At 43.0% G+C, this 288,358-nt stretch overlaps 6 protein-coding genes across 14 annotated transcripts in view; 2 read left to right on the top strand and 4 right to left on the bottom strand.

Annotated features, from left to right (window-relative positions):
* Window positions 1-3,631: 3,631 nt before the first annotated feature.
* On the bottom strand, window positions 3,632-30,550 carry psmd3 (proteasome 26S subunit, non-ATPase 3). Its single transcript, XM_078529277.1, has 12 exons — window positions 30,017-30,550; window positions 21,274-21,464; window positions 20,136-20,273; window positions 16,777-16,913; window positions 15,199-15,389; window positions 14,201-14,304; window positions 13,886-14,000; window positions 12,112-12,231; window positions 10,421-10,524; window positions 9,135-9,290; window positions 7,830-7,880; window positions 3,632-3,797 (listed from the first exon to the last, which is right to left on the bottom strand). Exons 1-12 carry the CDS (start codon window positions 30,192-30,194, stop codon window positions 3,720-3,722), a joined length of 1,563 nt encoding a protein of 520 aa, XP_078385403.1. The 5' UTR covers window positions 30,195-30,550; the 3' UTR covers window positions 3,632-3,719.
* A 5,528-nt stretch (window positions 30,551-36,078) lies between these two features.
* On the bottom strand, window positions 36,079-79,181 carry LOC144667814 (ORM1-like protein 3). Of its 2 annotated transcripts, XM_078529289.1 has the most exons (5): window positions 79,051-79,179; window positions 66,175-66,223; window positions 50,610-50,801; window positions 40,566-40,717; window positions 36,079-39,791 (listed from the first exon to the last, which is right to left on the bottom strand). In XM_078529289.1, exons 3-5 carry the CDS (start codon window positions 50,781-50,783, stop codon window positions 39,656-39,658), a joined length of 462 nt encoding a protein of 153 aa, XP_078385415.1. In that variant the 5' UTR covers window positions 50,784-50,801; window positions 66,175-66,223; window positions 79,051-79,179; the 3' UTR covers window positions 36,079-39,655. The 2 variants fall into 2 exon arrangements, with proteins under 2 accessions (XP_078385415.1, XP_078385414.1); XM_078529288.1 differs by lacking the exon at window positions 66,175-66,223 and having other exon boundaries at window positions 79,051-79,181.
* Window positions 79,182-86,670: 7,489 nt separating this feature from the next.
* Window positions 86,671-193,421, bottom strand: LOC144667688 (uncharacterized). Its single transcript, XM_078529141.1, has 28 exons — window positions 191,594-193,421; window positions 166,952-167,499; window positions 164,054-164,170; window positions 162,419-162,478; window positions 159,224-159,323; window positions 155,584-155,651; window positions 153,531-153,584; window positions 150,084-150,353; window positions 149,032-149,073; window positions 142,164-142,226; window positions 139,680-139,715; window positions 138,586-138,636; window positions 135,636-135,725; window positions 133,719-133,754; window positions 129,755-129,817; window positions 127,802-127,903; window positions 126,690-126,734; window positions 125,298-125,366; window positions 122,364-122,444; window positions 122,239-122,280; window positions 110,552-110,600; window positions 107,284-107,333; window positions 104,367-104,495; window positions 100,359-100,406; window positions 95,550-95,588; window positions 89,684-89,881; window positions 88,603-88,718; window positions 86,671-87,112 (listed from the first exon to the last, which is right to left on the bottom strand). The coding sequence occupies exons 1-28, from the start codon at window positions 193,419-193,421 to the stop codon at window positions 86,896-86,898; spliced, it is 4,611 nt and encodes a 1,536-aa protein (XP_078385267.1). The 3' UTR covers window positions 86,671-86,895.
* Window positions 193,422-203,478: 10,057 nt separating this feature from the next.
* On the bottom strand, window positions 203,479-230,530 carry casc3 (casc3 exon junction complex subunit). 2 transcript variants are annotated; one of them, XM_078529279.1, is made up of 13 exons: window positions 230,349-230,530; window positions 225,643-225,670; window positions 224,834-224,886; window positions 221,909-222,061; window positions 220,146-220,297; window positions 216,977-217,153; window positions 215,157-215,863; window positions 210,965-211,026; window positions 209,964-210,171; window positions 209,177-209,275; window positions 208,623-208,828; window positions 206,776-206,898; window positions 203,479-205,473 (listed from the first exon to the last, which is right to left on the bottom strand). In XM_078529279.1, the coding sequence occupies exons 1-13, from the start codon at window positions 230,493-230,495 to the stop codon at window positions 205,432-205,434; spliced, it is 2,157 nt and encodes a 718-aa protein (XP_078385405.1). In that variant the 5' UTR covers window positions 230,496-230,530; the 3' UTR covers window positions 203,479-205,431. The 2 variants fall into 2 exon arrangements, with proteins under 2 accessions (XP_078385405.1, XP_078385404.1); XM_078529278.1 differs by having other exon boundaries at window positions 206,736-206,898.
* Window positions 230,531-249,806: 19,276 nt separating this feature from the next.
* On the top strand, window positions 249,807-267,855 carry msl1a (MSL complex subunit 1a). 7 transcript variants are annotated; one of them, XM_078529284.1, is made up of 10 exons: window positions 249,855-250,629; window positions 252,936-253,089; window positions 253,876-254,099; window positions 255,539-255,918; window positions 259,384-259,448; window positions 261,334-261,405; window positions 263,365-263,432; window positions 264,876-265,000; window positions 265,227-265,299; window positions 266,484-267,855. In XM_078529284.1, exons 2-10 carry the CDS (start codon window positions 252,943-252,945, stop codon window positions 266,572-266,574), a joined length of 1,245 nt encoding a protein of 414 aa, XP_078385410.1. In that variant the 5' UTR covers window positions 249,855-250,629; window positions 252,936-252,942; the 3' UTR covers window positions 266,575-267,855. The 7 variants fall into 7 exon arrangements, with proteins under 7 accessions (XP_078385406.1, XP_078385407.1, XP_078385410.1 ...); XM_078529283.1 differs by lacking the exon at window positions 249,855-250,629 and adding an exon at window positions 250,961-251,129; XM_078529280.1 differs by lacking the exon at window positions 252,936-253,089 and having other exon boundaries at window positions 249,807-250,629.
* Window positions 267,856-284,402: 16,547 nt separating this feature from the next.
* nr1d1 (nuclear receptor subfamily 1, group d, member 1) overlaps window positions 284,403-288,358 on the top strand; it is a 17,477-nt gene continuing 13,521 nt past the window's right edge. The window contains exon 1 of the mRNA XM_078529291.1: window positions 284,403-285,057. Coding sequence (XP_078385417.1) covers window positions 285,039-285,057 — 19 coding nt within the window. The 5' untranslated portion in view covers window positions 284,403-285,038. The remainder of the gene's footprint in view (window positions 285,058-288,358) is intronic.

Genomic DNA, 288,358 nt, shown 5'->3' on the forward strand with positions numbered 1-288,358 from the left:
TTCATAATGGGAATTGTTTGGTGTCGTGCTGAACCATACAGACCAGAAGGACTCCTAGCTTGTGCTGAATTAGTTACTCTCAGCCGGGAGGTAGTAATTGCAGCACAATCGGATGCAGCACACACCCTGACCTAGGAAGGAGAATATCAGCCAGAGTTCCCATTGCTTATGTGTCTACTGACCTCTACTGGAAAGAGCTTGTCAGCAACACACCGACTCATTGTTATGATTCCACAAGCATAGGTAGTCCACTACTCTGGTTTTTAAATTGGATTTATTTAAACACATGTACAACATTGTGACCATTCCTTTGTATCACCCAATTATTCCTTTAGCACTTTTTGGCTGCAGAGATAAAGTCAACATTAAAGGCATTAACAATATTTTGTTAAACTGTGCAGTCATTCCACCACAATTTATAAACTTCAGAAATTAACATTCATATCCCATGACATATGTTATTCCATAGAACTTCAAAAGCTGGTCAAAAGATTAAGGAGCCACTCCCTGTGCAAGAGCTTAACAAATTGTCCATGCAGAGGCAGTAACAACTGAATCTGAACTCAATACTGAGGATTAGCTGTACAATATTGATCAATTGAGGCAGTGACCACACTATTATTTGGCTTTTGTATCTAACTTCACTTTTTTTCCTCCCTATTCATTTTTGCACCTCCCTCATTTCTATTATATATATTCCCTCCAGTATTTTCCAACTCTTAATACTTGCCAGTACATGCTCTGATTCTGTAAATCACAGGCAAACTGAAAATACAGATATACTGCAAAGAGCAGTAAAGCTTAAACATCAGAAATGGCTTTATAACTGCATACTAACCCCAAAGACTTCGAAAACGCAACCTTACGTTAAAATTAAAAATGTTACCTATACTCATCCTGTTCTCTCCCTGTGCTATTACTTTAAATGTTATTCTGTTCTATCTTTGGTTCTTAAGTTTATTTTAAAAAATGACTTTTCTCATTACTCCCATAGAATATTTCAGAGGTGGGAGTGAGATTTTTTCCTAAACATCACTAACTCTCCCAAATCCTCAGTTGACTTAAATGAATGTGTAACCAAACCTTGCAGAACAGGAAGATCCCAGGTACAATCCCAGTTTGCCGTGAGTGGCCCAATTTCATCCAGTGACAGTTGGCGAGACGACTCCAAGATTTGTATGTCAATGTGGGTAGCATGTGAAGACAGGATTGTTTGGGTGACATAAACTGAAGGCATGTGGAGAATACTCCAGCTAGGACTCAACAGGTTGAGGAGGTGCCAGTGGAAGTACCCAGCCCCAGTACAAACCTCTAATGGGTCAGCAGATAGAAGAGAGAAAAGGATTTTTCCATTGGCTGGAGTTCAAAGGCTCATGTGCTGCCAATGAACAGTCAGGAGGCTGCCATCCAGCCCATCAAGTTTATGCCAACAAAATAATTGCTAATATAGTTTGCCTTAATACTAAATTTCAGAGTCTTGTAGTGTGGCTAAACCAGAATCTGCAGTCTGATCATTGTTGAAGTCAATTTTTGACTCTCTAGCTGCATTGAAAGTTTTCTGTGAATTTTCTGTCTTCACATTTTCCATCTGCAGGAAATACTCCAGGACACACTGAAATGAGTTAGATGCAACATTAAACAATGTTAATATGGTTTAAACAAGCTCCAGAATGGCACCCTCTATACATGTAGCACTTCCTTTTCCCAAACACACTCCCTCTGTGGTGCTAATATTTACTGCCAAATTACAGTAAGTTTTATCCTGATGTTCACTGGAAAATCATTGTACACAGGACCCTGAAAGGTAATAAGTTTGAACTGAGAGGGAATGAAAGCCTTTGAGTCCCAGTGACAAAATAACAATATTCTCACACTTGGTACCATCACAGCTCCAAGATAAAAGGAAATAAGGAAAAAAAGTTATGCTTTTTATAAATCACTGTCAAAGGCAATTTTCAGAGAGCCAGTACCCTGTACAAGGTTTCCTTGTCATCATAAGTCATTGCACTTCGTAATTCCCTGTATCAAGCATTTGAGATGTTGACAAGAGAAGGCATTTTGTAAATACAAGTACTATTCTTTGTGTTTGAGCACACAATATAGTTTTACTGATGTTAGCATTCGGATGCTTTGATTATTCTCCTGCTCCATTTTCAGGCTTTTGTTTTACACATTAGGGTTCATTCTGAACTCTAAGTGGTGTCAGGTTTTTTTACAAAGAGTCAGAATGCAATTGAGAACAAAGTACATAGGCCTCAGGGGTGTCTCATTGTGCAGTAAACATGCAGATTGTGTTTCAAATGTTCAAGTCGCCCCCCCCCCCATCCCCACTATAACTCAATGGGTTTATCTAACGAGGAAAGTCCTCATTCCGATAATAAAAGCAAAATACAGCAGCGACTGGAAACCTGGAATAAAAACAAAGTGCTGAAAATACTTATGTCAGATTATGTCTTATGTCTGAAGTCACATTCAACTCATATTCAGTGGAGACAGAAACATTAACTGTTTCTCTCTCCACAGAGGCTGTCAGACTTGCTGAGTTTTTCCAGCATTTTCTGGTTTTTATTTAAGCCCTTAGTCCTATTCTGTGCTAATAGCAAATCTTAGCTGGACAGCCATAGGGGCTTTATAACAGGTCTTGACGTTACTGAAGTAGGAAAGATAGAAACAAGAGAGGAACCTCAGTTCTGATAACTAATCAATGCTGACAGACAGGATTGTTGCTCAGTCATCAAATATAGATCCAGGTTGAAGCTGTCAAGTGAGTTTAGCACCTTCATCCAATCACTGAGTGTTCTTCATTGTTAACCTAAACAGTGAGTATCGACAACCAAGCCCAATCCTATCCTAACTTGATGATGCACACACATGCATTTTCAATGTGAGTCATTGGATAATGATTTGGTGCAAGTGTTATTGCTAGTCCAGAGACTCTCAGGCCAATTGTAGCAACCCTACTATCACTGCAGCTGAAATGAGCTGAATCAGCAAAGACCGGAGATTGAACCTTAAAGCTTTCCTGATCAGTGCAGCTTGGCTCATGGCCATCTTTCCCCATTATGCCATCACACAAGGCTATGGTCTTATCATTTCTGATGCCCCCAGCACATACACGAGGCCAGAAAGTTGATATTTATTGAAAAAGTAATGTCAATGCAATATTTTCAAAGGATCAGTATGGACCCTTGGCAAAAGTTAACCTTGAGTCAGTTGTCAGGCCCCCGTGTGTTATATGTTATTTATCCGCAAATCTCAGAAACCGCTCAACTTTGAGAACTGATAATTCTTGACTATTTAAACCATTCGGAACACAATGTACAACTGATGATGCTAAAATCTGCTTTGACTGGTCTCAGTGGAATTCTCTCTGTCGTTTTAGTAGCCCATGTGAGGAGAATTTTTTTTTAAAAACAACAAATATTTGTTAAGGTTTTATTGACCATATATTTATCATTGGTAAGTTATTGTTTACAAGGCTTAAAGGGACAAAGGTAACTATTCCGAGGATAACAACAATGAATGAAAAGAAATAAAAGCAGGTAAACATGTGTCAAACCTGGACAGAGTATAACACTCCCATTCTCAAACATGCTGGCTGACTTGAGTCTATTAAAGGGTTTCCACCATATTTTAAAGTCACGATTCTGGTTTTATTTATCTTTACTGTTTGCAGTTACAGTATACCAAATATTTCAGAATCAATATCCCACAAAGGTTCATGGGAATCCATCATCATCATCTTCTGCCATTTCTTTCGCAAACTCCAGGTCTTGCTGTTCCCGCTCGCGCCGTTCCTGTAAGACAGAGGGGCATTTAAAATCTGTACAACAGATTCACGTGAATTCATTTGAAAGATAGAAGAGAGACTTTTATTCATATAGAGCTATGGATGTGAATCATGTTTCGCAGAAATGTTTCTAAAATACTTCCAATATAATTAATTACTCTGAAGTGCAGTGACTCCTGTTAGATAGGTACAGCTGGGTTTTGTACACAGAGATGCCAAAAGCAGCTAAAAAGATCAGTTAATCTGCTTCTCTTTTGATGTATTTGAATCAAGGAGAAATATTGGGTAGGACAGAGAGAATTTCCTGCTCTTCATCAAACGGTGCCATGGGATCTTTAAAATTGATCTGAATCAACAAAAGAAATGAGGCGTTGACTCAATGTTTCATTGGAAGGATGGCACCTCTAAAAAGCAGCACTCTCTCACTGTGGTACAGTTGTTGCACTGGTCTGCTAAATCACTGTTACAGGCTCAAGTCTTGGGAGTGGGAGCTGAACCCAGAACCTACTGATGCAAAAGTGCTATGTTAATGAGAGTCACAGAGCCATTATGGCACAGAAGGGCACTATTTGGCCCATCAAGTCCATGCCAACTAAAAAACATTGCTAATATAGTTTTGTCTTAATGCTGAGTTCCATAGCCTTGTGGTGTGGCTAAACTATTTCTATCCAGATTTAAAACTTTCTTCTTTCAGTATTGTATAGTACAGTATTGTCAAAAGTTGCATAAAGACTGGTTTGAGATGGCTGTCCACACAAGGGGTGAAACAATTTACTTCAACTAGATGGTGCTATTGTAAATAAGTGACACCTTACAGATTCATACAAGGCAGTCTTCACTTATTTAAAGATAACTGGTTTTCCAAGGGAATAAAAAATGAAATCTGCTTTCAAGCCAAAATGCTTATGTCTGGCTGTGTTGTACTGACCCCAAGTGAGCAGGAAGTATGGCACCAGGGACCACTTGAGTGATGGATGTTGGAACTGTAGCGTGTCTGGGATCTCACCCAATAATAACTCCACCATAATAAGCAACTTTATGAACTGTTTGCTTGAAGCCTGAAATTAATGGTCCTCTATCACATCTCCCGTAGGAATTCATCCAATCCCTTTTTAAAACCTCGCTATGGTTTTCTATTCTAAAATTATCCTAATTTTATTTAAAAGCTGCTTAAATTTCCTATTTTCATTTGACCCCTTAATTTTAAATAGTTTTCTTGAATTCCATGTCACCAGAAGAATGTTCCCGAATCCAAGTTCCCCATGGCCATCAAAATTTTAACAGCCTCCACTAAGTCTTGCTCAGTTACAGGGTGATGCCCATGGAATGTAGACTCCTGCATAATTTTCCTCAAGTTCAGGAGTTAACGTCATAGCTATCTTTGATATTCCCAACAATAATTCTACACCTTCCTCATAATACAGAACACCAAATTAAATACATTTGCCCAGATTTGGCTTTAACGGCTTCATCAACATCAGACCTTTAGCTGTACACCCAATATTCTATTTGTTTTCTTTACTGCCTGCGAAATTGATTTCAACAATCTATCCAAAAAACTCCCTGAAATCTCATTCTGGCCATCGTGTCGCTACAGACTCTCTGTAAGAGCAGCTCAGCTAGTCCCCCTCCCCCTGCCTTTCCCTGTAGTTTTGCGAATTTCTCTTCAAATAACTATCCAGTTTCCTTTTAAAAGCCACAATCAAATTTGCCACCACCACACTCTCAGGCAGTGCGTTCCAAGTGATCACTTAATATGTACTCATTTCTGTCTTCTACCTAATTTCATCACTTTGACCATAATGTTTTGAACTCCATCGGCATCTCTCTGCCCATCGATCAAACTTGCCCAAATCCCTTTAGGTGATCACACATTAACATTACTGGTCACTGCATCCAATTTGGTGGTATCCACAAGCATAGGCACCTTGGAAATTATCTGTCCTCTAATTTATATTCAAAAGTAGTAGTCTCAACACTAACCCTGATCAATGGCATCAGCAACCAGTTCCAACGTGCCACCGTCCCACACTTTGCCAATTTTGCAATCTACTTTTCAGTTACACAGCAACCCCCTAGCCTATTACTCTGTATCTATCCCATGGGAACACATTTTACGAATCAGATTGTTACGTTGAAATCTAGTTAGAGAACATCCACTGCCTGATCTTTACCAAATAGATGTGAAGCCTCCTTGAAGAAATCTGCTGAATTAGTCATAACATTCCCTTCTGAAGCTGGATCTCCAAACCAGTCCTTCCAAATCATCTATTATGACATCCCCCCACCCCCCCGCTCCCACATCAAAGCCTCAAACACCTTCCCCATAATCACGCTTGTTACTTTCAACAATTTATATGGACCCAGCCATATAAATACAGTGGCTACAAGAGCAGGTCAGAAACTGGGAGTTCTGAGGCAAGTAACTCACCTCCTGAATGTCCCAAGCCTGTCCACCATCTACAAGGCACAAGTCAGGCGTGTGATGGAATACGCTCCACTTGCCTGGATGAGTGTAGCTCCAACAACACAAGAAACTTGGCACCATCCAGGACAAAGCAGGCTGCTTGATTGACATCCCATCCACAACCTTAACATTCACTCCTTCCACTACCGGCACACAGCGGCAGCAGTGTGTACCATTTATAACATGCACTGCAGCAACTCTCCGAGGCTTTTTCAACAACGCTTTCCAAACCTGCAACCTCTACCGCCTAGAAGACAAGGGTAGCAAGTGCATAGGAACACCACCATCACCTGCAAGATCCCCCTCAAGCCACATACCATCCTGACTTGGAACTATTTTTCCATTGCTTCACTGTCGCTGGATCAAAATCCTAGAACTCCCTTCCTAACAGCACTGTGGGTGTCCCTGCACCACAAGAACATATGAATTAGGAGCAGGAGTAGGTCACTTGGCCCCTCGAGCCTACTCTGCCATTCAATAAGATCATGGCTGATCTGATTGTAACCTCCCGTCTACTCCCGATAGTCTTTCACCCCCTTGTTTATAAAGAATTTATCTACCTCTGCCTTGAAAATATTTAAAGACTCTGCTTCCACCGCCTTTTGAGAAAGGGACTTCCAAAGACTCACGACCCTCAGAGAAAAAAATTCCTCTTCATCTGTCTTACATGGGCGACTCCTTATTTTTAAACAGTGACCCCTAGTTCTAGATTCTCCCACAAGAGGAAACATCCTCTCCACAACCTTAAAGGTTTCAATCAAGTCACCTCTTACTCTTCTAAACTCCAGTGGATACAAACATAGCCTGTCCAACCTTCCCTCATAAGATAACCCACCCACTCCAGGTATTAGTCGAGTAAGTCTTTTCTGAACTGCTTCTAATGCATTTACATCCTTCAATAAGAAGACCAATACTGTACACAGTACTCCAGATGTGGTCTCACCAGTGCCCTGTATAACTGAAGCATAACCTCCCTACTTTTATATTCAATTCCCCTCGCAATAAACAGTAGCATTCTATTAGCTTTCCTAATTACTTGCTGTACCTGCATGCTAGCCTGATGTGACTCATGCACTAGGACACCCAGATCTCTCCGAATCTCTCACCATTTAGATAACATGCTTCTTTTTCATTCTTCCTGCCAAAATGGACAATTTCACATTTGCCCACATTATACTCCAATTGCCAGAACTTTGCCCACTCACAATCTGTCTACATCCCCTTGAGGCCTCCTTAAGTCCTCTTCACAACTTACTTTCCTACCTATATTTGTGTCATCAGCAAATTTAGCAACCATCCCTCTGGTCCCTTCATCCAAATCATTGACATAAATTGTAAAAAAGTTGAGGCTTCAGCACTGATCCCTATGGCACACCACTCGTTACATCCTGCCAACCAGCAAGAGACCCTATTATGCCTATTCTCCGTTTCCTGTTCGCTAGCCAATCTTCTATCCACGCCAGGCTCACCACCACCTTCTCAAGAGCAGTTAGGTATGGACAACAAATATTGGCCTAGCCAGTGATACTCACGTCCTATGAAAGAATAAAAAAAGAACAATGGAAACCTCACCTCGGCTGACTCCAGGTCTTTGTTGTATGACTTGGGTGGGAATCGCATTGCCTGTAAAGCAGAAGTGGACATTTGAGATTTCTAGGGGTTAGAAATGATAAAGTTCTAAATGATAAGCTTGTCTTTATGTTCTGATACAATAGAATTGTCTTGGGGCAAATCCTGTTAGCTCCAGAACCAAAGTACTGAACTTAGGTTCCAGTCGGGCCTGAATGCTTTCCATCACAAAGCTATAACTGCTCCTAAATAGGTTAGTAAATCGAGAACTTTGTGGCTACAGATATCTCACTCACTTCAAAGCCAATAATCCCAGTGCAGCTGTACAGATGTGGCACTGGGCCACACAATGCTAGCCTTCAAATAAGATAACTTTTAAAGAAAATGGCACCAATTGTTGCAAAATAATCTTGCCACATAATCCTTTTGCTGAATAGGAATATTTTCACGAACTAGAGATTAGAAGTTAAAGAATAAAGACATTTTCTAGAGAATCAGATTCTACCAAATCCATATAAACTGCACCACTTCAATAGGTTCCTCACTCACAGTTCATTCCTCGTTGGGAACAGTAACATAGTGGTTACGTCACTGGACTATTCATCCAGAGGCAGGGGGATGAGTTCATGTCCCACCAAGGCAGCTGGGGAATTTAAATTCAATTAATTAAATAAATCTGGAATTAATAAAAAAAACTGCTAGTGTATCAGTAATGGTGGCCATATAACCAGCAGACTGTCATACAAAAACATCTGGTTCACTAATATCCTTTAGGGAAAGAATTCTGCTTTTCTTACCCAGTCTGATCTATACGTGACTTCAGATCCACAGCAATAAGGTTGACTCTTAACTGTCTTCTGAAATGGCCTATCAAGTCACTTAATTGTCAACAAGGTTGCTCACCTTCTCAAGGGCAACTAGGGATGGGTAATAAATGCTGGCCTTGCCAGCGACACACACATCCAATGAACAGAAACAAATGCTTTCGCGCCCTCGCACAAATTCTGCACAGACTTCAGATCTATAAGCAGGAAAGGTAGTAGAAAGAATATGGAGGAGTAATTTTTGCTGAGAAGAGCACTTGGTCTACGTGAACAACAACCCAAACAGTCAAACAAATGAGATGTTGAGTTGTCCAATGTAATCAAAACCTTAAGTTTAAAAAAGGCTGTCTTATGTATCACTCTAATCTGAAAACTACGGATCAGAAATAATTCTACATTCACGCCAGTCTTAGTTGTTCATTTCTCATTCTAAAAGTTCAATTCAATCAATTATGGAAAGGAGCCTGGTGTGTTTCTGCCTTACTTTGACAGACATGTTGTGGATATCCAAACAGAAGGAGATTCTCTGGTGGAATGCCAGTTGAGGCTCTCTTGTGCCATAAATGTCGATGGTCTCTTTAGACTGGACGTATCCTCTCTCATGGTTAATAGAGGCTTCAATCACTCCATCACGAATGGCCTGGTTAAAAAAAGAAAATTAGAATGTTTCTCCACGCAGCCCCCTCCCCGATGTAGCTTTTTCCCTCTTCTGAAAGTGGTGTCTCCTGCTGGGTTTCGCAAGTGTCAGCAGCCCCTCAGTTTCTGACTTAAGCGGGCACTCTTCATGCAAGAGGCTAGAAAGTGAATGGTATCAGAGGGTTCAAGAATGTCAGGCCACCACTGAGGCCAACCCTAACTGGAACCAAAATATACTTTGCAGCAGGAGTCACTGGATATTCATTGGATGATTTTCTCTCTGCTTAACAAGAGGCCACCGGTAACACTGTTGCTGACAGTCAGATGAAGAGCCACTCAAAATACTCCCCCTCATCAGACTTTCTTCTCAGTCTACCAGCTGAGCACCACCACCCCTGACACCTGAATGCTGTGCTCATTGTAATCACTGCCTGCCTCCAGGGCTTTTTAATCAAGAGTTCATTTCTTAGACAGCAAAGCACTGGGCCGCAACTACTTAGTTGCCTTAGCCAATGTGGAGGGAAAAAAAGGCAAAGTGTAGCCAAGCCTCTGCTTATGCTAGCTACCTCAGTGATTAAATTCCATTCCAAAATTCTCAATAGATAAAAACCACCACTGTGCCAATTACATTTTTCCCACATTATTTTAATTTTCCCATCACTCCTCCTTAGGTTTCAGTATCACGTTTCATTTTCCAACCAGGAACGCAATATACATTTATAACTGGAGGCTGGGTAAGACTGACCCAGGGAAGCGATTTCCCAAACCCATAAGGAAGTGCCACCTTCTTGAAAACTGGAACTCATATAAACAACCCATCAATTCACAGCACACTGATCTTCCAACCCATGGCCCCATGTATTATAAGTGATCAAAAAGACAATATTGGTTTGAGGGAAATTTCTATTTTTAACATTCTATTTTTAACTTTTCAATCAAAATATTGAAGAATTTCAGAAAGTAAAATAGAAATAGTAAAATAGAAAGTAAAAAAAAAGTTAAAAATAGAACCTGAAACATGAATCTATATCTTTCGGTTGCAGATTGACCTGCTGTCCATTCACAGTACTTATTGTATGAATTTCAGAATTCTAGCAACCAAACTCTTTTTTTAACCCCTCCTATTGAAGTTACCTTGGCAACTATAAACTCAGCATCTTCAGGACTGTCCAGCTGCAGTTTCTGTGCTATGTCAGTGAGAGAGATGCGGGAGTAAGATAAACTAATCATCCTTACACCTGTAGGGGAAAGAGAAGAGGTTTTAAAAATTGCATATGATTCAAATGTTTAATTTTTCAGGGATTACACTTTTACAGCAAGCATTAACAAAACATACTAAAGATATCAGGGCTTTTATTTTGAGGGGCAGTGCATTAAACAGAGGAAGACAGTCGTATATCTGATTCATTTTAGAAGATAATCCTGTAGTTCTGGACTCTTTCCCTCCCAGGCTACTGGTTCCATCTCTCAGGCTCTCAATCTGCCACTGGCCTCTCCAGTTCTTAGTCTGCTCCTGCTTTTTCTCTAATATCTGGATATTTTAAAATGCTGTCTCAACTCTCAAGACTTTCCAGCCTTAAAAACCGCATCGATGGAAGAAGAGGTCCAGTTTCTGTCCCTGTGCTGCAGCGGCAGTGAATAAAGCACTGAACATATATTAAAATCAAACAAATTACATTCTGGGCAACTGTTCCATAAGTCACCGTGACAACTGAAAAAGCAGAACATTAATTTTGTGACTGTGCCTCCTGCCACTAGTCAGAGGGAACAAAGAGTTGACCAGAAATCAAATCTTAAATCAACCTGTAAGGATGGAGATGCAGAGGCAGACAACAAAAATAAGGAGAGAAAGAGAGAGGGGAAGAAAACAGTGAGAGAGCAGAAGGAGAGCAGCAGAAAGATGCTAGAGAGTCAATTACCAGCCTAAACCATTATATAAATACAAGCTTGTTCTTTTTTGACATCTTGAAACCTCACTGTAAAGCCGGCAAACCATATGATGTTCAGTCAACTGCTGCTCTTTGAAGTTAGGGTTGCAATACAGTTGAAATGTTGACTGCCTTATATAGCAGTCATTTATTTTTTTCGGCTACAAAGTACAGAGGCTGGTCCTACACTGGGTCACCTTAGACGCGAGCATAAAATAACCGATACCCTCCTCTATGCTCTGACAGTGCACCTTAAGCCTCAGATTTACTACTCCACTCATGAATTTTACATCTCCCATACCATCAGTAATTGTGTTCTCTGAATGGGATTGCCAGTGTAACGCCAAATTAGATTAGCTGTGCTTTGGTTTCACATCCACGCGGATCTGGGTTTATATAACTAACAATACCTTTAAATTACTAACTGCAACCTTATGTCAATCAAATGAACCGAGTGGACAATAATGATTGAGACCAATGTATTCTGTGCTGCTTATACAGATGCCCTTTCCAGCACTGGATTGTGGGTAGAAACAGGAACATTGGCTAATTTTCTCTCTCCCCACTCAGGGACATGGAACCACAGTTTCCCTACTCCAACCCTAGCTGAGATCAACGTGGACTGAAATTCAAACCAGATCAAAATTGTGGTCGGTGTGGCTCAGTTCCATACTCCCCAGAACATCCAATTTACTGAGTTGGTAGGGAACCTCACAGCTGACCCCACTTCAGGTGGTTCGAGCAAGATTGCTAGAAAAATGAGGGCAAAACAAGAACTGGAATATGAATTTTCCAAATTTGACAGTCAGTCTAGATGTGCTGGCCTGGCAGCAGGTGCCAAAGTGACGAAATGGGCAGCAGATGAAAAACTGCTGAATTCTTGCACTGAATTCTGACCTGTTTTGATGACATTGTGTCGCAGGCGGATGATCAGCGTGTAGGTGCCATCAGTCTGAAACTTCTCGCCAAACTGCTCTAAAACCTGGTTAAACTTGGCCAAGTTCCCAGTTCGCACAGCTGGAGGAGGGGAAGACAAAAATGTGAAGCTATTCGTCCTAATTGGGAACAGTATGAGTACAGCACGTTCAGAACAGATGCTAAACAATTTCCTTTTACATGCAGTAACTTTTAAACAGAGTTTTTGTCTAATTAAAATATAAGCAGCTCAAGGAAAAGATCCTATTAAACTATGGCAACTGGAGTATGGGGTAAAATGAAGAAAACAAACCTTTTATTTACAAAACACCAAAGCAAATTGAGTGAAGAACACGAAAGAATCTTAAGACCCAATTAAAACAAATCAGAATTATTGCCAGTCATTACAATAATATGGTTGAGATCAAGTCCGAGTTTCCAAGATCAAAAGCTTTACACCACAACAATTTTAGCATTTCTGAAATTCGATAAAGGTGTGTGTTCTTTGGCAACCAGTGTCATCATCATGTGCTTCTAGTAGAAGGCAGCTTAAAACTTCCACACTGTATCCAAGCTTTTTGTCTTTGTGGCCTCGTTATTATGTACCACGCAGCCTCAGAGGTCACAAAGTTTAAATTGATGTTCTCATAAATTTGCATGCAGCTCAAGTTGCTAACAGTAACAGTGACGTAACTGCACTAAATCAGCCCTATACAAACCTCCAGAACAGCAAAATTCAAATGGGACAAATCAACTGATAAGAACCAGAAGCACAAATATGACACGATTATCTACACTTTAAGGCTGCATTTCCAGGGCTTCATGGAGTCACAGGCTGAACATCCTGTTCTATTCGGTCCCAACAATGCAACCTTGGGTCAGTCTTCAGCAGCCACAAGAAAGAATCCTGTGGTGCCTCTGAGCGCTCCTACCAAATTAGACAGTTTGTCCTGAAGCTTCAAATTCAGTCTTGATTGAGGCTGTTCTAAATAATCACAATTCTGGCCAAAAATAATGAGATTTTGATCTCATCAATCTAGGCTGGCTTCAAAACCACAGATGGCAGAGATACTAATCCATTGTGCCTTCAGCTCCATGTTTTAGTAATGGAAAAACTGTTGCTGTTTTAACAAACCAGCAGGTGGCTATGTTCTCTGTTGCTAATACTGGAGTGCACAGGGGCTAAAAGTAAACTTATGGAAGTTAATGAAATCCAATAGCCCATTTAACCTCAACTAACAGGATTGAATCAAATTAATCACACTGAGTTAAACAGTTTAAATTTTAAACAAACTGCACCTGTTGGTACAATACATCGGACATCTCAGAAGACACAGCTTAAGAATCAGTCACTATGGCATAGGCCATTTGGCCCATTGACTCCATGTCAACTAAAAGAACCACTGATATAGTTTTGCCTTAATGTTGAATTCCACAGCCTTGTAATGTGGCTAAACTACTTCTATCCAGAATTAATACTTCCTCCTTTCAGTGTTTAGTGCAATATTGTGAAAAGCTGCATAAAGACTGGTTTGAGATGGCTGAAGGGTTGTGTCCACACAAGGGGTCAAACAATTTACTTCAACTAGATGGTGCTGTTAGCTGTTTTGTAAATACGTGACACCTTATGGATGCAAACAAGGCAATCTCTTCGCTTGCTTAATTCTAAAGAAAGTTTCAGGGCTTTCCAAGGGAAGAATAAAAATGAAATCTGCTTTAAAGCCAAAATGCTTGTGTTTATCTGTATTGTACTGACCCTGAGTGAGCAGGAAGTATGGCATCAGGGACCGCTTGAGCGATGGTTGTCGGAACTGTAGCCTGTCTGGGATCTCACCCAATAGTAACTCCACCACAATAAGCAACTTATGAACCTGGTAATGAAATATACATTCCTCATAAAATTAGTTTTGTTAACACATTTATAGAGCCACCAGTATATTTAGGAGGAATAATATTTAAGAAAGAAACATACTCCCTTTATTTTTCATTTAAGAGAGATTCATATTATCTTTAAAAACTACACCACTAAGCTACAATTCTTTTAAAACAAAACTTTACGTTTTTAACTCACTGTTTGCTTGAAGCCGACTGCAGTGTGCTGTGGTGCCTTTCGCAGAGCATTAGTCAGGGTTCTCCGTGCTTCTGAGTATTCTAACTGAATTGCTTTAATACGACCTGAAAGCAACAAACACTTTTTATAAATCACAAAAACCTACATGGATATACCAATAACATCCAACCAGCATCTATACAGAAAAAATTTCAATGCAGCAAACAAATTACTCACTAACTGAGATTTTGCTAGGGCTGCAAAGCATCCTTGTAACAGCCATTTGCAAGTTGTGTACAGTATAATGCACAACAGTACTACAGGAGTATTCACCAGCTATCTAGAGTGATGGAAGATCTGCCATCATGAAGGGTAATTACTGATAACACTTAAAAAACTATGACTCACACAAAAAGGGAAAAGGCTGTGTCGTGACTGGGAATAACTGAATAGGCATTTCAGAAGGCACAATATCTCTCAACTGTCTTTATTTTGCTTTCTTTCTTAAGTGATTGCATCAGCCATGACTCAGTTAAGAGCACTCTCGCCTCTGAGTCAGAAGATTGTGGGTTTAAGCCCCACTGCAGAGATCTAAAGCACAAAAATCAGACAGACACTCCAGTGCAGTACTGAGGGAGTGCCACACAGTCAGAGATGTTGTCTTTCGGACGAAACGCTAAACTGAGGGTCCAACTGGTGTTTACAAAAGATCCCATGGCATTCTTCCAAAGAACAGCAGGTGCCCTGGCCAATATTTATCCCTCAATCAACATCACTGAGAAAAAGAGATTATCTGGTCATTGTCACATTGCTGTTTGTGGGAGCTTGCTGTGCACAAATTGGCTGCCATGTTTCCTACATTACAACAGTGACTGCACTTCAGATATATTTCATTGGCTGTAAACTACTTTGGAATATCCTGAAGTTGTCAATGGCACTATATAAATGCAAGTCTTTCTTTTAACAGTGCACAACTGTTTAACAGTTACTTCACATTGAAAGACTGGACTGAGCCTCACCAGTGTAATACAGATATCTTGCCCACTCGTTGTTATTCGCCTGTTCTGGGAAAATGGATTTGGAGACAAGCTTCTCTGCCTGATCGTACAGGTTATATTGCAAGTAGTTTCTCAATAACAGGTTCAGCAGAGTGGCCTGTCCATCAGCGTCATGGCGAAGGGTGGCTGTCCTCAAACGCGCATGCAGGAAACTTAGAAATAATAGATTAGTTACTCGTAATGTTAGAAAATTACACTTAGGGTCAGAGTGAAGATACTCGCCACTCTGGTCCTTCGTTTTATGAGAGCATAAAGAGTCAAAATTATTATTTACCTTGGTCGATGAATCTATAGCAAGTGGCTATGGGTTTAGAATTAATATTAGAAGCATAAGATGGAAGGTCAGAAGAATCTTAATCTTACAAAGGGTTATTTAATCATGAAATACATGATGGCCAGTTGCTACTGAAGGCAAATTGATCATTTAATTAAACACTAAATTCTACAACCCATCAAGGCCAAATTCTTCAGCAATACCACCAAGTTCTGTAGTAAGTCTGCCAGCATTTGGGGACATTTTAATCTTAATAAATATTTTTTAGGGAACAGCATATCCATCATCTTCAGCCTCAACGACATAACTAACTCCTTTGCCACTAATTCATCCCTCACCCCTCATCAGCTGAAACACAACACACCTTAGTGTTCAGTATGAACCCCAGCTAGGTTTTAAATCCCAAAGCCTATCCATCACCATGACTATTTACTCGCACCTCTACAACACTACCACTACATTTACAACGGGGGATAAAGTTTGGAAAACAAAGGGAAAATATGGCTGGGTAGGTATACTCAGGCCTCAGAATCATTGATCTCTTGAGGGTCTGATTAAAAGGCACAGGGAAACAGAATTATATCAGCTAGCTTTGATGTGGAACCGGCACATACATAATAGCCCAAATGTCTTTGTGCTGAAATGTCCATGATTTTATGTATCTACTTGTACTTTTAAGTAGGTAGCAACCAGCCGTGGGACAATGTCTTAATATTTGCTCCTTGTTGGTGACCCGAGTTCCAGTTGTGGTATTCCCACTGTGAAATCGGCAAACACAATACAGGGATTAAACCTGACATGTTCCTGATCACTATGGCTTAGTACCTATCATCTGGGAACTAATGCGGTAACTTTTGCTGATGGGAGTATCAAGATATACGAATCCCCCAATATACCAATTCTTTCATTTTCAAATAGTCGTTTGGTAGTACAGAACTTGAGTATTGCTGAAAAAAGACACATTGTCGAAGCTTTTCATCTTGCACTCATCAGGACAACTCGCAAGAACACCAAACGTAAAGGGAACAACAATTTATACTTCATGAGAAGAGAGTGCTGATTGGTTCACGAGTGGATTCTAATTGGTAGAGGTGTTGCCATGGAAAATGTACCAGTTAACCAATGACTGACAGTTAACTGCCTAGCTTTGTTTAAGTTCAAACCAGGTTTTGTCCTTCATTTTCATTATCACTATATACAGAACTGGAACTTTAACATATCTCTACTGTCGTGCTCAAAGGTCTAAAGTGAAGCAATATTCTCACCTTCTGACTGCATCAAGTTTGTGTAGGAATTCATAAACACGAGCGTGGTAATAATAGCACTTAGCTGCAACCAAGTCTAGAGCACGGCGATTCTGAGCAGCGATCTTTTGCATCAGATCATCTGAGCATTTCTGTGCCTGCATTAGAAAATAAAAGACAATGCCATGAGCATTGGGCTCTCTTTAGTGCCAAATTTCATTCTATTTTGAAGGTGCTAGAGCCTTCCAGTATCAGCTGCAAGTCAGTATTCTTCAAATGCGAGGGTGTACGGTCAGTAGTGCCAATCTTCAACCACTTCAGGTATCACAGCCAAAACTGAGCTAAAATTATTGCAGTCTTCTAATTCTGGCCTCTTGCGCATCCTTGTTTTCCACTGGTGCACCATTGATGGCCATGACTTCAGTTGCCTAAGCTCTGGAATTCCCTTCCTAAACCACTCCACCCCCACTCAAAGTTACTCCTAAAAGTTGTCCCTTTGACCAAACCTTTGGTCCTGTTTCAATAATTCTTTTTTTATGCGGCTCGGTGTCAAATGGCACTCCTGTGAGGCCACTTGGGATGTTTTAACTGCTTTAAAAGTGCTATATAAATACAAGTCGTTTTCACTTGAAATCACACATATGCACCCGCTTTCCAGCAAAGAACAATGGGCAATATTTCATGACAGAGGAAATTGGGGGGGGATTGAGGTCAAATGTAGTGTGGCAATTGCGGTAGTGTGGACCAGATTCAAATTAAACAACTCGAGAAAAACAGAGGTTTTAAATTCTCTGCATTGTCTGTTGACTGCATTTAGAAAAATAAAAGAAAGTAGTTATAATTTATGCACTCCATTCATGCAAATGTGGGATGGAATTCAATGCCACCCCCCACAACCATAAAATTGAATAGGAAGATGTGGGGTGGAGAGTCTGTCACCTTCCCAACTCCCCCCAATCGATCGCTCGGCAGGAAGAGTTGAGAATTGAGAACGACCTTCCCACCTGGAGGTCAACTGAGGCCCTTAAGTGGCCATTTACTACACTGTCAGAAGTGTTGTCTTTCAAATGAGGTGTTAAATCGAGGTTCTACCTGGTCAGGCAGGAATAAAAGACCCCACTGCAGGAAACTTCTCCCAGTGGCCTGGCCAGTATCAACCATTGCAAATGACAGCCGTGGATCAGCTGGTAGCACATTCACCTCTGAATCACAAGGTTCCAGGTTCAAGCCCCACTCGAGGACTTGAGTCAAAAAACTGATACTCCAGTGCAGTACTAAGGGACTGCTGCAATGTAGGAGTTGTTAATGTTAAAATGGTGCTGCAATAAACTAAATGCTTTAAATTCGTTATTAAGAGCAGCTGCCCCCAATTGGGGAAGGATCACACTGGGGGTTGGACAACAAGAATCTGTGCCTTTATTTTATAGTCATGGAAATAAAGCTGGTTTAAGGGAAAAGACTAGCTTCAGATTCATCCTTTCCTCAATATATGATTAATGAGATTAACAGATGAGATGTTAAACTGAGGCCCCATCTGCCTGATCAAGTTGAGGTAAAAGATCCCATGGCACTCTTTCAAAGAACAGCAGGGGAGTTTATCCCCGATGCGCTGGCCAATACTTATCCCTCAATCAACATCGCAAAAAGAAGAGGTTTATCTGGTCATTATCATATTTCAGATTTATGGGAGTTTTCTGAGAGCAATATTGCCTGCTGTGTCCCTACATTACAACAGAGGCTACACTGTAAAAACTAATTCTTTGGCTGCAAGGTGCTTTGAGATGTCCAGTGGTCACAAAATGCAAGTCCTTTGATTTTATTATAGAACACACTGTTCGATCATTTCTGCATTGGAGATTTTGTTGGGTACTAAGTAGTTGTCACATTTCCCTACAAAACAGTAACTGCATTTCAAATGCAATTCATGGGTTGTGAAGGAATTTGGATTATCCAGAAGACTCAAAAGGTGCTATATAAATGCATAATATAAAAGCAAAATACTGCGGATGCTGGAAATCTGAAACAAAAACAGAAAATGCTGGAAAAACTCAGCAGGTCTAACAGCATCTGTGGAGAGGGAAACAGAGTTAATGTTTTGAGTCCGTATGACTCTTCTTCAGAACTAAAGTGAAGTAAAAATGTGATGAAATTTATACTGTTTAAGGCGGGGGGGTGGAGCAGGTGAAGCTGGATAGAAGGCCAGCAATAGGTGGGGGCAAAGGAGAGATTGACAAAGATGTCATGAACAAAAGGACAAAGGGGGTATTGATGGTAGTGCTAAGGGCTAAAGGGAGGTGCTGATAGTGGCATTAAGGTAAGAAATCAGAATGTGATAATAGCAGGATAAGGGTAAGCACTCTGAAAAGAACAACATGAACAAGTGACAGATGGCCCTTGTTGGGGTGGGGTGGAGTGGGGTGGGAGAGGGGACAGGGGTGGGGGGAAAAAGATCAAAAATAGGATAAAAGGTGGGGATAAAACAATGAATAAAAATGAAAATAAATAAAAATAAGTGGTGGATAAAAAATAAAAATTAAAAATGAATATTGAAAAAAGGGGTGAGGATAGAGGAGAGAATTCATGGTCTGAAGTTGTTGAACTCAATGTTAAGTCCGGGAGGCTGTAAAATGCCTAGTCAGCAGTTGAGGTGCTGTTCCTCCAGTTTGCATTGGGCTTCACTGGAACACAGCAGCAGGCCAAGGACGGACACGTGGGCATGAGAGCAGGATGGTGTGTTGAAATGGCAAGCGACAGGAAGGTCTGGGTCATGCTTGCGGACAGACCGAAGGTGTTCTGCAAAGAGGTCACCCAGTCTGCGTTTGGTCTCTCCAGTGTAGAGACCACCATATTGGGAGCAGCGAATGCAGTAGACCAAATTGAAGGAGGTGCAAGTGAAATGCTGCTTCATCTGAAAGGAGTGTTTGGGCCTTTGGACAGTGAGGAAGGAGGAGGTAAAGGGGCAGGTGTTGCACTTTCTGTGATTGCATGGGAAGGTGCTGTGGGAGGGGATAAGGTGTTGGGGGTGATAGAGGAGCGGACCAGGGTGTCCCATAGGGAACGGTCCCTACAGAATGCCGACAGGGGGTTGAGGTGAAGATGTGTTTGACTGGGTGTCATATGACTCAAAATGTTAACTGTTTTTCTCTCTACGGATGCTGTTAGAGCTGCTGAGTTTCTCCAGCATTTTCTGTTTTTGTTGCTATATAAATGCAAGTGCTTTCTTTCTTTAACTACTTGAGGTACTTTTGTACAAAAGCTACAAAGTCACAAAACTAATTCTTACGCAATTTACAAATTAATGGGACTCATGTTACTGCTCATCTTAAGCTTTACACATTACAAGTTTCCACTAGATGATTATCTTTGAAGCTGAAACTCACCTCAGTGTATCGTTTGTTGTTTGTCAAGTAAATGACCAGTAAAAGCTGTAGATAGGCCTCTGCCTCAGGTAAAAGAGGTACCGTGGCTGCCTTCCCTGTTCGAGGGCGAAACTGTACTTCTCCCTCTGTATCCATGGGCTAAAAAAGAATGATACATGTCATGTAATGTATTACGCAGTCTTCAGTGCAGTCATTTTTAAATTGACCATTTCAAGTGTATCGGCAATGCAGGCCTCCTAAATTTCTTTTAGTGATTTAACACGCGGTGTGGTACTGCATTTCTGTACCATACACCATGGGGATGAACCTAACAACACACAATGTCTATTGTGGCGGAATGTGAACACCAACCTTCGAGGCACCATTTCATCTATACTGGCTCACAAAGACAAGGTTGTATAAATTCTGGAAACATTACTAATTACGAGCACATAGATTTTATTCAATAGTTTAGCTATCCAATGCACGTTAACTGGTCAGATATCTAAGAAATTAAATCCTAAATTGATCTCATTTCCATCAATCTCAGACCACTGATTTCAATTGTAAATTCAGTAGTTAATGCTGAAATTGCACAACATAATTGTAAACTTTTATTTTAACAATTAATCCTACTAGTTAGTTTAATACTTTCAATCTTTACATGTATAACTCTAAAGTTAATAAGCAACTGTTAATTCACGCCTTTGATAATCAGCAAGGAGGTTTTAATTCATTCACTCAGCTTGTGCAGATCCTGACAGGAGGTCGGTGCTGCAAATGTTAATATAACCCAAATCAGCTGATGCAAGACAAATTTAGGTATTATTTAACTCCTAGGCTCAGACTGAATGGCAAACCCCAGATGATTCCTTGAGGTGAACGCGTTAAGGATTCCCATTTTGGACATGACGGGAATCAAGATTCCCATTTTGGACACCACGGGAATCAAGGATATGGCGATAGGGAGGGAAAGCAGAGTTCAGATAGAAGATCAGCCATGAATGGCAGAACATGCTCAATGGGCCAATTGGCCTACTTCCACTCCCGATTCATTTGGTGCCCTCAATGAATTCCTTGTTCAACTGAATAATCGCCTCTGATTCACACATTCACAACCAGTAAAGCATCCACATAAAATTTAGCACTCGACACCAACCTCCTCGAGAAAAGCCAGCAGGAAATCCCGTATCGAAGTGTTTGACACAAAGAAGCCATTGATGGCCTTGTAGAGGACGGTGGGGTTCAATCTCCGACAGGTCGGAGGAAGTGCTCGCAGAGCGCGCAGAACAAACCGTGGCTCTTTGCTCGACACAGCTTTCTCAATCTGCTTCACATGTTCTTTTATATCTGAAAAAAAAAAGCGAGTGCTTCAGGATGATTTGTTTTAAGACTACCTGGAATTGCATCAGTTTCCCTGTTGATTCCCAACATCTACTTCCAGGGCCCTTGTGACATCATTGAGAATTTCACACCCCCACTCTTGGCTGCATCATACAAAGTTCCACTCTTCGTACATTTCAACAGGAGGCAGAAATTTAAAAAGGAATCAGATTTACTTCCTAACATTTTCCCCCATCGCACTTTGTTGATAACATCCCTATTGTTGCAAAACACTGTATCAGCACCACGAGCCACTCCACGGGAATCTAACACAATTCACAGGTTGCCCATTGCCCACCATGGTTTGCCAGACACTGCAGGAAACCAATTTTGCTCCAGCCTCCGTTTTCCTGCAGCATGGGCTCCATGCTAGGGTATATCCCACTTGTCCACACAAACAGATTACATGGATCAAAGTTCACTTAGTTCTCTAGTGTCAGAGAACTTAGGAGGCAACAGCCTTAATGATCACTTTTCTCTGCAATACACAATGGCCTCTTCCCTCTGTGTGCTCTGATACTCCACCAATTCCAACTGATTACATCCACCATAATGGAATCACTCTGAGGGTATCCATTTCGAGGGCAAGTTCTTGCCATTTTTAACGCAAGCTCAACCTAGGAATGACAAATATCATACTTGGCCATTCCGAAGGCATGTTATTAGCGGGTCTCTGAATGCCAATATGTAACATGTGAAGGCATCCTTTAGAAGACTGGCAGTAAACACCTCTGTGGAATCAAGTAACAAGGATGGAGATTAATTGCTAATACATGAATATTTGAATTCCAAAACACTTGAAATGATTGCAAACAAGTCTTGAATTTAACTAATTTTCTAGAAATCACAAGAGGTTCAAAGAAACTGCCTTGTGATTGCACTGCCATTAAAACATAAACTGAGTTAGAAATTCTCATCCTCAAATCTAAATCCCTTTGTGGCCTTGACTCCAACCAGCAAACTCTATAACCTCTCCTAGTCTTACAACCAGCCCTACGTTTCTCTTTCCTCTTACTTTGACCTTGAGTGCACCCTCCCATTGATGCACCCTCCCATTGACACCAATGCATCCAGCTGACTGACAAACCCTGGGATTCTCTCTCAAAGCCCCTCAGCTTCATCACTGCCTCCAAGGACTTCTTAATACTGATGTATATGACCAAACTTTCAGTCAACCTTCTTGATGTCTCCATCTTGGGTTTGGTGTCCATTTTCTTGATTATCCCTCAGAAGCACCTTCTATTATACTAAAAGCTCTATAATATAAATAAATAAGTTGTTATTGATGGAAGCTGGATTATTTCCATGGCTTTTTCATCACACGTCTTGTACAAACATAAAATGAGGTGAGAAATCTCACCTGTTCTCTGTCACTGCTGAAAAGGTCATCATCCCTAATGATATTAATGGAGTAATAACAAATTGATCAAAATTAGACAGATATATAGCGTAATGGTTATGGGCATTAGACTAACAACCCAGAGGTTGAGAGTTCAAATGCCACCACTGCAAGTGTGCTAATAATCTAGTAATCTACCGGTTTTTGTAACCTGCAACAAAGATGAGGCATTTGCATGGCGCTGTGGCCAAGAAAAGTCATGAGATTGTCCTAAGTCCCAACTGGTTCACTAAGACAACTTGATCTGGCCCACAAACAGCAATCCAATTCAGACTGATTCAAAATGGTCTCTGAAATAGGAATTGCTAGATGCAAAAAGACCAAAGTTCATCTGATAATGGAAATGTTGATGAAATACAGCAAACAAACAATCTCCACCAATAAGTGGTAGTCTACAAAAGACACAGTCATGATGGAAAGAAAACCTCAGTGGTGGAGCACTTTGAGATTCGAGGTTCAAAGTCAGCTGCTGCCCCAAGCTTATTAACCTTTACTACATTAAATCTCAAATTACTCATAGGCCGTATTCCAAAATGTTATTTTCTGAAAGAAATCCATCTAATTTGGCCTTTCGAGTGGGTAGATAAGAAGTTTCCTAACGACAGACTTGCCATACAAGATCACTACACTCTGCTGCCATACAAAAAACACAGGATAACCTTGCCAGTTACAAATAGCTGCAGGTTTCACAGCGCAGTTATCACTTCCATTGCAGCACATCCCCGTGGTTTCTGAACAACTATACAGCCAAAATAAAATGGAAAGCAGCAATACAACAACTCAGAGGCAAACAATTAGCAGATAGATACACCAAGCAGTAATGGGTTTGCAGGCTGGTGCTCTGTAATTTTAGCACATTGCTGGGTCACTAGCCTACCATCCCTTATCTAAAACTCTCATGGGAACTTTGTCAATACAAAGACAGCAATGATTCAAGGGGCGGCTCATCACCATCCCGGGGAAATTAGTGAAAGTCAATAAACACGGCCTTGCCAGCATCACCCACTGAACAAATAAAAAAAATGCACCTCTCACCATGTTTTTCTGACACACCATTTGTATCAACTACCAACAAACTGCTGAATTAAAGATCTACATCAGATAAAATCCTGGAATTCCCTCCTTAACTGCAGCAGTTCAAGAAGGCACTGCCACTTTCTCAAGGGCAATTAGGAATGGGCAACAAATGCTGGCCTTGCCTGTAACGCCCACATCCTATGAATGAATTTAAAAAGACAAAATTTTCAAGAGTAAGGAAATGTTAAAGTTACATCAAAAGTAAATCATACAGCTGTTAACCATTATTCCCACTCTGTCAATGCATTTTCCTCATCACTGTATAATGTATAACAACGTACAATAACGAGCACCTCAACCTTCCTTGAATTTGCAGTGTAAATTGGCATTAAATCATTACAAATGCTAATCCTCCAGGATGAACATTTCCTTACAGCCATAATAGGGCACAACAGCAGTTAGCTGCAAACAGCCACCTTAGCTATCAGTTTTTGGAGGGAAAATCAGAATAAAATACATCCAATTTCATATATATGCATCAGAAAATAACAGGCGGCTGCAAGGACTTCAAATGGGATGTTCGCTGATGACTGCGCCATGTTCAGCGCCATTTGCGACTCCTCAGATACTGAAGCAGTCCATGCCTAAATGCAGCAAGGCCTGGACAATATCCAGCTTGGGATGACAAGTTGCAAGCAACATTCATGCCACACAAGTGTCAGGCAATGACCATCAGCAACAAGAGAGAATCCAACTATCAACCCTTGATGTTCAATGGCATTAGAATCACTGAATCCCCCACTATCAACATCCTGAGGTTACCATTGACCAGAAACAGCACTGGACTAGCTATATAAATACTGTGGCTACAAGAGCAGGTCAGAGGCTGGGAATCATGAGACACGTAACTCACCTCCTGACTCCCCAAAGCCTGTCCACCATCTACAAGGCACAAGTCAGGAGTGTGACGGACTATTCCCCACTTGCCTGGATGAGCACAGATCCCACAACACTCAAGAAGCTTGATGCCATCCAGGACAAAGCAGCCCACTTGATTGGCACCACATCCATAAACATTCACTCCCTCCACCACTGACACACAGAAACACCAGTGTGTACCATCTACAAAATGCACTGCAGGAATTCACCAAGGCTCAAAGAGAACAAAGAAAAGTACAGCACAGGAACAGGCCCTTCGGCCCTCCAAGCCTGTGCCAATCATATTGCCCGTCAACTAAAACATTTTGCATTTCCGGGGTCCGTATCCCTCTATTCGCATCCTATTCATGTATTTGTCAAGCTGCCTCTTAAACACCACTATCACACCTGCTTCCACCACCTCCTCCCACCACCTCCTCTGACAGCGAATTCCAGACACTCACTACCCTCTGCGTAAAAAACTTGCCCCGCACATCACCTTTATAGTTTTCTCCTCTCACCTTAAATCTATGTCCCCTAGTAATTGACTCTTCCACCCTGGGAAAAAGCTTCTGACTATCTACTCTGTCCATGCCACTCATCATTTTGTAAACTTCTATCAAGTCGCCCCTCAATCTCCGTCGCTCTAGTGAGAACAATTCAAGTTTCTCCAACCTCTCCTCATAGCTAATAACCTCCAGACCAGGCAGCATCCTGGTAAACCTCCTCTGCACCTTCTCCAACGCCTCCATATCCTTCTGGTAATGTGGTGACCAGAATTGCACGCAATATTCCAAGAGTGGCCTAACCAAGGTTCTATACAGCTCCTTCGACAGCACCTTCCAAACCCACGGCCACTGCCATCTAGGAGGACAAGGGCAGCAGATAGATGGGAACACCACCACCTGGAAGCTCCTCTCCAAGTCACTCACCATTCTGACTTGGAAATATATCGCCATTCATTCACTGTCACTGGGTCAAAATCCTGGAACTCCCTTCCTAACAGCACTGTGGGTGTACCCACACCACATGGACTGCAGCGGTTCAAGGAGGCAGCTCACCACCACATTCTCAAGGGCAACTAGGGATGGGCAATAAATGCTGGCACAGCAAGCAAAGCCTACATCCCAAGAATGAATTTTTAAAAAGCAGTAACTTAACCTCAGGAATCAGCTAATAGCAATAAAGCAGTCACAGTCAGTTTACTTCATTGTTGGTGACCACAATTCAGGATTGGGGAAGGTTTCTCAAATGATAATCTTCGCCTGATTGCTAAGAAATAAATCAGTGTCCATTAAAAATTGTTTAAACCTGTAGGCTTTTGGACGAACCATTAAATGGAGGCCACATCTGCCCTCTCAGGTGGCTGTAAAAGATTTCAAAGCAACATACGAATTAGGAGGAATAGGCCACTTGGCCCTTCAAGCCTGCTCCACCATTCAATAAGATCATGGCTGATCTGATTGTAACCTCAACTCCACATTCCTGCCTACCCCTGATAATCTTTCACCCTTTTGCTGATCAAGTATCTATCTACCTCTGCATTAAAAAATATTCAAAGATTCTACCTCCACCGCCTTTTGAGGAAGAGTGTTCCAAAGACTCTCAGCCCTCAGAGAAAAATTTCTCCTCATCTCTTTCTTAAACGGGCGACGTCTTATTTTTAAAGTGACCCCTGCTTCGAGATTCTCCCACAAGAGGAAACATCGTTCACACATCCACCCTGTCAAGTCCCCTCAGGATCTTATATGTTTCAATCTTACTCTTCTAAACTCCAACGATACAAGCCTAGCCTGTACAGCCTGTCCTCATAAGACAACCCGCCCATTCCAAGTATTAGTCTAGTAAATCTCTGAACTGCTTCCAATGCATTTACATCCTTCCTTAAATAAGCAGACCAATGTTGTACACAGTGCTCCAGATGTGGTCTCACCAATGCCCTGTATAACTGAAGTATAACCTTCCTACTCTTACATTCAATTCCTCTCGCAGTAAACCATAGCATTCTATTTGCGTTCCTAATTACTTGCTGTATCTGCATACTAACCTTTTGTGATTCATGCACTAGGACACCCAGATCCCTCTGCATCTCAGAGCTCTGCAATCTCTCACCATTCAGATAATATGTTTCTTTTTCATTCTTTCTGCCAAACTTTTACATTTTCCCACATTATACTCCATTTGCCAGATCTTTGCCCACTCACCTAACCTATCTATAGCCTTTGTAGGGGAGCTGTCAGAGTGCCCTGTAAAACATTTATCCCTCAGTTAACGCAAGTTAAAAATAATTATCTGGTCATACACCTCACTGTTTGTGAGCCCTCGCTAAGTGTTAAATATATTTTGCTACAACAGTGCCTACACTTCAAAAGTAATTCATTAGCTGTAAAGTCAGGATGCCCTAAGGTCCTAAAAGTCCACACAAGTGCAATAAAAACAGCTCGAGTTCTGCTGAATATCACCAGCATTTTCTGTTTTTATTTCAGATATCTAGCATTTTCCTTTTCTTTGCTGTAGAAATGCAAGTTTGTTTGTTCTTGTCATCAGCTACTACTTTCTGTCCTTAACCCCTTTAATTTATACTAAAGTGGAATCTATTCACATTATGCTCTACATGCTCCAGGTTCCAGTGGCATCCCCAACATCAGATAACAAAATTCCAACAGCTGGGCCACTCCACACAATGGGTTTGTGATTTCGATGTAATTGCTGAATGTTTACTAACTGATACTCTGCATAGGATTAATTACTACAATCAATGCAATTTTTTATCATCTTTTAAAATTCTGTGCATTCCAGCAGTGCTCCCTCTCTATAGATCTATTACAAATAAGGTACACAATACAATAATAATAAATAAAAACAGAAAATGCTGGAAAAACTCAACAGGTTTGGCAGCATCTGTAGAGAGAGAAACAGAGTTAACGTTCCCAGTCCATATGGCTCTTCCTCAGAGCTAAAGAGAAGTAGGAATACAATGGATTTTATACTGCTTAAACAGGGGTGGAGCAGGTGGAATGAGATTCGAAGGTCAGGGATAGGTGACAGCTAAGGGGAGATTGACAAAGATGTCATGGACACAAGACAAAGTGAGTGTTAACGGTAGTGGTGAAGAATAAAGAAGGTGCTGAGAGTGGCATAAAGGTAAGATAGCAGAACAAGGGTCAGCTACACAATACGATACTGTGTAATTTACTCAAGGCCAGAATTAGAGGAGTGTAGATATTTTGGAGGTTTGTAGGTCTGGAGGAGATTACAAAGATAGGGAAGAACGAGACCATGGAGGGATTGGAAAAGAAAAGTGAGAATGTTAAGATCAAGGCATTGCTTAACTGCGGACCAATACATGACAGCGAGCACAGAGATGATGGGTGAACAGGAGTTGTTGTGAGATAGGACATGGGCAGCAGAATTTATAGATTATTATACATTTCATAGTGGACATTTACCTATCAGGGTGATCTGAACCAGCTCTCTGCAAACATTCCTACTACTTTCATCCATTACATCTCAGGTTATATCTATATTAATTTACATGTTGGTTATAGTGTGTTTTTCTCCCCACAGGATGTGGACGGCACTGGCAAGGCCAGCATTTATTGCACATCCCTAATTGCTCTTTAGAAGGTGTTAGTAAGCCATTTTCAACTCAATGGCCAGGTGGGCCATTTCAGAGGACAATGAAGAGTCAACCACATTGCTGTGGGTCTGGAATCACATGTAGACCAGACCGAGTAAGGACGGCAGATTCTCTTCCCTAAAGGGCATTAGTGAACTTGATAGATTAGTGAACCTAATCTAGTAGTTTCATGCTCATCATTAGTGATACTAACTTTTTTATTTCAGATTTGTTTAATAAATAGAATTGCTTGGTGCCTTAAACTCTAGATTATTATCCAGCAACATAACGATTATACTGCGAGTCCCACATTTATATATGTGATCAGTACAACTTTCTCTAGATCAGACACTAACTTATTTAAAATATACCGTATATGTTACTTAAATATATATATATATATATTAATCTTTATTATATTTAGTGGATTTTTTTTATTCGTTGGGATGTGGGCACTGGCTAGGCCAGCATTTATTACCCATCCCTAATTGCCCTTGTTCAGATTCTGCCGTAGTGGGATTCAAATTCGGGTCCCCAAAGCATTATCCTGGGGCTCTGGAATACTAGTCCAGTGACAATACCACTATGCCACCACCTCCCCCTCCCCTGTCCAGTTCTTTGGAACCAGCTCCATTACTTATATTGGATACTTTATATTAGATTAGTTTATTTTAATTTTTTGCCACATAATCCTGAGGGAATCAGCTCCGTCCAGATTTCTGCCCTGACTCCACTAACTGAACAGTTTATTATCACCGTGTATATATACACCATCCAAGTTATGTATGACGATGATCTATTTATATTGATGAATGATAAACTATTTATATAGTTGATAATGATAAACTATTTATATTTTATATCCAATGTGATCAGGCCCAGCTCTCTGCCCCTCACCCCCACTGTTTATCTGGGATATTTTACATTAATTGGGTTAAGTTACACTGATTGTAATATTTTACCCTCCAAGGTGATCAGATCCATGCACCTCGTAGCCTCACTTACTGAATATTTCATCGTCCCAGCCTAACTATCGCTGAGGCGATGTGTAATGAGGGAGAGTGTAATGGCCTATTTTATATTTTATGTGTAGGGTGGTCCAACTCTGACTCTAACCCCCACTGTTTAACTGGGATACTTTGGGCTGGGGATTGTTCTTTGTGGATATTTTACCTGCCAGACTGATGAGGTTCAGCTCTTTGCCCCTCAGCCCTACTCTATTTAGACTGATATTGTTAGGCTCATGATTTGTGGGTATTTTACCCTCCAAGATGATCAGATTCAGTTCTCTGCCCTAATACCTACTCTGTATCTAGGATAGTTTACTTTAGTGGGTTTAAGTTGCACTGATTTCATCCTCCAGAGTGATCAGATCCATCTTTCTGCACCCCCATCCCCACCAATAACCCTATAGTTTAACTGAGTCATTTTAGATTGGATTCATTTGGGAATTGTTCTCTGTGGATATTTTACCCCCCCAGGATGATGAGGATGAGGTTCTGCCCCTCACTCCCTCTCTATCTGTTTAGATTGAGGTTAATGAGGTTATTATTTGGGGTGTTTTACCCTCCAGGGTGATCAGGTCCAGCTCTTTCTGACTCTTCTCTCCGCTCTCCGGCTGCTCGCACTCGGGCTCGGCCGACACGTCCTTCATCTCCACATCGGGGGCCGGGGGCCCGGCCGTCAGTTTGGCCTTTTCCGGGGCCGGCTCCTTGGGCTTGTGCTTCCCGGCCGTGTCCTTCATGGCGGCGGCGGCTGGAGCGGGGGAAAGGCTGGGGCTTAAACTGCGGCCTCTGGGTCTCCGGGAGGGTTTGTCGGCCCCGCTCTTTCCCGGTGTCTCTCCCGGGGTCTGGGTCTCTCTATCCCGGGGTCTCGGGGTCCGGGTCTCGGTCTCTCTGTCCCGGGTCTGGGTCACTGGGTCTCCGGGTCTGAGTCTCGGTCTCTGGGTCTCTCTGTCCCGGGGGGTCCGGGTCTCGGGGTCTCTATCCCGGGGTCTGGGTCTCCGGGTCCCGGTCTCCGGGTCTCGGTCTCTCCCACGATGACTGGGCACAAACTCCTGACTAGGCCGCACCGCCAGACACTCACAATCAACACCCGCATCATCCACCGCAGCCCCACCTCGTGGAGCGCAGAGCGATCGATCGCTCAGGGCCCATTCTCCATCGACTCATCCTCCAGAGTCTGAGGGGGGTGGGGGTGATAGTCACTGGTCTGGTTAACCCCCCCCCCCCTCAAAGGTCAGTTTAAAATTCAACTCATCCATCAGCCCCTGAACAACTTGGTGAAAAGTCCATCTTGTTGTTTTATATCTTGTTCAAATCTGCAACTCTGGCTTATTAAGTGACTCCAGACTGAGTAAAAACCCACCCAGTTCACAGATACCCTTCAGGGGGGGGGGGGGGACACCCCCTCTTTACCTGTTCCATATGTGACTCCAGACCCACATTAACCCCTAACTCCCCTTTGGTAATGGCCTCGCAAACCACTCCGTTCAAGGACAATTAGGGATGGGCAGCACGTGCTGGTCCTGCCATATATATTTTTTAAAAATTGAGCGATATAATATTATTGGGGGCCTGGATAGGGTGAATATTTCCCTTGGCAGATACATAATGAACCAATGGGCCATAAGTTGATTTAAAAGCAAAATACTGCGGATGCTGGAAACCTGAAACAAAAACAGAAAATGCTGGAAGAAGTCAGCAGGCCTAACAGCATCTGTGGAGAGAAAAACAGAGTTAACAGCATCTGTAGAAAGAAAAATGGAGTTAATGTTTTGAGTCCGTTTGACTCTTCTTCAAATTGATTGATTTATTTCCTGTGTGCACTAATAGCTATGCTAACAACCAATTTAAGATAATCATTCGAGCTCATAACATGGCTCATTTATGCTGGTTAGAAGCAACATACATTCATACGCAGGGACCCATTCTCTGCAAACAAAAGAAATATGTTCAAGCCTTGCGTCTTTTTTGAATTACCTGGGAGCTTGGGGATCCTATCATTCCCCATTGCTTTCTCCATCGCACTGCCATAGCTAATCAGCACCTTTAGTTTAAATTGTTGTGATAGCTTAAAATTTGGCATTCTTGCATTTGTCCTGATGAGTGCATGACAAAAAGCTTTGGCAACATGCCTCTCTTTTCAACAGTATTTTTTTTATTTATTCTTTCAAGGGATCTGGGCGTTGCTGGCAAGGCCAGCATTGTTGCCCATCCCTAATTGCCCTTGAACTGTGACTTGCTAGGCCATTTCAGAGAGCAGTTAAGAGTCTGTCACAGGAGTGGGGAACCTATGGCCCGTGGGCCGGATCCAGCCCATTGCTCAATTTCATACAGACCGCAGCAAGATTTCTAAAAATATAGATCTATGACAGGAGCACCTTCAAAATAGCATTTATCATCGTTGTTACGAATTTGCTTTGGATAAAAGTGTCAGCTAAATTTCTATAATAATATTTAACAACATAATTTTGAAATTCAGCCATCACATTAAAACAGCGGGTGAGTTGAACGTTTCTGCATTCTTTAAAAAAGCTAAAGTAAGTTTAATTTTAGATTTTGTCTATGTTTGAATGACACGTGATAAGAAAAAGGTCTTCCACCCCTAATCTACCACATTGCTGAGGATCGGGAGTCACATGTAGGCCAGGCCAGCTGAGGATGGCAAATGGTTAACCAGATGGTTTTTTACGATAATCGATGATAGTTTCACAGTCACCATTACTGAGAACAATTCCAGATTTTATTAAGTGAATTTAAATTGAACCAGCTGCCATTTTGGGATTTGAACCCATGTCCCCAGAACTTGGGCCTCTGGATTACTAGTTCATTGACATTACCTTATGCCACCATCTCCCCCTTTATATAATATTTATAGTAATGGGAGGATTAGAGGGGAGCTGAGCAATTTTTTTATCTTCACCCAGGTGTCTGGAATTCACAGCCTGAAAAAATGGTGCAAAAACCCTCTGCATTTAAGGCAAAGTAGCCCCCTTGATCAGCATCCCATCCACTTAAACATTCAAAGAAAGACATGCATTTAAATAGCACTTTTCACGACCATCATACTTCTCAAAGTGCTTTGCAGCCAATTAAGTATTTTTTGAAGCAGTCTTTTTTTTATTCATTCATGGGATGTAGGCATTGCTGGCTAGGCCAGCATTATTGCCCATCGCTAATTACCCTAGAGAAGGTGGTGGTGAGCTGCCATCTTGAACCGCTGCAATTCATTTGGTGTAGGTACAGCCACAGTGCTGTTAGGGAGGGAGTTCCAGGATTTTGACCCAGCAAATGTATGTCCAAGTCAGGATGCTGAGTGGTTTGGAGGAGGAACTTCCAGCTGGTGGTGTACCCATGCATCTGCTGCCCTTGTCCTTCTAGATGGTCGCTGTCGTAGGTTTGGAAGGTGCTGCCTATGGAGGCTTGGTGAGTTCCTGAGGTGCATCTTGTAGATGGTGCACACTGCTGCCATTGTGCGTTGGTGGTGGAGGGAGTGAATGTTTGTGGATGAGGTGCCAATCAAGAAGGCTGCTTTGTCCTTGATGGTGTCGAGCTTCTTGAGTGTTGCTGGAGCTGCACTCATCCAGGCAAGTGAAGAGTATTCCATCATATTCCTGATGTGTGCCTTGTAAATTGTGGAGAGGCTTTGGGAAGTCAGGTGGTGAGTTACTCACCGCAGGATTCCTAGCCTCTGAACTGCTCTTGTAGCCACAGTACACTGTCACTGTTGTAATGTAGAAAACACAGCAAACTCCCGCAAACAGCAATGTAATAATGACCAGATAATCTGATTTTTGTGATTGAGGAATTAATTATTAGCCAGAACATTGGGGATAACACAAACACATGAATACCTCGAAAAACTCAGCAGGTCTGACAGCATCTGCGGAGAGGAACACAGTTAACGTTTCAAGTCCGTATGACTCTTCACCAGAACTAAGGAAAAATAGAAAAGAGGTGAAATATAAGCTGGTTTAAGGGGGGGGGGGGGGGGGGGGGGGGTGCGCCAGTGATAGGTGGAGATTGCCAAAAGATCTTTTGGCAATCTCCACCTATCACTAGCCCTCTATCTAGCTCTACCTGTCCCAGGAAAACATTGAAACTTAATGTGTGCAAGATGAATGTAAAATGGGTTTCATCAACCTTTCACTGTATTATGATGGTCCCTCATCCAAACTACACAGGATGAATTTTAAGGTGTTAAACGACACAGAACTTCAAGTTCACCTGAGAACCAACCTCTTGGCAAATGGACAAGAAACCTCACAGCTTACTGAGAATGAGCTGCATACAAGACTTTCACTTCAATTAAACCATCAATTCATCTAAGAAACTACAGGCCTACCAATGAAAGGGAGATTGAGACAATTGTACTTTGTAATCATGTTTTTTTCTTTATCTGTATCTAATATTTGAGACTGGTAGTGGTGAGTCCAGTGATTGAATGTCACATTTCTCAAAATCTTTGGGGAAAGTGTGAGATAATAAATAAGCTTTAAGGTTCTCAAAAAGCTTGCTGCTGAAATTATTTAAATTGGGATAATCACAGAGTAAGAAAATACACACCCCTCACATACAAAACACATTGATCACAGATTAAGAAAACACACAAATTTTGTTCATGACACTAGTCTCACTTTGTACTTAAGTCCTGGAGTGGAAATTGGAACCCAGAACCTTGTGACTCAGATGAAAGCGCTGCCAACTGAGCCATGGCTGACACAAGGTAAGAAATATGTTTTTGTTACTGAAAGAGAAGTTAGAATTTTGTTTTCCCCAAGCAGTGGAATGCCACACCAGAAACATTATTGGAAGTAAAATCAAAAGTTCATTTCGAAAGAGAAGTGGGTAAATATTTGCAGAAAAAAAGATAAAAGGTAAGGGGAAAAGGGATTGGTGCAGGGCTAGGTGGATAGCTCTAACACACATGTCATGTTCTTATAAAATTGAAAATTGTCCCCTAATATTCAGTAACACCTTTTCTGCATAATCTGCATAACAGACAGATTAAACAATTCATTGTGCTGTATAACACACTTACTTCAGAAACTGCAGAATTTGAATGGATTGTATTGTTAGCATTTGGTTTTCCTGGTTATATCTACTTCCAGAGTTGTATTTTTTGGTAGGTATTCAATTTTGGGCTCATGAGAGTGGCTGACATCAGTGCAGGAAATGAAATACTTTTTTCACTTCAGTTACCTCAATGTTAAGTAAAATTCTTCTGCAAGTCACATCTGACACCAGCCGGGTGCAAAGTAAAGCTCTCCCTACTCTGTCCTAATCTGCTTTAATCCCAAAACGTGGAACAGTACCCGTATGAATATCTGACAGTTTTAGATTCTCCCAGTAAAACTGTAAAGGATACTTTTGTGCTACAGTGCCATACCCAGTTAGAATTGGTTCAGACCTGCCCAAAATTCATTCCAGTTAGAATCCTTACAGCCAGAGACTTGCACCACAGTTGTGCTTCATCCCCATATAAAAGCAAAATACTGTAGATGCTGGAAATTGGAAATAAAAACTGAAAATGCTGCAATACTCAGGTCTGGCAGCATCGGTGGAGAAAGAAACAGGGTTAACGTTTCAGGTTGAAGAACTTTCCTGGCAGCAGATATGACCAAGAAAACCAAATGCTAACAAAATGTTCTGATGAATGGTCCTTAACCTGAAATGTTAACTGTTTCTCTCTCCGCTGATGCAGTCTGCCCTGCTGAGTATTTCCAGCATTTCCTATGGTTCACATCCATGTCAGAGATTAAACTGTATTAATCCATCTGCTGAACTGACAGTTCTAACTGGATAACAAGGAGTAAACAAGATTCACCTATAAAAACACAGGTACTGATTGCTATCAGGACATAAAAGGCCCTAAAAAGTGAAGTAAAAATTCTCCACTCAACTTCAGTGCATCATATGCTTTGAGTGATTCATATTGTTCTTGAAGTCTGTCATTAGACTTGGTGGACATTATTATCCTGAAATCACAATGCTAAATAATTCAACTTCAGAGGGAACCATTTCAGTATTGAATAATTTCAATAATCCACTAGTCTGAAAGCAACTAGTATTGATGAAAATGATTGGCTAGCTCACATCTTACCATGTACAATGAGAGTGATAAGTTATTAGTACAAGGTAACAGATACTCCAGTGCTAAAGCTGCAAATACTTAAGACTGCATCAGAAACCACAAGAATAAAAATTAAACAGGTATGTGATCAGACTTTGCATCTTCTGCAATGTAATTAAAAATCTTACAAGTTCTGCATTTACCATGAAATAATTGGTGTGAAAATGCTATCACAACTTACTAGTAAAGTTGTAAATGCTAAATAGAACAAGCTTGAGTGATTTTGGGGGGGGGGGGGGGGGCACAGCTGCAACTACTGTAGTTTATTAAACATTCTGATTGTAGAAATAGATCATGCAATATGCTGGGGATGTGGGGCTAAGGCATGATCTCCACTTATGTTGCAGTCTGCTTGTGGATGTGTATATTGAAGAAAAGTGTAGGTGAATCAGATATCTTTCATCTTACACCCCCTCAAAGTTGAAAGTTCCATCGAACATCATACAGGTAGTATTCGAATGCTTTGCAATGAGAACAAAGGAAGACTGCACCAGTTTACATGAATACTGACCTTTATTAAATATCAGAATACTGTACAAAGGAGTAATAAAAATATTATTCACACTTTCTTACAAAGATCTAGATGAAAAACATCTGGTTGCAAAAGGGCAGTTGGCTTACAGGATCCTTTTGCAACCAGATGCTAAATTAACTCTTATTTACAAGATGCTCAAATACACAAACACACTAGTCCCCAATGCAAATAATTCTTCAATGGTTAATATCACAACTGATAGACTGGTATAAAATTCAAAAGGCCCAGCCTGGCACATATTTAATTCAGATTCCACCAAAATAGTTTTGGTATTCGTACCTCTTATAGCCACTATAAAAATAGTGCATGTGTCTGACCCTGGGTTGTCCTGACCTTGCATCACCCCATCAATTCCCACGTTTGCTACTTTGGGAGTGGGGTGGGGGTAGCACTGGTACTGCATCAGCACCAACCCATCACCCATGACCATTTATTTAAGATACAAGCTGAAAGTGGAAGTTGGAAGTTAAACAAAAAATATATATACTGTACTTCACAAAGTTTTGTTACTTTTTGACAATCCAGAACCCGTCAAAATACTATAAAAAGCAGCCTTCCATGTTGTCTTTATTTACCAGCATTCCAAAATCTATAAATTCAAGGCTTTAATCATCTTGTACAAGGCATCAGATTAGTATAGTAAAGCAATATTTTAAAATGTTTAACAATTCCTGATGACAGCAGGTTAACCTTTCCACTGGCACACCCTTCCAGTAAATTTGGACAACTTGACACAAATCAAGTCCAGTAACATTTTGTGAATAAAATTCCAAAGACAGACTTCAGTAATAGTCAAAAAATCAGGACTGCACTTGTAATTTGTGCTTCTATAGGATCAAAGCAGTGACAGGGTTAACTGCTGAAAGTGTTTAACTTGTTTGATAAGTAATGTGTTTCAGTTTTAATTACAATTGATTTGAGGAACATTGTCCAATTTTGCACTGGACTTTTAATGTGAGTCTGTAGTCCGATTGTTTTCCTCTTCCTTTCCACTATAGAAGACTGGTGTCCATTTGTAAACATTTTAAAAAAGTGCAACTTTAGCATTTCTTCTACAATTGAATAATAGTGCAAGAAAGAGGATTATGATTAAATTTCAATATTTAAAAAGTGTAAACTTTCAATTATTGCCAATAATGGAGTATTCTTCTCATTCGGTTATACTGGTAGACAATTCCACGTTGGCTCCCGACCACAGGATACTCTTCCCAGTGTAAGCATAACTTTTTAAAGACAAATAAATGGCAGATTTCTTTAAAAGATCAGGATTTTTCAACATTTTGAAGGTCTAATTGAAAAGCAGTAACATATTTGCATGTGTACCTCAGCAGGGGATTAAGGATGGGAATGAAAACTGGTTTGTTTGCTCTCTAGTTCCCTCCTTCCCATGCCAATTGTTCTACTCCGTCATTCCACCAAAACCATCAACTCTTTGCTGGTGTACAGTTCAACACACCAGTAGCTTGTCCAGGTGCCCAGTGCATAGTCATGAATATTTCCATCAGTTCCCGTTTTTGTTCCTAGTTATTCATATGTAAGCCTTCAGAGTGATTTGTTCAGTGATAAGGGGAAATTTCAGCAGAGTTCAATCATCTTCTCTTCCAACATCCACACAAGCACAATTCCAAAAGAGGATGGTTGTTGGACAGTGTTTACAAACAGATTGATTTTCTCCTCTATAAGCTAGAGGCAATTAGACCAATCATGGGTCTCTACCTCTGTCCTAGAAACAGTTAGCTAACTCGACAGGAATTAAAAAGAGGACGCGTCCCTGGCCTCGCCCTCCTTCCTGACCCGTATGGCTCAGTTATTCACTATCTAAACACACTGAACCAATTGGTTGAGTGGCTGATAACTTTTTTGTCTAACACCACTGGGAAAAATAATACTTCACATTTCCTAAAACATCCTGCACCAGCATCAGGCACTCCTAGATTAGGGATGGCACAAATCAGATGTTCATTGAAGTCGCAGCAATGTGTCTTAACTCCAACTGCATCACTACAATAGCATTTCCCAGTTCAGTTAACTTCTTGACCTCAATGGACTTTGCCAAATTGCTCCAAACAAGCAGCTTTACAATCTTAGGAACTAGGCTGAGATTTCAAAATTTAAATTGAGTTCTTTCCTCCCACCAGCATGAGCTGGCTTCAAAGCCCAATTCCTAAAAGTAAAGTTCAGCAATTTTACCCACTATAGCCAAGGCCTCAATCACGCAGACATATCTTCAATCCCTTGCTATGGTACATGTCTTCATATGTTATTGCTTAATGTCATGACTCTCAGTGCTATGATTTTTGTAGTCCGAGCAGACTGCAAGGAACAGCGGTACGAGGTCAGCAATTTCAAGTGTGCAGCAGGAATATAAAAAAAAATATAAAAGTCAGGTACATCGCTACCATCCAATAAAAATCAGATGAAATTCATACATATTTCTTCAGCCAGTCAAATTACAATATACTCTGACAGAACAACAGACCAGGTACAGAAAACCAAAATTACATTTGTTAAAAAAGGAACAAAGTTAGGCAACATGGCAAACTTACAGGAAAATTGCATGATTGCTGATGTTTTGCAGTATTCCAACAATTAACATCCTGATTTGCTTTTGAATGTTAAAAAAAAAAATCACATTCTGAGATTCCATACAATAAGTCCTGGGTAGACGAATTTAAGTGCCCAGCCTCAATTACTGCCCTCGTTTAACACACAGGATCTATTATTTAACACTTTATATGCTTAAAAAAAATCCAAAAAACACCTTTTTAAATCAAACATTCATAAGTTGTGCTTCGAAACACATCCTCACTAGTGTTTACATTCTCCCAAGTAAATTTTTCCACCCACACAACACTGAACGTATATGAGATAGAGGAAAAGAAAACAAAATAAATAAAAATTATCTGCAAAAGATAGTAATTAAAAATGCACAGTAAGACCAGCACTGTTTCTTCAAAGAGGCTACACTAAGCCATATAGACCATGTTTCCAAGTACCTCAATATAGTGAAGGACACCTAATCCTGCCATATTGGACCATGCACATAAATGTACTGATATTATGGCCTTCAGCAACTGCTTCCATTGTGACACTGAAAACAAATCTTCTGCAAATATCAAACAGCATACCTTCATAAATCTAATTTCATTACAGTATTTACATGTTATACTTTTACATCCGTTTGGTCACAATAGACAGCAAAATTCACACACTGTATCAACTAAATGTCTACAATACCAAAGTCTCCTTACTTAATATGGCAATCAAGGCATCAAAAATATTGTCTGGGAGAATAGGATCTATAGGCAGTAAACGAAAAAGCAGGCTTTCTATTCCGAGCACTGCAAATATTTAATGTGATACCTGAGCAACCAACATGAGCTGCTTCATTCAGAAATATACTACTCATAGGAAAAAGTCCATGATAAGAGATTATAGAGTGCAGGGTATAAGTCCTAATATCTGAACATGATGTGTCTTTGCTGCTGATGGTTGTTCCAAAAGCGTTTTCTTTCACATTGGTCATAATGTTGTATTCAGTACTTGTTGATGCCAAAGATTCTGACTCCATGAAGTTGAGGCAGCTTTGGGATGAGGACGCTCATCAGCGAAACTGTATTTATAACAAAATGTAACTTGTCGTATTTTGTGTAAAAACTGGTAAGAAAATACCTGTTGTTGAAATAAAAAGAGACAAAAAAAGCATCAAAATCTTCCTGAAGGCTCTGCAGCATTTTCACAACGAAGCCAAAAACTAATGTTTATTTACAGATTTTTGGATTCTAACACCAAACAGATTCTAAATTTTGACAACTCATATGGTTTTACATTTTTGCTAAATTGCTTGCTTAAAATTTTTAAATTTTGTACAAATATTTAAACATATCAACAGCAGAGCCAATAATTAAACAATTTTCTTGAACTTTTTATCTCCCCTTATTTCTCCTGAAGGCAGTGATTTATGTCAGGGTGTGCTGCTGTGGGTGAGAACAGTCCTCCAATGGCTCGACATTGTTGAATACTAGGCAGCATTGCCAGATTATTTGATCTTGGAGGCTATTACAACCAAAAGGTCACTGTGTAATTTTACGAGGGAGTTCCAGAGATCATAGGTAACTACCAACAAGGGGAATCTTGGCCAAATTCCACCACCCACCCCCAATCCTTCTAGCTTGATAGTTGTGTGAAGCAAATTGTAGGAACCCCAAAAGTGCTCTGGCTGTACCAGAAGTTGGTAGTTTTCTGAAGCGTACAGCTCAGGATCATAAAAGATGGACTTTGTATATCAAACCATGGAGGTGGTGGAAAGGATGGGAAGTTTCCTATTATTTTTCAGGGATAATGCATTACAAAGTCTATGATAAAAGGAAGATAAATTCACAAGTGCCACATTGGTCACTGTTCCTTGGGCTGACTCAGTCTTCAATAGTTACTTCTCAAACTCACAAGATAATAGGTGTGATTGTGAGGAATTTGCGTGAGGCTGTAAACTGCACTCCATAATCCATCTGCTCCCAGTGTGTCAGCAGCCGTGCCTTTCCTTGGTCTGGAGTTTCAAATGGTGTTCCCTTTACAGTGTGCAGGAATATGTACATCCCCTGGAGACAGAAGGGAAAAGATTTACACAGACACATTCAATGCTTTAACCATGCTAATAGCAGAACATTCCTTGAATCCAGTTTACAGCAAATACTAAAATTTAGGCAAACCTATCTTGAGACAGCAGGCAATAACACCATTATACAACAAGATATTAGTGTTTCAGTTCACAAAATATCCAGTAGAATTCGTAAAATGCTTGCCAAGTCTGTGGGCCTCTACAGCTTCTACATTTTAATAAAGTAGTGGATGCTATCGGTTCATTATTCTGTCTATAACTTTGGAAGGTGCGAGGCCTCTTGGATTAGGGAAATTAATTCCATAAATATCTCCCCACAAAATTATAAAATATTTCAAAGCCAACTTCATTGAATCCATCAGCGTGGATCAGCATATCTGATATTGAATATATTCAAGGCAGAGTTGGACAGATTTTTGACTGACAAAAGGAGTCGAGGGTTGTGAGGGGCAGGCAGGAAAGTGGTTTAAGGCCTTAATCAGACCAGTCATGATCTTATTGAATGGCGTGCAGGCTTGATGAGCCGAATGGCCTACCCCTGCTCCTATTTCTTATAATCTTATATTTTGCAATGCGGTTGGCCCAGTTGCTACACAAGTACTCATTTAGGATGCAAACTTTTCTCCTCTCCTGAAGACAGAGGTTTATACTGGGGAACAGTTCAAGTGCTAATGGCAACCTGGTATTCCACCCAGGTGATTACTCACCATTTATAAGGCTAAAGAGCATCTGCGGGCCATTTGACCACGGAGGCTATCAACAGAAGGCTAAAGACAAACCTGACCCTGTGTTGACCGTTACCTCCAGACTTGCAATACTTTACTCAGCGGCTTTCCATCCTCCCTTTCATAAACCAGTTCATCTATATTTCTGCTGCCCGTTTCCAATCCTACTCCCCCACTTTTGGTCTCTTGACCTACTACCAAAAACTCAAACTGAATGTTCTCATCTTCATGTTCAAATCTTTTCATGGCTTCACTCCTCCCTATTTCTGTAACCTTCTGTAACTGTGTAAACCCTCTCGCAAACTCTGATTCTGGTCTTTTATGCATTTCCCCATCCCTTCACCAACCACTGGCAGCCAAGCACCAAGTTCTGAATTCCCTCGCTAGATCCTTCTAGCCCCCCTCTTTCCTTTTAAGACCCACCTTAAACCTACTCCTTGGTAAAGCTTTTGGTTACACATTATAATCTCTCCTCCTTTGGCTCAGCATCCATTTTTCGCTGCATTAAATTGGTTGTATATAAATTCTACATTAAAGGCAGCAACACATATGCATGTAGTTATAAATTAAATAGTGGACCCAAGCTCACATTATCCATGCCTCTTACCATTTTGAAGATCTGAATACATTAGTGATTGAAAAAAGAGTTTAACAACCAAAGTTTTCTCGAGTCTCTCCCTAAATTACAGCCTTAAGTCACAGAACCATTCTTGATATTTTCCCCCCCAAAATTCTCCCAATGTATCCATGTCCTTTTAAAGGGTGGGGTGGTCTGAATTATACAGATCCATTTGAACCCAAGGCCTTTCAGTCTGTATGACTGAATAGTACACTAAGCAGTGCTTTTACTCACTAGACCACAGTGGAGTTTTAAAGAAAAACTATTTGTACTCAAATATTCTCAAGTAATCTCAGTAATTGATTATCCCTTTCAACATCCCAGCTTCACATTTACTATATACTTTGTGAATATTCTGTAAACACACTGAAATCCTATCTTGGTCAAGGAGCACTTCATTGCATACATATCTTCATGACTGTAATGTGCAAGCCATCTATTTACCCACATTCATCACTTAGCACACCCACTTGTCCAGATGGACACCAATCTCCATTACAGCCTTCACCTAGCCACATTTTATCAACTCATTTACTATTACTGTACTTCATTTTGTGAGAATGGATTTTAAAAATGTTTTTGGGGAATATTGCGTTATTCTGTGAAGAAAGCTGCACGTGTGTGTGTGTCTGTGTGCGCGCGCGCGTGTAAATGATTTAATTAAGCTGGGGAAAAGCTACTAGAAGATGGGTTGTCTGGGAGGTTTAAGATATGAAAGGATATAGACGTTAGGTTTGAGGTACAAGTGAATAGGTTGAATCTAACATTTGCATTTTTAGATAAGTTGAGAGTTCATTTGAATATCAAAGGGAAGTCAGAAGTGACAAGAAGCACATTTGCTTCTCAAAGTTCCATAGGTAAACAGAAGAGGAAATATTACATTTTATTGACCTGAAAGCAGAGACAAAATAGAAACATTAAAGATTTTATATTTAGAAGGATCTGAGTTTCAAAGAGGTGTGAGAACAATGGAACCCAAGATGAAAGGGGGGAATAAAGGTATTTTGGAGTTACCGTGGAGAGCTTAGGGGAACTGTAGCTGTTGAGCTGTTAGCTGTAGGCTATTGGCTGAGTGAGGAAGATCTCCTGGAAACAGCTCCAGGAGGGCAGAAGATGAAGTTTGAATAAGCCATCCAGTCAAGCCAGAAAAGTCTTGGGCTGCAAAAAGCAGTCTTGTGGTGAAGCTTTGGATTTCCGCTATAGAGTGGGAGTGAGCTTAAGAAGTCATGTGGTATGCCTTTATTAAAGCTACAGTAGTTTGCCTTGGGTAATATTACTGGATTTTCAGCATCCTAAGCTGCCTGGCCACTGCTGCAATCAGCCTGGGCCATCCTCTGCCAGTTCCTCTCCTCCTCTGCCACAGCATCAAAAAGCACTGGGTGCACGAGACTCATCCTGTCTACCTGAAGTGAACTGCAAACCTGGTCTGGAAGGTGTTTACTTATGGGTCTGATCAAGTCTGATCTTTTTGAGGAATGTTATGCAAGATTAACTGTGCAACTGTAATCTTGTGTGCTTAAGTTTTCTTTTATTCTTGTTAATAAAACTTTTAATTTTTAAAATCCCAAAAGTGTTACTGGATTTCTTGCTGCTGGGATCAATACATTTTCTTCTCATTTTCAGAATACAAAAAAAAAAGGTATGGCCCCTAAGCCAAGTTTCCCTCTGGGGTTTCGTTTGTGCAGCAGTTAACATCTGCTGTGGTCATAGCAATTTATTCGCCTCCACATTCCAGATATTAAGTAGAGGTCCAAAAATCACAACAACCCTTCCTCCCCCAGTACATAGCCCTTTTCCATTTCCAGCTGCACCTTTGTGTTGGTCTGTGTCACAAAACTATAATATTTTTCATAATATTATTGTAGGCTTATGGGTGTGAGTGTGGATGGTTCTGTGTGGCTGATTTAATTGAATTAGAATCAGATAGACTGCAATGTTGAAATCAAAAGAGTTAGGTGTAAAGCAGACTTTGGAAATGGAGATGGACAAGCTAGGATGAGGGCTCCACAGATAAGGTGTGAATGAAATTTGCATTTTAAGATAAGTGGAAAGTGTTTGGGTTTCAAAGAGATGGTAGGATATTTACAACAAACAAGATAAATAGGGCAAAGTTATGTTTATTTTTCCCAAAAAGATGCCATATTGACATCATGAAAATGTTTTATGTTATGGGAAAAGTAAATTTCCAAAGGCCTATACAACAATGGAATTTACAGATTAAAAGAGAGAGAAAACATTATAAAGAGGGATGGAAGGCTATGTAGGGGGTGTGCAGCCGTGTGATATCGAAAGGTACACCGTGGGAAGCAGTCCTTAAGAAAAAGCCTTCAGCCACCTTAGCAGAAGTCTGCTGTGTCCAGTAACCACAGTTGTGTTAAAAACCTTCGGAATTCCACTGTTCAGTGGGTGCTGTGGTAAGCCTTGCTGGGTTGATTTTATAATTTCAAATCTATTTTGGACTGTTGCCTTAAAGGGGGTATGTAGTTGGGAGCCTGCTAACTAAGAATTTTGGGAATTAAGGCTAAATAATCGTGTAAATGTAATCTTGCGTGTTTTTTTTTTTCGTTTTGTTAATAAATATTTTAACTTAATTTTAAAATCTGGAAAGGTGTTAGTGGCCTCAATTCTTCTGAATTCAATGCATAAGTCTTCTCATAATAAATACAAACATAAAGACTAAAAATCCAGATACATTGTCTCCATTAGATATCCTTTGTTCACAATTCACCTCCTGGTAGCTATAACCTATTGACATGAACAAGAGTCTTGCATCAAACACATCCATTTTAAATATGTTCCTAGCAAGAGTGATTTTCTCAATTAGTTAGGGACAACAAGCAACCTCCTTACTTTTTCACCACTCTACTACATATCCCTACAATTAATACAACATACATCTTGTCATGCAATGACTGCCTCCATACTCCTCTCCTTTCTCAGTAACCTGTCTTGCCTTCCACTCAAGTTTCAGGAGCACCCCCATTTTTCACCTCAATATTTACCATTATGCTGTGCTATTCAATGTTATTCTCATGCTCATCACACATTTTTGACTTTTTCTAACCATGTATCTTCACTTCATCCCTCAGTGCATGCATATACTGTTACCAAGGCTCCTTAGACAGCACCTTCCAAACCCACGACCAATGCCATCTGGAAGGACAAGGGCAGCAGATAGATGGGAACACCAGCACCTGGAAGTTCCCCTTCAAGTCACTCGCCACCCTGACTTGGAAATATATCACTGTTCCTGGGTCAAAATCCTGGAACTCCCTTCCTAACAGCACTGTGGGTGTACCTACACCACATGGACTGCAGCGGTTCAAGAAGGCAGCTCACCACCATTTCTCAAGGGCACTAGGGATGGACAATAAATGCTGGCCCAGCCAGTGAAGCCCACATCCCATGAATGGATTTTTAAAAAACCCTCTTCCATGCGCTTCTAGCAGACTGTGTCCTCACTTCATAAAATCTCACTTCACAAACTTTCAATTCATCAATTCTATTTGTACTCATGCTTCTCTGTAAACAATGCTGGGGAAATTGCCTAGAAAACTTAACAATTGGTGTGATTTCAGTGATCACATGACACTTCATGTTGCTTTCCATCAGATCTGAAATCATGTGATTGATAAATCATAAGTAAATGTCTCGTACTAACAGTTGCTCACTGGTCCCTGGTAATTCACATGACAAACCGATCCGTAATGGGACATGAAATTGCGATGACAAAGTGAAGTCAAAAAGCTGCTTGCATTGATTTCTTACAAAAAGTGTTCAAAAGTGTGATCAAAAAGTCATAATTAGGAAATAAATTGGAAGGTAGTGGACAACATTTTCTACTCATTTATTATGAAGTTATAAGATATGTAGTAGTATTGACAGATGACTAATGAAATAGCACAAGTGTAAACGGCATTTAGAGTACAACACAATAAGGTAAATAGAACTTGCATCAAAAAATATTGTATCTGTGAAAAACCAGAGTTTTTTTTAAAAATCCAAATTGGCTCTCTGTGCAGTGTGTATTGGGGCTCAGAGAATGCACGTTAGAGCTGCATATCAGCCTTATTACAAAAACCCACTTGTGCCAGAAATTCAAACAGACTTTGTCCCCAGTTTGTTGTTCACAGTTGAGGCTTCAAAGAAAATCAAGGTCTATTTCTTTAAAAATAATCAAATGACTACAATAGGCTCTGGATAAGTATGCGTGTGGTAACCACACCAAGCGACGCTTGTTTTCAGGATCAGAACACTTACACACTTTTGGCACCGTATCAGCATTGACAGCTCCGAGGTTCAGCATAAAAGACAAATGGAATAAAGTAGAATCCACTTTTGTTATTTATGCTAAAATGCTTAATCATAAGCTCAGAGCAGTGTCCTCTACTGGAGAAGTGTGGAAATTCCACCACATGGACCTCTGAGCGAGAATCCAAATTTAGTACAGTGGATCTGTACTGATTAGAACTTGAGTTCAGATTGAACAGATTTGGGATAGATGAGTTGAATGCAATCATCACAGATTGATGTGCTGCTGCTGCTTATAGCTACTCCTACCAGATCATCTGCTGACATGGTACGTCACGCTGATCTGTCTTGTGCCATCCTCACACATCTACTGTAGCTTGTCTGCAACCGTTCTGTCATCCAACTTCCCCTAGGTCGACCCCTCTTTCTGCTGCCCTCCACTTTGCCCTGTAGAAGGGATCTCTGTAGCTTTTCAGCTCTGTTCAAATGGCCGAATTACTGATATTTTCTTTTCTGGATGTTACTTTTTAAAGAGTTCTTTTTGCTCTTGCAATTTCAAGCACCTCTTCATTTGTCTTATGGTCTGTATTTGGAATTTTTAGCATACGTTTTAGCTTCCACATTTCAAAGGCCTCTATTTTCTTCCACAGATCTTTATTTATTGTCCAGGTTTCTGAGGTATACAGGAAAGTCAGGGACGCAGTGGCATTGTAGTATTGTCACTGTACTAGCATTCCAGAGGCCACGAGTAATGCTCTGGGGGCCTGAGTTTGAATCCCACCACGGCAGATGGTGAAGTTTTGAATTCAATAAAAATCTGGAATTAAAAGTATGATGATGACCACGAACCTGTTTGTCATAAAGATAAAAGCAAAATACCGCGGATGCTGGAAATCTGAAACAAAAACAAAAATTGTTGGAAAAACTCAGCAGGTCTGACAGCATCTGTGGAGAGGAAGACAGAGTTAACGTTTCGAGTCCATATGACTCTTCATCAGAGCTGATGAAGATGAAGTAGTTCTGATGAAGAGTCATATGGACTCGAAACATTAACTCTGTCTTCCTCTCCACAGACGCTGTCAGATCTGCTGAGTTTTTCCAGCTATTTTTGTTTTTGTTTGTCATAAAGACCCATCTGGTTGCTAATGTCCTTGAGGGAAGGAGATCTGCTGTTTACCTGGTCTGGCCTACATGTGACTCCAGATCGACAGCAATGTGGTTGACACTTAACCGCTCTCTGAACAAGGGCAATTAGGGATGGGCAATAAATGCTGGCCTAGCCAGCGACGCCCACATCCTATGAATGAAGTAAAAAAGTTATTTTCCTTGTTCCTTGAGTTTTGTTGATAACACATCCTTTATCTTCACAAAATTACTTCTGGCTATTTCTATCCTTCTTCTAACTTCAGCATCACATTTATCATCTTCTGTTACCATTTGTCCTAAATAGACAAACTTATCTACTTGTATGTAAATAATTTACATTTATGTAAAATGCAATGCAATCTACAGATATGAAAGCGCCACTGAGTAGTAATAGGAGGAGGTATGACTAAAAACATGGTCCAAAAATACATTTAAAAGGAAGCATGGCCCTGAGAATACATTTAGTTCTTAGAAGTGTAGTAACCCATATCTCTAGCTTTGCTTTAAGTAATTTGGCATATTATTTTGTCCCATTTAATAAGCTGACAACTTTGTATTTGGTCTCATATCCTGGAGAGGCAAAATATCCTTGGTTTTACAAGCCTAGATAATGCAGCACTAAAAGCTGAAAGTGGCTGTGTGCTAAAATATAAATTTTACACAATTTGGTCATTCTTTTAAAGAGTTTCATGCAAATAAGTATATTTACAACACTGCTTCTCAACATTATAACAGCTTATGCTCTGATTCACATCAACTACACCAAGTACAGTATAGGCTGTATCAAAGTCCAAATAAATTGATGTGCCAGAAGGAAAACAGTTTCCTTTCTAAGATGAGCATCTATATCACTAGATACTGCTGGCAACAGTTTCCAAATAAGGCTGAAATTCACCCTAACATTAGCTTGTGTCAGGTACACTAAGGCCACATGTGAGTGAAGACACCCAATACCTGCTCAGCCAACCAAGGAAAAAGGCTCAGCAACAGCCACTTCTGAACATTTCTTCAGATATAGCCTGAATAAATCCCTGAAGGGACTTGATGTTTAGGAAGCACAACTAGTGTGTACATGCATGGGCTACTCCAACAGCCTCCAGTCATGCATCTACCAGTTTGCCCCTCAGCATTATCTGGTCCCGAAGGAGGCTTTTCTACACTGATTGCAGGGAAAGGGCAAGAACAAGAATGCCAATAGCAGCAGTGGGTGCCATTTGAGAGGGCTAGCAAGTACATGCCAAACGTCAATTTTCTACAGTTAATCAGCCCACGGTGGCTAGCCTCCCACTTAGAATCTGATCTAGGTCAGTGAGACTGGAGAATCTCTCAGATGTTAAATTTCACTGACAGACTGCATTAGTGCATATTTTGCATACCAACAAAGGCCACAAATGTTGAGAGCGCACAAGACAGTCAGGAAACATGACTGTCAAAAGTGTACTGCCAGAAGAGTAGAGTTTTCAATTGTAAAACTGAGAGAAATTCTCTCAATGCCAGTGGGAGAGAAGAATTGCACAGCAGTCCAGAACATGCAACTTTGTCAAACTTGAAAGGAGGCGCCAAACATTTCCACATCTTGATATCAAAACACTGAAAAGGTGCAGTATCCTTGGGTTAACATGGGCACAGTACTAAGAGGTTGTGAATGAAAAGAACAAACATGCAGAGGTTTAAAGTTCATGAATGGGCAAGTAAAAATGGCATTTAAATAGCGTCTTTCACAACTTCAGGATAAAATAAATCCTGGAGGTATAACAAAAACCAGAAAGCTAGGAATACACAAGCTAATGGAACCTATAAAATGCTATTATAGATTACTGCCAATAGAGTGCTTACATTTAACTCTAAAATTTGAAAATCAATACAAGATGATGCATTCACAGAACAATAGATCAGAGGCAGCAAATATTCATACTCTGAATTATTTTACTGTAAGTTCCATTGAATCGCAATGGCAATTATTGCTCTACCTGAATGCATACAGAAAATATCAACAAATTAATTTGTTAGTTACCTCGATTCCAGTGACAGCTCAGATAATGAAGTTGAAGTGTTTCAGCATTATTACCTCTCCTACTTCAATCTTAGTTTATGTTGGGGAAGGGTGGAAATGGTGGGGAAATAAGAAACTGACCAATATTGAGCAATGAAGGCAATAACAAATGAATAGTTCAGAACGCATTAATATGCACAAGAAAGTCAGTTCAGCTATTTCAGACAGAATAGAAATACAGGAATAGAAGTAGGTCATTCAGCCACTCGAGCCTGTCCTGCCGCTCAGCTAGATTAAAGCTGATTTGTACCTTAACTCCATTCACCTCCTTGGTTCCATATCCTTAAATGCTTTTATATAAAAAAAAATATCAATAGCAATTTTGAAATAGTGTCAACTTTTTTGGGAGGAAGAGTTCCAGATTTCCATTACCCTTTGTGTGAAGAAGAATTTCCTGACATCACCCCTGAACAGCACAACTCTAATTTTGAGGTTAAGCCCTCATGTTCTGGATTTGCCCTCCACAGGAAATGGTTTCTCTCTATCTACCCAAGCAAATCCTTTAATCATCTTAAAGGCCTCAACTAGATTACCCCTTAATCTTCTATAGACAAGGGAATGCAAGCTCAGTCTGTGCAACCTGTCCTCATAATTTAACACTTTTAGCTCTGGTATAATTCAGCTGATTCTGTGCTGAAGCGTCTCTAAGGCCAGTAACCACCCTGAAGTGTGGTGCACAGAACTGAACAGAGTATGCCTTAGATATAAGACACTATTTCATCATCTAAGCAGAATTCTAATTTGTTCAGTCAGGTGCCCCAATAGAAGGAAGACAGAAAAAAAATCCCTACAATTCCATACAATACATGCTGATTTTAAAGCATTCTACCTTCATGCTTCCACCAAGGTCACTGTGGTCATACCTCTGCTTTTTTAAAACTTTATTTTATGGCAACTGACTTAGAGGAGGAAAAAAAATTGAAACACTGGAAGAAAGGTACTAAATTTTGTGAAACCACGATGCAAATAAAATAGAAACCAGGGGGAAAAAAACAGAATAACCTCTCGGCATGCCTAAATACAGTATTTAGAACAGTCTGAAAAGCATTATCTTTATCGACATTTCAACTAGCCTTACCATATTGTGAATAATGTTAGTGAGTGTCCATACCACTGGCACACTGAAGAATGGGATGCTCAAGAGAATGATATGAAGCAAGCCGATTCCCAGGATATAAGACAGCCAGATCCCACGGCTGTTCATAACCCGGGTATTTGGATTCACTTCACTGTGAGCAGTGCCCACATTCATGGTTTGTTTCTTTACAACCTAAGTGAAGAGAGAAATGCAGAATTAACAATTCCTGACATTCGGATAATGAAACACAGTAAAGTTTATTATTCAAGGCACAAAAACAGGCCATACAACATTGCTGGCTGCAGAAATAATAAAGAGCAAGAGGATCCCCTCTCCTCCCGACCAGAAAGAGAAAATGGATGAAGGGGTAAAACTCTCTTTTTCCTACTCTTGCAAGCAACGTACATGTTCCTGTCTTGCCATTCTAGTCTTTGCTATTATTTAACAGCTAACTCAGTAGTTTGTCGTCATGTTTAATTATTGCTTGCTTGATTATTGGTTGTCTGCTCCCTTCAATAATTCTGTAACTGATTTTGAAAAATTGAATTATGTTTCTTGGGCAATCTTCACTAAGAATGATCAAGGATATTTATTGTATTCCTGTTATAAAATTCATAGCAGCTACTGTTAAGCTTTGGAATACACTACAAAGCCAATAATCAGGACCATTGAAGTGGCAGAATAAGTCAATATCTTGTTTTGATTGCATGGAATTCCAGATTCTTTTAAACCGTGTTTTGAGAAGCAAGGGTCACAATTTCAGCTTCTTGTTTTACCTCTGAAAACCACCCCATTAGTCGTTCCACCAACAAGATTAGATAATTTACCTTTTATTCCTCCACTACTCTGAAACGCTGACAATATTAACAATCTGTATAAGGATCCAAACTAGTCTTTTACTGTGGGGTTTTTTCTTTTTTTCTGGGGGGGTGGGGGGGTGTGGAGAAGAACCATAGAAAAGTTACTGTACAGAAAAAGGCTATTCAGTCCATGTCTGTGCCAGCCGAAAAAAGAAAGAAACTAGCAGCTCATTTTAATCCCACTTTCCAGCACTTGGTCTGTAGCCTTGCAGGTTACAGCACTTCAGATGTAGATCCAGGTACCTTTTAAATGGATTAAGCGCTTCAACCTCAACCACCAACCCAGGCAATGAATTCCAGATGCCATCCACCCTCTGGGTGAAAAGGTTTTTCCTCATCTCTTTCGAGTTATCAACAGTCACAGATTGCAACTCTTTTCGAGTACAATCACAGTTCTTGGTTTCCGGGAGTGGGACATGAACCCACAACCCTCTGATTCAAAGGCGAGGGTGCTATGAACTGAGCCACAGCTGACACCTCATTCGAGTTATCAACAGTCACAGATTGCAACTCTTTTGAGTACAATCACAGTTCTTGGTTTCCAGGAGTGGGACATGAACCCACAACCTTCTGATTCAAAGGCAAGGGTGCTATGGACTGAGCCACAGCTGACACCTCAATAATAGAGTGAAACTCTTTCGAGTTATCAACAGTCACAGATTGCAACTCTTTCGAGTACAATCACAGTTCTTGGTTTCCGGGAATGGGACATGAACCCACAACCCTCTGATTCAAAGGCGAGGGTGCTATGGACTGAGCCACAGCTGATACCTCATGTCCCCTCTAATCCTTCTACCTATCAATTACCCCTGGTAATTGACCACTCAGCTAGGGGAAACAAGTCTTTCTTGTCCACCCTATCCAGGCCCCTCATATTTTTGTACATCTCAAATAGGTCAACCCTTAGCCTCCTTTATTCTAAGGAAAACAACCCTAGCCTCTCCAATCTCTCCTCATAGCTGCAATTTTCAAGCCCTGACAACATCCTTGTAAATCTCCTTTGCACTCTCTCCAGAGAGATTATGTCCTTCCTGTAGTGTGGTGACCAGAGCTGTACACAAAATTCCAACTGTGGTCTGTGGAAAGGAATGACAATATATATTTCTTACTTGTAAAAGTGTGGCTACTACAGAACTGAACTGACTTCAACTTATTCTGAACTGTTGTTATACAACCGTGATTTATAATCACAAGTTTTACTCTTTACATTGCGTGTTAATTAAGAGTGCCAAGTAAATAATCCATGGCACTATCCATTCAGTTGACAATTAGAATTTTCTTTTATGTATATGAAAGTTATGCAGAGTTGGAAAAAACCTCAACAACTCAATACAGAGCTACTTAGTGGTCAAAGCCTGCAATTACATCGAGCAAAATTGAAAGCATATGGAAAATATCAACAAACTAAACTACAATGGTAAGTGCTCAATTACAACTTAAAAGCAGGGTTAAAAATTGCAACAGAAATGATGACTCATGGAAGGGAAATGTGTGGGTGCAAACAGAAAAATTATACAATTTCTGTGCATTAACTCAAAATGAGCCACTGAAATTGGCAAGTATTCTCTCCCTATAGACAACGCTTTATCTTGTTATCTTAAAAGCAAAATTCACAACATACAAATGTTCATTTTTTTTCTGAAACCCTGAAAGATAAAGCCTTTTGAAGTTAAATACCTCTCCTTAACTAACAGCTTACTAATTCTTTTGGAGACACACCCAGCTTTAAAATGTGCTGTGATATGTGAGGGTGAAGGATTTTGGTAGCGCCATCAACAGCAGGGACTTGATTCCTTCCAAAATAAAAAAAAGTGTGGTTAGAATTGACTGCACATCAACATATTTTACTGGGAGGGAAGGTGGTGGCATGTTCAGGCGAGTGCTTCTGTTATCCCCACCCACCCCTTCACTTTGATACAATGCAGTAACTCTAAAACACCTTCTTTCACGAGCAGATTTGACTCAGTCACAGAACTGATGTCAGGATAGCACTTAGGCATCAGATAAGAAGAGCCCTGCCTCAGAATAATATTCAGTTCTTGGTCTGAATGTCTAGCGTTATGCAAAACATTAAAATATGTTTTTATCTTTTCAGCTGTCTTGTAAACTGCTTGAGAATGTTATGCAAACACATATCTAAATTACTAAGATCACATGGTGCATCTGGGAAGGCAAGTTGCATGCTAACTTTGTGATTCATCTACCAGGACACCCAGATCTCTCTGTATCTTAAGAGTTTTGCAATCACACTCTATTTAAATAATATGCTGCTTTTCTATTCTCCTGCCAAAGTGGACAAGTTCATAGTTTCCTACATTATACTCCATCTACCAAATTTTTTGCCCACTCCTTTAACCTATCTATATCCCTATGCAGGCTCCTTATGTCCTATTCACAACTTACTTTCCTACCAATCTTTGTGTTATCAGCAAATTTAGCAACCATACATTCAGTCTGCAATTTTCTTTCTTTGCCTGGTTTTTCCAATTTTCCTCTCTTCTGAAGGAAGTGACTTATGATGAGTTATCTTCCCCCAAAGAATACTACACAAAATAAGAGTGCATGGTGTAGGAGGTAACATGTTAGCCAGGATAGAGGATTGGTTAGCTAACAGTAAACAAAGAGTAGACATAAATGAGTCATTTTCAGGTTGGCAAGATGTAACTAGTAGAGTGCCACAGGGATCAGTACTGGGGCCTCAACTATTTACAATTTATATCAATAAATTGGATGAAGGAACTATGGATCCTGACAATATTCCAGCAATAGTACTGAAGACTTGTGCTCCAGAACTTGCTGCGCCCCTAGCCAAGCTGTTCCAGTACAGCTACAACAGTGGCATCTACCCGGCTATGTGGAAAATTGCCCAGGTTTGTCCTGTACACAAAAAGCAGGACAAATCCAACCTGGCCAATCACCTCCCCATCAATCTACTCTCCATCATTAGTAAAGTAATGGAAGGGGTTATCAACAGTGCTATCAAACAGCTCTTGCTTAGCAATAGCCTGCTCACTGATGCCCAGTTTGGGTTCTGCCAGGGCAACTCAACTCCTGACCTCATTACAGCTTTGATTCAAACATGGACAAAAGAGCTGAGCTCCCGAGGTGAGGTGAGAGTGACTGCCCTTGACATCAAGGCAGCATTTGACTGAGTGTGGCATCAAGGAGCCCTCGCAAAACTGGAGTCAATGGGAATCAGGGGGAAAACGCTCTGCTGGCTGGAGTCACACCTAGCACAAAGGAAGATGGTTGTGGCTGTTGGAGGTCAGTCATCTCAGCTCCAGGACATCACTGCAGGAGATCCTCAGGGTAGTGTCCTAGGCCCAACCATCTTCAGCTGCTTCATCAATGACATTCCTTCCATCATAAGGTCAGAAGTGGGGATGTTCGCTGATGATTGCACGATGTTCAGCACCATTCGCGACTCCTCAGATACTGAAGCAGTCCATATCCAAATGCAGCAAGACCTGGACAATATCCAGGCTTGAGCTGACAAGTGGCAAGTAACATTTGTGCCACACAAGTGTCAGGCAATGACCATCTCTAACAAAAGAGAATACAACCATCGCCCCTTGATGTTCAATGGCATTACCATCACTGAATCCCCCACTGTCAACATCCTGGGGGTTACCATTGACCAGAAACTGAACTGGACTAGCCATATAAATACTGTGGCTACAAGAGCAGGTCAGAGGCTAGGTATTGAGAGACGAGTAACTCACCACCTGACTCCCCAAAGCCTGTCCACTATCTACAAGGCACAAGTCAGGAGTGTGATGGAATACTCCCCATTTGCCTGGATGAGTGCAGCTCCCACAACACCCAAGAAGCTGGACAAGGTCCAGGACAAATCAGTCTGCTTGACTGGCACCACATCCACAAACATTCACTCCCTCCAACACCGACACACAGTAGCAGCAGTGTGTACCATCTACAAGATGCACTGCAGAAATTTACCAAGGCTCCTTAGACAGCATCTTCCAAACCCACGACCACTACCACCTAGAAGGACAAGGACAGAAGATAGATGGGAACACCACCACCTGGAAGTTCCTCTCCAAGTCACTCACCATTCTGACTTGGGAATATAATCGCTGTTCCCTCACTGTCACTGGGTCAAAATCCTGGAACTCTCTTCCTAACAGCACTGTGGGTGTACCTACACCACATGGACTGCAGCGGTTCAAGAAGGCAGCTCACCACCACCTTCTCAAGGGCAACTAGGAATGGGCAATAAATGCTGGCCCAGCCAGCAAAGCCCACATCCCGTGAATGAATAACAAAACTTATTGAATGGCGGAGCAGGCTCAAGGGGCTGAATTTGTCTACTCCTGTTCCTATTTCTTATGTTCTAATGACTTGACAGAGCGGATGCTCGAGAGGATGTTTCCCCCTGTGTGAGACACTAGAACTAGGGGACACAGTTTAAAAACGAGGGGTTGCCCATTTAGGACAGAGATGAGGAAAAAGATTTTCTCTCGAAGGCTTGAGTATTTGGAACACTCTTCCCTAGACAGCGATGGAGACAGGGCCATTGAATATTTATAAGACAGAGGTAGATAGATTCTTGAGCTAACAAGGGAGTCAAAGATTACTGGGGTAGGAGGAATGTACAGTTGAGGCCACAATCACATCAGACATGATCTTATTGAATTGCGGAGCAGGCCCAAGGGGCTGAAAGGCCTACTCATGTTTCTAATTCATATCTATGTCCAAACTGGCCTTTCATTTAAATTTAGGCAGTGATCATCAGTAGGGGTCTGATCAGGCACCTACTCAACATGTACACAGAAACTGACGGAAGATCATTGGAGAGTGATCAAATGCAGAAACCCTTGCTGATTTTCTCACCCCTCCTCACTAGCCCAAGGACCTTGAAATTAATCAGTTTTAGAACGCAAACATCAGTACTGTAAAACACAGTGCAAAGCTCTCACTTGTGCCAGTTTCGTGGTTTCATATCCTACGTATTGATGCAGTGGACATTGTCAGTTAATCAGCCATACAGCAGGTGCAAGTTACACCAGTTACGAGTGATTGAGAGAGAGATATGTACAACAAGCAGTATCTACGTTAATCTACTTGACAATAATGGTCACTTTGTGAATCTCACTGTCTTTTTCGTTCATGGAATAAACAAATTCATCAATTTTCTCAGGTTTCAAGGTTCATCTTTCACTGTCACTGGGAGACTCTAATGCTTTTTAACCAAACACCAAGGACTGCTCAACAGTACCCCATATGCAACTCCATTAACATAGCTGAGATTGGGAACACACTTATGGGGTAACTTGAATATAACATTTAATCTTCTTCAGCAATGGAGCACTAACTTGTCAAACTGTGTTCCAATTGTATACACCTAAGTAAATTTAGTTTAAAACAATTAAATTTTGATAAAATTATTTTCAGCTTTTAAAAATGCAGAGGTGTTTTAATAAATGATTCCTATTCACAGCAACTCACCAGACAGAACTGCCCTCTTAAAAAAAATCTCAAAGAGCTTCTTTCTGCAAGAATACTTTCCAATGGAACACGACATAACAGAATGCTGAACAAAATTTGCCATTGGTCTTTGGCAGAGAAATATCCTATTAAATTCTGCAGAACAGGCTACAAATAGCATCACTGATAAGTGGCTGAATACAATACAGTTCCCTTGAACAAAAAATCCTGTACTTGCCTGCTCTGTACATTCTAGACAGAGTTGAATTCATAATATCAGGACAATAGAGTCAATTTTATTGAATAGGAAAGGAATTACATGATTATAACTTTAAGTCTGAAAAAGTTGACCAAGGAAAAGAAAATAATTGTCTTGAAGAGTGATCATGATGCCTTTGTTCGTAACATTTGAGCTAGAACAGGCTAATCTGCCTTCCTTATCTCTGAATTAAACCTTGCTTTAGTAGATAATGAATAAACTTACTTAAGTTTACCTGCAAGTAACTCTTCCCCACACAATGCTTTTCATACAAGATTGAATTGACATTGCAATAGATAGTTATGTCACACAATTATGTCTGAATGTAACAATTGGCAGTTTCTGTTGTCACAATCACTAACAGATAATAACTGCTTTGCATTAAATGGTGCAGTTAAATCTTGCAGAGCATCAAACATAACTAACGCAAAGATGTCCAAACTATGGCTTGTTAGGCCTTGTTTAGACATCTGCACTTGTAAAGCCCTCTAATGACTTCCTGGTCTACAGCACCAATAAATCCTAATTCCAACAATTAGGAAGCAGTGCTGAAAACAAAATATGAAAGAACTTACAACTCTTTAACCTAAAATATTCCAGGATTCCAACACCACTTTTCAGGGGGTAAAATGAAATTCTGGTGAACGGTGGTGTTTTTCAGGAATTAACTTGGGGCTTTCAGGAGTTTACACTGTTGACAGGGCCTATTTTGTAGTAGGTTGTTCACAAAATTGATTTATCTAACGTGGAATCAAAGAACCCAATATTCCTTTTAATTATGTAACACCATGGCTTAGTTGGTAGTATTCTCACCTCTGAGTCACAAGGCTCCGGTGTTCAACTCCCCACTCCGGGGCTTCAGCACAAAAATCAAGGCTGACACTCCAGTGCAGTACTAACGGAGCGCTGCACAGTCAGAGGTGCCGTATTACGATAACATATTAAACTGAGGCCAAAGCCGATCAGTCTGCTCAGATGAATGCAAAAGATCCCACGGCACTATTTCAAAGCAGATGAATTCTCCCTCGTGTCTTGATCAATTTTTATCCCTCAATCTACATTAAAAAAAACAGACTCTCTGGTCATTATAACATTGTTATTTGTGGGAGTTTGCATTTCCTACATTACAACAGTGACTTCATTGATTCTAAAGGGCTTTGAGACATCCCGTAATCATGAAAAGCGCTAGATAAATGAAAGTATGTCCATACTTATTTCAAATGAGCTGGTTATTTAATTTTATAAGGACTAAATTCCCCCATTACATGTTATTTGCATTCCTTAATTAAAATTATAGGATAATTTTTTCAGTGCAAAAAAAAAGCTTCAAATTATCTGAAGGCTGCATAGCTGGCTGGATAGCTTCCAGGAGTAACCCTAGTTTAATACTGATTGCTCAGTTCGCCAATATGCTCTTGGCAAGATAAAAGCAATTACACAACGGCAGGGTAGAGAAACCTCATATGACTTTCAATCCTGCGCAGGTGTCTGGTCTCCCTCTCAGTATCTTGTCATAGCAACACGAAGATCACAAGCTCTACACAGAGGAAAGCTGAGCCTGTAGCTGAGCGATCATTCTAACTTAGAAGATTTAACGGCTGACTTACATGCAAAGTATATTTAATTGTACTATGATATTTAAATGATGCATCATAACTAATTTTTTTTAATGACTTGTCAATGTAGAGTTTTCTAACACTTCATAAACATTTTCTCAATATTTCTGCCCTAAAATGCAACAATTTTTATGGGAAGGCTCTGTTTTGATAAGTTAGGTTTGTTTCATTACACCATACATCACAGTTGCACCAAGGGTAAGTAAGGCCACCTGCCCATTGGACTCTGCCAGTCTCCTTGCGTGTGACTGGTTGCTAGGAGGCACACAAAAATGGCACAGCTCATATATCCTCATGTTTAATTTCTTACAGGGAAAGCATCTGGTGTCTGCTTGGTGCCTACCTGAAAACTGAGATCAATGTTAAAATGGTGGCTAGATGCAATTGACCATGGTAGGCGAGAAAGGAAGTTTAAAATCATGTCAAGGAGAGGAGTTTCTAAAATCTGAAAACACGAATAAAGGGAAATCTTCGTACCTATTTCATTGTTTTGGGTTGGAGGAGGGGGGAAAGAGTTAAGAAGCAAGGATAATGAATGCCTCCCTCGTCTTCTGGAATCTTGGAAAATGAAAAAAGTGAGCAACAGTATGAAGCCCATTCCCTTCAATATGTGATGCACAACCACACAGTCAAAATCTCCACTTCAACTCAAAAATTCCAAGTGTAGCAAGTTAGCTTAAGATATCCAATTAAAAAATAATTTCCTCTAGTTACTTTTGTCATAAGCTGAATTAAATGCTATAAAGTATCATCTATGTTTAATTCATCCTTAAAAAGTGTGATGATTTCTTTTTGGCAAGAAAGGGCACTGAAGTCTGCTTTTCTCTTGCCTAAAAATCATTAATTTTAAAAAGCCTACTTACATCCATTATTCACTGCATTCACTATTTTTGAGGCTGAAAATACATTGCCCAATCTCTTTTTTTAAAAAAAACCTCTATGGAGGAAATTTAGTTTACAGTCCAGACTGTCAAGTCCAAAATCAGCTGAGTCTATCTTTTTCAATCTATCCACACCTTTGAACCTGACCTGTGGTTCTGCTGCCTAACTAACAATTTTCCCTTTTTAGTGACTGAATGTTATACTCATCAAGGTTAAGAATATAAGGCCGAGAGAATGGAAGAAGGCTTCCACATTCAGCATTGATACCACTCAGGTGGCTGGACGCAAAGTAAGTACCTGTTATTCTAGCCCAAATACTTTATAAATCACTATCTAGGCACAAATCACCTACTGTTGCACCATTTCCAATTTCCACATTCAACACTGTGCTGGCCTTGGACTAGATTTAGGCAATTAGAACTGGACTATGTACATGACACAGGATTCTTGCAGCCAGCTGGAAGAGGGAGACTTCTATCCTGTTCAAACACGAGGTAGCATTCTAATTTTCTGCCACAGAAGTTTAAGAAAAACACACAGATAAAAAGAATAAGGTTTCCAGGGAAGCCTATTACAGTACACAGGGTGGGACAAGTATCACATGTTTATGTATGAAAAAACTTCAAAATTACATCATTGGCTGTAAGTGCTTTTGGGATGTCCTGATATCATGAAAGGAATACAAGCTTTTCCTTTGTTACATTCTGTGTGTACTACAAGCAGTGACATATCCCATACACTCATGGCTTCAAAATCCACTGTAAACAGATAGGTTCACTGGACTTGCACTCTAGTCTAAATTATATTCAGTATAAGTACAGAAATTTAGACAAAAACGATAGTCACAGTCCATGAGGCTATTAACAACAACAAAAGTTAATGTTCTTAAAAGTAGCTGGGAATATCTAAGATTTTAGCTCGAAAGGAACTGCAGTCTTCATTTAACACTGGATTTCTGCCTATTTGCCAAATTAAAACAAATCACCATCTTAAAAATGCTTTGCAAAAGCATCTCGGACTTGACAATCTAGATTGTAAACTAAATTTCTTCCATGGAGGTTTTTAAAAAAGAGAGATTGGGCAACATATTTTCAGCCTCTAAAATGGTGAATGCAGTGAATAATGGATGTAAGTAGGCTTTTTAAAATTAATAATTTTTAGGCAAGAGAACATAGATTAAAGGCAGACTTCAATGCCATTTCTTGCCAAAAGAAAATCATATTTTTTAGGGATGCTTTAAGTGAAACTCCATTCCTATTACAACCACCATTTTAAGATCAGACTGCTTGAACCAGTTTCGCAGGCAAGTAGAACAGCAGGGTTGGATTCCAATTTTTTTTAAAAGTAGAATACGGTTCAAAGTGCTTTCTCCAAATCTGTACTTCACACAGTACAACTGAATATGAAAATTTCACAACGTATTGCTACCTTTCTGTATTTTTAGTGAGAAAGGTGTTCGATACATGTATCAAAAAGGCAAGAACAATTCAGTTGCTGTTCCTAAAGTACAAGACTGCCTAGAGTTAAATAATCTCAACAAAGTTTAAGCAATCCTTGCATTAAAATGGATGCAGCACAAACGTGAAAAGCAAGTTAAAGATACAACCTTTGGATATTTCACTCTATAAAATGGTCTGGTTTGCTCCAGAAAGAAATGGATTAAAGCCAGACCTAGACAATGCTAAGTAGCAGGCAGACATTTCTTACACAGGAATCATTCTTCTGAAACTCTCTGAAATCAGCTCTATTATAAAAGTTCACAATCGACTCTCATTTCTACCATTACCTTGGATACTCGAAGCGTTGCTGCTTTGTAAGCAGCTCTTGGTTTGCAAATCCGAAATTCCTAAAGACAATGTGCCTATACAACCATAATCAGATGGAAAAGGAAAGACATAATAGTTCTGTGCTGCATCAACCAGAGGTTGGAACTGTTGAGAATGTACAAGCTTTAGGAATAGAGCGGGTTGCTTCAGAAATCAGCATTGATCCTGCACCAAAAACACCCCAAGCACTGAATTCTAATGCATAAAATCATTATGCTGAATTGTATCCTGATGTAGTAACTGAATTAGTGTATAATCTGAGATTAACCATCCATTCTCTCACCATTTTCCTTGAAAGCACTAAGCACAGGCTTACTACCATAATCTGTCCCAGTACCCAAATCAGATTATGAAAGGCCATTAAGACTAGCTACATTTTAAAAAATTACAATGCAAAGATAGAAGGAAAGCGATTTCTGTTTACCCAATAACACTGAGCAATGAGGCTTTCTGAAGTACCGCAGCCATGGCAGGCACATAATGGTGGCCAGTATTAACTTATAACACCCACTAGTGCTTTCTGCTCGAGGCAAACTTGAGTTAGCTAACCTAGTCTGGGCTTGTGGGTCTCTTTATGGAACAGCCTTAACAAAAACCTGTGACCACATCATCTCTACAGAAGTGGCAACAGGACACCCAGGTTCAAAGAGAGGTGAAAATAAGGGAGGGGAGGGATGAAGTTTTGACACAAAGAAAACCTGCAGCATCAGTAAAAGTGAGCCAATGTCAGAATAATCCTTCATACGTTGATGACTTCTTGCAAGGGTATTTTTTTTTAAATAAGAATATTGTGCAACAGAATTACTGCTTTTTTGAATCTGACAGTCAAACATCCAGAGTGGAGAAAAAAGCATGGACAATAGAGGGAAAGTCCACCAACTGCCACCACTATTCACTGAAGCTGACACAACCCTATTAGAGCAAGAAAAACATTTTCCCTAATATCAAAAGCTCCAGCATCCCATACAACAAAGGCCATTCTACTGTAATAAATGCCTCATCAGCATTGAAAGGAAGGATCAGGCTACACTCATCTGACACAATGTCAATGGGAATCGGGGGAAAGCTCCCCATTGGCTAGAGATACCTAACAAAAAACATTAGTTGGGGTTGTTGTAGGCCAATCAACTCAGTCTCAGGACATTGCTGCAGGAGTTCCTCGGGGTAGTGTCCTATTCCCAACCATCTTCAGCTTCTTCATCAATGACATTCCCTCCATCACAAGGTCAGAGGTGGGGATGTTCATTGACGCTTGTGTAGTGTACAGTTCTATTCGCAACTCATCAGATACTGAAGCAATCAATACCCACTTGCAGCAAGACGTGGACAACATTCAGGCTTGGGCTGCTAAGTGGCAAGTAACACTTGCACTACACAAGCGCCAGGCAATGACAATTTCCAACAGGAAAATGTTTAATCACCTCCCCTTGACATTCAATGCCCTTATAATCATCACATCCACCACCAACATCATGCTGGGGGTTACTGCTAACCAGAAACTTAACTGGACATGCCATCTAAATACCGTGGCTACAAGACCAGGTCAGAGGCTCAATATTCTGCAGTGAACAACTCACCTTCCTTCTCCACAAAATCTTTCCAGCATCTACAAGGCACAAATCAGGAATATGATGGAATATTCCCCAGTTGTCTGGATGAGTGCAGCTCCAACAACACTCAAAGTTCAACACCATCCGCAGACTGCTTCGTTGACACCCCATCCACCACCAAGATGTGGCTTCAGTAAGTACCATTTACAAACTACACTGCATACCAAATAAAAACAGAAAATTCTGGAAAAACTCAGATCTGGCAGCATCCATGGAGAGAGAAACAGAGTTAACGTTTCAAGTCCAATATGACTCTGCCACAGATACTGCCAGACCTGCTGAGCTTTTTCAGCATTTTCTGTTTTTATTTCAGGTTTCCAGCATGTGATATTTTGCTTTTATCTCACTGCAAAACCAAAGTTTGACTTAATTCCTTGAACCCTGAAATTCTTTAACTTCTTACTCCTCGAAGGGCAATGTTTAAAACATTCTTGTCTTGTTGAGCGACTCCCTTGCACAAATTCCTTCAGTCATAGGCATTGCTTCTTTAAGGTACGGATCAAGAAAGCAAATAAGGCTACAGGAAGCCTCCCCTGATCAAAAAATGTTGAGCAGGGAATCTGCAAGGGAGAACAGGAGGCTACATTTGGATTACTACAAAGTGTTGCAGGATACGTGACAAAACTACCACCTATACAGTGCTTTATATGTAGAAAAATGTCAACACATTTCACAGAACATTTTTCAGAAAAAAATGCTCTTTTCATAAGTGCTCACTTCATTAGTTTTCATAAATGCCCACAAAATTCGCACTTTAAATAAGTTTGATCCAATGTGCTCTTTCAAATCAGGATGCTACGCTCCAGACAGGAAATCTCTCTCGGGATAAGTAAGTGCAATGTGATCAGGATCTTCTGGGTTTCCTAAAATTCAGGAGATATGAGAAGTCCTTGAAGTTGGACTGCTGATCTGACAGTGGGCACTTTGCCTCTCAGCAGCAAAACTGTAACCGCACCCTTGGTCTAAGTCATCATCCTTAGCATGGGACTCAATTATGTGAAAGAGGTCCACAATGATTAACAGAGTTTTCTGAAACATCCTTAACCTGGCTCAACAGTGCAAACTATGACTAGGATCATTAAAGAGTTTAGGATCAACGGGCGCTCTAGTCAGACTACAAGCACCCAGACTTCCACAGTGCTGCTCCTAGGCCAGTTAATCAGAAGTGTGAAGGTATGGAAGGTGTTGCAACTTTTGATTTTCCCTTCTCAGAATCATAGAATGGTTACAATACAGGACCCCACCCCTTCCCCAACCAACCACCATCCCCCCTTCCCCCACCATTGTGCCCATTCCAGCTCTCTACATGAGCAACTCAGCTGGTCATACTACCATACACTTTTCCCACAGCCCTGCAAATTCCCTCTCTTCAGTTGTTTATCCAGACAATGCATTCCAGATCCTAACTACTGGCTGTGTTCAAAAGTATTTCCTCATGTCACTTTGTTCTTTTGCCATTCATCTTAAATCGATGTCAATTGATTTGCAGCTGTTCCAACAATGGTTTCTCCCAATCTATTCTGGCCAGATCTGTCATAATTTTTATCAAATATATCTATTAAATTTACTCTCAACCTTCTCTTCTCTAGGGCAAACAACCCCAGCTTCTCTAATCTATCCACTTTCATACACATTTCCCCTCCCCCTTATTGTCCTCCCACTTCCCAAAAATTTGAAAGCTTCAGCTTTTCAAATTTCCTATGCCTGGGAAACTAGTGATTGGCACAAGAAGGCTTAACCCTCAGAGGGCAGATTTTTCCTTTCCTCCAAGCTCAGGAAGCTTGAAGAGCAGAACCCGAAATCTCTTTCCTGTAAGCAGCAAAACGAAGTTACGCATTTTAAGAAATTAGGATGCAAACTCTCATCTAACCGAGCATCCACATACAGCAGCTTCTCATGGTTTTTGTTCTAATTGAATTAAAACAGGTAATTAATACATACATAGTGTGTAGTAAATAGTAAATAAAAATGGTTAAAGTAGAAAATTTCTTAGAATATAACTAAATTCTGAAACTATGTTGCTAACTCAGTCTAAGTTGATTTATTGAATGTGAATTTGCACAATTTGCCTCCAGCAGAATACAGATTTAAAAAGTAAATGATTACCCACAAAGCAGGTTTTAAGCTATTACAAAAGCACAGGGAGTGCAGTAATGGAAGGGCAAAGGGGAGGAGGTGGGGGGGGGGGAAGGGAAAGTTGTGTTGGCACACAACTTAAAGGGTGTTTCAAGACATTTCACTGACAGCACTTTCTGTTGTGGTCCTATACTGAGCAAGGACATGACTGAAAGTGCCAGAATCACAAACATACTGGCTGCTATTTTTACATTATTTTCAACATAAATAAAAACCAGGAATGTATTACACTGTGATGACGACAAGTGGCTTGCTGTAGCAGTTTAAGAGATAAAAGTTATTTTCACATGCATCATTTAGCTTTTTGTGGCATTCAGGCCACAAATCATGCTGGGGAGTCAACATGTGTGTGGTGCCACCTGAAATCATTTGCCCTGGTGATGCTTAAATTTCAAATAACTGAACAGATTGAAATAGTTGCTAGTGAGAAGCCAAAGTAAACCAAAATGAAACAGCGTTTATTGAAACAAAAGTAAATTAATTTCATATTTTCTTCGAAGGAAAAAGCCTGAACAATTTGGAATTTAATGCAGAAAGAGAGTTCCATTCAAGGCTTTTGCAGCTGATGGATTTAAATAATGGCTATAGTTCCATCTCTAGCTACAACAAAGGCCTCAGAGAAAAGGTCGTGGAAGCAACAATTTGGCGTGTCATATTTATGCTCTCCAACATTCTGGGCCAGTATCAGGATGTGGGTTTGATCTGCAATTTCACAGAATACTCCTTCTCATTATGTCACCAAAATCTAGATATTTTACCAAAGGGAAGGAAAACATTTGAAATAAAAATTACAGCATGTCATTTACTAGTTTAAGATATATACATCAGGGTTGTATGTTTTTGGGGAGGCACGGGGGTGGGGTGCAGAGAGAGAGAGAAGAATGAAACAATAAATAGGTCTATTAAAAACCGGGAGGGTTCAACAACTGACCTGCGTTGTTTTGCGAATCTCAGGATGGCAACAACTGGGCACAGCAAGCCTGGGAGACAGGGGAAAAATGGTGAATGAATCAGCTGGAAAGTACATAGATAGCAGACGAGAACATAATTGGGCTTTTCTGTAAGGTCTGTGTCATGTGTGAAGGATAGGGTAGGGGAAGGTATCTGGTAATGGTCTTGAAGATCAATTCCTGAAACCAGCAACTTTCCTTGGAAATCCCCTTCAGCTGAAGAAAATGTCCTTTCTCGGCTGGTTCTGTTAGCTGACTTGCCGATGAGCAGAGCCTTGGCGATCTAGATCAACTGTAGTTTCGTCCTATCCGAGACACTGTAAACTACAGAGGAATCTAATTGGTAACAATGACACTTAAGTGGATGGTTCTTTGGGTTGTCACAATATATGTATGATTTGGAGACTGACAGAGCAATTAAAAGGGCATAGGTTGGACTTTGGTCTCACAAGCAGAGCATATTTTAGTCTTGTACAGAAGTGTGGAATCCCATAAGAATCAGGGGATGACAACCTACATTGCTTTCATCAGCTTCTGTGAATTTAACATCTAACACTCAAGGCAGCTTCCCAATTATGTTGGAAAGCATAAAAAAATGGCAAATCTTAGATTCTATTTAAAATTTACTGCACCTTCAACTTCTGTGGAACGATAGATGGAAAACTTGCTGAAGACCTGTCTTGAGAGAATGAGGCACAGTTTTGCATCGTTACCCATCCTATTTGACATCTCCATTAATGAAATGGATGACACAAGGGGCAGCCTCTCCTGCTTATCTAGTGAGGTCTGCTCACCATCATGAACAATGGACAAACTAGTGAGGTTTGACAACGGGTGCCCCCAAGTGCAATATTATCTTTTTGCACAGTCCAAAAAAGTTATTTATTGGAAGATACCAGGAACAAATGGGGCATTATAACAGTATATGTGGCTCTGGTGGATGCCAGTGTTAATTTGAAATAGGAGCTTTGTTCTTTTTTCAAAAAGTTGAGCTTATAGTGAACACAACATTTGTCCAGTGGGGCTTATCTCAGTTCCAGACAACCTTACAAGATAATGGATAGAGTAGTTCTTGTTGTAAAAGCAGCAGCAATTATCTGCTTTGTAAGCTGTAGTTTGTTAAATTTCAGCAGTGACCATTTTGCACACTTGACTCTTGCCAACTGCCTTCTCTGGACTTAACTAGGGCAGCCTCTGCTGGCAAAGATGTACTTTATATTCAGAAAACACAATCATGTGGATTTCTCTGTGGGATTCTTTGAAGCCTTTTAATAAAGTAATGAGTTTCCATAAATGCTAGCCATCCAAACAACCAAACAAAATGGCCTGCTAGCATGGACTGTTTAGGTTTACAAGTGGGAAACAAGAGAATGGGTTACCTTTCTCATAGTTACATAGGATGCAATGTGTGACTTTGCCAAGGTCCTATTGTGTTTTGCTATTGTGACAAGGTCAAAAACCTGATTGGAAGGATTCAAACATGGAGTTTCAGGAAACATTGGTATCAATTTGGAAGGTGACAGCTGTTCAAAACATGAAAGGCAGGGAGATTGGAGATGGAGCGGTAGTTTGCAATGATGACCGTGTCAACGGGGGTTTTTGAGGAGAAGAGTGATGACTGAAGATTAGGAGGTGGTGGGACTATAACTGAGAATGATAAGGCAGCATATCTCCAGAGGATAAAGTATTGTGCTTGTTTTGTTAATTGCAATACATAGCAATCCAATTAAGCCATATTTACTTCAAGAAGACTGAAGGACACCCTGAAATTCTGTAATTCTGTAATTCTGTAATACACATAATCAATGAAAGTTTAGATCTTTGGCGACAAAATGTCTCAACTTATTTATTTCATGGAGCCACCGGCCACATCGAAAACTTTTTATATAGCTTTTGTAATGTAGTATGCTAGTCCAAATTTCACAGAGTCCATTTCTTTTCCACATGTCAAGTGTTTAAAGAGCAGCGAGTGGAAACAAGAGCTGGGAAATACTAGGCTGCAGTGCAATAGGTTTCATTCACAAGCACCATGACAAACATCCAGTTTCAAAACATTGGGAATGAATGAAGCCTTTTTGAGATCCTGAACATTAAATCAGAAGATTGTACAGTACAGTAGCTATCTGGCATTGGTTCTAAACTAGTGAATTCCTGCTTTTCCCTATATATCTGGGGATTTGGGTAATGATACCACAGAATTATTGAGAAGAAAAAAAACTTTACTCCATTACACTCTATCAACCATTTTCTCTACCTAGAATTCATATATTGAAACTAATAATTCTTTCCAGTAGTTACAAAGGGGCAAATGACCTTTCAAGGCAAGTATAGCATAGAAAGATATATAGAACAGACAGTTCTCTTCACTCTGTTCCAAAGCATAACTCCTCCCTTCCTATTGAATTTTTCTATTTCACGTAGAAAGTCTTGCATAAAATTGTTAACCTGGATGAATTTGGGCAATTTTATTTTGTGGACCCACTATTTACTCAACAAAGCTGACTCATTTTCAGCCAGTGTTCCATGGGGCAGACAGGGCAACACACTACCAACCATTCAAGTCATTAGGGGGAGATGGTGGTGTAGTGGTAATCTCACTGGCCAGTAGTCCAGAGGCGCTGGTTAATGCAGATCAAATCCCAGCACAGCAGTTGGTGGAATTTAAACTCAATTACTAAATCTGGAATATAAAGCTAGTATCAATAATGGTGACCATATCAGCGATTGTTATAAAAACCCATCTGGTTCACTAATATCCTGTAGGGAAGGAAGTCTCTCATCCAAGGAAAGTGCATTTATAACACAGCCAAACAGGTTGCGTAAGAGCTTGCAAATCCTTCCAATACATGTCAATGGCAGGCAGTAAGAGTGGGAGAGATTCCTGTTCAGTTATGTGATGGAAAGAACATTGATGCCTCTACCATCGTTATTCACAGCTCCAGACTACAACATGCATGTAAAGGTCTATGTTGTCACAGCAACTCGGACTTCCAGACCTTGGCTGGAGGCAGGGAGGAAACCATTAGCTACAGAGGGATAAGGAGTTTCATCAATGCTTAGCTGATCAAGATACAGGCTCAGGTCAGGAAAAGTCCCAGAACTGACCTCTGTCACTCCCAAGCAAAATTTGCCCCAAATTAGGTGATGCTAACTAAAATCCTTGGGTTGGGGAGGGGGAGAGAGAAAGAAAAAAAAAAAATCAGCCATGGTTCCCAGCCTAGATCATTATCAAACAGTCATGAGCCATAAATATGTGCATGGGCATCCGGTGAGGACCTTATTTTTTTCTTCTTTATTCATAGGACGTAGGCATCACTGGCTAGGCCAGCATTTATTGTCCATTTCTAATTGCCTTGAGGTGGTGGCGGTGAACCATCCTCTTGAACCGCAGCAGTCCATGTGGTGAAGGTACAACCACAGTGCTGTCAGGAAGGGAGTTCCAGGATTTTGACCCAGCGACAGTGAAGGACCAGTGATATATTTCCAAGTCAGGATGGTGTGTGGCTTGGAGGGGAACTTCTGGTGGTGGTGGTGTTCTCACGTGTCTTCTGTCCTTGCCCTTTTAGGTGGTAGAGGTCACAGGTTTGGAAGGTGCTATCAAAGGAGCCTTGGTAAGTTGCTGCATCTTGTAGGTGGTACACACTGCTGCTGTGCATTAGTGGTGTGTGGGGGGGGGGGGGGGGGAAGGAATGTGATGGATGGGGTGCCAATTACATGGGCTGCTTTGTCCTGGATGTTGTCGAGCTTCTTGAGTGTTGTGGGAGCTGCACTCATCCAGGCAAATGGGGAGAACTCCATCACACTCCTGACTTGTGTCTTGTAGACAGTGGGCAGGCTTTGGCGAGTCAGGTGGAGAGTTACTCTCTGCAGGATTCCCAGCCTCTGACCTGCTCTTAGAACCATAGAAAAGTTACAGCACAGAAAGAGCCCATTCAGCCCATCATGTCTGCACCAGCTGAAAAACTAGCCGTCCATTCTAGTCCCACCTTCTAGCACCAGGTCTGTAGCTTTGCAGGTTACAGCACTTCAGCGGCAGATCCAGGTACCTTTTGATTGAGTTGAGGGTTTCTGCCTCAATCACCAATCCAGGCAGTATCCACAGTATTTATATGGCTGGTCCAGTTTGGTCTGTGGTCAAAAGTAACCCTCAGGATGCTAATAATGGGGCATTCAGTGATGCTAATGCCATTCAATATCAAGGGGGGGATAGTTAGATTCTCACTTGTTGGAGATGGTCATTGCCAGGCATTTGAGAGACGCAAATATAACTTACCATTTATCAGCCCAAGTCTGAATGTTGTCCAGGTCCTGCTGCATATGGGCATGGACTGCTTCAGCATCTGAGGAGTTGCAAAAAGTACCGAACATTGTGCAATCGTCAGCAAACATCCCCATCTCTAACTTTATGACGGAAGGAAGGTCATTGATGAAGCAGCTGAAGATGGTTGAGCCTAGGACACTAACTACCCTGAGGAACTCCTGAGACTCAGATCATTGACCTCCAACAACCACAACCATCTTCCTTTGTGTTAGGTATGACTCCAAACAGCGGAGAGTTTTCCCTGATTCCCATTGACTCCAGTTTTGCTAGAGCTCCTTGATGCCAGACTCTGTCAAATGCTGCCTTGGATGTCAAGGACAGTTACTCTCACTTCATCTCTGGAGTTCAGGTCTTCTGCCCATTTTTGGGCCAAGGCTGTAATGAGGTCAAGAACTGAGTGACCCTGGCAGAACCCAAACTGTGTCAATGAGCAGGTTATTGCTGTGCGAGTGCTGCTTGTTAGCATTGTCGATGACCCTTTCTGTCACTCTGCTGATGATTGAGAGTAGACTGATGGGACAGTTATTGGCTGGGTTGGATTTGTCCGTCTGTGTGGATCAGGCTTGGCCCTGATGCTCTGTGCTATGATGGCTCCTCAATGCCCACATTTAGGCTCACAGATGATCACTTGGCAACATGCTGAAGCGTAACTGACTCCAGTGGAACTATCCCCAGCAAGGATTCAATGTATTTCAGGAAAAGTAGAGGAAGAAAATGGCAGAGGACGGAATAAAGTTGGTGATACTTTGAACAGTGCCTTGGTGCCCAACCTAATCGCTGCACTTCCACAGAATCAGAGAGAATTTCTGAAGTGAGAAAGCAAAGATTATTTCTGTGAAAGAGTGACGCATGATGGATGGTCCCTCGCTTCGCTGACTAAAAACAGGACGTAGGAAAGGAACAGTGGAACACCGAGCTTACACCACACGTGAGGAAGGTGTTATAACTGAAGTCTCAAAGCCACCTTAGAATGACCAGGCTTTAATGATTCTACTCATGACTCAAGAATGCTGATGCTGTATCACATCGTGCAATTTATTCCAGACCCACGAGCTCCAATTTACAACATTAATGAAACTATAAACTGCAGGGTGATATTTAAAGTATCTAGGTAAAGTAAACAAAAACTGTACAACTGTAATGTGCTTATTCTTTTACAATATAATTTGTGACAGCCTTGTATTGTAACTGCATACCTCTCCTGAAAGCCCAAACTTACTAGGCATTGATACAAGGGCTGCACTGTCACTTTCTGTCACCCTCGAATGAGAGTACCCTGCGGCGGACAGATGACTTAGACCCACAAGAGAGTGTCTTCATTGATGACAATAAGACAATGTATAAGCACTGCCAAAAATTCTTTAGCACAGACCTTCTACTTTAACAACTGCAATAAAATGTGACAAGAAATTTCAGAACACACTGAAATAGCATTCCCCCCACAAATAACTTTCAGTACCGGACTAAGAAATTAATGAATGGCAGAGATCGACCTGAAGGACAAACCCTTCAACGCGTCAACAACCGTAAATTCCCTGGCAGTGCCCCCTTTTCAAAATTCAATGCCCGAGCTAGGACAGTATTGGTAGAATTCTAGTGTCAACATGAAGAGGCACACGTGGCTCCAATCACTGTGAAGCTTCATGTCGGCACAAAAGCATTCAAAACGAGTTCAGCAACTAGAACAGTGTTCAAAGACAGACAGGCTCAGTGGTGAGTCATCAGGGTCAGACATAGCATAGTCATGCACCATAGATTCTGAATCCCAGCACTGTCAATACATTCGCTTTCAGACTATTTCAGCCCACCTCAAACCAACCCCCCCCCACCCCCCACCCCCTAGCCCCCCCCAATTCCCTTGCTAGCCTTTGTGCCAGTGCTTTACTGATTCAAAGCAAATAGAAGCATATCGCTGGGAGTAAATGAGACATTCTGACCAGACTAATAGCAAATATGCTGAGTGTGCAATCTTACTATCAGTGAGAAAGTGCCCACACAAGCACAATCCAGCCTCAGGGAAAAAAAGTTCTGCTGACATACTTGCTGAAAAAAATTCCCAGGTTCTCAAAACTGTGGAACTCTTCTTTCAATCTCTCCTCCTTCATAAAATGCAGAGGTTTTGAAAATCCTAGCATATATCACTTCTTGATTGATCTCAGTAGCTCTCCTAGTCTTTTCAACCTTGTCTTGCACGACACTCCTTTACTAGGTGCACGATAACACAAAAACTCTGACCAAAGCACCGCCCTCTTTAAAAAAAATGGAACATACAGCCGAAAAAAATATACCCAAGCTGAATATTGCTCGGGTATAATACTGCACACTGCATGGCTTCCTTGATACATAGATTTGGCACTGAAATGTAGGCAAACAGACAAGTTCACAGAAAAGTACATCAGTAAAATTCTAAGTTAATCAAATTTTAGAGCATGCTTTTTTCCCCAAGATTCTCACTACAAAACAACACCCAGTCTCTTTTTAATGACAGTCCATTTCAGCGTTTTCAGCCAGTGTTGTAAGTTTACGATACACAACAGTGATGTTTGGACATGGCCTCAGGTTAGGCCAGATGAAAAAGCAACAAAAGCAGACTTTTCCGGGCAGGAAAGAGAAAACTAGAAAAACTAAGGACCTGAAGAGCAGATGGGGCCTACAAGGTCTCGCCTTCTGTTCTCCCAGGTACCCTGTCTGCCTCCTTTCCTTAAGGCAGATGCTCTTCTGGAGCATGGTTTCACATGTTTTGATACGCTCTGGTGCTACACACAATTCATCATATGAGAGTCTGAATAAGGCCAATCAGCAAGTTACTCAATGAAAGCAAGCATCCATGGCATGTCTGATCCTTTTTCATGCAGGGATTATTGGAGAGGGAAATCTTTCTTTTTGGCCATACCATTCCCTTACTTCTTCCTCAGTTTCACCTCTTTCCTTGCAAAGGACTTTGGGATGTTTCCATATGCAGGCTAAATAAATTAGGCTCTTTACGCTGCTTTCCCTGACCCCAAACCGGAGCACCTAAAATGCTCAGTCAAAATCTCACCCCGTCACCCGAAAGCTCATGGCCCTGACTCTCAAGTCAACCTTGATTTTTTACGCGAGTGTCAATGACCATGGTGCAGGCCGGCATTAAAGTTGGAGAGAGTAAAAAGGGAAGGAGGGTACATTTTATGTTCTCGAGAAATTACAAATTTGCGTGAGAGGTGAAACAAGGTGAAACAAAGGCAGATACATCAGAGTACAATGGACCATACCAGGGTCAGCAAGACTGCAACAGAAAGGTTCTAAGAGGCAGAGGCATTGCTCATCACAAGAATTATTTTTAACATATCCTACTCAGGAGTGCAAGAAAGGTACTATAAGAACCCCCAGAAACAGGAACAGGATTTGACATTTGCACAGTTCACTGGACATTACTGAATAAAGAGTGGAGGTTGAGAAAAGAGACAGCTAGCTTCTCAGAAGCAGATTTAAAAATACAGGAGATTTGAGAGTGCTAATTGAGGTCAAGGGAGACAATTACACCAATGTCAATGGATAACAGACTAAGTAAAATATAGTTCTATAGTTGCCAGTAGCTGACTGACGTCCTCCACAAGTCATTCTTTATTACTGAGACTAGATAGTCTATGTTAACAGACGATTCAACCATTTAGGCATCACAGTCAAACTTAAGCCTGCCCTGACCCAACATCCATATAAGCGAAATTTCTGGCAGGTTAAATTCAGGGTCTGCGCTGAGGCTTTGCAGCAGTTGGAGCACTACAATCTCTCAGGCTTAGGACAACCTGTTAAGGTTCTAATTCCTGATCTCTAACCTGTGGGCCTTGTTTCAAAGTGAACTTGGACAGAAAGAATCTAGTTTAGCCACAATGTTTTTCATAATCAAATCTAATGTCAACACTATCTGGTCACACATTAAGAAAGGCGCATGAATGCAAGGTCAGACAGAACGAGTGGAAACATAGCCCATTGTGAATCAGCACCTTTGGAAGTGGTGGGGGGGAGGGGGGAGAAAATATACACTGTCAGTTCTCTAGTCAAAATATTAGTGAGAAAGGTTCTGTGATCCTGAGGTTCTCTCTCAACCTCTCAAGTTGTAGGGGCAGTATTCTAAATTTCTAAACGTTTACTCTACAGAACGCTATTGATTCAGTTATGAGTTCAGTTCAGCAACCCTATTACTCATCAAACCTCACCACAACATTCCAAACCAAACAAGAACTGTCACCCAAGATAGAAACCTCAGAAACCCTAGTGCAAGGCGTGAAAAGCCAATCTCAGAACTGCAAGCAACTACAGTTCAGAGTCCATATGTCTGCTTGAAAATATTCTGCTTTGAATTGATAGAAGAGCCAGAGGAGAAAAAATACACAGTGAGCTATGATGATCTGGAATGTACTGTTTGAAAAGGTGGTGGAAGCAGATTCAATAATGACTTTCGAAAAGGGACAAATTTTCAAAAGCGAAAAATTGCGACACTGAGAAAAGAACAGGGAAGTGGGACTAATTGGGCAGCTCTTTCAAACAGCTGACATAGGAATGATGGGCCGAATGGCCCCTTCCAGTGCTGTTTCATCGTGTGATTCTATAATAAATATCCCTCTCTTCCACAGTATTCAATTTCTCAAAATTCAGCATCAAGAACACTCAATATTTTTCTTGTCCACAGTATTTCTCAACAATTCAACCAGCAGATGTGAGCCTCCTCCCCTTTAACAGGACATAAAAGGCTTTACTAATACTTGGCAAGCATAAGCAACATTTCATTTTCATTCACCCAACGGAGACCCCAATGCTTTTCGTTTTTGCTGGCAGCAAGGCGTTACTTTGGGATGGAACCAAAATTCATCATTTATCTGCAATCCAGTTTCCCGAGTGAGGAATTCCAGTGGCAACAAAGCAGTGACCGGCCTGAATGAGATAAACAATTTGCAACACCCTTTCACACAAAAAATAATTTCAAAAGAAAAGCAATAGAGTAGCTATCTATATTATCAAAGGTAATGCAAGTTACAAACTATACATAATCTCATGGTTTTTCCAGTAATGACTATCCCTCACATTGCTAATATACTTTCTGCAAAGCCGGCTGGCCTTTGACATTTTCTTTAAAAAGAGAAAAGAACGAAGCTTTTCTGACCATCAATATCATTTCTCATCGGCCAGGGTTGCTTCTTCTCACCTCCCCATTTACAACTGAGCACCGTCTCCCTGAACCAGGATCATTCTCTAGTTAAAGCTCTGTTGTGAGCTTGCAAGGATCCAGTTCCAGTCTCCCCAGTCCACTCACCCATTCCAATCCCCCTCCCCCATTCTATCCCCATTCCCCACCCTCCCCCCATTCTATCCCCATTCCCCTCCCTCCCCCCATTCTATCCCCATTCCCCTCCCTCCCCCCATTCTATCCCCATTCCCCTCCCTCCCCCATTCTATCCCCATTCCCCTCCCCCACCCCATTCTATCCCCATTCCCCTCCCCCACCCCATTCCCCCCCCCAACCCCATTCTATCCCCATTCCCCTCCCCCAACCCCATTCTATCTCCATTCCCCTCCCCCAACCCCTATTCTATCCCCATTCCCCACCCTCCCCCCCATTCTATCCCCATTCCCCACCCTCCCCCCCATTCTATCCCCATTCCCCACCCTCCCCCCCATTCTATCCCCATTCCCCACCCTCCCCCCCATTCTACCCCCATTACCACCCCCACCATTCCAACCCCATTCCCCCCCCCCACACCATTCCAACCCCATTCCCCTCCCCCACCCCTATTCTGTCCCCATTCCCCCTGTCCCCTCCCTCTATTCAGCCTGTCCCCTCCCCCTGTTCACCATTCCCCCTCCCCCTTTTCACCCTGCCCCTATTCACCCCGTTGTCCCCTCCCCCGCCCCTATTCACCCCGTTGTCCCCTCCCCCGCCCCTATTCACCCCGTTGTCCCCTCCCCCGCCCCTATTCACCCCGTTGCCCGTTCCCCCGCCCCTATTCACCCCGATGCCCCCTCCCCCGCCCCTATTCACCCCGTTGCCCCCTCCCCCGCCCCATTCACCCCGTTGCCCTCTCCCCCGACCCTATTCACCCCGTTGCCCCCCTCCCCCGACCCTATTCACCCTGTTGCCCCCTCCCAACTCCTATTCACCCTGTTGCCTCCTCCCCACTCCTATTCACCCTGTTGCCCCCCTCCCCTGCCCCTTTCCATCCCCCCTCCCCTGCCCCTTTCCATCCCCCCTCCCCTGCCCCTTTCCATCCCCCCTCCCCTGCCCCTTTCCATCCCCCCTCCCCTGCCCCTTTCCATCCCCCCTCCCCTGCCCCTTTCCATCCACCCCTCCCCTGCCCCTTTCCATCCCCCCTCCCCTGCCCCTTTCCATCCCCCTTCCCCTGCCCCTTTCCATCCACCCCTCCCCTGCCCCTTTCCATCCACCCCTCCCCTGCCCCTGCTCACCCTCCCCTCCCCTTATTCACCCCATTGCCACCCTCCCCCACCCCTATTCACCCTGTGCCCCCCTCCCCCAGCCCTATTCACCCTGTTACCCCCCTCCCCATCCCTATTCACCCTGTTGCCCCCCTCCCCTGCCCTTTTCCATCCCCCCTCCCCTGCCCCTGCTCACCCTCCCCTCCCCTTATTCACCCTGTTGCCCCCTCCCCAGCCCTTATTCACCCTGTTGCCCCCTCCCCTGCCCCTATCCATCCTGTTGCCCCCCTCCCCTGCCCCTATTCACTCTGTTGCCCCCCTCCCCTGCCCCTATCCATCCTGTTGCCCCCTCCCCTGCCCTATTCATCCTGTTGCCCCCCTCCCCCTTGTTGCCCCCCCTCCCCCTTGTTGCCCCCCCTCCCCCCTGTTGCCCCCCCTCCCCTGCCCCTATCCATCCCCCCCCTCCCCTGCCCCTATCCATCCCCCCCCTCCCCTGCCCCTATCCATCCCCCCCCTCCCCTGCCCCTATCCATCCCCCCCCTCCCCTGCCCCTATCCATCCCCCCCCTCCCCTGCCCCTATCCATCCCCCCCCCTCCCCTGCCCCTATCCATCCCCCCCCCTCCCCTGCCCCTATCCATCCCCCCCCTCCCCTGCCCCTATCCATCCCCCCCCTGCCCCTATCCATCCCCCCCCCTGCCCCTGCCCCTATCCATCCCCCCCCCTGCCCCTGCCCCTATCCATCCCCCCCCTGCCCCTGCCCCTATCCATCCCCCCCCTGCCCCTGCCCCTATCCATCCCCCCCCGCCCCTGCCCCTATCCATCCCCCCCCGCCCCTATCCATCCACCCCCTGCCCCTATTCATCCCCCCCCTGCCCCTATTCATCCTGTTGCCCCCCTCCCCCTTGTTGCCCCCCTCCCCCTTGTTGCCCCCCCTCCCCCTTGTTGCCCCCCCTCCCCCTTGTTGCCCCCCCTCCCCTGCCCCTATCCACCCCCCCTCCCCTCCCCTGCCCCTATCCACCCCCCCTCCCCTCCCCTGCCCCTATCCACCCCCCTCCCCTCCCCTCCCCTGCCCCTATCCACCCCCCCTCCCCTCCCCTGCCCCTATCCACCCCCCCTCCCCTCCCCTCCCCTGCCCCTATCCACCCCCCCTCCCCTCCCCTCCCCTGCCCCTATCCACCCCCCCCTCCCCGCCCCTGCCCCTATCCACCCCCCTCCCCTCCCCGCCCCTGCCCCTATCCACCCCCCTCCCCTCCCCTCCCCTATCCACCCCCTCCCCTCCCCTGCCCACCCCCCTCCCCTCCCCTCCCCTGCCCACCCCCCTCCCCTCCCCTCCCCTGCCCACCCCCCTCCCCTCCCCTCCCCTGCCCACCCCCCTCCCCTCCCCTCCCCTGCCCCTATCCACCCCCCCCTCCCCCTATCCACCCCCCCCTCCCCCTATCCACCCCCCCCTCCCCTCCCCTGCCCCTATCCACCCCCCCCTCCCCCTATCCACCCCCCCCTCCCCCTATCCACCCCCCCCTCCCCTCCCCTGCCCCTATCCACCCCCCCCTCCCCTCCCCTGCCCCTATCCACCCCCCCCTCCCCTCCCCTGCCCCTATCCACCCCCCCCTCCCCTCCCCCTATCCACCCCCCCCTCCCCTCCCCTATCCACCCCCCCCTCCCCTCCCCCTATCCACCCCCCCCTCCCCTCCCCCTATCCACCCCCCTCCCCTCCCCCTATCCACCCCCCCCTCCCCCTATCCACCCCCCCCTCCCCTCCCCCTATCCACCCCCCCTCCCCTCCCCCTATCCACCCCCCCCTCCCCTCCCCCTATCCACCCCCCCCTCCCCCTATCCACCCCCCCCTCCCCTCCCCCTATCCACCCCCCCCTCCCCTCCCCCTATCCACCCCCCCCTCCCCTCCCCCTATCCACCCCCCCCTCCCCTCCCCTCCCCTCCCCTGCCCCTATCCACCCCCCCCTCCCCTCCCCTCCCCTCCCCTGCCCCTATCCACCCCCCCCTCCCCTCCCCTCCCCTGCCCCTATCCATCCCCCCCTCCCCTCCCCTGCCCCTATCCATCCCCCCCATACCCTCCGGGCCTGTTACTTTAATGAGAAGCTGCGGCGCTGAGTTCCCTCCGTCTCTTACCCGGAGATGGGCTTTAAACGTCTTTGAATCCGGAGGCTGGAAGGCCGGGCGCCAGCTCCTGTTAACCGCCTTCGCTCTCTCTCTCCCCCCGCCTTTCGCCACTTGTTCTCGGCTGAACTTCACTCTCCCTCCCCGAGCTCGGCGATGCCCCGCCCCCAGCCCCCCCCTGTGACGTCAGCGCGCGATGACGCCATCTCAGGAGCCAGTTCACACTGCCCCTCGGCGGTGGGAGGTCGCCAGGGCAGAGTTAACGTTTCTCAAGAAAAGAGGAAGAGTTTATCCCTTTTTCCTCAACCAATGCCCCCACCCACAAAAGGACCATCTATTACTTGTTCCATTTTGTTCTTTCACAGGGTTTTGTTATCACATTCTGCTTTCTTACCTTTATGCCACTATCAGCCCCTCCTTTAGCCCTTACCACTACCATGAATACTCCCTTTGACTTTTTGTCCATGACATCTTTGTCAATCTCTCCTTAGCCTCCACCTTCTATCCAGCTTCACCTGCTCCCCCCACCCCCCCCACCTTAAACAGTATAAATTTCATCACATTTCTACTTATCTTTAGCTCTGAAGAAAGGTCACACAGACTTGAAACGTTAAATCTCTCTCCCTCTCCCCCCACAGATGCTGTCAGGCCTGCTGAGTTTTTCCAGCATTTTCCATTGTTATTTCAAGAAGAGTCAAATTGGACTCGGACAGTTAACTGTTTCTCTCTCCATAGATGCTGCCTGACTTGCTGAGTATTTCCAGCACTTTCTGTTTTTATTTCAGATTTCCAGCATCTGCAGTATTTCACTTTTAATTTATGAATGCTCCAGTCTATGGTTTTGCAGAGGGGAGCAACATTATTCCACTGTTTTGAAAACCACCTCACTCTTTCTAAACATCTCTGGCACTCCTGACACTTCCTTCGTGTCAAATAAAATCAGAAAATGCTGGAAACACTCAGCAGGTCTGTGGAGAGGGAAACAAAGTTAACGTTTCAAGTCCATATGACTCTTCATCAGAAGTTTTGCTGAACTATTGAGTTTTTCCAGCATTTTCTGTTTTTATTTGATTTCCCGTATCCACAGTATTTTACTTTTATTTCCTTCATGTTGATGGTTTTTGATTTTTGCAGAGCTGTGTAAATCATCAGTCATTGCAAAAGCGAATCACTGTCCGGTTTTAAAAAGGGACCTATTTTGATGCCTGTTGCTCTTTAAAATAAACCCATCTCCACAAGTTTCCAGGTTCTTGCAAGTGATGTCACTCCTGATTTTTAAAAATATTATTATATGCAAACATCTTCAGCAAGTAGACTCCAGAATTGTATTGGCATGCTACGTTCTATGATGCTGATCGTCCTATCTGAAAAATTTTGCCACCTTGGTGAAACATTACACCAAAGCCAGCCTCTGGAAATTTTATATTGTATTTCTCAACTGGCTACAGAAAATGGAATATCAGTTTATCATGGCTGGAAATATCAGATGCTGCATGCAGCATTTTCTGAGTTGCTTCATATTAATTTTAATAATGTTTCTTATTTTACAGGGATCTTGGTTTATTTAAATCACCTGTTCTTAAGTTTATAAAGCGAGCAGACATTCAACGTGCTCCAGCTCATTTTTGCGAAACCTTTACAAAGCAGTACATCCAACAGGAATAAAGACAGAAAATGCTGGAATTACATGGCAGATCTGCCAATATATAAAGAGAAATAATGAACTAATGGTTTGAGCATAAAACCTTCAACAATTTGCATTTATGGCTACCAGTAGACAGTCCCCCCTTATACTAACCCGTCTTACAGATACTGATGAAGCTGCTGTGAATTTCCAGCAATTTTGTTTTCATTTCAGATTTTCAGCTTTTTCTTGCATGTATGGAAGATTATTAACGCAATGTAATCTTCACCGAATGTTCACACAAGCACACTCCACCCAGGGCTTTGTTGTTCACTTCTAAACGCCACAGTGCAGACTGACTTTCCCCATTCTGGATCTAACTGGTTGTTGATGAAGTGAAGCATTGACGGAAAGAAAGGTCTAATTTTTAAATATTATTTTTCCATGGGATGTGGGTGTCGCTGGTTAGGCCAGCAGTTGTTGCCGATGCCTAACTGCCCTTGAGGAAGCATTGGTGAGCCGCCTTCTTGAAAACGCTGCAGTCCATGTGTTGTAGGAACACCCACAGTGCCGTTAGGAAGGGAGCTCTAGGATTGTAATCCCTTGACAGTGAAGGAAAACGGCAGGATGGTGAGTGTCTTGGAGGGGAACTTGTAGGCGGTGGTGTTCTCATGTGTCTGCTGCCCTTGTCCTTCCAGGTGGTGGGCGGTCACAGGTTTGAAAGGTGCTGTCAAGAAGGTTTGGCTAGTTGCTGCAGTGCATCTTAGATGGTGCCACTGTGTGTCAATAGTGGAGGGAGTAAACGCTTAAGATGATGGATGGGGTGCCAATCAAGTGGCTGCTTTGTCCTGGATGGTGTCAAGCTTCTTGAGTGTTGGAGCTGCACTCACCCAGGCAAGTGGAGTGCATTCCATCACACTCCAGACTTGTCCCTTGTAGATGGTGGACAGGCTTTGGGGAGTCAGTGAGTTATTCCCCAATCATATTAAAGCTGAAAAGCAATTACTCTGTGTACTTGCTGAAGTCACTTCCAGCTACAGTGAATCTCCACCTTAGTGAATCTTAGTCCCACCCTAATTATCCACTTTCCTGTTTACCTGCAAGCCTTCGCAGGATAAATAATGTATTCAGAGAGATGTCAGCATACTGAACAGCTAATTAACACCAATGTTTTATTGTATGTTGCAATAAAGGCCTTGGAGCCAAGAAGGATTCAATTCAATTTATGTTTGTATTATCCATAATTTCATTTTTAGTGTATTCCTGTATCAGACACGTCAATCGGAAACTCTCAATTATCTGAATTGTTGCGTCAATGCCAGTGGATCAGGGAATTGGAAATTGGTGAGAGTTCCTTTCCCAGTGACCTCTGCTGGAACATGCATGTGTAAGACATTGGATATAGATCTGCACTGTGACACCTACACCGCCAGACCCCCTCCACCACCCCCCAACTACCACCACATCTGAACCATGGGGTCTACCAAAAATCACATAATGATTACCATTTGGTCACAGTACTGCCAGATATCTGGTACTCATGGACCCATACCCCAGAAAGGGATTAACACTTTTCAGGAGGGGTCAAAAACTGGAGGGGAGAAAAAAAGGAAACCAACTTGGTCTTAGTGCAGCCTAATTGGCTCATTTTCGATTCACATTCATCCTAAGCATCAACGATGAAGGGTATCAGAATAAGAAGCGGTAAATTCTGGCTTGGTAAAGGCACCGACAGTGATAAATTCAGGAAATATAACAATGAAATAGTTTCAGGAAAGAATATGAGGTTGCCATCACTAATGGTAAGTAGAACCAGAACCATTCAACCTACAATAGTCATATTCCATATATGACTGAATCCGAGCCCTACTAATAAGACTTTACTAATAAGAAAAGCTCAAATTGTGCCTGGACATTTCATAAAACACTTCACTAGGTCAAGCTAATGGGGGAGGTTGTTGGCCAAGAATTTCTTCTGGATGGGAAGTAGCTTCTGAAATGTGGGGATGGTGAAGGATGCTCAGAATCAGCTGGGTGGGCAGAAAGGCAAACAGGTGGGTTAGATCGAAAGTAGAAATTCAGGAATCAAAAGGGTTGCTAAGTACAGTTAGAGAGAGAAAGTTAGCCAAGTACAGGCATTGGAAATGAAGACCTGACAGCTATTTCCTGGCAAGAATTGAAGGTAAGAACAGAAACAGAAGAAGAAAAATCGGATGGGTGCATAACACTGAAATGTGGACTGAGAAGAAAGCCAGAGAAGAAGCAAAACGATGGCAATGGCTCCACTCCGGCTATGATGGCAATGAGCGAGTGAATGTGTGTTGGCTGATTATAGAGCAGCAATAATTGTAGCAATGCAAAGTCTATCAACTTGAATGCTCCATTTCAAGAAGAGGAGGGAGGTCGTATGTTATTGTAAATGGCTGAGCTGCAAGGAAAGAATAGAGAAGCTTATAAGTGCTCCGTTCTGGGCCAATGATAACTAAGGGAGAATTCAATCAGTTATATATCAGGTATTAAAGAGCACAGAGAATGTCCCACCAGCAGAGATGATCCACGCCTCTACAGCAAAATGAATGTGGAGGTCCATGATCGCCAACACCCTCTCAGGGCATGGTACCCAAAGAGAGAGAGAGAGAGAGAGAGAAGCCCTATTGTTTCAATGTAAGCTAAACTATGATCAATGTTCAGAAATGTAAATTAAAGACAAGCAAAATTTAAAATAATTAGTTTATTCAAAGTATGGTAAATATTTGAAACAATATAGAAGAATAGCACACTTAGGGCATTAGGGACATTATGGGCAAGGGGATTGAGGGTCTTGGGAGGGATAATCATCACGTCAGATGGTGGAATTTGAATTCAATAAAAAAAATTGGGATTAAAGATCTAATGACGATCATGAAGCCATCAACAATTGTCATAAAAACCCATCTGGTTCACTAATGTCCTTTAAGTGAGGAAATCTGCCGATTGTCCTCACCTGGTCTGGTCCACATGTGATTCCAGATCCGCAGTAATGTGGTTAAGTCTAAAATGTCCTAATAAGCCACTCAGTGGTATCAAACCACTAATAAGTCAATAAAAAGGAGTGAAACTGGATGGACCACTCGGCATCGACCTAGGCACAGGAAATGCCAATGGTAAACCCAGCCCTGTCACCCCTGCAAAGTCATCCTAACCTCTGGAGGCTTGTGCCAAAATTGGGACAGCTGTCTCACAAACTAGTCAAACAACAGCCTGCACAGTAGCAGCAGTGTGTACCATCTACAAGGTGCACTGCAGAAGCTCACCAAAGCTCCTTTGGAAGCGCCTTCCAAACTCACGACCAATACCATCTAGAAAGACAAGGGCAGCAGATAGTTGGGAATTCCACCACCTAGAAGTGCCCCTCCGAGCCACTCACCATCCTGACTAGGAAATATATTGCCGTTCCTTCACTGTCGCTGGATCAAAATCCTGGAACTCCCTCCCTAACAGCACTGTGGGTGTCCCTACACCAAATGGACTGCAGCGGTTCAAGAAGGCAGCTCATCACCACCTTCTCAAGGGTAATTAGCGATGGCCTAGCCAGCGACGCCCACATCTCGTAAATGAATATAAAAATTAAATTCAATTATTTTTCCTTTCACTGCTCTAATGTTTATTTCAGCCAAAAGCAATCACTCTCCTCTTACCGTCTTTTTAACTGGTACCCCATTCTGAAACCACCATCACAAAACTTTTATTTTTTTTAAGCTTTAGCGTAGAAGTGAGGTTTTCTGAAGTACATTTATTCAAAAAAGCTGACCAGAGTAGAGCAGAAGTCTTTATATTCAGGCCTGCAAATGACCCTTAGATCATTCTGACGGCATATTGATTACACTGCATGAGGCTAAAAGCGAGGGGTTTTGTAACGAGCTTAATTGTCTTGTGAAGATACACCAACCACTCAAGGAAGAAATAGAATTGTGTCTTTTAATCTGAGGACTACTGTGGCATTCTGTAATACACCTTACAATTCATGCAACATTCTTCCCCTCACTGCTTCATAAAAATCATTTCTATGTTGTCTCATTCCTTTAAAGCATTAAAATAATTTGCAGATAGTGAGGATTGTATTTGTGTTCTTACTGTAAGGACTCAGCTTCTTCCACACTTTGCCTCATTTGGAGGTGAGGTGTGTGCGTGAGTGTTTGTTGAGCACGTGTTTGGTTCCTTCTCTGTGTTTCAGGAGAATTGTAAATTGCCCTGGTTCCCAATCCCTAATGTGGTGAAAGGGTAGAATTCATGTCTGGGTTTTGGTAAGGAGGAGGGCAAATAGAACCAATGATTCAATTGATTGTGCCAATCTGATAATTGGGCACACCACTGCTCTTTCCTCAGCTGTGTTTAATGTCAGTTTGTCTTGATTAAAATGGGCCAGCTATGAAATTATGGACAACTTTATTAACATTGCTTTAAGACATCGTGCCTCCTCCTTTATCACCACAAAGCTGTCTCTTTCTGGCTCTGGGTTCTTATCCTTAGTTTACTTTCAAGATCTGCCTGTGTTGATCTTAAACGCATCGCCGAACCTTTCCTCACATGTACGTCTGATTGTCTACATTCATTTCTATCATTCTCATTGGATTTCCTTTATCTATCCATTTGTTCTTTTGCTTTCTTCAGAGCTTCTTAGGTGTACAGCATCCACAAGCCAACATTTCAGAGAATCCCAAGGGACTGCATAGATACAGCAAGCTACAGCACCATGCTACCATTGCAGAGTGCATTAACGTCACTAATGAAAGCAGAAATTAGCTTCACTTCAACATGTATTATAAACAGAGTGGGCAGCTAACATTTGTGGAATAAAAGCGCCAGTGACACAGCTAAGATAACAATAACAGCAATCCTTAGTTACCTCGTTCATGTCACTTAATGGTCTACTTTAGCTAGACAGACTGGACAGTTATCCATTGAGTAATGCCATGAAGGTACATGACTTTACCTGTGAAACCTGGAAAAATTTCTAGCCAGTTCTGTCTTGTTCGTATGTCTTTTCTGGACACACAAAGGATTAGGTACATGTTTTGTTTTAGTAATTCTCTGTAGTCTTCAGAAGTTTTCAGAAATTTAATGCATTTAACATCTGCTCTGAAAAGATTTGTTAACTTAAAGAATTTTTCAGCCAACCAGTAGGATTTTGCCATAGTTAAACTGGGTATCATTCGACGTGGGTAAGTCTGTAAGGCAACGTATGGGATTGTTTCTTGGTGCACCATAAGGCAGCAGACTCTGCAGAATGAAACACTTCCTACAGAAGCTGTGTGACATTTCCAGTTTTACAACCCAGTCCAGCATCAGTCAGTACGAAGTTAGGAAGAGCTTAGTTCAAAGCAGAATAAAGCTCTCTGCTCACTTCAGAAGAGCATTCCCTATGCCACCCAGTGTGGCATTCTTACTTTCTTCACATCAGTCATATTCATTTGCTTCTTGGAGGGTGACTGTCAATTTAGTGTTAAATTTCTGACAATAATGTATTGTGGCTCATGATCGCTAGAAATTGGGTTATCCAAACTCATTTCACTTGGAAGCCTTTAAACAGAAGAGAGGAAGCTTTAATTCCATCAGACTGTTCTTGTGTCCCTGTGATGGGTTGAAATGAAACCTGAGGTCCAGAGCCGAAAGTACCAGGAACTAATCAGAACCAACTGGACTCTCAGATTGAACTTGCTTATGTCTTCGTCTTTCAGCTTCTTCTATTTTACTTGGCGGTCACTACAATACTGGCTGATCACCCTCCTCCATTTCCTCCTGTCAGTCACTGATTCATCTTCCAATCCTGCTGCATCTAAGTCTATTGCCACTACATCTTTCATCTGGTCTTAGGCCTTTAGTTCTCCTGCTTCCTGGCAGTCCAATCTCCATCACTTGTCTCACTGCACATCCTCACTCACAGATGACCATACCATTTCAATCTCTTCTCTTTAAATACATTGATAGAAAAATGAGAAAAGGCAATAAGAATTCTATCTGCAAGAGTGTTATTTTCATGGCTTTTTATTCAATTAGAGCACTTCACGTGGGAAACAGCAACAGAGGCAATACATATATTACTGGGAAATGTTACAAAGAACTAAGGGTACAGACCTAAGAATGCTGGATACAGAAATACTCCCAAAATAATTATTTCTCACGATAGTGCAAAAATGGGAATTTTGTCACTTGACCTTATGTAAATGCATAAAATACACAATAGACATTAGCAATTACTTCTTCCTGCCATGCTGGTGTATTACACTGTTTTCAATGCAAAGCACAATAAAGGAATTGGTGCAGCCATACGAGTGTTGCTCCAGGAGCTTTCCATTCATGAGTGATGTCGCGAGTCCTTTTGCACGATGCCCCCTCCTCCATTCATTACAATAACCGTCTGAAACTCGAGCCCCTCGGGAGCTTGATCCATGCCAGACTAATTTACGAGGCCTAGTAATGTAAATAAAATTGGTTAATTGTCATTTTACAGTTTGATTGCAGCCATTTTGTGGATCTATACTGTCAACTGCCATAATCTATGAACTTCTAAGCTTAGCTGTGGCTCAGTAGGTAGCACTTTTGCCTCTGAAGTTAGGGTTCAAGTCCCACTCCACGGCTTGAAGACAAAAATCAAGGCCAATACTCCCAGTGCAGTACTGAGGGAGTGTTGCACTGTCACAGATGCTCTTTTTCAGATAGATGTTAAACCGAGGTCCCACCTGCCTGCTCAAGATGTAAAAGATCCTGTTTTGAAGAAGAGCAGCAGGTGTCCTGGTTAATATTTATCCCTCAATCAACATCACAAAAAAGCAGGTTATCTGGTTGTCATCACATTGCTGTTTGTGGGAGCTTGCTGTGTGCAAATTGGCTGCCAAGTTTCCTACATTACAACAGCAACTACGCTTCTAAAAGTACTTAATTGGCTGTAAAGTGCTTTCAGAATTCCAGGAGTCATGAAAAGTGCTATATGAATGCAAGTCTTTCTTCTTTATTATGAGCCTACCACTGAGTCCAGTGTTTCTCATGTGTCGGTGCAGACTCGAAGGGCCGAAGGGCCTCTTCTGCACTGTGAGATTCTGTGCTATGATCTGGCAATAATCACATTATCTAGAAGATATCTGATGGTTAAATCCATGTCAAGTTCTATTATTTTTGCCGCAGGGTCTCTCAAACTTAAATAGCTAAATCCAAATGAAATACAATTTGCTTAGTGATTCGTGTTGGGGAAATTACATGACAAGTCCCCTCCTAATCTGAAAGCCACTCTTCCATGCTGAAGAGTTGATCTCAAAGGGCAGGGAGCTGGTTCCTCACCAATCCTTTTCCCTGTGGAAGGTGTTCATGGTTGAATTTGTGCTGCAACAGAATGTACACTTTAAATTGGTAGCTAGGCACAGCTGTCCCCAGTTGGGGAAGGAATAGGGAATCATTGCAAGAATATAAACTAGTTCACTCTCAGTGTCTGGGAGGAACTGGGAGAGTCTGTGTCTTTACTTTGTTGTCTTGGAAATAAACCTGTTTTACAGGCGAGCTTCAGACTCATTCTTCCTCAACATTCAATTATTGGAATTAACAGAAGGCAGTGTGGAAAAGGGTCCAAAAAGAGTTTTTTTTTACAAAATGCTTTAAATGAGGGATTGAAAACAAAATTACATTTTTACCTGGAGCAAGTTTACTGTCGACAAATATTTTTTGGCAAAATTGCACTGATCTCATGGTGACTGATTCCAGCACCTGACTGCTACACTACAGCTTATCCTGTTGCCCCTACTAGTGCATCATTTAACAGGAGTGTTACAGCATTATGCACTCTTCCCTCCCATGTCCCCGCACACCCAGCTGCAATTTTCCACCGTGCACACGAGACAGGAATACAACCTGGCAATGGCCTCAAATTGCTGCAAGGCTGATGGTCATGTTTGGAAATTTTCCATACTCACCACGTGGAATCAGTCAGCACATTTTGACCTTTGAATGAATAAATAGGCACTTTGGGGTTAAAATGTCCGCCAGAACCACTGAAGAGAGTATCCCAGTTATAAAAGAGCATTTCATCCTGTAAGAAAGGGCAGATTAATAATATGGCTTTACAACAGTTTTAGGCTAAAAAATAGTGGAGTAGATTAACCCCTTAAGCGAGAGAGTAAGAAAGGATAAATAAACAACTTAGGGAGAGACACACTTGGGGAAAGAAGGATTCAAAAACTAAAAAGAAATAAATTCTGTGGTGGAATTCAGTAGCTCAATACCTTAACTATTAAACTATTGTATTCCACTGCCATTAAATCAGTCCATGGGGTTGCAATGTGCTTCCTTTTTAATTGTTCATGAGATGTGATATCACCAGCCAGGCCAGCATTTATTGCCCACCCCTGATTGCCCTTGAGAAGGTGGTGGTGAGTCACCTTCTTGAACTGCTGCAGTCCAGGTGGTGTAGGTACACCCACAATGTTGTTGGAGAGGGTGTTCCAGGATTTTGACCCCGCAACAAGGAACAGTAACATAGTTCCAAGTCAGGATGGTGGGTGGCTTGGAAGAGAACTTGCAGGTGGTGATGTTCCCATGCGACTGCTGCCCTTGTCCTTCCAGCTGGTTGAGGCTGAGAGTCTGGAAGGTGCTATCGGAGGATTGGTGAGTTGCTGCAGTGCATCTTGGAGATGGTTACCCTGCACACCAGTGTGAGGGGAACGAATGTTTAAGGTGATGAATGGGGTGCCAATCAAACGGGCTGCTTGAGAACTTCTTGATCGGGATGACTCGGTCTTACACCAAACTGTACACATACCCAGTGAACCTGCTATTGGTTTCTTACTACTGTACTTTGAGCTTCAGAAGCATCCAGTAGACACAGTAGCCTGATTCTGATCTAAGCATGCTGTTATTCACTCCTATTGTACAGCAGATACAGTTTGTGTCTAACATTTATACCCTATGTCTTGGGGGACAGTTTCCTGAAGGTATTGCTGTACCAGACACATCAGTCAAGTTTTTCCACAGTTTTCTGACATGACCCATACTTGCCTTGAGATTAACAATTGGCACAGATGTCCTATCGGATCTCTTCACAATGGAAATCAAGTCCTGGTTACTTGAGGTGAGGAAGGCTCGGAAAGTTCCCTGCAGACCAGCTTCCTGAGCCTGCAGGAAACACTGTAGATCAGCACCACGGATCCCAGCCATTTCTCCTGTGAGGGGAGCATTCAGAGCCACCAGGTGAAGCTGCAGGAAGCAGAGATAAATCACAAATAGATCCAACTGAGTAAGTACAACTTGCATTTATATAGCACCCTTAACATAATAAAGCATTCCAAGATGCTTTACAGGAGGGTTATAAAGCACCCAGCCACATAAGACAACATTAGGGCAGATGGCCAAAAGGTTGGTCAAAGGAGTTGGGCTTAAGGATCATCTCAAAGGAAAAGAGAGGGACGGAGAGGCAGAGAGGTTCAAAGAGGGAATTCCAAAGCTAAGGGCCTCCGCAACAGTGGAGCAATAAAAGTTGGGCATGTTCAACAGGGCAGAATTAGATGAATGCAGAAATCTCAGAGGGTTGTGGGGTTGGAGAAGATTACAGAGATAGAGAGGGTTTCTTACAAGTCTCATCACTCTCCTTTCATTATTGACTTTATTTTCACTAAAGTTAGATTGGGTTATTAAGAAGGTCTTTAAAAAAACAAAAGATAATATTTATAGACTGAAACAGCACTGAAGATGACCCCCTTCGCCCATTGTGCACGCGCTGGCTCCATTCGTCCTACTGCCCTGCACATTCTGCAAAGCTCTGCTAAATGTTTTGTTTTAAAGCAGAGATAAAATTCTCCTGCAAGTTAAGATTGCATCTGCTTCCACCACCCTTTCAGGTAACAGATTCCAGATCACAACAATTCATGAGTAAAAGCAAAGTTTCCTCATCTCTTGATGTTGACTCATCCTGTGGAATATTTTCATTCTCTAGCCTTTTGCTCAAGTGACAATTCACCACATTTACGCCTAGACAGCGAGTTTCAGCAAGCTATTCAAGGGGATGGTAGTTTAGTGGTAATGTTACAGGACTAGTAATCCAGAGGCTTGGATTAATGCTCCAGAGACACGAGTTCAAATTCTACCATAGCATGTGGGGGAATTAAAATTCAATTAATTAATAAATCTGGAATTAAAATGCTAGCCTTATGAATAATGATCAGAAAACTACCAGATTTTACCAGTGTTAAGAACCCATTTGGTTCACTGATGCCCATCAGGGGAAGAAATCTGCCATCCTTCAGCGGTCTGGCCTACATGTGACTCCAGGCCCATAGCGCTGTGTTCAATGCTTAACTGCCTAACAAGCTATCCAGTAGCATCAAACCGCTACAGAAATGCACTGTGGGTGCAGCTATACCACAGGGACTGCAGCAATTCAACAAGGTGGCTCATCACCAGCTTTCCAACTCATTCATGGGATGTGGGCTTCGCTGGCTAGGCCAGCGATTATTGGCCATTCTTAATTGCCCTTGAGAAGGTGGTGATGAGCTGCCTTCTTGAACCGCTGCAGTCCATGTGGTGTAGGTACACCCACAGTGCTGTTAGGGAGGGAGTTCCAGGATTTTGACCCAGCGACAGTGAAGGAACGGCAATATATTTCCAAGTCAGGATGGTGAGTGGCTTGGAGTGGGAACTTCCAGGCGGTAGTGTTCCCATCTATCTGCTGCCCTTGTCCTTCTACATGGTAGTGGTCATGGGTTTGGAAGGTGCTGTCAAAGGAGCCTTGGTGAATTGCTGCACTGCATCTTGTAGATGGTACACACTGCTGCCACTGTGCATCGGTGGTGGAGGGAGTGAGTGTTTGTGGATGGGGTGCCAATCAAGTGGGTTGCTTTGACCTGGATGGAGTCAAGCTTCTTGAGAGTTGTTGGAGCTGCACTCATCCAGGCAAAGGGGAGTATTCCATCACACTCCTGACTTGTGCCTTGTAGATGGTGGACAGGCTTTGGGGAGTCAGGAGGTGAGTTACTCGGCGCAGGATTCCTAGCCTCTGACCTGCTCTTGTAGTCAATTTATATAGCTAGTCCAGTTCAGTTTCTGGTCAATGGTAATCCCATTGGATGTCGATGATGTTGATAATGGGATATTTAGCATTGGTAATGCCATTGAATGTCAATGGGCGATGGTTAGATTTTCTCTCGTTGGAGATTGTCATTGTCTGGCACTTGTGTGGCACGATTGTTATTTGCTACATGTCAGCCCAAGCCTGGATATTGTCCAGGTCTTGCTGCATTTGGACATGGACTGCTTCAGTATCTGAGGGGTCGTGAATGGTGCTGAACATTGTGCAATCATCAGCGAACATCCCCACTTCTGATCTTATGATGGAAGGAAGGTCATTGTTAAAGCAGCTGAAGATGGTTGGGCCGAGGACACTACCCTGAGGAACTCCTGCAGTAAAAACCTAGATGATTGACCTCCAACAACCACAACCATCTTCCTTTGTGCTAGGTATGACTCCAGCCAGCGGAGAGTTGTCCCCCTGATTTCCATTGACTTCAGTTTTGCTAGGGCTGCTTGATGTCACATTCAGTCAAATGCTGCTTTGATGTCAAGGGCAGTTACTCTCACCTCACGTCTGGAGTTCAGCTTTTTTGTCCATGTTTGAAACAAGGCTGTAATGAGCTCAGGAGCTCAGTGACCGTGGTAGAACCCAAACTGAGCGGCAGTGAGTAAGGGCAATTAGGGATGGGTAGTGAATGGCAGTGACACTCACACCCCAAGAATCACTAAAAACAAAACTGCATTGGGGGTCTCTTGGCCAAACTCAATTATGTCCTCACCTGCCCTCCTTGCCCCACACTTTCCAGCAACCAGCCATGGTTAGCAATTAAGTACAGGAAACCCCGGAGGATTTTTTTCCCCCTCCTCAATAGTCCAGCGGTGCTGAGGTCAGCTATGGTGCTGCTCCTGTTATTTCACCTGAGGTCAGTGAGCTCAGCATAGAATAGGAATTAAGAGTGTTGCCTTTCTTGGAAATGCCGTACATGACAGAGGGTTGTCATGGAGTCTCCAGGAGATAAAGCATCATCTCCAGGAGAGTAATGGTGAGATAAAAGAAAAATACTGTGGATGCTGGAAATCTGAAATAAAAACAGAAAGTGTTGGAAATACTCAACAAGTCTGGCAGCATCTGTGGTGAGAGAAACACAGTTCAAAACATTAACTCTGTTTCTCTCTCCATCAATACCGTCAGACTAGTGGCAGTGAGGAGGTTGTCATGTGCATTAACTCAATCCCAAGCCAGTTGATGAAATATGAAACTAGACACTAATACTTTACTTGACAATAGGTTTATTTACAGAATGCAGCATTACATATGTCTGCTTTCTACAAACTAACCCGTGTCCCAGCAGTCTCTCTTTTTAAGTGCTCTAGGCACAAAGTTAAACGATGCCCTTCACCTGCATATCTTAACCATATAATTAACATACCATTTACAATGTGATGATATGTCCAAACAGAGTTGTCAACCCTATTGCAACAGTGTATTTAATTATGAAGTCAATGGTAATGGGAACCAATATTTTTGTTGAAATTGGTCATTGTACTCTGGTTAAACACGTTCCACTCTGAATTTTATTAATACACATCCATTATTTCGGACTCAGTGCATTCTGTTCATCTTTTATGTCAGATGCAGTTAGAGTTGGCTCATTGAGCCAGTTAAGAGAAAAGAGTGCTATAGGCACTTGCCTTACGAGACTGGGCACATAGCAACAGGTTGTTTTCAAGGTTAATTTAACCATACTAATTTATTTTATATTGATTGACTGAACACACCACAGTGACACCAGTAAGTCCCTCACATGTGAAAATAATTATTCTTGCCCATTTACCTCCAAAAGCGAACTTAGGCTTGTTAGACACAGACATTACGCCTTGTTCCATTATGTAAAAGCTTCTTTAAAGGAATAATGGCTTGTGACCTTTATTTGTTTTAACAACTTTTATATGGTCAGTGGGGTCTCTACCTTATTTCAACATTAATTGTAATTGTGGGTTATGATTTCAGCACTATCATGACTCATTACTATGCGTCTTGTATATGAAGTCAGTCACAGTTCAAAATCTCAAAGTAGATTGTAAAAAAAGAAAGACTGTCCTTTCTAGCTCATTTCTTTTGACCTTTGAGCCAGGAATTTATAAGCACCCACTAATCTCCAAATTTCAAATACAAAACATAAAATGCTGTAAAAACTCAGAAGGTCTGGCAGCATCTGTGGAGTCCCAAAGGACTCGAAACGTTAACTCTGTTTCTCTCTCCACAGATGCTACCAGACCTGCTGAGCTTTTCCAGCATTTTCTGTTTTTATTTCAGATTTCCGGCATCCGCAGTATTTTGCTTTTTGCTTTAATCTTCAAATTTCCCTCGTTACCAGTTATTCACTTCTAATTGGCCTTTGCATGTTGATATTTACAGCAATTCGACTTTGTGGCCTTTAAAGGATAGGAAAGGTTAAACCAAACTATAATTTAACAGCAGGACTCTGCATTATCCATTATATCATATACTCCTCCTGCTGTCCTCATCCAGATGAATGTGAGAAAAGCCATGGGAGATCTGCTGATGCTTAAAAAATAAAAAGTCACCCAACACTTAGATCAGCTGGTAAAGGTAATTTATAACAGAGCAATACAAATCTGAAGGACACAGTTTCAGTGCCCTGGTTTGTGCTGAACTGATTGCAGTGGCACCAAGCACAATTGGCCTGAATACACATGGACTAGAAAAGGCAAAATCAACAAGGGTTCCTGTTGTATATTTTATAAATCTCAGAACCATGCAGAGATGACACTAGTTCCTATGTGTATAACAGGTTTTAGTCACAGTGCTTTAAAATGTCTACTCCATGCTTCAGCTCTGGCTTCCAGCACTTTCTACAGCTTTGTTTACTTTTCCCTGAGTCCACACCCAGGCTTAACCACAGTGAGCATCAATAGGAAACAGACTCACATAATCAAACACAGAGCAACATGACATGACAGTTCCTTCCCCTGAATGCTAGCCTAAGTGCCTGTATGCAAAATTAAAGTGAGGACAACATCAGGCTCATTGTGATGCCCCCCAACTTGGTTCAATTACATTTCAACACTCACTACACATGAATGTCAGATGAGGACGGGACCCAACTCAGCTATAATGCTCCGGACACACGAGGCTTACTCTGAAAAATGGCAGTTTGCTGATCTTTCTCAGTCAGAGATGTGAGAGGGAACATTTTAGACAAGGTAATCACTTCTTCAAAATAACGTCTTCCATTGAATTCAGAGGAACACAACATTTGTGCTACCCTAATACTCCGGGAACTGATCCTCTTTGAAAACGTGCTCATCGACAAGCAACATTTTGGCATTCTTGAGTTGCAAAGATGTTGTCAGGTCACTAAAATGCCATTGCAACACTACAATGTTGCTGTTACAAAATTTCTGAGCTCTCCAACTTCCCTCCCTTCCTCAAAAAATATAAATGATCCACCTTTCAATACATCTGATGGTATAAATATATTAACGTAATCAGCCAGTGAGAGGGTGAGTGACCCAGCAGGATTACCAGGGAAGGGGAATGAGTTAACAATCCATTTGGTATGAAATGCTGTCAATAGAGCTGTAGCAAGCAATTGAAGAATAACTTCATTTGTTTCAATTAGCGGAACTTTAAAATTGGGAAAGATATCAGTTTGGGAGCAACACAAATTAGGGTGAATAATCAGAGTGAATGTAATCAAGTGGGTAATGGGATATGAACTGATCAATACTCAGAAGATTTATTCACAATATCCATTAGTGCTGATTTTTAGTTAAAGTTGCACACTAGGTTTTAACACCTGAAATAACCCAGTTGAAAGAACCAATGACTCACCGCTGCTCCTTGATTCGGGGAGACATCAGTCACTTTAACCTGGTTACAGGAAAAGAAAACAGTATCACCCATGTTGAAAATGAGGAACCAGGTATTTCCTGCTCTACACCGACCCAGCATTCTAATTGAAAGATTTCAAGAACAATCACATCTTTTTTGAGACCATGTAAAGCAGAACCAGTAAAGGGAAAAATACACATCGAGCTAATTTTTCACTTTGGGGATGGGAGCCAGGAGCTGGGTGTGTTTCAGGGTCCCTAATCTAAGCCCCCGGGGAAGCAGTCACTCTTTGGGATTGTGACTGGCGTGCCCCCTTAACAGACATGGACACAGGTTCCCTGTCCAATTGTGGGTGGCGGAAAGGCTCTGGAAGCTGGACAGGCAATCAGAGGCCTTCCAGCTCGAGAGGAGAAGCAGACGGCAGTAAAGGGGAAGTAATTTAGAGGGTGCTTCAGCACGAAGGCACCATCTCACCAACTTTTAAAAAATTAAATAGAAAATGCAGCCGGGGTACCACTAAAATAAAAGCAAAATACTGTGGATGCTGGAAATCTGAAATAAAAACAGAAAATGCTGGAAAAACTCAGCAGCATCTGTGGAGAGAGAAACAGAGTTAATATTTTGCTTAGATGAGTTGATGTTTTGCTTTCAGTGTGCTGACCCTTGTTCAGTTATTAATACATTCTGCTATCTTACCTTTGTTATGAAGATATAATAATGTTACTGGAATTTATTGTAAAATAGTGGGTGGGGTGGGGTGTGCGTGTGTATATGTGTGTGACTTAATTGGACTAAAGGCAACAGGTCTAAGACTTTGGTGTATTAGGAGATAAGCTAGGTTTGAAATATTATGTAGGTAAACATGGGGGAAGTTTAGAATGCAAGGTGTGAAAGGACATTTGCATTTTTAAATAAACTAGACTAGCTTGAATTCAAAAGAGGGAGTGAAATATTATGCCTAACCAGCAGAAGTTCAGAAACAGTGTGTTTATTTTTCCCAAAGATTTTTGATAAAATTAGTACTATGATAAGTTTTTATGATCAGGGAGGTAAAGTCCAAAGATATAGTGAAACAATGGGCAGAATTTTCTGCATGTCGAGCGGGCAGGCCCGAACTAATCTCTGGCGGGTGGGGAGACGATCCCTGCCGGAGAAGTGGGCCCCACCGTCATTTTACGTGGGTGGGCCAATTAAGGCCTGCCCAGCGTGACGTCCGGCGGGAAGCGCTATGTGCTTCCTGTGCGGGCGGGGGGGATTCCCCAAAAGCGAGAGTGCGCACATCTCCCTGAGGCTAAGTGCTGCCTCAGGGAGATCGCTGACACTTTTAAAAATATTAAAAATAGAGAAACCTTAAGGTTGGACAAGCAGATCCTTTAATTGTATAATTGATCCTGTCAATGACCTCAATTGGCCATTGACAGGTTGGCGGGCCTGCAGCTGATTTTTGCTGTGCCCCCGCCTTCCTGAAAATTTAAATGGGCCGGGATGATGCCGGGGGTTCCCCCTGATGTCATCCAGCATCATTTTACACGTTGGAAAGCAGGCCCCGCCCCCTGCTCACCGACGGCAAAATTCTGCCCAATGGGAATTTGTATTCAAAGGGGAAAATATGTATAAAGGAGAGAAGGCTGTGTGTAAAGGCAGGCATTTTAAGATCTAACAAGTATGTAAAACCTTCAGCATCTACGCCTCAAGCTGCTGTCTACAACGAACTGAAGTTAAGAAAACTCATTTTGAATTGGATTGTTCAGGGTACCATGTTTCTTTGCCTGGGTCTTTTAAAATCTGTGTGTCTTACTGTTGCCTTAACGAAAATGTAACTGGGAATCAGATTAATTAGGGGATTTAAAGTTATTATAGTAGTAATTTGCAGATATATATATGTGCTTAAAATCATTTCTCTTATTAATAAATGTTTAACCTAGTTTTGTAAAAACCTATAAGGCTTAGTGGTCTTATTACTACTGAATTCAAAGCCCACATCTTGAAGCATACAAATTGCAAAAATAGTTGTGGCAGTCATCTCAAGTTTCCCTCTGGATTTGAGCAACTCAGCATTTACCATAACACCTTTATGCCACTATTAGCACCTTTTTCAGTCTTTAACACTACCATTAACACTCCATTTGTCTTGAGTCCATAACATCTTCGTCAAATTTCTTCTTAGCTCCCACCTATCCCTGATCTTCCATTTTGTTCTATCTGCTCCACCAACGCCACCTTCAACAGTATAAAATCCATCACATTTCTACCTCTCTTCAGCTCTGGAAAAGAGTCATATGGACTCGAAATGTTAACTCAGTTTCTCTCTCCACAGAAGCTGCCAGTCCTGCTGAGTATTTCCAACATTTCCTGTTTTTACTTAAGCCAGGGTACCACTGTGGATGGGGGAATGGGAGGGGGGAAAGGGGGGGTGGGGAAGGGGGTCTCTCTACAGGGCACCTTTAAAGTGCACCTTCACCCGGGCAGGCAGGGAGGGCCTGTAGACCGGCCTGGAGTTGCCCTCCCAAACCCGGCCTGTCGCTGGCTTCCCGCCTCTAGCCTTCGCTGGGTCACAAAACTGGAGGTTGATTGGAAAATCCCAATCAGCTTCCTGTAACTGCCCTTATCCAGGCTCTTACTGATAATAATTGGCCGCCTGCCTCACGGGGACAGGCAGTCCTGCCAGGGTCTGAATCCACCTTGGCCAAAATGGACAATGCTAGGAATGGGGTCAGGAAATTGGCACACCAGCCGATACCGGTATTCTTGTGCCCCAATTGCCTCGGTTCCCAACCTTTTGGCGGGCTCCAAATATTCTCTCCATTTTATCAACTCCCAGTTGGTGACTGTGATTACAAAACTTCCTGTATTGATGGACACATCATGAAATGCAAAATCTGACAAAGAAAAAACATAAAAGCATAGAACAAAGGAGGGCCCAAGAAAGCAGGGCTGGGCTGAACCAGGAGATATCACTTATCACCACTGGGACCAGAATACAAAATGGAGCCAATGTACCAGTAACTCTACTGAGTTATGAATGATTAGCACTGTACCTCATCAGTATTTCATTCCAAGATTTAGACTGGCACATTTGGACAAAGGTCTCTAGTGCCAGTGCACAATGAAATCCACCATTGATACATATTCAATTCACCCCAAGGTGTTCAAGCAAAGATAGTCCCGAATGAACACCAAGTTTGGAAAGAATTACCTTGTCAAAGGTGATGGCATAGTGGTATTGTCACTGGACCAGTAACCCAGGGTAACACCATGGGCATCTAGGTTTGAGTCCCACCACAACAGATGGTGGAATTTGAATTCAATAAAATAAATTCTGGAATTAAAAGCCTAATGATGACCATGAAACCATTGCCGATTGTCATTAAAAACCCATCTGGTTAACTAATGTCCTTTAGGGAAGGGAATCTGCAGACCTACATGTGACTCCAGACCCACAGCAACGTGGTTGACTCTTAAATGACCTTGGAACAAGGACAATTAGGGATGAACAATAAAATGCTGGTCTAGCCAGTGACACCCACATCCCATGAATGAATTTTTTAAAAGTACATGTATGTGTGCGGTAGCTTTAAAGAAAAGGCAGATTTTGTTTTGTGACTGCTCAACGTTTTAATCAGCTCTTTGGAAAGTTCTAGTGAGTTGGATTGACCATGATCCACACTGTGTAGAGCAATTGTCTTCACAAGCAAGGGCCACTTTAGCAAAAAACCTGCAGTGTGAGAGCCACCTCCACTACTAAATTATCATTGCATACAACTCCAGGGGCTGCCTGCATGGGTGAGGGTGCAGTTAAAAGGCACCCTGTAGAGAGACCCCTCCCTGCCCACCCTGTAGAGAGACCCCACCCCGCCCACCCTGTAGAGAGACCCCTCCCCGCCCACCCTGTAGAGAGACCCCTCCCCCCACCCACCCATAGTGGTACCCTGGCTTAAATAAAAACAGAAAACGCTCAGCAGATCTGGCAGCATCTGTGGAGAGAGAAACAGAGCTAGGCCAGCATTTATTGCCCATCCCTAACTGCCTTTACTCAGAGGGAATTTAAGAGTCAACCACATCGCTGTGGGTCTGGAGTCACATGTAGGCCAGACCAGGTAGATGGCAGATTTCCTTCCCTAAAGGACATTAGTGAAGCAAGTGGGTTTTAAACAACAATCAGCATGGTCATCATCAGACTTTTATTAACTCTGCCATGGTGGGATTCGAACCTGGGTCCCCAGTGTCTCTGAACACTCATCCAGTGACCATACCACTATGCTATACAATGCACATACTTAGATATACTTATTGGCACACATTGTACCATGTGGTCAATGTGACATGTAAAGAAAGCTGACTTTTGATAGGTCCGGTATGCATTTTGTAATGTTAAAAATAAAATAAATAGGAATATAATGCTGGGCTGGGTTCCAGCTCACCGCGACCCTCTGAGGATAAAGCGGTTACTGAAAATGGATGGATGGAGTCAGGGAGCCGCACTTAGTGTCGATGGAAACCGCCACTGACTCGAGGGCCTCATAATGAAGAACACTGGTTTGGGAAAGAGAGAGAGAGAGCGAGCGAGAGAGAGAGAGAGAAGCGTAAAGACTTTCACATTCAGTTGAATGCTGCCTCCTAGTTATTAATTGCCACACTTATGATAAAGGAGTAAAAGGCAGTGACACTATCAGATTTTACTCATGGAAAACATTCCACATGACTCACTTGCAGGTTAAAAAGTCATTCCGATCCTTGGCGTCAGCCGACACTGCTCACATTAATAGAAAGAAGGCAGTTCTATCTATAGCTGAAGTGCAGCTTACTTACTGATGCTGTAGGATCATCAGAAGCAATCCCAGAGAAGAAGTCTTCAAGCTGTCAGGAAGATCAGAAATAGATTTTAAAAATGTCTAAAAATAGTAATGAGTCTTAGCAGGTATGTGTTTACATTAACAGCATTATATAAATGCAATTCATTGATGCTGCTGTTATTATTATCACTGCATCCCAATCTATTCAACAAAGGATCAATTTTAAGCTTTTTGAACTATTTCAGAAGCAAATGTACAGTCTCCTGAAATTATTCTGTGTATAATTATTTATTTTGTTCTCTCAAAGTAACCCTTGTTGTACAGCTCTGCAAACTCGCCGGTATCTTATCCAAGTCCAAAGATAAAAGCAAAAATCTGCGGATGCTGGAAATCCAAAACAAAAACAAAAATACCTGGAAAAACTCAGCAGGTCTGGCAGCATCTGTGGAGAGGAGCACAGTTAATGTTTTGAGTCTGAATGACCCTTCAACTTATCTTCAAGTCCCTTTTCTACATTTATGCTGGTGTCAGTAAGCCTTTCGACAGTGAGAGGCACAACTCAAGCCCAATTCAGGCTGCATTCAACCCTCACTCACAAGGGAGGAGCCAGGCGAGAGCGATCAAACTCCCGAATCACAGTCAAATTCCCTTTCCTGTTTCAGGGTCTCCAAAGCCAGTGTCACCTCAGTGACGCTCCGGTTAAAGGCAGCTAACTCAGTGCAGGTCAGGGGTTGCAGCCGAGTGCTTAGAGTCACAGAGTCATAGAGGTCTACAGCAAAGAAAAAGGCCATTTGGTCCATCGATTCTGCGCCATTCAAACAAGTGCCTAACCACTCTAATCCCATTTTCCAGCACTAGGCCCATAGCCTTGTATGCTGTGGCATCGCAAGTGCACATCCAAATACTTCTTAACTGTTATGAGAGTTTCTGCCTCTACCACCCTTTCAGGCAGTGAGTTCCAGATTCCCACCACCCTCTGGATGAAAAAATTCTTCCTCACATCCCCTCCTGCCCCTTACCTTAAATCTATGCCGCCTGGTTATTGATCCCTCCACCAAGGGGAAAAGTTCCTTCCTGTCTACCCTATCTATGCCCCTCAATTTTATACACGTCAATCATGTCCCCCCTCAATCTCCTCTGCTCCAGGGAAAATAACCCCAGTCTATCCAATCTCTCCTCATAACTAAAACTCTCCAGCCCAGGCAACATTCTGGTAAATCTCCTCTGCAGAACTGACGCAATACTTTAGCTGTGGCCTAACCAGAGTTTTATACAGTTCCAGCATAATCTCCCTGCTCTTATATTCTATGCCTCGGCTAATAAAGGCAAGTATCCCATATGTCTTCTTAACCACCTTATTTACCTGTCCCGCTACCTTAAGGGACCGGTGGACATGTACAGCAAGGTCCCTCTGATCCTCGGTACTTCCCAGGGTCCTACCATTCATTGTGTATTCCTGTGCCTTGTTTGTCCTGCCCAAGTGCATCACCTCACACTTACCTGGATTAAATTCCATTTGCCACTGATCAGCCCATCTGACCAGCCCATCTATATCCTCCTGTAATCTAAGCTATCCTCCTGACTATTTATCACCCCACCAATTTTTGTGTCATCCGTGAACTTACTGATCAACCCTCCTACATTCAAGTTTAAATAATTTGTATATACCACAAACAGCAAGGGACCCAACACTGATCCCTGTGGAACCCCACTGGACACAGGCATCCAGTCACAAAAACACCCCTCGACCATCACCCTCTGCTTCCTGCCACTCAGCCAATTCTGGATCCAATTTGCCAAATTGCCTTGGATCCCATGGGCTCTTACCTTCATTATCAGTCTCCCATGCAGGACCTTATCAAAAGCCTTGCTGAAGTCCAAGCAGACTACGTCAAATGCATTGCCCTCATCTACACACCTGGTCACCTCTTTGAAAAGTATGCTTCCTGAACTACTTGCTCAACTTCACATTGATTAGTGCACTGATCCACTGAGCCAGACTGGGAGAATGGAGCACACTGTCTGCCATCTCTCTCAGAGGGCGCTAGCTGCATAAATCACACAAAGTAAACCTGCTGTACATGTTACTTTTGATAAACCATATCCATGTTTGATTAATTGCATAATGGAATGTTACTGGGCTAGTAATCTGAAGGCCTGCGTTAACCCTCCAGAGGCCTGAGTTCAAATTCTACATTGGCAGCTGGGGAAATTTAAATTCAATTAAATAATAAATCTGGAATATCATTATTAATGATTCATGAAACTGCCAGATTGTCATTAAAAGCCCATCTGATTCACTAATAACCTTCAGAAGAGGAAACCTGCCATCCTTACTGAACCGGCCTACGCATTTCTCCAGAAAATGCCATGGGAAAAAGCACTGTGGGTGCACCGAGACTTAAACTTCTCAAGGGCAATTAGGGATGGGGGGGGCAACAAATGCTGGCCTTGCCAATGACATCCACATCCCAAAAACAACTAATACTGTCAATTAAAACAAAATTGACTCGGTTCCTCCTTTCTCACCAAAAACAGCTGCACTTATGCTGAAAATAACACAAGCTCATATAATTTTATTTTTAAAAGATCCAACAAATCAGGATTGTTGTGATCCTCCAATGGGAATGATCCTCCATCCTTTATGCACTCTATTAATGTAATTCCATGATTGCACATTCTGGGAGGGAGTAAGGTGTTATGACTCGTTGCTCCTTCACTGAGTAAAAGGAGGAATTTGGCGCCAGTCTTTCCTTAACATAGGTTTATTCACTGAACCGAGAGGACACAAACATGCTTCCCCTTTCCCTCCTACCCCCACCACACCCCCGCCCCTGCCCCCGCCACACTCCCACCCCTGCCCCAGCCCCCGCCACAAATGGAAACCAGTTCTTACATATACTTCAGAACAATGCCCTAACCTTTCCCCAGTTAGTTACAGCTCCTCTCGCTTACAGCATGCACGTCATTGCAACATTAACACAAGGGCTGGAGAGTTAAGGCTGTAATGCTTCAGCCTTTCTTCAACCTCCACCTCTTGAGAGTGCAGCTTCTGCCAGTCGAAGCAGTTTCTTCTTATAAATTCTGTCTAAAGGCTGGATTTTATGCTCCTCGGCGATGGGTTTGAAGGTGAGGAGACACGTAAACCCCAGCAGGTGTCCTTCCTGCTGCTTACTCACCTGCCCTTGACATTTCACACAGGGGACTGGGGAAGCATCAGGCAGCCTGCCCACCCTTGGGCCTATTGACACCCTTAAGCGACCAACTAATGGCCATTAAGGGCCTCGTCACACGTTCCCCCCACCCCCACCCGTATTTTACATGTGGCAGGGAGAGGTCCAGGTCATGCGGGCAGTCCGGGAGCTTTAGCTGTGTGGGCTGGTGTCAGGCAAAGAGGGGAGAGACCTCCCTCCCCCCCAGGTCATTCCCTGCACTTTAACCCTCCCCCAGCCTCTTGAACCCGCCCCCCCCCCCCCCCCCCCCCCCACCCACATCCCTCAGTGAGACCCCCAATTGCAGACTTACCTGGGCTCCTCGATGTGGTGGAACTGCCTATAACCCCAGCAGTGGCCACTGCTCCCAGCTAACGCTGCTGGGTCCAACAATCTGCCAGCCATCTGATTGGCCAGTTGCTCTCCGAGGCAGGACTTTTGGCTGAGTTAGAGGCGGGAGTCTTGCCTTAAAGCAATTAAGGCTGCTCCCAGTATTAAACTGCTGTGGGGCTGTTGTTGGAATTGTGAGCGGGCACGCCCCACCCTGGACATTTCAACCGGGGGTGCATGGACTGGGGCGTTTTATAAAACCCAGCCCCACGATTTTGAAGTTGCCTCTTAACCTCCTAAAAATTCTTATTGAAACAAAGCTAAATATTCATACTTCTATCCTGTGGAATTGAAGCAACAACAGATCCTGGCCTCACATACTAAAGATAATGGTAGCATCTAGGTAAGCTGAAGGCACTATATAAATGCAATCTTCACGTTAACATCAATGCAGCTTAAATCCTATGAACAAACACACTTACACAGAGTTTGTTCCAGCCATTAAGCAGTCGAATGAAGACTTTGTTTCCTTCTGTCACATAGACCAAGGAGCCTTCAGGTACCGTCGGAGTTGCCTTCAGCATGAGTTCGACATTCTTGAATACGTGGCTCTGTTACACATAAAGTACATTTAACTTGCTGAGTAGCAGTACAGGCTGAGTGTTAACACTGGAGAAATATTAGGATTGAGATTCATTCGTGTGAAAGACAGGAGCTGGGTTTCTATTTAAGAGTGAGTTACAACAAAATGAGACACTTCTTTTATCGATTTATTTTCGCTACCAACTTTTTTTCCTCCCCTCTTCTGCTGAAGACATTTACTCTTTTCTGGGCACAACTCTATGACTGAAACCCTCCCTGACCTTGGCTAAATGGTCATGACTCAAGTGTGAATCTTGATGCTGAATGTGAGCAGTCATGAAGGGGACCAGGGCTGAGTCCAATCTTATCTATGAGGCTCTCCTTCACCCTCCCCCCTGCCCCTGCACCAACGTATTTCCATCCTCCATTTCCACATCCCGTCCCTCACCACATCTGCATTCGGGCAGGATTTACTGAATAGCAGCCTGAACTAAAAGCCTCAGGTAGCAATCCCAGCAAGTCGCCGAGATCCAATATCATGTGATCCTGCAGGAATCTTGATCAGATCGGCAAACGTAGCATAAAATTGTGAACGAATCTGGGACAGTCCTGTTCATTGAGGTGAGTTACCGAGTGGATAATCATGCAGAGACAACAGGGGAGCTAAGATTACATTCTTCGCCCAAAATGAGTGACCATCGATCCGAATGGGTGGTTCTTGACAGATCTAATGTGTCTTCAGTCATATTTCCACAGGGCTCTGCAGGACAGTTGGTGAAGAAAAGTTTGGAAAGCAGTCAGTCAGGTGTGGGATTGACTGCCCTGAAAGGGGAAGGGGTTCGCAAAGGGAAACGGTTGGGTTAATAATACAGACTATGAAAAGCCATTCAAGGGGACATTTGGAAATGCCTTGATTCTGCATTTAGGGAAGCTCTTTTGGAACGATTGGTGAAGGTGAAAGTGGTACACGATAGTCATGCTGGAAGTGAGTTTTCCAAATTTGTGTTAGGACAACAGGTCATGATACAGAATCCGGTAATTGGTACATGGAGTAATGCAAAAGTCTCCAGTGTTCAACCAGAACCATGTATGAGGTACCACCTGGTGGTTATGTTGCATTGGAATTGAGGTCAGATCAAAACAGTCCATGGTTCCAGATTGATGGAGGACTCTATAGCAAACTGGGTGACATTGAAGACACAATCTCAAGCTCTACACATTTTCCTTCCACAGAGAAGAGTCCATGCAAATCTGTTTTAGATTCCAAGGACTGTTATCTTGTTTCCAGATCAAACCATCTGATTAAACCAACTTTACGTTATTGTGACAATTGGGTCTATATGTTTCTGTTACTGTTTTGTACCATATATATCTATCTTCCATTACTGCTGTTGAATTGTATATGGTTAGCTTTTATCTAATTGAAGAGGGATATGTTTTTATTTGGAAAAAAGGGGGAATGTTGTGGTACACCTTTAAGAGGTGTGGTTATGTTTCCAAAGCAGTATAAGGGATGTGGCATAACACACCATGTGACTTCTGTATGTCAACAATTTGAAGGAGGCACCTGCACAGTGAAGACCTGTGTGTACATGCAAAACAATCCTTGAACAAAGAATCCATGTTATTGTGTTACTGATCCCATCTTGGGTGATCATTGCCTTGTGCACAGTAGCAGCTAACACGGAGGTTAAGAAAACACAACATCCAGCATGCTCCTGTACATCGCCTAGCCTAGGACTAGAGAAGGCCAGAATGAAATAACGTCAGTGTTGGCAACTGAATCACTCATTAGGGATGGGCAATAAATGCTGGCCTTGCTAGTGATGCCCATATCCCCAGACATTATTTAAAAAAAAATCTTCTTCACTAATATTACATTTAATTACTATTTGGATATCACTCTGCAGGTAAAAGCATTCGAGTGCAGGTTTACCAACTCAAGTGTTGCTCCAAACTACTGGGTTTCAGACTTTTCTGTGTAGGAGTCTCCCTACAAATGCTGACATGCTCCCCAGGGCCTCCGCCCTCCCTTCCCGGGGCCTCCGCCCTCCCTTCCCGGGGCCTCCGCCCTCCCTTCCAGGGGCCTCCGCCCTCCCTTCCAGGGGCCTCCGCCCTCCCTTCCAGGGGCCTCCGCCCTCCCTTCCAGGGGCCTCCGCCCTCCCTTCCAGGGGCCTCCGCCCTCCCTCCCCGGGGCCTCCGCCCTCCCTCCCCGGGGCCTCCGCCCTCCCTCCCCGGGGCCTCCGCCCTCCCTCCCCGGGGCCTCCGCCCTCCCTCCCCGGGGCCTCCACCCAGAGGGAACAGAGTTATCACTGCAAATGTATAACTCGACAGGAATACAGATATAGAAAAAAAATTAAAGATCTAATGATCCCTAGACTCCCTGGATCCTCGCCAAGGGCCATAGTTCAATATGATCCCATTGTGTACAAAAGAAAAGTACTGCAGATACCAGAAATCTGAAATAAAAACAGAAAATGCTGGAAATGCTCAGCAGGTCAAGCAGCATCTGCGGAGAGAAACAGAGTTAACGCTTCAGGTCAATAACCTTTCATCAGGACTGAAAAAAGATAGAAATGTAAGCCACTGGAAGTGGGGTGGGGTGGGAGGGGGCCCAGGAAGAACAGAAGGGAAGGTCTGTGATAGGGTGGGGGACAGGAGAGATTAAATGACAAAAGGTTTCATGATGCAAAATCCAGAGAGAGTGGTAGTGGGTATAGAAAAGAGACAAAGGTTGTGCCCAAATGAGGTGTGAATGGCTACTTAGCAACATTGAAAATCACTGGGCTCTAAATCTGGGTCATTTCTTTAGCTTACCTTCAGGCTGCTGTCGAAATGATTGTCATTGATTTTGGAACCTTGAGGGTCTAGAAAGAAACACAATTGTATTCAGTTATGTCTGGGAGTCACAAAGGTGGAGGAGTGGGGTATGTGGTGACTGTCTATTTTCGATAGGAAACATCACACTAGGATAGTTTTCTCGTGATTATTATAGTGGTGTGCCGTGTTAATGGGAATCACTGCGTACATTTTTTATGTAATTGCCATGGTAGTGTAACACTCCTACCTGAGTGTTACCACACATCCCATTGACAAGTAAGTGACTATTCATATCCTTGTCTAGAGAGATTCCATACAGGAGACACTAAGCTGAAATTTAATTAAGCACTATTTTTAACACAATACTTAACTTGTGTAAATCCTACTCATGTGGGCTGAGTTCGCTTTTGAGTTTTACACTAGCTGATCCCATTACTTACAAAAAAGTGCTTGGTAGAATTTCAAGATTTGGCAAGATTATGAATTAGTTACTTATTCATGAATTTGGTATTTGGATCATTGTAAACAATAGTTGGTGGATTAAAGGAGCACAGTATTTCATCAATAAAGTTCTGGCAAATAGGCCAAGATAGATTTTTCTTCAAACTTCTCCTACTCCAGTATATTCACGGAGAAGGACAATCCCTGAGGAAATTAACATCCATTGGGATGTTTTCCAAATCTAGTCAGTGAGGTCGTTTTTCCCCTTCAATTCTGGAATTCCCTCCCTAAGCCTCTCCACCTCTATTTCCTTTTTAAAGATGCTCCTTAAAACCTATAATGTTCCTGTGAAGCACCTTAGGACGTTTTACTACCTTACAGGTGCTATCTAAGTGCAAGCTGATGTTGTTGTTGTTAAGGCCTTAAAATGGGTCAGTCGCCTTACCACCCTGTTAAAACTGGCAACATGGCTGGCTGCACATTGAAAGGGGCCTCCCATTAGGTGACCAAAGCGTCTGCCAGGTTCAGGCAACAGGCTCTTTTAATATGAAAATTGGGGTCCTACGACGTCACTAGAACTCTAATAGGCTTTAACTGGTTGGAGTCAGGCTTTGACCGATGGCGGAACCAGAGGCCCGCCCAAGCTAAGTGTTGAATATTTGATTGCAGCCTCCAAAGGAGCAAGAATAGATTGTAGCCTTCACCTTCTGAGATTGCGATTGTGACCCTACCCCACCCTCCAACCCTGCCCCCATGCCCACCCCAACTTTTGCAATGCACTGGCCTGATTTTGAGGCCTAGCTACAACTGGACAACACTGAAGCTTGCCTACTAAATCTAACTGAAGCCAAGACCTCAAAATCAAAGGGGCCTCCTACTAAAAATCAAAATCGATCCCATTAATCCCAAATATTTCCACTTGGGGAAGCTCTATACAAAAGTAAATTGTAAGTTTTTTATTCTTTGATGGGATGTGGGCATCACTGGCATGGCCAGCATTTGATGCCCATTCCTAACTTGCTAAGCCATTTCGGACAGAGTTAAGAGACAACCATGCTGGACAGCAGATTTCCTTCTCTGCAGGACAGTTGTGAGCCAGATGGGTTTTGACAACAATTGCTGATATTAACTTTCCACTCCAGATATTTCATTATTAATTGAATTTAAACTCCACAAGCTGCCATGGCAGGGTTTGAACCCACATCCCCAAAGCATTAGCCTGGGCCTCTGGATCACTAGGTCCAGTGACATTACCAATACGCTCTCTAATATATATACACAAAATACAGGACAGAAAGGTATCGCTATTTCTTACATAGTTCCACTCCTCAATACTTAAATGCTGAAATTTATATATACTTCAGTGCCTGTAATGTAGGAAAGGTGTAATTTTAATATAATTTTAATTCAACATTACCCTTCCTTTAATATCTGGTCCACTCTGTTAACTGAATTTGTTTGTCCATTTTTGTTACTACATGATTGATACATGTTTGCACATTTTTAACATGATTACTTAACCTTTATATGAATTTTTCAATGCAAGTCACACAACAATTCACCCTTCGGGCTTTGAATATGGGTTCAATTCTCTGGAGTGGGGCTCAAACCCATGATTTTCGGACTCAGAATTGGGAGTGATGGTCGGTTGGTATGGTGGTGGGGAGGGCGGGCGTTGGGCATACTTAATGGAATTGCTTAAATCTAATACCTATTCTGTGAGTTCCTCACAGGTGACAGTGATACCAGAGCTGGAGATTGACATTGATGAGCTTCTAGATTTAACCACATGTTTCTTAAATAAAATACCATTATTATCACAAATTATAGAATTAGTTGTTCTCTGCCAAGAGAATTGATGATTCTTTTCAGTGTCTCTCCAATGTTATGTAACATCTGCAAAACGACTTTCCAATGCAGAAGGTTCTAATGATAGTTCTTGAAGGGTTCCTCAGTGATAACTGTTGCCCAATTAGAGGCAACAAAGATTGTTTATGTCTCCCAGTTCATCATTATTTGAAAAAGAATGGGAGTTGTTTCACGATGAAATGTGTATGGGCGAGATTGTTAAAAGTTTATTTTTTTTTCATCTCCACATGGCTCTTGGGGTCTGCCCTGGTAGATACTGGGTGAGTGCCTGTGGAGGTGGCATGGGAGTATGAGGGGGCATGGGTGCTATGAGGAGACATGGGTTGTGTGAGGGGCATGAGTTGGCATGGGGATATGAGTTGGCATGGGGATATGAGTTGGCATGGGGATATGAGTTGGCATGGGGATATGAGTTGGCATGGGGATATGAGGGGGCATGGGGATATGAGGGGGCATGGGGATATGAGGGGGCATGGGGATATGAGGGGGCATGGGGATATGAGGGGACATGGGGATATGAGGGGGCATGGGGATATGAGGGGGCATGGGGATATGAGGGGGCATGGGGATATGAGGGAGCATGGGGGGGCGGATGTGGGCATGAGTTGGCATGGAGGTATGAGAGATCATGGGAGTATGCGAGCGAGGGTGAAGGGTGATGAGGGCTAGAGGGCCTAATAGCACCTAAAGCAACTGGGACAAAGTCCCAAAGAATTGAGGTGGGTCTTCTAACTAGCTGTCCATGGCCACCTAAGGATCTGCTTCTGGGCCCGACTTGATCCCACCCCTACCTCCCCAGAGGGAAAATTGAGTCTAACTGGACCAAGGCGGGTCTGCTGGGAAATTTCCCAACTCAAGCCACCCACCTCAGTAGTGAAAATCCAGCCCATAATCTTGATATATTTTCAATTTTGGTGAAGATATACACCTGTAATCTTGCAACAAGTGAAAGTACCTGCATCCATGGAGTTATGATCAATGTGGTGGTGCTCATGGTTCCCCTGCTGGAAGAAACATGTCAAATTATTAAAGGTGGCAAGAACAAGGAATGTGAGGTGGTGATTAGTAGTGTATGAGAAATACATCATGGGAGAGATCGAGCTGTGTAACCTTCTCTCCTCTCCTGAAAGAGTTAAATCTATGCTCAGGTACAAGAGGTGCCCCTTTGGTCTTATCTAGATGTAATTTCTTAATTCATAAGCAAACCAATAGCCTATCAGGGAAGTGAGAGAGAAGTACAGACCCCTAATTCGCACTTTCACCCTGGATCAAACCTGCAGCAGCCGGTTTGTGCAGGTCAAAAATGAATAACCTTTTAATCTCTTTTATAAAGGGTGTAGAGAGAGAAAGAATGCCACCCAGGACCCTGGGAGAATATCCTGCCCATCTCTGTAAAGTGTTACAGGATCTTCTGTGCCCACCTGGGCACCTCCAACAATGCAGCACTCCTTTAGTATTGCATTGCAGTGTCAGGCTAGGTTATGTGCTGAAATCCTTGTATAGCTTTTCCAACCTCCGCCCGATTGCCGAACACATGTTGATTCCTGCTTGCCACCCTTCTTAACGCACCTCTCCTGAGCTCTTGCTTTCTTCCCTTGCACTTTGCTTCTCTTTGTGGCCTCCCACTCGCTCTGCCATCTTGGCCCTGTGGGTCCTTCAGCTGGCGCTTGTGCAGGAGTGGGGGGAGGGGGAGAAAGAGGGCACGTGCTCTGAAAACAAAGGAGCAGCCACTCACCTTCACACTGCTCAGTGCTCCTCCAATCAGAGACTGATTCTCTCCAGAACTTGCTGCTGATAGGCTTACCGTGGGCCTATCAGCAGTAAACACGGGCGAGAAGTGGCCTGTGATTGGAGGAGAAGCTCCTTGCAGATCTTCTGTTCAACTTACCCGTAGTTTGAACTGAGAGTCCCCAGGCCGTCTTCGAGGACCAGGTTGTGGCCCACGGGCCAGGCTTTGGACAAGCCTGTTGTAATGGATTTTTATTCTAATTCAGAAATCAAGATGAAGTTTGGCGATGACCAACCAATCAAGAAAAGAGCTGGAGAGAAGCTAAAGCCAAGTAACAAGTACAAGTGATGCTGATCATGGGGTTTAAAAGACGTTGTTAGGTTGTAGGAGAATGAAAAGTCCCACCACAACTTTGAGATCCTGAGAGTGAATGAGCTGTGCTAGGAAGCAGCACAATGAGTCTTGACCTGAAGACGGTGAAGAGGCAGGAGGAGAAGAGCAGAAAGGACAGCATTTTGACCTTCCGGGGAACAAAAGAGGAAAGGTCAGAGGAACAAAGAGCATCAAGGGATCTGCAGATAAGGCTGGTAAATGGTCAGCCATGTTCTAATTGAATGCAGTGCAGGCCCAAGGGGCTGAAAGGCTGACTCATACTCACATTTTCAACAGACTGACTTTTTGCTTTGGGAGCAGGGACCAGGAGCCAGTGCAGCTTCTGGGTCCCGAAGTGGGACGCCCTCCCCTTAATTGGCACGATGACAGATTTCTTGTCCAATCAAGGGTAGTGGGTGGACTCTGGAGGGCTAATCAGAGATCTTCCAGCTTCTGGGAAGCAACTGGCTGCAATAAATGATAAGTAACTGAGAGGGCGATTCAGCAAGGAGGTGCTCCCTCAGCAACACTTTAAAAAATTAACTAAAAAAATAGAAAAAGCAGCCAAGCCTGGGCTACTGTGGAGGGGAAATCCCTCTAGAGGGTGGCTTTGGTTGCACCCCCACCAAACAGGCAGTGAGGGCCTGTTTGCCTGCCTGGAGCACTGACATCCCGGCCTGCCTCTGGGCACCTGCTTCTATAGGCAGTTGAGCTGCCTCCCATCACGTTGAGAAACTGGAGGGTGACTGGAAAATCCCAGTTGGTCTGTGTTACTGACCTTTAGCAAGGCTCTTAATGAGCCTAATTGGCTGCCCGCCTTGTTTGACAGATGGTACCCCCAAGCCTTGAATCACCCCTCTCTCAAAATGGCAGCACGGAGAATGGTGCCATGTGGGGAAACTGGCACACTGAACTTCCACCTCTATCCTTTACCTCAGTGTGGCCCGAAAATTCAGCCCTAAGGTATCAATAAAAGAGAGAGAGAGAGACAGAAAAAGTTGTCAGGAAGGTATCATAATGTTATTAGAATTTATTGCAAAATAGCGGTGCCTGTGTGTGTGTCACTCTCTGTGTGTGTGTAAACTTAATTGGATTAAAGGCAGCTGGTCTGAAGGCTTTGATGTTTTAGAAGATGAGCTAGGTTTCAAATGTTAAGTGGGTAAACATAAGGATAAAAGGACATTTGCATTTTTAAATAAACCAGGCTAGATCATTTTCAAAAGAGGGGTGAAATGTGTCACCTGGTCAGGTGAAGTTCAGAAACAATGTGTTTACTTTTCCCAAAGAATACTGGTAAAATTAGTATGAGAGATTTTTATTATTAGAAAGGTAAATTCCAAAGACATAGTGAAACAATGGGAATTTGCATTCAAAGGGGGAAATATGGATAAAGGAGAGGGAAGGCATTTTAAAATCTAACAAGTGTGAAAAGCCTTCAACATCTACACCTCAAGCTGTTGTCTACAAAGAACTGAAATTAAGGAAACTCACTTTGAATTGGATTGTTCAGGGTATCGTGTTTCTTTGCCTGGGTCTTTTAAAATCTATGTGTTTTACTGTTGCCTTAACAAAAGTGTAATTGGGAGTTAGATTAATTAGGGGATTTAAAAGTCATCATTGTTGTAATTTGTAGATCCAGGTATGTATTTAAAGTCATTTCTTCTATTAATAAAGGTTTAACCTAGTTTTATAGAAACCTGTAAGACTCGGTGGTCTTATTACTACTGAATTCAAGGCATCATCTTGAAATTTATACAAATTACAAAACAGTTGTGGCAGTTGCTTCAAGTTTCCCTCTTGGATTTGAGCAACTCAACATTTACCATTGGCTGTGCCATAACATAGTTGGGGTTCTTTGCAAGATATATTTGAAATTCCTTGATCGTGTTGGAGTTAGTGAATCTTAAGGTTACGAATACAAGAAGCACTTTGAATTCAGGAGTTGGGTGAGGTTTTTTTGTCGTGGTGTGACTACAATATGGCTTTGGCAATTACTCAAACTGGTCTGGGAGTTGAAGTTATAACTTTGGCTGGTTTACATAAGGTAACTAAAATTAAGTTAATGGAATTGGCGGATAAATTACAGTTGGGATTACCTGCGGGGGTGAAGAAAGCAGATATAATTGAAGGTGTAACACGGCACTTAAAGTTGTAAGTGATGCCTGACACTAGTGAGTCACAGATGGAGATAATGAGACTTCAGTTAGAAATGAAGAGGCTTGAATTTGAACAAGCAAAGAAACTGAATTGGAGGCAAATGAAAAGGAAAAAGGATTGGAAATGAAAAAGAAACTGGAACTAGAGGCAGCAGAAAAAGGGAAAAAGAGATTATTTCAAAAATTAATGGGAATGCGAAAACTTGATCTCCAGAGGGAAAAGTTAGCAACGGAAGAGAGAATGAAGGAAAGAGACAGAGAATATTCACTTAAAAAGCTGGGTTTTAAAAAGGAGACATCAGAGGCTGAGGAAAGTTCTGATGATGAAAAAACCTTTAACCTAAAACCCAGTGGGGAGATGTTTAAATTTGTACAAGATCTTCCAAAGTTTGAGGAAAGAGATGTGGAAACATTCTTTATTTCATTTGAGAAGAAAGCTAAACAAATGAAATGGCCACAGGGAAACTGGACATTGTTGTTACAATCCAGGTTGGTGGGTAAGGCACACGAGGTTTATGCTTCACGGTCAGAGGGAATGTCGGTGAACTACGATGTGGTAAAAAAGGCTATTTTGAGAGCATATGAGTTGGTTCCTGAAGCACACAGACAGAAATTTAGGAATATGAGAAAACAGCCTGGGCAAACTTATATTGAGTTTGAGAGAGTAAAACAAAGTAATTTTGACCAGTAGATAGGGGTATTAAAGATAGAGACAATATATGCAGCTCTTAGAGAAGTAATTCTTTTAGAAGAATTTAAAGATTCGATTCCTTCGGTAGTGAGAACTCATGAGGAGGAACAGAGGGTTCAAACGGCAAGACAGGCAGCAGAGAGAGCTGATGATTATGAGTTAGTTCATGGAGCCAAACCTTCTGTTCATCATCCTTTTAAATCAGAAAAGGAAAGAAAGACGGAAGGTGGGCAGTCAGTGGGCATTGGGAGTAGGTGGAAATTCCCAGGATGTTTTTTCTCAGAATAAAAAGGAAGGTGCTGAGGGTAGAAGCGACATTCGAAAATTGAGGCGTTTTCTCATGGACGTTTACAGCACAGAAGGAGGCCATTTGGCCCATCGTGTCCGCGCCGGTCAACAAAGATCTGACGACACCAATCCCATTATCCAGCACTTGGCCCATAGCCCTGGAGGCTATGGCAACGCAAGTGAATATCTAAATACTTCTTAAATGTTACGAGAGTTTCTGACTCAACCACCCTCTCAGGCAGTGAGTTCCAGACTCCCACCACCTTCTGGGTGAAAAAAATTCTCCTCAACTCCCCTCTTGGCCTTCCACCTCTTACCTTAAATCTATGCTCCCTGGTTATTGACTCCTCTACTAATGGAACAAGTGCCTTCCTATCCACTCTATCTCTGCCTCTCAAAATCCTTTACACCTCTATCAGGTCCCCTCTCAACCTCTGAGTGGATGTAGACTGGCGGAGGCCAGGCCCAGTTGGCAATAATCACCAGATACGAGCAGGAGGCGATGGAGCTGGAGACACGCCATGTGCCCATGCCACCGGTGGCAGTGAGGCTGGGATGCCACAGGGAGGTAAGATTGATGAGCACTGAGTTCACCGTGTTTGTCCCAGCAGCTATCCCACTATTCAGTGATTGAAGCTTCCAACATGGGTTGACCATTGATTATGGAAGGATGAGCGCATAATGATCCAGGGACCAGGCATGCACATTGACATTGTCTCCACTGGAACTAATCAAATGTCCTTGTTCTTCCTTTCAGCATCACTGGAGCAGGGCCAGGAGGAGGAGGCAGAGGGGCCACCTCTCACACCTGAGGGCCCTGAACAAATGGAATCACCAGGATCACACCATCTCCACCAGGCAGGCACCAGCACAGATACTAGCATCTCGGTGGGAATTAGATCGTTGGCCAGTGTCCCGGGGCACAGCGGTGAGGGCACTTCACACTCGCTTGAGGTGCGGGCAGAGACAGAGAGTGCCCATGGCGCCGGCAGTCAGAGGACTGCTGGGGACAAGGCACGTGCTCGGTTGGTGGCTGATGATGGGCCTCTGGAGTCGTCCGTGAGGCAGCAGATGCTGAAAGTCCAGCAGGGTGTGGGGGAGGATCTGGTGGAGATACATGAGGCAATGCGTGGCATGGTGCCCGTGCTGGAGGAGTCTGTGCACAGCATCACCGATACAATGAGCCTCATGGGCGAGCACCATGCTTCCTCCATGGAGAGAGTGATGACTCTCCTGAAGAGGCTCCTCCAGGAGACCAATCAGGGCCTCCTGGGTTTGCGCTCAGACCTGCAAACCCTCACAGCGGCATTGACCACAGCTGGTCAATGCCAGTGTGGGAGAGGGATTGGGCACTAAGTATCCAAGCTCGGTGCCCATCCATCAGTGGTGAGCAGGGAGGTCCGAAGCAACCTCACGTCGGCGCAGGAGCTGCCTGTCATCTCCTCTCAGGGCGCTCCGGATGAGGGCAGCAGATCCTCCGCCCCTCTGCCAGTGACCACGGGATCCAATGAGGCTGAGGCGACTGGGAAGATGCCAACCGTGTAACTGGCCGCTCCCTCCCAAGCGGGGCCATCAAAGGCTCCTCGGGCCAGAGGATGCCCACGAAGGTCATCGAGGCCACAGGACAGCAGTGAGCAGGTTGTCTCAGATGCCAGTGCCAGGGGACAGCACCTAGACATAGCACCCGGCATCTTAGGCACATCATGGGCTTCTCACTGGTGGTTTTATGTTGTCCTGCTATGAGTTGATGACAAGTTGGTGTGATACATGACACCTTTGCATTCATTTTATTTTCTGCTTTATTTTGTTAAATCATTAAATGTTTATACGTGAACACGGTTGGGGGTAATTCCTTACTTCTGCAGGTGGATGGGAACCCACTATGTGTCGAGTGACTTGTTTGTCATTGAGCTTTATTGACAAGGCACATAGTTAATGTTCCTAACCAGGTAGATGTTGCTCTCAGCTATCGAGTATGGAGTCTGCAGAGCTGGCATATGTTGGAGGTCCATCTGTGGTGGGCCAGCTGAAGGTTCATTGGATTAAAGCCTCCCGGGTGTCCCTGCCTCCCTGGAGTATGCCTGGGTCAGTATCTACCCCCTCAGCATTTCCCTGTGCGTGCTCAACCTCGGACTAACTACTGGACTCATCGTGTGCAGCCAGAGCATCTGCGTCTACATCTTCTTCCTCCACTGGGTGGCCCCTTTCCAGCGCCAGGTTGTGGAGAGCGCAGCATACAACTACTATCAGTGACCCACGATCTGGGGGGTATTGCAGTCCGCCCCCTGAACAGTCCAGGCATCTTGAGAAGACCAATGGGTCTCTCTACCACAGCCCTTGTGGTGCCGTGGCTCCTATTGTACCGCTGCTCAGCTTCTGTTCTTGGATGGTGGAGAGGCGTCATGAGCCACCTTCTGAGGGGATAGCCCTTGTCACCCAGCAGCCATCCATCCAGCCGGGCTGGAGCACTGAAGAGCCCCGGCACCTGGGAGTGTCTGAGGATGTAGGCGTCGTGGGAGCTGCCTGGGTACCTTGCACAGACTTGTAGAATCAGCATCCTGTGATCACACACTATCTGCACGTTCATGGAGTGGAAGCCCTTCCTGTTGACGAAGGCACCGGGCTCACCTGCTGGCGCCTTGATAGCCACATGTGTACAGTCTATAGCACCCTGGACACGGGGAAGTCAGCAATGACTGCAAAGCCTCTGGCTCGCTCAGCCTGGCTGGCCTTGTCCCAACGGTAGAGGATGAATGTACGCCTGAACAGAGCATCTGTAACCTGCTTGACACAAGTGTGGACAGCTGATTGGGAGACTCCGCAAAGATCACCCACCAGACCCTGGAAAGAGCTGGAGGCATAGAAGTTGAGGGCAGCTGTGACCTTCAATGCCACTGGCATGGGGTGTCCACCCACACAGTTGGCGCAGATCTCAGGGCCTATCATCTGACTAATGGAGGTGACTGTCTCCCTTGAGAGACGGAGTCTCCTTCGGCACTGCACCTCAGACAAATTGAGCTAGCTGCTTCGCCGCCTGTAAACCCTGGCAGCAGGATTGTGGTGTCTTCTGCGGCCCCTTCTGCCTTGGACTTCCTATTGGCCCTGCGCCCCTTGTGCCTGCGCCTCTCCTCCCAAAGGTGGCTCCCCTGGAGGCTGACTATGGACTCCTGGCCTCCTCCCCCTTCTGTCCCTCTCTTCCTCCTCAGAGGAGAGCACAAACCCATTCCCAGGGTAAGGGAAGGCTTCCTGAAACCAGCAAAGCCCCAAGAATGATGTTTACTCCAAAGTCCTGACCTGAAGCCTGTTACTACTGTCCAAGCAGCTGTGAAGAGTTTTGAAGTATTCCTGCTCACACACACAAGTAGCAGTAACATTAAGCATTAAATGTCTGACAGATAACACTCGTGACCCCACTCACCCCTCTTATCCCACCCGTGGATGAGGCTTATAAAAATTTGGCCTAACCACCTGCCCCTTGCGCCCGCGCGAAGACCTGAAGATCATCTTCAATAAGGCAACATCCTTATAGATTAAATCCGGCAAAGTTATCACAAGTACAGAAAGAAATCGAATTCATGCTTCAAAATAACTCATTGAGTCTAGTTGCTGTAACTGTCATCAATTCATAGCGGGACAACATAAAACCACCAGTGAGAAGCCCGTGGTGTGCCTTAGATGCCTTAAGTTTACATTTCCTGGTGCTGTTGTACTGGTACCGAAACCGGATGGAACACAAAGACTGTGTGTGGACTATCGAAAGGCGAATGTGGTGACAAAAGCAGATTCCTATCCCATACCGCGGTTGGAAGATTGTATTGAGAAAGTGAGACAATCAAATTTTATCACAAAGGTTGACTTGCTAAAAGGATGTTAGCAAGTATCGTTATGTGAGAGAGCGAAGGAGATATTGGCTTTTGTGATACCAGCTGGACTATATCAGTTTAAAGTCATGTCGTTTGGTATAAAAGACGCACCTACAACATTTCAAAGACTGACAAACAAAGTAATTGCAGGTCTGAGAAATTGTGCTGTTTATATTGATGACTTGATAGTTTTCAGTCAGACGTGGGAGGAGCATTTACAACATCTGGAAGAAACAATTGTTTATAGAGACCGCGATCCTTTAAAGTTTCTGGACAAATTTTGAGACGGAAGTGCAAGGCTATTCAGATGGAGTTTGTTACTGCAACCATTTAATCTACAGGTTATACATGTAACGGGATGAGAAAATCTGATTGCAGACGCATTATCAAGAGTTGAAGCTTAAAGCTTAAAGGGAAAATTGGACATTTAAAACCTGGACACGGAACTGAAATGATTTAGTTGATAAGAAGGATTTGTATATATATTATTTAATAAATGCATCCAGTAATGTAATAGTGTAAGTATATATATATATAAGCATAGGAGAGTGTATAAGATGGGTTACTAAAAATGAAGCTGTCTTTTAAATTATGACAGTTCATTTTTTAATAAGGAGGGGGGTGTTAGGAAGATATAACAATGTCATTGAAATTTATTGTAAAATAATGGTATCTGTGCCTGTGTGTGCATTCATGTATGTGCCTGTGTGTGTGTGTGTGTGTGTGTGTGTGTGTGTGTGAGAGAGAGAGTTAATTGGATTAAAGGCAGCTGAAGGCTTTGGTGTTTTAGACGATGAGCTAGGTTTAAAATGTTAAGTGGGTAGACATAGGGGTAAAAGGACATTTGCGTTTTTAAATAAACCAGGCTAGATTGTTTTCAAGGAGGGGTGAAATGTGTCACCTAGCCAGGTGAAGTTCAGAAACAATGGGCAGAATTTTGCCGTCGGTGAGCAGGGGCAGGGCCCACTCGCTGACGGGTAAAATGACACGGGATCATGTTGGGCGGAAACCCGATGTCATTCCGCCCCATTTAAATTTTCAGGAAGGTAGGGGCACAGCCAAATCAGCTGTGCGCCCGCCCACCCGTCAATGGCCAATTGAGGCCACTGACAGGATCATTAAAACAATTAAAGGACCTGCCCGTCTAACCTTAAGGTTGGCAGGTGGGCCAGGAGCCCCGGCAGCAAATAGGGAAAACATGAAACCTCATCCAGTGGCGGGATGAGGTTTCATGCAGGGTTTTAAACATTTTAATAACGTTAGTATGTATATTATGAACATGTCCCATCTCATGTGACATGAGGGGGACATGTTAGGGAATTTTGTTTTCCTATTTTTAACATTTTTCAGAGTGTAAATGATCTCCCTGAGGCTGCACTTAGCCTCAGGGAGATGTGCGCTCTGTCGTGCGCATGCGCGAAAGAGCACACTCTCGCTTTTGGGGAATCCCCACCCGCCCGCACAGGAAGCGCATAGCGCTTCCCGCCGAACGTAAAATGGCGGCGGGGCCCGCCCGCCTGACAGGCAGAAAATTCTGCCCAATGTGTTTATTTTTTCCCGAAGATTACTGGTAAAATTAGTACTATGAGGGATTTTTATTATTAGAAAGATAAAGTCCAAAGACACAGTGGGCAGAATCTTCCGGACGGTCTGCGGGGGCGGGCCCGACACGGCGACGCGTAAAATAGTGACGTTGGGCGTGCGTCCTGACATCATCGCGCGCCATCACAAGATTACATTCGGCGGGTGTGCACCGGAGTCGGCTGTGCACCCACCAAAATGTCAGCGGCCTATTAAGGCCATTCAGAGATTAATTGAGGTATTTAAGAACACTGCCCGTCCAACCTTAAAGTTGGCGGCAGGTGAAAAGCCCAAGTGGCCTTCGCATTTTTCAGGAAACCTCATCCACGGGCAGGATGAGGTCTCCTGAAGCTTCTATAAAATAAATAAATACATTTTCCCACCTTTACAAACATGTCCCAACTCATGTGACACTGTCATATGAGGGGACATATTTAAATAAATTTTTACATCATTTAGTAAACCGTTTTATTATCTATTCAATCTCCCCGAGGAAGCCCTGACTCTCCCTCCTCCCCCCACCCGCACAGGTAGTGCTGAGCGCATTACGCTGGGCCAGCCTTAATTGGCCCTCCTGCGTAAAATGGCGGCACGGAGCCAATTGTCCATGGTGATCGGCTCCGCACCCACCCCGACCATTCCCGCCCAGCCTGCCCGCCATAGGAAAATTCCTGGCCAGTGAAACAATGGGAATTTGCATTCAAAGGGGAAAATATGTATAAAGGAGCAAAGGTTGTGTGTAAGGGTGGGCATTTTAAGATCTGACAAATGTGAAAAGCCTTCAGCATCTAAGCCTCAAGCTGTTGTCTACAAAGAACTGAAGCTAAGGAAGCTCACTTTGAATTGATTGTTCAGGGTATCGTGTTTCTTTGCCTGGGTCTTTTAAAATCTATGGGCAGAATTTGGCCCTTGGTGTGCGGGATTAGCGGGAGTGGGTGGGGGCAGCCAGGAAGCTGACCGCCGCCCGCAATCAGCGCGATTACACGCTGGCAGGCTAATTAAGGCCCACCCAGTGTGATACGCGAGCAGCAGCGCTGAGCTTGTGCGGTGGAGGAGAGGAGGGCGAGTGGGCCAAGCGCGAACTTCACGTATGCGCGTGACTGAGTGCCGCATGATCTCCCCAAAGCATGGAGCTGCCTCAGGGAAATGACGAGACATAAAAAAATAAAGAACATAAAAATGTAATAAAACATGTCCCCTCATGTGACTCTGTCACGTGCACAGGGACATGTTTTTAATGAAAAAATAAAGTTTTTGTTTTATTTTTATTTGCTTTTGGAAACCTCATACCGCTTGGCCTTTTCGCCTGCCCACCAACCGTTAATTTGGACAGGCAGTGAAAATTTACGTTAATTGCTAACTCAATGGCCTTAATAGGACTTTTAATTGTCGGCAAACGCACTGCTGCCTCCAGCGCATGCCTGCTGACCCAACTATCGCACGACTGCACGTCCACGTTGGCATGCTCAGCCAATATCAACGCGCGCCATTTCACGCTCAAGCGGGTCAGGCGCAAGCGCTCGCCCACTGAGCGAAAATGTTTGCCCTATGTGTCTTACTGTTGCCTTAACGAAAGTGTAACTGGGTGTTAGATTAATTAGGGGATTTAGTAACTTGTAGATCTATGTATGTATTTAAAATCATTTCTTCTATTAATAAAGGTTTAATCTAGTTTTGTAGAAACCTGTAAGAATTGGTAGTCTTATTACTACTGAATTCAAAGCACACATCTTGAAATTTATACAAATTGCAAAACAAGTTTTGGCAGTTGTTATAAGTTTCCCTCTGGGATTTGAACAGCTCGGCATTTACCATCGGCTGTGCCATAACAATGGCCCCCCAACCCCACTGTATCACAGGTCCTTTTTGCTTTATATTGAAAGCTTAATTAAATAAATGTTTAATTACGAAATAAAGGACAACTTGCATCATTTCAATTAGATGTTAAAAACAAATACTTGCAGGTGTTTTGCAGTGAGGTCTTGGAGGAAGAGGGAAAATTCTCTGGAAGCACAAAAAGGAAGCAAACTTTAGTGAAATAAAACACAATTATGAATGGAAATGATTCAATTGATGAATGTGCCTACATTGTAGTAAAACGATCCTGGAATTCCCGGTGGGCCTGGGGGTCCTGGGATACCAGGAATTCCTGGTGTGCCTGGAACTCCCTAAAATGTAACAGTTGAGAAAAAAAGTGTTAATTTCTTTTTAAAAATCAAACCTTAAGGTTGAAGTCATCAAAGTGCTTAAGGGTTAATCATTTTCTCCTCATGTTCTGATAGCACTCAATAACTTCCAACTTAAATCCAGTAGAATCCAATCAACATCATTCTGATATTTTGGCTCAATCACATTGATGTGTATCATATTTGCCTCAGAGCAATGCAAAGATGACAGTTTCAAAGTGTGCAACAGGTTTTATTTACAGTGCTTTTAAATATCTCTGTAATCACAGAAATTGAAGTTGAATCTGATTGTGGTGGTAATTTTGAAATGTTTTGTAATGTTTTTCCAGATATTTTATGAATAAAGTATATTTTTCAAAAAAAAAAATCTCTGTAATCACAAAATTGTCTGCACCCAATGCTTATTCCACCTCTAGCTTCTGGTAGGTTCTGTGGTTGGTGTTTACTTTAGCGCTGACTCAACACTCAGGCTTAACCAATCAAGCACAGTGAGCATAGATCAGTTACCAGATGTACATAATCAAACACAGAACAATTAAACCATTGAACATCACACCAGCAAGCTCTGCTGTGTATTCTGGCCTTCACTCCCGGAGACCTGTGTTGCAAACTCCTTTCTCAACACAGGTATTTGTTCTAACAGATATACAGATGTCCCAAAATGTAAAGCCAAGCAATACAATACCACTGATTGTTAAAAAAAACTTTTTTCTAGAGCTCTCCAACCCAGCAGCTTGGGATGAAGTAAACATTCTGGCAATGTACAGATTTTTCTAAATTCCATTTTTTTCCAGTAGCAATGGCCTTTGCTAAAGTTTGTCTCCAGGGCACTATCTTGCCCAAGAGCCCACTTCATGGGGCTCATTCTGTGATCCTTTACGTCCAACAGGATGAGTGTTATAGGCCTATCCCTACCTTGTGCTTCTGTCCAGTGAAGCTGCCTGAGGTACCCAGCATCACTGAATTTAAGTATGACACTTGGCAGCCTGTATCTGTGAAGGCTATTCAACTGCAGAAGGAATTATTGCCATCCTCAAGCCAAATTATCCAATGCCCATAGATGTATAGTTTCTAACGTGAATTGAAAAAATAAACACAACATAATTCACCTATGGTAGTGTGGCAATCATATTGGATTCTGGTGAAGATAAGACAAGAGTCATTGGCTGGGATTTTATGGGGTTCCTGGGAACATGCAGGGAGGCGGGGAGGACACAAAATTGGGTGGGGCTTTCCAGCTGCCGCTGGTATTTTAACCATAGTGGGTGGGCAGTTCACAATGTGGGAGATCGGCATGTATATAATGCTGGCCTCCCTGCAGACATGGAGGAGGTGACCCTCCTGATCGGGTACCCTGTCCCTCATGGAGGGTCCCCACAGTGTTAAGTATGGCCTCTGCTGGAAGACACCCCCGTTTTGCCCTCACAATCGATCCTCCTCCCTTGCCAGGACCTGCTCGATTACCTGTCCCGGTAATCCCGACTCCAAGTACCAGCACTTGGGACCTCCTTGATGAATGCTGCTCCAGGGAGTGCTGCAGTCCTGGGAGTGGCCACCGCTCCCAGTGGCGCTGCTAGGACTGAAAAGCTGTCAGCCCTCTGATTGGCTGGCAGCTCTTGTGTGGAGTGGGGAGTGGGGAGGGGCGAGACATCCTGCCTCAGAGGGCCGGAAGCCACAACTGTGCGAGCAATTAACTGCCTGATGAATGCAAAATTTAGTCGGGCTTCCTTGAAGGGTGGAGGTGAGTTTGCCTCGAGGTGAGTTTGCCTCCGACTTTCCAGTCAGTGACTGAGGCCACTGCTGCTCCATAAAATCCCAGCCATTGAGTCACAGTGGATGGAAGTGTAGGGTGCCAACCAGGTTTTAATGATGAGGCAGACCAGTGGCAGAGAAGGTAAGAAGAGGAAGCAAATATATTGTATAAGACACTAGTTAGGCCTGTATAAGATACTAGTTGCACATCTGGAGCACTGCATCCAATTCCGGGCGCCATACTTGAGGAAGGATGTGAAGACATTGGAAAGAGTACAGAGGGGATTCACAAGAATGATTCCAGGGATAAAGAACTGTAGCTATGAGGATAGATTGGAGAGGTTGGGACTGTTTTCTTTGGAGAAAAGACTTGATAGAGGTATGGACAGGGTCAATAGTGGGAAACAATTCCCATTCAAGAGAGCATCAAGAACCAGAGGGCACAGATTCAAAATAATTGGCAAAAGGAGTAAAAGTGAGGTAAGGAATCATTTTTTCACCCAGTGGGTGATTGGAGCCTGGAACGAGCTTCCTGAGAGAGTGGTGGAAGAAGGTTCGATCGAGGTATTCAAAAGGGAATTGGATTGCTATCCGAAAAAAGAGAATGTGCAAGGTTACAGGGAATAAGGCAGGGGAGTGGGACTAGGTAGAATGCTCTTTCAGAGAGTCAGTGCAGACTGATGGGCCAAATGGCCTCCTTCTGCGCTGTAAAGATTCTGTGATTTTAATATTATCAGCATGCCGACTATATAACTTTTCTAAATGAAACATAAATGTACCAAACATAAATTGATGAGAGAGAGAGAGAGAAAAAGAGAAAGAGAGACAGACCAGGGAACATTGACTGACTTCTCCTAATTCAAAGATGCTGTGGTCAGTTGATTCATCAATTACTATTCATGCTGAGACCAGTTTATTCAATACATAACAGGGACTGAATCTGAGACTTTCCTGGCCTGTCAGGCTTGGTGCAGACATTTAAAATGCAGTTGGATGCACTATAGGAATTTTGAAGTTCTTTAAGGATCTAAATGGCCTTTTGTCATTGCTAACTTTCCTTATGTTTTATTTACATTGACTCACACAGGGGGTTGCTCCATGTCCTCCTGAAGCACCGGACTCTCCCTTCTCTCCCTTCAGTCCTGGTTGGCCCTGTGTCAGCATAGAACATTAACAATCAAAAATCAAAAAGCAAAATAATACGGATGCAGGAAATCGGAAATTAAAACAGAAAATGCTTGAAACACTCAGCAGGTCAGGCAGCATCTGTGGAAGAAGAAATAGAGACCGGAATGTTTTGCAGAGGGAGTGGCACTGGGCCCCCGCTGAAAAGTACGAGGGGGGCAATAGTTCCCTGGTGCATTCGCCATGGCAATCTCTCAGCCAGACAGAGCCAATTTGCCAACCAATCAGCACCCTTTTTCTCATACATTATTAATTGTTGTTCCCTTTGAAATTTGGCATTCTTGAGTCTGTCCTGATGAGTGCAAGACGAAAAGCTTTGACAGCATGTCTCTTTGTTCAGCAATATAAAAGTAGGGAAGTTATGCTAAACCTGTATCGAACTTTGGTTAGATCATTCTTGAGAGTACTCTGTGCAGTGCTGGTTGTCATATTATAAAAAGGATATAGAGGCACTGTAAGCCAATGTATTATTTACTTTCTTTTAATGTAGTAATCACTTTTTAACCATGTAACTATTCTTTACTCCTTTTATATTAGTGAATGTAGATTGGTTGCTTGGTGGCCCTGCGTGCAGAGTTTGTCTCACAGCGGTAACATGGAACTTCGAAGAGAAGCAGTATCCTGACTGAAGACACATGAAGAATTGCATTGGAGGGTAATTTTTGTTAAGACACAGCCTTGTCAGAATTAGCAAGCTCTGCAAAATAAATTAAACTGTGCAGAAGGACTGGCCCTGAACTGTGAGAAGATAGACCCCTTTTTGTGCTCATTAGAGGTAGTTAAGATGTCTGTCTGTACCAGCCTGGGGGTTGATAACAGTGTCAGAGATAACAAAATGGAGTCAGGCTGAAACGCGTGGGTTGATAGGCTCGGTCTCTTTTCTCTTGATAAAGGAAGGCTGAGGGGTGAATCAATAGAGGGAAAATTATAGAAGTCTTTAATAGAGTGGATACAGGGTGAATGTTTCCTCTTGTGGGGAAGAGCATAACGAGAGGTCATCAATAAGATAGTCACCAAGAAATCCAATAGGAATTCAGAAGAAACTTCTTTACCCTGACAGTGGTGAGAATGTGGAACTCGCCACCACAAGGAATGGTTGAAGTGAATGATTTTGATGCAAATAAGGGGAAACTAAACAAGCATATGAGGGAGAAGGGAATAGAGAGTTATGCGGATAGCTTCAGATGAGGAAAGATGGCAGGTGGCTTGAGTGGAGCATAACACCAGCGTAAACACTGATAAGATATACAGCATTTCAACGCCATATATTCAATGTAATCCTATCCTTACCGGTATCCCAGGTAGGCCAGTTTCTCCCCTCAATTTCTGCAGCATCTGTGTCAAACCAAAAAAAGGAAAATCACTATTAATACTTTTCACACTGATTTAGATCCCCTAAAACAGCAGCTAAGCATTCCATCAGCTCTCCTGCGTTCACTGCCGTGTGAATATATTAATGACTTCTTTGGATCCTGTGAGTTGAGTGGTGATTTATATTTTCAAGCAGATGTTCAGGGTTAAGAACTCTTTTGACCTTGCACCATTGCCAAGATGATTATATTGTTCAGATAAATAAACAGTAGAGACTGGGCAATTTAAATAATTCAAACTCTATTTCAAAGCCACGTTTTCTGTTCTTATTTTCATATTTCCATTATAAATTCCTATGTCCACATCTAAAATGAAAAGTACCCATGTAAACGTGTCACACTGTAACTATAACTTCTCACCACTGGTGGTGCTGCAGCTCCTACACTGCAGAGAGGTTTTGGTCACATGAGGTCATATTATGATGAATTTATATGGGCATTTTATATTCTAAATTATATTGGAAGAAAGAAACTGGTGTAAGAGTTTTAATATATTGATATATGCTAATATGTCTACCAAAAACCTATGATAAAATATACTTCATTTTCAAAATTATGAAAACATAGACTGTATTTTCATTGAGTTTATTAGTTAATGTATACACCGAGATGGAGGATGTTAATGCTGGGAATTTGACACTTTCCATTGTACTATTACCAAGAACACTCCAATTTAACATGAGTTAAAGGCAGGGTAAAACTCCCTTCTTGTCTCAACTCTACACCTTGGTTCCAGAATCAGAAGAGCACCTCCAAGTGCACCATTGTGACATTTTCACATTCTTCACCAGTGGCCTCTCTGAGTAAGCCTGGTTCAATTAAAGACAGCTCTGTGCTGTTGACCCCTCCAGTGCCCAAGTTGCCTAAACTTATTTCATGTGAAACTTTTATTAAAAAAAAGACTTTAATTCCATCAATCTTGAACCAATTGATTGATTTGGTTTGTGTCAAAAGATTGATTTGAACCAAGCCTGGAACATCAAAATAAATACCATGGTTCCTGAAGTGAGTAAAATGTATGATAATGTTTACCTGACTGGAAGAAACATCAAACAATTGGGGACCAGATGGTCCTGGGGGTCCTGGTGGCCCTTGAGGTCCTGGCAGACAGGTACATTCTTGTTCACAGACACCCTATTCCATGGATCATGAAAAAAAATACAGAAAAAGAAATACGTTTATAACATATAAGGGACTGTATTGTTGCCCATGGAAACGATACTCTAGCCAGCCTTTGTGGTCAGTCTGTATAATAAATATTTAAAGAGGTCAAATAATCATCTGGGTCAAGGAGAGCCTTTAAACATTTGAGTGTCAGAGGAAAATAAAAAGACTATCTTAAAACAGACACAGATTTATTAGTTACAATATCAACAAGTGGTTTCCATTTTATAATGATATAAAATTGCTTTGTTGTCCCCAGTATTGCTATGTCCCCCATTTATCCCTCAAAAGGCTGAGGCAGAATTCTCATCAGTGTTTGTCAATGCCATTTTGACTCAATTCTAAGGAGGTAAGTTTGGTTTTCCATCTGAATTTTCCTCTTTCCTTTGGGAAAGTACCAAACTTCGGCTTGGCACTTCCCCAATGCAGTGTAGGATTACCGACGTGGAGGATTGATAGTGTTCACACCAGCAAAATGTTACATGTGTTAACATAGTGAATCTCCTATAGTCACTTTCAACATGCACCCCAGCCCTAGTACATTGGGGAATATGGGTGAGGGCAGCACTGTCTGTCCAAATAGGACTGGCATCTTCACACCCTATGCAGACGTCAATGGGTAAAATTGAAGTTTGTCAACTAAGAGGGTTAAGAATTGTTTGACTTCTATCAAGGAGGCTCAGAGATTTGAGTTCAATCAACCCAACTCGGCTAGATCATTAACAGTGAGTTTAGACTCCTGAGTGAAGTGTGAGCATGAGATCGCCATGTCTCTTATCCTGGTTGCATATGTTCCTTGCGTTCTTGGTCAGGCCTCTGGATAGATGGAGTGCTATAAAGAGCCCTTTATCTTGGTTATAGGGAAAACCAATGTGCTCACGTGTGGTTTAAACCTAAAACGAGACCTCTAAATTGACCGTTGCTGGAATGGTAAAATGCATACAATCTTTCCCGCGGGTAATGAAAAAAAGACGGAAACATTATCCACACTTGCAGGTGAATATAAAGGTTGTATGTACACTTGTTGGACTGCACTGTCAGCTGTAGCTCAGTTGATAGCCCTGTTCCCTCTGAGTCACAAGGTTCTGAGGTCAGGTCATACTCCAGTATTTGTGTGCAAAAGAATCTACACTGACAGGCTGGTGCAGTTACGCGGGGGTGCTGTCTTTTAGATGAAACATTGAACTGAGAACCCATCAGCCTTCTCGAGTGGTCTATTCTGAAAAAGAGCAGGGAGTCATCCTCTGTGTCCTAGCCAATATTTGTCCCTCAATCAACATAATAAAAAAACAGATTATCTGATCAGTATCACTTTGCTGTTTGTAGGAGTTTATCTGTGTGCAAATTGGCTGTTGCTTTTCCTACATTACAACATTTCACTACATTTCAAAAGTACTTCATTGGCTGTAAAGTGCTTTGAGGTGCCCAGTGTTCAAGAGAAACACTATAGAAAGGCAAATCTTTCTTACTATTTACTGCACTGGTGACACTAGAGCTGTACAGTCTAGGCTGACAAGACAGATTCATGAGAAATGGTGCAATATCAGGGTGCCTTAGCCAATATGGGAGTTGGTGGTGGGGGAGGTGGTGCTGTAATGCTAACATCATTGGACTAGTAGTCCAGAGGTACAGGCTAATGCTCTGGGGACACAGGTCAAAATCCCATCCATCCCCAAACAAGCACCTCTGATCAACTAGTCATTCATTTCATTTGCTGTTTGTGGGATCTTGCTGTGTGCAAACTAACTGCTATGTTTGCACATGTAACAATGACTCTGAGCATTAAAGTTCAAAAGAAAATTTGGGAGACGTCATACTGACCATGAGCCCCGGTTGTCCAATGGAGCCTGGCATTCCTGGAGGACCAAGCAGTCCAGGTAAACCCTAGAGTTGAGGGACAGAAAGAGGTGGTTTTGATTGATCAGGTCAGAGAGTGAAACCTTTCCATGTATTAAAATGATTGGTATATTTCATTGTCGCTGTTGTGTTCTTGCCAGTTTGTTGTATCTTTTAAATATTTGATTTGCCTCAGAGCAATGCAGAGATGACACCAGTTTCTAAATATGCAACAGCCTCATTTACAATGCTTTAAAATATCTCTGCAATCACAAAATGTCTGCACCCATGCTCACAGCTCAGTTTCTCAGCCTGTTTACTTTAGCTCCAAGTCAACACCCAGACTTAACCAATCAAGTACAGTGAGCATAATTGAACACAGAACAATTAAGCAACACAGAAAAATTAAGCAATTGAAGACTACAGTAAGTGTAATCAACTGGAGTCAGTTCAGTGACAGCACCCTTGCCTCTGCTTCAAAAGGCTGTGAATTCAAATCCCACTCCACAACCCGAGCACATATTCTAGGCTGACACTTCAGTGCAGTACTGATGGAGTGGTGCCACTCATGACAGGTCTTGTCCTGCCTATTCAAACGAATGTGGAAAAAACCCAATGGCACTACTCAAACATCAGGAAGTTTTCATGTTATCTGAAGCAACATCCATCCCTGAAAAAACACCACTGATTAACTAGTCATTCATTTCATTTGCTGTTGGTGGGGTTTTGCTGTGTGCAAACTAACTGCTGTGTTTGCCTATGTAACAATAGCGAATACCTTCAAAGGTAATTCATCGGTGATGAAGCAATTTGAAATATTCTGACGATGAGGTAATTGTTTGACATAAATGCAAGCTTTTCTTCCTGTAAGAGGCTATTTTAAAATGTATTGAACTGGAAAAAATATCACTTTTCAAGCATTTAATCATTCCTCTTAACGTCTCCTTCTTTAGCTTGGCATTCATTTTTGTTTAATTACACTTCCATGAAGCACTGTAGGGTTTCGAAGGGACTGTATAAAATGTAGGTTGTTGGAAGAATTAGTCGATTTGTTCAAATGGTTAATAGAGGAATTTCTAGTGGTTCTGAATCATTTCTAATATAATAAAAAAAGTGCTGCTGGAAGAGTAGGAATATCAAACCATGGAAGTGTGCAGCAGAGCAAGAGGCCATTCAGCCCATTGTGGCTGTGCTGGCTCATTGCTAGAACAGTCGATAAGTAATCCCACTGCCTGCTCTCTCTATATATCCCTTTATCTTCCTCAGCTTCAAATACTTATCAACTTTAAAAGTAGTGGTCTCTACCTCAAATACTGCCTGTGGCAAAGTATCAGTACTTCAGCAAATCACTGCATAAAGGAATTTCTCCCATATTCTCTCCTTACTTGATGACGTTTTTGGCACTAATTCCTTGATCAGAGCAAATAGTCTTTCCCCATTTGTCCGATCAGAACCCTTTGTGCCTTTATATTGATAGGGTGAGGGGAAGAATGGTGGGAAAAAGCTTGTGTGGAGCAAAAACATTGGCTTGGACCAAATGGTCTGAAGGGCCCGTTTGTGTTGCAAATACTGTTCAGTACTTACAACTCTGAGCATTGCACCTTAGAAATGATATATTGTCCTCAGAAGGAGTATAGCACAATGTTACCAGGCCTCCAAGGATTAGCTTACAAGGAGGAAGATAGGAACATAGAAAATAAGAGCAGGAGTAGGCCATTCGGCCCCTCAAGCCTGCTCCGTCATTCAACTTGATCATGGTTGACCTTGTACCTTAACGCCATTTTCCCACACCATCCCCATATCCCTTGATGTCTTTAAAATCTAGAAATCTATTGCTCTCTGTCTTGAATATACTCAATGCCTGAGCCTCCACAGCCCTCTGGGCTAGAGAGTTGAAAAGATTCACCATCCTCTGAATGAAGAAATTCCTCCTCATCCCAGTTCTAAATGGCCTACCTCTTATTCTGGGACTGTGTCCCCTGGTTCTAGACCTCCCCAGCCAGGGGAAACATCCTTCCTGCATCTACCCTGTTGAGCCCTGTAAGAATTTTGTATGCTTCAATGAGATCACCTTTCATTCTTCTAAACTCTAGAGAATACAGGCCCAGTCTCCTCAATCTCTCCTCAGAGGACAATCCCACCATCCCAGGGATCAGTCTGGCGAACCTTTGTTTTACTCCATCTTTGGCAAGTATATCCTTCCTTAGGTAAGGAGACCAAAACTGTACATAATACTCCAGGTGTGGCCTCACCAACACTCTATCCAATGACAGCAAGGCTTATTTACTCCTGTGTTCAAATCCAACATACCATTTGCCTTCTTAATTGCTTGTTGCACTTGTATGTTAGCTTTCAGTGACTTAGGAACAAGGACACCCAGGTCCCTTTGATCATCAACACTTCCCAATCTCTCACCATTTAAGAAATACTCTGCACTTCTGCTTTTCCCACCAAATTGAATAACTTCACATTTTTCCACATTATATTCCATCTGTTCATGTTCTTGCCCACTCACTTAGCCTATCTAAATCCCCTTGAAGCCTCTTTGCAGCCTCTTCACAACTCACATTCCCACCGGGCTCTGTGTCATCAGAAATCTTAGAAATATTACATTTGGTCTCCACATCCGAATCATTGATATAGGTTCTGAATAACTGGGGCCCATACACTGATCCTTGCAGTACCCTACTAGTCACAGAGACTAGTGCCAACCTGAGAATGACACATTTATCCCTGCTCTCTGTTTTCTGTCATGGCAAGAATACATAAACTCAGGGGCTGGTTAGCTTAGTTGGCCAGGTGGCTAGCATGTGGTTCACAATAACGCCATTAGCGTAGGCTTGATTCCTGTTCTGGCTGAGGGAGACTTGGGACCTGCCTCCTCACCCCTGCCCCGGAGGGTGGAAGGCAATGGCAAACCATCACTGACAAAAGCTGCCAACAAATGGCTCAGGATGAAGCATCAGCAGATACTGAGCCAAGGGCCTGCCTTTGGGCAGAGCACTGATGGGATACATAAACTAAAACTCTATTCCTTGGAAGGTAAAGGTTAAAGGGAAATTGGATTTGGAATGGGGTAGACAGAGAGACATTTTTTCCATTGGTGGGATAGTCTAGGGGAAGGGGGCATACCCTTAAAATCTCAGCCAGGCCATTCAGGAGAGGAGTTAGGAAACACTTCTTCAAGCAAAGGGTAGCAGAGTGTAGAATTCTTTCCCACATAAAGCAGTAGATGCTCGCTCAATCCGTCATTTTAAATCTAAGATTGATAGACTTTTGCTAGTCAGGTGGTATAAAAGGATATGGAGCCAAGGTGGGTGGACGGATAGGAATCAGATCAGCCATTCCTCCACAGCTTTCTGTTGTGTGTTAAGTTACTACAATAAGATGGTGTTTCTCTGTAGTTTGACAGTCGTCTTTACAAACTGGAACAGTATTCCAGCCATTTCAGGTAGGAATGCATGATCAAGATTATCAACTGCAAACAATAACCAGCCCCCTGTTGCTCTATGGCACTCAGGGTTGGCACACAATATGGCACCTTGTAGGATTTGTGTTTGCTAAGAAGATTCAGGACTAAAGCCCCAGGGACCCTGCTCCAGTGTTTCTTACCTTCATCCCAAATAGGTGGTTAATGAAAGAAGAAAGCTAAGAAGTTGTCTTTTCTATCTGCCAAGTTATTGATGGGTTCACCATGAAGCGATAGAATCTATAGACAAGTAATAATTATCTGAGACCGGAAGCTGTTCTTTGTACAATCTACCTTGGAGTCAACACAACAGTATCTTTATTACCAGGATGCCAAGACATGTGTTACTTGCCAAGGTTGTGAAGTCTTTGAATCAAAAAGAATAACATGATGTGTATGTGCAATCAAGTCAAATGATATGGACCATCTGTTAAAAATCTTAACTAAATAACCTGAAAGGATAACAAAAAAAATAATTACCTGTTCACCTGGAAAACCTGGGTCACCTTTTGCACCCTATAACCAAATAAAAAGAGTTATCATTACAAACTCAACAGACCCAATATGAAGGCGAGGCTTCTGCTGCATGGTCATCCTTATTTACTTGGAACCAGTGACCTATTCCAACAGAAACGAGAGGGTCATTCCTCCGGTTACTTCCTCTGCATTTTATACTATTTGATTCACTTTCTCTCTATGTCAGTTTGAGCCACAATCCCATGGGTAATGTGCAAGAGCTGTTGGAGAGCAGAAAGCCCAGGTTGTGTGTACAGGTTTCTCTGGTGTCCATCCTAAAGAAGCACTGTTCAGGTCATCCAGCTGCTTTAAGGGGATGTCTTAAAAAACATGCACTCCCTCCACCACCAATGCACAGTGGCTGCAGTATGCACTAAAAACAAGACGCACTATAGCAAATACACCAAAGCTTCTTCAACAACATCTTCCAAACTAATGTCCTCTATCACCTAGAAGGACATGTGTAGCAGACGTATGGGAACACTACCACCTGCAAGTTCCCTCCAAGCCATGCACCATCCTGACTTGGAACTATATCACTGACACTGGGTCAAAATCTCAGAACTCCCTGACTAACAGCACTGTAGATGTACCTACAGCACATGGACTGCAGCAGTTTAAGGTGGTGTCTCACCACCACATTTTCAAGGGCAATTAGGGACAGGCAACAAATGCTGGCCTAGCCAATAGTGCTCAAATCCCATGAAAGAATATATATTTTTGAAGAATGATCTGCACATGGAAATGTATGCTTTCAAGGAGGAGTTAGATATAGCTCTTGGGGCGAAAAGGATCAAAGGGTATGGGGAGAAAGTGGGAGCAGGTTATTGAGCTGGATGATCAGCCATGATCATAATCAATGGCGGAGCAGGCTCGAAGGGCCAAATGGCCTACTCCTGCTCCTAGTTTCTATATTTCTATGAAAGCCAGGGTCATAATGAGTAGCACACAGTGGTTAAGTTGGTCCCCGAGCACTACAGGGGCTTTAAGGGAACATTGCAATGTCCTGCCGAGTAGGGTTATACCAGCTACTGGGAAAGAATGATGTGATAATGGGCCAAAGATTATGGTGTTTTATTTGCCAGCTTGTTCCTGCCAATGTTCTGCCTGCTGCAATTTTGGAGCAGACTGAGAAACTGGTGAACAGTCAAAACTGGCCCGCTTGAATATACAGAGTGGGGTATGTATGTAGGACCTCAATTCAATGTTTCAGTACCAAAGGGTAGAGCATGCACTGCTGGGTCTAGAGTGGGCCTATCATCAAAGAGATCGCTGCAGGTCAGCCTGAAAATGGCAAAATAAAGCAGCTGCAGCTGGGCCAGGGGGAACATACATATTCCTTCTGGCCCCATTAGGATTTTCCCAGCCAATCCTGTCCTCCAGATTCCCTCCAATCCCCACTTCGGCTCTGTAGTGAAGGTGCTGAATTTCCTGATCCCCTCCCCACCGCTCCAAACTCATTGGCTGCTCTCCAAAGATCTTGCAATGGGGTTCGACCATGGAGGTAGTTCAGGCCTCTCTCATTGATGGCATTTGGTGCGATCGCTCTGCCCTCAGTGTATACGATGTGCCCTCAAAAGCATCACCAGCTGATGAGTCTCTTATTTTTTGGAGTAAAATAAAACTCTGGAGGCTAAGAATTGAAGAGAAAAAGACTCATTGAAAACCCACATTGGAGAATGTTTGTGCCTCTCTTAGCTGGAGATTATAAATTATTGTGGGTAGTGCCTGAGTTTGGCAACTTGCCATCTTGTCTATTTTGCTAAGGGAGGGTGGGGATGGAAGGGGGAACTACTGGATAAGGAACAAAATAACAAACAACTTCATGGGAAATGTTAGAAAAAGGAAGTACTGACTTAAACAAACCTCTTTATCACTTACAATGTGCTCTCTGCAGGGATAACTTGAACCATCTGGACATAGCGGTGCTTGACCTGGAGACCCTGGAGGTCCAACGTCACCTTTTTCACCCTGTCAACATCAAAAAAATATAATTCAGTCAGATAATTTACCACCAGCCAAATCTGTGGTTTAGTGGGTATCACTCTTGCCTCTAAGTCATGAGAGTTGTGGCTTCCAGTTCCCTTCGAGAAACTTGAGCACAAAACCTAAGCTGGCACCCCCGTGTGGTACTGAGGGAGGGCTGGGCTGCCCGAGGTGCCGCCTTTCAGATCAGATGTTAAACCAAGGTCCCGTCTGCTCTCTCGTGTACGTAAAAGATCCCATGGCACCATTTCGAAGAAGAGCAGGGGGGGTTGTGCCTGACATCCTGCCCAATATTTACCCCTCAACGAATATCTCTAAAACAGATAATCTGGTCATTATGACTTTGCTGTTTGTGGTCTTGCTGCATGCAACTCGCTTGCTGCTTTTCCTCCATCACAAAATGGCTACTCCCCAAATTGGTTCTAAAGGGCTCTGGGACTTCTGGGGATAAAGATGCTACGTAAATGCAGATCTTTCTATACGTTGAACGAAAATGGGAATTTTCATAGGAAGGTAATTGGATCAGGGATGAAACAGAAGAACATGAGCTGCAATAGTCCATTTCCTCTCAGGGACTCAAGTTAGAGTCCAGTTTATGCTAATTCACACACATCTTCTCTCCCTCTCTCTCTTTATTAAATGTCCAAGCCTAAATAAAATGACCTATGGCCAGTTTCAGTCCAATTCCTAGTGGTGTTCATGGGAGCTTTCTGTGCACAGTATGATTACTGTGTTGTCTACATTAACAACTGCGACTATACATCAAAAATACTTAATTGGTGGCAAACTGCTTTGGGACAACCTGGGAGAGACAGTCTATGTGCAAGAGTCACAGCACAAAACTGCCAATAGTTCAGCACCAAAATTGGCAATTCTGCTCACTGAGGCCTCAGATAGCCTGGTGAAGAAATATTTACTGTCGTGCTGTAAGGATGACCTCCTGAGGATGGGATTAAGGTTTGCCTGAGTGGCAGTGTACATGGAGCGTTGCTCTGAAACTGGTGGATGTCCATCATCCCCGGGACTCCTTACACCAGTCGTGGATGATAAAAGTAGGCGGAGAGCACAACCAACTGCTCCGGTACCTCTTCAAGATTACCGCCCCCGTCCAACGTGGGGAGTAACACGGACAAATTGATGAAAGGGAGAAAGGTCAAAAGTGGAGGGAAAAAAAACATGTTCAGGCAGGGGAGTTATTCCCGGTGTCCTGGCCAATAATTTCCCTCAATCAATATCACAAAAAAAAAAGGATTATCTGCTCATTACTGTTTGTGGGAGCTTGCTGTGCACAAATTGGCTGCTGCATTTCCCACATTACAACAGTCACTACACTTCAAAAAGCACTTCATTGGTTGTAAAGCACTTTTAAATGGTGGCTGTGAAAAGCTCTATATGAGCGTAAATCTTTCTTTCAGAATGTGAAAAACACCATCACAGCTCCCCAAGTGGTCCTGTGTGTAAAGTTTCCCTCTGGTACAACTTAAGCCATTCTGACAAGAAGGGGCCCAGGATAAATCCCTTATCTTTGCTGAGATATCTGACCTCAACCAGGCTCAGCTAGGATGCTACACTGGGCCTCAGTGCCATTGAGTTTGACAGGGGAAATTAAACCAGGCGGTACTTCCGCTGGTGTATCCCACTCAGTAACCGGAAAGAATGGTCTTGTGGAGATTGTGTTGGGTCAGGCCAGGTTCAGGCTTAGCAGTGATGCCTAAGGTAAACAAATAGCCCAACATCATTTCACTTTCTTAGGACACGCATGGGAAGTGAGCACTTAGACCAGGGTTGTGGAGAGCTGAGGCGCTCTGTGGAATCATGTTCTCAGGAGAGAAGGGGAGAGCAAGTTTAAAACAGAACCAAAAAAAAAGAATGATGACTTTTAACAAAGTCAACAAAAGTCAATGTGTTCAACATTGAAATGGCTTTCAACCTCTGGACAACAGGAAATTCCATCTGAGCAACCATTGCCTGATAACCAAGGTGGAATTTCCAAACATGGAGGACACATCTTCCATCGTGAATGAGCATCTTAAAAAAAGAACTCTTTTAAAACAATAAATCATTGGTTTGAGGGTGCAAAGTTTAATTGGGACAGAAGATAAATCCAGACATATCTGGCTTCATCCAAAGTCTTTGTTGACCTTCGATAATCAGGATCATTTAGATGATTCCTGAGCAAATAACTCCATTTATGAAATATGATGTCCAAGTGTCTGTGTGCAATCCAGAAATTTTTCATACCAAACTGGCCAGCTGCTTGTCTGATTTACAGCAACTGTCATCTGCCCTGAGATATCCTGCTGGTTGCTGGATGCAAAGTGTAGTGAAGTATTTGATGTGAGGTGAGCACCAGATTCCTTCATATAAACCCAACTGGGGGTGGATTGTCAAGGCTTACAGAAAATCCCTTGAATGGTCTCAGCTCCTGTAATAAGCTGCTTTCATTTGTCATGTAACTAGATCACCACGTCAGGGCATTAAGATATAACGATCTCCGGAGTAAAGATTAAAGATTAATGACTGTGATGTAAGCACTGTGATCTTATCAGTTAGATTATCATTCCATAACAAGGAGGAAACGACACCGTCAGCTGACAGTATATTTGTAATGAAATTTGAGTTGCCTTTGCTACGTAATCATTCTGAGTATTTATTATTTTCTACATAAAACATCTCTGACATACACTATTCTGTATCATCATTCCCCAGTTTCAATCACTTCCTAATATTTTCATTATTATCACTCCACAGTGTCTGCTGTTGCTGAACAAATCACTCCCTAGTGTTCCTTATTTAATACTGTGAAATATCCATTATTGTTCTCCATGTAAACGGTCAGCGTTACCTTGGCACCAGGATGGGAAACCCCCGGATGTCCTTGCTGCCCTTCTTCACCCTAGACAAGCAGAAAGGTCAGAAAAATGACTTGTTTTTAATCCAGAAAAGAGTTAACAGTGGGCGGAAATTTATGGCCCCGTCACAGCGGTGGGGGTGGGGGAGGCGAGGCTGTAAATGCAGCGCATCATTCAAAAGCCCATTGACTTGAGCAGGATTTTATCATTCCGCCAGCGTAAAATTCAGCCCAGTGTTTAAGAGGGAATAAAAAGGTTAAAATTAAAAAGGGAACCATTTTGGTTGGGAGGTCGTGCACACTTCACAGAAGCTGCATCCATAACTTGGCCAAACAGGTTGGCTATTAGCCTGTAAATCCTTCCAGTACACCTGATGGCAGGTGGTAAGAGCGGGAGAGTTTCCTGGTCAGCCAGACTGCAGAAGGCAACAGCCAACCACTGCAAGACTTTGCCAAGCGTCATCATGGACCAATCCAATGGAAGTCCATGGTTAGGGCATGGTGCCTGACGGAGGAGGAGGAGGAGGAGTACACATTCAACAGCAACATAATTAACCACAGGAATTGGCACAAGTAGAGCGTTGACTGTAACATCTCTTCTGATGATCATTTTTCTTTTGATGGAGTGTGGATTATGCTAGTTAAGAGGGAATTTGCTGGAACATCCAAACCTAGTCTGGGGTTCCATGATACTTCCTTTAAAAACATGCCATTGTCAGGTCTTGGTGTAAATTGGGCCCTTGAGGCCTGAGGTTATTGCATTGTGAGGTGTGCCTCCTCTAACATCACCCTACTGTAACAAAATAAATTACCAACAACAACTTGGATTTATATAGTAACTTTAGTGTGGTAAAATGACCCACGGTGTTTTACAGAAGTGTAAGACGACAAAAAATATAGCAATAGTTGGCAGCCTATATACCTGAGGACCAAGAGTCCAGCTCCAGTAATTCATGCTTAATTTATTAATTGTTTTAGCTAAATCAAGCTGCTGTTTATATAGACACTTATTGCCTGATGCTCGCCATCCTAATTTCCTTTTTATAATTTTTTGCTAAATGGTTTAAGTCTCTGAATAAGATACTGACCTTGGGCCCTGTATCCCCTTTGTCTCCTTTTTGCCCCTATGAAAATAACTTAAATGTGAGTTAATCAGCATAATACGAAACACAGCAACAACAACTTTTACTTATACAGCACATTTAACATAATAAAATGGCCTTTCACAGAAACGTTAAACAAAATATGACACCGAGCCAAATAAGGAGACTCTAGGTCAGATGACCAAATGCTTGGTCAAAGAGTAGGGTTGCCAACTTAGATTAAATGTATTCCTGGAAGTTTCAACATATAGGCTTGTCCCCACACTCCAGCCAATAGTCGGCCAACGCATCCATCTTTGTGACACACGGCCAATTGGAAAGCAAAAAGGTTCATTACCCGACTGAAAGATGATTGACTGCCAGCCAAACAAACCTTTCACCCCATTTTCAATATTTTTATATCTGGTAAAGAGAAATGTTCAAAGAAAATGAGAAAAGCGTTTTTTTGTTTTGATGTCCTGATGATTTTTCTCCAGGGTTCCACACAGCAGTGTCTTGGAGATTAATCTTCAATTCCTGTGGACTACAGGTCAACCCTGGAGGGTTGGCCACCCTATCAAAGGGGTGGGTTTTAAGGAGTGTCTTGAAGGAGAAAAACGAGGTAGAGAGGCATAAGTAGGGGTAGAATGGTAGAAAGTGAGGGAAGCAATTCCAGAGTTTTTGGCCCAGGCAGCTGAAGGCACAGCCATCAATGGTAGAGCGATTAAGATGCTCAAGAAGACAGAATTAGAGGAGTGCAGATATCTCAGTGAGGTTGTGGGGATGGGTAGATCACAGAGATGGTGATGGGTGGGCCGTGGAGGGACTATTAAACACAGATGAGAGGTTTAAAATTGTGGCATTGCCTTAACAGGAGCCAATGTAGCTCAGCCTTAATAGGCTATTTAATTCCCTTAAGTGGCTACTTGCCACTTGCAGGCAGGTTGGTCTGCTACACCGCATCCCACCCTGTCTCCGGGAAAATGGCCTGGGAGCGGGATGGGGCCAGGGAACTGGAATGCCGGCTGATGGAGCTAATTTACGCACACACACCACCTTCATTGCTCTGCTCGCCCGCCCTCCCCCACCACCTCACAACCCCCACCTACTCTCACCAGGGCCCAAATCTTCAGCCCTGAGGGTGTGGGAGGAAATGGATTTCAAGAACTGAAAAAGGAACTGAGCTGGAGCAGATTTTAAGTTGTGAATGTTCCCCATTTATAATAATCGAGTTAAGAAGTGTGTCTTTAAGATTTTTATGCACTCGTTCAGTTTCTGTTTTCACACAGTTCTTGAGTTACAACAGACGCGTATCAGAATTAAAGCTGCATTCTTTTCTCAAAGAGATAATGCTCCCTCCCACCCATGCCATTTTCTCCTATAATTGTAATTTTTGCTGGGTTATACTCTTGCTGGGTTATTCTTGAACAGGTGCCAACAGCTCTCCGCCATTTCATGGTGGGCTATTCAACAGTGGAAAGCATCACAGACCGGCCCAATCCTTCCCCTGTCCTGTGACATCCAGCACGGGTCACTAGATAGTGGCCAGGCCTTGAAACCTGGACTGTGGCCTCAGGCTGGTAAGGCCAACTGGGACGTCCCAGTCTTGGCCATAAATGAAAGCAGCTCAGCAGAAGCTGGGGAATTGAACATGGCACCGACTGGTATACATGGCACAGAGGAGTGATCAGAAAAACCAGAGTCCCAGCACCCATTAAAGGTGCCTCTCCCCACTAGAGTCATTCATTACATAAATCAGGAACTCTAATTTAAAAAGCTGTATTTTGAAACTGGTCCCTATAGAAATACAGTGAAGACAGACATTTGTTTAATTTAGTTCCATGTATTAACAGTGGTGGTATCAAGAGATAATACTCATTGTGTTGAATGTTTTTTATTTAATTCTTTCATGGGATACAAGTGTCACTGTTCCTCATCCCTAACTGCCCTTGGACGGAGTTTCTCGCTGCATCATTTCAGGGAGCAGTTAAGAGTCAACCACATTGCTGTGGGTTTAGAGTCACATGTAGGCCAGACTGGGTAAGGATGGCAGATTTCCTTCCCTAAAGGGCATTTGCAAACCAGGTGGGTTTTTACGACAATTGATGATGGTTTTATGGTCACCATTACTGAGACGAGCTTTATATACCAGATTTATTAATTGAATTTCACCAGCTGCCAGAGCATTACCCTGGTCTCGGGGTTACTATAACCACTGTCATTAACACTCGCCACCATCTCTCCCATACGTACTTACGTATGTACGTGTGTACGTGTGCGTGTGTGTGTGTACATGTGTGTGTGTACGTGTGTGTGTACGCGTGAGTGTGTGTGTGTGTACACAATGTGTTGATGCTGCATCAGAATCTGTGATTAGGGGTCAGGAGTAATTTATGAACCTTAATGATTTCTACACTAGCACCAGGGAGGGAAAGGACCATTAAACATCAATGTCTACATTACTTCAATCTTACATCATGCGATACTGACCAGTGGTCCCGATGGTCCACGTTGGCCTGGGTTTCCCGGGAAACCGGTCTCGCCAGGTAAGCCCTAGGACAGAAGAAGAGGAAATAATTAAGACTGCCCAACACTGTTTGACATAGCGCCATTGCAGCCAGCCTGTGCTCGCTTCGACAGCACATATACTAAAACTGGAACGCTGGTTTGTGATGCAGAGTGACGCCAACTGCACGGGTTCAATTCCCGTACCGGCTGAGGTCATCCATGAAGGCCCCACCTTCTCAACCTTACCCCTCGCCAGTGTGGTGACCCTCAGGTTAAACTCACCACCACGTTCTGCTGAAGAGTCATACGGACTCGAAACGTTAACTCTGTCTTCCTCTCCACAGATGCTATCAGACCTGCTGAGTTTTTCCAGCAATTTTTGTTTTTAAACTCACCACCAGTCGTCACTCTGTGATGAGAGAGCAGCCTATGGTCCTCTGGGGTTACCAGCGACTTTCACTGCAACCAGCAAAGTGTTTGAACTCAGCGGACAAAGGAGGGCGGTCAGTGTCTAACCTACAGGCCACCCAGTTAAAGCTGGTGCTAAAATAGCAAAGAGGGGAATTTTAAAGGACCTGGAGATTAATGTTTCGCGTTCAATTTCATAATCTCGAGCTTCGAACCAGGCTGCTTCAAGAATTTAAGAAGCAGCAATTGGATATAATAACTGCCATGCGGTGAATGGTACTATAGGTACAGTTTTTCAGAACCAGCAGCCTCGGGACCGTGTTCGTGCCGGGTTTTGGATTTTTGCCGGTTTTCGGGTCAGACGTTTCAGGCTGGGGTCAAGGGCCACTCAGAGCGCAGGAAGCCGATAACTAGTCGATGTGGACCGTGCCAATGCAGCACCCAACCAAACAAGCCGGTACGTTATTTTACTCATCTAACAATAATTAAAATTCATGCATGGCAGCTTAAAAAAAAGTCTGGTTTTTGGGCGTTTTTCGGATAGCCAGATTTGAGGCACTATATCTGTAGTTATTGACCAGACCCAGTAGGTGGCAGTATTTGACATTGGCTGTTACCAAGTGCCCTGTACACAATCAAAATTCCTGAAATTAGGTTCACTGCCCTGCAGGGCAGACTTGTTGAGAAATTGTTTGCTAAGTTTTGTAAAAAAAAAATCAGGGCTAAAATGTAGCGTAATTAAACCTGTGGTCAATACTTATACACCCACCCCCTCCAATTTTTAGAGGCTGATTTTAACATCCCTAATTCGACCCCAGCTAATAAGAGCACCAAGGCTGACAATTAAACCAGGGTACCTTCTCGATCTGTTTGACTGAACAGCATGTTGTGGGGGACATATTTATCATGAACAACAACTTGCATTTACATAGAGCCTTTAACATAGTAAAACGTCACAAGGCCGTTCACAGGAGCATTAAACAAAATTTGACAGTGAGTCACATAAGGAGATGTCAGGACAACAGGGAGGTTTTAGGAGCGTCTTAAAGGAGGATGGAGGTAGAGAGGCTGAGAGGTTTGGGGTGGAAATGCTACGGTGCAGATTTTAAAGAACAAGGGCGGAATTTTCCACTCCTGTTGCCGGCGGCCATGTTTGGCGGTGTGAGCGGACAATATGGTGAGGCGGCCAAAAATTGGTTTTACGCTGTTGTGAAACTAGTTTGTAATTGTCCGCTCCACTCGTCAATGGCCGGCACAGCATGTCGGGACCCTAATTTCAATACTTTAGCATCTCATTATAAGCCCTGCTCGCCGGAATCATCCCCCCCAACACTGGATCTCCGGGTATGTCAGTACGATTACACACCGACGTGCTTCATAAGTGACGTGTACCTGGTGAGCTACACTTCACTCGGGGTTTTGAGGTTTGTTTGCCCACTTTGCTTCGGGCAGCACTCGTGGTCATCAGCGCCAGGCTTCACCATATCACTTTTAGGGGGGCTCATGGGCAGGTCTATACCTACCAGACCAGCCATAAAGTTGTGGTGGGCGATGGGAGGGGGGGGTGCCTGTTCAACAGCTGCTGGGCTAGTACTTGCTTGGGGAAGGGGGAGAAGTGGCCTCAGGCAAGGGAAGAGGCTGCAGGACGAGGGCTGTACTGGGGGGGGGTTTCCCAGGGTGTGTGTGTGGGGAGGGCACATGTTGATCTGTGCAAGTGGTCTCAAGATGGTGAGGGCTGAGGAGGCAGTCTGCAGAAGGGATGAGGCCAGATGGAGATGTGAGGGTGTGTGAGAGAGAGTGAGTGGTGATGTCCCTTGAGCTGGCAGTGAGTGAGATGCCAGTGCAGCCTTGGCACTGACCACCACTGTCCCCACCTCCCAAGCTGGAGTGGTGAGATTGCTAGACCTCCTGTGGCCAGAGCAGGAGGGTGGGGGATATCACGGCGGGCCTCTGAAAGGCATTCCAGTGACGGGTCACTGAACCCTTCTTGGCTTTGAGTGTCATGTCTTCACTGGAACAGTCCTGGGCTGCAGGCATTGAGAACTCTGTGGGCAACTGCAGTTTAGACGTGGCACCCGGAGTGAGGAAATGGTGAGGTATCGGCATGATGGGTGATTCAGGGGCTGCCGGCCAGCGAGTTTCCTGTGGCTGCAAAATTAATGAGGTAGGAAGCGAATGATATGGTGTGAAAACCCGTCATTGTGGCTTTTTTCATGCCCACTACCCCACTTAGTACAAATCTGAGAGGATTCACCCCAAGAGAGCTGAAGGCATGGCTTCCAATGGGGCGGTGATGAAAATCGGGGATGCGCAAGAGGCCAGAATTGGAGGAGCGCAGAGATCTCGGGGGGGCTGTGGGTCTGGAGGAGATTACAAGGATAGGGAGGGGTGAGGTTATGGAGAAATTTGAAACCAAGGGTTAGAATTTTAGAATGGAAGCATTGCCAGTCTGGGAGTCAGGGGTGATGGGTGATAGGAACGTTCGGATATGGGCATTACAAGTTTTAGATGAGCCAAGATTTATGGAGGATGAAAAGACCGACCAGGGGAGCACAGGAAGAATCAAGTTTAAAGTTTAAAACTAAGGCACAGATGTGGGTTTCAGCAGTAGATGTGTGGAGGCTGTGGTGGAATTGTGTGGTGTTATGTAGGTAGAAGCAGATAGTCTTAGTGAAGGCTTGGATATGCGGCTGAGAACTCATCTCATTGCCAAATAGGACACCAAGGTTACAAGCAACTTGGTTCAGCCTCAAACAGATCAGAGGGATGGAGGGACTGTGTCTCATTTCCATTTACATAGGGTTTCTTATAACCTCAGAATAGCACAAAGCAATTTACAGCCAATTAATTACGTATGAAGTACAGTCACAATTATAATATAGGAAACATGACAGCCATTTTGCACACAGCAAGCTCCAACAAACAGCAATGTGATAATGACCAGATCATCTGTTTTAGTGGCTGAGGGATAAATATTGGCCAGGTCAGTGGGGAGAAATTCCTGCTCTCCTTAGAATAGTTACATGGGATCTTTTACATCCATTTAAAAGGCAGATGGAACCTCAGTTTAACGTCTCATCCGAAAAAAATCAGCACCTCTGACTGTGCAGCACTCCGTGGAGCAGGATGAGACGTGCTCACGTTTCTTCGTCCAAAAGATACAGAGAGAGAGAGCTCTGTGATCAGCAGCCTGAAGGGAGAAGACAGCTCAGTAAAGTCATCGCAGTCCAACATCTTGGGGATCAGCAAATCCTTTTATGCCGGATTGTATGACGTGAAGCCCACAGACAGCACGGCCTCCCAGTCCCTCCTCTCCTCTATCACGGAGGTCTTAGACGACAGTACGCGGGAGAGCCTGAACAAACCACTAACTCCTGACAAACTGACTAAGGCCCTTGAGTCCTTCGAGAAGAGTGAAACTCCCGGAAGCGAGGGCTTGCCGGCGGAGTTGTATTCGGCTCTGTGGGACTGGATCAGCCCAGACCTGCTAGGAGTGTACGAGAGTATGCTCCTGGCCGGCAGCATGTCAGAATCCATGAGGAAAGGCATCATCACCCTCATCTACAAGCACAAGGGGGGGAAGGGAGGAAATTAGAAATTGGCGACCCATTTCACTGGTGAATGTGGACTATAGGATTCTGTCCAAGGTCATCGCCAATTGGGTCAAATCCGTTCTGGAATTGGTGATTCACCCTGACCAGACCTGCACTGTGCCGGGCAGGAAGATCTCTGACAGCCTCGTGCTGCTCAGGGATACGATTGCCTATGTACAGGACAGGGGTGTGGATACCTGCCTCATCAGCCTGGACCAGGAGAAGGCCTTTGACAGAATATCGCACACCTACATGGGGGATGTGCTTTCCAAAATGGGGTTTGGGGAGGGAATTTGCAATTGGATCCAACTGCTCTACACTAACATCAGTAGCACAGTCTCAATCAATGGGTGGGAATCAGATAGCTTTCCGATTAAATCTGGAGTCAGGCAGGGCTGCCCTCTCTACCCTGTCCTGTTTGTGTGTTGCATAGAACCCTTTGCTGAGTCCATCAGGAAGGATCCGGGCATAAGAGGAGTGACGATCCCAGGCAGTGGAGGCCCTCAGGTCAAAGCCTCCCTGTAGTTTATTTATTCATACATTTCACAAGTGAGCCCAGGTCTCAACAGCTCTTTGAACCTAACAGCTTGTGAAATTGTACAAAGGTCAAATTATACAAATATGGTACTAAACACAAACTTTACACTGTCGCTATCTTCTGCTCTGATCCACTGTCCTATCAACATCTGAGACCAGTTTGAACTGGCCTCAGGAGCCAAGGTAAATCATGGTAAGAGTGAGGCCATGTTCTTTGGGAACTGGGCTGACCGATTCTAACTGCCTGAAGGTGTTGGGGATATGGTTCGGAGGGACCGGGGCATGTGTTAGAAACTGGAAGGAGTGAGTGTCTATAGTGAAAAGAAAACTGGGCACGTGGGAGCGATGCTCCCTCTCCATTGCGGGTATGAACCTGGTCATCAGGTGTGAGGCACCTCTTGCTGTTGCTGTACGTGGCGCAGGTCCGGCCCATTCCACACTCCTGCATGGTGGCGATCACCCGAGCCATCTTTTACTTTATCTGATCAAAAATGGATCATGTTCGCAGGGACGCGATGTACAAGCCTCTAGGTAAAGGCAGAAAAAACGTACCTAAATTCTCCCTCATCCTGATGGCCGCCTTTGTGTGTGGCTGCATCAAGCTGTGTGTAGACCCTCGGTACGCAAACACCAAGTGTCACTACGTGCTGAGGTTCCCGGTGTGTCAAAGGATGGGTCTGGCCACGATGCTGCGGAACGCTCCAAGTAGTTGGACCGTGCTGTACCACCTGTCCCTCGTGGAAAAAATTATGCAGAGAAACACCTTTGACCACAAGTCCATCAGGCTGTGGTCGGCACGTAACGTCTTAGAGGCCCTGAGGGAAATGGAGAGGGTGGATCCTGTGGGATGGTTCCCCGAGCAGACTGTCAAAGTCATTTGGCAGAATGCCTCATCACCAGAACTTTCCAACAAGCACCAAGATGTAGCTTGGCTGGTGGTGAGAAAGGCCCTCCCCATCAGATCCTTCCTACACGCCAGGAGTCTCACTTCCTCTGCGCGCTACCCTCGAGGTGGCTGTGGAAGGGAAGAGACCATTGTTCACCTCCTTGTGGAATGTGCCTTTGCAAAGAAGATTTGGAGAGAGATGTAGTGGTTTTTGTTGAGGTTCATCCCGAGAAGTTCTGTGACACAGGACTCTGTGCTCTACAGGCTGTACCCCTGCAGGTTTAAATGTCACCATAATGCAATTGGTAACACTCAGGATATGAGGCAGAAGGTTGTGCCTCCGCTCACACCCGTTAATGTCTTGTTAATTACATTGTTAAGATTTGTTAATGTCAAGTATGGAGAGGTGGTGGTATTGTTACTGGGCTGGTAATCCACAAGCCCAGGTTCAAATCCCACTATGACCAAAGGTGGAATTTGAATTCAATTAAAACCTGATGGCCATGAAACTGTTGTCGACCCATCTGGTTCACTAATGTGCTTTAGAGAAGGAAATCTCTCATCCTCATCTGGTCTGGCCTACCTGTGACTCCAGACTCACAGCAATGTGGTTGACTGGCCACTTCGGGGTTTTGCTTACAGATTTCAATTAAAAAAATAACTAATTGTGTGAAAAGCACTTTGGAAATCCCTGAGGGGTCTAATAGTGCGCTTATATCAATGCAAATCGCACAAACGAATATTTTTTAAAAAGTACATTCATAAGGCTCGTCAATGTCAATGACATTGTTAAGTTTAAGAGAAACAGGTGATGGGTATTAATTGTCTTTGAGCACATGTGAATAGGGGGTAGCTGGGACACTGGGTTGTGTGGGAGGAGAGCTGTGAGACTGAATAAGTCAATAAACTCTCTCAATAAAGAAAAGCTCTGTGTCTTGGTTTTGGCTTCACCAATCGGCTTGGATCCAACAACAACCCCCCCCACCCCTCCTGGACTCGAGCACAGAATCCAGATGACACTTCAGAACTGTACTGGGGTAGGGTCTTGGATGAGATAGTAAACCACAGTCTGGCCTACACAGCATTGTTAAGCATCCCAAAGATCTAGTTGATTGTTAAGGGTCCCAAGGCACAATGTAAAAAAAAAAGAGCAGGGGAGTTTCCCCAGTGTTGTGGCCAACAATCATTCTTCGACCCACATCACGAAAACAGATTAACTGCACATTCAATTCATTCCTGTTTGTGGGGTTATGCTGTGTACAGAATGGCTGCCGTTTTGCCTACAGAATTCAATTAAAAAATAACTCATTGTGTGAAAAGCACTTTGGAAATCCCTGAGGGATCTAATAGTGCGCTATATAAATGCAAGTTTCTTTTTAAATACAAATATAACAGGTTTTAAGGGCATTTTGAGCCCAACTCTTACTACTGGTCCCGGTGGTCCAGAGCTTCTAGAAACTTCTTCATTCTGAAAAAGAAAATAGATATTATTATATTTGTAAAAAAAATTTTTCTAAAGGACTCCTTGTTCTCTCTGCTGTCTCCCACTACAAGAAGGTTACATTGCAGGAGTATAGTTTTGCAACATTAGCCCTATAGTACCCGTAGGAAATGTCATCCTATTCTTATATAAGTCTTTAGTTATATTTGACTTTTGGTCTCTAAATAATTACATTTAATTTCCTTTTCTATGTCTTAGTTTGAGGTATCTCAGGAATTTTTCAAAATTTATATTTTCGCAAAATAGCTGAATTGTTATCGCAGGAAATGGTCAGAAATAATAAACTGGGACACTCTGAGGTGAAAATTCATCTTGGGCAGTGGCACAAAACAGGTGATATTGGATGGGTCGCCCGTCCTCCAGACCATCTGACATTCAGTTCCATTGCAGTCAACTGTGTATAACAGGCGGCTGATCCCAGGTTGCTCATTTAGCACCATTGGCTCTGACAGTTTCTTCTCCTTTCATTGATCCAAAAGCCATAAACAACTTCGTTGGTCAGAGACCTTTAGTTTTACTTCTGCCTCTATTATAAACTTGATTGTTATTTTAATCACAAATTTCATAATATATTTAGCCATAATCTTTATTACAATAATGGCATGGTGTATGCTGCATTACAACACCGACTGTGCCTGCAGTATTACAGCATTGAGTTCATGCCTGTTGCATTACAGCGCCGACTCAGTGCCCGCTGCATTACAGCAATGACTCCCTTTCTGCTACATTACAGCACTATGTCTGTTTCTGCTGCAGTACAGCATTGACTGAGTGTCTCTAACCAGCACCTAATTCACAGGTGCTCGGTGAAATTCATGGTGTAAAGTAGGAAAGTTTCCCACCCCCAGAGCACATATACTTTATAACAACCTACCTGAAAAACATTGCAGATATACATGAAAGATATAGATAGCACATCAAATAGAGTTGTCACAAAGTCACGTCTCGATATTAATGGAAGTATGAAAGGAACTCACTGTCGTTCCAAACCAGCCTGTTGCTTTTCTGGATCCTGGTGGTCCAGGTAATCCCGCTGGGCCAGGAGGGCCAGTTGGGCCTGGTAGTCCCTTAGGGCCAGCTGGACCTGCTGGACCTGCTGGACCTGCCGGACCTGCTGGACCTGTTGAACCTGTTGAACCTGTTGGACCTGTTGGACCTGTTGAACCTGCTGGACCTGCTGGACCTGCCGGGCCTGGACGTCCATTTTCTCCAAGTAAACCAGGTCGGCCTGGAAGCCCAGGATCTCCCTGCCAGAAAAAAATAATTCATTAAGTGAACGAACCAACTCACCTTGATGAGATTTATCTCTCCGAATGCCAGAGACCCGAGTAAGGCTGTAGTTCTGACTGTGCCCGCTGCATTACAGCGCTGAGCCCGTGCCCGCTGCATTACAGCGCTGAGCCCGTGCCCGCTGCATTACAGCGCTGAGCCCGTGCCCGCTGCATTACAGCGCTGAGCCCGTGCCCGCTGCATTACAGCGCTGAGCCCGTGCCCGCTGCATTACAGCGCTGAGCCCGTGCCCGCTGCATTACAGCGCTGAGCCCGTGCCCGCTGCATTACAGCGCTGAGCCCGTGCCCGCTGCATTACAGCGCTGAGCCCGTGCCTTTGGGACTGAGTTAGCACATTGACAGGGTCTCACCATTAGCCTGGCAGCAGCGGCGGAGAGAGAAACATAGATAACATTTCAAGTCGAATATGGCTCTACCTCAGTTCTGAAAAAGTTAACTCTGTTTTCCTCTCCACACTGTCAGACCTGCTGTCTATCTCCAGCACTTTCAGTTTTTATTTCAGATTTCCAGCATCCACAGTATTTTGCTTTTATCTCACCATTAATCTCCTGGAGATGATGCTTTATCTCCTGGAGACTCCATGACAAACCCTCTGTCATGTACGGCATTTCCAAGAAAGGCAACACTCTTAATTCCTATTCTATGCTGAGCTCACTGACCTCAGGTGAAATAACAGGAGCAGCACCATAGCTGACCTCAGCACCGCTGGACTATTGAGGAGGGGGGAAAAAATCCTCTGGGGTTTCCTGTACTTAATTGCTAACCATGGCTGGTTGCTGGAAAGTGTGGGGCAAGGAGGGCAGGTGAGGACATAATTGAGTTTGGCTGAGAGACCCCCCAGCGCAGTTTTGTTTTTAGTCATTCTTGGGGGTGTGAGCGTCAGTAGAGTTTGTTGATCATTCCTAATTGCCCTTGAGGTGGTGGTAGTGAGCCACATTCTTGAATTACTGCAGCCCATGTGGTGTAGGTAGACCCACAGTGCATTTTTCTGCAGCGGTTTGATGCTACTGACTAGCTGGGTAGTGAGTCGACCACATTGCAATGGGCCTGGAGTTACATGTAGGCCAGACCAATTAAGCAGGGCAGATTTCCTCCCCAGATGGACATTAGTGAACCAGATGGGTTTTAGGACAATCTGGTAGCTTTATTACCATTAGGCTACCATCCCCCTGAAAAGCTTGCTGAGACTCACTGTCTAGGCATCCATGTCACAAATTGTCACTTGAGCAAAGTGCTAGAAAATGAAACTATAACACAGGATGGGTCAACATATTCAAGAGATGAGGCGACTTTTCTTTTACTCAGTGAGTTGTGATCTGGAATATCTTGTCTTAAAGGGTGATGGAATCAGTTGCAATCTTAACTTTCAGAAGTTAAGAATGGAGCCAGCACATGCACAATGGGCCAAAGGGTCACCTTCTGTGATGTATCATTCTATGTATATTGGTTTCCATTTTTTAAGGAGCTTCTTAATAATCCAGGCTAACATTAGTAAAATTAAACTTAATGATGAAATGATTGTCCTAAAAACCCATCTTTGGGAATCCTCCCTATGTCTCCCCAACTCTGTAATCTTCTTCAGCTCCACAACCTTCTGAGATCACAGTGTCTATCTCATTCTGTCCTGTTGAGCATCCCCAACTTTAAGAGTCACACCATTGGTGGCTGTGCCTTCAGCTGCAAGGCCCTAAGCTTTGGAATTCCCTTCCTAAACCTCTCTGACTCTCTCCTCCTTTAAGAAGGTCCTTCAACCCAACCTCTTTGACCAAGCCTTTGGCCATCTGTCCTAATATCGTCTTACATGGCTGGCCCTGCCGATGACATCCATATTCAGTGAATGAAGAAAAGAAAAGACCTGTTGGTCCCTGAGGAACCATCACAATTCTAGACTCAGCAATTCTTGCCATTGACTGGAACAAGTCCATGTTGCCTAGTCCCTTCATCCTTTCTTTCAGCAATTCTGCCTTCTCTTCAATAGCTCGTACAGGACTGAGCAAGTCAACCTTTATCACTTTATTCTTAGAAGATGAGCATTGCAAAATGCGAAAGCAACTACTGCTTAAACAAAAGCACCACACAGATTATCGAATACTTGCATTGGCTATTAACGGTTCAATAGAAACACACAAAGTCTATTGTTAATTATTATAGAATTTAAACTGGCTGTACGTGATTCTGAAATAAGAAAAACTTTGCCAATTTGAATCTCTTGTTAACTACAACTTTAAAATGGCTGACTTTTGTACACAGTGCGAAGAACATGCCATGGGGCAGAATTTTATGTTCTCCCGTCGGTAGGCAGGCGATGAGTGGCTATAAAATTCTTCGGATATCTTTCCCACTGGGCTCTCACCTACCCAGACCTCCCCGCAATTTTATTGTGGGACGGGCAAAGCCTCGGCCGGTCCGCCTGCTCTTGCCCCAGTTGAGGGCCTTAAGTGGCCAATTAATGACCACCTATGGCCATTTCCCACCCAGCCTCAATTTTCAGGCTGGCAGGAGGAACTCAGGGGCAGTGGGGGAAAGCCCGAAAAGTGACCCTGCTCAGGCCTTTGGGGCGGGGCAGGGGGGGTGGGGGGGGGGGGAGGGGTGGAGGGTGGGATCACCTCCATCAATGGCCTCCTTTTAACATCTGACACCCCTCCAAAAGGTCTGGCCATTGTGGGTGCTTCCCTTCCCCTCCCCCACCTCTCCACCAACACACCTACTCCACCCCTGCCCACTACCCCCAGGCCTCGCCTCCCCTCCTCAGCCCCCTACACTTACCTAGTCCTGCACTCCTGGGACTTAGACTCAGGGGACTGCTTGTGGTGCTGCTGGGAGTAGAGAGCTGCCAGCCAATCAGATTGCCCGGCATCTCTCTGAGGCGGGTCTTGCTCCCCAGTGAGGGGCGGAAGTCCCATCTCCAGTCAATTAATGCTGCTTGGGGTGTTAGATGGCTGTGGGGCAGCCAGTATCGGTGGGGATGTGTTTGCTGCCAACTCCTCAGATAGCGGGAAAGGAAACTCCAAAATATCCAGGCCATAAAACTTTCACTCGGACTACAAGACGGGGACAGTTATCACTGACTGATTTTCCTGTTCTGATTGAGTATTCAACATTCATGGCTGAGTTTTCATCTATCACTTCCATACCTTTGGCCCTGGAGGTCCAGGGGACACAGGACACACACATGGACCAACTTCATCCTGCCAAGAGAATACATAAAAAGAAATATCATCAGGGGAGGCAGTGGCTTACTGGTATTATCACTGGATTAGTACACCAGATACCCAGGGTAATGCTCTGGGGACCTGGGTTCGAATCCCACCATGGCAAATGGTGAAATTTGAATTCAATAAAAAATCTGGAATTAAAAGTCTATTTGTTGATTGTCATAATTCCCTTGAGGGAAGGAAATCTGCTGTCCTTACATGTGGCCAACATATGGTTGACTCTTAAATGGCCTAGCAAGCCTCTCAGTCCTCATGGGCAAATAGGACAAAAGACAAATGTGATCAAGGCAGAGTCCATGGATTTCTCAACAACCCACCCAGATGTCGGTGAACACTGTGAATCAACCAATCTGACTGAAACTCTGTCTCTTCACCTTCGAACTGTTGCTCCTACCACTGAACAACATGGTCCATGGTCCAGGAGCAAAAAAATTCGGCTGGAAATCAGAAATGAAGACATAAAACGTTGAGAATACTCAGCAGATGTGGCAACATCTGTGGAGAGGGAAACAGAGTTAACCTTTCATCAGAACTGGTAAAGTTAAGCAAGCGAAATGGGAGAGGGTGGGAAAATAAACAAAAGGTTTGCTATAGATTGGAGAGACTGAATGGCAAAGAGTTAGTCCTGCAGAGTCAAAGGGAGTGGTAATGGTTGTTATGAAAGCTGTACTTACCTTGTTGAGAGCAGGGGTCAGGAACTTCAACTCCCGCCGGACCTCGGGAACGGGCTGCACATGAGCTGTTCTACAATTTTTATGTTTTTATGTTATGTTCGCGTTTGTGCAAGAAAAAAAAAAGCTTGGAAATCTGGGTCAGGTGTCCAGGAGGAAAGCGCCATGGAAGACTGGTGTCCCAGGCAGAGGACAGGGAAAGGGGTCGGGTAGAGATCCCAAAAGAAGAGTCCCAGAGAGGGAACAGGGTCAGGGACAGCAAAATGTCCCAGTTCAGTTAAAAAGAGAAGAGCAGAGAAACAGGCTCCAAACAGGAAAAGGGCTGCAGGGAGCAGACTTTAGCTGAAGGTGGCAACCGAATGTTCATGACTCCATGTTGCAGGCCGATGGGACAAAGGTGCCCCTTTGGAGCAGTGGTGTTTCTGCTTGGCACAGCCGAACAGCTGAGGTTGTGCTTGTGAGTTGGTGCTTGAGTGCATGCTTGGGAATCCAGGGGAACAGAGCCTCTAGAGATGAGATTGAAGCCCTACAAGGTGAGCCATTGTTGATGCTGTCCAAGTTGGAGTGACTTTTGGAGAGAATTCCCAGGTTAGATCTTCAAAGGGGAAGACTGGAATTCCTCGTGAGAGAGACAGAATTTCAGTGAGATTTGTTGACTCACAGTGTTTACTGATGTCTGAGTGGGTTGTTGTGAAATCCATGGACTCTGTCTTGGTCACATTTGCCACATAGTGTGCAGTGTGGTGTGTTGGGCCATAGTTTGCCTGTTAATTCACATGTACCTCATATAACCCTGAATGTTAGAGCATAAGATAGATAATGTAATTTGTTTTATCTTTTGACCTTGTATAATAAACTTTATTTTTGTTTGTTGAAAACCCATGGAATCTTGCAGCTTTATTCACTTAGTAAGTGTCTTGAATCTCAAACTTTGTCTACTTTAAACAAAACGTTATTGGTCCCTAACTGGATCTTACGTAAAACCTGGGGGTCTGGCCTAGGATCATAACATGGTTTATTTGTTTCTTTTAACTCGTTAACTTGGTTTCTCTCTCCACAGATGCAGCCAGACCTGTTGAGTATTTCCAGCAATTTCCGTTTTTACTGTCTGCAGTCTCTGCTGGAACAGAATTAATGGTGGAAAGAGACTTAAGGCTAAAGGGAAATGAGAAAATTTGGAGGGGAAAAATAATAAATCTCTGCCCAGTAACAAGTAAACCTATTTGTCAGTTGACATTTTAATTTTGATGAGCTAAGGGCCACCGTAGAACATTCTAGACAATTCTTCCACTTCAATTTACCTTGCCTTCTTTTGGCAATGGTGATGTTTCTTCATCTTCGGAGTTGATGTCATTGCCTTCCTCCACATCTAGCATCAAATAAATCATTTTAGCATCATTTTTTATGATTGTTTATCAATATTATTGTCAAGTTCTACATATATTCTGTGTTTCTCACACTATCATTTTTCTAAAGCAACACTGAATGTAACATATCATTTTTAAAATGATTCATTCTCAGGGTGTGGTTGTTGCTGGGCGAGGCCAACATTTATTGTCCATTTTGGGTTGCCTAGAAATGGTTGTGGTAGGGTCTTCTTTTTGAGCCACTACCACCTGTGTAGTGAAGGTGCTCCCACACAACATTGTCAGGCAGGGATCGTTGCACTTTTGAATCAGCTGAACGGCTGCAAGGCCATTTCACCGATCGCTTCAGAGTCAAGCATGTTGGTGTGGGGCTGGAAGTCAGAGATAAGCCAGTTCAAGTAAGGATGGCAGGTTTCCTTTGGCTCTGGACGTGAGTTACGAGCACAAGAGATTTAGATGAGCTCAAATTCACGGAGGGTGCGATGTGGGAGGCTGGCCAGGCGAGCACTGGAGCAGTCAAATCTGAAGGGAACAAAGGCACAGGTGAGGATTTTCGCAGCAGATGAGTTGAAGTAGGGACGGAGATGGGCGACGTTATGTAGGCAGAAGTAGATGATCTTGGTGATAGAGAGGACTCAGGGTCGGAAACTCAGCTCAGAGTCAATAGCACACCACAATTCAGTGTCAGGTGGTGCTCGAGCAACATGGCAAATCAGAAGCTGTGTAGGAGTCGAGACATATGATGGTGAAGAAGTGCTGGGTGCCATCAATGTATTTGTGGATGATGTCACCAAGGGTGACATGCTAGAGCCTGTTATCACATCCTCCAATCCTCTCAATGGGTTTGATATCAAATAACTTACTATGAAGTGCAGATAAGAATGTTGGTCAAGACACTAGGAAAACTCTCTATTGTGTACACTTCTTATGCGTAGGAATTCTTTTTGCTGTCTGTAATTGAGTGGTAAAGGAACGCCCTGTTGTGTATATGGCTGATGAGTAAGATGGACCTGCTCCTGGTGCCTGCATGGGATCTTCCATGGGCCAGCCTGCTGACAGCCAAGCTGTGCCTGTATGTGAGAAGCAGTAGAAAAACCCACAAACTTATTGAAGCACAACTGGTTACACTGTGGTCTCTTTCCCCTGGACTGGGTGAAATATGAACATACGAACATAGAGAGTAGATCATATGGCCCTTCGAATCTTCCACCATTTAATGAGATCATGGCTGTTCTGCCATCCAACTCCATATACCCACCTTGTCCCCATGTGCTTTAATACCTCAGCTTAAGAAAAATCTATCAATCTCTGATTCAAAATCAACAATTAATCTAGCATTAATTATCATTTTCGAAGAGTGCTCCAAACATCTGCTGCTTTTTGTACGTAGAAGTATTTCTTAATTTCACTCCTGAAAGGTCTGGCTGTAATCTGTAGACTTTGCCCCTAGTCCTAGACACTCTTTAACCAGGGAAAATAGTTTCTCCCTACCTAGCTTATCTGCTCCTCTTAATATCTTGAAAACCCTGATCAAAATCACCTCTTATCATTTTAAATTCCAGGTAATAAGTCTCTCCTCCGAATTTAACCCTTGGAATCCAGATATCCTTCTGGTAAATCGACACTGCATTCCCTCCAAGATCAACACATCATTCCTAAGGGGTGGTGCCCAGAACTGCTCAAAGTACTTGAGGTGTGATCCAATCAGGGCCTTACATAGCTCTTTATTCCTGGCTAGAAGTTATGCTATAACTATACAATTTTTTTTCAATCAAAGTCTACATCCAAGTTATTTTCCAGTGCATAATGCAAGTCATTTATTTAAATGTTTAAATTCGCAGCGGCCCCATTAGCAGTGAAGGCATGGTGCCTTTTGCTAAAAATAACAATGTTCTTCAATATGGGGCAAATGCCCAGCTATAGTCCTGCCAGGAGAAAACTTTGACTAGTTCAAAGGAGCAGGATATCACAAATAAAATGGGTTGGCCTGTACATATAACCCTGCTTCCTGTTTAGAGGAAAGAGATTAGGATTGGTGTTGCTCAAAGGTGACCTGCCCTGTTATACATGAAAAGTCCACACGAACTGTGTAAATGGCTGATTATGGAGGCTCGACTTTCCCACCTGTTACTAATAGGCCCAAAGCTCATCATCACCTTGTAGGGAGGTTCCTCTGGGTTAAGGCACCACAGGCGCCTCTGGTTTAGTATGTTTGTTCTCTCCTGTTACTATTACTGTTGCTGATGGGTATGACCTTTCAAAGAAGGTCTGGAAAGAGTGTTTTTTGTCAAGGTTCATCCCAAGCAGCCGTGTGACACAGGACTCTGTTCTTTGTGGGCTGTTACAAACAAATTTAGATACGAATTAGGAGCAGGAGTAGGCCACTTGGCCCCTCGAGACTCCTTACCATTCAATAAGATCATGGCTGATCTGATTGTACCCTCAACCCACATTCCTGCCTTTCCCCGATAACCTTTCACCTCCTTGTTAATCAAGAATCTATCTGGCTCTGCCTTAAAAATATTCAAAGTCTCTGCTTCCACCACCTTTTGAGGAAGAGAGTTCCAAAGACTCACAACCCTCTGAGAGAAAAAATTTCTCCTCATCTCTGTCTTAAATGGGCGACTCCTTAGTTTTAATCAGTGACCTTTAGTTCTAGATTCTCCCACAAGAGGAAACATCCTCTCCACATCCACCCTGTCAAGACCTCTCAGGATCGTAAAGGTTTCAATCAAGTCGCCTCTTACTCTTCTAAATTCCAGTGGATACAAGCCTAACCTATCCAACCTGTCCTCATAAGACAACTCGCCTGTTCCTTATATCAGTCTAGTAAATCTTCTCTGAATTGCTTCTAATGCATTTACATCTTTCCTTAAATAAAGAGACCAGTACTGTACACAATACTCCAGATGTGGTCTCACCAGTTCCCTGTATAACTGAAGCATAACCTCCCTACTTTTGTAATCAGTGCCTCTCACAATAAATGATAACATTCTATTAGCTTTCCTAATTACCTGCTGTACCTGTATACTAGCCTTTCGTGATTCTGTTCCCAGGGACACACACTGAGATCGATATCAACTGCTGCTGCAGGACCATCAACAAAAATTGTTGGTTTTTCAGTGCAAAGAGTTTTCGAAGACCGGGTGCTGGAGGCTGGCACATTCCCAGGTCCAGGATAATGTGCTGAGGGACGCACTGAAGTTTGAGGCACAAAGGCTCAATGGAGAAAGGCTCTCACACCATAGTACACCAGGGGCCTGTGGAACCTATGGAGAACCCCTTCAGCTGTATGTTTGACATGAAATGCATGTTGTAAATGTCGCCTGTAACTGAGGTGCCTCACTAGACTTAGAATGCCACATACTGTAATGAAAGAAATTAAACTGCAATGCACTTCACTTAATGTCAATTTTGAACTGTTTGGTAATGTACCTTTACAAATTTTATGAATAAAGTATATTTTTCGATTTAAAAAAAGCTATGGACTTGATTTCACATGAATGGTCTTTAGTGTGGTACCACCAGTGATTCTGAAACATTGCAGGGATTCAATGTTCATCTGTTTTAATACCTAGGGCGTCCACTTTGATGGGCATGCTCGTGATAGCCTCCTCCCCAGAGCCTGGCATGGATTTCTGATCGGAAGTGGTTTCTGGTGGATTGGAGATTTTCTACAACAGAAAGTAAAAGATACGTTACATGGCTTCAACATACCACTGAGGCATTGCTAAATGCAAAAACGAAAATTGATGACACACCATCATTCACTGCACTCAATAACTTCTTGCACACAACATGATTCTAGGTGTTTTGGAGTGATGTAATAGGGAGCTATATGAATGCATGTCTGTCTACCGCTCACTTGTCCCGATATCCTGGGCCATATGTGTAACTACATTTCATACCGATGAACAGTTGCCATATAAATTGCAAAAGTAATCAAACCATTTTTCCTTGCACAGATCACTTTCAATTTGCCTTATTAGCAGGGCCCTTCAACAGCACCTTACAAAACCACAACCTCTACCAGAAGCATGGGAACACCACCACCGGCAAGTTCCCTTCCAAGTCACTCACCATCCTGACTTGGAAATATATCGCCGTTCCTTCACTGTCGCTGGGTCAAAATCCTGAACTTGCTCCTAACAGCACTGTGGGTGTACCTACACCGCATGGACTGCAGCGGTTCAAGAAGGCAGCTCACCACCACCTTTTCAAGGGCAATTAGGGATGGGCAATAAATGCTGGGGCCAGCCAGCGATGCTCACACCCCACAAAAGAATTTTAAAAAGCTCTACCTTCCTATTCATTTAATCTCGAGTGAGATGATGAATATCGACTGATGCATTTTTGCATCATCATCAGTATTTGAGAATCATTGTGTCTTACAGTGTAGCAGGAAACCATTCAATCTGTCACACTTGCTCCCACTTTCCTTTAAGACATTTATTCCATTTGTCAGACATAGCTTACCTTTTACAAATCTATATAGCTGGCCTTCATCAATGCATGTCTTTCTAAAGGAATACTAACTTTATTCCATAAAAAGGCCTTTAGAAGTCTACCCTAAACAATATTAGGTTGACTGTTCTCCAGTTACCCAGTTCACCCTTTCTCCCTTTTGGCATCCCTGTGACCCTCTTTATAATGTTAGTGCAATCACCTTTATCCTTCAAAGGATTAACGATTCCACATAAGAATAATAAACTGTGAAAGAAAATCCCCTGCGTAATAAGACAATAAATGCTCCTGGAGATTGGTGTGAATCCTGAGCTGAGGACGTCTGTGCTTTTGTCTGGACTGTTCTGTGACATCCAAACATGTAAGTGTAGCCCTTACTGGGGCTAAAAAAAAAACCTTTGATTGGAAACTTTGCAATAAGCGATCATGTCATGAATCTACAAATTTGCGATTTATTCTCGTTAGCAGAAAAGGTAATTTTTAAAAATCTTGTGTTTGGGAGTAAGGGAGGAGGTGCGAGGTGGGTGCAGGGGAGCCATGTTGCTCTAGGCTACAGTAATTTAGCAATCAACTTTGTTGTCCGCATTAATAACCGAGATCAAACAGGCAGAATTACAAAGGTTGGAACATAATCAGACACAGATACCTTATATCAATGTTTGATTTAAAACAGCGGAATAATCTAAGGTACGTAGACAAGCCAAAGGGTAGACGCCCTCAAATTCCGAAAGAGATTGCCGGCTACTGAACTCACTGGCTCAGTCGATAAATGCACTGCTTCTATGGAACCAAGTCATAAAGAGCAGTAAGGTTGCAAGCTCGTAAGCTCATCGATGCTGATTAGGTTGTCAGTGGGGGTGCTACAATTGGCTTTGGCGTCCCTTGGTTGGATGCAGAAAAATAGGCTGGTGTTCCTTGCTCCTGATTGTAGTCAGGGGGAGTAGGATTAGGTTTCATTCTGAACCCTCCCCAGCTTGGTCAAAAGCCCATTGACCCCTGGGGTTGGAGCTCATTATAGTTGGTTGGTTCCTCTTTCAGCTTTTCCCCTGTTACATGGGGTCACCACAATGCTGGGTTGATCACCTTCAGATGAGCCATCATTTTTTTTTGGATTTGGCAGGTGGTTTACAGTCAGATACCCCTCCAACCACTAACCCTCCCCAGTTATCTGGGCTGGGGGCCAGCACTGGTACACATTGGCTTGTCTGCGCCAGTGGCTGGGCTCTTTCATAGCCAACAAGTCCTGGAGTGGGACTTGAACCTGGGGCCTTCCAGAGATAGGAGAGTTACCCAGTGAGCCACCCCAGCAGGTTGGAGCTCATCATATATGAAGAAAAACTATATGGATGGCATTGGAGAATCAGAGGACAATCAGCAGGAGTAACCACCTTCAATAGAGGAATGGCGAGGTTGCAAGAGTAGAAAAAAAATGCTGTCTAGACATCAAGCATAGTTCAACATATCTGGAATAACTTTGTTCTGAGCTCCGAGCCTACAATTAAAGTCAACTAAAGATTCAATTATATCCCACAGAATCAAACTGTGCAAAATAGGAGGTGCCATGGAAATCTTAAAATCTCAGTGGCATCGCTCCTGAGCCCCATCTACTCAGCTCTGGCCTGGGGTGTGTTTCCGTTTAGTGGCTGTGTTAGTGTGTTGCCAACTCTGTTCACTATTTCAAGCAAAGTGTAAAATCATTAAAAAAAGGCTTTGCCCCTACATAAGCAGGAATGTACGGGAAGGACTGTTTACAATGCTGCTATTACGCAGCAACTCCCCTCAGCTTATGAGTATTCCAATAAATCAGCTGGCAACTTATTTGACCCAACACATTGGGACTATGTGCAGGGTATGCACTGATTATCAACCCTTTGTAACTTTATGACAGGTTATAAATATAGCAGTGTCAAACTGCATAGCCGCGAGAAGGTGGACTGACAGGATGGGATTCTTGAGTAAACCTAAACTAGCTTCCTAGACCTGACCCTAGCAGAAGCTCGCAGTTTGGGAGAGTCCTTGCCCATGTTCCCAACCTACCCTCCACCCCTTCCCCCACCCCACCCACCCACCCACCCACCATCCTGATCACACTTGCCTCATCAGGGACAGCTTGGTTTCTGCTGTTTTCCGGTAGGTTCCTCCGTTCTCCCACTGGAGAACATTTGGGGCCATGTTATATTAAATTACAGGAGCTTATGTTCAGGTCCCATCAGGCAATGTCCAAAAAATATAACAGCTGAAAACCTCCCAAATGTAAAACAAGACTTTAAAAATATACCGACCACATTACATATCCACCACCTACCGGTTCTAATGTAGTGATCTGAATGTCTGGGTCCTTGACCTCCTTCATATCTCCAGAAAACTGTAGGTGGAAAAGATACCAATTAGTTAAATCTGAAAGAGAGAAGATATCCCTGTGGTAATTGTCTCAACAAAGGATTATTAGCCTAGCAACAATAACTCTATTCATGACTCTGCCCAAGTGCTTTTTTTTATAACAAGAAGCTTTATTTATAATAACTAATAACAGTATTCGGTGTATATAACTGTACTCCAGAATTATACTAAATGCCAAGATGATGTACAAATAAGACAACCTGATTCCCAGGCCTGAAGTGATCACTTTCAGCTCTCTAGGCTATTCTGCATGGTTGTACTTTGTCATATTTAGTGATGAGGGTGCAAGCTGACCCAGGAAAGCAATAGGAGGAAAATTCCACTGGAGATGAAAGCGAGCTGCTTTAACATTTGTTCATTGTGAGGTTCATGTGACTGTAGGTTGCCCAATGTGCCGCACCGTCCCTTTAGCCGAGAGTTGATCCACACCAATGGTCATGAGCTGAGCTCTATAGGGACAGCCTGGGGTAGCTTTCCCTCTGATTTCCCCTGTTGCTTGAGAAATTTGTCTCTGGACCACTTCCCCCAGTAGCATAGCTGAGATCAGGAACTGACCTCTTTTAAATATGTCAATGACCTGTGGAATGGGGCTTCCAGCCAAACCTAACATTGTACTTGTAGCAAGTTTATACTTCTGTGGGGACTGTTTCAAAACTCAGTTAATTTTGGCAACAGCAATTTGTATTCAGATAGCATCTTTAATGTAATAAAAGTGATAAGGTGCCTCACTGGGGCATAATAAAACAAGATATGACACCCAGCCACATAAGGAGGTATTAGACCCGATGATTAGATAGGTTTTAAGGAATGTCTTAAAGAAGGAAAGCGAAGTAGAGAGTTGGAGAGGTGTAGGGAGGGAATTGATAGGCAGGAGGCAACAAATGGTTCACTAGTTAAAACTAAAGTCATATGATGCCTTAATACCATTCTATAATTGCGAAATGCTTGTTTTTGTTTGAGTAGCGAGTTAATTTTTTTTAGTGCTAGTTAGGGTGAAGGATAGAGATCAGTCAATGCCAGGAATGGGCACGGTACGGTTAAGCCCTTCTGTTCTGCTGGGATTAACGTGAACCTTAACCCCAACCTCAGAAGAGGGTTACCTGCACAGCCATACCTGAGTGAATCATCCTTTTCCTATACCATTCTACTGTTAATTCCACTGTCAGTTCTGTGCCAACTGTTGTCAAAGAGCAGACTTTCATTTTGGAATAGTCAAGATCCATAGCTGGAGGGATGGTGTTTACTAAATGGCAAGATCAAAAAGATAAACCCAAGTGAAGAAATCCCTCCAACTCATGCAATTTCACCCTTCAGGCATATGAACCCAGCCATCTTTCCAGTTTAGCATCTGTTTTCTAAGTTAGTCCAGTACCTGGACTAAGTCACCTTTCCTGGCAACCTATTCCAGGTGTTGACCAACCTCTGTATTAAAAAAACACTTTCACATCTGTGAATCAAGCCCTCTTTGACCATGGGCATATCAGAGGGTAATGTTCTAACACTCTGCACCATCCAGTTTCACTAACACTGCAGTTCGTACTTCTGAGTCGTCTTCATCATCATCATCATCTTCACTAACCAGGCTGTCACATTTCATGTATTCTGGTTTCTCTGCATCCTCAAGGTTTGGTGTGATGGACAAATGCTGAATGGCTCCCTGGATAAAATAAAGACATAACATTAGGGGCAGAACAGGCAAGCGAGGATAGCACAAGCAGATAAAGTTTAACCTTGTATTTGGCCTCAGGGGGTCTGAGTTCAGATCCCTTGGATCTGAATTCAAAGACAAAATTTTAATATCTCACCAGTGAAGGAGGAACATTTATGTATGGAATGGGCTGTTAAGGGAGGGATTAAGGACCGAGGCCCCATGCAAATTCAAGAGAAAGCTGGATAAGCACCTGGTGGAAAATCTGAAAGTGGAGTGTGAGGAGTATTGTGGGACTAGGATTGACTAGACGGGTCGCAGATTTTACCAGTCCTCTATATTTAAATCAAACACGACAATAAAAGAGTCATAAGAAGAAAAAACGGGAGCAACCTGCCTTTCAGGAATTTGTTGTTCAACCACAATGTTTGGTCTTAAGGAGGATAATTTTATTGATGGTTTTTATTAGGACTTGCCAAATGTTTTGTGCTTCAGATCTCTTTCTATCCCTCCAGTTGAGAAATAAACAGCTCTATAAAAACCCCAAATCATATCATTGAGGCTGTATTATTTTCTAAATTGTATCGAGTTAGACAGAAAATTGGACACAGCTACCTTTAAGGAAAGGGATTTAAAAAATGTGAAATATTCATTGTATGTTTGAACCAACCTTGACTGTCCCAGCAGTGTATTATTACTGCCCCACATCACCACAGTAGATACAAGGTGTCCTAAATATTTCCTAGAGCTTAGTTTTCCATTTTCTGAAAGTCTAAACATAGAGATTATAAAGTCTTTTGTTTTTGTCTCTTTGGCTATGTTATAGTTTCCAAAAGTCAGATCTTTTATTTTGATGTCATGTTGTCTGCAAAGCTGTACATAGAAGGAACAAGAAGTTCAGAAGAACTGTAACACAGTTAATGGGGAGGGCTGCTGTTGTTGCTGCTGTCAACCTACTTGCAAACCAAATCATTTTCTTAGACTTCAAAATTCAATGCAAATCCCAGCTCAATGAACTAGGTAACTGGTAATGCACTTACTTCTCACTGCCAGTGTCACTCATTAAAATCTCATTGTTACCCAATAATCTACCAAATGTTTCCTCTTGTAGGGAAGAGCATAACTAGAGGCTATCAATATTAGATAGTCACCCAGATATCCAATAGGGAATTCAGAAGAACCTTCTTTACTCAAAGAGTGACGAGAATGTGGAACTCTCTACCACAGGGAGTGGTTGAAGTGAATAGTATTGATGCATTTAAGGGGAAACTAGACAAGCATACGAGGGAAGATGGTTACGATGGTAGATTTAGATGGGAAAAGATAGGAGGAGGCTCAATTGGAGCATTAACAACATGGACTGGTTAGACTAAATGGCCTGTTTCTGTGCCATGTATCATATAAAATCCTATGAGAGTTAGTTCCCCCAAACATTCATGTGCTGATTCTGAGTGTCAGCATTGTTGAAATGCCAATTCCTTAGTCAAGTAGGCAGACACTATTCTAATGTTGCCTCATTCCCCTGATAACTTAGCAACATTTACTATGAATCTGGGTTCTAGCCCATCCTACAAGCCAATCCTCCAGGCTTTTGTGTAATGAATTTCCTCAGCTCTAAGCTGAATTACTTTATGTGACACCTTGCGAAAGGAAGGTATTCCTGGAGGACAGACCACCTCAGCATAGAACAATTGTACTCGGGCATTAACAAAGAAATATGGTTCTCTGCAGCTTTAGCAAAGAAGGGTTTAAAGATTTAAAAGTCTAGAGTAAGCCTGGCACCAAATTTGCAAAATTTCCATCCTGAGAAATAATGGGTGGGCAGGTTAAAATTACCCCCATAGTTTTGGGACAATTTGGCAATCGGGATGCAAGTCACTCAAAGCAATTTCCTAAAGGACCTTTGATTTAAAACCATTCCCAGCTAACCAAAAAAAACCAAACGCCTTTATATAATCACAGAATGGCTCCAGCGCAGGAGGATGATACTTAGCCAGTGGAATCTGTGTCAGCTCACTGCTAAAGCAATTTAGCTAGTCCGACTCCCCCACCCTTTCCCCGTAGCCCCACGACTTTTTTTCCCTTCGTGTGCTTATCCAATTCCCTATTGAAAGCCATGATTGAATCTGCCTCCAGCACAGCTTCAGGCAGTGCATTCCCGATCCTAACCACTCGCTGCGTTAAAAGGTTTTCCTCATGTCGCCATTGGATCTTTTGCCAATCACCTTAAATCAATGTCCTCTGGTTCTTAACCCTTCCTCCAATGGGAAGAGTTTCTCTCTATTCATGATGTGTCTTTATTCGTGCACGTGCTGCTCATCAACATGAAAACTATGAACCAGGTATTGTGTTAGCTCTGCAGCTAATGATTTGACTAAGCACTCCTGTCTTGGTGGTCTCTGGTGTGAGTGATGGAGATGGATTCTTGGCTATGAGCTCCCCTCCCAGTGCTGTGATTACTGTGGATCTGGAGTCACATGTAGGCCAGATCTGATAAGGATGGCAGATTCCCTCCCCTAAAGGATATTAGTGAACCAGGTGGGTTTTTACAACAATCGATGATGGTTTCATGGTCATGCTTACTGCATCTAGCCCATATTCCAGATTTTATTACTGAATTTAAATTCCACCTCTGCCATGGTGGGATTTGGCCCTTGTCCCCACAGCATTAGCCTAGGCCTCCGTATTACTAGTCCAGCGGCATTACCAATGCACCACCACCTCCCGTCATGTTATATATTGAAAACTTAAACTGGATCTTAAAGATGTGTGTACATCAGGAGTACTCACAATGTACTTGTCCCAATCGGCTTTTGCAGCATTAGCGATGAGTATTTTAGAATTTGGTTCAAACTGCAGAGGCTCCCATGACCTTTTGAATTTAAGTCGCTGGGGTCTCTGACATTGCTGATGCAGAGTCACTGTGTTGCCTTCAACATGGAGCCCAAAACTTGTCCATCGTTTTATCCTGGCTGGCACTTTGAAGGAAGTCGCTTTTCTGGAAATTTCTGAGTCAGGTGGGGTGTAGTAAAGATCAATATTCTGGATGCCGTCCTCCACTGGGGACAGTTTAACCCCGAGGCTAATGACCTTCTCAGTAGGATCCACAACAGCAAAGATCACCCCACCATTCAGGTTGGCTTGCTTCAGTGTGACTAGAACAGCAAAATCTTCATAAAATGGTTTGGGAAAGAGGGTTCTAGTTGGGTGTGGTGTGGGGGTGAAACCCGTGTGAAAGTTAAGTGCTGTTCCGCCATCCAATCCTTTAACTATGGACACATGTGGAGACTCTTTAGAAACTAGACGGAGCAGATTGATTTCTTCCTCTAGTCCAATGCCTGGAAGACAAACATGTTAATTTGTGAGAGTATGAGAAAATGAAACAGATTTTGTGCTTCTTGCCCCTAGCAACACAACTCAGTAAAAGCAGACGAACAAGAGGGGAGATGTACAAGTGAATAGTACAAAGCACAATGTTCTGGTTTTAAATGATTGTGGACTATAAAAAACATATAAAGTGAAATTTAACGCCCTCCCCAAGGCAAGTTTGGAACATTTAATCAAGTGGGAGGGTGGCGGGTGGGGACCCTGATTAAGTCCAGGGCAGGAAGGCTTGTGGACAGCGTTCCCACCCCGCTGTCTATTGAGGCCAAAAAGGCAGCCTGTCTCATTTCTCATCTTCGTAAAGAGAGACTTGCAGTCCATCAGAACACTCATCTCCAATTGTGGTGCAAAACTTAATTATGCTTTTCAGAAATCAAGAATTTGGGAAGTTAGTCTGCATTACTAAATAAATACCCCTGATTTTTCAAAGCTAGTCAGGTCATAAGGATAACTAGTGAGGGGCATAAAGAATGTCACCAGTGCCAAAGGCGATGTTTCATTGGGTATTCACTGTGCATTGCAGGAAGATTTACACAAAACACATATGTCAGGTGTACACCACCAGACTGATGCCAGGTAGCTGAAATGGAAAATATACTCGGTTCCTCAGCTCAAAGATCTTTCATCTTATCGAGAGCAAGATTCACACAACTCAAAAAAAAATTCAAAATAGCAGCAAAAGATCCTTAAGCAGTGGATAATAAACAAATTGGGTCTAGGAGGAAATAAGTAGTGTGTACTTATACAGAAATGAACAATTTCCTAGAGAAAAACTTTTGACTTGCAACAAATTCAATCGACCACTTCAAATTACTTCAATAGACAACGTTGGTTAAATATAAACTACTTCAAATTGCCTATAGAAGCTGATAATAATCGATCATAATAGAAATACGCTCTGTATGACAAGCACAAATGACAAAAAGCAAACCTTCCTTGGAGCAATAAATTAGTCAAGCTGTAACAAAACTTAACTCCAGGTTGGAAATACCAGGGGCTGGCAGGGGGTGGTGGTGGACGGGCGGACGGGGGACTTGTCATGCAGGAAGTCCAAAATGACCAAACCAGGTCAGTGCCTGATTGCGGGACATGGCATCGGGAAGTGGGGTGGGTGCTGCTAAGAGCACGCCCCTGCTTTGCTTTCACCCTCCTCCACCGTTCCCCCACTAACCCCGTCCCACCCTTATTCACCAGTGGCCTGGGGTCCCTTGGCGATCCTGGGCCTCTGCGGGGTGCATTGCTGGCAGCAGCCAACGCTCCAACTGTTGGCCTCTGATTGGCTGGCAGCTCTCGGGGGTGGGGGAGGAGAGGTGGTGGAGTTCCGCCCTGGAGTCCTTGATGCCTGCTGCTGCCCAGTTAAGTGCCCGAGAGGTATTTAATACAGTGGACCTTCTGGAAAAGAGGCGACACGGGGATCTCGCCAGCTGGTGGGCAGGACCACTGTCACCGCCACTAAGTATCACCCATTGTTACCTCTTAACTTGTAAAAAAAATCCGCCATTGCTTGTACTGTGGCTTTTGATTTTCTTAACCTTCCTCTTCCTTTATTTTTTATATGGAAACTTCAGGCAAGCATAAGATCATAAGAAATAAAAGCTGGAGTAGGCCATTGAGCCCTTCAAGCCTGCTCCAATAGTCAATAAGATCATGCCTGATCTTCAACCTCAACTCCACCTTTCTGCACTATCTCTATATTCCTTAATTTCCTTAGTATCCAGAAATCATCGATCTCTTATCTTGAATATACTCAGCAATTGAACATCCACAGCTCTCAAGGCACAGAATTCCAAAGGTTCATAATCCTTTGAGTGAAGACTTTTCTCCTCATCTCAGTCCTTAAAGGTTGACAACTTATTTTGAAACTGACCCTTAGTTCTAGACTCCATGGGCAGGGGAGACATCCTCACAACAGCTACACTGTCAAGTCCCTGAAGACCTTTATATATTTCAATGAGATCACCTCCCATTCTTCAAAATTCTAGGGAATATAGGGCGAGTCTACTCAAACTCTCTTCATAGGACAATCCCCTCATCACAGGAATCAGTCCAGTGAACCTTTGCTGGACTCCTTCCAGGACAAGTATGCCCTTCCTTAGGCAAGGAGACCAAAACTGTACATTATACTCAAGGTATGATCTCACTAAGGCAGTTGATGGCAAACTCACATTTCTTTCATCACTGGCTGTAGTTAGAAAAGCAAATGGCTGGGACTTACCCAGGTTCCTGTGGTAATGTAACCTCACTTTTGCGTTGACCTAGTGACCTGCCAGTGGGCTCAGTGAGGGATGTCTAGACCTCAGGGCCTAGGTAGCTGAAGCCACAGCTGCCCAATGGCAAGGGCAACATTTATTCCCATCCCATCCCTAGTTGCAGTGACACCTAAGTGTCTTCTTAGTAGGACCACCTCAAGTTCAGTTAAGTGGTGTGGGTCTGGAGTCACAAGTAGACCCACACTTAGACTAAGTAAGGACAGCAGGTTTTTCAACAAGCTGTAAAAGTTGGAACTTTAGGATTGAAAATACTAGGTTTCTGGAAAATACTCAGTCAGTGGACAGGACTATATTCTAAATTATACTTCGAGGTGTTGTGGTTAATCCCTACCAAAGACCTTGTGTAAGGAGATAAACACAATCTTTGATGCTTGATTTTCTGTTATGTACATAGAACAACATCTTTTATCATAAGAAGAAACCAGATGTATTAGAAAGGGTGACTGACCCTAGAGTAAAAAGGATTCACCAGAAAGCCTGTTGGCGAGCCACTCTCTGAGCATCTGCCAGTTCCTTATAGTTAAAGTATTTGCGTATCTGAGATCGCATTAACATTGCAACAATATTATTGGTACAAAGTGGTTTAGCATTGCACATCCTCTGTAGTTGTAGTGTTAATACAGATTCAGTGATCAGCTTGATTCCAGGACAAGGCAGGGTACAATTCCTCGGAGGAAGGATTCCAGGAACGTCTAAACAGCAGGATAAACGGAATCATTAGCCCGTTCCGCTGCTGAATTTTCAAGGTCCTGGCTACCAACCGCAGTCTTATCCTAACTTTAGGGCTCAGCTGAATGAAGAAGTAATCATCACACTCGTCCTCAATTTGGAAAATTGGGGCAAAGAGGACTGGTTTTGGGTTCATGCCTGTGTCACAGGTGCTGCCACATGTGAGGGAGTATCTGTTTAAGTAAATACTGTTGTTCTTGTCTGAATAGTTAAATGAAATATGGTATTAAATTTGCAAACCAGCTTTCCATTTGAAGGCCTCTAAAGTTCCTGATTCAAGCACAATTTTTTCAACATACTAAATGAGTGATTATCTGGGCACAGCAGCGCCTGTAAAACTGGAAACAAGAAATGAATTCAAGGGGAAATTTCAAGATAACAAGTAGTTGATGTAAAAACTCTGAATAAGTCACAATAATAATCCATGTCTTGGAAGTGCAAAAGGAGGCAAAACTGATAACAGCTTCAGATAGTATGTCTGCCTAAACAGATTAGGAAGGGAATGAAGACAAAAGAGAGACAGGAAGCTAGACTCCACGTTCCAGATCACAAAATGAGTGTTGGGATGGTAAAACCATTTGCCCCAGATTGACTCACCCTTCCATCCTTCTCTCACCCCATTCCCCATCAGAGCACTCAACTGTCATTTAAATTAATGCAACTACACCCACATTGCAAGTGTCCACCACTCATTGTGCAAACATGTTTCCTGACTTTTTAACCAATTTGTATCTATTTTTTTTTCATGCTAATGTGAATAGGGCCCAAGATTCACTAATTTAACTGTTTAATATGTCATGTATTCGTATAAGGTCACCTCCCAGTGGCCTCCTTAAACTATGTTCACCTCCTGATACTAGGGACCAGTCTCATGACTCTCTTTATACTAGAGATTGGAATGTTTCTCTCATATATTTATAACTAAAACCACTCTGACCAGAGCACTCCACAGCTTTAACATGGAATTCTTTATACGCCACTGATTGAAAAATATATTGTTGATTATGGCAGTGCCTATTGCCAAATGCAAGTTGCTGGTGGTTTCCCCACTATCTCCAGCACAGATGAGCAGCCTCTGGGAAGAATGCACACTGTCAGTGTCAGATGAGGACCTCAACTAGCTTCCAATTACAGGCTTACAGGGTTGTTGCAGGGCAGAAGGAGGCCATTCGGCCTATCGTCTCTGCACCTGCTCTCCAAATAAGCATTTCATCTAGTGCCATTCTCCCGCCTTCTCCCCTTAACCCTGCACATTGTTTCTTTTCAGTTAAACATCTAATTCCTTCCTGAGTGCTTCCACCACATTTCCAGGCAGTGCAATACAGACCCGAACCACTCAGTGCGTGAAAAAGTTTTTTCTCATATCGCTTTTGCTTCTTTTGCCAATTATTTTAAATCTGTGCCCTCTCGTTCTCAATCCTTTCACAATGGGAACACTTTCCCCCTGTATACTCTGTCCAGGTCCCTCATTAGTTTGAATACTTCTATCAAATATCCTCTTTGTCTTCTTTTCTCCAAGCAAAACAGCCCCAATTTCTCCAATCCATCTTCATAACTGAAGGTTCTCATCCTTGGAACCATTCTCGTAAACCTCTTCTGCACTCTCTCCAATGCCTTCACATCTTCCCTAAAATGTGGTGCCCAGAACTGTATGTAATACTCCAGCTGAGGTTTAACTAACATCTTATACAATTTCAACATAACCTCCTTGCTCTTGTACTCTATGCCCCTATTAATAAAGCTCAGGATACTGTATGCTTTATTAACCACGCTCTCAACCTGCCCTGCCACTTTTAATGACTTATTTACATATACACCCAGGTCCTTTTGCTCCTGCACCCACTTTAGAAGTAGTACCCTTTATTTTATATTGTCTTTCCATGTTCTTCCTACCTAAATGTAGCACCTCACATTTCTCCACATTGAACTTCATCTGCCATCTATCCGCCCATTCCACCAAATTGTCTAAGTCCTTTTGAAATTCTACTGTCCTCCTCACAGTTTACAGTGCTTCCAAGCTTTGTATCGTACACATATTTTGAAATTATGCCCTGTACACTAAGGTCTAGATCATTAATAGAAATCAGGAAAAACAAGGGTCCTAATATCGACCCCTGAAGAACTTCACTACAAACCTTCCTCTGGCCTGAGGAACATCCATTAACCACTATTCTCTGTTTCTTGTTACTCAGCCAATTTTGTATCCATGTTGCTACTGTTCATTTTATTCCATGAGCTATAACTTTTCTCATAAGTCTGTTTTGTGACACTTTATCAAATGCCTATTGGAAGACCACGTTCACCACATCAACAGCGATGTCCTCATCAACTCTTTCTGTTACCTCTTCGAAAAACTCCAGCAAGTTAGTTAAACACGATTTTCCCTAAAGAAATCCATGCTGGATTTCCTTAATTAACCCACATTTGTCCATGTGACTATTAATTCTGTCCCGAATTATAGTTTCTAGAAGTTTCTCCACCACCAAAATTGAACTGATTGGTCTATAATTGCTGGGCTTATCCTTATAACCTTTTTTGAACAAGGGTGTAATGTTTACAATTCTCTAGTCCCCCGGCACCAGCCCTGAGTCTAAGGGAGACCGAAAAATTATGGCCAGTGTCTCAACAATTTCCCCTCTCACCTCCCTCAGTATCCTTGGATGTATCTTAACTGGTCCCAGTGCTTTGTCAACTTTAAGTACATACAGCCTATCCTTATCAATTTTAAACCCTTCTAGTGACTGAATTTCCTCCTCTTTCACCATGGCCTGGGTAGCATCTGCTTCCTTGATAAAGACAGATGTAAAGTGCTCATTTAATACCTCAGCCATGCCCCCTGCCTCCATGTGTAAATCCCTTTTCTGGTCCCTAATTGGCTCTATTCCTCCCTTATTTATATGTCTATTGAAGACTTTGGGATTCCCTTTTATGTTAGCTGCCAGTCTCTTTTCATTCTCCCTCTTTGCTTCTCTAATTTGCTTTTTCACCTTCCCTTGAAACCTTCTGTATTCAGCCTTGTTCTCGATTGTATTTTTTACCTGACACATATACCGTGTGGCATGTAGCCTGGAGGAGCTCAGCTCCATCAACACTCAAGAACCCTAACAACATCTAGCACAAAGCAGCCGACTTGAGCAACATTCAATCCACCACTTTAAACATTCACTCCCTCCGCCATTGGTGCACAGTGGCTCAAGTGTGTACCATCTACAAGATGCAGTGCAGCAACTCATTGAGGCTCCTTCAACAGCATCTTCCAAACCCCTGACCTCTACCACCTAGAAGAGCAAGGGCAGCAGACACATTGGAATGCCACCACCTTCAAGTTCCCATCCCCCCTGATTTGGAACTCTATCGCCATTTCTTCACTGTCGTTGGGCCAAAATCCTGGAACTCCTTCCCTAACAGCACTGTGGGTGTGCCTACACCACAAGGACTGCAGCAGTTCAAAAAGATGGCTCACCACCACCTTCTCAAGGGCAATTAGGGATGAGCAACAAATACTGGCCTTGCCAGTGATGTTCCCTTATCAAGAACAAATAAAATAAATAAAGAATGATCACTTGTGGAGGTAGGCCTGCAATGGAACCACTTCAGGAGAGATGCACAGGTGCTAACACACTTAGGTTTCTTTCATCCTCACTTTGTGCTGGTTCAACATAACTCATGGATTACAAATATTGTCCATTTCAACATGTAGCAATTTGCACTGTTTCCTCCCAGCTCAGTTCTTTCCTTTGGACTCTTTCATATTGTGTCGCTTACAAATTCCAGCCCTGTTTTAAGTCAGCATAGCTCAATGATAGCATTTTCAAATCTGTGCTATAAGTGTCCAGATTCAAACCTCATGTGACCACGAGACCTAAGTTGATCCTTCAGTGCAGTACAGGGAGATTAGAGTCATTGGCCAGAATATAGTTGTTGGTGTGCGGGGGTGGGCCTGACACGGCGACGCACAAAATGATGCGCGATGAGGTTGGGCGCGCGTCCCGATGTCATCGCGTGTCATTTAGATATTTCATTCGGCGGGCACATGCCGGAGGCAGCTGCGTGTCTGCCGAGCTGTCAAAGGTCTATTAAGGCCATTAGGAAAGTAATTCAGCTAATTAACAGCGCTGCCCATCCAACTTTAAGGTTGGCGGCAGGTGAAGAGCCCAAGTGACCTTCACGTTTGTTTTAGGAAACCTCATCCACAGGCGGGACGAGGTTTCCTGAAGGTTTAATAAAATCAATAAATAAATTTTGCTAAATCGACAAACATGTCCCAGCTTATGTGACACTGGCAAGCCCCAACTCTCCCTCCTCCCTCCCACCCCCACAGATAGCACTGAGCGCTACAGAACGCCTTTTATGCTGGGCGGGCCTTAATTGGTCCGCCACATAAAATGGCGGCGCGCAGCCAATCCTGGACGGCGATTGGCTCCACGCGCACCCCCGCCTGGCCCGATGGACATAGGCAAGTTTCTAGCCAGTGAATCATTACAGCACAGGAGGCCATTCAGCCCAGCAACTCCATGCCCGCTCTCTGTAAAGTGATCCATTCAATCCCATATCCCCATAGCCCTGCAAGTTTATTTCCCTCAAGTCCCCATTCAATTTCCTTATGAAATCATTGTGCAGCCTTTTACATCAGCTGTTATAATGATGCTCTGTCTGCTTGTTCAGATGGATGTAGAGAATCCAATGGCACTTTACCCAGTAAAACATAGAATTTTCCTTGGTGTCCTAGCCAATATTAATCCCTCAAGTAATACCACCAAAACTGACTAACTAATTATTTATCTCTCTTGCTGTGCGTAATGTCTGTACCGTGCACAAATCAACTGCAGAGTTTGTTTACACAATACAGACACCATTCATCCTCCAGCACCTTCAAGGACACTGGGATCGATACGCTGACTATAATATTCAACAAGGGCACCAGGCAAACCATTAGCCCTTCATATTAACTCTTCATTAAAGGAGAGGTCACCAACAAAGGAAGACAAAAGCTTCAGGAGAAGGAGGAACTTGGAGATAGACGTCGGCACACTATTTTTCCAGACATTTGGGGCAACTAATTGTCTCCAAAAAATTGCACTCTATAATTTTACAGCTTGGCCTTTTCCTCAGGAGCTTTTTCGGTGCTATTTGCTCTCCCATCATTGTTACTTTGAGTTTTATTTTTTATGCGAGGTCAGCACAGGTGTACACTGGTAAAGATTAGAGAGTTTGAAAGGCTGAGGAAAGCAGAGAATAAAGCAATGCAGCCTATTTCTAAGAGTTGGTGATGTCTGAATCTGGATCAACAAACTGTATTGTTTCAACCAATTCACATTTACATTACTAACCTCCTGTCAGGATCCACACAATCTACACTGTGAATGAGTTAATCCCAATTTGCCAATTATCAGAAAAAGCAGACACCTAAACTAAGAACAATCATAGGTAGCTGCACTTAAACATTGAAACTCTTTCGAGTTATCAACAGTCACAGATTGCAACTCTTTCGAGTACAATCACAGTTCTTGGTTTCCGGGAGTGGGACATGAACCCACAACCCTCTGATTCAAAGGCGAGGGTGCTATGAACTGAGCCAAGGTGCAAATAATTAGTTAATGGGGTCAATTATGAAATAAATAAGAGGTTAAAAAGGAAATTCAGTTATGTCACAATAATTAAGTATTAACTTGCTAATTATAAATTTGCAGTTGAGAGATTATATAAATTGGTGAAATTAATTTAGGATTAGACTTCTTAAATAGTTTTAAATGGTCAGTCTATTGAATTGATTAAAGTCTATCTTTGATTTGTTCATGGGATGTGAGCACACTGGCAAGGCCAGCATTTATCACCTACCCCTAATTGCCCTTGAGGAGGTGTTGGTGAGCGACCGACTTGAACTGCTACAAACCATACAGTGTCGGTGTACCTGCACACTTGTAGATAGCAACATTTCCAGAATTTGGTAAGCCTCATCCTTATGAGCTGACTTGAATGAACTAGTTGCCTTGCCTTTCTCTTGGGAGATAATGCTAGCCTCCTCACAGGACAGAGTGATAAACCTCTCTCTGTAGCAGTGTCAACCATTCTTACTGGGTCCTCGTCTCCTGGAACAATTCATATCCTGCACTATTTAGCTACCCTTGGTTATAGCTTGCTGGTTTAAATCTCACCTCCCGTGGTCTCAGGGAAATTTGTACTAAGTGACACACTGATGGTTACCTACTACCTTAACTTCCGTAACTTTCTCTGTAGGAGATGCACAGACAGATACTAAACATAAAACTCCCACGTCGCTTACAGCATTACTAACATAACTAACTAGGGCTAAACCAAGAACTAAGGACTGAAAACTGAAGACTAGAAATTCAAAAATATCTATCCTTAATTTAAATAGGGACCCAGTAACTCTGTTGACAACTTTGAGTGGCACATGGTTCAGCCTTTTTGATGTTAATCAAAAATCCCTCTTGGTACCTTTGATGATGACCAACTCCATGAAGCACTGACACTGGAACATGCCAAGTTGTTTATTAACTCCCTAGATTCTCAGGTTCTTGCTAACAAAGTCCTGATAGGGAAGCACACCTTTAAATCCCATTTAACAAGCCAACTGTCAACCTGTGGTCCTGATGGTTTGTTCTCTACTTCGGATAAAGTAAGCTTCATTTGTAAAAGCCTTTATGCTTTCACGATCTTCATTCCACTCATTTCCCTGCATTCAATCTGATGACTGATTCCATTTTAGGGGCACATTTAAGGCAATTCTTAGATAATTTCTGCATATCTCTGTGTACTGAATGCTCAGTGGAGATTGGAGCATCTCTTCTCGAGTGTCACAGGGATCAGTGCTGGGACCAGAATGATTTACAATATATATTAATGACTTGGACGAGGGAAATGAATGTACTATCGACAAGTTTGTGGATGACACAAAAATAAGTGGGAAGGCAAGTGGTGAGGATGACACCAAGAGTCTACATAGCGATATAGACAGGTTAAGTGAATGGGCAAAAATGTGGCAGATGGAATATGATGTGGGAAAATGTGAGGTTATGAACTTTGGCAGGAAGAATAGAGGAGCTGAATATTATTTAAATGCAGAAAGACTGAAGAAAGCTGCAGCACAGAGGGATTTGGGGGTCCTCATGCATGAATCCCAAAAAGCTAACACAAGTTCAGCAGGTAAGGTAAATGGAATGTTGCCTTTATTTCATGACCAGAGGACATTATCTCAGGGTAAGGGGGTGCCCATTTAAAACAGAGATGAGGGGGAATTTCTTCTCTCAGAGGGTAGTCGATCTGTGGAATTCTTTACTTCAGAGGGCTGTAAAGGATGGGTCGTTAAATATATTCAAGGCTGAGATAGACAGAATTTTAATCATTAAGGGAATCAAGGGTTATGGGGAAAAGGCAGGAAAATGGAGTTGAGGATTATCGGATCAGCCATGATCTCATTGAATGGCGGAGCAGACTCGATGGACTGAATGGCCTACTTCTGCTCCTACGTCTTATGGAGGTTGGGGAAGAGGACTGGGAGGGAAGTTTGGAACATCGAAACAGTGCAGTACAGAAGGAAGCTATTTGGCATACCAAGTCTATGTAAACCCTATGTAGAGCAACCCTGTCAGTCTCAATCCCCACCCTATCCAGCATGGGTCAGCCTTGGCTACTCCAGCACACCACGTAATATGCAGGCTAAAATAAAAACAGCATGAACCAAAACCTGAAAGGAAGCCAACTGCGAGCTATCTCCCCTCAGGAACAGCATTGCGATTATGTGAGAATGAAGAAAAGGAAACATAGAAAATAAAAACTAACATGAGGAAAACATTCCTTATGACGTAATGAATGGGGACCAATAAGTACAGGGTGTTCTCAAAGTCCTGATGCAACTTTAAACTGTAATAACTTTGGATTTATATATTACAGAAGCAAACTGCAAAATACGAAAGCGTGAAGTTTTAACACAATTGAGCTCAAATTTCTAGGCTTCAGCATAAGCACCATGTTTTGTGATTAGTCGTTCAATTTGATTTTTCAATGATTTACTTCATCTTCTCCTGTCACCATTTTCAATCAGTTTCATTAATTAACATAACAAGAACATTAACACCATTAACAGTTCAAAGGTTATGAAATATGTTACCATATGCTGTTTACAGGTTGCTTCTATCATGTGCACATCCAAAGTTCTTGAAGTATAATGCTACACAAGGACAGACTCTGTACAACATAAAAGGGGGGATCTGTTGGAAGGGAACTCTTGCTCAGACACTGGTTCATTTCAGATACAAGTGTTACATAGCCAAGAGCAACTCAACAAATAGAATTTTTAATCTCAGTGTGACTGCTTCCATTAAGAGGTCTCTGCTAACTTCCTCAATGGCTCAGTGACTGGATGAACACTGTAGCGTGCGGCTAGAGATCAGAAAGGACCCAGATTCAAAGGGGAGGGACATGATGAGTGTCACAACTAATTGCAGTGTCCCTGGTAAGAAGAAAGAAGCAAGTCCTCAAGGGATCCCGCTCAGAGTCACTAGCTCCATGAATCGCAGGCATTAAAAAAAGTAAAACTAAACAGTACTTAATGTATTGACATTTAACCAGAGGAGTGCGTAAATGCTGTTGAATCTGGGTTGAAACTCCACATAAATCATTTCTCGTAACACTTCCAGCCTTCAGTCTAGGTTGGATTCAAACCAAAGATGAAATGGTAAGTTGCATCACAAACTACTACCAGCTGTCAGTGTTGGAGGGCTCTCAGCTACAGTTGACCCATACCACAGCTGACCACTGGCTTTGATGCAGCAAGAGCTGTCAAATCAGCACCTTCTCCCACTGTCGCTCAAATTGATGAGCAGCAACCAAAAACGTGTCAAAAAATTAACGAGAATCACAAAAACTGTAATGCTAACAATGGTCAGTTGTTTTTAATGAAAACATTGAACAATTTTAATTACAAGTGGAGTTGCACTATCTCCTGCACTCTCAAAGCCATTTTATCTGGGAGATGTGTGAGCAGATGGATGTGTGAGCAGACGGATGTGTGAGCAAGCTCACCTATGCCGGCTGAACAAGACTTCTATCAGTGACAGGCTCAGTAAACTATATGTTGTTTCCCTGATTGCAGCACTGACTGGATTATACAATTGATTCCATTGTTGGAAAAAGCAGCAAGATGTTTTTTTTACATATATAGGAGCAGAATATTTGAGGAAAACAAGGCGAAAGTAATGGAATGCCTACATGTATCTTCTGTGCTATTTATCCAGCTTGTGAAGGCATTTACCAGCAGCACCCCTCTAGTACTTGCCCAAAATGACCTTTTTTCATGTTTGACTCTAGACAGTGAATAACAGCAGACTATTCAACTAATGAAGCATCACAGCCAAGTCTTGTTTTCTCCTCAATGGACATGCACACAATGCATTTTTCCAGCAATGACCATTAGATTGCAGGAACTCTGGCTGATTTTGCCCTCCCAGCTCAAGAGATTTGTTCTCAAGTGTAATGCCCCAACCATTCCCAATTGTGTTCTCCCTATTTTTTGCTAACAGTTTTATTCCTGATCTTGGCAAAAGAGAAAACTCGATACCTTGTGCATTGCCTCTGCCAACTGTCTTCACGGAAGAGTGAATTAACTGCAAATCATCATCTTTGGTATCCCAAGAGGCTGTTGTCACTTCAGGCTGCTCAGTTGGCTGGGTGGTTGGCGAGCTGCCATCCTCGAATGGGTTCCACCACCACGATCTCGCTGGGTGGCAGAGGCCGCAGAGCATCAAGAAACCCAAGAGACTGAAGGAGGAAGGAGGCATTGCAGGGTCGAGGCTCCCTCTAGAGAGGATTTGAAACTGGAACGGTACTGCTTTTTTGAAGAAGCTTGTGCAGGGTCGCTCAGATGACTCAGTGTCAGCCTTCACGAAATGCTAGCTGGGAATTTGCTCTGAAGTCTGCAACAAGCTCAAATGCGCCTCTCAAACATTTTGTTATCGTCCCCAAGTCCTGATAACATGTCAAGGATGACTGTCTGGCTCAGTCCCAACAACACCACAGAAGTTTGTTCTGTTTAAGAAGCTAGTTGTCAGTGTGCAGTCATTGAGGATGTAAGACCATGAATTCACTCCTACCACATTAGTTTTTTTAATTTATCTTTACTTATATAATCCACTTAATAGGATGAGAAACATTGGAAGGTGAATATTTACATTTCAATAATAGATTGAGGTTTAAAATCACATTACTTGCTATAAACTTTATTATTTTCTTAAAGGACGATTAATTATTCTTCCTACTTTCCTGCCTTAGTACTCATTGTGACAAAGTACTAAGTTAAAACCTAAATAAAAATTGAGTTCTTTTCAAACCAATTCTTCATTTAAAAATATTTGACAAGTTGCAGGAGTCAAACGAGTATAGTTATAAATTCTAATCACTGCCCTGCAGGTAATCCAGTCCCTCAGTCACATAAAATGTGTAGTGGTGATGTGTTCCTCTTCACTCAGGGAGTCTAAGTTGCTGTGGCAACATGCACTTTTGCATGCTGTAGTCTGGAGCCATGGATCGTGATGGTAGAGGCTCCAACTCTTGTTCCATCACATGGCTGACCAGGAATCTCTCCCACTCTTACCACCTGCCACTGGTGCGTGTTGGATGGTTTCATATGTTGGTGCTCAACTTATTTGGCTGCGTTACAAATGCACCTTCATTGGTCATCAAGCCTTGGGGTGCAACTCGAACCCAGTGCTTCTGGCTTAGAGGCAGGGAGACCATCAATTGTGTCACAAGACCCTCTCATCAAACATGTACTGAGACTGAATCCCACCAATGCTTGACCTTCAAGTCTTTGCAGCCTTGTGTAAGAAAACCAAGGTCTCTGAATAGGATTTCTCCAGCCTGACACTATGAGGTGTGATGAAAGCATTCCACTGGAAACGTCAACCGATGTCAGCTGTGGCTCTGTTGGTAACACGCTGGCCACTACAAGGCTTGAGCACAAAAGTCAATGCTAACACTCCATGGGAGTATTGCATTGTTGAAGGTGCTATCTTTTGGATGAGATGTTAAACTGAGGCTCCATCTCTCTGCTTGGGTGGATGTAAAAGATCCCATGGCACTATTTCAAAGAAGAGCAGGAATTTAATCCCTCAATCAACATCACAAAAGCAGATTACCTGGTCATTATCACATTGCTGTTTGTGGGAGCTTGCTGTGGTAAATTGGCTGCCGCATTTCTTACATTACAACAGTGATTGCTTTTTTTCAAAAAGTACTTCATTGACTGTAAAGCGCCATGAGTTGTTCGGTGGTTGTGAAAGGTGTTATATAAATGAAAGTCTTTCTTGTAACCTATTTTTTTCATTTAGATGCTTCGTAACCTGTTTTGCAATTAAAGCATTTTCTGTCCTTAATTTAATTCAGGTAATGTTCTGATTGCTAATTAGGTGTGATGCCCACTCATACGCTCATAAACTAGATTTTGATACGAGCAATTTGATTGTGAAGACATATTTATTGGCCATAAAGATGCAATGAAAATAAAGATTGAAAGATTGCAAGCATGGAACAAAATGAAAGCAAATAACAGTAATAGCTTAGAAGCTTCAAGCTACAGAATCCTAGTGTGATGCAGAGTTGCTTTTGTATAGTTGTTCACCAGAGAATTCAATGAGCAAAGATCAGGAATTATTCCAACTTCCTGAGGGCCATGGCTTGGGGAGCATTGGGGGTTTATCCCAAAAATCAGTACAACCAGCTAACAATTGTGCTACACAAATACGCCCAGTAATACCTCAATGGTGGAGTTATTTTTTCGTTCGCCAGATGTGGGCTTCACTGGCAGTTAGTGGAATTTAAATTCAATGAATAAATCTGGGATTGAAAGCTAGGCTCAGTCATGGTGAGCTTGGCCATTTCAGGGGGCAGCTAAGAGTCAACCCCATTGCTGTGGGTCTGGAGTCACATGTAGACCAGACCAGGTAAAGACGGCAGATTTCCTTCCCTTAAAGGACATTAGTGAACCAGATGAGTTTTTACAATAATCAGTGACTGAGACTAGCTTTCAATTCCAGATTTATTAATTGAATTTAAATTCCACTAACTGCCATGGTGGGTTTTGATTCCCATGACATTAGCTGGGGCTGCTAGCTTACTATTACATTGATATTACCACTACACCATCATCTTCCTGTTAGTCTGCTTGGATCTAATCAATATAGAGCGAGGCCATTCAGCCCTTATGCCTGTGCTGGCTCATTGACAGAGCTAGCCGATTGGTCCTACAGCTGTGCTCTTTCCCCAGCCCTGTAATTATTTTCCCTTTCTAGTATTTATCCATTTCCCTTTTGAAAATTACTATTGAATCTGTTCCCTTTCAGACAGTGTATCCAGATCACAACAACTCACTGCGTAAAGAAACGTTGCCTTGTTGCCTTTCATTCTTTTGCCAATCGCCTTAAATCTGTACCCTCTGGTTACCAGTGGATCTGCCAGTGGAAACAGTTTCTCCTTTTTCACTGATATCAAAATGCTTCATGATTTTGGACACCCCTATCAAATCCCCTCTTAACCTTCTCTGCTCTAAGGAGAACAAACCCAACCGCTCCAGTCTCTCCACACAGCTGAAGTCCCTCATCCATGGTTGTGTCGGACAGCTGAGTTTCAATATACCTCAAAGGAAAATCTAAGTTAGAAAGATGCAGATTGACAAAGGATTAAGTACGCAAGTAAGAAATAATTGAATAATTGCGGTGAAGCATCATCAGCTCCAATTCAAACAACAATGTCTTTGAAATTATGCACGCGAGGTTTTACATGAGAAAAAAATGCAATCTCATATTTGATCTAACTTGTGAAACCTTTGTTATACACATAATTGATTCACTAAGTTCCACCTTCCTGCCTACCCACATATCACTGTCCTAATCTCTACCACAAAAGTGATTCCGAGGTCAAACTTGGATTGGATAAATTCCCACTTACACCAGATCACCAGGCCTCTCACCTGGCATAGCAACCAATTCCGACCACAAACTCTAGTCTCCTGATGAGATCTGTAATTCACTTTGAGAGTGTGACCGTTTTACTTGTTTGCTTCTGGGATGTGGGGTGGTGCTGGTAAGACCACATCTACCATTCGTCCCTAGATGTCATGAGGAGATGCTGAGAGCCTTCTCCTTGAACCCCTGCGATTCTTACAACAGGTGGTGTTCCCAGAATAGTGTTAGGCAGTAAGTTGCAGGATGTTGACATTGTGATGGTGAAGGAACAAGTTTTCAAGTTAGTGTGACCTGGGCACAATTTTGAGTTTGGTAGGCAGGTGTGGTCGGCGTGCTGGGGGGGGGGCGTGGCCTGAAAACAGGCCGATCTTAACCGCGATTTCAGGCTGGTGGGCCAATTCGGGAAGGGCCGAGCAGGCGCTGGGGCCTGTCAGCTGCCAGGCCCAATGGTGACCCGGCGGCTGGTTTAAAAATGGCCCAGGCATCCCCTGGAAGGCTGCCAGTGAAGAAGACATCTTTGGTGTTGGCAACAGGAAATTATGGCTTCCGAGGCAGCTGCAGACGCCAGGCGGAAGGGCAGGTCAGGTGGGCACTCGGCAATCCCCAACCCTAGGGTTTTCTGATGAGTGCCTCGTGATCCTCCTGGATGAGGTGGCTTCCAGGAGGGACACCCTTGTCCCCAAGGATGGGAGATGGAGGCCACTGCACCTTACAAAAAGAGCTTGGGGGGAGGTGGCAGTGCTGGTCAGCAGCCTTGATGTTGTGCGGCGCACCTGGGTCCAGTGCCACAAGAGGTTTAACAACCTCCTGTGCTCAGGAAAGGTGAATAACATGTTGGCAAGGATCAATGTGTTGAAGTGTTAAGGTCTGGCCGTCACCCCGTGGAGCCCAGGAATGTTAGAGTCTGAGTGCCAAGTGTCAATGACACCGGAGTTGGCCAAGGGGGTGAGCCCTGGCTGCTTGGCCTGAGTGCCTTGCGGCTCGAGGGCCACAACTCAGATGTGCCCTGTGAGGTGTTCCTCAGGTGGGGTTGGCCAGGCTGCAATGGTGCTGCAGGTAGAGAGGGGAATGATCTATGCTCCTCTGTTCTTTCAGGAGAAGACGAGCCATGACAACATTGAAAGGTCACAGACTGGTGAAGGCCCCCAAAACCTCCTAATCCTCATGCAGTATGAGCAGGGCATCGTGGAACTGGAAAGGCACCTCGGTCAACCAGCCGCGGAGAGGCTGGGGTGTCAGACGAAGGTAAGAGTGCAGTGCACAGGGGTGAGAGTTTCAGATGCTGCAAACATTCTGTGCAGTCTCATCATTGATGGGAACCTCAAAACTGGATTCCCCATTGATCATTGAAAGACGATGGCACCATGATGCAGATCTCCATGGTCTCACCAGGGTGCCTGGCATGCACAGTGACAGTGTGATGACTTAAACTAATGACATGTCCTTCTTCTCCCTTAGGTTTGCCACCATGCAACCAATCGCAAGACCTCGAAGAGGCACCCCTGACGCCAGATTTCTCAGCAACCCATCAAGGTGTCAGTGGCCACTATAAGTCACATAATCTCATTAAAATGTTGTCTTCTTCACGAGGGATTTAAACTCTCGACTTTTGAAGATTGAGCCTCTGAATTCCCTCAAACGCCACTCCAACTTGGACTGCCTCAGTGACTGCTCACCTCCCAAGGGTTCAATCTCTTCTTCTGAGACTGCGTTCCATAAGATTCACAAAGCTGCACATCTGCTGCTAGTTGCTGGCACACATTCAACTCTTTCTCAGGCCTCTAACCTCACTAAGCTGTCACTGCACCTCCAAACTCAAGTCTCCTGGCTGCACTGAGCTATAAATGGTTCCCAGGACTTCTGAGCCCGAACCACCTGCAGCCTGTTAAAAGCTCCTAGGGCATTTCTGTGAACTGAAAACCACACGAGGTCCAAGCTGCAACCAACAGCTCCAGCTAATTAAGCCCACCTGTTGTTTAACGATCTTACCTTTCTGGCTGTTAACCCCTTAAGCCAACTTGGCCCTAACCTTTTAAGCGTAATAGACTCCAAGCTGCTTTTGTTGCATCTATCCCATTTTTTACAGTTAAACTTTAATCTTCCCAGAACTAAACATCACCTCTAAAATATTAACATGAACCATGAACTAGATATTCGGCGCAGGGAGCAATTTGGGTGCCAACAATGGTGGTAAGGCCAAAAATCTTTGCCTGTTTCGGGGTGAAGCAGGAAGCAGCACCAACACCATTGTTAGTGTAACGACTGAAGTAGAGGTGAGGGAAGGCCTCTTTAGGATTGTAGCTAAGAACATTCCACCTTTCCTACAGAAACAAGTCATGCCTGAGCCCCCTGCAGCCTTCCATTGTCACACGCACGGGAATCGTCTGCTGGAAGTGAGTGCAGAGGGTGCTTCAAGTGAGAAAAAGGTTCAGCTAGGCAGAGGAAGGCAATGGTGAGGCCCATTGTGTCCATGTCAGCCGACAAGGAGCCAACCAGACTAATCCCAATTTCCAGCTCTTGGTCTGTAGCTCTGTCAGCTATGGCACTTCAAGTGTATATTGAGTTACTTTTTAAAATGTTATGAGGTTTTCTGCCTTTACCACCATTCCAGGCAGAGATTTCCAGACCCCCACTAGGTCACTTATCCCCAGATTGTTCAAGGGAGAAGTGCAGAGCCTGGAAACTGCTGTTGGGAGGGAGATGGAGGGTCTGTCAGGTGCAGGGTGAAAAGACAACAACTGTGGCTAGAGAATCTGAATTAATCAAAAGCAGGAAAGGACATCAGTTGAGCCCCAGATGCAGCTGAAGGGGAAAATGGACAAAGGGACTGGGGGGAGATGAGGAACAGGCTGTTGCTGGGTGAAGAAAAGGACAAGAGGAAACCAGGTCAGACCTGGAACTGCCTGTCTGTGAATTCACGCACTGACCCTTTGATCCTGCCAAGGTTGGTGGGGCCAGAAGGATGTCTTCGGGGGGGTGGGGGCAGCTCAGGTGTTGGCCATAATAGTGAGGCCAAGGGTCTGAGGGGGAGGTCTTGTGGTGCTGGGGTTAGCGCCCCTACCTCTGAGCCAGAAGCTCTGGGTGCAGGTCCCACTCCAGGACTTGATGACCACAGAAGTTCATAACATGGTCAAAATTGTTCATTGTTAACCTGCAAATCCTTCCAATGCATCTTTGGTTAACGGTAGGAGTGGGCCAGTCTCCTGGCCAGCCATGCTTGATGAGGAGTAGCACCCCTCAAGCTATAGCCTCTGGCTTCAGACCAGCGACCTGTTCCAGGAAAAAGCAAGCTACAAAAAAAGCTTTTTCCTCTGCATCTCTAGACTTGGGAAACTTCTAAGTCTGAGGGTGTCTCAATATCCCCTATTTATACTCTTTGGAGGTTAAACAATTCGCAAATTAACAAATCAAATTAAAGTGATAGCCCCTTAAAGGGGAACTGTAACAAAAGACAAAAATATTAAAGGGAACTTATCAAATCAAATTAAAATGTCATTTTGGGGGCTAATGATGAACTCCAGTTTCCATGGTGCCTGCCAGATGCTGAAGGCCTTGCGCTTGCCAGTGGACACCACACGTTCCCCCTCCAAGGGCACTTGGCCGTGAACATAGCTGCCGGAGAGGGGCAGACAATTGGGCCAAACGACCTCCTCGACCAACCTGCCTGGACCTGTTGATGATCAACTTGGCCAGGCCCAGGAGCAGGATTACAAAGAGGTCCCTCTTCCCTGTCCGCCACCCCCCTCTGCACTGGGTGGCCAAAGATCAGGAACGTGCAGCTGGAGTGCAGAAAATTCCCTATCTGTATGCTCTTTTAAGAGAACTAATGACCGATAAAATAAACTAATAAAAGGGGTAACAGCCGCTGATAGGGCACTGTAACAGAAATAAAACTTTAAAAGTAAACTTAGCTAACTAAATGAAAAAGGTGCTCCCAGGGCTGTCAATCCACTCCATCTCCCGCAGTGCCCACTGGTCACTGAAGGCCTCCAATGTGCCAGTGGACACCGCGTACTCCTTCCCCAGGGCCAGCCAGCCACGGAAAAGGGGCCAGATGACCTCCTCGACCGCCTGTTTCCTGAACCTGTTAATGGCTGACTTGGCCAGGCCCAGGAACAGGCCAACAAGGAGGACCTCCTCCCTGCCAGCCCCCTCCACACCAGGTGGCCAAAGATCAAGAACACGGGGCTGAAATGCAGTCAAAACCTAAGGGCCATCCCCTATTTATATGCGCTTTTATGAATAACCAATAAACAATTAAAACAAACTAATTGAAGCAGGCGACAACCCCTGATGAGGCTCTGTAACTAAAACAAAACGTCAATGGAAACTTAACTAATAAAACCAAAGTATCATTCCCAGGGCTGATGATGCACGTCAGCCCCCGAGGTTCCCATTGGTGGTGGAAGACCTCTAGTGTACCAGTGAATACCGCTCGCTCCCTCTCCAGGGCCAACTGGCCACCAGCACAGCCGCAGAAGAGGGGCAGACAGTCAGGTCGGATGACCCCCTCGACTGCCCACTGACTAGACCTCAATCTGGCCAGGCCCTCCTCACCTCCCCCCCTTTGCGGTGGGTGGACAAAGGTCAGGAGTGTGGGGCTGAAGTGCAACCAAAAGTTGAGGAGCCGCCTCTATTTATATACTTTTGAGAAAACAAAAAATTCAATAAATTAAACAAATAAATCAAAGGGGAGCAAAACTAAATGATGGGCAAAAACAAAACCTCAAAGTAAACTTACAAGATGAAATCAAAGTGTCATTTCTGGGTTGGGTGGGGTTGATGATGCACCCAGCACCCTCGATGCCCACTAATTGTTAACGGTGGGCACCACATATTCCCCCTCCAGGGCCACTTGGCCGTGAACATAGCCGTGGTAGAGGGGCAGGCAGTCAGGCCAGACGACCGTCTTGACTACCCGCTGCTTGGGCCTGTTGATGGCCACCTTGGCCAGGCCAGGAAGCAGGCTTATGGAGGAGGTCCTCCCCCCTGCCCTCGGGGGCCAAAGGTCAGGATCATGGGGCTGAAGTTCAACCAAAAGTTGAGGGACAGCCCCTATTTATATGTGCTTAATAATACTTAATTAAAAAATGCCTTTCACCTGTGTATCCTAACAATAAAATTAACATACCATTAACACCACCAACACCCCTTTATAGACTTTACAGGTATAAGTATTTAAATCTTTGCAATTCCAATCACAGGTTAAACATCATCAGCCTTTGAATCCAGGAGGAGACACACACACGCCTGAGTGAGAGTGTTCCAGTGCACTGGTTGTGGAAAGGACTTTAAACCCTTATGTTTTGCGTGGTCTCATTGCTTCAATTTCTTAGAAATAGGCTTAAGCAATCAGGCTGCCAGGACAGTCTTGTTTCTGGATCTTAGGAAAGAGGGTAGGAATAGGTCGTGTGGGTTTGGTGAGGAACAAGGACGGTGACCTCCAGCAGGGATAAGAATAATAACAGTATGGGAAATAACAATAACAACTTATATTTGTATGGCACCTTCAATAGAATGAAATATTCCAAGGCACTTCACAGGAGCATTATAAAACAAAGTATGACACCGAGCCACATAAGGAGATATTAGGTCAGAAGGCCAGAAGCTTGGTCAAAGAGGTAGGTTTTAAGGAGTGTCATAAAGGAGGAAAGCGAGGTAGAGAGGCAGAGAGAGGGAATTCCAGAGCTTGGAACTAAGGCAACTGAGGGTGCAGCTGCAAATGGCAGAGGAATTAAAATGTGGGACAAACAAGAGGCCAGATTCAGGGGAGTGCAGATATCTCCAAGGATTGTGGGGCTGGAAGAGATGATAGAGATAGGGAGTGGGCAAGGGCATGGAAGGATTTGAAAACAAGGTTGAGAATTTTAAAATCAAGACATTAGCTTGACCACGTGCCAATATAGATCAGGGAACACAAGGGCGTTGGGGAAACAGGACTTGCTGTGAGTTAAGATATGGGCAGCAGAGTTTTGCATTAACCCAATTTTACGGAGGGTAGAATAGGAGAGAACAGACAGGAGTGCTTTGTAACAGTCAAGTCTAGATGTAATGAGGGCACGAATGAGTGTTTCAGAGACAGGGGTGGAGTCGGTCGATGTTACGGGGGTGGAAATAAGGAGTCTTAGGAATGGCACGAATATGAGGTTGTAAGCTCAACTTGGGATCAGCTGTATTACAAGGTTGCAAACCAACTCGTTCACAATGTTGCCAGGGAGAGGGATGGAGTCGGTGGCGAGGGAACAAAAATTGAAGTGGGGGCTATAAACAATGGCTTCTCTCTTCCCAATCTTTAATTGGAAGAAATTTCTGCTCATCCAGTACTGGGCATCAGATAAGCAGTCTGATAATGTAACCATAGTGGAGGAGACGAGAGAGGGGGTGGTGAGGTAGAGCTGGGTGTCATCAGCATACATGTGAAAACTAACACTGTGCCTTTGGATGATGTCACTGAAGGGCAGCATGTAGATGAGAAAAAGGAGTGGGGAAGCCAAGGATAAATCCTTGGGGGACACTAGAGATAATGGTGCAGGTGCAGGAAGAGAAGCCTTTGCAAGTGATTCTCTAGCTACGATAAGATAGGTAAGAATGGAACCAGATGTGAGCAGTCCCACCCAGCTGGATGACTGTGGAGGGGCACTGGAGGATGATGATGTAGCCATGTCAAAGACAAAGATGGTGTGATCCATGTCATGTCAAAGACTGCAGATAGATCGAGAAGGACGAGGGGGGAAAGTTTACGTTTATCACTTCACACGGTGTTATTTGCAACTTTGATGAGAGCTGTTTTGGCAGAAACAGTAGTTTAGTAGAAATAGGATAAAGGTTCATGAGGCCTTAAGGGGAGATAGAAGAGAAACTAGGGAAAGATGCAAGTTCAGGGCTAGAGCAGGGGGGTACATTAAGGGAAGCTTGGTCAGGTGGGCTAGCGGAAGAAGGGAAGCGGATCAGATTGTCTCGATCTTCTTGATAAAAAGCCCATGATCTCCTCTTACTTGTTGTTGGTGGTGAGATTGGAGGGGACGCAGGAGAGGGGTTTAAGAAAATGAAAATAATAATTTGATCTTCAGTTGTGGATAAAAATAAAGGCTTGCATTTATATGGTGCCAACCATGACCACCAGACATTTCAAAGCACTTTACAGCCAATTAAGTGCTTTCGAAGTGTAGTCACTATTGTCAACGTAGGAAATGTGGAGCCAATTTGTGCACAGCAAACTCCCACAAATGTGATAATGACCAGATAATCTGTTCTTTTTTCTTGATTCAAGGATAAACATTGGCCAGGACACCAGGGTTAACTCCCTTGCACTTTTTCAAAATAGTCTCAAGAGCTCTTTTACGTTCACCAGACAGGCGGGGTCTCAGTTAAACATCTCATCCAAAAGACAGCACCTCCAACAGTGCAGCACCCCCTCAGTACTATAGTAGAGTGTCAGTTTTGATTTTTGTGAAGTCCCCAAGTGAGACATGAAACCTCAACCTTCCAACACAGAGGTAGGCGTGCTACCAACTGAGCCACATACTGCTGTGGGCCAGAGGGTGAAGAGAAGAGTTGTCTAAAAATTGGCACTTAGCTTCATTAAGCTAAAGTTCCTTCTGTCCTATCACATTAACATCTTTGTAATAATGTTAAGTTTGGAAATTAGAGCTACAAGTGCAGAGGGTAAATTAGAAGGGAAGAAGAGAAACAGATTGTTAATATCAGTGTCAGTTCTCGATGGAAGGATCAAGAGCAGGTAAGAAGCCAAAGGAAAATGTCCAGCTGGATAAGGAAGACTGGACACAGGAAAAATAAATCAGATTCAGTAGGAGTTGGGATAGGGTGGCTGGAGTATGACCCCCGACTGAAAAACCAGGCACAGAGGTAGAGGAAGAGGTCAGCATCTTTATCAGGAATAAAATGTTCAAATGTTCTGTTTTCTACAATATCCCAAGAGAAGGTAAAATTCTTGTTCAGCTGAGTAATATCTAAAGAAAATGATCCAAAGAGAAAGTAGCTTTGTGCGTTTAGAATGGAGAGTGGATAAGAAATGGGAAAGAGAAATATTTGTATAACATATCACTGACCTGATGGAATTGGGGGTTTATCTTCTGATGTTGGGGTTGTGACACTTCCAGTTAAGGATGAAACAGAGCTGAGAGATTCAAGTTCCACTTTCTCTTCATCACCTTCACTTCCCAAATCATGATCACTATCTCCTTTGCTATAATCAGGTCGGAGGTGCATGGAGGTTTCTAACATCCCAGGGATGCGCTGGGTAGTTTTTGTCACAGAGCTAGGGAAGAATGCAGTAGGTTTAGTAACTCTACTCACTTTCCCCATAGTTGATGCAATTTCTGCAGGCTGAGTTGTCACAATTTCTGCAGGCTGAGTTGTCACAATTTCTGCAGGCTGAGTTGTCACAATTTCTGCAGGCTGAGTTGTCGCAATTTCTGCAGGCTGAGTTGTCGCAATTTCTGCAGGCTGAGTTGTCGCTGCAGGCTGAATTGTCGCAATTTCTGCAGGCTGAATTGTCGCTGCAGGCTGAATTGTCGCAATTTCTGCAGGCTGAATTGTCGCAATTTCTGCAGGCTGAATTGTCGCAATTTCTGCAGGCTGAATTGTCGCAATTTCTGCAGGCTGAATTGTCGCAATTTCTGCAGGCTGAATTGTCGCAATTTCTGCAGGTTGAGTTGTCGCAATTTCTGCAGGCTGAGTTGTCGCAATTTCTGCAGGTTCAGTTGTCGCAATTTCTGCAGGTTCAGTTGTCGCAATTTCTGCAGGTTCAGTTGTCGCAATTTCTGCAGGTTCAGTTGTCGCAATTTCTGCAGGTTCAGTTGTCGCAATTTCTGCAGGTTCAGTTGTCGCAATTTCTGCAGGTTCAGTTGTCGCAATTTCTGCAGGTTCAGTTGTCGCAATTTCTGCAGGTTCAGTTGTCGCAATTTCTGCAGGTTCAGTTGTCGCAATTTCTGCAGGTTCAGTTGTCGCAATTTCTGCAGGTTCAGTTGTCGCAATTTCTGCAGGTTCAGTTGTCGCAATTTCTGCAGGTTCAGCTGTCGCAATTTCTGCAGGTTCAGCTGTCGCAATTTCTGCAGGTTCAGCTGTCGCAATTTCTGCAGGTTCAGCTGTCGCAATTTCTGCAGGTTCAGCTGTCGCAATTTCTGCAGGTTCAGCTGTCGCAATTTCTGCAGGTTCAGTTGTCGCAATTTCTGCAGGTTCAGCTGTCGCAATTTCTGCAGGTTCAGCTGTCGCAATTTCTGCAGGTTCAGCTGTCGCAATTTCTGCACGCTGCATTGTCGCAATTTCTGCAGGTTCAGCTGTCGCAATTTCTGCAGGTTCAGCTGTCGCAATTTCTGCAGGTTCAGCTGTCGCAATTTCTGCAGGTTCAGCTGTCGCAATTTCTGCAGGTTCAGCTGTCGCAATTTCTGCAGGTTCAGCTGTCGCAATTTCTGCACGCTGCATTGTCGCAATTTCTGCAGGTTCAGCTGTCGCAATTTCTGCAGGTTCAGCTGTCGCAATTTCTGCAGGTTCAGTTGTCGCAATTTCTGCAGGTTCAGTTGTCGCAATTTCTGCAGGTTCAGTTGTCGCAATTTCTGCAGGTTCAGTTGTCGCAATTTCTGCAGGTTCAGTTGTCGCAATTTCTGCAGGTTCAGTTGTCACAATTTCTGCAGGTTCAGTTGTCGCAATTTCTGCACGCTGCATTGTCGCAATTTCTGCACGCTGCATTGTCACAATTTCCGCAGGTTGAGTTGTCGCAATTTCTGCAGGTTGAGTTGTCGCAATTTCTGTAGGCTGAACTGTTGTAGTTTCTACCTTTTTCTCACCCGTAAAAATATTCCACCATTGGGCGCTTCCATGAGACAGCAAAGCACACAGCACGAGAAAATTCAAGGCTTTTGAGAACTCCAGAGCCATTTCTAAATTTTAAATGATGGTTGAGAAATAGACAAGAAAGGTCCAGACTACTGATTCAGTCTCCTCTTCACATACATATTCCTATATCCAGGGTGGGAGGGATATCGGGGTGGAGGGGGTGGTGGTTGTTGGGGGGCCGGGGGGGAGACCTTGTTGCGAGACTTCTGTCCTGTCAGAATTTTGGTTCAAAATGAGTTACCAGTTTGTGCCGCATAGATTAACCTTTGATACTTGAAACCTGAGTGTTTAGACCCACCCTTTCACTATCAAGTGTGTACTTAAGAGCAGATTATCTTATGTTTACTTGGACCAATGACAGAAATCTTGGACTTGAGTTTCAATTGGTTGTGCCAAACAGGGAAAAACGTTATTGCAGTTTATTGGATCTTCTGGTTGGACATGCTCCCCAATTACTGCCAAGCAGTTCAACGGGTTTGTTTATTAACTGCTTGCAAGTACAATAATTCTACAGAAATACAAATATATATACCTAACTGATCAGACTCTGCTTTCAGAAAGTCACATTTTCTCATTTATGTACATAACTCTATAATGTGTTCTTTGTGAAGCAAATGTAATGTCCATATAAGTAACTCCTGAATGATACAAAGTAGAACTGGATACATTGAAAGAGCCAAGACATTTGCCTCTATCTGAAAGGCAAATGTTTCACTTTATTTTAAATCTATTTTGTTATGTAAACAGTAATGCACAATCAAGATACATATAAGATGTACAAAAGGCACATAGTTAAGACATCAAATCACCTGTCCCTGAAACTTCCTAATCTCCTACAAGCTACAAGTCTTAAAATCCAAAATAGCATCACTTGACAATTGCTTCTCAATTTACATTGTCCTCTCGTCTAAATTTTTTTTAACCTTTTCCATAATGGGTCTCAGCTCTTCATTTAGGAGTCGCAGCAAAGTAAATAAAGTTCTTTAAAAAAGTTGATAGCCATTGTTTAAGCCAAGTGAAACTCTCAAAGACCACAGTGAAATTAATAAATGTAAAAAGCGTTTCCTTCTTGAGCTCTCTGCCTCAAGGCAGGTCTGACCCACAGTGCCACATCACCTGCCACAGGTTGGGAGGTCCCAAATCCACCCAGGCGGAATGGGGATTGAACACTGTACTGTTGCACCAATTTGGTCCACACCAGCCATCCAAGCCATCTGCTACCCGCCCCCCCCACCCCCCCCGAGGAATCTGAGTTGCTGTGGCAACATGCACTTTTGCATGCATGTTGTAGCCTGGAGCTATGAATAGTAATGGCAGAGGCACTTTTAAAAAGCGTAGGCATTGTTGTAATATAAGAAACGCAGCAGCTAATTTGTGCACAGCAAGCTCCCACAAACAGCAATGTGATAAAACGATCAGATATTTTGCATTTTATGACGTTAACTGAGGGATAAATATTGGCTGGTACATTGGGGATAACTCCACTGTGCTTCTTTGAGATAGTCTCATGGAATCCTTTATGTCTATCTGAGAGGACAATGGGGCCTCAGTTGAATGTCTCATCAAAAAGACAGCATCTTTGACAGTGCAGTACAGCTCTAGGGTGTTAGGCTTGATTTTGAACTCAAGTCCTGGAGCGGGACTTGAACCCAGGTCCTCCTGACTCAGAGGCAAAAGTGTACTAACTGAGCCACAGCTGACACCTGAGAGATTTGGACAAGTGGAAGAGGATATTGAATCACTGCACTAGGGAGGCAGGCTGGACTAAATGTCAGTGGCAATTGACAAGAATTGCGGCGATAGGTGAGCGGGACTTAATGCAGGGTAGAATAGGAATGGCAGAGTTTTGGTTGAATTAAGTTTGTCCAGTGACTTTTCGGAGGTAAGCCAGGGAAGCATCAGAAAACTTTAAGCCATGGAAAGGATTTTCAATAACAGTGGGATTAAGGTAGGGAAAGAAGTGAGTATGACTACAGTGATGAAAATAGTGTTGCTAATGAATTGCAATGGGATGGGATTTGAAGCTCAAACAATTGCAGTTGTCCTGTGAGTTCAGCCAAGACATAAATTGAATAGTTACATCTTTGCTAATGTTGGTGAAAGTTATGGCTCATCTATTTTTTTTAAACTGTACCTTTGACCAATTCTCCAAGATCCTCTATAGTGTGACCAGTCTCTCTCCGATATCATGTCATGGGGTGTATATGAAAGCCACTAGTTAAATACAAGTTGTTGTACATCAAAAAATCAGTTAAGTTTGGAAATTATCATTAGGGAAGTTCCTTTTCTAATCTCTACTTTCCTAACTGTGTCCATTCTTGCTGAGGTACAGTCGCTTGAGAAGTGGCAGTTATATACAAACAAGGAGCAGTAGGCCATTCAGCCCCTCGAGCCTGCTCCACCGTTTAATGAGATCATGGCTGATCTGATAGTAACCTGAAGTCTGCATCCCACCTACCCCCGATAACCTATCACCCCCTTGCTTATCAAGAATCTATCCACCTCTGCCAGTTTGATACCCTACCCAATGTGCATTCTTTGTGTGTGAGCCTTGACAGTGAGTGCATACAGATCATTAATTCATAGAGTATCAGAACACGAGCCAAACCCAAATTTTACTTGGGTATCTGCAGTTTGAAGGGTCTCTCTGCAACACAGAAACCAGTAATTATACATTACACCGCAGAATTGTAAAGTCACAGATGCTTTAGTAATGAAATAGTGATTAATGGAATATCTTCAAACATAGAATCAGGTCTTGGCAGTTCATCTGACCTGAGTGACAGCAGATTTAAGGAGCAGGAGGTAGGCTATAAAAAATTAGATCAACAATGCAGAAGGGAAACAAAAGCATTCCTTCCATATGAAAGGCAAAATCAGAGTTATCATAAGCAGTCAACTGAGAGCAAGGTATCTCATTGTCTATACGAAGTCTAATCTCAATGCTGAAATCTGTTTGAGAAATTGGTTAACTTGTTAAACCTCACTCAACTGGTGATTTCTCCAGTCCACAAAAGTCTTGTCCCAAGGGTGGCAATCACCTTTCAGTACCTGAGCCACATGAAGGCATAGTAGAACTGGCAGCCTTGGCTAACATTCTCTCTCAAACCCAGGGTGTTACAAGCAGTTGTACTGCTTCTACCACTGCCCCAGAAAGATCTGCTGACTTAACGCAGACTGGCGACTGAACCGGTTTATGATTCAGAGAAAATAAAGGAATTTTATATCTTGACAATAAATCAAGATTGTTTGCAATTAATCTTGCAACTGCAGACTGCAGCTTTGTATTTGCGACTTTGGACAATGCAATCATGGGTATTTGAACCTAAGCGATGTGCATCACATTTGTGTCTATGGCAATCTCAATAGGATAATCAGCACCAATCCAAAGAAAGATCATTTTTATTTTTGCTTCAAATTTGACCTGGAGCAGGTGCAGTAGAAAGCTGTGTATTTTCATCCAGATACCAGAAGCTACCTGCATTCTGTAGTGCCTGCCAGATAGCAGCAAGTGGCTGCAGTAGATAAATGGGATATGATAGGAATACTTCAAAGTATCCGGTGCAATTTCGGAAAATAATAGAAAAGTAGATTAGATTTTAAAAAAGGGACATATCCTATTTTTCTCCTTCAAATGACAATAGTTTAACTGTGCATTTGTGTTTAATTTAGATTTTCAGCAATTTTCCTTTTTAATCTGATATTTGAGCAGTATATGCACACAAAACCACTAACTGAACTGTGCTCACTTCTCCCTGTGCAGTCAGATTTACCAGGTGTAATGCTCCCTACATTTTAAGCTCCATCATCCAATGACACGTAACTTGACAACATACAAAATTCAATGCCAATATGAACCTTCCCACTTGGGAATTAAAAATCTCCAACATGCAATCACAAGGGCATAGACAGCAGGTGGAATCGGTAGAGGGTCAAATAGCCTTGCAAACATCTTTGGAATTCTACCTCAGCATAAGTTACTACCAAAGGGAGCAAATGAAACAAAAATGGTCAATGTCCCATCAAACTGTGCTCACTTCTACCTGCAGGTACAGAATAATGAGGTTTACAGCATGAGCATAGTGACATGAAGACAGATTCCAGAGAAGGCTTTTGTTTTAAAACAGGAATCCACTGAACTGCATCAATAACAACAATGTACCTACATCTTTTAGAACAAGCAGTAATTATCTTGCTAATCCACTGTAAGTCCTCAATTCCTTTTCGCTTCAATGCATTATTTAACTACTAACTTTCCTCAATCAGATAATACCTGTAGCTGCTATCCTGTGTATTTTCTGATTGCTTTGTACCTGTGCAGCGAGGATTTTTGAACTGAGAGTTCTGCTTGATGTCTCTTAGCCATACACAAGGAACCTACAGACCAATTAAACCAAAGCTAACTAAATGTCTGGTAAAAGACCAGGGAGCAAACTAGCAATGCCTCAGGCAAGACACTGCATGACAAATTGCAAAATACTACGCTTAGCACATGTAACTTGACTGCTGCCTGAGTATCACAATTTTGTTTTAAGTTGTGGAGGCAGTAAGGCCAGTTTCTAAACAGAACCGAGGTGATGAAGCTTCAATTATACTGGCACTCAAAAATAAAGACAATGAGGGTATGTGGAAGGGGATACAGTACACAGAGTGATACCAGAGTTTAGGTGGTTAGATTATGAGGGTTTTTTAAAAATTCATTCACGGGATGTGGGCGTCGCTGGCTGGACCAGCATTTATTGCCCATTCCTAGTTGCCCTTGAGAAGGCGGTGGTGAGCTGCCATCCTGAGCTGCTGCAATCCATGTGGTGTAGGTACAACCACAGTGCTGTTAGGGAAGGAGTTCCAGGATTTTGACCCAGCGACAGTGAAGGAACGGCGATATATTTCCAACTCAAGGATGGTGAGTGACTTGGAGGAAAACTTACAGGTGGTGGTGCTCCCACCTATCTGCTGTTCTTGTCCTCCTAGATGATAGTGGTCATGGGTTACATAAATATGGCTTGTATTTGCATTTAGAAGGGATGATCTAATATGGTGTTTGAAACGATGAAAGTATTTGATAGGGAGAAGTTATTTCTTCTGGTGGGACAATCCAAAACAAGGCGGCATTTTTTTTTTTGCAGCAGCAGCCTTCCATCTTGTAAGGCGTACCGTGATGGGCGGCCCACTGTTAAGCATCGCTTGCTGTGGCTCAGGAGCCCCACTCTGGCTTGCAATCTCTGCCGCATTTGTTGCTGAGGAAGACAGTGGCGACCCATTTCACTGTTGAATGTGGACTATAAGATTCTGTCCAAGGTCATCGCCAACCGGGTCAAATCCGCTCTGGAATTGGTGATTCACCCTGACCAGACCTGCTCTGTGCCAGGCAGGAAGATCTCTGACAGCCTGGCGCTGCTCAGGGATACGATTGCCTATGTACAGGACAGGGGTGTGGATACCTGCCTCATCAGCTTGGATCAGGAGAAGGCCTTTGACAGAATATCGCACACTTACATGGGGGATGTGCTCTCCAAAATGGGCTTTGGGGAGGGAATTCGAAATTGGATCCAACTGCTCTACACTAACATCAGTAGCGCAGTCTCAATCAATGGGTGGGAAACAGATAGCTTTCCGATTAAATCTGGAGTCAGGCAGGGCTGTCCTCTCTCGCCTGTCCTTTTCGTGTGCTGCATAGAACCCTTTGCCGAGTCCATCAGGAAGGATCCGGGCATAAGAGGAGTGACGATCCCAGGCAGTGGAGGCACTCAGGTAAAAGCCTCCCTGTACATGGACGACGTCGCCGTCTTCTGCTCGGATCCGCTGTCGGTGCGCAGACTGATGCACGTCTGCGACCAGTTCGAACTGGCCTCGGGAGCCAAGGTAAATCGTGGGAAGAGCGAGGCCATGTTCTTTGGGAACTGGGCTGACCGATCCTTTGTCCCCTTCACTGTCAGGGCTGACGGCCTGAAGGTGCTGGGGATATGGTTCGGAGGGACCGGGGCATGCGTTAGAAACTGGAAGGAGCGAGTGGCTATGGTGAAAAGGAAACTGGGCATGTGGGAGCGACGCTCCCTCCATTGCGGGTAAGAACCTGGTCATCAGGTGTGAGGTACTCTCGCTGTTGCTGTACGTGGCGCAGGTCTGGCCCATTCCACACTCCTGCGCGATGGCGATCACTCGAGCCATCTTCCGCTTTATCTGGAGGTCGAAAATGGATCGTGTCTGCAGGGACGCGATGTACAAGCCTCTAGATAAAGGGGGAAAAAACGTGCCCAACATCGCCCTCATACTGATGGCCACCTTTGTGTGTGGCTGCATCAAGCGGTGCGTAGACCCTCAGTACGCAAACACCAAGTGTCACTACGTGCTGAGGTTCTACCTGTCCCCGGTGTTGCGAAGGATGGGTCTGGCCACGCTGCCGCGGAACGCTCCAAGTAGTTGGACCGCACCGTACCACCTGTCCCTGGTGGAAAAATTTATGCAGAAAAACACCTTTGACCACAAGTCCATCAGGCAGTGGTCAGCACGTAACGTCCTAGAGGCCCTGAGGGATAAGGAGAGGGTGGACCCTGTGGGATGGTTCCCCGAGCAGACTGTCAAAGTCATTTGGCAGAATGCCTCATCGCCAGAACTTTCCAACAAGCACCAAGACGTAGCTTGGCTGGTGGTGAGAAAGGCCCTCCCCGTCAGATCCTTCCTACACGCCAGGAGTCTCACCCCCTCTGCACGATGCCCTCGAGGTGGCTGTGGTGGGGAAGAGACCGTTGTTCACCTCCTTGTGGATTGTGCCTTTGCAAAGAAAGTCTGGAGAGAGATGCAGTGGTTGCTGTCGAGGTTCATCCCGAGCAGTTCTGTGACACAGGACTCTGTGCTCTACGGGCTGTTCCCAGGGACACACACCGAGACAAACATCGACTGCAGCTGGAGGATCATCAACTCGGTGAAAGACGCGCTTTGGTCTGCCCGAAACTTGTTGGTCTTCCAGCACAAAGAGTTGTCCCCGACCGATTGTTGCGGACTGGCACAATCCAAAGTCCAGGACTACGTGCTGAGGGACGCACTAAAGCTTGGGGCAGCTGCCGCAAAGGCGCAATGGGGAAGGGTCGCTGTCTAAGACCTTTCTACCACAGCGCACCGAGAGACTGGGAACTGTTTAGAGCCCCTCGGGCTGTACAGATCAAAATGAAAGGCTGTAAATGATTGTAATATTGTTTGTACTGATGCACCTGGTGATACATTTTGTAAAAGTTTAACCTGGATTGTACCCTTGTAATGTTGTTTTTGAAATGGTTTTGAATGTGATTGAAGATTTTTTATGAATAAAGTATATTTTTACAATAAAAAAAAAAGACAGTGGGCTGAGGAGGTGCACAATTCACTGGCCTGTTTTCTCTGGGCCCTCCTTTCGGCCAGCTGAGCTTTTCATTTCTGCTCCTCTTCCAATGCCCTTCCAGAGGTCACGGCCGTCAGCAACTGTCTCCCAGTTGTTACTGTCAATGTCCACCCATCGTCACATCTCAGTTGCAAGTGTCCTTCTAGCAGAAGTATGGACATTCAGGAGGTCATGACCCAGTGACAAGTTAACCTCAAATTTAACAAACAAGTCTGAAGGCCTATCCAAAGGCCACGCGCACTGTTACTCACCCAATCTTGTTTCAAAGACCAAAGACCTAATGAATCCTGCAGGCCACGCTCGGGATTCTTTCGGCATCGTGCACCATAGTATGATGAGATGTACGGCTGCACCTGCAGTTCCCCACATGAGCTCCCAATGTTAACTGGACAGTTCCCCTTAGCAAGTTCACTGTACAGAAGGTCTTTGGGTATACAGCCAACGTCCATCTGATAAGCATGGCCGAGCCAATACAGATGTCGTTGGCTGAGCGACGAGTGTATGCTGATAGAATTAGCATGCTCCAGGACCTCTGAGTTGGTGACCTTGTCCTGCCAAGGGATGCTAAGGATACATCTGAGACAACGAAGCTGGAAACCATTCAGTCTTTTCTCCTGTCTAGCATATGTTGTCCAGGTCTCACCATTGTAGAGGTGTGCTGAGGAAGCAGCCTTGGTAGACTGTTAGTTGTTCTCAGTCAGGTTGCTGTTGTCCCACACACTCTTACTCAGCTTGGACATAACCGCTGCAGCTTTTGTGATGCTCCAGTTGATTTCAGCATCGAGTGACAGATTGCTGGTGATTGCAGACCCGAGGTATGTGAAGCTATCAACAACCTCCAGCGTCACATTGTCAATGCTGATAGACGGCAGTGTGGCAACTTCCCGGGCCATAACATTTGTCTTTCTGATGCTGATGGTCAAACTAAACTCTTTACAGGCGTGAGGGAGTCTGTCCATTTGCCGCTGAAGGTGTTCCTCGGTATGGAATGCTAGTGAGGCATCGGCAGTGTTAAGCAACTCTGAGGACTTGGCACATCGGTGTCTTGGATCTCAGATGAGCAAGGCTGAACAGCTTTGTGTGTGTTCTGATATGTAAGTAGACATCCTCTGTAGATAACCTGAAGGCAATATGATAGCAGCAAAGAGAAGAATAATGCAAAGAGCGTCGGTGCCAGAATACAACCCTGTTTGACCCCATTGCAGTTCTCAAAATGTTGCTGTCATAGCTGAGCTTACCCATCATGTTGTCATGGAAAGAGGAGATCACACTGAGCAGCTCCAGCAGGCATAATCTTACGATTAGAGCTAGGCACTGGACAGTGAAGTCAGGAAACGCTTCTTCAAAGGGCATAGAAATATACGGTTCTTTGCACAAATTCATTTGACCCTGGATTCAGGGTCAAATGAAATCTTCAAGACTGAGATCAACAGATTTTTTTTTTAATAGATAGGAGTATCAAGGGATATAGATCAAAGTCAGGTAAATGAGGATCAGCAATGATCTAACTGAATTGTGTAACAGGCTCAAGAGGCTGAACGACTTACTCCTGTTTCTGTATTCCTAACATCGGTAGACTATTCCACAGGAGACACCATCATAGCAGAGTCAGATTCTATTTTGACCTAAAAACAAAAAACTACTGCGGATGCTGGAAATCCAAAACAAAAACAGAATTACCTGGAAAAACTCAGCAGGTCTGGCAGCATCGGTGGAGAAGAAAAGAGTTGACGCTTCGAGTCCACATAACCCTTCAACAGAACTGAGTGTAGTTAGGAGAGGGGTGAATGGATGGCAGGACACTCAAGGTACAGCTCTAGTGGGGGTGGGGTGGAAAGACTGACAAGGTATTAGTTGTAGATTTAAAAATAATGGAATCTATATAAATTATTGAGCAATACTTCTTCAAGGAAGGCATTTCTTGAAGAGAAGTGGCAGTCAATTAAACACAGAGATAAAAACAAAAAACTACTGTGGATCTATTTTGACCTGACAGCCATGTACTGCATCTCCAGCAGAGGGCACTGGATAGCCACCGTATGTGGCGAACTCTCCAAATTTTTCTTCCTAGTCAACTGCTGCCATAGATAATATCAGCTAGTTCAGCAGAAAGCAGGAAACTAGACCCGAGATCTGGTGTGCATTGCTCACTAGATGGCGCCTTTATTCACCTGGGCACTGGCAAGGCTAATCCCTGTTTCTAGCATGTTTACATGCGAGACTTGTGTGGTGCTGCTCAACAGCAGTGCTCAACACATGGCGAGTTCCTAGGCTCAGAATTGCGTTATGAAAAGGAAATGACAGGCTAAGTTAGAGCACAGTAGTAAGAATAATCAGTAAACCAAGTTATCCTAAGGCACTCATAGCTATAATAAAAGCAAAATACTGTGGATGCTGGAAATCTGGAATAACAGAAAATGCTGCAAAAACTCAGCAGGTCTGGCAGCATCCACGGAGCGAGAAACAGAGTTAACCTTTTGAGTCCAATAAAGAGTCATATTGGACTCAAAAGATTGTCTCTGTTTCTCTCTGCACGGACGCTGCCAGACCTGCTGAGTTTTTGCAGCATTTTTTGTTTTTATATGCACTTTTATAGCTGGCTGAAGAGCCCGGTCTGAGGCTGGGAGCAGGGGAGAAAGATTGGCCGTTATACCATTAAAACAAAACTAGCTGGGAATACAAGCACAAAATTGACCTGTGAGACCTGAAAGACTGGACTTCCACTGTGGTAAAACAAGCTTCAGTATAAGAACTTTTATTTTTTTCCACACTTTATTAAACCGCGTCCACCAAATGGCAACAAAAATATTGATTACAAATCTCCATTTCTAAGAAGATTAAAAACTAGCCATCACAGTGTTCTGGGGTCTAGATTAGTCACACAACTGATATGTGAAATTGACAAATACATTTCAATCGGCAAAATAAAAAGGGAAAAAAACAATTTTATTACATTTAAATGCAACATTTTGGAAAGTGTTTACACTCTGCAATACTTGACATATTTCTTTCAAACTAGAAAATGTCTGTTATGAAGGAATAATTACACACTTATTAGTCAGCATTTAACATATAAACAACCTGTCTAAAGTGGCCTAACAGGTACAGGCTAGACAGACCACAGGGGTAGCGGACACATTAATCCAGGTTAACAGCATCAATGTTCAGGTCTGTAAACAACAAAGAAACATACAGGCCTGTGGCCTGGTAAATGTGATGATACAATATCAATGTTTAGCCTCTGCAGCCTCCTGGGAAGCAATGGCATGTAGCAGAATGGATAATTTAACACTACAATTCACTACTCATAATCCCCAATCGTTCATTAAACTTACATCAATAATTTTCACAGTCTTGACCTAAAAAGCAGGTTGAAAAATCGTTGGCCAATGAAACATTCAACACATGGACCTGGCTTGCTTTTCTCTGCAATGCTACTCTACTCGTGTTTCTATTTACTGTATCAATGGTCACATTGCCACAAACCAACAAGTCAAGAATGTCCCCAAGTAAAGTGCTCTTATACAGCATGAATGCATAATATAGATGAGTTGAAGCACATGAGATGGTCATGTCAGCTCTATCCTGTATAGCAAATGCAGAATGCATTATTTATATAACAGATCAAGATTTCAGGTTGGTATTGTAATTACAATTGGGATAAAAAAATCATCCTTCCCTCAGTAGTGGCAGATGGTATTAACAAACTGAAACACAATCCGATTTGAAACAGCATAAGCCAACTGCATTTCACCAGCTTGTACTCACCTCATTCTCCTGCACGAAAAAGCATGCTTTTTCTTTCAAAAGTTAATACAACGCAAAAGAAAAGCTAATTTACATGGAGAAAACAGGTTTTTGATTACCAATTTATTTTTAAAAAAAGGACGACTGATTGAAGTACACTTGTAGAACGGTGGCCGGGTGGCCTTGGCACCTGACTTGGGTGAAGGGATGTCGAGGAGAAATTCAATATTCAAGAAAGAGCAAGATTAAGCAAAACGAGAGAGAAATTGTTTCTCTGAACTAATACTCTACACACAGGAGCACCTTAAAAGCCAGACTGAAACCTAAACTGTATGTACACTGTTTATGGCTACATCTTTCCTCTCTCCCTGTTAAAGACAAAATCAGTTAACCGTTTGACCATACACCAAGCTGAAGAAATTTTTGGATCATATATTTATAAATGTGTATCATTTGATGCAGAAAGTCAAGGCCAGAGCAGACTGACCCACAAATCAGTCAATGTTAATCAACATCAAGGTTCAGTGGTTAGGAGATTATTGCTGTACTTATTTGGAACTACTAAGTCACACTTGATCACAAAGGACTCATATTCAAAAATCAGACCCTGGTGGAATTGATTGCTGGTTTACTGCAATGTTACCATTCACACCGTTAACGGAAAGCAGCCCAAGAAACAAACCTCATGAACAGGTGCAAGAAAAGCACCCAAGGAGTCAAATGTGCTCAATGCCCTGCTTTGTCAAGGACCGACAAGTCCTGCAGCCAGAGTTAAATGACGGCCGTGAACATTAGCAACGCCAGCAACACTGCCAAGCCAGCAGGATGCCCAACACCACGAACAGAGGACTCTGATTATCAGTAAAGTTCTGTCCACTTCTACGTGGATTCTTTTCCGTTTAAATTCATAGAGAAAGACTTCTCCCGTCTCTAAGCTTCATTCCTTTCTTTCAGCTTTTCACTTCGGCTGTCCTGAAAAAATAAATTGGAGAACTTCTAAACTCAACAAATTGGAACCACAGAATACTTTTTAAAAGTTAAATAAATGCCACAATAGTATTCTTATTAAATTTTAATGAAAGGCATTTGATTACTTTAAATATGAGCATTCTGGAGCAATATAAATAGCCTCAAGATCTTTGGGCCAGGGAGAAGAAAAATGATCCTGGACTTCTAATCCTGTTCACTGTCCAGTGACCATTACTGGAAACTGTACATGTGCATCTCAGGTCAGGATATGTGAACTCGGATGTATAGTCCTCCACAGTGAATTTGCCTGTCAAAAGCCACCGCTAAGGTTCATAATTGAAGAATGACTACTTTGGTGAGTTACTTAGAGGGCTTCAGACATCTGTGGAGCTATATTCCAAAAACTGTCAACACATTTGGGATAGCTTATGTGACATGAGCTTGATGTCCAATTTTCCACCCAAGTTATCAGGAGCGATGGCAAGTGGTAACCAGGCTCTTTGTCACATGAAGGGAATAGTGGAGGATGAAGGAGAGCAAGTTATTCACTGTGAGGGCATCATAGAAAAACTTGATGCTTGAAATCCACACGCAGGCACATGGGTAGTGTGGTCAAATGTCCAACCTTCTGATCCAAACAAATAAAGGACAATCAGGGTGTCCTCACCGATATTAATGGACAACTGGAGAACTTCCTAGACTATATATCATGTCCGGCGCAGGCATGATGGGCTGAATGGCCTCTTTCTGCACCATAACTTTTCCATGGTTCCATATATCTCAGTACCATATCAAATGGTGCATTGATACACAGTCATAAAGAAGCCTTTTATGTGGCTTTGTTTTAAATGATACTCCCATTTTGAACTCTCAGTACAGAAATCCTTCAAGAAAAACAAAATCATTTGCACACATTATAAATTATAGAAATTTATAAATTAGGTGAAACAGAGAGAGATGGAAGAGAAGATTGGAGAAAAGGGATGGAGAAAGAAGGGCAGTGAGAGAGAAAGAAAAGATTAACCACCTAATTCAAGAACAGCACAGCTTGGGAGGGCACAGCAGAGGGAACTGAAAGAATGAATCCTTGGCAGGGTGGGGGAGCAACTGATGAAGAGAACTTAAAAGGAAATATTCTAAGTAGAGAGAAAGAGAAGAAAAACATTAACCAGACATAAGATATTAGTAGAGATTGGTGATACATGAATCTATACAAGTTATCTTCATATCAACATGGTATTTTGCAGCTTCAGATGGTGTTGTACCTAAGCTGCATGGAAACCAGATGACGGATGTATCAAGTACCTCAGGTGGCGGTGGTTTAACAGTAACAGGCTGCGATTGTCGCCGTGGAGGTGATGGTTTAGGCAGGGCCTGCTGCTGTACAGTGTTGTAGTACGTGACTCCACCAAAGACCTGAGACTGGGCCTGACCACACATAACAAATAGTTAATATTTCTGAAATTTCTTATTTCCATGACAAACAGGATGTGCAACAAACAAAAGATTTTTCTACGGTGCTTTCGTCAGTGGGCTACCATTGTTTTGTGGTGGGTGAATTAATGCCTAATAGTAGCCTGAAGTACAATAAGGCTTCAAAATTAACACTGATTTAAGCAGACAGCAAATAAATGCAAAGGCAACTTTGGTTAGTATGATGAATTGTTCCAAAAACGCTACTTTTGCACAAGCAGGAACTGTGTGCAAAAGACAAGAGAGCTTTGGCAACCTAATTTTTACCATTGCTGCACAGACAAACTTGCGAATTAGGAGGAGTGGACCATTCAGCCCCTTGAGCCTGCTCCGTCATTCAATAAGATCATGACTGATCTGATTGTGGCCTGAACTCACTTTCCTTCCTATCGCCTATATCCTTTGACTCCCTTGTCAATCAAGACTCTACCTAACTCAGCCTCAAAAATACTCAACGATCCCGCCTCCACCGGAGGAAGATTTTCACAGACTCTCAACCCTCAGAAAAAAATTCTCCTCATCTCAGTCTTAAATGGGAGACCTCTGATTTTGAAAATGTGCTCCCTAGTTTGAGTCTTTCCCACAACGTGAAACATCCTTTCAGCAACCAGCCTGACAAGCCCCCTCAGGATCTTATGTTTCAATAAGTTCACCTCTCAATCGTCTAAACTCCAATGAATACAGGCCCAACCTTTCCTCATAAGACAACTCCCACATCCCAGGAATTAGTCGAGTGAACCTTCTCTGAACTGCTTCGAATGCAATTATGTCCTTTCTTAAATAAGGAGATCAAAGCTGTACAAGGTACTCTAGATATGGTCTCACCAATACCCTATGCAACTGTAGCAAAGCATCACTACTGTTATATTCCATTTGTCTTCCTACTCACTTGCTGTACCTGCATAGTATTTTTTCGTGATTCATGTACCAGGACACCCAGATCCCTCTGTGCCTCAGAGTTCTGTAATCTCTCCCCATTTAAATAATATGCTGCTTTTTTCTTCTTCCTGCCAAAGAGGAATTTTCCCACATTATACACCATCTGCCAATTTTTTTGCCACTTGCTTCACCAACTTATACCCATTTGAAGACTCCTTATGTCCTCTTCACAAGTTACTTTCCTACTTATCTTTGGGTCATCAGCAAACTTAGCAACCACACATTTGATCCTGTCATGCTTGACATGCTAAGCTAACTGGCCTGTAGTTTTCTGCTTTTTGTCTCCCTCTTATCTTGAATAGAGGAACGACATATCCCATAACCTAATTTCCCATGTGGGAATAGTAATGTATTTACTGAGGAATTATAATAGATTAAAAAAAAAATTTGTATTTGTACAGCATCTTAACCTGTCTCTCAGGATGCCAAAAAATGGTTTAAATCCTTCTTTTGATGTGCACTAAAGAATAGTGGTATGACATTTGATTACAATGCACAGTCTGGTTTGCTCTCCATTTCCTTGAAAATACTCAAGTTGGCAGTGAAATTGCAGTCAACGTTTAGAAGTAAAAGCAAACATTTTTGTTTCTTTTTTTAAAAAAACATTGCATTTGCTCCAAATTTGTATTCAGATTTTTGCCCTGATGGTAAAACTTTCCACATTGATAAACCGAAGAACATGTTCTGATCTATAAATCTCTTACATACCAACCATTACCATACCCTGCAGGTATCCTCACCTGAGTGGTTGGATAAATATGAGGTGGGAGGCCCCCAGCTGTGTATGGATAACTGGGGTTTCCATAGTTCATCATTCCTGGTGTGAAGAAAGGAGGGGGCAGCACCTGAGGTGGAGGTGGTTGTCCAGCTGGCATTTGGACTTGAGGAGCATAGAGGCCGGGGTTGGTTAGGTGGCCAGGAGACTGATGGTGATTAAAACCTGGAACTGATAATGATTGTCAGTTAGCCAGAGGAATAAGCTGAAGATAATTCACAAAGACTCTAAGGAACAATCCATAAACACGGTTACAAAGAAAAGCTACGGCTAGAAACACTAGAACCAATTACATAAATTAACAGATACAAAGATCCAAAAAAAGATTTTTTTTTTAAAGTTTAAATGAAGGAAAAATTCAGTTGATGACAGTGAGACTCTTTTTAAGCAGTCAAACATGAATCCAACCAACCAGATAGATTATCTTTGAGTCTTCAATTAAGATTCTTTTCCCCTGCCCTACCAAGTGCATCTGAATTCTAGTCAATCTCTCATTCTTGTTTTATAAGAGTAATATACCTGGATGAGGGAGGTGCATATCGGGCTGGACAATCATGCCTTGGGGTGGTAGAGTAGTTGGACTTTCATTGTGGGTATATATTGGTCCTTGAAATTGTACTGCAAACAGGATCCACAGTTTAGATTATGCTGACAGGTCACAGCATCATGAGTAGAGGACTGAAAAACTGCTTAAAGGTACTTATTCACAATAAATTGCTGTAAGGTTAGTTTTTCCAAAGATACTGCATTAGCTTAACATATCAAACCTTTGGAATCTGCTTTTCATGGTCACAGCTACTTAAACAATGATCGTGAACAAAATAACTATCTTCAACTTATTCACAAGCACAATAAAAATCTCACAAAAAAACTCTGCAAATGGTTCCATTTATACTGACTGGCCTTCAGTCCCTCTCCTATTTGATGTATATAGAATATACCACATGGTGAGCCAGTATGTGTGGAAACGCCAAAGTAATTCTCATTTATGAATCGTTGTGAAACAGACATACAGCAATATTTATTCTTAAAGAAACTTTCTTTTCCAACCCATTAGCAAAATATTCTAGGGCCAATGGTAAACCTTACATCTTTCTTTAATATTTAGTTCAAGGAGAAATCCATTTAAAAGCTGGTTTTTGATTGCTCCCATGTTATTGAGAGTCAAATTGTGAAGTTCAAAAGAAATCTTACTAGAATAATCTCAGTTGGTATTTTGTGATCCCAACATTCTAAGCTAATTTTAAACTGAGTTTGCTATTTTAAGACCAGGTCACATGACAAAATTAGAAACAAATCCCTTTACGTGGATCGTAATAGTGTCCTTCCATGAGGCCGATGTGCATAGGTCCAGGGGCTGGAGCTGGTGCCGGTCCCAGGGCTGGCGCAGGTGCAGGTGCTGGTGGAAGAGGAGGAGGAGGAGGAGGAGGAGGTGGTGGTGGCAGTGGAGGTGCTTCAGGTACTGGCCGCTGCCGTTGAGATGAGTAACGCTTTGCCCGTCTTCCTTGGCTACCCTGTAACACAGTCAACCATTTTAAGTTAAATACTCCTCATAGAAAAACAGAGGTGTGTAGGCTGTATTTCTCTACTCCATAAAACAACAAATCATGGTGCCATCCCTCAATTTTTCCCACCCGTAACAATCTGTTTTGTCCCTTCCCCAATACTTTCAACTCAGAAACACTACATTATTCATTATATCACCTTGCCGACTTAGCTCCTCGTAAGACCAAGCCGCTGAAGTGCATTAGAGCTTTTCCAAGGTACTAATGCTTCTAACAACCACACATAGCAGCAATAATTAAGTATCTCTCAAGTGAAGGGGCCTAGGTTAAAATTATAAGTCTATATTTTAGTAAACTGCCACATACAGAATTTTTAAAAAAAAATTTGTTCACGGGATGTGGGCGTCACTGGCTAGGCCAGCATTTATTACCCATCCTTAATTGCCCTTGAAAAGGTGGTGAGCTGCCCTCTTACCGCTGCAGTCCCTGTGGTGTAGATATACCCACAGTGCTGTTAGGGAGGGAGTTCCAGGATTTTGACCCGTCTAGAATGATTCTAAAGATTTTATCCGCCACCTATTCCACATCACAACAATTGCTGCTCATACAAATCTGGAAGTCAGTCTGGTGTTTCAAAAAAAAATTTGCGCAAATTGCTTCCAGGAAAAAAATATGTTTAAAAACTAATGCAGGTTACATACCAACAATGATTTTATACATAGTCATTCAACCGTTATGGCACAACAGAATTAGTTATAGTCTGAAAATTACAGTAATTAAAGGCAAACTCTGCTCAGCTTACCATTTCTTCCACCCGGTTATACTGGGCAGGAGCAGCACCAACGTGTAATGAATTGGGAATTCCTGGAAGAAACAGAGTAGTCAATTCCTATCTGTTATATGGTGGTGAACGATTACTTATCAATTACTAATATTTTCAGCAGTATTATTTTACTTGAATAAATAGCATTTATAGGAAGAAGTGTTACCATCAGCATTCTTGGGGAAAAAAAAGAACTTGAGAGCCCATTGGTTCCATTTCTGCTTTGATTGATTTTTATTTCTATGCAGCCCTTATTAATTATCACCCAAATAGCAACTGATTGCAGTCTCTCTCCCTGCACTCAGTTTCAATACACACATTCAGCTTTGAATTCCTATTGCATGGGCACAAGGTCAAAATTACACATTTTCTGATGTTGATAGCATGGTTTCAAATCACTTCCTGCACTGCATCCCACACTATTTGGCACAGTAAGCATTTGTCCAATGTAACAATAAAAATCAATATTAAATATCTTGCATTCTTAATTAGCACTTTTCTCAGACAAAGACCACCACCTTCAACACCTCTTTGACCCTTTTGTCTCTGACATCTTTTGATTATCTGCTCACACCACACCCTCAATGTGTCTCTTCCCCCCCACCCACCTTAAACCAATTTATATTTCTCCCTTGTTGAAACTATGCTTCAGTTCTGCTGAAGGGCCATGAGGGCTCGAAACGTTGACTGATTTCTTCTCCGCCGATGCTGCCAGACTTGCTGAGTTTTTCCAGGTAATTCTGTTTTTATTTTGTTTTGGATTTCCAGCATCCGCAGTAGCTTTTAGCTTTTTGTTTTTAAATATATCATGACTGTTGCTTCAGATCACATTCAAAAAATCAGATTACATGTAGGAACTAAAGGATACTTATACATATTTATTTAAAATATTGTCTTTAAGTACCCTCCCTTAAATGCACAATAATAAAATATTGTGCCATGCTATCCAAGATAGGTGTCAGGCTAATGAAGCTGGCTTTTACCTTACTTCCTTAGCAACAGCAAAACTTATTGCTAAATGTTAAAACGTTTTGCTCTCTCCCTGTGCTATATACAGCCTCTATGTCCATTAACATAGCACTATTTCTCAACATGGAACAATGGATTGCACCCCTGTTGATGAGTACTGGATCACCTGCTGTTATCATATTGCCTTGCTGTGTGCAAATTAGTTTCTGTGGTTCCTATATTGCAACACTGGGAACACTTCAAAGGCTGTGATTGGTTGCTAACAGGGAGCAGAGAGTTGGCATAATTGGGTCTTTTTTTGATTGGCAGCATGTGACGAGTGGTGTGCCACAGGGATCAGTGCTGGGGCCTCAACTTTTTACAATTTATATAAATGACTTGAATGAAGGGACCGAAGGAACGGTGGCGAGATTTGTTAACGACACAAAGATAGGTAGGAAAGTAAATTGCGAAGAGCACATGAGGCTACAAAGTGATATAGATAGGTTGAGTGAGTGGGCACAGATCTGGCAAATGGAATATAATGTGGGAAAATGTGGAATTGTTCATTAAGAATAAAAAGGAAGATTATCTAAGTGGTGAGAGATTGCAGAGCTCTGAGACTCAGAGGGATCTAGAATGTTATCATTTGTTGTGAGGGGAATTTATTACAAAAGGTTATGTTTCAGTTGTACAGGGCAGTGGTGAGACCACGTCTGGGGTATTATGTACAGTACTGGTCTCTTTATTTAAAGAAAGATGTAAATGTGTTAGAAGCAATTCAGGGAAGGTTTACTAGACTAATACCAGGAACGGGCAGGTTGTCTTATGAAGAAAGGCTGGACAGGGTAGGCTTGTATCCATTGGAATTTAGAAGAGTTAGAGGTGACTTAATTGAAACCTTTAAGATCCTGAGAGGTCTTGACAGAGTGGATGTGGAGAGATGTTTCCTCTTGTGGGACAATCTAGAACTAGGGGTCACTAAGGGGTGGCTCATTTAAGACAGAGATGAGGGGAATTTTTTTTTCTCTGAGGGTAGTGAGTCTTTGGAACACTTCTTCAAAAGGCAGTGGAAGCAGAGTCTTTGAATATTTTTAAGGTAGAGCTAGATAGTGTTAGGAAATAGAGATAGTTTAAGTTATATTTGTATTTGTGGGGGTTAAGAATGAGTTTTAGCTTTAAAGTTTAAGTTTGATTTGTATTTTTGCATTGGTGTGTTAAGAAAGGTCAAATCAAATTTTAGTTTCACTTTAAAAGGGTGCTTGCATTTCTAATGAGGTTTTTTATGACTGTAAGCTAAGTTAAACAAACAAGGGTAGAAGAGTTGGACTATTGCCTAGCAACAAGGGTCCAGAGAGACAGGTCCCTCCCACAGACAAACACAGGAGAGGAGAAACAGCAGTTAGATTCGGAAGCTGTTGGAGTTCAGCTGGTTTGGAAGACATCTGCCAAACAGAAGCCACCTAGAAGGGGCAGATAGCCAGCCCCCAAGCTAAAATTGGTTGAAAGTAACTGCCAGGAGAGACTGGAGCAAAGGGGACAGATAGCCAGTCCCAAGCTAAAGACTCCAAAATCCGGGGAAGTGGAATAGTAGAAAGTCCAAAGAAAACCTTTTATCAAAGGAAGGAGAGGAATCTGTAAAAGGTCCTGTGAAATTCTGATGAGCAGAGAGAAAGGCTCCAAATTTCAGATTTAAAGAGACAAAAGCTGCAGAAAGCAGATTTAAAGGGAGAACAGCTTGCAAGATGCAAGAAGGTCCAAAGAGACAACTGTAGGTCTGTAACTCTTTGCTATGGGGATGTGAAGCATTGGTGTACTGTTGACAGCTCAGTCAGTGAAAGTGTGCTTGGGAGACAGCTTGAATGCATATGGTGACCCAGGGAAGAGGAACATCAGAAAGAGAGTTTGAAACTCTGGAGGTGAACCCTTGTGGAAGGAGTCAGAGAAATTGGCAGTTTGGAAGAAGATTCTAAGGCGAGGTCTTAAGAGTGGCGATGGGAAACCCTTGTTTGAAAGACGGAGTGCAGACAGACGGGTTGGATCACGGTGTGACAAGCATCTGGGGGGAGTTGCAGAGAGATCCATAGCATCTGGTTGAGGTGGCATCTGTCACTTGATTTCGAGTGTGGGTGTCTGAAAACAGGGTGCCTATTGGTTTACATGGGCTATGTACTTACTGTGAACATTAAAGGCATAAGATAGCTTTTGTAAATTGTGTTATCTTTACAAATCTGTATTTATCTGTAAAGGTATAGGTGTGGGTGAAGGAATATTGTAATATAGTTCATCTTTTCTTGTTGAATAAGTGTTTTATTCTTTTGTTAAAAGTTCATCAGCTGACTCCTGTGACTCTGTTCAGTAGCTACTCTCACATATCTAAACAAAATTAAAGTTAGGATCTATCAAACTGGGTTCATAAGAACATAAGAAATAGGAACAGAAGCAGACCATTCGGCCCTTCGAGCCTGCTCTGCCATTCAATATCATGGCTGATCTTCTTGTGTTCCGATTTCCACATTCCCATCTAACCCCAATAACCTTTGATTCCCTTGCCTAACAAGAATCTATCTACCTCTGCTTTAAAAATATTCAATGATCCCGCCTCCACCACCTTCTGAAGCAGAGAATTCCAAAGTCGCACAACCCTTGGAGAAAAAATTCCACTCTGGGATCAGGCTTGTCCAGGGGTAACTTCAGCTAGCATCATAACAATAGATTCTCGATTAACAAGGGGGTGGAAGGTTATCAGGGGTAGGCAGGAATGTGGGGTTGAGGTTACATTCAGATCAGCCATGATCTTAATGAATGGTGGAGCAGGCTCGAGGGGCTGAATGGCCTACTCCTGCTCCTAATTCTTTTGTTCATACGTATGAAGCACCTCGGGATGCCCCAAGAGCGTTTTTGAGGACAGTGAATGGTAACGACTTGATGAGGAGGTAGGAGCTGGTAAATGGTGAAGTATTCAGAAGAGGAAAACATGCCAGAGGAAAGAGGTGATGGGGTGTGGAGAAGAGTCAAATCAAATCCTGGCCATTACATCATTATAGGGAACATCCATCATTTCCCCATCTTTCAAGATAGAAATTATCCCTTAACGCAGTTTTTAAAAAACGTGTTAATGCCTCTCCCATATAAAGAACACTCACGGTCATAACGTTATGATGCTAGTGCAAGCCACTTCAAATTGGCCAAGCAGAAAATGGAAGCATCAAGCAGAACTTACCGCGGAGTTCTCGTGGTTGTACATACTGTGGTTGACTGCTCGCCGTCCAGTTTTTCCCTGATAAATTAATCTGGGTCATCTCATGCTCTAGCCCAGTCATAGTGGGGTCTACAGGTGGAGTCTCCCAGGAGCCTGTCTTTGGTACTGGAGGAGGGACAGGTTGAACAGGGATCTGCTGAGCTGGAGCAGCCAAACCTGGTACAGAACTGTCCTCCACTGCCTGTGGCTTTCCTACTTCAGTGACCTTGTTCCTGGTCCTACGAATACGAGAATAGGATTTCTTTTCTATCATCTTTTCCTGTACCTGTGGCACAGTCTCAGCAGGGAGAGACTGATTTTGTATGGGGGCATCCTCTCTTGCCACACCATTGTTCTTCACTGGCTGTATGCTGTCTGTCACAATCACACTCTCCCTCAAATGACTCTGCTCAACATTCTTCACATCCATTTTATTTTCACTGATGGATAATTCTCCGGAAGAGTGATAACTCTTTGAACTATTTACTTCAGCTGGTTTCATATTATTACGGTCTTCATTATAAGCAGCATTTTTGGAGTAGCTCTTTGCTGGAGATCTCCGCTCCGGGCCTCCCATTTTTCGGTTAAAAGTTCTTGCAGAAGGGACACTATTGCCAAGCTTCCGCATGTAAGGCCTTGGTGGTGGTTCATCCATCCAATCAGGGTCTCGATTTTGAGGACTTCTAAACCTTTAAAAAGAAACAGATTTATATCCAAGGATCAAGGTGACAGCAAGTTAACGTTTTAAGATATGTATGTTACTATCAATTGCAGCCAACTGTGAAGGCAAGCATGTTGTCCCAATCCACAATGGTCATTGAAACTAACAGAAAACATCAAGGAAATTTTTACATCTATCATGCAAAAGTCTTGGATTTGTTCTATGTGCAAGGGTCACACTTGCTTCTGTTCACACAACTTTTGGCATGTTGAGGACTGCCTCTTGCCTCTACTTGCTTCTTATTCAGTCTCATTTCTTGGTCTCCAAGGTAGGTAGTGCAGTTAGTTACTCACCCATGAGAACTCCTAGGTCCATCCCCAACAAAGATGAAATTCTGGGCACCTAGCTGGATTTTACAGTCTTGGAGATATGCTTTCCTAAGTAATTTTTATTCTCAAATTCTTCTAAGTCAGAATTAATCTCTGCCTTCCGCCCATTTGCACTTCCACCATGCCCTCCTGCTACCATTTCTGCATCAGAGGCAGGTGGAGTTTCTCAGCTGTCTCAGAAATCAGCAACCTGCCCATCTCCCCATTACCAGCTTTCATACTCGCAGGATTTCACCTCCCAGTGTTGCCTGGCTGTAGTAATTGCCTTTTAGATTTTGCCGGAACCCAGAAGCAAATGCTGACGGACTCCAGTGCTTCTTTCTTGTGCTGCCAAAGCCCAGGTACCTCATCTCATCACAGGCCGACACCAATTCCTCCCAAAGGTCATTCCAGCCTTAGGAGTTCCTCTCGGATTACCAAACTAGAGATCTCCCACCCAGCATTACAGTAGCTTAGGGCCCTTCCCTTAATGCTACCAAGCCTCCATGAACTTTCTGGCCCACCTCCCAATGATGCAAAGCCCCCAGCTTCCCCTACCATAGTTGCAGGGTGAGAAAGGAGGGGTGGGGGCTAGAGAGCCAAGGGGGCAGCAGTAAGAGAATGGCGGTTGAGGGTATATCTGTACATGTACATAAATTAAAATCGAGGTGCTTTGAGAAAAAGAAATTGTGAGGGACTAGAGCTGTACTGTTCGCATACTTATAATTCCATCAATGCGCTGAAAACTCAATGATTCCTGAAATTCTTCAAACCTTGGCTTTCTTATCCTTCGCGGCCTTATTTCATCAGGGTTTCTGTCTGATCGAATGTCATAACCATACAGGGAAATTAGTTCATCTCGAGATTTAGGTGCTTGCTCATCTTCTTGGAACTTATCGTGCACCCATCGCCCTTCATCTTTCCAGAGCTTCCGTTGGCGGACTTTGGGTCTGTAAACAGGAAAACAAAAATCACACTGACCAGTTCAGAACAAATTAGGGTTTTTACAACCACATCAATTAATGTTAAAACACAAACAGACCAGCATGAATACACATATGGGGTACAACCCGCACATCTTTCATACATCTTGATCTGCACCTGTGGGATGGAAATACTGCAGGATTCAATCCTAAATTTCGCATTCATGGCACGGCATACTGGGTCTCAAATAGTAGCTAACAAAACTCAAATGTGGGGGTAAAAACCCACTGGGTCATTACTGCAAAAAATTAAAAGCAAATGTTTTCAACTACACAATGTAGATGGAGGCGGCGTGTATTCAACCCACTGCAGTAAGCTTGGGTCTGCACTAGAATGTAAATAAAAGCTGACCCATCAGACCTTGCATTACCTTTAATGAAGTATCAATGAGGAACATGGAATAGCCCAATACTAAATGTCTTTAGTGACAGGAACAGCCGCACCCCTTTTTGGCCTTTGGAATGGCAGTTTAGGTGGGGGATTAGGGGAGCAGGGGGTATGGTGAAAGAGAGAGAAAACGACAAACTGTTGTAGAGCAAGAAATATTGACGCCAGCCTGTCTTGTTTTCCATTTTGTTTCTGCACTTTTATTATTAAAATTGAGCCACCGTCACAGTAAATAATGTGTGTGCAAATATCTGCACTTACTGTGTACAGCTTGATTTACTGAAAAGAACCAATTTTGCAATTAAAAATATGAGTGATAAATCAATTGCCCCAGACAATATTCATGCTTTGTTTGACATTGGTTTGGTGCAAAAGTAAGAAGCCAAGAAAACATTTTATTATGCCCACTCTGACAAAAATTAAACATGAAGATAATTAAACATTAATGGCAATGTGCTTGGGCAGTTGATTTCTACACAAGACTGATTACAGATCAATCACAAAATAGCAACTGGTATGAATAGGTACAAGAAAGCTATTTAAAAATTAAAACTAAAACTTCAAAGCTAAAAGTGTCAGCCATGGCTCAATGGGTAGCACTGAGTCACATGGTTCTGGTTTCAAGCAGGTTCAAATTGGTTGCTGTGTTTCCTACATTACAACAGTGTACATACTTCAAAGTACTTCATTAGTTGTAAAGCGCTTTGAGACATCTGGCGGTCATGAAATGCTATGTAAGTCTCTTTCATTAACTAATATAATTACAGGGCTTGGATGATTGCTTATGTTTCCATCTAAACATGCCAAATATAATTTTAAATATTCCTGCATGCCCATCATTCCCTAGCACTGAAACGGCTTCACGTCATAAATTACATCTTCATACGGTGACATTGGTGCATTTCCCCTATTCCTGACCTCTTCACAGCCTTTGACATGGTCAACTAATCACAGAATCACAGTGCAGAAGAGGACTTTCGGCTCATCGAGTCTGCACCGACACGTGAGAAACACCTGACCTACCTACCAAATCCCCTTTACCAGCACTTGGCCCATAGCCTTGAATGTTATGACGTGCCAAGTGCTCATCCAGGTACTTTTTAAAGGATGTAAGGCAACCCACCTCCACCACCCTCCCAGGCAGTGCATTCCAGACTGTCACCACCCTCTGGGTAAAAAAAGTTTTTCCTATATCATCCTCCGCTGATACCTTACCTGCGATTTCCATCTCAATGGGACTGCCATTGCTTTCTTCCACTCAACTAGCCAGAGCATCCTCAGGAAGCTTCTCTTCCTGCCTTGTTACCCCTAGGGCCCATTCCTGGCCCCTTCCTCTTCCTCATCTCCATGCTGCCCTCTATCATCCAAAGGCATGGGATTAGCTTTTCCATGCGTTCTCTGACGATATCTGACTCGACCCCTCTGCTACCTGTGATGCCACCCATCATTTGGCATCTAGCATAGGATGAGCTCCAATTTCCTCCAGAAAAACTGTGGAAAAACCAACCCCATCATCTTTGGGCCCACATCATAAGCTGTTGAGCCATGTCACTGATTCCAGCCCCTTCCCCAAGCACCGTCTCAGTTTGAGCCAAACTGTGTGCAACCTCATTGTCCTATTCAACCCTTGCTAAGCTTCTGGCCCCATATCCTCTTCATCATAAAGACTGTTTACGTGCAGTTCTATGACATCACCTGCCTCCACCCATCTACTCCTGAAGCTCTCATTCATGTCCTGGTCGCCTCCAACTACAGTATTCTAACGCCCTTTGGCTGGCCTCTCATTGTCCAGGCTGTGTCAACTTCAACTCGTCCAAAACTTTGCTACCTGAATCCAGCCCCACACCAAGTCCTGCTCAACCAATGCGACTATTCATGCTGACCTACACTAGCTCCTGGTCCACTAACCCCTCAATTTCAAATTCTCGTGTTTAATAAATCCCTTCATTCGCTTCCTCCTCTGCCCCCAGAACATTCTGTTCCTCTGCCTCTGGCCTCGTATCCCTGCCTTTACTTTGGCCCATTACTGGCACCATGTCTTCAGCTGTCTAGGCCCCATGCTCTGGAATTTCCCCATTAACCCCCATTCCCCTCCCTTGCCCTTCCTCTCCCTTCCAAGACTTTCCTTAAAACCCACCTTTTGACTAAACTTCTAGACTAAACTGTAGGCTATATCTGCTTCTTTTATTTAAAATTTATTATTAACCAATTACCCCTCTGTGAAGCACCTTGGAAAGTTTTTTTTACCTTAAGGCACTGTATAAGTATATGCAGTCATTGGCCATTCTGTAATCAAGAATTTTACAGGAAACAGCTTATTAAATGTCAATCCTTTGGTTGGTATGTACTTACTGGAAGGCACATAGCTAAATTAAACATTTGCCTTTTTCAAAAAGAGGCATGATTCTACTACAGTTTTAGTTACAGAGGGTAACACACTCACCTCATGAATGGCCCCCTCTCCTGAAGTGATTTGGTTACCTGAACATTACAACAATAATCTAAGGTTTTTAATTTTTCCAGTATATTTAAAGCTCAGGCTTAAAAATAGGAATACAATCCATTACAAACCTCACTTCCTCAGGTTCAGTGTGTCCTCGGAGATCATGTTCAAAGAAGAGTCCTTTCCGTGGGATGTAAGCAGGGTTTTTTCTATCCTCATCATCGTCCAGTTGCCGCCTATTCTTTTTACCTATTTTATTTTCAATAGGTTCTGTACTTTCCTGCAGGGAAAAAAAGAGGAAAGGTTAAAGGTCTCGGCACAAAAAGCAACAATCTACAGGACAACAATCTACAGGACAGGAATTAAGCAGCCTTCATCTATATTGACTTTAAAAAGGATATAGCACCAACCAGTTTCTGTAACTTGGCTAAATGATGTCATTCTGAGTAAGGACTGTTCTTAAAAATCTTATTAACATTCCTTTCTCCTAAAACCATTGATTTCCTGCTAGAGATAATAGTCCCATAGATAGCTCACACGAGTTGGCAGTTTTGTGTAAAGTCTGACGTCTGCCCGCTGGCTATACTAACGCAAGCATCATAGTCCAGCCTAACATTGTCCTAGCCGGATGCTCTTTCACACATACACTTTCACCAGCAGTCAACAGCTAGAGATGAGAAGCAGGAACCCTAGCCAATTTTCTCTTTACTAACTCAGAGACACTGAGCTCTTGTAGCACTCTGTGTGAGATTAGCTAACTCAGTATAGGCTAGAATTGTACCTGGGTCTTCCCGAACCAAATGCTTCAATTGAGCCTTTGGAGAGCACACTTTACACAGAGGGCATTTCTACTCTTCTACATCAACATTTCCATGTAAAACGGACATGACACTCTTGAAGATGTGCTAAAAATGGATCTTCCCAAAGCTGCTCGAGTCCAGCAATTTAACATTGAGCTTCCAGCTGTACAACTCAGCAGTTACCTCAAGATAGCAATCAAGAAGCACCCGATTTTTTTCCCCACCTCTTTTGAATTCCATTACAAAATTTACAGGTCATTCTTTTCTTCTTCCTGCCCTTGAAATTCTGTAGAAAGGGATGACAGCCTTCAGATTAATTTGTAAACATTGGTCAGAATGAGAATTAATCAAGAAACTCCTGGGGGGTCCCACAGTTTGTCACCTTTCATCTCATTTTTATAATTGGAAAAAGCCACATGAACCAACAAACTCATACCTTACTAACTGGGCTCCATTTAGTCTAGTCTTTCCATTATATCTATCATCTTGCTTCTCTTTCAAAGATGATGCGTATAGCTCTCTGTGTTTGTGTTTAGCACTTTGCATTGCAGTTAACTTGGTTCAGCAAGTAGCACTTTTACCTTAGAGTCAGAAGCTTGCAGCTTTACTCCAAGAATTGAACACACAAACTAAGCTAACAACTCAGTACAGTGCTGCGTTGTCAGAGGTGAAACATTAAAACTAAGGTCCTTCTACATGTTCCAGTGGATTTTAAAGATTCTATGTCTCTTTTCAGAAAGAAGTTCTCCTAGAATATTGGACAACATTATTCCCTCACGCAAAGGCATCAAAAACAAATCAACTAGTCAAATGATTTGTGTTTGCCTACATAAGTCATGACAGTGCAAAATAATCCCTGGTTGTGAAGTATTTGGCATATTTCCAAGAAAAGTGAAGTGGTGCAATAAAAATGCAAGTTTTGAATTATTTTATTGATGTACACCTCTGCTTCTGTGTCATTCTACATCTCTCTCCACTCTTCCGGTGTACATTGTTACCACTAATAAATTCCTCCAATTCTATTAGGCTTATTAAAGATTCAAACCTGCTCCCTGTCCATATCAGAACAAAACTGCAGCAGTTTCTGTTACCTGTCCATCGCCACTCTGTCTTTCTCCAGTAATCTCTCCTTTCTCTTCAGGTTTTCCTTCTTTGGACGATTCATCTTCTTTCCCTTCAATGCCTGATTTTACTTCCTCCTTTGGAACTTCCTCTTCACTATATTCGCCTTCCTCTTCATCCCCCTGCAAACAAAGATTTTTTAAGCATTAGTAACCGAGGACACATCTCAACCAATTCAAATCAAACATTTTATATAATCATGGCAAATTAACATTTTTTTAAAACTGAAGTTAACACCCTCACTACCTCCCTCCAACACCTACGTGAACATCAACACCCATTTGAATACTGATCTATCTTCAGTTGACAGGAATCATACTTGCACTGCATCACCACCCCCACCACTCCCCCAAAAAAATCAGAACAGATCTACTTACTCTCTTTCCAACAGATGTATTGATATTTTAGGACCATTTCAAAAACCGGTAATTACCCAAAACTTCTTATGCAGAAACGCCATTTTTATTCCATATCATTGGAACATTAACTACAACTGTGCATCTGCATTTTAATCAAGTCATAACCAATGTTTTTAGCTGCTTTGCCTTCCCTCCCCTCGAACTTTGAGGGTAGGTATTTAACTAGCTAGTAAGCAAAAAAACCTTGGCCTCATAAGCTGGTTTGCTCAGTTTGACAGCAATAAGATTGCAACCTGGCTGCTGATGGATAAGTTTATAGTGCTGGAGGAATGACTGTGCTGCTGACAAACAAACAGTGCGGCCTTAAAACAATGATAAACAGAATAGTGCTGCTAGATAAATAGGCTACATGCTCTGAAATTACCTCATCAAATAGATGTTGGGGCAAAAGTGGATAGTCCTGGCAGGACTGCTGGGTCAGCTACTTTTTTTGCAGTTGGCCTTGCCCACCTCGCACATTTGTACCATAAAAATACAGAAACCCACTAAATAAAATTGTGAATACTGCTAACTCTCTGCCAATTGCATTAACCAAGTTAACGTGGATCTTTATTTACAATACACTAATGTATTAATTATATTCCAAGCATAAAAATAATTATTAAAATATACATGCTTAAAGGACAATGTCATTAGAAAATACTGAGTGCAGGAATACTGCGGGGTAACTGCCTTCAAAGAATACCATTTTACTTGCACAATACAATGTGATATGATCAGATGAATATCATGTGTGCTCATCATTGTCTAGTTCCCCATCATCCTTAAACCAGAAAAGGCTGTGGCACTTTATTCTCCCTTCTCCACCACCCCACCCCAAACCCACCCACCTCCCCCAACTACTCCCCTTTTCCTCAGTCTTGACTTGCACTGGTTTCTATCCAGCCACCACCCCCTCCTCCTCTCAATGGTCACTGTTCATGTGTGAACCAGAACAGTGAACAGGCAACATAACTGAGGAGTGGTGTATCTCAGCCTGGCCATCCTACTGCAGCAGCAGGACTTCTGGCTAACTTTCGCCTCCATAAAACGTGGGCTGTAGTATAACAACATCAATCTGCAAATACCTCACCAAGGAAACAGCAATACAGGAATGTGTGTGTTGGGAACAACAGAGATTTCACAGTATTCCAGAATTTGTTTTATGTTTGAGTTGGTTTTTTTAATAGAGTTTTATATCTGATTAGAAGCCAGCAAACAATATAGCTAAACATTCAAGCTGTACATACAACTGACAAGATCCTAATTTAAGATATAATACACTGCTTTTATTGTTCTTCTGTTCAATAGTAAGTCAGCATTTTTCCTTCCTCCTCCCCATCAGTCTCTGAACACATGCCCAGTTACATCTGCATAGTTAAGGCTCATAGAATATGGACATGCAGCAAAATTTGAGATGCTTTTAAGTATAAAATGTATCTGTTGTGAAATTTTCCATCACATATTAGCTCAAGTCATATTATGCTGTTACAAATTGCATCTGCCTGCTATTTTAGCTAAGGATAATTCCCCTACCACCTCTAAAGAGTAGTCATCCAGAACCACCATTTCTGACACTCAGGTCATTGTTTTGAGTGCATATATTCCCTTGTACACATTTGATTGATTTAACATTATATTTAGACTAAAAATTGTACTCTACACAACTCTTACAGATAAAAACCTAAAAATATACAGTATAAAAACTGTTGGAGCTATTTTTATATATACAAACATTGGGAGGAATAATCAAATCCAAGTTGCTGATCATACTTCCGATTGCCAAACGAAATAAGAATCAAGAGCAGAACAAGTTAGATCTTGCAAAAAGATCAAAGGGAAGTGCAGCTGAGATGCTGCATGGAAGCAAGCCAAAATGAACTTGAAGAGATGAGACAGACAAGCTCATCAAAAAAGACGCGAAAGAAGCCAAAACAACAGCAGAGACCACTCGGGAGACATCAGACAAAACAGGCTGCCCAGGACTAGGAGAAAGGAAGCAGGCTCAAGGGAGCCGGATTGAGAGACAATTTCTCACCAAGGGAAGGAAAGACAGAAAGAAGCTCGGATGAGAAGCAGGGCTCAGGAACAGGAGCTGTAGCGTAGAGCCAGGAGAGAAGGGAGAGAAGAGTGCACGTGCAGAGTGCAATCAATTGGTGGAAGGCCACAAAGAGCAAATGCACCATAGGACTACTCTTAACTTCTGCCACTCACGCCAACACACAAAAATAATGGAAACCAAAAAGAAACGTGAAAATTTGGCAACCGGTAGTACTTGCCATTAAATGAGAATGGTAACATCCATATTACCAGCATAGGAATGACGAGGTACAGTACTGTACCTTTGCCACAGCAACAGTACTCTGCCTTGCTATTGGCAGCACATGTATAATATTCACAGAATACCACCTGCCCACTACCAGCAGAGGAATGGTACAATGTTATCCCTTTTCGTACACAGCTCCAGGCTTTGAAGTTATCAATTGCTGGACTTACAGATTTCTGAGAACCATTCTCTTCAGCGCTTTCATAGTCTGAAAGCACAACAGCTGAAATCAAAGAACAAAAATTAGCAAATTTGTAATCAAAGTAAAGTACTGCAACACATTACAACAGTACCAAGGAAATGAACACAGAACCAATCATTGATTTTTTATTTAAGCCAACAGCCTCCTCATCAACCAGAAAACATAATTAGATAGATTTATCTGGTGGTTCAATAGATAAATATACTGTCTGCTGTGTGACTAATAGCCCCTGATTCAATTCCTGACCTGTGCTGGGTTTGCAGTTTGCAACAATACAGTTATTGGAGGAGGAGGAAATGAAAGGCACAGCATCACTAGACTTGGTGCTGCAGTACGAGAGGGTGAGGGCATGGGGAAGCAACGAGGGCTCCAGTCTCTATAGGCTGGCAGTGGAGGGGGGTGGTGATAGGAAGAAGCAGGCGGTGCTGATCGCTACACAATGCTTTCTGCTGCAAAATGCTGTGAATGTCGGTTGAGGACACAATCAGATTGTGTTGCAAGACCCTACAATGGTAAAGCTACCTGCCAACATTCATTGCCACTGTCTGTGGGACCATATCCCAGCATTAGTCAGTGTGTCTGGACAGGTAGGGTAAAGGCTTGCCTTTCATCTGCATAAAAAGGTAAATTATCTGCAAACTGAGTCTCACTTAATTAGGAGAATTGCTTTTCAAATTAGACAGGGGACAAGAAGGTAGCACCTGAAGTGATGCCCTAATATGTTGTAATGAATTCTGGCTGAAACCAATAAAGCTTGTGTATAGCCATGGTACTTACCATCACCTTCTATGCCATCTTCACTCTCCTGTGAAAGAAAGAAACTCTTATTAGTATCCATCCTATGGTAAATTCTTTTTTAAAATTTATGTATATGGCCCCTGTGATCTGCGACTCAGAAATATTACGTAGAGTTGATACTTAGCACCAATCTTCCACCACTGCCAACTACACGCATAGCTATATAACCAGTAACAAAGACTAGCAAAACATCTCCCCCCGCCGCCCCCAACAACTGCTGGGCTACATAGCTAGGACAGAACATTAGAAATCAGCAACTCTAGCAAAACATGAAAAAACATCCCACCATAGCATGGAAATTGGCACAGCAAACCTGTAAGCATATGGTTTGTGCAGTCAGCACAGGTTCTATCCAAAAGTTCTTCATAACCCTGTAATTCACAGGTTCAGTAAATGATTCTAAGCAAATTACACGTCTGCCACAGAACAAAACCAACAGAACTGACTGCTGTGCTTATTGGCTTTCTGGGACGCACATCAAGTTCAATCTTGGAGTCAAAACCTGAAAGATTGACATTTCACAGAACCCTATACAGCATGAAATATCTCAAACACTGATTCAAATCACATTTTAAACCATTACATTTAAATATATTATCCACATCTCATATTTAAATAAAGGTCAAAACTGACATTTACTGGGGAGGACTACAATTTCTTATTCCCAACAAAAACTCCATAAGGTGACAGCTACCAAGCTAAAGCAACCTGACAATATAGGTCATCAAATTATACGGAATGAAAGATTAAAAGTTTTACCATGATTAAAATCGGAATTAAACATACCCAGTAGAATTCCAGCAGCCTGCACCTTCCTACATTCAATATATTTTGATAACTATAGTAACATCCAGCAAAACCTGTCCAAGCACAAATATTGCACTGGCCAAAAAATGTCACATTCATAACCTCACCATATAGATGCTGCAAGAAAAGGCACTTGCTATCCTATATTACTATGAGTATTCACTAGAGCAAACTTTACTTTTTTTTAAAAGAGAAAAAAATTCCTGTTTTATCATTGGTAACAGGTCTCAAAAACATATTTTTTTTTGCTATGTAATCTGTAAAAGATTTACCTGCAGGATCTCAAAAATTACCATTCCTCTTGGATCCCTCACACATATAGAAATATGTTCCAGAGTCCCACGCAGTAGGAAATTCTTGCAGGTTCAATACAGGAGTCAAGAACTCAAGACATCAGCCATACAGCATTATTGTACACAATATATCTTTAAAATCTCCAAGCCATACATTTTGCAATACAGGAAAGTCTCATGGATGTGTATACAAATTGGTTGGGGCAGGAGGTTTAGACGATTACAGTGAACCATACATATCAATTCACATATCAGAAACAGCGAGATTTTCAGACCTTCTGGAAGAATCTAGCAGAGTAAACCTGTTGTATTGCTGGTTACACACACCTGTGTTCCATTATAAGTAGTGATTTTACTGGTAAAAAATCTAGGCAGACTAGAACTGGTCTGAGTTAAGTAAAACGATGGATACTGTGTTTTTCCCTCATATTGAACTTGTCGGGGGAACTTCTGTTGCGGAACATCCTTTAACCACAATCTTCAAAGTTGTCCATCGATGATTCTAAATTTGACATTATAAGCAGCGTTCATAAAAGTCTCCAGTCCATAAAACTAAAATGGACCTTCCTGCCAATATGGCAGAAACTGAAAATGTAATCATGTCCGATGAAAAACTGACCAGTGAATAGTTTGTTTCATAAAACACAGCTCCTAGCCCTATTAAATGACCATTCATCTCCCAGTGTTCTGTGGTTAGGGTTAATAATTCTGGTCTGTTGTGCACTCCAAATTGAAAACTCCTCGCGACATAAGCAGCAATGCTGTTTGGTTCTTAAACCAATGGTTTTCGAATTTCCAGCTTGACACTCTTTTAGCACACAAGAGTGAGATCTGTGTGAAAACAATGGATGTCTAGACAAATTAGCCAAAGACCGCAGAATCCTTCAGCCAACCAAAAGTGGGCAGAAGCAGTAAGGTTAGCAACTTGAGCTAACGTGGTGATGCCACAGTATTAAAAAGTGGATGATTCCTGTTATCACATTAGCTTTTTAGTTGATCTTGCAGTCTTCTCCCCAAGTAGATCAGCTAAGCAAATCAGACTCAGTGATCCACTGAGCCTTTTCATTCAAAACTCTAATGCCCGATCTTTAGAAGCAACAACCAGCTCTTTGTTATGAGCTGGGATAGCTTAGAAATAGTGGTCATCTTGTTTTAATCCAATGATTTCTACAATCACAAGAGGTACAAAGACAAGCAAGCAGCAACTGTAAGAGTAAGAGGGCGATCACCATAGGCACTTTTTAAAGGGCCTTCTTCCACATTACTGGGATTTGTCCTGTGTCCAAATTGTTATCAGCTGCATATATTTTCTACAGATGCAACAAATTACAAGTAAAAACAAATCATAGCAACATGAAATATATACCATAAATACCTATTAAACAAGAAATCTCAGCATCAGTGACCTTTTTACCAGTTTTAAAAGTGTGTATCCTTTCTAGGGCTGCTGACCTCCCAGTTCTACATAAAAAGTATCAGTGACAACTTTGCAGTGGGGTGGTATGCTATAGCCGAGAGTCTGGACAACTGAACAGAAACAAATCATTAATTTAACTCAAGATGGTATCACTGGAAATTATTTTATCTCCTTCGCACAAGGCAGACCCTCTGATGATGTCACTGGTGATTAAAAATATTAAATCAAAAATATAAAAGATCAAAAAGTTTGATGATATCATAATTTTGTAACTCTTACCCTTATCACTCGTACACCACTATTGAGCTTCCCTTAAGCCCTGCAGAGAATATAACTGAAAAAAGCTAAAGTCTGGATCAGTTTGGCTGCACCCCCATGTAGCAGAAAATATGAAGTGAATTATTTTTATATGAATTTTTTTATTGTCATATTCAATATGAGCCGAAATATTTTGATGCATGTGAATGCGCCATTGAAAGTCCTACTGTTTTACTCTGGAACTAAAATGAAAAGGGCTGAAATAAAAACAGAAAGTGCTGGAAATACACAGTAAGTCCATCAGCATTTGAAGTAAAAAGATAATTATTTCCGGTTGACAGCCTTTATAAAAACCAAAGAAAAGGGCAGTAAGCCCATTTATACCTCTTTTGAACCAACCTCTTAGGTTGATCAAAAACAACATGGTTGACGAATTGAGATGATCTATACATATCATCCACACTTTTTCATTGCTTTGCAGCTTTTTAAGTATTATTAAACCATTAGCTGTTCTTTTATAGTTAGCTTGATTGCAACCCTTTAAATGTTGCTCATTCCTTTCCTTGGATTTGGTCAGACTTGTAAAAAGTTGTACTGGCTTTACTTTATCTATTCGTATGAAGGGCTCACTCTCAAATAATTAACCTATCTTTCCTCTTTTCAGGTGCAGATGGGATAGTAGATTTTAACATTTTTTGTGTTTATTCTTACTGCCTTACACTGCATCCAACTGTTTCTTCCAAGCTTCAGTGCTTTTAATAGAAACAAACCCAGCAGGAAAATTATGTATTTCATATTTAAATGTCCAATGCACATCACCTCATTCATAGTCCATGTTAAAACACATCAATAGGCAACCAGAAATTATGTAGATACATCAATTTATGCAAATTAATGCATTTTAAAAGGCATTCACGTTAGATACGTACACTGCAATAAAATCAGTTTTCAGACCAATTAAACAGACAATGCAGAGGCCAATCTTACATCCACATGGAGCATTTGCAGAAATCTTCAGTTAAAAAATATTTACACTTAGAAGTGTGTGAAATACATTTCCAAAATACATCTTTTAACAGCTCATGAACACATACAAGTAACCTTAATCTGTCAGTAACAAACAGGCACAAACTATTACAAATCTATTTATCATCCGATGCAACTTTGAACCAAACTAGCCAGGCATTTCCAAATCTCTTCTCAACGCTGCTCAATATTGCTATAAATATAACCAGAGATTGAACAATCTTTCCTCAAACCTAAGCCCAACAACACATCCAAGATCAGCAAGACATCCACTGTGGAAGAAAAAAGTGCAGAGTTGACAAAACTCGGAACCCAAGTGCACAGCGTTAGACGCATTGCAATGGTGGGGGGGGGGGAAAAATCGAGGTGTGCAGCTAGCCCAGAATATGGACAGATTGTTATCTCGTATACAAACCTCAGCAACTTCGATCCAGCCCTCATGAGGCAAGGCTCAATGTATAACACACATCACTAACGGGCATCATACAATGAGGGCCAAACACAAGATTCACACACCAGCTCAGAGCTCTGACCTGTGTCGCTCTCCAGAGGACATCAAAAAGGGACTGAATTAAAGCCTCATTACTCACAGCCTGAAACCTCCCGAGCAACGTTATAATACCATCCAATTCACCCTAATCACTTAAACTAGTAATAATAAGCTGCATATTCTACATGGGCAACACACCGAGCGGCGCATTTAAAGCATTCACGTCTGCCGAAGGTCGGCCACTGTCCACAAACTGGACCCAGAGGCTGCAGGTCGGAGTCTGGATCCCCCTCCCTCGGCCTCCAGGCCCCGCTCGGGGGCCCCAGGCCCCGGCCCCCTTCCTTCCTTCCTCCATCCCGCCGCACACTGACTCCCCCCAACCGGGGACACTCACACACTCGGACTCGGCCTCGCGAGCCTGGACGCCGGATAAGTCCAAGATGCAACTGACGGACGGGGCGACTTCCACCTCCGACCGGGGCACTTCCTCATCCTCCTCATCCGTGTCCTGAGACGCCCGTCGCCGCCGCCTGTCCGCCATCTTGCCGTATGGATGCAACCGGAAGGCCCCCTCGGCGCAGTGCGTGTCGGGAGCTGTAGGCAGGAAGTCCAGCCGCGAAGCCAGTGGGGAAACTACAATTCCCGGCAGACATGGGGGCAGCCAGTAACGCGCGCGCACACACTGGGGTGTGGTCAGTCCGGTAAAACGACAACTCCCAAAATGCCCGAGTCAGCCGGGATGATACTGCCCACCGCCCAGAGAATTCTGGGAATTGTAGTGTCAGCAGAGTTTCAAAACTACAGTTCACAGAATCATTATTTATAGCACAAAGTAAACCATTCAGCCCATCATGTTTATGCTGGCACAAAAACAGAAAATGCTAGAAAACTCAGCAGGTCTAACAACATCTGTGGAGAGAGAAACGGAGTTAATGTTTCGACTCCATATGACTTCTTCAGAGCTAGAGAGAAGTAAAAATGTGATGAAATTTACACTGTTTAAGGGGGGGAGGGGGTGGTGAAGCAGGTGAAGCTAGATAGAAGGCCAGCGATTGGTGGAGGCAAAAGAGACATTGACAAAGATGTCATGAACAAAAGGACAAAGGGGTATTAATGGTAGTGGTGCTGGCTAAAGGAGGTGCTGATGGTGGCATTAAGGCCAGACAGCAGAATGTGGTAATAGCAGGACTATTTGGTCTACTGCATTCGCTGCTCCCAATGCGGTCTCCTCTACATTGGAGAGACCGAATGCAGACTGGGTGACTGCTTTGCAGACCTCCCTGTCGCTTGCCATTTCAACACTCCACCCTGCTCTCATGCCCACATGTCCATCCTTGGCTTGCTGCAATGTTCCAGTGAAGCTCAATGCAAACTGGAGGAACAGCACCTCATCTTCCGATTAGACATTTACAGCCTTCCGGACTTAACATTGAATTCAGCAACTTCAAACCATGAACTCATTCCTCCATCCTCACCCTTTTTTTAATCCCCTTTTTTCAGTATTCAATTTTTATTTTTATTTTTTATCCACTTCACTTATTTTTATTTCTTTTCATTTTTATTCATTGTTTTATCCCCACCTTTTATCCTATTTTCGATCTTTTTTCCCACCACTGTCCCCTCCCCCACCCCACCCCCGCTATGGCCATCTGTCACTTGTTCATGTTGTTCTTTCCAGAGTGCTTACCCTGGTCCTGCTATTACCACATTCTGCTTTCTGACCTTAAAGCCACCATCCGCACCTCCTTTAGCCAGTACCACTACCATTAACACCCCTTTGTCCTTTTGTTCATGACATCTTTGTCAATCTCTCCTTTGCCTCCACCTTTCGCTGGCCTTCTATCCAGCTTCACCTGCTCCACCCCCCACTTAAACAGTATAAATTTCATCACATTTTTACTACTCTTTAGCTCTGAAGAAGAGTCATGAGGACTCAAAATGTTAACTCCATTTTCTCTCCACAGATGCTGTTAGACCTGCTGAGTCTTTCCAGCATTTTCTGCTCTTGTTTCAGATTTCCAGCATCCGCAGTATTTTGCTTTTACCTTAATTTCTATGCTGGCTCTCTGAAGGAGCAATTCATCTAATGCCACTCCCACCTTCTCCCCATAACCCTGCACATTCTTCCTTTTCAGATAATAATCCAATTCGATGCCTCCATTGAACCGGCCTCCACCACACTCTCAGGTATTCCACATCCCAACCGCTTGCTGCAGAGAAATCCAAAAATATCTTCGGTGATGTGGGATCATCCCACTTGATCTCATGACCTCTGTGCTACTGATACACTGCTATAGCCACATATTTGGCAGGGTGCTTTAAAAATCTCTTTATCTTAAGTAAGGGACAATGATTAGTTCATTTGTTTTCTGAGCACTTGAATGCCCTGCATGCAGGAAGAAAGGCATTTAACAAGGCTGAGGTTTCAGAGAAAATTCGGCAAGTCTTACAGCACCGCAAAAGGCCATCAGAAATAAATTTTAATCCAGGGACATGGCATATTACAAAAGAGAAGGGCAGAAAGAATGAATAGGCCAAAGTAAGGTTATATGCAGTAATGGAAGGCTGGTGTCCTTTTGCCTTTAAAAAAAAAACATAAGGAGATACCGGGCAGGGTTGCCCCAGCGCCATCAAACAAAAATACACCTTTTTTTAAAGTGGGACTCAACTAAAAAAAGAACTTTAGCATAATACAAAAGAAACTTATACAATTACATAATCATATCACCACACTCTAGTCCCTGTGGATGTGGAAGGCCCCAGATGTAGTCCAGGTCACTCTGTGTGCCCCTTCCCCAGGGCCACTGGGCTATCGCAAGGTCACAGACGAGCCCAAACACTGTTGCTAAGGGTGGGGCCAAGTTGAAGCTTTTCTTTATAGCCCATTCTTGGCTGGATTGTCAATCAATCCCAAATTGCCCTGAGAACAATTTTTAGTGATTGTTTTTACAACTGAGCAATTTCTAAAGCCATTTCGGAGGGGATTAAAGCTGCCCAAGTCCTGGATATGTAGACAGACTTATTTCCCTGAATGATAATGTGGAACCAGTTGGATTTTATTACAATCTAGCAGCATTTTCTGATGGCCTGTGATGGAGCTTAATCTCAGGGCCTCTGCGCTACGGATACACTGCCATAGCCACATATTTGGCAGGGAGCTTTGAAAATCTCTTTATCTTAGGCTTTATCTCAACAATATCCAGAACCATGCAGGTGTGAACTTGAGAGTGATAACCATAAAGATTTGCCAAACACATTTTATAATATGCTTTAAGGATTTCCTTTTAACTCTTGTGAAAACATGTATATCTCACCAGGGAGAAATTGCCAATTCAGCATGAAATATTAATGTTGTAGGATTGGATACCATTCAGTGGTCTTAATGAAGTCTTTGTAATCTTAAGTAAGTTAAGTGTATGTATTTATTAACTACAAGAACTATACACACACTAAAGGATTCAAGCTGGGAGCTGTCTCCATGATTGCTTCCGCACATGTTGGTGTGGGTCATGTGTTCACTTACATCACTGTATGGGCGGTACTGTACTCAGTCCCACATTAACCCTATGTGTGCCAGATCCTTAAACTACAATTACCATACCTTTCGTATGCAGTAATCACACGCAAAAGACAAAATAAACAAACCCTGGTTACTTTAATCACTCATGGTTTCCCTTTCCTTTTTATTTCTGAATTTCTAATACATAGCAGGGTGAGGCTCAGAAACAGAATATCTTGGCATATTGGTTGAATGGCAAAACCTGCTGTTGATCATAGAAATATTCTGCAGTAATAGGCACAAATTAAGAAACAACTTGCTACCCTGTTGAGTCTCTTCAGGTGAAAGTGATAGCACTGGGAACCCACTAGTTTCACCAACCATGGTCGGATGTAACCCCAGAGATGTTATCACAAGATCTCCCACCTCCAACTGTCCCTCTCAGTCAAACATATTTTTTTCTTCTACCTCCAACAGTTATATAAGTGTTCAAAGAAAAATGGTAGAAGTCCACAAAATTATTTTAATGCCCCTGTGATTTTTTTCCTGAGTTGCTCGCTGAAATTTCCAGGTTAATCTTTAATTCCTGGACACTCCAGGACAACCTTGGAGGTTTGAAACCCCAGCGTTCACATGAACTCAAGCTTCAGGCTTCTCAAACAGGTACAAGCCTCTAACAAAAAACATCATTAAAGTGATTTTTGACGCTACATCCTATTGTGTAAGGGAGGTTAATAATTTCCTCATTAATTAGTTTTCAATGTGCTTGTGTTTCAAACATTATTTCCAATGTTAGATCTCCTAGTGGAGGAAGCAAGATGACTCCATAATGATGTTTTCAGAGCAATTACATTGCTTTCTTTTGTTCATAGATTTTAGTGATTGGTCATATTTCATTTATTGTTTTCATATGTCCTTAGTCATTCCTCACGGCAGCTCCTCTATCTACATTGCTCATATTTGACTCAAATATTCTCCACATCTTCAGTTGTGGCTTGTGGTATTTTATTCAACATGGTATGAGCTGCATGAAATATTCATAAATGTAGTTGTGGCGCCCACAGTTTGACATAGAAGATATAGCATCTCAACTGTGATGGACCAATCGCACATTAGATGCAACATCTTGAAACCAAAAATATAATAATGAATACTCAACAACTCAACTATTGCTTGACCAACCTTATTGAGTTCTTTGAAGTAGTAACAAAGTGGGTTTTTATAAGGGTAATGTGGTAGATGTAATATATGTAGCTTTCCAAAAGGTCTTCATATGGTATAGTATGAAAACTAATGAATAATGTCAGAGCATGCAGGGTCAGTGGACATGTAACAAGAAGGATAGCTGGCTGCAAGACAGGAAGCAGAGAGTAGTGTAAATGGTAGCTATACAGAGTGGCAGAAATGGGAAGTGGGGTCCCACAGGATCACTGAAGGGGCCACTGTCACTCACAATTTCTAAATTTCTCAAGTAAGGAGACCAAAACTGTACACACTACTCCAGATGTGGTCTCACCAAAGCCCTATACAATTGTAGCAAAACTTCCCTACTTTTATATTCCATTCCTCTTGCAATAAACAACAACATTCCATTTGTCTTCATCATTTGTATTTGCAGACTAACTTTTTTTGATTCATGTACCAGGACACCCAGATCCCTCCCTACCACAGAATGGCAGCTGAGATTATGCGGTCAAATCCTGGAGTAGGAACCGAACCCACAACCTTCTACATCAGTGACTTGAATGCTAACAACTGGACCAAGCTGAACTGATTTAAAACTGTAGCCTGTTTGGAGATGGTGCTTGGGCTGGAGGGGCAAAGAAAAAATGGAGAAATTTGGCATAGTTAGTAAAAGGGGTAATTGACCTTCCATGGCTTTACCAACAGAAAGTCAGGTCAAAGTGCAGTAGTGACGCTTTAGCTATTATATGGAGATCTGCAGCTTCTCGAATTTTGGAATCTTCATTTCATGGCAAAAATGCACACCCGGTGACATGACTGTGAGAAGCCCAAATAACAAGGGTGCAGCATAGTGTGGAAATTTAATATATTATAAACAGTAAGCAAATTACTTTTGAAAACTGAAAGTAAAAGGGATTACATTTCTTCTGTAAACAACCTCATCAGAAAAAGTCACCTAGCCATTTTGTACTCAATTTATTTTAGTCAATTTTTTGCATCCCTGAAGTTTTTAATTCTGGTGATTCCCCACAATGATAACAGGATGCACCAAGACATACCACAACACACTTTGAGCTGTAACTGGCTGTTTCACTGTCAGAAATAGCGGTTTCAGAGACACCAACATGAAACCACCTGCAAGTTAATTTCAACCAGTTAACACCATTAAGAGAGCTGAGTGACTCAGACTTACTCTGTGAGGTAAAGTGATAAGAAATTAACTAGTGCAAATACATCCATATCCTGCATTCACACACATGGGCATGAGTTTAATGTAGTGTTTGCAACAACAACTTTGATTTATATGGTGCCTTTGGTGATAAAATGGCCCAAGGTGCATCACAGGAGCATTATAAAACTTGCACTTATTTAGCACCTTTGACATAATAAAACATACCAAGGTGCTTCACATGGGCACTATAAAACAAAATGTGACACCGAACATGTAAGGAGATAAGAACATAAGTAATAGGAGCAGGCATAGACCATATGGCCCCTCAAGCCTGCTCACCATTCAATATATCACTGATGTGACTGATCTTCCACCTCAACTTCACTCTCCCAACAGCTCCCATATCCCATGATTCCCTGAGCCACCAAAAATCTGCCTATCTCATCCCTCAATATACTTAATGATAGCGCATCCAAAACCCTCTGGAGAAGAAAATTCCAAAGATTCACAACTCTCCGAATGAAATTTCTCCTCACCTCAGCCCTAAATGATTGACCTCTTAAGAATCGAGATTGCTCCCTGCTGTTCAAGATTCCCCAAGCAGGGGAAACAACCTCTCCGTCTACCCTGGCGAGTCCTTTAGAATCTTATGCATTTCAATGAGATCACATCTTTCGTCTAAGCTCCAGAGAGTACTGACCCAATTTAGTCCGCCGCTCATCATAGGAGAACCCTCGCATCCCAGGACCCAACCTGCGTTGTAACTCCTCCAATGTGAGTATATCCTTGCCTAAATATGGAGACCAAACCTGCTCACAATACTCCTGGTGTGGTCTCGCCAAAGCCCTATACAATTTAGCAAGACATCCCTGTTCTTGTACTCTAATACCCTTGCAATAAAGGCCAACATACTGCCTTCCTGACTGTTTGCTGTACCTGCATGCTACTTTCGTTTTCCCTGTACAAGTACATTCCAGTCTCCCTGAACATCAACATTTAGAAGTTTCACGGCTTTTAAAAAAATATTCTGCTTTTCTATTCTTACTACCAAAATGAATAACCCACACCTCCCCACGTTATATTCCATCCAACATTGTTGTCTGCTCACTTAAGTTGCCTATATCTCTTTGCAGCCTTTTATTGTTCTCATCACAGCTTAGATTCCCACCTAACTTTGTTTCATTAGCAAACTTGGATACATTGCTTTTGGTCTCATCATCAAAGTCACATACAGGTTTTAAATAGCTGAGGCCCCAGCACTGATCCTTGCGGCATGCAACTACAGCCTGCCAATACTATTTTTAATTATTTGCTCTTGGGATGTGAGCATCGCTGGCTAGGGCGGCATTTCTTGCCGATCCCTAATTATCCTCAAGCAGGAGGTGGTGAGCCACCTTCTTGAACCACTGCAGTCCTGGTGTCAGTACATCTACAATGCACTTAGGAAGGGAATTGCAGGTTTTTGACCCAGCGGCCATGAAGTAATGGCGACATAGTTCCAAGTCAGGATGGTGTGTGGCTTGAAGTGGAACTTGCAGGTGCTGGTGTTCTCATGCGTCTGCTGCCCTTGTTTTTTTTTTATTCATTCATGGGATGTGGGCGTCGCTGACTAGGCCAGCATTTATTGCCCATCCCTAATTGCCCTTGAGAAGGTGGTGGTGAGCTGCCTTCTTGAACTGCTGCAGTCCATGTGGTGTATGTACACCCACAGTGCTGTTAGGGAGGGAGTCCCAGGATTTTAACCCAGCGACAGTGAAGGAATGGCGATGTATTTCCAAGTCAGGATGGTGTGTGGTAGAGGTCACGGGTTTTGAATGTGCTGTCGAAGGAAACTTAGTGAGTTGCTGCAATGCATCTTGTAGATGGTACCCATTGCTGCTACTGTGCATCAGTGGTGGAGGGAGTGAATGTTTAAGGTGGTGGATGAGGTAGCGGTCAGGTGGTTTGCTTTGTCCTGGATGGTGTCGAGCTTCTTGAGTGTTGTTGGAGTTGCACCCATCCAGGCAGGTGGAGAGTATTCCATCAAACTCCTGACTCGAAAATGTCCCATTTATCCTTATTCTCTGCTTTCTGTCTGCCATTCTATCCTCTATCAGTGCTAATATACTACTCCCAACTCTATGAGCCCTTGTCTTGCATATTAACTTTTGTGTGGCACCTTGTCGAATATCTTTTGGCAATCTGAGTGTACTATATCTACTGGCTCCTCTTTACCCCCCCTATTAGTTACATCCTCAAAAAATTAGGGCAGATGACCGAAAGCTTGGTCAAAGAGGCAGATTTTAAGGAAGAGCTCTGAAGAAGAGTCATACAGACTCAAAATGTTAACTCTGTTTCTCTCCACAGAAGCTGCCAGACCTGCTGAGTTTTTTCCAGCATTTTCTGTTTTTATTTCAGATTTTAAGGAGCTTCTGAAAGGGGGACAATGAGCTAGAGAGGTTTAGGGAGGAAATTCTGGAGTATAGGGCCTTGTCAGCTGAAGGCGCGTCCACCAATAGTGGAACAATTAAAATCAGGGATGGTCAAAAGAATTAGGGGAGTGCAGATATCTCAGAGGGATGTAGCGCTGGACGAGATTACAGAGAGAGGGAGAGGTGAGGCCAATTAGTTGCAAAGTTCAACAAGATTCAACATCACTAATATTTGGATGTTTAGCATGTCCAGAAAAACATGTAACTTCATTTCATGGTTCCAGTATGATTTGGTCTCAGCTTTCTCTTTGATGGAGAGAAATGATCAAAGGTATATAAGTGTTAGATGAGGCATTCCCCAACTTAGCCTAATTTGTTTCAAAGAATATGAATCACCAGTAGCTTTATTTAATTTTGAAACTCAAAATAAATGAGTATGCAAGTAGAATAGAAATGAGGTGGCATAAAGTTTCTGACATGAGTGAACCCACTGGCTGCAAAGTGGCAGTTTCTGAAGATTCTGTTGCCAGCATTTCCACACTGCGTAATGGAGATTTTCCTGCTTCCACCCCTCTGTAGTGCAGTGACATCCATTGCTAATCCGCAGATTGAAACATGTCTCTTTGTTTGCTTGCTGATAAATAGAGGAACATATTGTGCATTTAATCTCACCCTGCATTTCCTAGGCACCAGTGCTCGGATGACCCAGATGAGGTAGGCAACATGCGTTAAAGCTTCTCAGTCAGCAGGTTGGGACTTGTCATATTGGCAGTCCAATCGTCTGGGTCACAGAGAGCAAGTTCCAGACCTCTGCAGTGCCACGAGGAAGAACAAGTCAGGCACTATCTGACAGAGAAGTAGAATCGGGAACAACTTGTACTTATTAGCCTCTTTCACGCAACCAAACATTCCAAAGCACTTTACAAGCAAATGATGCAGCAAGCAATGACTACTCACATGACGTAAAAAAGTATCAGCCTCAGAGTGCGTGACAAAATGTCAGCCTAAGGCAATATTTAAGAAGTTTTTGACCTTTAGGAAAACAGAGTTCTCTGGAAGTGCTTTATAAGCATAGAACAGTAGCTGAGAGATACTTTCAGAGCCATTGGTTGTAAATAAAAATCAGACGCAGAGAGCTGGAAGAGTGACTAGGTTTAGGCTTCAGCTGCGACAATAGCTTAGAAAGTGGCTGTGTTTAAGGATAAGCCTGAGACAGTAGAAGAGAATGGGTTCAGCCTGAGCAAGGAGAGACATGGAACATTACTTGAAGGGAAAAGTTTCTGGTGGGTGCTAAATAGGAAGGCTTTGATCTTGTCAGTGTTTAGTTGAGGAAATTTCTGCTTAGGAACATTAGGAACAGGAGTAGGCCATTCAGCCACTCAAGCCTGTTCTGCCGTTCAGTCAGATTACAGCCAGTCTGCCTCTCAATTCTGTTTACCTGCCTTTGCCATTGCCTTTTATGGGAGGGAGTTCCAGGTTTGTATTTGTATGAAAATGACAACTAGTTCTTTCGCTCCTCTTTCAGGTTCACTTCAAGCTGCTTCTAGATCCTGGCACCAGGTAGTCAACACACATTTTGGGACTGCCCTTGACATTAAAGCAGCCTTTGACAGAGTGTGGCATCAAGGAGCCCTAGCAAAACTGGAGTCAATGGGAATCAGGGGGAAAAATCTCTGCTGGTTGGAGTACCTAACACAAAGGAAGATGGTTGTGGTTGTTGAAGTCAGTCATTTCAGCTCCAGGACATCACTGCAGGAGTTCCTCAGGGTAGTGTCCTCGGCCCAAACATCTTCAGCTGCTTCATCAATGACCTTCCTTCCATGATAAGGTCGGAAGTGGGGATGGTCATTGATGATTGTACAATGTTCAGCACCATTCGCGGCTCCTCAGATACTGAAGCAGTCTATGTCCAAATGCAGCAAGACCTGGACAACATCCAGGCTTGGGCTGACAAGTGGCTAGTAACATTCACACCACACAAGTGTCAGGCAATGACCATCTCCAGCAAGAGAGAATCCAACCATCGCACCTTGACATTCAATGGCATTACCATTACTGAATCCCCCACCATCAACATCCTGGGGGGTTACCATTGACCAGAAACTGAACTGGACTAGCCATATAAATACTGTGGCTACAAGAGCAGGTCAGAGGCTAGGAATCGTGTGATGAGTAACCCATCTCCTGACTCCCCAAAGCCTGTCCACCATTTACAAGGCACAAGTCAGGAGTGTGATGGAATACTCCCCACTTGCCTGGATGAGTGCAGCTCCCACAACACTCAAGAAACTTGACGCCATCCAGGACAAAGCAGCCCACTTGATTGGCACCACATCCACAAACATTCACTCCCTCCACCATTGACACACAGTGGCAGCAGTGTGTTCCATCTTCAGCATGCACTTCAGGAATTCACCAAGGCTCCTTCGACAGCAACTTCCAAACCAACGACCACTACCATCTAGAAGGACAAGGGCAGCAGATAGATGGGAACACCACCATCAAGGAGTTCCCCTCCAAGTCACTCACCATCCTGACTTGGAAATATATCGCCATTCCTTCACTGTCACTGGGTCAAAATCCTGGAACTCCCTCCCTAACAGCACTGTGGGTGTACCTACGCCACATGGGCTGCAGAGGTTCAAGAAAGCAGCTCACCACCACCTTCTCAAGGGCAACTAGGGATGGGCAATAAATGCTGGCCCAGCCAGCGAAGCCCACATCCCATGAATGAATAAAAAAAAACTCAGTCATGACTGCAGTGGATGCTATCTATCCCCCAATTATTGAATCCCCAATAACTATAACATTTATATTCTTCTCCTCCCTTCCAATGAATTACTCCTGCTCCATGATGCCTTAGACATGACCCAATGGTGGAGAGGCAGCATGACTGGTAATCGAATTAAAGGTGTTACTGGAGGGGAACAGTTGGGTATCATAGCCAGATAAATTGAAGCTGATCTCATGTTTTTTCAAGGATGTCACCGAACAGCACTACAGGGATATGGAGAAGACTGGGTCCGAATGACAGCAGCAGATATTAACTCAGACTTTAAATGTCTTGGGGAAAGCAACTGACTGGACTGATTAGCTGAAAAAGTAACTTGTGAGTTGGCCTGAGTGTAACTGAATGCATCAGCTTTGACTGTAGCGGGGGCAGTGACTGAATGTAGCAGCTTCAGAAAGCAGCAGAGGGCAGTGACTAAGGGCTTCAACCTGAGACTGCAGCAAAGACACAGAGTGATTATACCAGCTTGAAACTGCAGCAGAGGCAGTGAATGAACATATCAGCCTGAGACTGCAGCAAGGGCATTGAGTGAATGCATCAACTTGTGACAGCAGTTGGGACACTGAGTGAATATATCAGCCTTACACTATAGCAGGGACACTGAATATATCAGCACGGACACAGAGTGAATATATCAGCCTGAGACTGCAGCAATGGACACTGAGTGAGACACAGTGTAAGTTCAAAGGGAACCTCATTTATGCTAGTAAACTGGAATTCTGCCAAAATAATGATGGCAAAGCAGAGGGATCTCCAAGGAGACATATCCCTTATGTTTAAGGTTGCCAAATCTATCTGATTTTGTAATTTTCAGTATCACAGTGTAACAAAATGACCTCTGCTTTTCATAGCTTTTTGAAATTCAACATTTTCCTCAGCAATCAGAATAAATTGTAATGCTGGTTTGGAATATTAATGTGCATTGCATCACACTGAGTGAACATATCAGCCTCATGACTGCAGCAGGCATAGAGAGAATATAAGCCTGAGACTGCAGCAGGGACATTGAGTGAATACATAAGCTTTAGACAGGAGCAGGGACAATGAATAAATAGATCAGGCACACACTATAGCAGGGAAACTGTACAGATCAATCTGAGCCTGTGGCAGGGACACTGCGTGAATAAGCCTGAGACTGTATCAAGGGCATTGAGTGAATCATCAGCCTCAGATGCAGAAAATTCAGACTGCAGCAGGTTATATCAGCCCCACACTATAACTGCAGCAGGGACACTGTATAGATCAGCCTGAGACTGCAGCAGGGACACTGAGTGAATACGTCAACCTAACACGATAAGCGTGACACTGTATGGATCAGCCCGAGACTGTATCAAGGGACACTGAGTGGAAGATAAGTCTGAGCCTGTAGCAGGGACACTGAGTGAATCTATCAGTCTGAGACTGCGGCAGGGACAGTGTGGATCAGCCTCAGAATATAATGTGGACACTGAGTGAATCCATCAGCCTCACATACTAACTTAGGAAATAGGAGTGGGACTAGGCCATTAGGCTCCTTAAATCAGCTCTGCCATTCAATTAGATAATGGCTGATCTTCTATCTCAATGCTATTTTCCCGCACTATCCCCATATCATCGATCTCTGTTTTGAATCTACTCAATGCCTGAGCCTCCACAGCCCCCTGGGGTGGAGAATTCCAAATATTCACCATCCTCTGAGTGAAGAAATTTCACCACATCATAGTCCTAAATGGCCTTGTCATGAAAGTATTCTCATAATATTATTGTGATTTATTGTAAAAGTAGGATTATAGTGGGGTCTGGATAGTTTCTCTCCGTGTGTGGTGAGGATTTAATTGCATTGGAGATAGCTGGTCTGGAGGCATTGATTCATCAAAAGAAGCTGGGTTTGAAATGCTGAATTCAAGTAAACATGGCTGTAGGCTTAGAATGTAAGGTGAGGGGAATTTGCATTTTTAAAATATAAATCAGGGCAGTTTGAATTTTAAAGAGATGGTAGGATGTTTACACCTAGCCAGAGAAGCTAGGCCAAGCAGTGCTTTTATTTTTCCCAAAGGTTACTGACAATATGAGCATCATGAAAAGATTTATCTTATGAGAAAGGTAAAGTTCCAAACACATATGGGAACAATGGAATTTACATTAAATGGGAGAAACATGTATAAAGGAGAATGAGGCTATGGGTGAGGGAAGGCATTGTAAGATATAACAGGAGTGTGAGAAGCTTCCAGTATTTGTGCATTAAGCCTGCTGTCTACAGAAACTGAAGCTGGGAAAAGCCACTTTGAATTCTGTGGTCCAGGGTATTGTTTTGATTTGCCTGGATCTGTTTAAAATCTATTTTTTTTTACTGTTGCCTTGGCGGGGTTGTAACTGGAAGCCAGATTAATTAGTGGTTTTAGAAGTTATTATAGTAGTAATTTGTAAACCAATGTACGTGCTTGAAATCTTTTCTTTTGTTAATAAATGTTTAATTTAGTTCTTTGTAAAAAAATCTCTAAAGTCTTGGTGGACTTATTACTACTGAATTCAGGGCACGCACCTTGAAATAAATACAAATTTCAAAACTGTTGTGATAGCAGGATCGAGTTTCCCCTGTGGATTCAATCCGCCTGGCACACATCATCTGCCGCATTATAACAAATTGGGCTCTTTGCGGGATATTTGAAATTCCTTGATTGGTTTCGAGTTGGTGAACCTTAAGGTTACGAGTAAGAGAAATGCTTTGAATTCAGGAGTTAGTGTGAGGGATTTTTAAAGGTGAGACTGCAAAAATGGTGGTATTCAAGGCTAAAACATTTTGGAAGTAGAGGATATAACTCTGATTTGGTTACAAAAAGTATCTAAGGGTAAGTTAACAGAGTTGGTGGATAAATTGCAGTTGAGGTTACCTCACCTGTTTTCTACTTATTCCTTAAATTTACCTTCCACAATGGAATAGGTTTAGCAACTCCATGAACCCCATTTATTATCAACTGTTCCTGCAATACTCCCCCGAACAATGAATATCACTATCCCACAACATTAAGGATTGACCAGCCTCGTTTCTCTTAAAATTTTATTACCTTTACCTACTCCACCCTGTACAAATGGAAAGACTTTCCCTTCGTATACAAAATCTTTAAGCATTTCTGCAACCAGCTCCTCAGAACTCCCTTGGGTAAATTGTGAACACATTCCTATTTCTTTACCTATCACTGATTCTTCTTGTTTTACCTGTACACAAACCATTGATTTTTCTTGTGCGTGAACCTCAGAACATGCAGTACTTTTACTTCTAGAAGAAAGAGGCAGAGGGTGTGCCATGTAAATATGCTTTAAAAGTACTTTGACAGGGAGGAGGACCAGAAGGAGGTATTAGTGGTGTGTGTAATTCGTTGATCCCAATGCGGTTTCCTCTACATAGGAGAGACCAAACGCAGACTGGGTGACCACTTTGCAGAACACCTTCGGTCTGTCCGCAAACATTACCCAGACCTCCCTGTCGCTTGCCATTTCAATACTCCACCCTGCTCTCATGCCCACATGTCCGTCCTTCGCTTGCTGCATTGTTCCAGTGAAGCTCAATGCAAACTGGAGGAACAGCACCTCATCTTCCGACTAGGCACTTTACAGCCTTCCGGTCTGAATATTGAGTTCAACAATTTTAGATCATGAACTCTCTCCTCCATCCCCACCCCCTTTCCGATTACTCCCCCCCTTTTTTTCCAATAATTTATATAGATTTTTCTTTTCCCACCTATTTCCATTATTTTTAAATGTATTTCCATCCATTGTTTTATCTCTACCTTTTAGCCTTTTTTGATTCCTTCACCCCACCCTACCCCCACTAGGGCTATCTGTACCTTGCTTGTCCTGCTCTCTACCCTTAATTAGCACATTCCTCAGATAATATCACCACCTTCAACACCTCTTTGTCCTTTTGTCTGTGACATCTTTTGGTTATCTCTACCTATCACTGGCCCTCTATCCAGCTCTACTTGTCCCACCCCCTCTTAAACTAGCTTATATTTCACTTCTCTTCTATTTTTACTTAGTTTTGTTGAAGGATCATTCAGACTCGAAACGTTAACTGTGTTCCTCTCCGCAGATGCTGCCAGACCTGCTGAGTTTTTCCAGGTATTTTTGTTTTTGTCATGTGTCATAAATTTGTCCTTCCAATATTATTCCCACAAATAATTTTGTGTGATAGCAATAACTTCTCCAAATCACTTTGACACTTGCCTGGAAGGTAACTCAATATTACATAAAAATTTTCAAGTACCACCTCATTATCCAATCAATTTCAGAATCCTTCATTTCTACCTCTTTCTCCTTATCAAATGTGTTAGCTACACATGATGTGGGTGTAGAAGGTTCATCTTCGATAAGGCAACTTCCTTATAGATTAAATAAAGCAAAGTTATCACAAGTACAGAAAGAAATCGAATTCATGCTTCAAAATGACATCAAGTCTAGTTGCAGTAACTAGATTTTGCCAATTGTGATGGTACCGAAACTGGATGGAACACAAAGACTGTGTGTGGACTATCGAAAGGTAGATGCAGTGACAAAAGTGAATTCATATCCTATACCACAGTTGGAAGATTGCATTGAGAAAGTGGGACAATCAAAGTTTATCACAAAGATTGACATGCTGAGAGGATATTGCCAAGTATCGTTATTGGAGAGAGCAAAGGAGATATTGGCTTCTGTGATGCCAGATGGACTATGTCAGTTTAAGATCTTGCCATTTAGTATGAAAAATGCACCTGCAACATTTCAAAGACTGACAGACAAAGTAATTGCAGGACTGAACAATTGTGCTGTTTATATTGATGACTTGATAGTTTTCAGTCAAATGTGGGAGGAGCATTTACAACATCTGGGAGAATTATTTAGTCAACTACAAGGAGCTAATTTGGTGATGAACTTGGCTAAAATTGAATTTGCAAAAGCACAAGTTACATATCTAGGCCAGACCATTGGACATGTTAAGGTGGCTCCAAGAGATGTGAAAGTTAAAGCTATCATGGATTTCCCCGTGCCTACAACAAAATGAGAAGTCTTGAGATTTTTGGGCATGAGTGAGTTTTACAGGAAATTTATACCAAATTTTAGCAGTGTGATTGCTCCATTGACTGAACTATTAAAAAGAACAAGAAGTTTCAATGGACACAGGAGTGCCAGAAGGCATTTGACAGTTTGAAAACTGTATTAACCATGACACCAGTTTTGGCAGTACCCAATTATGCCAAGCAATTTAAGTTGGCCATTGACGCAAGGGTTATAGGCATTGGGGTTGTAATGTCCCCATGCCCACGCAGAAGATGCAACACCTGACCCTTCACTTACTCTTTCCTCACCTTCCAAGGGCCCAAACACTCCTTTCAAGTGAAGCAGCATTTCACTTGCATTTCCCCTAACTTAGTCTACTGCATTCGTTGCTCCCAATGCGGTCTCCTCTACATTGGAGAGACCAAATGTAAACTGGGCGACTGCTTTACAGAACACCTGCGGTCTGTCCACAAGAAAGACCCAAACCTCCCTGTCGCTTGCCATTTTAACACTCCACCCTGCTCTCTTGCCCACATGTCTGTCCTTGGCTTGCTGCATTGTTCCAGTGAAGCCCAACGCAAACTGGAGGAACAGCACCTCATCTTCCGACTAGGCACTTTACAGCCTTCTGGACTGAATATTGAATTCAACAACTTTAGATCTTGAACTCCCTCCTCCATCCCCATCCCCTTTCCATTTCTTCCCCCTCCCTTTTGTTTTTTCCAATAATTTATATAGATTTTTCTTTTCCCACCTATTTCCATTATTTTTAAATCTATACCTGTAATGCCCTGTCAGTCTTTCCACCCCACCCCCACTAGAGCTGTACCTTGAGTGTCCTGCCATCCATTCTTAATTAGCACATTCTCTTAGATAATATCACCACCTTTAACACCTCTCTGTTCCTTTGTCTGTAACATCTTTTGATTATCTGTTCCTATCACTGCTTGCTTGTCCCTACAACCACCCCCCCCCCCCCACCACAACTTCTCTCCCCCCACCACCTTAAACCAGCTTATATTTCACCCTTCTCCTGAAATTGCTCAGTTCTGTTGAAGGGTCATGAGGACTCGAAACATCAACTCTTTTCTTCTCCGCCGATGCTGCCAGACCTGCTGAGTTTTTCCAGATAATTCTGTTTTTGTTTTGGATTTCCAGCATCCGCAGTAGTTTTTTGTTTTTATTGGGGTTGTACTGTTGCAAGAAGATGAAACTGGAATTGAGAAACCGATAGGATATTTCTCAGGGAAGTTGAATGTACAACAGAGAAGATATTCAATGATCAAAAAGGAGAATCTGGGTCTTGTGTTAGTGTTGCAGCATTTCGAGATTTATGTTGCAAACAATTTGTCAGAAACAATTGTTTACACAGACCACAATCATTTAAAGTTTCTGGACAAATTTCGAGACTGAAGTACAAGACTGTTCAGATGGAGTTCATTATTGCAGTCATTTAATCTACAGGTTATACATGTGGCTAGACGAGAAAATCTAATTGCTGTTGATTTGTCGAGAGTCCAAAGCTCAAAGGAAAATTGGACATTTAAAACCTGGACACTGGGCTGAAATGATTTCTGTTGATACCAAGGATTTTTACACATATATATATGATATTGTATGCATCTAGTAATGTAATAGTGTGAGTATATAGATAAGCATAGGAGGTAGTGTAAGATGGGTTAAGAAAATGAAGCCGTCTTTTTAAATTACGATGGTTCATTTTCTCGTAAGCAGGGGGGTGTCATAAAAAGTATAATTCTCAATATTATTGTGATTTATGGTAAAAGTAGGATAATAGTGGGGTTTGGATAGTTTCTGTCTGTGTGTGTGTGGTTTAATTGAATTGGAGACAGCTGGTCTGGAGGTTTTGATCATCAAAAGAAGCTAGGTTTGAAATACTAAACACATAAAAATGGCTGAAGTCTTAGAATGTAAGGTGAGGGGAATTTGCATTTTTTTTAGATAACTCAGGGCAGTTTGAATTTTAAAGAGGCGGTAGGATGTTTACACCTAGCCAGAGAAGCTAGGCCAAGCAGTGCTTTTATTTTTCCCAAAGGTTATTGATAATATGAGCACCATGAAAAGATTTATCTTATGAGAAAGGTAAAGTTCCAAACACATATGGGAACAATGGAATTTACATTAAAAGGGAGAAACATGAATAAAACATAATGAGGCTATGTGTGAGGGAAGGCATTGTAAGATCTAACAGGAGTGTGAGAAGCCTTCAGTATTTGCGCATTAAGCTGCTGTCTACAGAAACTGAAGCTGGGAAAAGCCACTTTGAATTCTGTGGTCCAGGGTGTTGTGTTGATTTGCCTGGATCTGTTTAAAATCTATTTTTTTTAAACTGTTGCCTTAATGGGGTGTAACTGGAAGCCAGATTAATTACGGGTTTTAGGACTTATTATAGTAATAATTTGTAGACATGTATGTGCTTGAAATTTTTCTTTTGTTAATAAATGTTTAATTTAGTTTTCTAAAAATAATCTCTAAAGTCTTGATGGACTTATTACTACTGAATTCAGGGCACGAATCTCAAAATAAATACAAATTGCAAAACCATTGTGATAACAGGATCGAGTTTCCCTTGTGGATTTGATCCACCTAGCACATATCATCTGCCACGTCATAACAACCTACCTCTGATTCCGAGACTGTGACCCTGGTTCTAGAGCCCTCAGGAATAAAGAGTGTATGGATCGCTCTGAGACTGTATTTTGGAAAGGGGAACCCTCGCTCTGTGTGTGGGGGTCGGCAGAGGGCGGGCCGCTCACTCTGTTTGGGGGATGGGCCTGTTGCTGTGTGTGTGGGGGACGGGCAACTCGCTCTCTGTGTGGAGGACAGGAGGGGCGGTCCCCATGCTCTCTGTGTGGGGAATGGGACGGGCCCTTCGTTCTCTGTGTGGGGGACGGGTGAGGGGAAAGGGGCCCCCCTCGCTCTCTGTGGGGGACACAGGGAAGCCCTTGCACTCTGTGTGGGGGGCTGGGGGGCCCTTGCTCTTTGTGTGGGGAGCAAGGGGCCCCTCATTCTCTGTGTGGGGAATGGAGTGGGGGGGGGGGCAGAGAGGGCCCCTCGCTCTGTGGGGAACGGGCCTCTCTCTGTTGGGGGCAGGAGTGAGCCCTCATCCTCTATGGGGAACATGGTGTGCCCCTCACTCCCCGTATGGGGAACGGGCCCCTCGCTCGCTATGATGTGGAAAGGGGACCCTCGCACTCCGTGATGGGGAATGGGGCCCCTTGTTCTCTATGATAGGGAATGGGGCCCCTCGCTCTCTATGATAGGGAATGAGCCCCCCTCACTCTCTATGATAGGGAATGGGGCCCTTCACTCTCCGTGATAGGGAATGAGACCCTCACTCTCCGTGATAGGGAATGAGCCCCTCACTCTCTGTGATAGTCAATGTGTCCCCCTCACTCTCTATGATAGTCAATGAGCCCCCCTCACTCTCTGTGATAGTCAATGAGACCCCCTCACTCTCCATGATAGGGAAGGAGCCCCTCACTCTCTATGATAGTCAATGAGCCCCCCTTACTCTCTGTGATAATCAATGAGACCCCCTCACTCTCTATGATAGTCAATGAGCCCCTCACTCTCTATGATAGTCAATGAGCCCCCCTCACTCTCTGTGATAGTCAATGAAACCCCCTCACTCTCTATGATAGTCAATGAGCCCCTCACTCTCTATGATAGTCAACGAACAATTACTTCCTCCCACGTGCTCCGTGCGTGCGACGTGCGGCTGCGTACGGGCGGCACATGCGCGGTAGCCGGGGTCCGGGAGGCCGAGGGGGAAAAACAAACCGGGAGGGGAGGAAGGAGCGAGGGGCCGGGGGTGGGGGGGGAGGGGGCTGGGAGGAGAGTGTGGAGGGGACGGGATAAGCACAGACATTAATGAACGACATCAATAATAATAATAAAAGAAAAGACACTGAATAAAAGCAGCCGGCCGCAGCGCCGCTAATCAAACCCGAGCCCGCGGCTCCGAGCCTCTGAGGGGAAATCGGCCGCCGAAGGAAACGGGGACAGGCCGCCCGCCGGGCCGGGAGCGAGCCTCCGCCAGGTCCGGGCGGCAGCCGGCTCACACCCCGGCAGGCCATGACCATGAAGCCGGGTTTGCTGAAGCAGCCGGGCGGGGTGGCGGAGGCCGAGAAGTGGGCGGCGGACTACTCGACGGCGACCAAGGAGCTGGACGGCGGCGGAGGAGGAGGCGGGGATGAAGCGGGCGGAGAGGTGCCCGGACCCGGCGGGGATCTCACCCCTTCCAAGGGCGGCCGCAGCAGGATGAACGGCGGAGCGGCCAAAGGGAGCCGCCCCTGGGGCCGAGGAGCGGCCGTGATCCCCGGTGGAGATGGAGGCGGTGTGGGCCGAGGCGGCGGCGGCGGGCCCGGGGAAGGCGCCGTGCCCGGCCTGGATGCTCTGCACTGGGGGAAGGTGAAGAAGCAGCAGCCGCCATCGTCCCAGCCTCTGGGCCCGGGCCCCAGCCAGAGCGCCCGCCTCAAGCAGATCGTCCTCCTGCAGCTCGACCTGATCGAGCAGCAACAGCAGCAGCTCCAGCTCAAGGAGAGGGAGATCGACGAGCTGAAGGCCGAGAAAGAGACGGTGAGGAAAAATAAAATGGCGGAGGCGCATTAAAATGCCCGGTGGTAACAATGACGGGCGGTTCGGTGCTGGGGCATCGGGAAACCATCTTAGATGGTATAAAATGGTGGCTGTCGCTGGGGCCGCGGGGCTCTCCGGGAGTTGTAGTCTTCATGCTCCCGCCGGCCATTGTAAGCAGTTGGCGTGATGTCACCGCCAGGACTACATCTCCCAAGCTGCCACGGGCTTCAGCGAGGTGGGCGAGCGACAAGCTGGACGGCCAATTCGTCGCGGAGTGATGACGTAACCAGCTCCCTCTCCCTTCCTGCCTGGCCTATAATTCAAAGTCTTTGGGGGAAAGAGAGCTCCATTTCTTTTTTCCTTTCTTTAAAACCCAGATGAAAGGGCGGCTTCAGATGCTACATTTCTGCACATATGTTTCCCTATATAGGCCTTAATTAGCACTGCCCATGGTGCTCTTCAGTATTTTTGCCATTTACAGAGATGCCTCATATGTACAAGTATGTTGCTTCAACTATTCTGTTTGGGAATTGAATAATACTGAATGGTTTGTGTTCCCGTCATCAATACAATACGGAGCACTTCTTGGTTACATTGTCTATTTTGCAATAGAGTATTTATTTGGAATGATCTAATGCACCAAACCTGACTTCATTTATATCTAAGGAATAAATATGGGCACAAGTACATTGTGCTGTCAGCTGTGTAATTTGTTATAATGCTAACGTGTTCACTGACAGTAAGTTTATTTTGGCAAATTGTCATTAATTTGAAAAGAAATCTTGCTCTTAAAAATGATGCAGCATTAGTTCTTTCTCTCAAATGTGCACCTTGTGCTCAAACCATTTTTGGTTTCATTTTAGTCAGTTCTGCGCAAACAGTTGCTTAGAAATCTGCTTTGTACACCAAAATGTCAATAATGGATGTTATCTATGAGGTTGGCAGTATTTTTTTACTGAAGAGTATTACGTTCCAATGGTAAATTATTAATCCCAAATTCTGAGAAGCTCAGCAATTCTGCTTCTAGAAGGAAAGACATTCTGACTGATCTAAAAGTCTTCTATTATTGGACTGTGTGGGTTTGAAACTTCTGTACTAATTACTGTGATGCATGTTCATAATGAGAATGTTACACTGAACTTGCAATGAATACCTGCTTCTTGAAGTTTGTAACAACAGAAGTTACGATGTATTGCAGAATTTTTTTTATTCGTTCATGGGATTTGGGCATCGCTGGCTAGGCCAGCATTTATTGACCATCCCTAATTGCCCTTGTTCAGAAGGATTTAAGAGTCAACCACATTGTTATGGGTTTGTAGGCCAGACCGGGTAAGGATGGAAGATTTCCTTCCCCAAAGGACATTAGTAAACCAGATGATTTTTATGACAATGGTTTCATGGTTATCATCAGACTTTTAATTCCAGATTTTTTTTTTCTTGAATTCAAATCCCACCATCTGCCATGGTGGGATTTGAACCCCGGTCCCTAGGGCATTACCCTGGGTCTCTGGATCGCTAGTCTAGTGATAATATCGCTGGGTTTGAATTAAAGTAAGATTTGTGGCATTATCAAGATTCATATGACTGTGAGGATTTTTTCTTACAGTGGTGCATGTTATTTAAAAAAAAGATTACTTTGCCTACATTAAGTGGTTGAATATCCCTTCATTTTTCAATTAAAAAGGAAATTAAATTGAAGGGGCACCAAACAGGATTGCTGGGTTAAATACTGAACTGGGTTCAAATTCACTGCAGCTTGATGGGATGAACAAGACTTCTTCCTGCTCCTTTTGCAGGGGTACTATATAAAAAAGACTTTCAACTGTCTCAATCCAGTTCTTAGTGAGCACAGACCACAGCTCAAAAGTACCACGAGCCTTGTAATTTAGTCTGACGTGGGCAATAGCACCGGAAATCAAATATGCACCATCTCTCTGTCCTTGTTAATGAATGCAAAAATAAACTTTAGAAAGGCTGTTAAAAGGAAATGTGTTGGTTAAGTACCTTAACCTTCTGCCCAGAAAGAATATCTCAAATAACTATTGTATTACAAGGATAAATTACTTTTGGAAAAATCCCAGTGGGGAAGTCGGATCAGCTGCAGACTCAACATCACTGGTGAAATGTGTTTACCTTAATATTTGAATGGGGACGAAGGACTTAAGTTTGTTATGGAGCAGCGCACTTTTCCCATGGAAATAGCATGTTGAGTCAAAGGAAATAGCTCAATAGATGTTTTGTAATATTTTGAATTTATTTACTTTTCTAAAGCTGACCACAATAAACCTGCAGCATTATATTTACAGGTTTTATATGAGCTGGCAAAACCGGTTTCCTTCAGGGTTTAAAAATGATCAAATAAAAAGCTGTGCACTGCACTTTCAATACCTCAAGAACGCACCTAATCAGTCCCCTGCAGCAGAAATTCAGTTTATCTTGGGACTCCAATGTTTAAAAATGGTTTGTATACTTTTCAATCGTCATGACCATGAAATAGCTAATTGCAAGTGGCGCGAGACATTACAATACTTGCAGCTGATTGTAGACTGCTAGTTGTACAAAGTTGAAAAAGATCCAGTTTTTATACAAAAATCAGTGGGGGGAGGTGATAAACAGCCATATTGTATCTTAATCTTTATGTAATGTAGTTTCAACCATTAGATTTATTGTTTCAGTAAAATTAAAAGTAACGCTGGAGAGTCGGACTAAAACAGAAAATGCTGAGAATAAACAGAAAAATTAATATTTTGGATTTGACCTATTGGAATTTCCAGTATTGGCTATCTGATTTTTTTTAATTGTAAATATGTATTGTCTGATTTTCCTGTCAGGTTTACACATAATGAATTCCTGTGTCCGAATTTATAATGAAAACTGTCAATGTAAATTTGTTGTACTGTATTCGCACCTTTCAACCAGTGAAGGCGTTACAGCAGCACCATTGGTGGGAGGGTGTAAATACAGCAAAATATGTTTACATAGATGGTTTCAGTTATAAACATGGATATAGGAATTTCTTCGAGAAATATGAAAATAAGGACCGAATACATTACTTTTAAAGTGGGGGCTGAATTACATGTTATACTCTGGTTGCATTATCTCCTACTCAGTATTCCTGCTTCATCTGAAGACCGTGCTTGGTTTTGGCAACCTATGTGCAATTCTGTGGAGATTGTCCGATTAATATTGGGAATTCCTGTTTTAAAATACAAGGCACTTCAGGTCTTCAATTTTTTCTTAATATAGCTTCTGGCTCGCCTTGAGCGCATGGAAAGGAGGATGCAGCTGGTGAAAAAAGAAAATGAAAAGGACAAGCACCGCTTTGTACAAACTGTGGACGGGACGGAGGAGAAGAATGCAACGGAAGTGGAGAAAATCCAGACAGAGTATCAACAGATCACCCCTGAACAACCTCTTGTTCAGATGCAGGGTAATCGAATGGAAACACACTCTGGGAAGGGTTACAAAAGGTACTCCATACTTTGTAGGTGGACTCTCGAATTTAGTTTAATAGTTTTGCTGAAGGTGGTGTGTGGAGTTGCTAGTAAGTCGTTTGTAATTTGTAGTAAATAGCAGGTATATTCCTCCCACCGCCTACCCATCAATCAAATTTGACAAATGTTGGATTACAAGAAAGAAAATGCCTTATAGAAGTCTTAAATTGTGAAAATAACACTCAAACTGAAGTACAAAATGCCTGATCCATTATAACTGGTGGTTCAGTATTTCAAAAATACAGCACTTATTGAATGAGCTATCATGGTCACCATGGCAACGGGGTAATTTATGGTGCAATTTCTCTAAAGACAGTTTGCTTTAGACTGGCATTTGACGATTCATGTTATAGTAACTTATCCACGTGCATCCATTTAAGTTGAAGGATTCCTCTAATATTTTACGGTGAAGTAGGAATTGGTTCTCCTTGTGATGGGAGAGGGAATTGAAAGGAATGCTGGGAATCTGAATGGGTGGGTTAAGATCAATCAAGTACGGCCCTTTTTGGTTCTAATGGCTTTTTCGGGATCCTAGAAATCTGGCATTCCTAGTCCAAGTCCTTTTTACTCCGCAGGGAGGGGTTGAGGTGCTGGTTTTTCAAGGATTTTTCTCTCGTTTTGTCATATCTCAATTTTTAATCAGGCACTAAATAAAAGTTGTACTTTTGTCTTTTTGTTTGACCTTGTTACTTAGTGCAGCTCTCTCCTGTGCTGGCTGGCTGGCCATAATTTCTGAGGAAAGGTTAAAAAATGGGTCAAGATAAAAGCCCCCACATTGATCCCTCTCCTTTATTCAGGTAGAGTATCTCACTCAACAGCAAAGCTGAACGCCAGTAAAAATTGCTGTGTTGTTGAAGGACTAGAAATTCACCAGATGCTAGAAATTCAGTGTCTGATCTGAGGCAGTAGAGAAATAAGGAATCTTATTCATAGCACCACTAGGTCACTGTTACTAGTGCAGGTAATGTGATTTTTTGTCAGTAGGTCCCACATTGCAATATAAAAAGCTTTAAGGATGATACAAATCTTACCCGTCATTTTACTTCTAGTAGATCAAATTAACCATCGTTCTGATACTTCCTCTCTTGCCCCTTTCCCCTCTTCCTCAGCACACAATTGAAGCCTTAGAGAGTGTTCTATTAGGATGACCAGGCTGAGGTGAAGGATCATTGCTTTTTCTTAAATCAATGGCATTTGTTAACATTGCATTGCATCGTACTCCCCTACCAGAAAATAATACAAAATAATTGCTATAACAGGCTTTTTGTGCAAATAGAAGCTTCTATCTCCCCCTCAGCAATAACAACAGAATAGGAGCCTCTGGTGTAGTCCTGACTATGGAATTGTGTTTAGCATAGATCTTGGCCAATAATTTTATGAAAACTAAACTACTTATGAATTTTGATTAAATTCAGGAAATCAGCACTAGGAACAACAGAAAGAAAAGCACCAGTGAAAAAGCTTGCAGCTGAATTCTCAAGAGTGCGGACAAAACTGGCCAAATCCTCTCCACTCCGACAGGCCTCCTGCAGCCCTTTGCCTGACAAAATTTCAAAACGAGAACTGCGAAGTAAAGAAACTCCAGAAAAATCCAAATCTCAAACGGAGGGAGTCTACAAACCTTCAACCACATTAAAGACTCCAGGTCTGCCCACCAGCAAAGATCAGCCAATTTCTAATGACATTGAAGAGGAGCCATACCTCTGTACCACTGAGATGTACCTGTGTCGGTGGCATCAGCGGTCACCCTCTCCCCTGCGAGAGCCTTCACCGAAGAAGGAAGAAACTGTGGCAAGTTAGTATAAAGAGCACGGCAATCTAGAGGCCTTAATACCTTCAATAAGTGGCCTGTTAATGAGGGGAAAAGTCCAAGTCTTTAAGTAGATGTTATTTTTGTATTTTGTTGGCAAACTGGTTACAGAACTGAAAGGTGAGAAATGGTTCAGATTTGTTTTCTGGCGTGGTTTGTCAATCTATTTGCTTTGTTAAATGTGAGGGTATGCCAGTTGTGATAATGTAATTCCTCTACATTAATAAGCACAGTGCGTTGGAGGAGACCTTGCACTCTATCAGGTTGTAGCAAAACTCTCTTGTCTTCTGTTTAAAGCTGTAGAGATCGTGACTACAGTTCAAGTGTCACAGATTGATCAGTATAACCTCACTTTTGGTGTTTTTATTCCCCTCTCAGTGTCTTCTGAAGGGTTTGAAACCTATCTGATATAGTAACATGAGGACCACTTAACTTTTGGTAACTTATCCGAGTGGTCGATTACACTTGTTCACCAGTCATGGATGGTGGTGGACAATTAAACAATTCACTGGAGGAGGAGGCTCCACAAATATCCCCATCCTCAATGATGGAAGAGCCCAGCACATCAGTGCAAAAGTTAAGGCTGAAGCATTTGCTACAATCTTCAGCCAGAAGTGCCGAGTGGGTGATCTGTCTTGACCTCCTCTGGAGGTCCCCAGCATCTCAGATGCCAGTCTTCAGCCAATTCATTTCGCCCCACGTGATATCAAGAAACGGCTGAAGGCACTGGATACTGCAAAGGCTATGGGCCCGACAATATTCTGGCAATAGTACTGAAGACTTGTGCTCCAGAACTTGCCGCACCCCCAGCCAAGCTGTTCCAGTACAGCTACAACAGTGGCATCTACCCGGCTATGTGGAAAATTGCCCAGGTATTCCCTGTACACAAAAAGCAGGACAAATCCAACCCAGTCAATTACCGCCCCATCAGCCTACCCTTGATTATCAGTAAAGTAATGGAAGGGATCATCAACAGTGCTGTCAAGTGGCACTTGCTTTGCAATAACCTGCTCACTGACGTCCAGTTTGGGTTCTGCCTGGGCCACTCAGCTCCTGACCTCATTACAGCCTTGGTTCAAACACGGACAAAAGAGCTGAACTCCCGAGGTGAGGTGAGAGTGACTGCTCTTGAAATCAAGGCAACATTTGATAGAGTGTGGCATCAAGGAGCCCTAGCAAAACTGGAGTCAATTGGAATTGGGGGGAGGGGGAAAACTTTCTGCTGTTTGGAGTCATTCCCAGCACGTAGGAAGATGGTTGTGGTTGTTGGAGGTCAGTCATCTCAGCTCCAGGACATCACTGCAGGAGTTCCTCAGGGTAGTGTCCTCGGCCCAAACATCTTCAGCTGCTTCATCAATGACCTTCCTTCCATCATAAGGTCAGAAGTGGGGATGTTCGCTGATGATTGCGCAATGTTGACCACCATTCATGACTCCTCAGATACTGAAGCAGTCCATGTCCAAATGCAGCAAGACCTGGACAATATCCAGGTTTGGGCTGACAAGTGGCAAGTAATATTTGTGCCACACAAATGTCAGGCAATGACCATCTCCAACAAGAGAGAATCCAGCCATCACCCTTTGACGTTCAATGGCATTTCCATCACTGAATACCCCACTATCAACATCCTGGGGGGTTACCATTGACCAGAAACTGAACTGGACTAGCCATATAAATACTGTGGCTACAAGAGCAGGCCAGAGGCTAGGAATCCAGTGACTCACCTCCCGACTGCCCAAAGCCTGTCCACCATCTACAAGGCACAAGTCAGGAGTGTGATGGAATACTCCCCACTCGCCTGGATGAGTGCAGCTCCAACAGCACTGCAGAAGCTTGACACCGTCCAGGACAAAGCAGCCTGCTTGATTGGCACCACATTAACAAACATTCACTCCCTTCCCCCATCGACACACAGTAGCAGCAGTGTGTACCGTCTACAAGATGCACTGCAGGAATTCACCAAGGCTCCCTCGACAGCATCTTCCAAACCCACGACCGCTACCATCTAGAAGGACAAGGGCAGCAGATAGATGGGAACACCACCACCTGGAAGTTCCCCTCCAAGTCACTCACCATCCTGACTTGGAAATATATCACCGTTCCTTCATTGTCGCTAGGTCAAAATCCTGGAACTCCTTCCCTAACAGCACTGTGAGTGTACCTACACCACATGGACTGCAGTGGTTCAAGAAGGCAGCTCACCACCACCTTCTTGAGGGCAACTAGGGATGGGCAATAAGTGCTGGCCCTGCCAGCGAAGCCAACATCCCATGAATGTGGGGGGAAAAAATGAGAACTTCAACACCGTGTTCAAAAATGGGGTACAGTGATTGTCAGTGAGGCTGTATGGCCGAGACGGGCCCTATCGTCCCTCAGCTTCCACCACGTGTATCTCTAGTGCATGGGGTCACTGAAGAGCCACCAAAAGTATGCCTATCATCCTCACTCCCTAACCCACGGTCCTGAAGGCAAATGTTGTCCTGGCTGTTATCGCCTGATTTCAGCAAGGCTGGAGATTTACACTTACAACCTTGCAACTATGAGTTGCTCAGCTACTTCCATAGATAATCTCACTGAGCTAGTGGGTGAGCTGAAGCAGTGCTGTTTTTTAAAATATTGTCCTGCCTGTGCAGAATGCACCCAGATTTGTAAACTTTGGTTCCCCAGGCAGAGAATATGGGAGAATATTATACAGATGGGGCTATTACAAAGCTGTTGTATTCAAACTGTAGAATCTGTAGCATTGTTTTTCTGGGGAGGTGGGGAAGGAAGTGCTGAACTGCAAATCCCACAGCCAGGAAGAAAAGTATTTTTGCTGCCACCTTTACACTGCATCCAGAAATGCAGACTTGGCCCAGTTCACAAGGCAGCTCAATTTTCAGGACAGTAGAAGCAGGAAGCGAAGTCTGTTTCCTGCTGTTGGGAAAAGCAGAGCCCTACGCATCCATATTGGAGTGATGCTTCACAGCCTTTATCTCCCGGTGTGATTTGTTTTTTTTTAATGATTGACCAGAGCAGCCTTTTATTAAATTCTGAATTGTGGCAGAGTCCAACAGAGCTCTCTTTCAATTTGAAAGCTTGCTGTGTTTGGCTGGAACAAAGAAGTAGAATATTCCTGTCTTGTTTTTGATACTTGTGAAACAAAACACCAAAATACCCTCAGGGATAAGGGTTACAGAGGTGGGTGACTGTGCCACAGGGATGTGAAAATTGATGCACAAGATGCCACACCCACCAGCATTCCTGATTTTTGTGGACTAGGTCCCTGATTTTGTGGTTTAGTTTTTGATCAAAGGCAGGAAGTATTGTGGTTTGAATAATGGGTAATAGGTCCCACTCTGCACAGTATCGACAATGCTGACTGAGAGTAAGCTTGACTGAGCCCAGTGAAGTGATTAGAAGCAGACGTTAAACCTGGTCTTTTTCTTTCCTTAAATCTTTTCTTTGTAGTTCCATCCTGGAAAGAACACTCGGCGGAACCCCTCGTAGACCTGCAACCCGATGAAATAATTGAGGTACAGCAACAAAGTGTGGGAGCATCTAATGGTGACTTGTCTTTTGTTTTTGTTGCTTTCCAGGCTGATTTTTGTATTTTATCTCGAGCACTTTCACTTGATGAATTGGCTTAGATAAATAGGACCCAGCTCTGGTTGGTCATTGCACCCTGGGGTGGCTACACACTGCACCCCAACGCTACCCCAACTGATTGATCCAGCTCATCTGTTATGACTGAATATGTCGGCAGCATTCAGGCCACCTTTTTGAAAAAAGCAAAATACTGCGGATGCTGGAAATTCGAAACAAAAACAAGAATACCTGGAAAAACTCAGTAGGTCTGACGGCATCTGCGGAGAGGAATATAGTTAATGTTTCGAGTCCGTATGACTCTTCACCAAAACTAAGGAAAAATAGAAAAGAGGTGAAATATAAGCTGATTTAAGGGGGGGTGGGACAGGTTCAGCTGGATAGAGGGCCAGTGATAGGCGGAGATAGACAAAGGGACAAAGAGGTGTTGACGGTGGTGATATTAGCTAAGGAATGTGCTAATGGTGACATTAAGGGTAGAAAGCAGGGTACAGATAGCCCTAGTGGGGATGGGGTGGGGGGAAGGGATCGAAATAGGCTAAAAGGTAGAGGTAAAACAATGGATGGAAATACATTTAAAAATAATGGAAATAGGTGGGAAAAGAAAAATATATAGAAATTATTGGAAAAGGGGGGATCGGAAAGGGGGTGGGGATGGAGGAGAGAGTTCATGATCTAAAGTTGTCGAACTCAACATTCGGTCCGGAAGGCTGTAAAATGCCTTGTCGGAAGATGCGGTGCTGTTCCTCCAGTTTGCATTGAGCTTCTTGAAAATGTGGATTGTGTGGTGACCTTGGAGGGTGGGAAAGGAATAAAAAATAACCTTTATTGTGGACCAGGCCAGAGTTTGTGAGGTAGTGCCTTCAGGTATACAGCTGAAGGAGAACAAAAGCTACAGTTTTTTCTACTTTTGTAGAGTACCCCTTTTTAATGCCCTCTGATCCAAAAGTGGTTGAAATTAATTGAAAGTGACAATTTTTGAAATAAAAAAGGTAATTTTTGAAACTTCGTGGGAAATTAATTATAAAATTAATTCCTGGCAGCAACAGGCTTATGCATTCTTCAATTTACTTCCAAACTCTTTCGGCTTTCCTCCCTCCCAAACTTTGAGCTTTTTCAATATTTGCACATTGAAACATAGTCACTTCCTCTTGCTGCTTAGTGTCCACTGCTTCCCCAACCCCCACCTCTGAACCACACAATGTAAAGAGCTGTGACACATTTTGCTATGTGAAATGGGCTGTGTGACTGCTAGTTGTTTGCTGTTAAGAAATGGAATAACTGCACCCCAATTCAAGGCTTGTGTTAATTCTCCTCCTCCTCTTTCATGATTGCGATGATCTTAAAAATAAAAGGTTGCTACTCTATTTGACGGAGGAGATTAAATGAAGATGCTCCACCATCTTGGTGGCTATGGCAGATAGAACTGATTATCTGTCTTGGTTTATCAGTTGCATCAGTCAGTGGCCATCTAGATGAGAAACAGGCACTGTCACTATTGGGAAGGTACCTGGCTGCTGCTGGTGCAGTTTTTAACTCAATACTGAGTTGGGTTTCCTTTTTTTTGGAGTCTTTTCAAATGTTTGCAACATAAAATGACTATACATTTTCACTGTAAAATACATGAAATTCATGGTTTGAGATTTCCTACACCAGCTAACTTGTACAAACTGAAGCCACATTATGTAGTGAAAATTGAGGTCTGGTATGATTACTGAGATTATCAGTGAACAATTTTCAGATCCATGATACTGCTGTAATGTTGCAATGCAACAGGATTGGTCGCCTGGCAGTAAAGGAATTCTGTTTCCACAGATAACTAGGAGAACCTCTAGTGGCAGGAATATGCTGCTGCAACATTACAACATGACAAAGAATATCCTTGAGGTAAAATGTCTGCCATTGTGAGCACTAATGCAGTCCCCCTTCTGGAGGTCTCATTTCTCTCCGGTTAAGAGAAATCCCAAAGGAAAGACATCACTATTTTTCAGTGAAAAGGGAATAAGATTGTTTTCAAACTTTGTTAAATGCTAATGTACCCAATTGTTCCTAAACAATTTAACCCTTGGCATACAAATTTTGATGCTTTAAACAGATAGAAAGTCAGCAAACGATTGAAAGTATGAAGAGCCCTTGAGTAGTAGATGTGGCCCTCACTCTTCTATACGTCACAATATGAACATCATCAAAAGGCACAGGCTGCTTGTGTACTGAATTTGATAATCCACGTGTTTTTTTTTCTCCCCTCCACACTATATATGCTTTACAAAACTGCAGTGCTTCATAGGAATTGGAAGGTGCTTCAGATATTTTGTTTTTTTTCCCCCTGATTTATGACAGAAAACAGCTATTGGCGGCATCAGAGGATATGCTTTTCCATTAGGAGTGTCTGTATGACCAAATCATCTGGATCCGCTATAGCAGGGAAAACACCATTTGGCTTAAAGATGAACTACACAGTCTTTGCATTTTTTTTAAAAGGTGAAGAGAGTAGATTTCACTGGTGCAGTTTTCAGACTGTGCCTCGAGAGATTAAAAGACCAGTTTTGGAAATGTGTACTGGGCATTCCTAATAATGTGGGAAGTATCGAGATTGCACATTCATACGCAAGGCATTGATCATGACCTTTCCAGTGCCAACATTGGACTATCTATTTATTTTGTTAATTTTGCTAGTATTAATTTCATCAGATTCTGGGCCCTTGTTTTGCTTTCATTATCAGTTAAAACATCTCCCACAGAATATAGTGTCTGGTGTAGCAGGTGGAACTGGAGTGTCAATAACAGTAATGTTAGTAATTTGTATGCATTTTAACAGATGCATTTGAATTATAACATTCTTCAAAGCAGTCAGTTCTCTTTTTTTCCCGTGCTGCCACACTCGTGTAGGATGCTTGAGATGACAGCCCCAATGGTTTCCAAAGCCCTGTGTACTACTTAGTTGCAAGTATGACTTTAGGTGCTCTTCCTATCTACAATGGCAAGAGATCCTTTCTCGCCTCCTGTAGTCACTGAATCCATCATTGGAGTACATTTGCACCAACAGTGCTTGCTTTCCTTGCCCAAAGTGACTTTTCATTAATTTGTAGAGCTTCATGATGCATGCCAGATGGCCATCACAGACTATGTATTGCATCATAGTTCTGTCCTTATCTGATGTCCCCGTTCATGTATTTTCTTTAGGGGTGGTCACTGTGTAGAAGTCAGGAAATGGAACATCCAAATGGGATCAGCTAATGAAACATTAGTTAATACTTCTAAAACTAATTTCTTGCTATTTCAATTTTACCAAATTGATGTGATTCTGTTGACCTCCAAATATTTTTGCATGGGAGCCTTACTGAGCGTGTAATATTGTAGAAAAACAGCATATTATTGGAGAAACTTGATGCCTGAAATTTCCACAAAATGTTGAATGTGAGAAGAAATGATTAGGATACCAATGTGTTGTGGTTATCTTAGTGAGGCTGACCAGAAAATTCTCAAATGATAAAAGCATGAATAAATTATGGTCAGCCCTGAAATGGAAACATTTGTGTGTGTGTGTGTGCGTGTGTACTATAATGAATAAAGACCACTGGTATCGCTTTGTGTAAATGTCTGTTTCCATACAAGTGATCTAAATGTGGATTGCTTATAGTAACACTTTCCCTGTCAAGCAGATGTTGCTGTTATTTTGTTTTCCTCACCCTCGTCACCCAGGCTACATCCATTAACAGTTTGTTGACAGCCATCTTGACTGCCACCATTGCAGGCTGGTTCAACTGAATTGCGCGGAAATTTGGAAATATTATCTATAGTGCTTTGAAAGTGGACTAGTTCACTAACTTATTTTATTTATTTTAGAATTTAGACGACTGTGTGTTTGCAAAGCGACATGCAAAGCTTGAGCTTGATGAGAAAAGAAGGAAAAGGTAATTGACATCCCAGTGTACCTGAGGACTTTGTACTTTAAATGATGAAAGGAACGTTGCCAATTTTAGGACCAGCTTATGTTTTGGCCAGTTATTCACTAAATGAAGCATACTTTCTGTCACAAACTTGGCCATGTGTATTGAAACAGTGTACTGGAGTTCAAGCCTTGCTGTTTTCCACAATGTTCACCAGATTTCCCTAAAGCTATTATAAAGACTATGGGATGAATTCCACAATCAAGAAAATGGAAACTGTCTATTTTCCCTAACTTCTAATATAATTACGAGGGTTGCAACTTTGAAACATGCGAGTTTTGAAATACTATTTTGTCAGATTAGAGGAAGCTCTGTGTTCCTCTGCCGTTGAGAGGAATTTCACACATTAAAGCAATAAATTACATTTTTCAGAAATTGGGCTTAAAACCTTTTTTATTTTATCCCACATTATTATTTCTGCCTTTCTACATCCATGCTGATAGTTACTCAGGAAAGCAGGATCAGTCTATGCATCTCGGACTAGTCCACTAAGTGCTCTGTGTTCTCAAAAAAATTGTAGGTGTGCTTTAAGAGGCAGGGGTGATGCCTATTTTCTCTCCAGCAGATGTCTTCTTATTCTACTGACATGGAACACTTTCCAATTGTGAGAAACACAGTCTGGAGGCTAGGCTGAGAACTAGTACAATTGTCCACTGGGGATAAGGGGAAGCCCTAATCCTATTGTCCTACTTATCACAGCAGCACAGAAGGTGTTTCTAGGCAAGGTTATTTCCACACACTTTAAGAGACTTTGAATCCATTATGTTCACATGTGAGCCGTTTTGCCACGTGTCATATCAAAAAATTTTGGTTATATTTGGGATAATCTTAAAAAAAAAAGTTGCCACCTGAAAGCTTATTTTAAAAATGTTGTACAATCAGTTCCCCTGCATATCCATTGTAAATCTTTTTTAAGTGGATTTTTAAGACTTCAGTACTGCAAAAAGAAAAAACAGTTTGAGGTTCACCATATGGAATACACGGTGGGAAAAGTGAGAATTAATTTTATGATTATGATCCATTTAACTGTTGTTTGAGATTTTTTAAATTAGTATTTCAGCACTGCTCTTACAGCCTGGATTTTGATGGCAGCATTATAATGTGAAGGATTTATCTCTGTTGCTGCTGGAGGAGATAGCTTTCCAGGATTGTCCCCTAGGGCAGCAGTTAATGTAAATGGAAGACCTCAGCAGCACTGGCTACTGTTAATCTTTCTGACCATGTACACCAGCAGAGACCTGCAGTTATTCCCTGGGGCTGGTGCTTTGGAATTTACCCTATAGTGTAAGTGGGCAAACTCCACAGCTCTAGGAGCTGTGGAGCACATTGTGGCACGACTGCAGGTAAAATTGTGTACCCATCTGTTGGTATCTGTAATCTCTGTATTGTGTTTTCCTTTTCCTTCAGGTGGGATATTCAACGGATCAGGGAACAAAGGCTGCTACAACGTTTGCAACTGCGGATGTATAAAAAGAAAGGAATTCAGGAATCAGAACCAGAAATACTGTCCTTTTTCCCTGAACCCGATGATGGTAGGTTTAAGTACCGTGAATTCCAAACAATAATAGATAATATCGGCTTCTAGGTGTGTTGAAGAGAAAAACTTCACAAATGGGCCACTCATTTCCAGTTCTAGGGGGAAAAAGAACCTTGGTAAACTACAAGTGACCCCCCAACAAATTTGAACTTTATTTTAAAAATGGATCTTAATATTTCGGGTGTGCAATAGTAAGTAATTGTTTTCTCCTTACTCCATAGTGGAATCTCTGGTAATTACCCCATTTCTACCCGTGGTGGCTTTTGGGAGACCTCTACCTAAGTTATCACAACAGTAAGTTTGTTTTGACGGCATGCAGTAAAATGACCTGATTTCTCTATGTGCTATAATGTCAATTCAGTGCCTAACGTTGTGATTTGATGAGTTGTTGATACATTGAACCTTTTTAATGTGTATTTTTATGATCAAGATGAAGAATAAAAAGCTCTGTCTGCTCTGTTCCCCCAACCCCAAAGCCCCAACTTCAACAAAACATCCTCTACTGCACCACAATGAAAATATTTCCAGTCCTTGTGTTAGCCATCATATGGCCTCTATGAACGAGACTGGTGAACTAGTGTTGTTTTGTGTTATGGGGACTACATTAGCTAAAAGTTGGATTGGGTAGGCCAAACCATTTGCATATGATATTTGTTTTTACCAAGAATGGAAGTATAGGGGAGAGCCAGGAATTGTAATCCCATAATTCTAGAGGGATCATCATCATAAGATACAGGGGAAATTTGGCTGTCCAACAGTGAATCAGCTTGGATGACATATAAAGACATATGTGAATAGTATAGAAAAGCTAAATCTAAAATACAAATTAAACTGTATTGACAAAACAACACAGGTTCAAACTAATAAGAGGCAAAGTTAAAACTGATGTATCCAGAAAATTCTTCACGCACCATGATCAATGTATGGAATGGACTGGCAAGTAGAGCAGTGAATGCAAAAACAAAAAAAACCCTTGAGTCATATAAGAAACAGTTGGATGTTGCCATAGGAAGAATGAAGGTTCTTTCTGGATTGATGAGGTAGATGGGCCAAATAGCCTCATTCATCTACAACTGCCTTGTGCATGTAAGTAATTCTTTTGATTATGTAAAATTTTCCAGTTGCTTTCTCTATGTAATGTAGTTGAACACTTTTTAAAAAAAAAACCAGCTGAATACTATCAGAAAGCAAACCATTCTCAAGATATACAAATTATATTTTCCATACATTACCCCCTCATCTTGTATTAAATCACCTGGGTCCAGGCATCCCCTCCTGCAGCAATGGTGGTTGGGGCTGACATGGGTGATCTGGGATCATCCCAAGAGATGAGTTGGCATCGTGTTCTGGAAGGTACGGTAAGCAGTTTGGAAATGAGCACCTTTCCTTAAAAAGAGGATAAAGTTGCATTTGAAAGGAAGACCTGTATAACCCCAAAGTAAAACTGCCTGAGACTTACCTGTTCTGCTTCTCTGCAGGAACTTTGAGTTACCGTGGTTGGATGAACGCAGTAGGTGCAGGATAGACATACAGAAGAAACAGACGCCACATCGAACATGCCGCAAATAGATGCTTTGGACAAAAATTTGACTTGTATACTGCCGAGTTGCAAACTGTACTGCAAGCCAGCACTTAGGATGCCAACCGGCAGAGAGCTCTGTGGGTTTTCCAAAGGACCACCTGCCTGATGGATCTCATTCAGTGTTTATATTGATGTTTATAATTGATCGTCGCTATATCAATAACTGAATAGTCTCATCTCTTGCCTTTATACTTTCGCTTCTCTTATTGAAGTGAAAATCAATTATTTTTCCTGTATTTGTCTGTTGAATTCGGACAGTGAGTTTTGGTCTGTTTTAGTCCATTCTGCAAATTTGACCGTGTACAGAAAGATTTGAGATCTTGTACAGCAATCTTGCACCTTTTTTTAAAAAAAAAAGTTTGTTACGTAAAAATGTTGCAAACAGCTCAGCTTCTCCGAATCGGTTATTTGTGTTTTTTCCAGATAATACCTGTCCTAACAAGACTAAGACAACATATTAAAGAGATGGTATCCCTTTTGTCAGCTTACTGAACCTGTAGTTCAGACCTGGTAATTACCAACATTTGTTATAGCCTGGGGGAGCATTAACTAATTCAACGTGACAGACCACTGTCTCTTATAAATGCTGGGACCCAAGCTGGAAAGTGGGCTAAGCAGAAGATGTAAATGTCTTTGTTCTCACAGTGGATGATATGGAACCCACGTTGAGCTTCAGCCCAGAGAGAGAAAGCAGAGGGTCTTTTAGCTGATGAAGGAATTGTACAAACTAAAAAAAAAAAAATGTCCTTTCACTTCGGGAACCTGTTTGAATCTAGCTGATCCCAGGGGGGATTTTCCATTTGTTTTTTTTTACAGTTAAGGGCCTTTTTTAAAGTGAAATTTTATTTTAAATGGCTCAGAATCCCGTAGATGTAAAACCACAACGTACACCTCAAGAGTCAGCCGTGAGAGGAGGAGGGCGGGGAACAATAGGTAGACCATAGTGATAGAGAAGAGGAATGGAAAATTCCGTTGGTAGTGGTTTTACCTGTTGGCCTGAGGATTAAAGGAGGGAATGCTTTGAATTGTTCTGATTCATGCTTTGCCCAACTTGTGGTTGATGCATCACTGGATGCTAAATTAGATTTATTTTTCCCCAGCACTATCCCCTTTCAGATTATGAACTCACTAGGCCTGAAAGGAAGGGTATCAGCAATCCTTCCAGGAAAATTTCTGTGTAGTTCGTTTTTTTTTAAAACCCTCCAGTTTGAATGTTGTAACTTATGTTTTGGTGGATGCACAAATAAACATGGCAGGTAACTTCTGTACTCCTGTTATTTTCCTTGAGTAAACTTGTCATACTTGCACAGAACCATTTTATGTTTAGTATCCAGAATATATTTGCTGTGAACTTGCAAGAAAAGCAACTCCCTTCTTTGGTGATAAAAGTTCAAATCACCAGCATTTCCAAACACCCCTTTCTTTTGTTGGCTTTCTTGAAAGTAACAATTAGGAAGATGACTTTTTTGCTTATATATAGTGTCTTTCATGACCTGGAGCATCCCAAAATATTACAGAGCCGATGATTTACTTGACTGTTTTGTTGGATAGAGATGCAGTTTGCACACAGCAATCAATTACTAGATTGTTTGTTTGTCTTAGTGGCATTGATTGAGGGAAGAATGTTGGCCAGGCCACCTGCTCTTTGACATATGCACGAGCAATCTTGTCTGCATGTGTAGACATGCTGTAACACCTGGTGAGAGAATGCATCACTGCTGCACTGAAATGGCAGTCTAGATAATTTTCTTTTTAAGTCCTGCAATGAGATATGATCCCAGAACCTTCTGATTCGGGTGAGAGTGCTACTATTGAGCTGAGCAACCTCTGATTAATTTGATATTATAGTTCCAAGAGCCTGACGTCCTTGGAGTAGCCGTTTGTGATGGTCAGCTACAACTTGGTGTGGGGATGGATGGTGGATGCCAACAAGGGGAGGCGGTGGCATAGTGATATTATCACTGGACTAGTATTCCAGAGACCCAGGGTAATGTACTTGAGATAAAAGCAAAATACTGCAGATGCTGGAAATCTGAAATAAAAACAGACAATGCTGGAAAAACTTAGCAGGTCTGACAGCATCTGTGGTGAGAGAAATAGAGTTAACATTTCGAGTCTGTATGACACTTCAGAAAAAAAAGTCATGCGGACTTAAAAAGTTAACTCTGTTTCTCTCTCCGCAGATGCTGCAAGAGTTAGAAAAGTGTAGCTACGAGGAGAGATTGGATAGGTTGGAGTTTTCTTTAGAACAAAGAAGGCTGAGAGGTGACTTGATTGAGGTGTACAAAATTATGAGGGGAATAGATAGAGTGGACAGGATAAAATTGTTTCCCTTGGTGGAGAATTCTAGAACCAGGGGACATAGATTCAAGATAAGTGGCAGAAGGTGTAGGGGGGACATGAGGAAGAACTTTTTTACACAGAGGGTAGTGGGTGTCTGGAATTTGCTGCCCAAGTTGGTGGTAGAGGCAGAAACTTAACTCTTTTAAAAAGTACCTGGATCTGCACCTTAAGTGCTGTAAGCTGCAGGGCTATGGGCCGGGTGCAGAAAGGTGGGATTAGAAAGGGCACCTGTGTGTCCTTGGGTTGGCATGGACAAGATGGGCTGAATGGCCTCCTTCTGTGCTGTAACTTTTCTATGGTCTATGCTGTCAGACCTGTTGAGTTTTTCCAGCATTTTCTGCTTTTATAATTCTCTGGGGACATGGGTTCGAAATTTGATTTCAATAAAAGTCTGATGATGACCATGAAACCATTGCCGATTGTTGTAAAAACCCATCTGGTTCACTAATATCCTTTAAGGAAGGATATCTGCTGTCCTTACCTGCTCTAGCCCACGTGACTCCAGACCCACAGCAATGTGGTTGACTCTTATTAAAAAAAAAATGCCCTCTGAGCAAGGGCAATTGGGGATGGACAATAAATGCTGACCTAGCCCGCGATGCCCAAGCCCCATGAATGATTTTTAAAAATCGTCAAATCATAGTTCAAATCGATCTAAAAATGAGGAACAGGAATCCCTCTCAAGCCTGCTCTGCCATTTCAATAAGATCATGATTGAACTTCTACCTCAACTCCACTTTCCCTATCCCCAAATCCCTTTGATTCCCTTAGCATCCAAAAATCCTCCAATCTCTGACATGAATATACTCAATGACAGAGCATCCCTAGCCCACTGGACTGGAGAATTCCAAAGATTCACAATTTCTCATCTCACTCCTAAATGGCTAATCCTGAGTCAATGACCCTCTAGTTCTAGACCCTCCAGCCAGTGGAGACAGCCCCTCGGCATCTATCCTGTCAAGCCTCACAAGGATTTTATATGTTTCAAAGAGAGCACCTTTCGTTCTTCCAAACTCTGAACATAGCCCCATTCTACTCGACCACTCGTTGTAGGAGAAGCCCCTTATCCTAGAAATCAATCCAGTGAACCGTCACTTTTCCAGGATGGGTCAGGCCCTGGGCTATTCCTTCTACCAGGGTAGCTGAAATCAAGTTTAGAAGTCCTGTACAGTCTCTGATGAGATCAGCGAACTTCAGGATAGGCTTTTGACTTTGACCCTTATTTGTCTGCACAGCCTGGTACTGTGGCAGATGTAATTAACTGATCGATAAGGAGGTCCCTGTGGTCGCTGTTTGGAAGAAAATGATCAACTGCTTGCTGCATTTCTTGCTCCTGAAGGGCAGTTGCAGGTGCACAGTTGGGATGGAGTTAAAAACATGAGCTGGAGTCCTGCATGATTTTTTTTTTGATTCTTGCTGGGATACGGTTAATGTAGCAGCACACTAACCTATCTTAAAAACTAGGTTACCTCAAAGAGAAAGGAACACGCTACATATTCCAGTACTTTTCATCTTAACCAAAGTCGATCCAAAAATGAATTCTGTGGCGGGGCAAAATTACAGGCACAGCTTTGTTTTAACGACTGGATAATTTTCAATAATCTATAAAAAAAATATTTAACCAGAGTAAGCAACTGGGTTAAAAGGAGGAGAGGGGGGGGGGGGGGAGGTGAGTCTGTAATTCTGTTTTTTAGTCAGTTATCAGATTTTATCATCATGGCACCACAGGTTTTGTTTTTGTCCTTCACCTTAGCACTCTACCACACCCCGCCCCCAAAAAAAATCACGACCGTTGTCTGCAGGATTTAGGGGCAGATTTAATGCAGGGTTTCAGAAAGTGAGAAGCTGGAGTGGTTTACAGCAGAGGTAGAACTCTCGGTTTGGTTTCAGCTGTGTGATTCAGTGCCAGACGCTCACTGCCCTCTTTATTATGGAAGCGCCCACGTCTTGCACCAGTCTGCTGTCATTACTTGTTGGGAAAACTAGCGCATAAGGAGCTGTCACCGCACATGCAGGGGCCACGTGTGAGCAGCGATCTCTATCCGTGCCTCAGAAAATGTCTCAAGAGGAGGTGGGTGGTGGGTGGTGAGCAATCAATGCACACACACAGTTTCCTTAAAAGGCCCTTGTTTGCCGATGTCAGATGGTCGAGTGGCGTTATTATTATTATTATTATTAAGCCACTACTATCCAGGACAGAGTTGAAATTCTTTCAGGAAACCCACGTTAAATGACCAAACACCACACGGTTATTTATGGGCATTTGGCAAAAAGAGCCCCAGAAACCGACTGAATTTATAGCTCTGACCGTCCTTGCATTCCTGACCAGACCCTTTTTAAAAAATATACATTAAAAAAAGAACTGGGCAGGCTGCCCAAGAATGCTGCAAAATATTTCTTTCGAGTGCGGTTCTCTCGCTGTGGGAAGTGAAACCTGCTTTTAGCGCCTGGACTGATTTCAGTATCAGCCCCGATGCTGGTGTTGACGAGACTTTTTTATGCAAGTCACGCGAACAGTAGGTTAGCAGGAGCAGGGATCTGGCAGCATGACCTACATTTAAATCAGCCTCTTTCTAACAAGCCCACACGCTCGTATTCTGCATTGCAACGTGATTATAACCCCCTCTCCCTCCTCCCTCTCCCACTCCAAACACACTGATGGGTTTAAATTTTACATGTGCAATCAGATTTATAAACGTCTCTGGCATCATCTGCGTTTACAGAGTCAGGCTCGCATTTGATATATTTTTAAAACATCGCGTTTTGACTGCGTTGCAAATCTCCAATTGTAACTTTTTTTTGGAACTGTTGTTTCTCTCTGTCTCTCTCTCTCTTTCTGAAGCACAGCGGCATGTGCAGCCACAGTCTGACATCGTGCTTTTTCTGTCCTCTTGCTTTTATGCAACCTCAGACACATGCAGACCCCAGGGGCTGCGGTACCAGTCTGTAGTCACGGGGACACACACGAGTCCTTTTTTTTGTTTAAAGCGGAAATCAACACTGTGCCTCGTTTTGCAAAGTATACAGGGAGCTGCCTGAAGCGCAGTCCATTATTTTTAATCTGGTTTGATACTCGGAACACAATCAGCCTCTCCGCATGATCCGAACTGCAACTAATAAATGTTTTTAACCACCTACATCTAAAAAAAAGAATTAAGTGCGACGTTGCATTAATACACATTCTTTGATTTCCCCATTTTAGCTCGAAAGATCCAGCCCTGAAAAAGTCAAATGTCCTTGCCTCTGAATCCTATATCTTTGTGAAACAGGGTGTATTTACCATACCAACTTTATTATACCAGCAATTGGAGTTTCTGCAATGCTAAACAGGGAACAATGTTTCAGGTTGTTTCATCAGAATTGGTTCTCATGAAGATAAAAGGTCATGCACCTGAAAGGTTATCTGTTTCGCTCTCCACAGATGCTGCCCGACCCCCTGGGTATTTCCAGCGTTTTCTGTTTCAAGATTTCCAGCATCTGTACTGTTTTGCCTGTGTGTTCTGCAATGCCAAAGTTGGGGGTATGGACACAAAGTTAGATGAGCTACCTGACTCTAGAGTTGCCAGGATTGGACTGGAGTCTCCAGGAATTGAAGATCAATTCCTCAGGCGGACTCTGCTAAGAACAATCCTGGGAAAAAACCACATAGCATTTAAAAATGGTGTGTTTTTAAAAATATTTGTTGAACGCTTTTTATTGGCTACAAAAATTATTGGATTCAAGAAAAAAAGGGCTGTTTGATTGAAGGTGGGAATTATCCATTTGGATCGATCCTTGGCCCCCTCTTTCTCATCTACATGATACCCTCAGCGACATCATCCTAGGGCAGAGCGTTAGTTTTCACATATACGCTGATGACACCCAGCTCCACCCTATCACCACCTCCCTCAACTCCTCCACAGTTGCTAAATTATCAGACTGCTTATCCAATGTCCAGCTCTGGATCTCCTCCAATTAAACATTGGGAAGACTGAAGCCATTGTTTTCAGTCTCCACTCCAAACTCCATTCCCTAGCTATCAATTCCATCCCTCTCCCTGGCAACAGCCTGAGATTAAGCGAGTTCATTCACAACCTTGGTGTCACATTTGATCCCAAGATGAGTTTCGGACCTCATATTTGTCCCAGTACTATTTCTGCCTCCATAACATCGCCTGACTTGGCCCAGTCTCAGCTCACCTGCTGCTGAAAACCTCATTCATGCCTTTGTTTCCTCTAGACTCAAGTATTCCAACACGCTCCTGGTTGATCTCCCACATCCGACCCTCCATAAACTTGAGGTCATCCAAATCTCTGCTGCCCATGTTTTAGTTCACAGCATTTCCCGTTCCCCTATCACCCCCTGTGCTCGCTGACCTACAGTGGCTCCCGGTCAAGCAACATCTTGATTTTAAAATTCTCATTCTTGTTTTCAAATCCCTCCATGGCCTCACCTTCCCCATCTCTGTAATCACCTCAAGCCCCACAACCCTCCAAGGTCTCTGCGTTCCTCCAATTCTGGTCTCTTGAGCATTCCCCAATTTCCATTGCTCCACAATTGGTGGCTATGCCTTCACTTGCCTAGGCCTCAAGCTCGAGTATACCCACCCCACATCTCCCTGCCTCTCTACTTCACTTCCCTCCTTTAAGACACTACTTAAAATTTACTTATTTGACAAAGATGTTGGTCAACTGACTAACATCTTCTTATGTGGCTCAGTGTCACACTTTGTCTTATAATGCTCCTTTGAAACACCTTGGGATGTTCCATTAATTTAAAGGCACTGGATAAATCTAAGTTGCTGTTGGTCATGGGAAGGCTGTAGGGGTGGGCATGTTGGTAGACCAGAGGCGGGTCAGTGGGAGATGGAGATCAAATGATGAAACCTCTGGGAATTCATCCAAACAGAGTTAGCGCCCCGAGACCCCCATCAGACTTCAATGCAAACCCCCGAGCAGCCAAGGGTTTCAAACCTGAACTGCAGATACTGGACCCTGGCTATGGCCCTCAGCAGTTTCTATTCCAGTCTCTCCCTTCCTACTGCAGGGAATCTCTATCACCATAAAATTGGGTCTTCTTAGTTAGAACAGATGTGCTTAGGGGCTGATTTGATAGAGGTGGTTGAAATTATGAAGAGATCGAACACAGTAGATAGAAATATACTGTGTCCAGTGGTTGGGGCATATATATAAAATATATATATGAAATGTATATAAATATACATTAATATATATTAAATATATATGTGTAATAAAATAAATATATATAATGTATCTATAGTATGTAATATGTATAAAGGTATAAAATATAAATAAAATATATAAAACAACAACCTGCATTTATATAGCACCTTTTACATTGTAAAATGTCCCAAGGTGCTTCACGGGAATGTTACCAAACAAAACTTGACACAAAAGAAAATATTAAGCGAGATGACCAAAAGCTTGGTCAGAGAGGTAGGCTTTACGGAGCGTCTAAAAGGAGAAAAGAGGTGGGTCGTTAATGGAGAGAATTCCAAAACATGGGGCTTTGGCAGCTGAAGGCACGGCTGCTAATGGTGGAGTGAATGAAATCGGGGATGCTCAAGAGGCCATAATTGAAGGAGCACAGATAACTCAGAGCGCTGTCGGGCTGGAGGACATTGCGGAGATAATGAGGGGCAAGGCTATGGAGGGATTTAAAAATTAGGGTGAAAATTTTAAAATCAAGTTGTTGCTTAACCAACAGTCAATGTGGATCATTGAGTTAGAACATGGGCAGCAGAGTTTTGGATGACCTCAAGTTTACAGAGGGTAGAATGTAGGGGGCCCATCAGGAGTGAATTGGGACAGTTAACTTTCGAGGTAACAAAAAACATGGATGTGAGTTTCAGCAGATCAGCTGAGGCAGGGACAGAGTCTGTGATGCTATAGAGATGGAAATAGATGGTTTCAGTGATGGCATGGATAGGTGATTGAAAGTTCACCTTCGGGTGAAATATGACACTAAGGTTGTGAACAGTGTGATTCAGCATCAGCTAGTTGTCAGGGAAGAGGGATGGAGTTGGTGGCTAGGGAATGGAGTTTGTAGTGTGGCCTGAGGTCAATGGCTTCAATCTTCCCAATATTTAGTTGGAGGAAATTTCTGCAGTTTAACAGTTTAGAGACAGTGGAGGATGGTGTGGTCAATCATTTCAAAGGCTGCAGACAGGTCGAGGAGGATGAGGAGGGATAGCTTACCTAGGTCACAGTCACAGAGAATGTAATTTGTGATTTTGATAAGAGCTGTTTTGATACTGTGGCAGGGGTGGAGACCTGTTTGGAGATACCCAAATATGGAGTTCTGGGAAAGATAGGCACGGTTTGCTTAGGCATTCAGGACAAAACGTTCAAGGACTTGGAGAGGGAAGGGAGGTTGGAGATGAGGGCAATCATTTCCACGAGGGGTCAAGGGATCTTTTTTGAGACAAGGGGTGATGATGGCAGATTTGAAGGAGAGAGAGAAATATCTGGGGAGAGAGAACCATTAACAATATCAACTTACATGGGAGCCAGAACCACATGGGTGGTCAGTAGTTTAGTGGGAACAGGGCTGAGAGAACAGGAGGTAGGTCTTAGGAACAAGCTGAACTCGGACAGGGCATCAGGGGAGATAGGAGAAAAACTAGAGAAATTTGCAAATTCAGGGATAGGTAGTGGGAACTTCTTAAGCGTTTTGCCCGAAGGAAGGTCTGACCCACAGTGCTACAACCTCCACTTGTGGTACGGCAAGGAGGCAGGACCCAAATCCCAGCCAGAACAGGAATCAAATCCATGCTGTTGGTGCCAATCTGGTCCACACCGGCTGTCCAGCCAACGAGTCCAAGTTGCTGTGGCAACATGCACTCTTACACGCATGTTGTAGTCCTGAGCTATGGATAGTGATGGTAGAGGCTTCAATTTCTTTCCATCATAGGAATCTGACCAGGAATCTCTCCCACTCTTACCGACTGCCATTGGCATGTTTTGGAAGCATTTGCAGGTTGATACTCAACTTACTTGGCCACATTATAAACGCACCTTCCCTGGCCATCAAATTCTGGAGTGGGACTTGAACCCGGAGCTTCTGGCTCAGGGAAGTGACCCACTATGGCACAAGACCTCCTTGCAGGGGGAACCCTAGACGAAGTTTGAGCCAATTGGGAAGGGGAAGGGAAGGAAACATTAGAAGCAGTGGATCAGATGGTCTCAATTTTAGAGACTAACAAATCCCTGAGCTTCTTGCACTTGTTGTTGGAGGTGAGAAGATATTTAATTATTAATTTTTAATAATTATGAAGAATCATTGTAAGAGTTTTGAGACAGAAAGCAGGAGAAACATTTTTGACATAGAGGGTTTTGAGACTGTGGGATGCACAGCCAGAATTAGTGATAAAGCCTCAAACGATGTCATCAATAGCTTAGAAAACTGGTTCAAGGAAAGAGGGATAAAGGGATAGAGGAACAGAGCAAGTGCATAAGATTAGAGCTATTGCTCCTGTGGAGGATAAACATCAACTCAGACTGGTTGGTCCAAGTGTCCTATTTCTCAATTCAATATAATTCTATATCACAAAGCTTGAATACTAGTTTCAAAAAGAAGAAACAAGAATTGATTTGGGAGGACCAGTGTAAATCAGTTATCCAAACTAGCAGCAAACCTGAGGGTGATTTATTCACTGTTCACTGTGCTCCATGTAAATGCACTGGCAATGACCTGTTGCACCTTGAGTATTGTTGCACTACAGATACCAGTCTCAGACTGCTGTCTGTATACAGTGCCAGGATTGCCAAGCAGGTGGAGCCTCTTTGCAGGTAAACAGAAGCAGTAATTAGGCATCAAGTTATTGAGAAAAAAACATTTCGAAAAACATGTGCCAATGTGAGCACAGTACATGCATGTGCCACAGATGTGAAGTGTTTCTACGTGATTTAAAAGTTTAAAGATTATTTTTTCTCCAACATCAGATTTCTTCAGGTGATCCCCACACATTGGCCAACTTGAAAAACAAAATACTGCATAGTAATGTAAACTGGGGACACAAATTGCAGAGGTTCTGTATTATATTAAGAGTATATCCATCTATCCCCATTTTATTGAGGTCTAAATGGGCCACTTGTTGATGCCGATAGAACAATCTCTCTCATAACTCTCATCTTATGTCTGTATTAGTCTCACCCTATGCCCTGTCACATCTTTAACAGCACAGAGAAATGAGACTGGGGGTCTACTCTAGTAGCACAAAATGGTCCCAAAGTGAAAAGGCAGCTGATTTTTCACTGCACCAGTTTTTATCTTCCATTTCACACCACTGACATAGACCAACTTCACTCCCTGGGTGCCTTAAACTAGGCGCTGAAACACATTAGAAATTAGAATCAGGGAATGGTGCAACACAGAGAAGGAGGCTGTTCACCCATAATGTCTGTGCTAGTGCTTTGAAGGGGTTATCCAAGTAAATCTGTGGAATAATGTGCAAACAACCTCTCTTTTTATATACTTGTAGTTTTAGGGATATTGTACAGACTAAGCTGAGTGTTGCTTTCATTGAAAGGCTCTGCAATGTAAATATGCTACCAACACCCCCTCTCATGCCTATCACATGAATTATAGCCATTTGGATGTATCACTGGCTGCCTGCCACCCTGTGGAAGCATAACCTAATATGGAGCCCACACCTTCGGGAGGGGAGGGTTGAAAGTGGCGAGGGAAGAAACGTGATATTATCTAGACAGCATTTCAACATAAATAACAAACTCAGGGATTGTTTTTATCAAGTTCTTTATTGAGATATATAAATTATATGGTAATGATCCAACACAGATTACTGGAAATAAAAATACATCTGATAAATGTAAACAAGAGGTTTGTATTTGAGAGCAGAGTCCATAAAATTGTACTTGTTAAATAGATTCTGAAGTTCTTTGGAAATGGGTTGAACGAGAGAAGCTCCACAAGGGAGTGAAGTATTTGTTTTGAATTTAACTCTTTAAATTTCATGGTCCATAAAAATTATTCCAGCAAGTACAGAATTGGGATATTGCCGGAAAAGTATTACAACCAAACCATGGAGTTAAATGCAAAAATCATTGCTAGAAATAAGTTCTAGAGGAATGAAAGCTGGATGAAATTACCAAATGCTACATTGATTGTGAAATATCACTTGTATTAATGTAAGCTTACATATGCTCAATCAGTAATCATGGCGAGATCTGGAGGGAAGTGTTAGAAAGGATTATAACATTGATATGGGTTTTTCAAAGAGGGGTCCCAGGCTGGCAATTCCTTAATAAACTACCCTCCTTCGCTCTCTAACCTTTGCCATACTTTGTTCATTCTACCCCAATCTTAGGCCTGATTTTAGTGCATTTAAAACCCGTTCACTTAAACAGAATTGAAATTGGTTTGCTCTTCTATTGCTTAAGATCCCCACATCTTCATAGGTTCGGCTAAAATGCACTCATTACACGTTCAAGACACAAATTTAAAGTCACTTGTGCAGAGCCCCCTTCTCATCCCAAGGCATGTCCTTGTTTTTATTGTACTCTTTTCAGTGGTTGGAATCATGCTCAAATTTAATTTTGACTCTTGGAGTCCTCTAGTCAAAATGACTCTACTGACTACCCTGGAAGATTTGGCTGCTATGACTTTGCTCCGCCTTCAGTTTTTATGGTAACATTTTCCTGCCTACAGACCATTCCCCATTTGCTCTGCTGCTTTCCCCTCCTTCCCGTTGCCGCTGACTCTTTTCATTCCCTCTGCTGGTACATTGCATCCATTGGTGTGTACTGCGCTCTTCTCTAAGGAGAACAGCCCCAAACTGTTCAATCTATTCAAGACTGAAGTCCCTCATCAATGGAAACATTCACGTAAATCTTTTCTGCACCCTCTCTAAACCCTTTACATTCTTCCTAAAGTGTGGTGCTCCAGGCTAACTGCACCCTCTAATTCAAACTTTGGCTGCTCTCTTACTGTCTCCTCTCTAATCTCTCACTTATAATCAGGTCATATCTATCCTTATCTTTGCCATGCTCTATTTTACCTGAACTTCCTCTATGATCATTCATATGTGTCTTTTGGCTGCTGCTCCTGACCTGAGCCCATTTCTTCTACCTCCCCATTTCTTTATTTTCCCTTTGCCCTTTTTGTGCCCTTCTCTCCAGTCTCCTCCCTTCTTGTTACTCAGGCAATGATCATATCCAACAAGAGATAGTATAACCACTTTCCTTCACATTCAATGGCATTACCATTGTTGAATCCCCCACCAACACTGGTTCAGCCTTAACTGGTATTGTGTCCAGTTCTGTGCGCCAAGCTTTAGGAAAGGTGTGAAGGCTTGAGAGAGGGTGCAGAAAAGATTTATGAGAATGGTTCCAGGGATGAGGGACTTCAGTTACGTGGTTAGATTGGAGAAAGGGGGCTGTTCTCCTCAGAGAAGAGAATGTTGAGAGGAGATGTGATAGAAGTGTTCAAAATCATGAGGGGCCAAGACAGAGTAGATAGAGAGAAACTGTCTCCACTGGCGGGCGAGTCGAGAACCAGAGGACACTGATTTAAAATAAATGGCAAAAGAACGAAAGGTGACACGAGGAATAAGGTTTATATGCAGCAAGTGGTATAGGATCTGGTATACACAGCCTGCAAACGTGCTGGAGGCAGATTCAAACCTGGCTTTCAAAAGAGAATTTGATAATCCGAAGGGAAAAAAATTTGCAAGGCTATGGGAAAAAGGCGGCAAAGTGGGCCTAGTTGATTTGCTCCTGGTCAAGATGGACTGAATGGTCTCCTTCTGTGCTTTAACCATTCAATGACTCTGCAGAGAGTAATTTACCTCCACACTCCACCTTTCACAAGGCACAAGTCAGGAGTTCAATGGAATGAGCTCCACTAGTCTGGATGATTAAACTCCAACAATGCTGAAGAAACTCTACATCATCTAGGATAAAGCAGACTGCTTGACTGGCACCCCATCCACTGGCTTAAACATTCATTCCCTCCACCACTGATGAAATGTGACTGCAGTATGCACTACCCACATGATGCACTGCACCAATTCACCAAGACTTCTTTACAAGTCCTTCTAAATCTACGATCTCTACTACCCGGAACAGAAAGGGCAGTAGACAATTGGGAACACCGCCATCTTCAAGGTCACCTCCAAGTCACAGGTGCTGATTTGAAAATGTATCATCATTTCTTCATCATCTTTGGGTAAAAATCCTGGACTCCCTACCTAACAACTTTGTGGGAGTATCTCCACCACACAGACTGAAGCAGATTAAGAAGGTGGCTCACATCCACCTTCACAAGAACAATCAAGGATGAGCAATAAATGGAGGATTTGCCAGTGATGCCCAAATAGCATGAATGAATAAATAATTTTTTAAAAAGTCACGCCATCTTATTTTTTTCTTTCTTAAGTGTTTAGCACCTCCACATCCCTACCACAACCTTTTACAATCCCTCAATCTTCTTACACTCCTGCCGCCAATCCAGGCTTGACTCCCACTTGGATAAACCCAGAGCTTCTCTCTGTGCCTCTCTTGCCACTCTCCAGGGCCCATCAAGACACTCTCCATTGCCTCCTACATGCAACAACTCCAACACCCTTACCCTACTCTCTTGCCAAAATTCCCATCCAGCACACCCACTGGAGCTAACCTCACCGTTCTATTCATCCACCCCAGTGCTGAAACCTTTGAGTCTGCCAACAGATCAACAATAACGAGCCCCTCCGTTTTTCCCTCCAGAATTAATGAAACAAGGCCCTTGCCAGCCATGGCCTTATGATGGTTGCATTGACATCATTTCTATACATTAAAAACATCAAGAGATATGGGGATAGTGCAGGTAAATGGTGTTGAAGTGGAAGGTCAGCCACAATCTCATTGAATGGCACAGCGGGATCCAAGGGCTGAATGGCCTACTCCTGCTCCTATTTCTTATGTTCTTATGTTATGTTCTTATGCCTTGATGGAAACTTGCCTCATAGATGATAACACCTTGTTCCTTACTGAAGCCTCCCTATCTGGCTATATCTTTCACCAACCTCCCTACCCAATCTGACATGGTGGCAGTGTGGCCCTTATCACCAAATTTCACCTTGGTCTGTCCCCTTATTCCTTTGGCACTTTCCCCTCATTTAATCACTTCACCTTGTGCCACCCCCTCACTTTTAACATCATTGTTCTCCACTGGTCTCCATAACCTATACTTTCTTACCTTCAGATGGTGACTATTCCAATGCTCTCCTGGCTGGTTTCCCATCATCTGCAAACTCATCCAAACTCTGCCTAACTTGTACAAAGGCACCCCATTGCTTGCTGACCTACTTTGGCTCCCTGTCCACCAATGCCTCAAATTTAAAATTCTTGTTGTGTTCAGATCCCTCCATTTCTTCGCCTGTCCTACCTCTGTAGCCTTCTCCATTCCTACAACCCTGCAAAAACTCTGAATTCCTTCATGTCTGGCCTCTTACCTGTCCCTCACTCCATTTACCTCACTATTGGTAGCCATGCCTTTAATTGTCTAGGCCCTAGGCTTGGAAATTCCCTCCCTAAACTTCTCTGCCTTGCCACCTCTTTTAAAGCTCTCTTTAAAAACTACCAAGCTTTTCGCCACCCGTCCTAATACCTCCTTATTAGTGTCAACATTTTTCTGGTTACCCTCTTATGAAACAATCTGGGATTTTTTAAAGTTAAAGGTATTATATAAATGCAAGTTGTTGTTGTATATGTTATTCAATTTTTGAACAGTATATAACAAGATTTGTTTAAGATGCTTCCATGAACATTAATGTCCTCCAGCTAATGCAGAATGTATGATACATCTGTTCACATATACCACAATGTAAATGCCCCAGTGTAGATAAGCTGATCAGCAGCTATCAAGAGGAACACAATCCTAATGAATTCAGCTTTCATATAGATGAAAAGACCTGTCATAAATATGAACATTTCACTGGAATAATTGGTCAGAAGATCAAATACATGGAAAAGTCAAGGTCTGATAACCAAGTGGATAGATTAGATATGGCTTCAGGTGTTTTACAGTTTATATCGTAATCAATAATAGGAAAGTTTCCAGAACATTCTGGAAAATGACAGAGCAGGGTTGGACTTCACAGAAACCAGTTGGAATCCTATCTTCATGTTCACTTCTAATCATCACTGTACATAAAATACATCCTGCAATGTCAAGGGCTTGTGTATTGGCTGGAGTGGGGGAAAGGGAGATCATGACTGAGGTCCAATGAGATGAGTGCTCTCTTCTCAGTCCAAATTTTCTTGTGTGTGTTATATTATTTTCTTGCATGTGAATTATTGCAGTGAGTTTAAAATTACTGGATTAAACATTTTATATCCAAATTGTATAAATTAATAGTAATGGGCAAGTCGACATAAGTGGGAGAATCTCAGAGATATTATTCCTTCAGGTTAATATATGACATATAGGCAGACTGCCGTTAAGTGTTGTTGAATGAGAAGCAGAATATTTTAACTCTCCATTAACATTTGAAATGACACTCAGGCAGGACAGAGATCGACACGTATACAGTCAAGTTCACAGAAGCTGAACCATGGTTCCTAGGTCTTTGGCATTTCTGAGATATTCAATTTCTTCTTAAAATGGGGGAAAAATAATTCTTCTTTCCCTGGAGTTCTTCCAATGGTTGTCCAATAAATCAGACTCAGCTTCCAAGAACTCAGTCCATTGAAGACCGTGCAGGATAATTTCACTTTCTGACTTCAATGGTGACTGAGTGCACTTTTAATCTAAGGCTTTCAGCTCACAAGCACTAGGATGGGGAGAGAAGTGTGAAGATGAGTCATAATGCACGTCTCCTCCCTGAGAGAATGTATTGTTGTTTTGTTCAGAGATAAAGCAGGTCTAGTTGAGACTAACTACGTCAATTTTACTGGCTTGGAAAACTTCCAATTGGATAATGCATCGGGTGGGTCTGTCACTGGCTGATATCATTGACCTAAATATGGATTGGACTGAGCTGGACAAGAGAACTGGACTTCTCGTCATATTAGAAAGACCATAAATTAGTTGGACCACTACTGAAATTAATAGCAGCTCTATAATTTGTTGATAAAACATTATGACTTTTAGTGTAAGTAACAAATGGATCTCTTTCATATCAACATTACATGATTTTCCCAGAAAGGAAACATGCTAGCTATTGCTCTAATGGGCCAATATAAAGATAGTTGTATGTGATTACAATATAGCAATTTATTAACAGGAACAATATAACAATTGCAATATTTCTCAAACAACAACAAGCATTTCACTGGTGGGTGTTGTGACAGCCACAACACTCTTACCTCTGAATTAGAAGCTTGAGGGCTCAAGATTCATTCCAGAGAGTTGATTATAGATGGTGGTCATAGAGTCATTATGGCAAAGAAGGAGGCCATTCGGCCCATTGAGCTGTGCTGGCTCTCTGTAGGGCAATCCAGGCCATTCCCCTGCTCTATCCTCTGCAAGTTTATTTGAATGCAAAATTCCAGTGCAGTGCTGAGAGAAGGTGCATGGTTGGAGGTGCTTCTTTTTAGTTGAGACATAATACTGAGGCCCATCTGCTCTCTTGGGCAGGTATAAAAGATCCCATGGAACTATTTCTAAGAGTGGGGGAGGGGGCTAGGGTGGTTATTCCTGGTGCCTTGGCCAATATTTACCCCTCAATTAACAACATAAAAACAGATTATTTGGCCATTATCACTTTGCTGTTTGTGGGAACTTGCATCAGTGACTACACTTCATTAGCCGTAAAGTGCTTTGTGATGCCCTGAGATGACTTGAATTTCCCTGTGAGTAAAATGCAGCATGGATATTCCTATTGAGACAGCATCAGAGAGTTTCCTCTCTGAGTATAATTTAGCGAAGATTATCCCCAGCGTTGCAGTAAACACTACAGGGAAAATCACACTTGAGCCAAACTAATTTAGTACGAAAATGCATTTCCTGGGTATTGTTCTTAACTCATCACTTCATCTAGCTCCTATCACTATTTTGTGATTGAAACAAGGAATTCCTCCTCATCAGAGGTATCAATCTGCTTTGCCCAGTTAAATGGGACCGTGACTTCAGATTCACAACACCTTTCCTTAGCATCATTGGCTTTGTACCAACACAGCAGCTGTGCTGCAAATGTTGCCTTAGGTACATCATATTTAAGTAAATATGAAAGGCTCAAGCAAAAAAAAACTAGGATATTTTCCCTTTCAGAGTTCAAACATACCTGTAGGAATCTGCTCAAAATATGCCACATGTAATTTTTCTTACAGTACTGTTTCTGTAATATCAGCAGAAGAAATAAAGTTTTTTTCGCATTGTCTATGTGCTGTTTTGATCAAGGAGAAAAAAGTAGTGTGGGCTTACATTTATGCTAAAATATACAAAACAGTTACGTTACAAAGATTGGGCATATGAAGGTTAGAAAAAAAATCTTATTTACCTTTACTCCAGCAACACTAATGCCACTGAGCATACTATTCGATGAAAGCTGAAGATTAGCCAATCACAGCACTCTGTACTCTGCCTGATCTTTGGGTTTCAATCAAAGTATTGGAAACAATAACTGCCACCAATCAGAGGGCTTGTCTCATCTGCTGTTCGGCCTGCTTCACCGCAGTGTGGCTCTCGCTGTTAGTAACTCTTCCTGTTGTGCGAGTGAACATTTGTTGCAGTAGAAGCCGGCACTTGGCTGCCCTGTTGGAGGGGACCCTCTTCCCCATGCTGCAGGGCAGAGTTTTTTTTTAAAAAAATTGCATTTCTGCACAGAACCGACTTGGGAGAGGTTGCCTCTTCCTGCCCCGTCAGGGGAAGATTTGACAGGGCCAGCCAACCAGTGAGGTTGTCTTAACTGCTACTGGGCTGCGAGATTGTCCCTTATAGCAGGATTTCAGCACCTTCGGCAGGAACTGTGCAAAAAAAAACTGCACTGACAAGCAGAAACTCCTGGCTCAAAACAGCAACTCAACAACTCCTTCCCAACACGCAGGATCGAGCAGCCAAATAGACAAACCAAATCGCTGCTGGCAAATTGTCCAGCAGTTCGCAAGCCGGTTAGAAATAGTTTGTTGTCAGTAGGAGGAAATAAAAATCCTGAAGGAAGACAGTTATGGATTCCAACAATACAGGTATGGAAAAATCTACCCTTTTTAAACAAGGTACATAGCATTACTTTTAAAGTGTGTGTCAAAGACGTTTAACTCCTGCCTGACTTGCTGCTGAAGTAACCCTGAGGTAAACCTATTGGAAATAATTGCATTTTCAAAGCACCATTTTGACACAGGCAATTGCAATATATGTGTTTTAATAACACGCCTTTAAACTGGGGCTTGCTGTATAACGCGATAAGATAACCTGATTGTGCATAAGTAAATGACTGGGTCAGATGAGAATTAATATCTTCAATTTGCTGTAATTTAAACTGTGGTCTCTATGGTTACAGTTCCTCGATATCTGCGTACAAACGTTACGAGATGTGTTGGCCTACATCAGTATTATCTGTTCCAAATTTTCGCATTACAACTGCTACTTAAACAGTTGGCTGTATACTTATTTATGAGATAACTACACTGTATTTTGCCGGCGGGATCAGCTATTAATAGAGACTTCACATTTTATACTTCGCAGAGTAATTTGTGTTCTTTTGACTGACGTTTCTGTGTTAGTGTTACTGGGATATTATTGGAGTGCAGTGTCTTTCCTCCACGGTTGATCCTGTTTCTTCCTTATTTTGAACTGTGCAATGTAATTGATGCTGTGTTTTTAGGACCGTGACAGCTCGCTGCCAGTGTTACTGGGATGTGACTGTAGGGAGTCCTGTTTTTCCCTTGTTGATTTTCCCAAGTCCCATAAAGTAGGTCACAGTCTGAGTGAGGTGCAAGTTATTTTGCAGAAACTCACATGGACGTTGCTCCCTAGCCATGTGCACCTTGTGTATGTGCTCCTCCTCTTCCCGCCCATTCAATCACAATTATACATAGAATGGGGAGAGATCTCATAAGTCTGACCAGATACTGACGTAATGTCCAACTAAAGAGAAGGGGACACAGAGATGTTCGCTTCACTCTCTGAAAAGATGCATTGCTCTGAGTGTATCTCTGAGGTTTGTGATCCATTTATTCCTGCTAGTGCAGCAATTGAGAAGTATTGAACATATGGAGCAGGGCATGAATTTTCATTAAACTATTAGATACCTTGAAAAAAAATAAGGTCAAAGAAAGTAATCCATTGCATTTGGGGTTCACATTGTGGAATTTGATTAAATTGACACGCTTTTAAACTTGCGGAACACAGGAAGTAAATTAAAACTTATTTTCTCCACAGCTTTGCAGAGATCTTGACAAATTAGTTCAGGGCATTCATGGAAATCAAATTTTCAATTAGCTTGCTCGTTGCTAGAAAAAAAAAATCAGGCTTAAGTGGAATTTATTTACCAAGCCCATTGGGTTAGGTAATATTTTATAACTTTTAAAAATATATTTATATACTTTACAATATTCATATTTCCTTACTCTCCGAAAACAAGCAAGACTCCATTGACTCAATGCGTCACCCCCTCCCCTCCCAGTCTGAACTTGCTGTCCACCAGGTGTGCAAAAAGGTGTTATCTGATCTGCTACCTAACACCACTTTGAACAGTTTCGGCTTTGGATCAGTTTCATTGGAGAAACAGGCACTGTCATTTCTTAAAAGACTTTTTTTTTTGGTGGTGGGTGGGGGGGAAAGAATAAGGCAAAATTCCAGTGGAGAAAAAGAAAACTTCAATCTTAATTATTCAAATGTTTAAATTATTTAAAAAAAAATCACTTTGTGTTTTGTGGGATTTCATTACATTACAATCCAATGCGATGGGAGGTGTTGCTCTGAGCCTGAGCCTGGCTGGAGGCGGAATGTGGTCTTATTGCGCCGCACTGCACCTCGGCTCGACCCACGTATTTTTTAAAGCACAAGGAAGATGTTTGTGAGCCCGGCGCCTGGATAGTTAACCGCATTGTCAGGGAACGTGTTTTGCTGGAGAGGAGGGGAGGGGAGGTGGGGGGGACAGCCTGTGATGCAGCAACAATCCAGGTCAGGAGGCGGGGAATGTGCTTTGCCAGTGTTATTTCCAGCGCTCGGCGTTTCAGGCTCTTAACCTTCCCCCGGTTGGAATGTGTGTCTACGCCCCGCGGTTGTTGGGCGGGGGGGTGTGTGTGGGGGGGGGGGGACTCGATATGTCGGGCGGCAGATTCTGAAACAGCAGCGGAGTCAAAAAAAGAATCTAGGTCAAGAGAGGGAGAGAGAGAGGGAGGGAGCTTCCACTCTGCTCTGGGTTTACACTCAGTCATCCCCTAATCTGGCTACTTAAAGGATGTTTTTGTTCCTGCTCCGGGGAGGATGTCTTGTCTTGTTGGGGAGTTTAGATGTGGAGGGGGGGGGGGGAATTCAGAGACTCTCCCTCCCTCCCTCCAGTTTGAAATCACACCCACGTACATTTCCTGGAAGAGTACACGTGATGGCTGTTTTAGCAACATCTGTCAAAGGGGGAGGTGACCCAGCTCTATTGCCCTCCCCTCCCTCCCTCCCTCTCTCCCTCCCTCCCTCCCTCTCTCCATTCGCCCAAACACGTGCATTCTGCAGGCGGGGTGGTCCCGTTGCCGGGACACGCGAGTTGCGGCCAACACGTGGATCAGCCCGTGACTCAACCCCCACCAAATTCTATTAATATCCAGGCCTCAGGAATAACCTTCATTCACTGGGTGTTGGGAAGCGCCGTCTGATGTTTTGCTTCGCTTCTCCAGCGCGTCCGGCTGGGCTGAGAACTGGGAACTGAAGTGAAATAAACACAGGGGCTAAATTTGGGTTACAGCAGTTTGCTGCAGCCCTGCAGCCCTGGACCGTGTCACTTGATTTGCACATCAACACCCCCCCCACCCCCCTCTCTCCCCACCCCCCCCACCCCAGGTTTGGTGGTGGGGGCATAACATTTAATTATTAATAGGCGATCCAAAACGTTAGGAAGACTGACATTACATTGGGTGCCCCGATTTCCCACAGCCTCATCCCCCCCACCCCCCGCCCCCAATTTGTAAGCATTTTCCATTACTTTTCTGTCAATCAACTTTGGGGTGGATTTTGTGCCATTGAGGACGAGAGATACCAGTGTCAGGAATCGAATAGTTTCACCCTGTTAACACCCTGTTGCTGCATTATGGATTGCCATGTGGGGTGAAATACAGATTACAATAAGGTGTAAAAGCAACAACTGGAGTGCTTTTGAGGAGCAGTTGACTTCAGAGGAAGAAAAGCGTTCTTATGCAGTGACTCCCACTGGCAGGAATGATATTGGTTTAAAATGGGCTTGGCCATGACTGTGATGCCCCTTGTGGTCAAATAGCTGACTGACACTCCTATTTTAGCTCACCTTTGACTATGTAGACAAGGTAGCAGAGG

The sequence above is a fragment of the Cetorhinus maximus genome, chromosome 25 (genome assembly GCF_964194155.1).
Source record: "Cetorhinus maximus chromosome 25, sCetMax3.hap1.1, whole genome shotgun sequence".
Classification (NCBI taxonomy): Eukaryota; Metazoa; Chordata; class Chondrichthyes; order Lamniformes; family Cetorhinidae; genus Cetorhinus; species Cetorhinus maximus.

Bases quoted from the DNA above. Each gene is read 5' to 3' on its own strand.
- psmd3 (XM_078529277.1), bottom strand. From the start codon at position 30,194: ATGAAGGACACGGCCGGGAAGCACAAGCCCAAGGAGCCGGCCCCGGAA. The intron at 20,274-21,273 runs GTTGGTGTCGAG...ATTCTTTTTTAG, and splicing joins TGCTGGCTTTTCTCGAGGAG to CCCATGGATACAGAGGGAGA. The intron at 12,232-13,885 runs GTCAGTACAATA...CCCCTCCTCCAG, and splicing joins ATACTTCCTGCTCACTCAGG to CTGTGCGAACTGGGAACTTG.
- LOC144667814 (XM_078529288.1), bottom strand. From the start codon at position 50,783: ATGAATGTGGGCACTGCTCACAGTGAAGTGAATCCAAATACCCGGGTT. The intron at 40,718-50,609 runs GTAAGGCTAGTT...TTCTGTCTCCAG, and splicing joins CTAACATTATTCACAATATG to GGGATGTACATATTCCTGCA. The intron at 39,792-40,565 runs GTGAGTTTGAGA...TTTCAACAACAG, and splicing joins ACAATCACACCTATTATCTT to GTATTTTCTTACCAGTTTTT.
- LOC144667688 (XM_078529141.1), bottom strand. From the start codon at position 193,421: ATGGCTCTGGAGTTCTCAAAAGCCTTGAATTTTCTCGTGCTGTGTGCT. The intron at 125,367-126,689 runs GTAAGGATAGGA...ATGCTGACACAG, and splicing joins CTGGCCTACCTGGGATACCG to GGCCAACCAGGACTGAAGGG. The intron at 107,334-110,551 runs GTACTTTCACTT...GTTTCTTTCTAG, and splicing joins TCATAACTCCATGGATGCAG to ACCCTCAAGGTTCCAAAATC.
- casc3 (XM_078529278.1), bottom strand. From the start codon at position 230,495: ATGGCGGACAGGCGGCGGCGACGGGCGTCTCAGGACACGGATGAGGAG. The intron at 224,887-225,642 runs GTAAGTACCATG...CTTTGATTTCAG, and splicing joins AGATGGCATAGAAGGTGATG to CTGTTGTGCTTTCAGACTAT. The intron at 211,027-215,156 runs GTAAGTTCTGCT...TGTTTCTTCCAG, and splicing joins ACAACCACGAGAACTCCGCG to GAATTCCCAATTCATTACAC.
- msl1a (XM_078529280.1), top strand. From the start codon at position 250,126: ATGACCATGAAGCCGGGTTTGCTGAAGCAGCCGGGCGGGGTGGCGGAG. The intron at 259,449-261,333 runs GTACAGCAACAA...CTGTTTCCACAG, and splicing joins AACCCGATGAAATAATTGAG to ATAACTAGGAGAACCTCTAG. The intron at 261,406-263,364 runs GTAAAATGTCTG...TATTTATTTTAG, and splicing joins TGACAAAGAATATCCTTGAG to AATTTAGACGACTGTGTGTT.